Raw genomic sequence first — 288,358 nt, forward strand, 5'->3', positions numbered from 1 at the left:
TAAATATTTGTCTCATTATTTTTTTTTTACTTTGCAACAATAAATAAAAATTCTCTTATTTTCCTTTGATTTATTATTATTTGTCCCCACTTGTATTAATAATATTAATGCTTCACTGTATTCTGAAACAAAACAAATTACTATAAAAGTATCTCTATAAAAAAAATTTTATCCGATCGAATATTGAAATGTTTCATTATTATCTAATATAAATATTAAAAGGAAAAAACTTTTTTACGTGGGCACCCTTGGTAATTTTCTCATAGTAAATATGTCGATCATTTCTTATCACGTGACATCGTTAATTTTCTGATTTTTGTTTTATGTACATATTATAGAGCTTTTAAAAGACACGTTCTATGCGTATTTTTGCTTGCTCTACAACTTTTCTTAAAAACCAAAGTATGATTTAGAATGGATATTATAAAGGGTGCGTTGCGTATAAAATTTAAACCCATATTAAAATATAATTGGTACTTTTACGGGTTTATTTGTTATTTGAGTATTTACAGCTGACTTCAAAATAAATTAAAGTATACCCGTGAACATAATTACATTATATATCCATCACATATATATATATGTCATGTGTTATGTATCTTTTCTAATAACCCGACTAGCCGAGTAACCCGAGTACCTGACAATAAAAATCTTCAAGTGTCGACTATATTTCGAATTTTGCTGTAAGCTATATTTTTTTTTATAGCTTAACATTTAATTTTATTTATAAACAAATTTTTTATTATCACAAATTAACATGCATAGAGAAATTTTTCGTAACACTCTTCTATTTAATATGACTTTTCATCTTACAACTCTTCTATTTAATATGACTTTCATCTTACAACTCTTCTATTTAATATGACTTTTCATCTTACAAAATTTTAGGCATTATTTATTACGACATTAAACAAATGATTGAATTTTAAGAATCTAAAAAAATTCATTACACGGATGATTTTATATTGGTTCTTAAAAAGTATTTAATTGGTTTGAGTATTTGAATTATTCAAAACTTTAAAATAAAATAAATTTATTCTATGCAAGAAAATAACTTTATTAAACTTTACGCGTCAAAGTCAGGGAAGAATATTTCTTTGATTTCCTTAATCGCTTAATTAATGCGACTTAATTTAGAGCATACGAATAAATAAGTCCATGCATATGTAGCATCAATACTTTTATAACGAGATAAAGAACAATAATTAAATATGATATATTATATTAGGAATAATATCATTGAAGTATAATACTAATATAGGAAAAATATATGGTACGATGCATTATATTTGTTCCTGCGTTCTTAAGATAAAAGTAAGCTATAATTTCAATTGCAAATTAATTTTGTAATTAATTGAACGAGTCAAACAACTGAAATTCGAAAGTTTTAGTCATCGCACACATTTGTTTGTAACTTTGTGTAATCTTTACGTTTTATCACAAATCGATTTTTTTTACCAATTCATCAGAAACCTTATAATTTTAGACAATAACATTTAAAACAATATTTTATTGATTTCTTTGATATACTGTATTGTTAAAAATTTAAAATATCATTACTATTATGATATCAAAATCATATTTTGTTAATATCCAAATAATATCTTAACGACATCATTAAAATATAGCAACAATATCATTATATCGTAACGATAATAATATTGTAGCTACAGTATATTGAATATCATCGAAGTTGACCCTTGGACGACTTGGACGTACATGTAATAGACATTAGTAACACATAGAACGTAATATGCAGTAAAATAATTTAAAATTTCCGATTGGTTACAGATTTTCATTTCTAAAAAAGAACAACAATAGACGTATTATCCAAAAAATGTACGTCGAATAAGGTAAGTTACTATTAAATTATTCATTCTGACAAATCGTAAATGTTGTTAAGTTCATGAAATACTGAAACACAGTTTTTATTTGATGTCATTTCTTGATTAAACTAGTACGTAAAGAGCCAGCATTTAAGCGATATATAAGGATCACTTTGTGTTTATTTAATCCTTATGACGACGTTATGATAAAGGAATCATTCTTTTCCTTATAAATATTTCCAAAGTGTTACCATTTTATTATTTAGAATTTATTCTTTTAAAGTATAACAAGGAAAGTCACATGCTACTTGTTTAATAATTTTCTGAAATTTATGTTTCATTACATACCCAACGAAAAATATGGTTGTTCTAATTTTAAAAAACTCTTCAAAAAGTATTTTTTAATAAAGTATTTTTGAATAAAGCTTTAATATAAATAGAAAATAATAATTTAATATAGTTATTTAGTATACTATAAATAAGAATAGAGTTCGAATGTTACATAGGTACGGCCGTACGAATCAGTCGGATCATTCGGATCAACGTACTTAATTATAAATAAAAAAAATGATTTATACATTTATTTTACAAATTTTGCCAACAATAAATATTTAATTGATAAGGGATACATATTTATTTATCTTATCTCCGTTTATTTGTTTTAGTAATAATCTAGGTCATAACTGAAATGACTTGGTCATTTGACCAATTATTTTGATCGGCTGATATTTATCACATGACAAACTTTGAGTCATGATGATATTTTGTCTTATTCTAAATAATATGAGTAAAATAAATTTTATATATAAATTCGAATTTTTTAATGCATTTTTTATAAGGATAAAATTAGAGCCTGGGATAACAAACGAGCCGAAATTGTATATTTGGCCAGAGCTGAAACCCGGGATGGGTAATCCTGGCCGGAATTAGAGGTCTGCAAACGGGACCAGTCGGGAAACCCTAACCCGGCCCAGATCCGAGTTTGGGCCGTCTCGGGCCGGCACATGATTTTTCGTTACCAAGTGCGGGCCCTATAAAAAATTTTATCCGTTATTTTGTAAAAACTCCGTAAAAAGGAGCCTTTCCCGGATCCATTCACGGAAAATGTTAATAATCCGATAAAATGCCGTGATATAAGGTTATTAATTCCGGAAATATGAACCTCTTACGGAAAAAAAGATGGAATATAAAAACCGGATCGACTTTTTTTACAGGGGGTTGTAAAATAGGGATCAATGCAGACCTCTAGCCGGAATTACTAAAAAAATACTTAAATCAGCTAATTTTTAGCAAGTTCCAAGCTATGAATCATAAAATGACCTTTATTTCGGAACGTTAATAGCCATAACGAATAATACAATTATTATGAGCTCTTTGAAAACAAAAGATAAACCAGAAATTGTAGCACATATCTTAATCATGAATAATTTGATAAAGTTTATAATCGTACAATAAGCGCCAGTTTTTATTATCGTTATAGTGAAAGTGCTCAATTTTGGGAGATATAACGACTTAACTTTTCGCGAATCTATTTAAACTTTATTTTTACGTTACCCAGAGAGTGTCAAATAAAAAAGGTCAATAAACTAGAAAAATAAAAAGCTGTTATACATAGTTCTTATTATATTAACGAAAAGCTGTAAACAACATGACTGGAAGAAACAAAAAGCGACAACTACTTCAAAATTGATGTCCCGTGCCCAGACATTCGTTGATCATAAAGGAATTCGGGTTGGTCAACCAAAAACTAAAGCACTGAACGAGTTGATTCTGCTGGTCGAAAAGCTTTTACGCCCTGTAAAAAATCTGATCCGTGTTTTATCCTTCCATGTTTTTTCCGTGAATGTATCATTATCATTTTCACGGAATTTTTACGGAAGACACGGAGAAATAATGGAAATATTCGGATAAAAATTTTTTATAGGGGCGAGACTAAGTTTAACGTAATGAAGTTTTCCAATGAAGTTTCCCTATAAAAAATTTTTCAGAAAAATGATCACGTGTCTGAGTTTATTCGGAATAATAACTAGAAAAATGATCATTTATCGGAGTTTTCTTCTTCTTTTTCTGGTTCGTCTGTTACTTTTTAATCTGGCCTATGCCTAGGATTCGGTTGAATAATAGGCAGGGCGGTTCCTTTCCAGGGGATTGTATGAACTCGCATGTGCATATTTTAGTCTTGTTTTCTTTATTTGTAATTACAGCTTACTTGCGGTTGCTTGTAATTCCAGATTCTGTATTTTAAAAATAAAATAAAATTTATCGGAGTTTTCGGCTCTACAATTCATTGAGCCAGCTCTACCAAAGCCGAAATAGTAGCTCTCATTGTTTGTCCCGCTGAAAGTACCGTCAATATTTTTACTGACTACAAAAAATTGACAACGTATTACTAGGACCCAGAAATATATATATAGGGGTCAGGTGATGAAAAAAATTTTTTACTATTAGCTGTACACATTTTTTCAGGGCCAGAATTATGATAATGTCAGTCAGATACTATAAGAGGAAATAAAATTCTGACCGGCATTATCAGAAATTATCTAAAAAAGGAAAGATTTTCATGATTTTTTTAGTTCAAAATACGCAAACTCAAACCTGACCCTTTTATATATATTTCTGGGTCCTGTATTACTTTGGCAAAGAATTAAATACGTTATCACAACTCTCAAAATTAATTAAAGTTCGCACATTCAGGCGACCCTAACCAACACAGCCAATTAACGTTCAACGACAATATTATCATTAACAGAGACATTAGAATTTATTTAGAAAAGCACTAAAAAAAACTTGTTAATTATAGAACGCTTGAACATGATTATCTTAGTCATAAACTCCTCTCACCTTTGAAGAACTTCACGTTAGATAATATCATTGACTGGGAATATAAACAATATTGGATTAAACAAAACCCTTTAGACTGCCAACCAATCTAAAATATAGTAAAATAGTTGGTAGGCGCATTAAAAATTCGAGTCATCACCTTAGATATTCTTATCCGAAACTAGTACCCAGATCGAACAACAGCTTCAACACTTGTTTCTTTTGTAATAACTCAATCAACACCTTTGGACGTGTCCTAATGTCACAATGAAATTAATCCCGATTTTTAAAAAAACATTTTTCTATCTTCACTATTGTAATTTCAACTAACTCTGACAAATACTCAGCTTTATACAATGACGCAATTAAATTTTGCCGTGTCTTTTCTTGGATCATATATATAACTGACCTTCTGACCATCTCGGATGCTCCGGAGCTCCATTGTATTCTACTAAACTTAATTCCAAAAGAATTGATCCACTTGCCCCTTTTAGCCGCTGGCATTAAAAAACCTTTAATCAGAAAATTATTGTCCGAATTTCTTTTCGACCTATACCGCGATATTTACAAAACCATTTGGCGTGAACGCTCCATCCATTGGAAAGAATGGAAGAAATCAAACAACATTACAAAAAGTTCTTTCTCAACTTACCGACGAGATAAAAGACAACGCGATACGCTTAACGGTGATTGCACAAATAATAGACGCAACTAAATATTGATTTGTCATCATCCACTTTTACTCGTTCTGCACGTTCTAATACTGTAAACTTATTTTATTTCTTTATATAAACCTTTTGTTTCTTTTCTTTTTTTGTAGATTATCTTGGACCTTTTTTTCATTTTTAATTTTTTCAGTAGCGTAATTTTACTGTCAAAATAGTTACCGTCGAAGGGTGCGTGAGGTGCGCTGGGATGAATATCGATTTTCTAATTACATATTTTATGTACATACGATTATTATTGTATTAGATCCCGATAACCACTCTTTAAGAAATAAAATAATAAATAAAATTTATCGAAGTTTTTTCCAGAATTTTTTTTTATAGGGCAGAGAAGAATATTTTCTTAACTGTTTTATTAATGCGATTAAAATACGAACATATTAAGTCTATGCATATTTAGATTATTCTCTCGAGAGAGTATGATGCCTTAGGAATTACAGTATATCTGTGAAACATAATAATACAGGAAAATTCTGCAGTACAATATAGCCAGTATATTTCCTGCGTAACTGCGTTCGTTGCATTAAATAAAAGTAAACTACAATTAATTCCAAGGCACAAATTAAATTGACCCAATTTTCGTTGAGTCCAAATAAAATGGAGCGAGAGGAATTCTAAGTTTAGTCATCTTACGCACTAATCTGTAACATTTACGTTTTCCCACAAATCGATTGATATTAGTTATGCATAGAAACGTAAAAATAATTAAATTGTCATAATTGACGATTTATTAGGATAAACTGCTTAATAATTTAAAATGGTTATCAATATTAAAAGAAATTGTATACATCCAAAAAATATACGTCGAACAATATTAAGGTAAATTACACATTCTTACAAATTGTCAATTTCGTGAAACCGATTTTTTACGTCATTTCTTAATTAAGAGCTAGGATTTTACGCGATATAAGGATCGGGACACATTTATTTCACCGAAATTCGTCTCACCATCCGTTTTTTATATTTTATTTTTTCGTAAAAGGCTCATATTTCCGGAATTAATAACCTTATATCACGAAATTTATCGAATTATTTACATTTTCCGTGAATGGATCTGTGAAAGGCTCATTTTTACGGAGTTTTTATAGAAATAACGGATAAAATTTTTTATAAGAACCGATAATCAACTCATAGACAGTTATTTTACGGCAGACAGTATTATTTCTCCTACGATTGTTTTCACCGACGGTCATTTCACCGCCGATAGGTTCATTTCATTGACAGGGTTATTTCAAGTACTACTAAATAATAACTTTTTACAATAAAAAGATATTTTTTGCAATATAATAAACGCTAAATACAAAATATTTAACTTATTCAACGTATAACGTATAATTTCATACATAATACTGTTATAAACACTAAGTGCTTAATGTACTAAATAAAAAATAATGATGTATTTAATATATTATAGATAAATACTCTTTAAAATTAATTAATTATAAAAAATATTAGAAAAAAATGTCAGTATAATAAATAATTTGTGAAGCTGATCAAAGTAAAAAATAAAATTCGTAAAATGATGTTCGGTAATGCATCTGTCGGTTGACTATAAGGATCGCCTCCTGTAATTGTGAGTGGTCATAGTGTTACATTTTATGTTCTTTTAAAGTATAACAAGGACTGCATATGTCACCCTATAAAAAATTTTATTCGTAATTTCTGTAAAAACTCTGTGAATAAAATACATTTACGGAAAATAAAAGCAAACTTGGATAATTTCCATGTTTTGAGGCTATAAATGTCGTGAATATGATACATTTACGGAAATAACATGGAATAAGAAAATGGAATAAATTTTTATAGAGATCAATTGATAAATTAAAGTTTAATAATAATTTTAAAATTTTTTATTTTTAAAGGCAAAAAAATATGGATGCTCTAATTTTATAAAATTCTTTATAAAGTACTTCTGAATAAAACTTTATTAAAGTTAGATAATATAATTTTATATGGCTATTTTTTACTAAAAAAAATTAGTCACGGACTAGCCGTATATAGAAATTAGTATAAATAAATGGTTCTGTTGCAAAACAATTTTTATCCGTAATTATGCATATTTATTTATTATGACTTGTATCCATTTATTTATTTTGGTAATAATTCTTTGTCATTTAAATGACATCTTAACACATGATTTTAATTCGTTAATCTCGAATGACTCAGGTCTTGATAGAAATAACAGTAAAATAATTTTCTATTCTTTAACATTAAGAATTTGTCTGGTTATAAGTAATACGAGTAAAAATTAAATTTTTATTGAGAAACTCTCTCACGTAATGTCTTAGTCCTGAATTAAATGAAATTCCTAGCAGCACTTATTGCTTATTCATGATTGGATAAATACTTTAATGCATTTTTTAACCTTAAATTTATATTAATTTAGAACTTTGGATAATCAACGAACCGAAATTGTATATTTGGCCAGAGTTGAAACCTGGATGAGTAATTCTGGCTGGAATTTCCCGTTTTAACTTAAAAATTCTTTAAAAATCAGCAATAATTTTAACCAGCTCCAAGCTAAAATGGCCTTTATTCCATAGCCGTAATGAATAATATCATTATTTTATAATAATTATTATTATGAGTCAATATGAAAACAAGAGATAAACCAGAAATTGTAACACAAATCTTAAATTGAGGCTAATGACTTCGCAAGTCAAAAATAACAAGGTTCGAATGGTTAGAAAGGTTATCCTTATAAAATCATTATAAAGCGAAGTAAAAGTAAAATTCAATACTTCTATAATTTTCTAGTAAATATAATTACATATTATAAAACATGAAACGACTGAAACGTTATTAATAATAAAATTTGTGTCAACCTTATAATTAAGTTTGTAGGTATCAAACGTTAAATAAGCTTATGTAATTTAAATATTAATCAAAAAAATATTAAATCCAGGCCAATAAAATTACGTATTTAACTAAAATATTATATAATTCTTTAGATAAATAATATTAATATTAAATCGTAAGTTCATAACTTATAACCATAATAAATAAATATACATAAAATGTGATAAAAAAAAAAATTACGGTATGAAAATGACGAAATACGATATAACGAACCGATTTTGACTCATAACTTCTTAAACCAAATCCACTTATAATTAGTAATTTTATCACAATATACCGATTTTATTATGTATAAATTTCGCGATATTAATATACCAAAGTCATGTTTATAAACCAGCCATATTTAACGATTATCCGATTTTATCCTAATTCTGGCCAGCATTAAATTAGGTTGGCCAGCATTAAGTGCACAGCTAGCAAATCACTTGAATTTTCCTATAAATTTTAATTATTAGTAGAGAAGTTTTACAAGCATCTCTACACAAAATATATTTCTCTTATTAATAATTTTTTTTAATAAAAATACATTTTAAAATTGAGTTCGGTGCATTAAGGACATTTGTTTTACCAAATATTCGATATAACGATCCACGATCACATTTCATTGTAGTGATTTTTTAATTGTGATCACGTGTTCTCTAAACTACTAATAAGATATAAAAAAAATGAACAAAATAGATGCAATTAAATATTTTTTTAGTATTATTGAACTTATTATTATTATTATTATCTTCACTGGAAGCAGTACCGCATAACGGAGGCCATAGTACTACAAATTTCAGCCCTTACCGGTTTTATTATTAGTAGATGTATAATACTTATACTGTATAATAATATGCGCAATGTCGGTCTAGGTTATTAAATTATTTTTAATAATAAAATCGGTAGAAAATGAAAGTCCTTTTTTGTTGGGGGAGAAGACTGTGGCCCGTAAATACTCGTAAAATACTGTCTCAAATTTAAATATTAATTATGGTACTCGCTCAATATTATTATATTTAATAAATTGTTTTTTTTTTCAAGAATCGAAGATGCATATTTTCTTTGTCAACATTATAATCACCATCATTTGGTTCTGCAATAATTTCTCGAATGTAATTAATTTAGGATCGAAAATTAGTTTTTATTTAATCGGATCATTAGTTTTATTCCAAAATGGTTTTCAATGGCTAATTTAAACCGTTAAAAAAATGTTTTTTTAATATATATATATATATTTTTTTTGTGGAGTAATCAATTGCAAACAAAAATAATTGTCATGAGACAGTTACTATCTAAAATAAATTTTTTTCGATCAAATCATCGATCACGCATTGATTCATTCATTAAAAAGAACTTACAATACTTACAATTATTTTTATCAGAAGAAAATTTAGTCTTATTTGGAGATTTAAATTAAAATCTGAAGGTTCCACATTTTAAGATATGCAATGTATTATAATTTAAAAAGGGTAGAAAATATGGTAAATAAATCATATCCCGGCGTACTAAATGTGACTTGTGATAAATATCGTAATCTGGAAATGGAAATGGATCGTTCAATATTATTCATTATATTATTAGTTTGTGACGCGTTACGTTGATAAAACCAGGACAAGAAACTAAAAAAATTGTCAATTTAACGGTATTACTTAAACTGCTTAAAATAAATAACTTTTTCGGGTTAACTATTTAAAAGTTCTTTAAAGATTTGATTAATATTCACTTTCAGATATTAAATACGGATTATTAAACTGAAATTAATAGAATTAATTTTATTAATTTCATTCAGTTTTATTAATTAAACTTCCTCAATTAAACAATACTATTTCTAAATAATGTTTAAATAAAAATATCTGCAATAGTATTTCTTTTTTTTTTTGCGATATCAATTTTATTAATTTTTTCTTTTTTAAGAAAAAGTACACAGTAAAAAATTAAACAAGAAATTCGTCATATAATAATTATTTATTTAATACCATATAATAATCTATAAATCATAATAAAATACCTGAATAAAAATTTATAGCCCACCATCTTATAAAAATCGTGTTTGTGATGAAAATGAAAAACATAAATTTTTAAAGAGAATCATCAAGATCCATAAAGAATTTCATAAATATTTTTTCAACATAGAAGTGAAGTTTCAAATTTGCATTATGAAAATAGATTCTAATGAAACAATCACAAAGAAGTTGCTAAACATCTAGCAGCAGGTAAAAATAAAGATTCGAACGTTATTAAAACTATCGTTGATTTACTGTACGTTGTTTTACACATAAAACACCGTTGCACTACGCGTTTTTAAACGTTTTAAGTGGCGTTAAGATACAAAAGGTTCGTTTCCCTACATTTTTTGGTGTTGAGTAATACATGTATGGCGGTTTTCAACACTTCATACGCCCATGAAAACTTCCTGATGTTCAACGCTAATTATAGAGTATGTGTAGTTTTATTTAAACTATTGTTATCATAAAACTTGTTCCATTAAAGAAATAATTTTCAATGGAATTTTATTTGTAATTTGTGGTATGCGATTCGGTCAATAGTACTAGAATTATCTATCGTGCAACGCGATCTCAAGTAGTAGGCTATTCTGCACTTATGGAAAGCCGCCATGGTCAAAAGTGCGTAGCAAAACATAGCGTGTACACGCTATGTTTTGCTACGCACTTTTGACCATGGCGGCTTTCCATAATATGGCAAATCCGTACCGTACTTGTCTTAGTTGATTTTTTTTTTATATGTTCAAATAAATACAGACATTAATGTCCAAATGACCAACATAGTTAAAATGGACATTGGTGTCCAATCAAATAACCATTATGGTCAAATGGACATTAATCAATATGCTAAATGTACCATTAATTTCCATTTTTATGTGGTTATTTGGATATCAATGTTTATTTAACTATGGTGGTTATTTGGACATTAATGTCCGTAGTTATTGGATATATAGAAAAAAATTAACTGTACCGTACTGAATATATATAATATATATGGTACGGTACGGTACGGAATTTTTGAAATTTTTGGAAAATGATCAACCGTACCGTACCGTACAGGTACAGGTTTTCAATATTGTACCGTACTGAGTATCTATATAATCCGCGATTTCGATCTTTATTGACGTTATTTATATTATTTGCTACGTTGTCCACAATTTCTTGATGACATTGGAAGATGTGTTTTTGTGATACTTGTACAAAGATCGGTGAAAATTTTGCTGTATATTAAAGGCTTGATATGCTTAAAATCTTTTACCAAATCTTCAATCTTTACTATTACCAAGATTTGTGATAGCAATAAATGTTGTACTGCATTAACGAACTTTATTATTCATCTTAAACTGCCATACCTTATCCGCCTTATCCGTAAATGTTCATCCGCGAGTTTGTAAAGCATACTAGATTTACGAAAAAAAATACGGAATTAAATTACAACGCAATATGAAGATGAAGAAGAATTGACTATGCCAGTTGAAGTTGTTGAATAACTTTTTCCGTTTTTTTTAATGCATTATTTATTGACAATTGATTTGTTTCGTTTAAATTGAATTGTATTGTGTTGATTTATTTTAGAGGTTGGAACCGACCAAAAAAACTTAACCGATTAATAATCGATTAACCAAGGGCCCTAATCGATTAATAATCGATTAATATTAAAATATTAAAAATTTTTTTTTTTTTTGACCGCAGATTGCACCAAATTGTTTTTGATCATACATTTAGTTATAGGAAAGTCTTATTTATTGTTATTATCATCAAAAAATTAATACAAATTCTTCCAAGTTCGGAGAACACGTGACCAAAAATTCACAGCTCTGGGCCGCATTAGATAATTTGACCAGAATTATGGGTCGATAATTTTAATCGATTAACCGATTTTTGAGATACCTTAATCGATTAACCGTCTTAGTCGATTAATTAATCGATTAACCTTAATCGATTCCAAACTCTAATTTATTTGATGTATAATAATATATTCGGTTAACTTTTTACATAAATTGGGATGAAAGTATTAACTAGTTATGTGTCTCTTCTCTGCGTAACCTGGAGCGATTTTTTGTTTTCTCTTTGTTAATTTTCCAACTTGAGTTTAATTAAATTTTTAAATATTATTATGATTTGTTCATTTAAAAAGGTTAAATTAATAATAATTGTGACTTAAATTGTTATTATTCGAAAGAGAATATTATATAATTGACATATATATATATCAAGTATCACAAATAAAGACACATTTGGAAAATGTTAACTACTTAAGGGTTTGTCATCTTTTTTTTTCAAAATCCCCCTTGCCTCAAAAATTTTAACTTTAAGAGGATCCTAATCAATTATTCTAGTAACTATATAAATTCTAATTTTCAAAGATTTTATTATTAAATATTATATTTCCTCATAAAAAATCTAATTTTATAAAGTACTAATTACTCTCCCATTTACTATTCGCCTATTAATTTTAGAAATTTATTACTTAAAATCACGCAATTTGATTTTGACTCTCTTTCAGTTTCAATTTCGTTGCGGTAAAAAAATTTAACCGTTTAGCCCGTGATCTACGTATATTTTTATATTTTACGCCACACGACTACAATTTTCACATTGTTCTGCACTTGTTATTTATCGCCGTTATCGAAATAATATATTCGGATAAAAAATGAATTTCTTAATAAAAAAATTTCGATGATACCATTGATATTTCATCATTTTTTTTTTTCATCAAATTTTAAATACATTCCTATTTGTGCTACCACTCATGCGGATAAAGAACCACTAATGAAGCGTATCTACCTTTCAAAATTATCGTATAAGTTAATTAATTTGCTGATTTAGATAATAATTAAGTAATAGAGATATGAAGCGCTATCATTTATAGTACAATATTTACAAATGAAAACTGAAAAACTATATATAAACCCTATTTTTTTTATAACATTTGACAACAAATAATAAGTTTTGATCCTATTTTTTTTTTTTACTTTCGTTATAATGTCATCAAAAAATTATGGACAAAAAACTTGCGAAACGCCGCAAATTCCAAAATTTTGCTCTGATTGTGAAGAAATGAGCGATTCTGTCAAACTTTTTTCTAGTAAAGTAAATAAAATAGAAGAAGTTAATGACAATTTTTATAAAAATCCCATAAAAAAGAATAAGATTAATCAATTTTCCATATTCAATGCAAAATTTACTTTAAACAATATCCCTTGCGAATTAGAATACGATTTATCAAAAATTTTGCAACAACAATAATAAATATTCATCTACTATCGAAAATATCGACAATAATGGCGAAATCGACATATTTTCCAATAATTCATCACAAACACAAATTTTATGCATTAAGATTAATTAAATCAAAGATTCGTGGCTTGTACAATTATGTTTCCTTATTAGGTTAGTTTCAACCGATAATAAATACATAGCAACCTTTTACGTTAAATTCAATTCCTTTTTTTTATTTAAAATAATTTATTATTACGATATATATGAATAAAATGTGTTTTTTTTGGCATTAGTTTTTATGGTCGAATTTTATCATCTTAATTTATCTTTTCGAACTCCAGATGTTCAGTAATCAGTATGATAAAGCATTGTTACATCTATTGAAAATCATACGTGTGTAATTGCACTACTTGAAGATGTTATAAAAAACTTCTCTGGACAATGATTTGTTTAAAAATTTTATCCGTTACATTACGGAAAAATAACTAAAATATGATTTCTATGTTTTGAGGCTGTAAATTCCGCGAATAACATGGAACGGAATATATTTTTTCATAAGAGTTTCTAATTAATTTATAATTAATAAAATAAAAAAATTGAATGTAAGTAATAATATATTTCACGACGTATATGCAACTTTGAAGCAATTTTTTTTTCTTCTTTGTTAATTTTCCAATTTGAGTTTGATTTAATTTTATAAATAATATAAAAATTCTTTTTTTATCTACAAAAATGGTTAAATCAATAATTATATGAAATAGTTGTGAATTAAATTCATACAATAAAACATTGTACTATTCAAGAATTTATTATGTTTCAAAATTAAAATTCTAACTTTACATAGTTACTAGAAAATACGGCCCCTTAATTACTATTTTCCCGTGAAAAATCTAAAATTAGATTTCCTATTCGCATACTATTTTCATAATTTAATTGTAGCACATACTCCAGTCTCAATTTTAGTACCAATAGAATGTTTTCGGTTATTTTGATCATGTTTAATATTTACCAGATAAAATCATTATCTTCTAACTTACGCGTTTCATGCGTTTCATGATAATGTTGTATATATGATATGATTTTTTTTTTACCAATTCAGCAGCGTCAAATTTTTTGCTCAAATAGTTTCAAATTATATTATTATGCAAGTGTGCAATAGAGCACATCTTTTCGTTACACTACATAAATTATAATTGTCAACTAATAAATACACCCACTCAGGTGATCATATAAGGTTAGATGATCACCTGAGTGGGTGATTTTAGTTATGTCACCTGATCAAAATAAAAGGATCATTTTGCGCATCACGTTCTAAAACAAATTATTTCAATAACCGGATTTCTTTCCATTATCTAATTTTTCAGTCGAATAAAGACACATTTGTTAAATTTTTAGGTGCATTTCACCGGGATCTACTTTGCCAAAACCCATTTTTAGAACCCGTGTCATTATTTTATTGAAGGGATATTTTACCGATATTAATTTTTTTTTAATGAAATAAAAAAAAAATAAACGTTTAATATTTATTATGTTTAAATATTATATTCGAATGATTCACTTTATTTATTATTTGATATTCAATATAAATGAAAATGATCCGAGTCATTTGAATTTCATGAATTTATACAATAAATATAAAAAAAAATTGTTTATATAAAGGTATCAAGATGGATACATTACATTGAGTGCTAAGTGTTGCATGTTAATATTATCAAATTTTGCCTCAACTTTTCACTTTAATAGACCATCCGTTAAGAAACTTTTTTTTCCTTTATTTCAGAGAATGAAACCGATAATGTGATCAAAATTGAATATTAAGTCTGAACTTTCGTTTTGTCAGTTTCACTTCAAATATTTCTTTTAGAAAAATAATTTTACTTATATTTGAAGTAATCGAATGTTTCTTCTTTTAAGTTTCATTAAAACATTTTTTAAAATTTTTTTTTTTTAAAATATACGTTAATTTTTTTTCATCATTTTTTGTAAGTATTGGTTCTGACTCTTTCAAGTTGGTCCACACGAACAAATTTTTTTTTTTTTAAAGAAACGTTGTTAGTTTTTTTTGTAGATTTTGGCTTTTTTGGGAGGATGATATGTTCCGAAGGTAAAATTTTGAGACTCTGCTGTTAAGCGTAGGTTTGACCGGACACTTCCACGAGAAGAACAAATTTTTTTAAAAAAAAGTTTAGAGGCGGATGGTAGTATATTTTTAGGTTAAAGCTTCGAAAATGTTGTAACTTTAAATTCTTATTTAATAGATGTTCACAATATTTCTTTCTCATACATAAAAGCAATAAATGTCATAATTACATTGTATTTGTTAAAAAAAGTTAAAAAATAAATTTTCTTTTTACTTAGAATTCTTAACAGAATACTTTTTTGTAATAATATATACTCTTAACAACTGAAAATTGAGTAAATCTCCAAGCAATCCTACATTTCTTAACTAAAATTATTATACATAACTTGAATCTTTTTAGTTTTAAACTAAAAGATTAGAGACTGGATCCGTTAATCCGGATATGGATAATACAAGTGTTAATTCGGGCCAATTTATAATTCTGGCCGGAATTATCACCTAAAATGGAAATTTATTTGACGATCTTGTACAATAATTATGGCCGGCACTATAAATATGGCCCAAATTATTCTGAACGGATATTTATCCGACCCAATAAATAAAAATAAGTAAAATTGATGCATTTATATTAATGTTAGGTTTGAATTTGGTAACAAAATTGAATTTTATCCTACAATCGAGAATCTGGAAATTTCTTCTATATATATATTCGGTAAGCTGTTACAAAAGAAATTTTTTTGCTGATTTGTAATAATCAGTTAATCACCTGTTGCTGTGTTGCTTCAAAACAGTTCCCCTGCTGTCAATACATTTATTTAATCTGAAATGAGTTTATTTGAATACTCTAACTTAATTAGTTCTGAAAAAAGGTCTATGGTAATGTTACTATGTAGGTCATCACATGGTAGTATATTGGTCAGTCAGCTAAAACGCGTAAGAGGCACAATCAAAAACTCGTTTAAAATTCTATACTTAAAATTACAAATTTTTAAGTAATAAACTTTTGAAAATGGTAGGCAAATAGTAGGTGAGGACTGAGGAGTAACTATATTATAAAAAAAAAAAAAATTAGAATTTAAGGGGTCATATTTTTCTAGTAACATGTGACAAGGGAAAGCAATAGTTGCTTCAAAAGTAAGTTACGCGACTCAGAAATAATTAATACTTAGTTACTTACATTCTCGACTTATTTGAAATATATTATTTGTATAATAATTTTTTAATATTACTTATATTCAATTTTTTTTAGTTTATCAATTTAGAAAATGAAGGCGTTATCTAATTATTCTAATAATACCATCTACAATTCATATGTAACGATTTTAACGAAACAACTCATTATCCGAAGATCTTCAATTCTTATTATTGTTTGTGCAAGGTTGAATAAAAACGACTGACTGATGATATTTTCTTATACAATGATATTCAAAACTAGTATCATGCGCAAATGATAAAATCTAAAAAATTTATTACACGGATTTTATATTGGTTCTTAAAAAGTATTTAATTGGTTTGAGTATTTGAATTATACAAAACTTTAAAATAAAAATGCAAGAAAATAACTTTGGTAAATTTTACGCGTCAAAGTCAGGGAAGAATATTTCTTTGATTTTCTTAATCGCTTAATTAATGCGACTTAATTTAGAGCATACGAATAAATAAGTCAATCTTCGCAAAAAAGACTGCAAGAAGGTTTAACCATATTATAACTCTATTACAGTATATAGAAAAATTGTACACGCCCACCGAATAACTTAATAATTTATGCACCGATTTATATAAATTTTTATTTAAAAATATAATGATGTTCAGCGCAAAAGAAAGAGTCCTACGCGCTAAATCTAAGATTTGCATACGAAAAATATCATTCTTTTTAATTGGTTTGATTATTTAAAAAGTATTATAATTTTTTAATTCAACAAGTAAAGTTTTGATTACCGAAAAATATTACATCGTAGTACACTCTAATTTAACAAGATGCCATAATTGTTTCACATATCCAAGCCATATATTTATATATATACACACACTGACACACCTCATGTGATGATTCTACATGTGATTAGATACGTTCCATACTTCTTCTATGTGGGAATGCATATTTTATATTTAAAAAAGTTTTTTCTTATAGTTAAAAATAGTTGTGGCTGATTAATATGTAATAATTGTAATTAATAAGGAAGAAATATATCGATACTGTTTGCAAATGACCAGGTCATTTTGGCCATTTGAAATGACTCCTGAATGACCTTCGAATGACCTAGTCATTAGTCATTCTAGTCATTTAAATATAATGCTGTATTAATTCGGGCCGAATTTATGATGCAGGCCAGAACTACAAATATATAATATCACGTGATATAATTTATCCACGGAATAATTTTGGCCTGAATTATGATGTAATTTATCATTAATGATCCAAATGTCACGTGACAATCCAATTGGTTTTAAAGAAATGTATATAAAAAAATGTATTGTTACAGACAGACGAGAATAATGTATGAGTATAGATTTTTTTAGTATTATGATAGCAATAAATTTTAAAACTTCGTTTCTACTTTCTATTTTAGAAACTATACATAAACACCACATTTTAGTAAAATTTGTAACTTTTTATAGAATTGTGATCTTTACATTTATGTCTTATTATGCATGGCTTATAAAAACATTTATTGGCCTGGATTGGAACAATTCTGATATTTGTTTTTGATTATTTAAATTATATAAACTCGATACAAACTCAATTATAAGGATTTTAATGGGATTAAAACTTGATGCGAATTCTATCTTAATAATGTTTTCATGTTTTTAGAATTTGATATTATATTTACTAGAAAATTTGTAGAAGCTTGCTATACTAATACGCAATTCTGCTACCTTATACATGTATAACTAACTGTAAAGAAGCCATCATCATTAGTGTTGTATTATGCTTACTATTTCGAAAATTAGTTTTTATTTGATAACTTTAGACAACACTATTACTACTGGTTCATACCATGATCATGATCATTAGTTTCATTCTAAAGAGCTTTCAATGACTAATTTTAAACCGTTAAAAAACTTTTTTTTATTTGGTAGAAAATATAGTTTAAAATATATGTAAATAGTTATATACCGTCGCACTAAATCTGAAAACTCTGATATCCCAAGAAATTACTTATATTAATGGAGCTCTACTTGTGTCTTAAATTTGATACACGTAGCTCATATTTTTTTTATTAGAGCCGATGTGGAACCGAATTAGAACCGACGAACCTATTTCCATACCTCATGCGCCAAATGATTATCAGGTGACTAACTAAAAAGGAGTGATAATATTATTTGTGTAGTGTAACGAAAGACTGTGCTCAAGTGACATTTGCATACAGTATTTTGCATGCTTGATATAATTTGAAACATATTAGATGTAGTAATGCTTTATCATACTGAATATCTAGAGTTCGAAAAGATAAATTATTAAAATGATAAAATAGATCATCAAAAACTAGTACCAAAAACACATTTATTCATTGAACATATCGGAATAATAAATTATTTTTTTTTTAAAAATTAAAAGATAAAAAAGGAATTGAAGAATTAATAAAAGTTGTTCTATGCCTCTAAGGAAACATAAATGTACAAGCCATAAATATGAGCAACATCTTGACTTAATAATTTCTTAATAAATCAAACTTGTGTTTGCGATAAATTATTAGAAAATATTTTTTTTTCTAATCGCTCTTGCCATTATAAATTGTAAATATAGTCAATGAACATTTATCATTACTTTCGTTGTCGATATTTTTGATAGAAGATGAATATTCATTATTGTTATTCCAATATTGAGTTGTAAAAGTTACCAATTTGTGTAAGTTTTCTAAAGAAAATTTTTGATAAATCGTATTCTAATTCGCAAGGGACATTGTTTAAAGTAAATTTTGCATTGAAGGTAAAAATTGATTAATCTTATTCTTTTTTATAGAAAATTGTCATTAACTTCTTCTATTTTATTTACTTTACTAGAAAAAAGTTTGACAGAATCGCTCATTTCTTCACAATCAGAGCAAAATTTTGGAATTTGCGGCGTTTCGCAAGTTTTTTGTCCATAATTTTTTGATGACATTATAACAAAAGTAAAAAAAAATAGGTTCAAAACTTATTATTTATTAAATGTTTCTGCAAGTTTTATACATAAAGTGTCAAAAATGCTTTTGAATGTCATTTTTGACTTATCTGTTATAACGAATTTTTTTTCGTTAAATTTTTTATGCCGATCACTTAATGTTGGCCGGAATTAAAATTTATCTTTTTTGGAAACCCGTGTATAAATAGAGGCCGTTCTCAAATCATACTTAGAATTTATCAATTACTACATTTCTCGAAATCTATTAAAATTATTTTAAAATAAATAGTCGTAATAGCCGAATAAGAATTTATTTCTAAATATGTATTATATTATTTTAAATCGTGATTTGTGACGATTGAAGTTATTGCTTAAAAGTTCGTCTGGTAACACGGAAAAAATTTTAACATTTTATCATTATAATTCATGAGTATTGAAAGTTGAATGATAAAATGAAATTCTGTATAGAAGATTTCATTGGCGTTGATTAATGAACAATATTTGATGATTACTTTTATTGAGGAGTATTCACGTATTCACACATTTAGTAACTCACGCATCCACACAGTCTCAATCACGCGATAATTATAATAAAAGGAAAATTTAAAAGTTTTTTTTTTTAAAGAAAAATAGATTATAACTAATTCTCCCCCGGGGTGATTTAACAATTTTTCACCTAGGGTGATTTAACCTGATAATTTTATATAATTTACCCGGTGTTATCACCTCATTTAAATAATTAAATTTTATTGGCTAATTAATATGCCGATCATTTCTTTTTTTTAAACGTTAGATAGCACTCAAGGTACGTTTTCTTTCTTTTTTTTCATTTTGCTTCTTGTATTTTGTTTCCTACTAACTTTATTTCATTTTTTTAGGTCCTTTGGCTCTTTCGGTTTTGCAATTAAGGTATATATATGTCCAGCACTACATGGCCGTTTCTTCTTATTTTTTATTTATTCTTATATTTCGTTTCTTACATTTTGTATTTCGCTCTTTTTATTTCGGTTCTTCTCTGCAACTATTAAGGTATGTTATTTATTTTTTTGTTTTCGTTTATTTATTACATGTAATTTCCGTTCCCTACTAACTTCTACTTTTATTTTATGGGTTTGGTTTTTACTTGGTCCCCTGTTTATCTCATTTTTGTCCCTTCTCCATTTTTTGTTCTCTTTTCGTCTCTTCATTTCTTCTGCTTTTTTTATTCTTCCCTTCCTTCGTTTTTTCTGTTGTTTTTATTTTCTCTTCGGTCCTTTCATTTTTTTTTGTTCCCACTTTGTCTCTTTCGTTCCTTTACACTACCCTTCGTTATTTTCATTTTTTTTCCATTCTCACTTCGTCTTTTTTGCTCCTTTACACTATCCTTTGTTGTTTTCATTTTTTTTTCATTCCCATTTCATCTTTTTCATCATTTCTTTACACTACCCTTTATTCCTTTTATTTTTTTATTCCCTTTTGCTCCATTTCGTCCCTTCATCCTTTTCATTTTTTTCCATTACCACTTGATCTTTTTCGTTCCTTTTGTTTCTTTCACTCCCTTCATTCCCTTTCACTCTCCCTATTTTTTTCATTCACCTTCATTCTTTTTACCTTTTTTCATTCACATATTCTCTTTTCTTTATCGTTGTAACTCATTTATTTTGTCATTCCTATCAAAAAATTTAGTATTTTGGAAAGTATGAGTTTGTTTTTTCAATTAATAAATCATGTAATCTATTAAAAATTAATAAATTGTTATAAACTTTTAGTGCGAAAATATTTTAAACATGTTTATTATATATTTAAAAAAATTTAGCCAATCAAAAAAAATTTAAAAAATTTACAGAAGAAATTACGAAGTGAGAAATATTAAAATTTACACCAATTAAATTTAATAAATTTAATAAATTAATCGTGAGTGAAATCACCTATCTAGGTGAAATCACCTTAGGTGATCTTCACCCGGGGAGAAAGTTAGCAACAGTCTTATTATTAAAAAATCTAAATTAAATCATAAAATTTAATTATAAATTTTTAAGAAAATTCTTTATTTCATTTCCTTTTTTTTTTCATTTATAATAGAGCATGATTAAAAAGCATGATAAAAAAGACTAAAATAGTGATTCCGAGTGAAAAAAAAATAACAATGGTTTAACTTTTTACGTAAATCACAATCGACAATAGGTTTAATCATTTATGAACCAATAATATTCGATTCATAGAAAAAACACCAATTAAATTACAGGAATGAAATGATATGCATTAAATTTAATTAAATCGGACACCCGACTTTTCCGACTAATTCAGCCCCGACCAAAAGAAAAAAAAAGTTACTTTTTTTTAATTTTTTTTTTACTTAATTATGATCTTTATTGTTAGTTTAAATAGGCGAACCAAATATATACCAAATATGGACCAAATATGTGCTCACAATATGTTCTAAATATGTTCTAAATATGTTAAATGTGCGGATGTATTTCAAATAATTACAGAATGTATCAAATTATACTATGTATGTGGCCTTAAAACAAACCTCCGGGATCGTAACTTCTGGGTATTTGAAATATTCGGTTAACGGCGCAAGCCCGCGCAACAATATTTATAATATAACCTCATTTTAGAAATTTAAATGACTTTTTATTTAATAAGGAAACTAAAATGAGCCTAAAGTGACACAATCTTGACTTGTGAGATAAAAACAGTAAATATAATTAATTAGTTTCGTTCTTTGGTTTTGGGGTGTTACGATAACATGTAGTGTATGGATACCTATGTATGTAGGGTATGCACGCGTTCCATACGGATCTACATTGTTTATTACCAAATAAGGAAAGGCCTAGACCGTTCTATTCTGTACCACGTATGGTCACGTGATATTTTTATATGTGATGTTTAACCATACCCTACATACATAGCCAACCATACACTACATGTTTACTATGCTCTCTTGGTTTTGAAACATAATAAAAAGATAATGATAAAATAAGCCCACAATACTGTCAATCATACATCATTAATCCATTATTCATTATAATGATATCACATCATGATTGTATTGTACGATTTTAAGGATTTAAAGCCCCAACGTATCAGTCGTATTATCCTAAAATAATACGTATTCTTATACTATGTATCAAAATAACAAGATTTCTTTTTTTTCCGCGTTACAAATTTAATTAATAAATAATGATAATATTACAATCACTGATTTTTAAGATTTTATTGTTTGTTTCAAAAAAAGAAAAAGAAACTCCTTTTCGTGTAATTATGTCATTTGATTCATTTTGATTTACATTTTACTCCGTAACAAATTTACGCCTTTTTTTTTTGTTCATACCAAAAAAGAAATAACCCTTGCCAATTACTTTATACGTGTCCTTTAACGGATAAAAAAACTTTTTTGTACTATAAAAGGGAAATATATTGGAAATGTTACAACAAAGGAAATATTGAAAATATTACTATGGGAGAAAATTTTAGTGTTCCGAAAGGGTCGGGTCAAACCCGGGTTATTGACCCGACTCGTATTTAGGGGTCGGGTTGGGGTCGCATGATTTGATGACCCGTAACGGGTTATACCTTTACTTTGACCCGGCGACCCGAATCTTTCTATTGTATTTTTACAGCTGTTTTCATAAGACCTGGAACAAAATAAATTTTTGAACCCGACCGCCGACCCGCCGATCCGGTATTTTTAGTTGGGCACGTGATCCAGATTTGATAGTTTGATTTGTAAAATAAATAACAACTGAACCGGATCGGCGGGTCGGCGGTCGGGTTCAAAAATTTATTTTGTCCCAGGTCTTATGAAAACAGCTGTAACTAAAAATTTCAATTTTTTTATATTACAGCAAAATTCAAAATATACGGGACACTTGAGAAATTTGATTGTCGGGTTGTCGGGTAGCCGGGTTACTCGGCGGTAGGTTATTTATTAGAAAAGTATAAATAACATGTGACATGAGTATAATGGTAGTATGTCAGATTATATAATAACCTACTGCTGAGTAACCCGGCTACCCGACAACCCGACAATCAAATTTCTCAAGTGTCCCATATATTTTGAATTTTGCTGTAAATACAACTTGACGGGTCGAACCCGAGTTATCCGAGTCAGACTATAGTCAGGTCAAGTCGAATCCGAGTCGTTACTTTTACACTCGGGTCGAGTTCAAATACACCTCAAAACCCGAACCGACTCGACCCCTTCGGAACATTAGGAGAAATTCTTACAGAAGTATGTACTGAAGTATTACTGTAGGGGAAATAAGGAAATACTGGAAATATTAATATTACTGTAGGGGAAACCTTGCTACAAAGGAATACTAATCTTGCAATACTGGAAATATTACTTACTATAAAGGAAATATGAAATTCGGAATTACTGGAATTTCATACGTATGACCAATTTTACGTCACAAAGAATGATGCATAGGTGCATATGTTTCTGATCGCTATACATTAAAATAACGCCGTTTTCTTTAAACAATTTTTCTCACGATTTTTTTTTATTAATTATTAACAAAAAAAAAACAATCAACAAAATTTCCTTTATTTTTGGAAACAATTTTTTATTAACAAAGAGATTTGGAAAAACTTATTTCCTTAAAAGGATTTCTTAATATGGCGTAGTAAATTAAAATTACTTGTTTTCCTTTTATGAAAAGCAAAATAGCTATGTAATGAATATCTTAATTGTAATACAAAAATAACATTTATAAAACTAATTAATGTGCGAAATGTTTATATTGTAATTAAACACCAAGAAATTTCTTTATAAAATTATCTTATAATTGGCTACCAATTTAATAAAGTTACGTGATTTCAAAACGAGGGATATTCGAGATAATTCCTTTGGATATTTGACTGTAATCTGTAATTTCTTTGTGAGTAAATTCTTTTTGGATATTTACATAAACAAATTATCAAATTATCAATATAATACACGTTATTAATTACGTTTAATTAATTAAATACCTTAAATTACTATATTTATGAAACATATTTTTAGAAAAATCATACCTGAAATCCTGAAATCCTGAAAAAACTAAATATAAAGCTTTTTTTTTGATTTTTTTTTCAAAAACCAGGGATTGTACTTTTCCTTTATGAAAGAGAACAAATATGGATGTAACCGATTTTTGCTTATGTTATACAGTATATACTTTAATGGAAATTTTCATTATAATTATGTTACACGGGATTCCATTTTCATTAGTGAAATTTTTGATATTCAATTATAATTTCTAAATTCAATAATAATACTAATATTCTTTTTGGGAAGAAAGTATTTTTCGTTGTTTCATTATTAATTAGAACAATGTAAAGTATGTAAAATTTCAAATTTAAAGTTCAATGGAAATGGATTTTTTTAAAAAAACTAATAAAATTAGGTCATATAAAATTAGGTCATAGAAAAGTTATTTTTAATATTTTTTTTTTTAAACTGGTAAATTTTGTTTTTAATTGTGAATATTGCGAATGGATACGTTCAACAGGCTATAATCGGATAAGAAGTTTTTTAATGATAATCATTAAATAATTATTATTTCATATAAAATGAGAAAAAAAAACCGAATAAAACATGAATATAGTTATTTATAATAATAGAACACACTTTTTTTTTTCAAGAAAGGCAAATTTAGTAAGAACAAAAAGTTATTTTAAAAAAAGTATAAAAGTATATCACATAGACAGTAGAAAAATGCATTAGAGGGTTGATCGTACCACACTTCTCTGTAAATGTTCGATAAGCACGCTACATCTATGAAACGGAATTAACCAATAGTCATATTACATAAGCTATCCTATATATGGCAATGTCCAAAGAAAAATTCTATTTTTAACGTAAAATTTACTCTAAATAACGTTCCTTGTGAATTAGAATATGAATTAGGCAAATTTAGAATAATAATCATAATATTTAGTTTTATTTCCGTTAAATAATACGTTTTGGAATATAATTATGTCGTTTCACGTTATTTAACGTTCGTTTTAATCGATTTAGAAAAGAGTTTGATACAATCGTCTGTTTCTTTACAGTCGGAACAATATTTAGGTTGCTTTCTCCTAGTTTTTCTGTTATCGTTTAGATTTATTTTTTGAACTACTAGTTTTCGGTTCATAACTTCAACATAATTGATACCATTTTTATTTGTTTTTGTTATTATAGATGCGTTCAATTACTGTTAGTAATCTTTAAACAAATTTATATTTATAGATACTGATAGTTTCCAAAAGAAGCTCATATCATTCAGTTATAAGCAATAAACTTTTGTCATTATTTAAAAATGCACTCCTGATTATGAGTATATCTTTACTGAGTCCGGTCCGATGATCTTTTAATGTCAATTTTAGCACAGTCATGTGAATTTTGATGCAGTTCGAATTTATGGACTTCACTACCATTTAACTGTGCTGAGTCCTGTGATCGAAATTTACATGACCGATCTACATTTTATTTTTTTCTTGTAATAATTATCAGTTGCAGATTTAAATAAATATTTTTTATACAATAAAATGTTTTAAAAACTCATAACAGAAATTAAAAATAGCAATGCTTGCATCTTAATTTTATTGAAACAAGAGGTTCCTAGCAATTTATACTATATCTATGAATACAATTTGCATTGGCTTATTACAAAATCTACTACAACCATTACTAGCTAGTATCTCATTAAATATTTAAATTAGTAAAAAAAAAAATAAATGATTTTTTTTTAATAAAGCGAGTAGCAACCAATCTGACCCAAGTAATTTTGAGCGAATCATTGGGCCGCATAGTCCCGATGATCCAACTACCCTAGCGTTCCCCCCAAAAAAGCACTGGTGGCCGGCATTATGCGGAATTATGCACTGTCACGTGAACAGTGCGGTGACAGATAAGGTGTGACGAATAAGTTTTTTTCAACTCGAAAAAAACTAAGTCCCTCAGATAAATATAAACAATGAAAACACTGAGGGGTGTGACGGATGTGATGATTTTTTACTTGGACACGTGACCAGTGCTTTTTTTTGGGGGAACGCTAGGCTAGATCGATGATCCGGACCCAAATTCACATGACTGTGCTAAAATGACTGGACTCAGAAAAAGATCATCGGACAGGACCACCGTAAGGCATAACCTCCTGATTATGAGACCCTGCTGCATGAATGTTTATTTCGTATAACGGATCAATAAACTATAGTTAATTCTGTCTTTTAAATAATACTATATAGTTAAATACAGTAGCAGTACTTTTTATATTAACAATATATGATATTTTATATGTAATACTATTATATATAACTTTTAAATGGATTTTATGGCGAACAGATAACGCCAAAGCTCAAATATAGTTATATTATTGTATAAATGGCTTTCATGAAACAGATTAGTCTATTTATAACTTCTCTATCTCCTTCAACTCATAATAGCGGTATTATCCATATTAAGTACAACTTTTTCGAAATTTTCTTTGTTTGAACAATATCTCGTCATAAATGAAACGCAACATTTATGCATATATTTTTTATTTTGCTTACGAATCATATGTTCAATGGAATATATTGTTATTAACTAACGCCAATGAATCTTCTATATAGAATTTCATTTTATCATTCAACTTACGATACTCATAAATTGTAATAGTAATAAAGCTTTTTCCGTATCATTACCAGACGAACTTTTTAAGCAATAACTTCAATCATCACAAATCACATTTTAAAAGAAATTAATTCTTATTATAGCTGGCAAAATTTCGTTAATACTGAGTATAAAGTAATTACTGAGTATTATTTTATTAACTATATCATTGTCCCATTTACAGTATGTTTAATGATTAAATCTTAGCAAAATCGATTCCCGAACGATTGGAAAAATATATTTTACAATAATTTACCACAAACACAAGGATTTACTTGTATCACTATCACTACAATATTTACAAATGAAAAACTAGTATATAAACAAACCCCTATTTTTTATAGCATTTAACAAATAATAAGTTTTAATCCTATTTTTTTTTATTTTCGTTATAATGTCATCAAAAATTATGGACAAAAAACATGCGGAACGCCACCATATGTTCAAAAATTCGGTTTGAGAATAAAATAAAAAAAAAATGAAACCCCAAAAATTTGCTCTGATTGTAAAGAAACGAGCGATTCTGTCAAACTTTTTTCTACTAGTAAAGTAAATAAGTTATTGACAATTTTTATAAGAATCCCATAAAAAAGAATAAGAACAATCAAATTTCTATTTTTAATGCAAAATTTACTTTAAATAATGTCCCTTGCGAATTAGAATATGATTTATCGAAATTTTCTTTAGAAAATTTACATAAATTGGTAATTTTTACAACTCAACATTGCAAATCAAATTTCTATTTTTAATGCAAAATTTACTTTAAATAATGTCCCTTGCGAATTAGAATATGATTTATCGAAATTTTCTTTAGGAAATTTACATAAATTGGCGATTTTTACAACTCAACATTGCAAATCAAATTTCTATTTTCAATGCGAAATTTACTTTAATAAACAATGTCCCTTGCGAATTAGAATATGATTTATCGAAATTTTCTTTAGAAAATTTACACAAATTGGTTGTTTTTGCGACTCAACATTGCAAATCAAATTTCTATTTTCAATGCGAAATTTACTTTAAATAATGTTCCTTGCAAATTAGAATATGATTTATCAAAATTTTCTTTAAGAAATTTACATAAATTGGTGATTTTTACAACTCAACATTGCAAATCTATTTTCTATTCAATGCAAAATTTACTTTAAATAATGTCCCTTGCGAATTAGAATATGATTTGTTGAAATTTTCTTTAAAAAATTTGCATAAATTGGTGATTTTTACAATTCAACTTTGTAATAACAATAATAAATATTCATCTTCTATCGAAAATATCAACAACGAAAGTGATGATAAATGATCATGATTGACGATAATTTATAATGGCAAAATCCGATTGGAAAAAATATTTTCCAATAATTTATCACAAACACAAGAAGTGCTTGAGTCCGATTAGCGCTTGAATCCGATTTACTTGTATCACTATCACTACAATATTTGTAAATGATAAATTAGTATATAAACCCCTATTTTTTTATAGTATTTAACAAATAATAACAGATAAATTTTAATCCTATTTTTTTACTTTCGTTATAATGTCGTCAAAAAATTATGGACAAAAAACGTGCGGAACGCCGCAAATTCCAAAATTTTGCTCTGATTGTGAAGAAATAAGCAATTCTGTCAAACATTTTTCTAGTAAAGTAGATAAAGTAGAAAAAGTTAATGACAATTTTTATAAAAATCCCATAAAAAAGAATAAGATTAATCAATATTCTATCTTCAATGCAAAATTTACTTTAAACAATGTCTCTTGCGACTTAGAATACGATTTATCAAAAATTTTGCAACAATAATAAATATTCATCTACTATCGAAAATATCGACAACGAAAGTGGATGATAAATGGTCATTAACGATATTACAATTTATAATGGCAAAATCGACTCCCGAGCGATTAGAAAAAATATATTTTCTGATAATTTATCACAAACACAAGAAGCGCTACAAAAGAAAAACTAGTATGCAAACCCTATTTATTATAGCATTTAACAAATAATAAGTTTTAATCCTATTTTTTTAAAAAAAATTATGGACAAAAAACGTGCGGAACGCCGCAATATGTTCAAAAAATTCGTTTTGAAACTAAAATAAAAAAAATAAAAACCCCAAAAATTTGCTCTGATTGTAAAGAAACGAGCGATTCTGTCAAACTTTTTTCTAGTAACGTAAATAAGTTATTGACAATTTTTATAGAATCCCATAAAAAAGAATAAGAACAATCAAATTTCTATTTTTAATGCAAAATTTACTTTAAACAATATCCCTTGCAAATTAGAATATGATTTATCAAAATTTACGTTAGAAAATTTACAAAAGTTAGCAAGTTTTACAACTCAAAATTGCAACATCATAATAAATATCCATCTTCTATCGAAAATATCAATAACAAAAGTAAAAAATTTTTTTTTAGCAGTTCCCCCCCCCCTTTCTATTGTAAAGAGCCTATATGTTCAAAAAATTCGGTTCGAGAATAAAATAAAAAATAAAAACCCCAAAAATTTGCTTTGATTGTAAAGAAACGAGCGATTCTGTCAAACTTTTTTCTAGTAACGTAAATAAGTTATTGACAATTTTTATAGAATCCCATAAAAAAGAATAAGAACAATCAAATTTCTATTTTTAATGCAAAATTTACTTTAAACAATATCCCTTGCAAATTAGAATATGATTTATTAAAATTTACTTTAGAAAATTTACAAAAGTTAGCAAGTTTTACAACTCAAAATTGCAACAACATAATAAATATCCATCTTCTATTAAAAATATCAACAACGAAAGTAAAAAATTTTTTTTAGCAGTTTCCGCCCTTTCTATTGTAAAGAGCCCATATGTTCAAAAAATTAAGTTCGAGAATAAAATAAAAAAAAATAAAAACCCCAAAAATTTGCTCTGATTGTAAAGAAACGAGCGATTCTGTCAAACTTTTTTCTAGTAACGTAAATAAGTTATTGACAATTTTTATAAGAATCCCATAAAAAAGAATAAGAACAATCAAATTTCTATTTTTAATGCAAAATTTACTTTAAACAATATCCCTTGCAAATTAGAATATGATTTATCAAAATTTACGTTAGAAAATTTACAAAAGTTAGCAAGTTTTACAACTCAAAATTGCAACATCATAATAAATATCCATCTTCTATCGAAAATATCAATAACAAAAGTAAAAAATTTTTTTTTAGCAGTTTCCCCCCCCCCTTTCTATTGTAAAGAGCCCATATGTTCAAAAAATTCGGTTCGAGAATAAAATAAAAAAAATAAAAACCCCCAAAAATTTGCTTTGATTGTAAAGAAACGAGCGATTCTGTCAAACTTTTTTCTAGTAACGTAAATAAGTTATTGACAATTTTTATAGAATCCCATAAAAAAGAATAAGAACAATCAAATTTCTATTTTTAATGCAAAATTTACTTTAAACAATATCCCTTGCAAATTAGAATATGATTTATTAAAATTTACTTTAGAAACTTTACAAAAGTTGCAAGTTTTACAACTCAAAATTGCAACAACATAATAAATATCCATCTTCTATTAAAAATATCAACAACGAAAGTAAAAAAATTTTTTTAGCAGTTTCCCCTCCTTTCTATTGTAAAGAGCCCATATGTTCAAAAATTCAGTTCGAGAATAAAATAAAAATAATAAAAACCCTAAAAATTTGCTCTGATTGTAAAGAAACGAGCGATTCTGTCAAACTTTTTCTAGTAACGTAAATAAGTTATTGACAATTTTTATAAGAATCCCATAAAAAAGAATAAGAACAATCAAATTTCTATTTTTAATGCAAAATTTACTTTAAACAATATCCCTTGCAAATTAGAATATGATTTATTAAAATTTACTTTAGAAACTTTACAAAAGTTGCAAGTTTTACAACTCAAAATTGCAACAACATAATAAATATCCATCTTCTATTAAAAATATCAACAACGAAAGTAAAAAAATTTTTTTAGCAGTTTCCCCTCCTTTCTATTGTAAAGAGCCCATATGTTCAAAAATTCAGTTCGAGAATAAAATAAAAATAATAAAAACCCTAAAAATTTGCTCTGATTGTAAAGAAACGAGCGATTCTGTCAAACTTTTTCTAGTAACGTAAATAAGTTATTGACAATTTTTATAAGAATCCCATAAAAAAGAATAAGAACAATCAAATTTCTATTTTTAATGCAAAATTTACTTTAAACAATATCCCTTGCAAATTAGAATATGATTTATTAAAATTTACTTTAGAAACTTTACAAAAGTTGCAAGTTTTACAACTCAAAATTGCAACAACATAATAAATATCCATCTTCTATTAAAAATATCAACAACGAAAGTAAAAAAATTTTTTTAGCAGTTTCCCCTCCTTTCTATTGTAAAGAGCCCATATGTTCAAAAATTCAGTTCGAGAATAAAATAAAAATAATAAAAACCCTAAAAATTTGCTCTGATTGTAAAGAAACGAGCGATTCTGTCAAACTTTTTCTAGTAACGTAAATAAGTTATTGACAATTTTTATAAGAATCCCATAAAAAAGAATAAGAACAATCAAATTTCTATTTTTAATGCAAAATTTACTTTAAACAATATCCCTTGCAAATTAGAATATGATTTATTAAAATTTACTTTAGAAACTTTACAAAAGTTGCAAGTTTTACAACTCAAAATTGCAACAACATAATAAATATCCATCTTCTATTAAAAATATCAACAACGAAAGTAAAAAAATTTTTTTAGCAGTTTCCCCTCCTTTCTATTGTAAAGAGCCCATATGTTCAAAAATTCAGTTCGAGAATAAAATAAAAATAATAAAAACCCTAAAAATTTGCTCTGATTGTAAAGAAACGAGCGATTCTGTCAAACTTTTTCTAGTAACGTAAATAAGTTATTGACAATTTTTATAAGAATCCCATAAAAAAGAATAAGAACAATCAAATTTCTATTTTTAATGCAAAATTTACTTTAAATAATGTCCCTTGCAAATTAGAATATGATTTATCGAAATTTTCTTTAGAAAATTTACATAAATTGGTGATTTTTACAACTCAACATTGCAAATCAAATTTCTATTTTTAATGCAAAATTTACTTTAAATAATGTCCCTTGCGAATTAGAATATGATTTATCGAAATTTTCTTTAGGAAATTTACATAAATTGGTGATTTTTACAACTCAACATTGCAAATCAAATTTCTATTTTCAATGCGAAATTTACTTTAAACAATGTCCCTTGCGAATTAGAATATGATTTATCGAAATTTTCTTTAGAAAATTTACACAAACTGGTTGTTTTTATAACTCAACATTGCAAATCAAATTTCTATTTTCAATGCGAAATTTACTTTAAATAATGTTTCTTGCAAATTAGAATATGATTTATCAAAATTTTCTTTAGGAAATTTACATAAATCGGTGATTTTTACAACTCAACATTGCAAATCAAATTTCTATTTTTAATGCAAAATTTACTTTAAATAATGTACATCCCTTGCGAATTAGAATATGATTTATCAAAATTTTCTTTAGAAAATTTACATAAATTGGTGATTTTTACAACTCAACATTACAATAACAATAATAAATATTCATTTTCTATCGAAAATATCGACAAAAAAAAAGTGATGATCATCATTGACGATAATTTATAATGTCAAAATCGACTCCCAAACGATTAGAAAAAATATATTTTCCAATAATTTATAAACACGAGAAGCGCTTGAGTCCTATTAGCGCTTGAATCCGATTCACTTGTATCACTATCATCACTACAATATTTACAAATTGAAAACTAGTATATAAACCCTTATTTTTTATAGCATTTGACAAATAATAAGTTTTAATCCTATTTTTTTTTTACTTTCGTTATAATTTCATCAAAAAATTATGGACAAAAAACATGCGGGACGCCGCCATATGTTCGAAAAATTCGGTCCGAGAATAAAATAAAAAAAAGAAATCCTCCAAAAATTTGCTCTGATTGTGAAGAAATGAGCGATTCTGTCAAACTTTTTTCTAATAAAGTAAATATAATAGAAGAAGTTAATGACAATTTTTATAAAAATCCCATAAAAAAGAATAAGATTAATCAATTAAATATCTTCAATGCAAAATTTACTTTAAACAATGTCCCTTGCGAATTAGAATACGATTTATCAAAAATTTTGCAACAACAATAATAAATATTCATCATCTACTATCGAAAATATCGACAACGAAAGTGATAATAAATGATCATTGACGATATTTACAAATTATAATGGCAAAATCGACTCCCGAGCGATCAGAAAAAAAAAAGTTCCAATAATTTATCACAAACACAAGTTTTATGCATTAAGATTTATTAAGAAATTATTAAGATGCTATGATCACATATTTATGAACCTGTATTATGAGCGCAAATGTTGTATTGTTTTTTCATAGATTATATATGATGTAAAGAATATCTACGCAAAGTTTTAAACCTCTGCCATGCATATTCATCTGCTGCAAATTTTATTTATTAATTTATTTTATTTTAACTTTTATATTTAATTTTTTTTAACCAAATCCAAGCATTATTGGCCAAGTTGAAAGATTGTAATCAAGATGATTGGCACTGGGATGAGGCACCTGAAACATATTGCTTGCATATATTTCCTATAACAGAATAAATCTGATGGAGAAAGTAGTTTAATTATTGAGCGTTAAATGATCGGCAGGTATATTACTAAATTAATTAATGATCGGCAGGTGATAAAAGCATGTACGACTGACTTGCTTCTTCATTCACCTTAATTGATACTTATTTAGGTTTCACTCACTAAAATCCGTTATAAATTGCGGAAATTCCTATGCCGATGTGTTATTGTTTGTTACATCAAATTTATTAATTTCTATTTGTAGTATGAAATATTCTAGAAAGGTTTTATCTATAAGGGCAATTAAATAAATATAATACAAAAGTATATATTTGTTAAAAAGCGCCAGCGATAATGCTAGCTAAAATCGTACCGGATAAACTTAATTACTTACTAGTTAACTGAATTCGATGATCTAAAAATTCATCTCTAGTAAAAATATAAAAAATATAGAGTTAGTGTTGAAGTAACTTTTTTTGAGAAATATTTTATTATTTATTTATTTGTTGTACAAATACATGTATACTCGATTTACGACGTAAGTTTTATTTTTGATTATAAAATTTCTTTTCAATTAATCGTTAATTACAAAAAAAAGGCGTATAAGTTAGTTTTCGTGGCTTATGCTCTTTTACTCTATTGTTTGTCGTGATCGTTTTAGAATGAGAAATTTAATTGTTAGATGCTCATGCCCAAAATCATAAGATTATTTTGTAATATATAAAATTTCAACTTATAACCAAATTCGGGTTCTTTCATAGTAAATATATAGTCCAGTTTACAAATCATTTTATCCTCGATAATGGTATTATGATCTAGTGCTTAAATGTATAAACATAAATGACGAAAAATTCACTTAATAAATATTTTATTTTTGCATAAGTTCATTCAGTTGCGATAGATTTGTATATTTATATTATCGATATCCTTCACGACACGTTAAATGCCTGGAAAGTAAATTGATAATCTCCTGAGTCCTGCATCCAAATATTTGATATTTTCAGTTCACTCATTTTTTGAATATATACACTAGCTAATTTTGCGATGCTTCGTATAAAATAAACTACTTACAGGACGACCATTCATCACATTATACTAGCTTGTAAAATAATATTTTTTCTGAATATTTCTGTCATATTTTCAAAAAAAAATAACGAATCTGTTACATGGTCAATCTAAGCAAGTCTATTTGCTGAATTTGTAACCTCAAATCAGGGAAATTATCTGAGATATTTGTGTGTACAGTAATATTATTACAGTAAATTACATAGAAATAAAAAGCACTAGAATAGTAATATTATGTATTTAAACATTAGGAAAATTGAATTTCGACATGAAATAACCCGAAAACATGCTGAAAGATCAACGTGATCGGCAAATCTAATGATTCTAATTCCACTTTATCTGCGGAGGAATGATAGAATATAAACATGGATTATTAATAGTTATGATGACAATAGAATTAAAGTTCTTGCTGATCCACACAATCTGCGGACATTGACCCTAATGAACAATCGTTTGTGGGAAAAATCAGTCCAAGCTCATGGCTTGAAAAGGTAGCGGGCTATGCGTAACACCGATCGTCATAAAATGCAACGAATTGATGAGGAGTATAATATTTTAACGATTCAGGCGAAATTTCCAAATACAGCAAACAAAAGGATAGATTGAAATAATTTTTTTGAATATCATTTTCAGATATAGTTTCGATTGGTAAAGGCTGAAACCTCCTCGTTACCATAATATATAATAATAAACAATTTGCACCGTTAGATCAATAATGATTACGGCAATATCCGTAATAAAACAGAGTACAGTCAACCCTCGATATAACGAACGGAGGGTTTCATCTCAAATTCGTTATATAAGATTATAAGCGAAGAATTTAAAGAATTTAATTGGCTGATTCGTTTAAATGTCATGTTATCGAAGTATCAAAAGCAAGTTTGTTACATCGAGGATTGACTGTAGGTTGTTATATCTGTATTTTAATGAAACGTCAGATAATAATGTTCTTTAATTAAATAATTTACTTAATTCTCAGTAATAGTACACGAATCCTACATATGATTGTAGCTTACTATTTGCGCCATGTAATTTCTTGAGTAAAGTTAATTTTACAACGAAAAATATCAGCCAAAAATCTAGTATGCCAACAATAAGATTATATGTTGTTATTAATTATACATTAAGTCCAAATATCTTAAATTTCATTGTGATTTATAGCGAATCGCGCTTTCCTTTTATAACTGTTGACTAATTTTTCTTTTTTTAGAAATAAAAAAAAAATTAAAATTTCTGTAAGAATTATTTACTTTTATGTAGTTTTTATGTTTAAATACATAATATTACTATTGGAATTACTCTAGTATTTTTTCTATGTAATTTACTGGTAAAAATTCTATGCTTAAAATTACAAATTTTTAAGTGATAAACTTCTGAAAAATGGTAGTTAATATTTAATGAGTGACACGCTCCAGGGGATTACCCATTAATTTCATGGGAAAGGAACATTAGGGTTTTTTTCCCGAAGGGAAAAAACCCCTATTATTCCCAACTCCCAAATAATACTAATTTACTATCCGACGTATTTGTATGATTGTATCACTATACAGTATTTATAAATGAATAACTTATAAACCCTATATTTTTTTCTATAGCAACTCATAGTTCCCAGTAAAAAAGTCTATCCGTTTTTTAAATTTATCGATTTTTCGTGAATGGATCCGTGAAAGGAGTTTTTACAGAAATAACGGAATTTTTTATAGGGATTATATTTAATAAATAATAAGCTTTGCTCCTACTTTTTTTGCTTTCGTTATAATGTCATCAAAAATTTATGGACAAAAAACTTACGAAACACCTCCATGTGTTCATCAAAAATTCAGTCCGAAAATAAAATAAAAAACCTCCGAAGATTGTCCGGATTGTAAAGAAAAGAGCGATGACAAACTTTAGTAAATAAAATAGAACTTTTTACGCTAATTTTCCATTTCCTTTTATTTAAACAAATAATAAATAGTGTTTTTTAACATTTGGGTACTGCTTGTTTTTGATGGTCTAATTTTATTATCGATAAATTTCAAATTTCAAGCGTTAAAAAACTAACTTGATATACTTCCCTTTCTAATAAGTTCATGCAAGTTACGAACAATTTGATTTTACTGAAACAATAGCGAGTGCACGGAAATATCTGAACGAATCTAAATGAGTTTCTATTATCACAACAAAAGTAAAAAAAGATTAGAAATATAATTTTTACCGGTAAATTTAAAATTTCGCCAGCCTTATAAAATTTCTAATGATTGATTCTTAACATAAAAATATTAGTTAGTTAAACAAATGTAATAATTCGCTCGGACAACATTTCATTATTGGTTCTTTATTCACTTAATAAATGGTGATGCAAATTAGAAAATGTATTTTATTCGTCTTCGTCAAATTCAGAACTCAATTAAAAAAAAAGTACTGATAAGTTATAATATATTATCATTACACTTATGAAAAGCAGCCAGTGCTTATCAAGTAAATCCGTTAATATTAGTTACTGGATAGGGATGTTAGAATATTACCGAACTGTAAGACAGTTTGGATGATATTTTAACATGATCCATATCCAATTGTGTTATTATGCAGACGTCCATCAGCCAAGATCATGCTTCATATACAGTCAACCCTTAATGTAACGAAGTAATTATTGATCATGAGAAATTCGTTAATACCATAACGAATTCGGTATAGTGGGAAAATTTTACATATGCGCACATTTGTAAAACGTCATGATCATGAAATTGCGAAAAATAAATCATTCATCTAAATAGATTAAAGTAGTAAATTTGCTTATTTGAGATTAAAAAATTTGTTATAAAAAGGGTTATTTTGTATATGTGTGCTATAAAGATTATTTTGTTAAATAATATATCGCGTTTAACGACAGTTGAGCCTAGTATGTTATTTTGACTTTGCGAAATCACTAGCCACTAACTTATCTTCTTCATTAAAGATAATATTATTATAAGTTAACGTTATTACTGGCATAATAAGATTGAACTAAATCAGTTAAAGTTTTACCGGTTGGGAAAGAGTGTTTTGGCTATATGAGATAGTGATCAGGATCAAAAAATTCGAAAACGAATAATTTTTGTGTTTGAAAAAATTTATGGGGTTGGCCTTTATAGTGATTTTGAAATAAAAGATTGAATAATCTTGAAAATTCTGCTACAGAACAAAAGCAAGAGACCGAAATTATTAACAGTTACTTGCGCAGTTTAGCAGTTTTGGATGAAATTATTAAAGCAGGAGAATTACTGGGAGGAAAAGAAAAAGAAGGATAGTTTCAAATTTACGTTTTTAGCCATCGGTCATATAATTTTTCATCGTTGTTACTAATTCATTATCAACATTATCAAAGGAAGAATTAATAAAATTATTGGTTCAGCTTAATAATAATCGATTAAATTTTAACGATTCATTACATGCTGTGAATATTTTGAATAAAAAAAACCTAGAATAAAATTTATACTTTATAATGGATATAATATATTGCAGGTGTATTTATGTGAAGAAAAATCATGTATAGAATAATCTTAAAATTTATGTAAAAATCATTAATTTAATTACGTTAAAATTTCGAATACTAATCATTTGAAAAATGTAACATATGATTCTATTTTAAATCCGCACGTAACTTTATCGAAAGTATAATTTTATATGGACATCTTTATAGCACAGCTGTAGTTACCGTGAACCATTTTTATAGTAAATGAATTAACGATTTTACGCGCTTTTACTATCATATCGGATCATAAAGCAATAACTTTTATGGAAGGTCAATAATGATTTGTTTTATTCATACCATAAACTACCCCGAGAACATAATAACATAATTCTGAAATGATAACAGATAATATACAGGCAACGGATCTTTGATAAACTGGAACCTTTCGATGTATCGGAACGATTATTTAATATAGTATAGTATAATTTACGTCGAATTTTCTAATGAAATAGATGAATTTGGTTTATTGAAATTGCCTGGCTTTGCAAGTAAAAATAACTACAAACCATTTTCATTTTTTTTACAAGATCAAAATCCTATTTTTTTTTTGAAAAAAAAGTTATCCTTAGAGAATACAATAAAAGCTTACACAAATAAGACGAAATAAATCGAATAAAAATTCATTATAAGAGTGAATTTGCATTAAATTTAGACGATTTCTATTTTGTACACGGGGTGACGGGTGTTCAAACACGGGTTTCCAAAAAAGTAAATTTTCTATTCTGATCATTTAATGTTGGGCAGAATTAATTAAACGAAAAAAAAACAGGAAAAAAAGAATTTGCCAAAATCAACTTTGACGCTTTAAGTAAACTTACCGAACAGACAAAAATACGTATACTGCATATTCCTTTTAAATTATATTTATTAAAATTTATTTTTTTTACATTAACTTTATAATAAAGTCACGTGATACGTTTATGAATACAGTGTAAATTAAGAAATTTTCTTAAATGACGAAATTTATATCTTACTAAAATCTTAATCGTAAGGGTTAAATTAGAATATATAATCCTAAACAAAAAATAATCCTAAAATTTCTACCTAAGACCAAAATGCAAATTGCATCTATTTAACAAAATATTAAGGTATGAATATTTAAAAAAAACTTATATACAATGTCCTATAATTTAAAGACTGCCATCTTATAAAAACTAAAACTATTGTGTTTATCAGTTTATGGTGTAATAAAAAGCACAAATTTTTCATAATATTTTCTGATATAGAGATGAAGTTCCAAAAATTTACGATATGAAAATATATTTTAATGAAACAATGAAGAAGTCGCTGAACATCCAGCAGATAACATTTTCAATGGAATTTGTAATTGTGATAGATTTTAACTTTGAATTTCTAATTGTTGTAAAAGTGTATCTGATTTCCTTCAAAAATTTAAACATCCATTTTCTAAAACCTTCTCGTATAATAAATAGCATTTTCTATATTTTTATCAGTTCCTTCGCCTCCTTCATATAAATATGCAAGATTTTTTTGCGCATTGAGAATTACTCTATTTTGTAATAAATAATAGTATTTACTTTATTCATTTCAGTCCCAATTCATTCATAAAGGTATCGACTTTATATTGAGCATCACTAAATCCTTGATCTGCCGATTTTTTGTAAAATTCAAATGCTCTAACTTTATTTTTACAGACACCCTTGCCTAATTCATAAAAATTACCTAACTTAAATAATGGTAATTTATTATCATCTTCTGCGGCTTTATGGTACCAATTATTAACTTCGCCTAAATCGCTTGCTAGCTTCTCATCATTTTCAATAGGATCAACTTGAATATTACTGCCAGCTGCCTCATTATATAATTCAAATCCTTTTTCTTTATCAATTTCAGTTCCAATACCATTTACATAGTAATATCCGAGTTGAAATTTTGCACTTATATGTCCATTTTCAGCTGATTTCTTATTATATTCAAATGCTTTGATTTCATCTTTCTTAACACCATTTCCTAATTCATAACATTCACCTAAGCTATATTGTGCTACTCTATTTCCATTTTCTGCCGCTTTATTATACCAATAAAAAGCTTTCTCCAAATTTTTCTTGGTTCCTTCACCATTTCCATACAAAAATCCCAAGCTATTTTGTGCATAATTATTACCATTTTCAGCTGCAATTTTATAATATTCAAATGCATTTGCTTTATCGATTTCTGTCCCAATTCCTTCATAATAACAATGTCCAAGTTGATATTGAGCATCTACATATCCTTTTACAGCTGCTAATTTATATAATTCAAATGCTATTGTTTTATTGATTTCAGTTCCAATTCCTTTATCAAAACAATATCCAAGTTGATATAAAGCATCCAAATCCCCCTTTTCAGCTGCTATTTTATAGTATTCAAATGCTTTTCTTTCATTTTTTTCAACACCTTTTCCATAATTATAGCAATTGCCAAGATTGTATTGTGCCACTATATTTCCATTTTCTGCCGCAATGTTATACCAGTAAATAGCCTTTTCTAAATTCATTTCTGTACCTTCACCATATTCATATAAGAATCCTAAACTATTTTGTGCAAAATTCTCTCCTTTTTCAGCCGCTATTTTATATAATTTAAATGCCTTTTTCTTATTGATTACAGTTCCAATTCCTTTATCATAACAATTTCCAAGTTTTGAATTCATATTTATATCATCAACAAATATTTTAGAATAGTCAAAATCTTTTCGCTTATTTATTTCAATTTCTTTATTACTAGATAGATATTTGCTTTCTTTAGCCAATTTATTAAATAATTCAAATGCTTTTCTCTCATCTTTATCAACCCCTTCTCCGTATGCATAATGCTCACCTAATATAAATTGTGCATGCTTATATCCTTTTTCGGCTATTATCTTTGCAAATTCAAATGCTTTTACTCTATCTATTTCAGTTCCAAACCCAAAATCATAACAATAAATAAGTTGAGACTGTGCATTTATATATCCTTGTTTAGCAGATTTCATATATAATTCAAATGACTTTCTTAAATCTTGTCTTACACCATCTCCTAATTGATAGCATCCACCTAAATTATATTGTGCAAATTTACATCCATTTTCTGCTGCTTTTTGAAAAAAATAAAGTGATTTTTCATAATTAGTTTTCAATAATAATTTCCCAATACAATATAATCCAAATCGACTTAAGCTTTTGTGAAATAATACTTTATAAAGATTAATTTTTTTTGATTTATCTGTTTCAACTCTCGTTTTCACATTATAATATTTTTTGAGATTATTTTTTGCTATAATAGTATTTCCATTATTTGCTGCTTTTTCATACCAACATTTGGCTTGTATTGTATCCACCCCCGTTCCAATTCCTTGATAATAACAATCACCAAGTTGCAATTGAGCATCAGAGAATTCTTGTTTTGCTAATGTTTCATAATAATTAAATGCTTTAATTTCATCTTTATCAACTCCTTTTCCTAATCTATAGCAATTAGCAAGAGAAAATTTTGCAGTAGCATTTCCATTATCGGCTGCTATATTATACCAATTAACAGATTCTTTTTCATTTTGTACAGTTCCAATACCAAATTCATAACAATTTCCTAAATAAAATTGCCCAATAACACTTCCATTTTCTACGGATTTTTGATACCAATGAAATGCCAATTTTATATTACAGGTAGTTCCATATCCATCATAATAACATTTAGCAAGATATACTTGTGCAATTGAATAATTATCCTCTGCCGCTTTTGAAAACCATTCAAATGCTTTAATGTCATCTTCTACGCCAATATTATAATAGTAAAATAATCCAAGAAACCAAATATATTGTGTTTTATCTTGATTTTCTGATAACCATTTTATAAGTTGATCTGTAGTTTGATTTGTTTGTAATATTTGTTTACTTATCAATTGTTGAGCTTGATCAAAAGTTATACCATTATCATGTTTTTTAATAATGAATGCAATTAGCTTATCAACATCAAGAAAATTAATTAGACTTATCGATGATCCTGTTACTTGATTTACTTGATCTGATGCATTTGCATTTGATGGACTTCCATATTTTTGATTCGAGGCCATTCTATTTTCATCTTCTTTTATAATGTTTGATTCATCTTTTGATATTATTATTTCATTAATTGAACCCTCGAATTTTTTGTTTGAACCAGATGGTATACTATTTAGTTCGCTATTTGGCATTAATTCGTCATTTAAATCCTTGGTTCTTTTGCTTGATTCTGAAATTATTTCATCTTCGTTCCTCGAATGGGTTTCTTTTTTTTCATTAGTATGATCAGTGGTTGTATCAATTTCTATTATTGATTTAAGAGTTGAAACAACTTCCCGTATATTTGGACGTTTATTTGGTTCACCTCTCCAACATTCTAATCAATTTAAAAATAAATAATTCAATTAACATACAGTATATAAAAAAAAATATCGATTAAAAAAATTTAATTGACTTTTACCTCTATATAGGTCACTATATTTTACAGGAGTTCCGTCAATAATTTTTTCTCTTTTACCCTTTAATATTGATAACATTAGACTTACGCTATGATCAACTTCATGGAAAGGCTTATATCCACTTGAAATTTGCCATAATAAAACTCCAACGCTGTATACATCAGATTTTTTATTTAATTTATATTTTTCTTTATCATCAAAACTTTTTGGATCCACATAAGGCATTACGCCAAGTACTTTTGATGTAGAACTTGATGCTTCAATAATTTTTTTTGATAAACCAAAGTCCGCTAATTTAATATTTTTCTGATTTATAAGAATATTGTCTCCATGCTTTATTACAAAAAAAAAACCGAATTAAATCAATTACAGTAAATCAATTAAATAAAAAAAAAGTATAATTTTTATATTACCAAATCACGATGAATAATATCTTCCCCATGTAGAAATTCTATAGCACTAGCCAGCTGCGACGCTAAGTGATATTTGTCACTCCAATCAAGTTCACTAAAATGGTCGGTTAAATACGTATTCAATGTGCCGCTATCGGCATATTCCAATACAAAGGAGCAATTTTGGATTGCATCTTAATAAAATAAGCTTTTAATAATAAGAAAGTAGGTTTTATTACGTTATATACAAATATTTAAAACTTACCGAATTTTACATTTGTGATTCCGTATAGTCGTATAATATTTTCATGACAATCAACACTTCGGTGTAGTTTTAACTATATAAAATTAGTTAATTTTATTTAATCGAAGTTTTTTAAAATAATTAAATTATATACCTCTTTTAAAACTTCTTCAAAAGTTTGTTTATTATTAACGTTAACAAAGGATTTCAAAGCGAAAAGACGATTGGAGTTTTCCAAATTAACACGATAAACATTTCCGTACGAACCACTTCCTTTCCATTGAATATCTTTGAAGCTTTGATATTCATATAATTTGATGTTTTCATTGTCAATTGATTTCTTCAACCAATCAATGTAATAATTTAAATCTTTTGTTTTGGTATCTTTTGACATTTTTTTTTATTTTTTTTTATTTTTTTTTTTAAGAAAGAAAAAATAAACTAGGTATTTCAATGATTGCGAAATTAGTAATTATTGAGCTGTCGTGTAAATCATTCTTATTCCGTCTTTTGATTGTAATAAAAAGGATTCATATGATCATCTGAATGCACATGTATGTAACTATTGTAACATGTAACATGTAAGTAGCACAACTTTTGCATTAAGGATAAGCTGTCTGGGTTTTATATATTGAATTTTAAAATAAATAATATAAAAAAAAAAGAATTTTTCCAAAATTTTTTAAAAAAAGTTTTTGATCAATGAATTAATGATAATCTGTTGTATAAAAAATATTTTAAATAAGAAAATCACTAATTTTTTGGTTTTATTTAGGACATTCTCAATAAGTGATTGATGATTGGTCAAAAAAAAAAAAAAAAAAAAATATCAGAAAGTTTCAAGAGAGGATTTTTTCGATATAGAATTATTTTTTTAAGAAATTTTTAAAATAAATAATAGAGAATATGATACAAATATGACTTAATATCAACCTATAAAAAAGGTATTGTATGCTCAAGCTTATAATTCTATTGATTTCGTCACAATGACACTATGACTCCATAATCCTATCCCTTCTTTTTTGAAACATTTGATTTAAAGAAAATCCTTTTAGGACTCTTCTTCTAAACCTATTTACACTAATCACTATTGCTTATTTCATAGACAAATTAGTGGCTTCAGCGATGATTAAGGTTAAAATTTAAAGCTAAAAATTATAAACAAATTCCATCAAAATCAAAGAAATAAATCAATGAAATTTGATGTTAATGATCAGCTATGTCGGTTACAGGACCGAATGATCGGTGAAAACGACCACTACTGCTGAGAATAAATATCAAACAAGAAGAAATGAAATCACTAATAAATGTTATTAACAGTTAAAGTCTAATCACAACACAAGGCAAATATCATCATGTTATTTTTTACTGTAGCTAGTTATATTGTAATTTTTTCTTTTTATATTTTTTAAATTTGAGCACTACCGACTCTTTAACAACTCTCAAAGTAAGATTACAATAAAGAAGTTAAATTAGGAAATTTTTACGTTCATAATAGCTAATATCACATTCGGAAAATTCTGGATCATGTATATGTGCAATATGCAACGAAGCCAAGAAAAAAAATCTTAATCATTTAGGCGTCACCAAAAAAAAGAAGCTAATAATCTTTTTTTTAACGTATTATTTTGAAAGATATCATTTATTATCAAAAAAAAAACAAAATAATGTATAAATAGATTGATAATCATTTTGAAGAATAATACACCAAAAGATTATTTCGTTTTATTTATGTATTTATTTATTTTAATAAAAATGGATATGATGAAATATTATCTACATCTCTAAAAGTACAAGAAGTCGTTGATAAAGTCATTTATCGATCAATGAGTCGATAGAACCCAACTTGAAATGGATAAACATTATTATGTCGTAAACTACCATTATTTGCGATGCACCACACAATTCAGTACGAATACGTTATTTGTCACACCATTTTATTTTTTATTTTTATTTTTAAAATCCATGTGAACAAGATTACAGAAAAAAAGCCAAACGTTATCTAAACTATGCTATAATCAAACCACCGCCCGAGGACAGCGCCACCCTGGTGCGAAATAAAGGGACCGTGGGGAGTCAGCTAAAGCATTCCCACCCACCTAACACTAGGAAGAAGCTAAAGGGATAATAAAAGTAAAAATGGTCTATGGGGATCTAATAAAATTAAAATTAGGTAAATATTGACAAATTGTGAATAAGAGAGTATCTCTATAAGATTCCCAAGTACCACTATGTAAAAAATTGCAAGTGGTCCACCTAATGTTATTTGTCACATCATGTACTCACGTACTCACTAAGTAATTCCGCAGCAAGTCACGTGATAGCGAGAAGGGAATACCTGTTGAAAGATCAACAAGGTTTTCAAAATAAAAAATCAGTAACGCTAACACGACTTTATTTATTCCAATAATAGTTTTCTACTGTTCTTTATTTCGGAAAACAGTTTTACTATAAACTTTATCAAATAAAATATTTGATATTAAAGCAAAACAATTCATTATATAAAAATAAAATAGATTATCTACAGCCATTCTACGATAACTATACCGTATTTTACTTATTATAGGGTTGCTTATTTTCGAGTACAAAATATTTTTTCAAAATTTACTCATCAAATATCATCTGATGATCATCTGATTTGTTGTATATGTTCTTTATCTCCCCACACGAACCTGTTTTAAACCCGCTTTATTTTCTAATATAGAATCTGAATCAGAAATTGAGAAATTGGTAATGAGCGAAACTGATGATGAAAGTAATATTCTGGATAAAATGATCATTTTTCTAGTTTTTATTCCGAAGATACTCAGACATGTGATCATTTTTCTGAAAAATTTTTTATAGGGTTATTATATGTCTGGTTAAATTTTACAAGGAATTCAATAAATTTTACAAGTTGCTTATTTCGAGTACTACAAAATATGATGTTGCTTATTTTCAGAACTTGATTATTTCTAGTAAAATACGGTATATCCATGATTGTATACGTATACCCTAGTTGTTTCAACTATCCTTAACTAGACGCCGATCGATCTGGCTATAGAAAGAAAATAAAATCCTTCATATATTAGTATTGTGACTGCAATTTATGTAACATTGTCATTGACCATAATACTTGTTTGAATTAGGATTGTTCTATATAGTCTCTCCATTTAAAAATTTAATTTAAGGCTGATTATTCTGATCAGTTATTGAAAAATGTTAATTACTTTTTTAAGTGTAGAATCAAAAGAAACTGAAGTGCAGAATCAAAAGATCGTCACTAAATTTGGAAAGGCCGAAAAGGAGAATGAATGAAGCCCAAAAATAAATAATGACCACGCTTTTACCCGCCTGGATGTAACAAGGGAAAATACTAGTACAGATCTTAACAATATAGTTAATTTATCACACATATCGGACGTAAATGCGAAACTTTAGATTAATTATAATCAGTACGAAAATGTAATAGAATCAAAAAATGATATAATCGATTACGTAGTACCCTTTTATTTGGAAAGTTATTATCGAAATTTAATAATAAAGTTCCAATTTCAAGGTTTCCATGCAAATACATATACATTTATATAATAAATACATCCGACTTTCCTACATATTGACTTTAAATCATGGGGTTTTTATTGCTCAAATGGATGATTACAAAATTGACAAATTTTATGTACTTCACTTATCATTTCTTTTTAAAACTATAATATATGCTGACTTGAATATATCATCACAAACGACGTAAGCATTCTATCGTTTTTTAAAAACATATTTTTCATATATATCGTAGTAATAATTTATTATTTGTTTAATAAAAAAGGGGTAAAGGTTGTTTTATATATTACTGTATATAAGTGTTATTACATCAAATTAGCGAGAAAAATGAATGTACACAAAAATGATTTTACAACGTAAAATATTGATCATAAAATTTAAGTATCTTAAATAATTTCTTAATAAATCTTAATGAATTGTGTTTGTGATAAATTATTTGGAAAGAATATTTTTCTAATTTCCGAGAGTCGATTTTGCCAAATATACTATAGACGGCGATTATCAATATTTCATTAAAAAGATAGAAAACGGATTATTATTACCATTTTGAGTTGTAAAAATTACAAATTTATGTAAATTTTCTAAATAAATTTGATAAATCATATTCTAATTCGCAAGGGGCATTGTTTAAAGTAAATTTTGCATTGAAGATAGAAAATTGATTAATCTTATTTTTTTTTATGGGATTTTTATAAAAATTATCAGTGGCTTCTTCTATTTTATTTACTTTACTGGAAAAAAGTTTGATAGAATCGCTTGTTTCTTTACAATTAGAACAAATTTTTGGAGATTTACTTTCTTTTATTATCTTGCAAGCATTATTTTCGAAACAGATATTTTGAGCACATGGCGGTGTTCCGCAAGTTTTTTGTCCATAATTTTTTGATGCCATTATAACGAAAGTAAAAAAAAAAATAAAAAAATTAGGATGGCGGGGTTATTATAAAAAATAGGGTTTTGTATATAGTTCTATTTCCGTTAAATAATAGTACGTTTTCGGATATACAGTAATTATGTCGTTATCCCGTTATTTAACGTTCGTTTTAATCGATTTAGAAAAGAGTTTGATATAATCGTCTGTTTCTTTACAGTCGGGACAATATTTGGGTTGCTTTCTCCTAGTTTTTCTATTATCGTTTAGATCTATTTTTTGAACTTGATACGGGTGAGTTTTCTGTTCATAACTTTTCAATTGCTTTTTTTTTATTAAATACACCGAAGGTAAATATTGCGTATCTTAAAGAAATAAATAACAATATGCATGAATTTTTTTTTTGTTCTTGTTTTTTTTTCTTTTCTCGACATTTTTATAGAAATATCGGAAATATGCGTAAGGAAAAAAAATAATGACATAATGATACCACCATTTTTGTTTTTGTTGTATTACAGGTGCATTCAATAACTGTCAGATATTGCAATTTTACTTATACACGAAGAATACGATTATCTAAATTAGGGAATTTTTAAATATTAAAAATGTATCCCTTGGTATTTATTCACTATAAAAAAGTTCAAATAATAAGTAGTTATACATTTTATAATAAGGATCTACTATCTTCTAATTAAGAATTAACCAATTATGTACAATACAACTTGTGTCCAAATAAAATTTATTACAGAAAGCTCGATTCATAATGGCATTATCTTATCATGGGAAAATCAATAATCAATTGTTTATGATTACCTAAAGATAATCTATCTTGTAGCATTGAAGATCCATTTACGACGTTTTTGTATCATGTGTATTATTTTATTATTAATTTTATTTATCTTCGTGGGATGGTAAATTTGAGTTTAAGAATTATTGTACTGCCTGTACTACAAATAATAACACGAATAAAATTGCATGGTGTTTCAATCCGTCTTATATATATGTATATATATACTTCCGGTTTTTTAGACGGAGTTAATCCGATGTTCATTATTTTTTATAACAAATCCGTTTATTCGGCGGATCCGTGTAATGTCGAAATGTACATCAAACAAAATTGGTATCGAAAGTGGACTATCTAAAATCTAAAGTTAAAACTGATCGACAATCTCGCTACATAGCCCTTTTGTCGAGGAACCTCTAAGGCTTATGGACTTGCGACAGCAGGACCATACATAGTGTAAGACCTAAGCCCGTGATAAATCACGTTTACCACCTTAGGCTTAACAAAATAATACTTTATTAATAATATAAATAAATAAATACAATAATATGCTTGGTTTAATAATACTAAATAATAATTAAATTAATATCCTAATATTCAAAATAAATTCCCAAATTCGTATCCTAATTTCCACAATGTCAATATTCATGCCTTTATATATGAATCTATAAATGGTCTCTTAAAGAAACATTCTGCGCCTGTTATCACTATGTTTTACTGCAAAAACCTAAAATTTTATAACTTTGTACTCCTAAGAACTACAAGTACTATTAGTACTTGTTATTTTTCATGTTTTTGAAATTTTCATTTTTCTTCGTTTTTTGATCTTCAAAACCCTTTCCTTAAATGTAAATAGTCTAATTATGGATTCTTCATGTTTCCCAATCACCTGATAATCGTCTGACCTAAATCTTTAGTTTAACGTCATCTCGGACGTTACATTTATAACGTTATACAATCTTAAAACACACAAAATTTTAAACACTAATTCTAAATATAATACTACGTCTCATAATTAATAAATTTACTAGGTATATTACGACATTACAGCTGTCACAAATGATCGGCAATTTTTGGCCAACTTTTCAGGGCCAGAATTACGTAAAATGACAATAAAATTCTGGTCGCATTATCTAAAAAAAGAAAGATCTGCATTAAAATATTGACATATGATCATTATATGTATTTTTCGGGTCTACTCCAGCGAATCAAGAATGTGTTATTTAAAAATTTTCTCGTGTATGATATGATACAATAATTAAAATAGTGCTACAGTCCGTCCATCCTCCATCCGGGGATATACTGTATTATGAATATCCGTAAGTTTATACTGTAAAATGATCAACATCTGTTGTGAGAAATTTTAATGCATGAATAATTAAAAAATTGAAAATAAACAAACGCATTGACAGACATTAGTAGTAACCAAATATTAGAAAATTACTAAAAATAAGTGACTATTTTTATCATAGATATAAGATTCCTCGAAGCAACTATAAATTGGAAACTGTTCCATGAATGATCTATCCTTGATAACAACAAAAATCATCATTCACTTCGTTTATAATGACGTAAGGAGCCGGAAGAGTCTCATTCTGCAACTCTGCTGCTGGCTGCTCAAAAACAGATTCAAAGTAAATTTCATCATGTATAATGAGTTATTATTATATAATAAATTATAAGAAGACATTTTAATTTACAACTCTAATATCTTTAGTAAATTTACTTGGTTCGGACTGACACTATAAATATGGCCCAGTAATATAATAAGCAGATGTAACAAAACTATTTATGAACGATATTTTAGATTAAGAAAAAAAAAAATTTTTTTTTTCGGAGTTGACGAGAAATAATAGCTAACTTGTTTGGTTATTAAATAAACTTTGTAAGACCCTGCTGCATGAATGTTTATTATTAATATTTCGTGAGCATCCGGCGGGATTTTTGGCGCTTTATAAGCAGGCCAAAATAGTTTGTCACCCAATGTTGATTCGTGTTTGATATTTCCATGCTTTTTCCGTTTCACGGAATTTTTAAAAGCCACGGAGAAATAATGGATGCAAATTTTTTTATGGGGATCTTATTATAATAGTCTGATACAGCGTGGGTGTACGATATTAACGTAGCATAACTAAACTTAGGTTGTACGTACACCCACTGTACGTTAAGGACGCCCTCTGAATATTTCGTGTAACATTTATCTTTAATACTCAAGGAATTTAAAATTAATGATAACTATTTTAAAAGATTGATTACTATTCACTTTTCAGATATTAAACACGGATTATTAAACTGATTAATAGAGTAATTTTATTAATTTATTCAGCTTTATTATCTTCAATTAAAAACATAATTTTTGAAGCAACAATATTTCTAATAATGCTTAAGGTAAAATAGTGACTTTACAAGTAAGAATAGCTGCAAAAGCATTTCTTTTTTTTTGCGATATTAAATTATTTTTTTTTTTAAAAAAAAAGAAGTTAATCTTAAAGAATCATATAGTAAAAATCGTAAAAAATTAAATAAATTCGTCGAAACGTCGTATAATTATTATTTATAAAGGTCATTGAATGCAAATAACAAGCTTTCGCCACTTCATTTTCAAGTTGATCATCGGTTAAAGTTGTAGACTGTAAAATTGCGTATAACTCTAAAATAATATTTGATGGTCGTATTCCAATTCGTATGGAACATTACAATGACATTAAAAATTAGATTTTACAAGAACGTTACGAGTTTGTACGAAAAAAAAACTCTTAAAAATCACTAATTTAAGTTCACATATATAATCCGTGTAAAAAATGCAATTTAGCTAAAGTACTAAGTACAAAAAAAAATCCTATACAATACCATACCATATAGTAATAGTTTATAAATCATAACTGAATAAAATATCCGAATAAAAATTTATAGACCACCATCTTATAAAAATTATGTAAATCTACTATAATGTTGTGTTTGTGATGAAAATAAAAAAAATTTTATCATAAAAATATTTTTTCGATACGATATAGAAGCGAAGTATCAAATTTACAGTATGTAAATATATTCTAACGAAACAATGAAGAGGTTGCTGAACATCCAGCAGGTAAAATTAAAGATTCGAAACTATTATTATCATGAAAACTTGTTCCATTAAAAAAATCATTTTCAATGGAATTATTTGTAATTTGTGGTGTGGTTATTCGAACAATTCGATCGATAGTATTAGAATTATTTATCGGTCGAATTTGTGCAACTCGATTTCGGTTTATATTGACATTATTTATATTATTTGCCACATTAATAAGTCGTAACGACCCACGTTGTCCACAGTTTCTTGATGACATTGGAAGATATGTTTTCGTTATACTTGCACAAAAAATAAAGCTTGGATACAATATGCTTAAAATCTTAAACCAAAGGAATTTTTAGAGCTTTTTATAAGAAAAATCTTCACTATTACAAAGATTTGTGATAGCAATAAATATTGTACTACATGCTACGTTTATGGAAAAAAAAACACGGAGATGAAGATGAATGCAAAGAATTGATTATGCCAACTAAAAAAATTTTTCCCGTTTTCATTTATTGACAATGACTTGTTCGTTTCGTTTAAATCGGTACCCGCCAAATTGTAGATGATGTAGTGTAATTAATTTGATAACACCTTTATAATTAAGGTTTTTAAAGTTAACCATTTTCTCATGTGACATGGTACAAATATTGACATGTGTCGCGATGCACGTATTGTTGATTCATATCCGCCGATTTGCGGAATTGAGGCCTTTAGTCATTTAGTTTATGATAAAAATGACAAAAATATTCCAAAAACCATTATGGAAATGATCAGATGGACAATACTATCACGTGCATATAACATTTGTAATAAGCGTATGTGAAATTTTCAAAAAACTCATATATTTTGGCATCCTATTATTTAAACCAAACAAAATTATGCTTAATTGAAAGCTCTATTTGAGTAGAATCTACTAATAATATTTTCATAAAAATAAATTTTTATATTAGTTAAGTTATTAATTTTTGTAATATATTATTTATTATTTAAAAAAAAATATTTTTTCTGTAACTTGTGATTCAAATATAGTAAAATTATACCAAAATAAAGCTTTAAATAAGATAATTCTAATGATATTAAAATAAACCTATTATTGACAAGGAGTTAAAGAGATCACATAAGTTTCCCACTATCAGATTCTTGAATAAAATTTGCCTAAGTTTAAAATAAATGATAAAACTTTTTATTACTTAAAATTCTTTAAAATATGATATAAAATAAACAAATAAATAAACAAATAAATCATACCAAGTTTTGCTTTAAGTTCTAGGCTTTTACACCTTTTTACAACTTTACTACACGTTAAAAACCTTTAGAAACAAATAAAAATAGTTACTTATTATATTTAATGTACAAATAACGTGAAAGACTTTTCTATATCATAAACCCATCTAAACGTTAAAAACCCATCTTCTTTCGCGTTGTTTATTTGTGTTTATAGATAGTATATTATTTATTTCAAAAGTAAAAGTTCCATTTTTTTTATCAGTCCGCAAAAGATGATCATGTAACGCAATTAAAATTAGGGGTTGTGAAACAAATATCACGTTTTTCAAAATTAAATTGTTAAATCCTTAATTTAGGCCAGTTCCGAAGATCGGCGCATATGTTGATGATTTTAATATATTCAATATATTCAATATCACTAGTCACGAGATGATCATCCAATAATGTTCCGCCTTTCTATTATGTATTAATAAAACACTAAAAAATATTTAACTAATAACGATAATATATTCGGTTAACTTTTCACATAAATTGGGATAAAAGTTGCTATACTCTGCGTAGCCTGGAGAAATTTTTTGTTTTTCTCTTTGTTAATTTTCCAATTTGAGTTTGATTGAATTTTTTAAATACTATAAAATTTTTCTTTGTTCATTTTAAAAAGGTTAAATTACTAGTAATAACCATGATGTTAACGGAATTAAAGCAGCATCATAAAAGTAAAGCAAGAAGTAAATCACCATCACGAAAGAAAATGAGATAACGGTTAGTACTGTAAAAAAAAAGAAATGAAACTAAAAGAAATCATATCACGCGATAAGGTTCGTTGCAGCTCTCCGTGTAAAATTATTATTTTCAAATTTTAATTTATTATCTTTAAATTCATAACTTCTATTCTTAGCAAATTTACTTAATTCGGCCAGTAATATATATGGATAAAGTAAAAAATTCATTGTAAATAATAATCTTTTAATATTTTAGGTTAATTATGAGAACCTGCATGAATTTTTATTTTTAATATTTCGAATATATAACGGACCAGTAGTATTTTTCTTTTAAATAATATATAGTTAAATTTTTATATTAACAATATAAATTTTATATATAATGCTATTATGTATAACTTTTAAATGGAATCCGAATATTTTATTGCAAATTTACCCTGAAATACAGATAACGCCAAAGCTCAAATATAGTTATATTATTGTATAAATGCCTTTCATGAAACATATTGGTCTATTTGTAACTTCTCCTCTTTCTCCTTCAACTCATAATAGCGGTATTATCACAATTAAAAGGAAACTTTTTCGAAATTTTCTTTGTTTGATGTCATAAATGAAATGCAATATCCATGCATATATTTTTTATTTTGCTTACAAATCATATGTTCAATGGATAATAGTAATCATCTAACTATTTCACAAATATTGTTCATTAATCAACGCCAATGAAATCTTCTATACAGAATTTCATTTTATCATTCAACTTACGATACTCATGAATTGTAATGATAAAGTTTTTTCCGTATTACCAGACGAACTTTTAAGTAATAACTTCTTCATCACAAATCACGATTTAAAATATAATATTTAGAAATAAATTCTTATTATGAAATTATTCGACTATTACGATTATTTATTTTAAAATATTTTTAATGATTTCGAGAAACGTAGTAATTGACAAATTCTAAGTATGATCTGAGAACGGCCTCTATTTGTACACGGGTTTCCAAAAAAAAGATAAATTTATATTTATTTATTATTCAATTCAAATCATTTTTTATTAACTAGGATTCCATAAACACGGAGATTTTCTCGATTGATATTTAATTCCGGCCAGTCAAAAAGACATTCAAAAGCATCTTCGACACTTTAAGTATAAAACTTGCAGAAAGGCAAAAATACACTTATTGTATATATTTTTTGTTGTACTTACCGTATTTTGCGGTTAGTAAGCATCCCGAAAATAAGCACCCCGGCCAGAATTATGGAGATTTTGGCCAGAATTATGAGGATCTTGGCCTGCAAAAAAGTGGTGCATTACGTCATTGTTGATCATTGTTGATCACTTATCATTTGACATTCGGAAATTCGGGTCTTTCCGCCTCAAGTTTGAACATTAAATTTATATTATTGAGGTAGTCTCTTAATTTAATTGTTTGTTTAACGTAGTGCAAAATGATTACCAAATTTGATAAATTCTTTTTATTAAGATTTAACTTTTTATTAGTTCTTTTGAAACACAGATGAATTATAAAGTTTCACGGTTTGGCTGAATTTATTTTAATTTGACTTTTAATAGGATCAGTTCATTGTTATCGGAACACATCTCCGTATACGCTTAAATTGAACCGGATAAAATTAATACGAAATCCGGTTTGTTTGTTTAAAGTTTTGGCTTTTTTTTGTTTTGTCATATTTGGAGTAATCAAATCGTATTGATGATCATTTAATCATATTTTGTATATTATTTTTCATATAAATCTTAAAAAAAGCTATATCTTACAATAAAATAACGAAAATAATAAATATTCATCTATATATTCTAAATCTTCTATCCCTTCTGCCTCTTCTTCTACATCTTCTAACGACTGAAATCTCTCGGAATTCTATTATACATCGAAAACTTCAAGTTTATTATATATCAAAAAAATTTTTATCGAAAAAAAAACACGGTTTTGACATTTCTAAATTACCGACATTTTGGAAAATATTTTTTACCTTTTTCACAAACACAAATTATTATTAAGATTACTAAAATTACTAATTTTTGTAAATTCTCTAGAGAAATTTTGATAGATCGTAGTCCACTTCACATGGAGCATTATTTAAAAACTTTGCGTTAAAAGTAGAAATTTGTTGAATGTTCTTTTTAGGTAAATTCGTGTAAAAGTTGTTAATGATCTCTTCAATTTTCTTTACTTTACTAGAAAAAATTTTAACACAATCGCTTGTCTCTTTACAGTCAGGACAAAGCTTGGGAGGTTTCTCATAACTCTCCTACTGTTACTGTTAAGAACAATTTTCTGAACATATGGAGGCGTCCCGCGTGTCCTTATTTCGCTTGAAATATTTTGCAAATAACGAGTTGCAATTTATTGAAGATTTTATTTTTTTATTTTTATTTTTTTTTTATTTTTTCTCTTGGTGCATAAGGTTAATCGGTTTTTAAAAATTACATTCATCAAAGGAAATTTCAGTGATTTAAATTTATTTTACTAGAACCAATTCACTGATCCAACCTATCAGATTTCTCAAATTTTTTCGGGCATCGCCATCTATATTTATATTTCTAAACATGCCTATAAATTTTGATTTAGTCTTTTTCAATTGCCCAATTTCTACGAATAATATGAATACTCAAATTCGATTTATTACAATTTAATTTTTCATTCTCATTATTCTTATGTCAAATAGCGTCATCAAGTAACTAAAAAAGTATTTCATTAAAAGACTTTCTATTGAACCCAGGTAATATTTTTTTTATAATATAAAATCCATCATAAGATTTCTAGTAATAAAATCTTGCATTTACAGTACTTTAGACCAATTCTCTATTATAATATGATATTAATATATTATTTATTTACATTTTATTGACCCTTCATCTATCACATAAATAAACATCCAATTTTGACTGTATAAAAATTTGGAATCAACAATTTATTTGGATTTTAATAAATAAAAACTTATTACCCGATTATGTGTGATGCCGATCGGTATTCTAATCTGGAAAAAAAAAACTTGCACCAAATACCAATAATAAACTATTCAACTCAAACGATTTTTATCCTTATACAGTATATAGTTTATTGTTTTGCTAATACCGGATGACACATTGACACCAGGACAATGAGAAAATGCATGTTTTCTTTGTTATCAAAGATGAAATAAATGTGTGACTAATTAAAGTTTATTCAATAAAATTAGTTGTCATATCATTGATTGCTTTTAACATCCACGCAATGATATACTATAATAAGTACATGTCACCTTTTTTTAGTTATATTAATTAAATCTAATACAATCTAAAGCGTCCTATAGCAATTTGTGATACGCGCACTATTGATCTTCTAATAATAACGCGTAAATATCCAAAAGTTATTTAATTTGGTTATATCAATCATAATACGCTTGAAATTATTACAATCTCCGAAATAAAAAATAAAACCAAATCTAACTGCTTTGAGACTCATTTATTAGTTTTTCGACCTTAATGCACAAATAATTCATAAGGCTGACCTTGTGTTATTCCCTTGTTTCAATATGTTTATAGCCGAAAAAAATCATTAAAAAAATTAAAAATCGTTTATTTATAGAATAATTAAAAATTCTCACTTATTTATTTATATAAATTAAGATTTTTTTAAAAATAGAATTTCTTGAAAAATACAAACTCACTTAATAAAGAAAGCAGAAAGAACTGAATGAATGAACGAATAACCTTGTAAGCATCGTGGATTTGCATATAATTTGATAGATGCTTCGTTTATCAGTTTTAATAATAATATCGTAAATAAAAAAATTTACATTCATTTGACCGTTTTAGTAAGTTATTCACATATTAACAGTATAGTGCAGTCATAAATTCAAAATAACGATAGGTTAGCTAATCAATGAGAGTTTTTATTAGAATTATTGGCAATGAAAATATATGTACCATCTAGCGCTGCATATAATTTCCGGGTATTATACAATTGTACCTAGTAAAATACCAAAGTGGTGTACGCCCAAAGTCGGATACTATATGCAATTAATATGTTGACCTTAATAGGTACTTATTTGGTATGATCTGCAGTTAGATGTGTACATTAAACTATTTTCAATTTTTATCTATTTGTATAAGATATTCTAGAAACTATGAGAGCAATTAAATAAAATATACAGTATAACAATCTCAGTTAATAAATTAGAATAATCATATATAATACAAAAGTATATATTTGTCTAAAAGCGCCAAGATTGTGAAGCGATGATGCTAGCTAAATCATACCGGATAAACTTAATTACTCACTAGCCAACTAAATTAAATTTGACGATAAAAATTCACTTCTGGTAAAATAGAGTTAATGTCTTTTTTCGAGAAAAAATATATACCGTTTATTTTTAATTTGTTATTCGGTTGGTGTTCAAAGATTCGGGCGAAATTTCTAAATATAGCAGACAAAAGGTAGATTGAAATAATTTTTTTGAACCGGGTGAATCGGGTAAATATAATAAACTGATTCATTTGTTATTTGTATGCATGTGTAAGCAATTTCTAGATATTTTCTTTACAAAAATTTAGTATATTATGAATGGCATTTTAAATGAATAATAAATTACTAATCGTACAATTAATACAGTAGTATATTATACTTCAGACTCGGATGTTATATGTCTCCATCTATTTAATTATCTAAATCGGTAAATTGCCGAAAAATAATAATGTCAAAAAAAATAGATAAAAAAACTTATATATAAGTCCTAGCAACCCACAGTTATATTTAATATAATAATCAATAAGTTGCAAATTTTTGATTCCTTTTTTATACTTCGTTATAATGTCGTTAAAAAATTATGAACAAAAAACTTGCGGAACGCCACCATATGTTCAAAATATCTGTTTCGAAAATAATGCTTGCAAGATAATAAAAGAAAGTAAAACTCAAAAGGTTTGCTCTGATTGTAAAGAAATGAGAGATTCTGTCAAACTTATTTCTAATAAAGCAAATAAAACAGAAGTAGTAATTGACGATTTTTATAAAAATCCCATAAGAAAGAGTAAGATTAATCAATTTTCTATCTTCAATGTAAGATTTACCTTAAACAATGCCTCTTGCGAATTAGAATACGATTTATCAAAATTTCTTTAAAAAAAATTACATAAATTAATAATTTTTCGACTCAACATTGCAATAACGACAGTCTTCTATCTCTAATGACAATCGTTGTCTATATTTACAATTTATCAAGGCAAAATCGATTCTCGGGTAATTAGAAAAAGTATTCTTTTCCTAAATTTATTAAATAATTTATCACAAACACAATTTATTTTATGCATTAAGATTTATTAAGAAATTATTTAAGACACGAATTTTATGGACAATATTTTACGTTATAAAATCATTTGTGTAATTATTACAGCAACCATTTTACTCCTTTTTTATTAAACAAATAATAAATTTATATATTATGATATATATGAATAAATGTGTTTTTTAACATTCGGCACTAGTTTTTGATGGTCTAATTTTATCATCTTTGATAATTTAACTTATTACTATCTTTTTGCACTCAATAAGTATTAATAACTGCTTATTGATATACTTTCCTTAACCCTAACTTCACGTAATTTACAACCAAGTTTTATTTGACGAAATAATATTCAGGGCCCCAGAAAAGTCCGTCTCTCACAGTATAGGTATAAGGGGAAATTTACTATTAGCTCATTCAAGGCCGGAATGATTATAATAATGCCGGCCAGTATCTAGCTAGTTCTTGACTAGAATTATCAAGAATTATCCATCTAAGGAAAGATCTACGTAATTGCGGTGGGTCACTGTAAAAAAAGTTAATCCATTTTTTATTTTCCATCTTTTTTTCGTAAAAGGCTTATATTTCCGGATTTAATAACCTTATGTTACAGAATTTATCGAATTATTTACATTTTCCGTGAATGGATCCGTGAAAGGCTCATTTTTACGGAGTTTTTACAGAAATAACGGATAAAATTTTTTTGAGTCGTCGTGAATCACATGTTTTAAATATTTATTTAAATAACATTAGATATAAACTGAACGCGGATAATTGGAAAAAGTACGAAGACAGTGAAAAAAATGTTTTTATGTAATGAATTAATTACCATTAATTTTTTTTTAAAAAAAAAAAATTCTATATTTTTTAGTTTCTCTCCGGACTTACAACGATTCTGTTTCCTAATTCTTAACATAAAGATATTAGTCACTCATGTGGGCTTATGTGGAAATTTGTTCAAGCTAAACGAACAATGTAACATTTCTGTAATTATCTTGAAAGAACATTATGAAAGGGAGGTACGTTTCATTGGTGGTTCTTTATTCATATTAACTAGGTAACGGTGACCGTTAAACGTCCGAAGCGGGCGTCACGCTGCACGTTTTCCAAAGTGAAAACTTATTAGTGTTATATTTGCAACGATTTATAAATATTATCTTTATTGTCAAACTCAATTGTTAAAGTTTTTATTGATGGATAGTTTAATAAAATAATTTAACATAATTATAAATTAAATACCGAAAATAATAATATGTAATTTTAGACTATTTGTAATAATAAATAAAATTTCGTTAAGATTTAATCATTTAAATTAGTCGCTTTTCTTCAGACAATCTCTCTTGTAACCTTTTACATTTTTTAAACGAAAATGGCTTAAAAAGTACATCACCAAGAACATGGACCCTGGAAATTGCCACAATTTTGCGTTAATATTTTAATAACGAAAATAAATTACACAAGATATAAGTTATATTTTTTCATTTATTATGTTTTTTCATTTATTAATGAATATTAAATTACATGAAGAAATAGTTTAAAAACAACTAAATTTATTATATACATCTTATGAAGGTTAAACTAAAGTTTAATAAAGTCTAATTCTGTATCGAAATTAATAAGCTAATAGTATATTTTTTATTTTTATTTTAGAATGTAGACAGAGTCAGGCTAATTTTTATTTTATTTTATTTTTATTATATAGACATCGATTACAAAGCTAATATTTTAAACTTAAAGTACTATATATATGTATGGTCACGTGTATATAAGTCACGTGCGTTGCACGCTTTTGTGTAGAATGTAAAAGTCGTCCGCCCGCTTCGGACAATAAATGGCGACACGAATTCAAACTATAGTATTTCTTTTTAAAAAAAGTTAAACGAAAATTTTGTACGTTTCATCAGGGTGTACCATCAAATAATTAAATAAAAACATATGTAAAGTATCATATAAAAAATTACTATCAATTTTTTTGACGATCACTATAATTAATTCATAAGAAACTTCATATTAAAATAGACAAAATTTCACACTTCCATAACTCTAACTCATTCCCACTATTTACTTTTTAAATTCTGCAAGAATATCCAAAATAGTGTTTAGAACCAGCCTTTTTAGTTAATACTTAATAATAAAACTTATTTTTTCTTTACTTGTTTTTTAAAAAAATCGAGGTATTGCGTTATTCTTTTAAGTTATCATGTATTCTTTTAGTCTTTTAGTATTGCATAAAAACTAATAATACATGATTTATTGAGATTTCGGATTTTTCACGGGAAAATACGAATCAAGAAATCGAAACTAAGGCTTTCTGTTGGCAAAATTTATTTGAAAATATTGACAAATCTAGTATTAAAATGTCTGGAAACAAAGAAATAATACAAATATAATTCACAAGATGCCAGACAATTTGATGTAGAGCGAGTTACCTATTATTTGACAAATATTTTTCTAAAAAAAAATAATTTCGTTGTATTTTATTTATAAACTATGTATGTATTTGTATTTACAATAATAATGAAATAATAATTAAGTGACAATTCATCACTTAACGAGAGAAAATGATCAGCAAAAATGGAATGCCATGTTCTTCCAAAGTAAAGTCCATGAATAAAAAACTAATACTTTGGCAACTTTGGAAATATAAAAATGAAGATATTTCGAGTTATTTTCAAATAAAATTTGTGCGACAGAGATCGTCAAAATTACTGCGTAAACTATTTCCATGGTAAAAAATGAGATAGATAACTAAGCGAAGAATCACCTTTAAAACTTTGTTAATAGGTGCAATTTGACAAAATAAACAACTTTTGTTAATGTTAAAAGTCGATTATTAAACTAGATTTTTTATTATTTTTAATTGCCGGTCCGTCACTCAACGGTACAAAATTAATTTGTAGATCCGGCACAGATTTTATATGAATTACGTTAATTAAAATAACAAAAAAAAAAATATTTTTTTTTATTTTTCTTTTAGTTTTTTTTTGGCACACCTTGATCCTACCGGTTTTGGAAAACACACCCAGGTAATGTAATACCCTTTTCTAGCAAATTTTTGAAGTATTTATGTTGTTGTGACGTGTTTTTAAGATAGTGCAAACACCATTCCAGAGCAATAGTATTTAATATATAAAAGTCCGTCGAAATTAATTATAGATTGCCGATCATTTTGTACCGTTGAGTGGCGGACCGGCAATTAAATTTTTATTTAGCAAAATCAGTAAGTTTTTGGTTTATTAAAAAATTAGAATTATTCATTGTGTTTTATAATTATAAATTTATTTTAATTTAAAAATATAGTGTCAATTAAATGGAAAATATGTATAATCTGTCATAATAAAAAGTTCACAAATTTGATGCGCAGTTTTATATAAAATTTCAAATGCAGCAAATTTGACGATCTCTGTCGCACAAATTTTATTTTTTATTTTATCCCGAAAATTGCACAAAATGATACGCAAAAACCTACATTTCTATATTCCCAAAGTTGTAAAGCATTAGTTTTTTACCCACATCAGGAGATTATATGAGGCGAATATTAGCGTAAAGTTGTCAAATATGTATAATCTCTGGAAATTTACACCCCGTAAAAATCTATAAATATACGGTTTTGCATAAATTACACTTGAAACATAGTTATTTAATAAGGCATATCTTAAAAAGTGCCATAAATTATTCATGAATAGGTAGTTTCGAAGTTTTACATTCCAAAATAATTTCTTAAATATTCGATTTTAAGTAATCTACACATAAAAATAATTTGAAAAATACTTTATTGATTTTGTATCTTAAAAAGTTTCGTAAATTCTACGCTAGTAGGTAGTTTCAGTAATTTACACTTTAGAAATTTGCATAAATACATGATTTTGTATAACCCACACATGAAAATGTAGCTTAAAATATTTTGAATAAGTTTGTATCTAAAAAAGTTATGTAAAATTTACATAAATAGTTAGCTTCAGTATTATACACTTTAAAAATTTATGTAAATATGTAATTTAAATAAACTGCATGTCAAAATACAGTTTAAAAATATTTTAAAAACTTTGTATCTGAAGAAAGTTGTGTAAAAATTTGCACAAATAGGTAATTTGGTAATACACTTTAAAAATTTGCACAAATACTAAAATCATATAAAATAAATACGAAGGTTTAAGCATGTCTTTATTCTAAGATAAATATGAAATATAATGTTAATAATTAAAAAAAAAGAATAAATAGTGTAGTGGTTAGGTAACGAGACTTTATATATTAATAATTTATCTTGAGGTATTCAGTTCGACTCTTAGTGTAGGCAAAAATAAAAATATGATTAATATCGAATTTGACTCTTAGTGTAAGTAAAAAAAACAACAAAATTGTAAGAAAATATCAGAAAAATACACGAGGGGTTATAAAGAGGAAAATTTTATGTTAAGGTAACTACATTATTTTTTACTACTAAAAAACTACGTCATTTTCAAAAATACACTATTTTATACTATTGAAAATTTCTCTAAAATTTTCACACTCGTATATCGTCGCGAGTGGTGTAGATTTGCGTAGTTTTTCACATGTGTATTATTTTGTAGATCTACGCTTATTTTATCCTCCTGATGCATGGACTTCACTTTGGAAGAACACGGCATTCCATTTTTGCCGATCGTGCACACCCGTTGACTAACGGACCATCCCTTAATAATAATAATAATGCCATTTTAAAATATCTGACAAAAATTCTTTTTGACCCATCATTAACCGGCAGAATTGTCAAAAAAATCTCTGATAATAATTTTTTATATGATACTTTACATATGTTTGAATTAATTATTTGATGGTAAACCCTAACGTTTCATGAATGCATTAATTATGCGATTTATGTCATTAGTAAAATTTTCAATATTGTGGGAATATAATACCCTGTGATAAATCACGTGGTATTTTCGGCGTATCATAGATCCACAAAATTCGATATGAAACCGCGGAGGACACATATTTCTGAATTAATCCATGTGAAATTGAAGCCATTTTATCATAGTAGTATTGCACAATTATGTTCAATTTTAATAATAATAAAACTGAAACATGAATGTTTTCTATACATAATTTTAATTCAGATAGGATCCATCTGATAGAATCCATTTGATAATTGAAGGTCCATATGAAAAAATGAACACTACATATCTTTAAAACCCTTATTTAAATCTCAAACTATTTTAAATCTCTATGCTTAAACAATTTCTTTATCTAAATATTATTAATATTGTTCGGATCCTGAACAAATCAAAAAAAAAATAATGAATTTACTACAGTACTCGCTTACTTTTTACTAACTGAAATTTTCGATGATCGTATCTTCTCAGAATTAAATTAATCATCATACTGTAACTACTTTACAGAAACTTCAAGATCGTAGCGATGGCTTAATGCGCAGTAACTGCGTTATAAATACATATTTGCAGTTACTGCGCATTAAGCCATCGCTACGATCTTGAAGTTTCTGTAAAGTATAAATTTAATGCAATTTATAGTAAATTATTGAGAATTTTCTTTTGCAAAAAGAAGAATAAAAGATTTAATTTTTCGAGATAATTTTTACAAAAAAAAAGAGAAATTTGATAAAAAACAGAGACGAACTTTTTCCTTACAAAAAGAGAAAATGATAAATCAAAAAATAGGAAACGAGTTCCATTTTTAATTTTGAATTTTTTGTCTTATGAAAGAGAAAAAAGAATAAATTAAAAATGGTAGGCGAATTCCTTTTGTAACAAAGAATAATTTAAAGAAGGTTATTTATACAAGCTATATGTCCAAATTGGAATTATGGTTAGATTAAAAATATGAAATTTTAATCATTTCAATATATGATTGTCAAAATCAACACATTTCGGGATATGATCATCATCAATACAGGCTTATTTAAAAAAATGATTCAGAAATATAAATACTTATTATTAACGAATAGGAGAATGAACATCCCATGCCGATTACACGAGCCCACTTTCCGTAAAAGAGAAAACTACTAGTAGAAAAAACAAGCAGATACATCATCCGTATTTTCTTTCATTTATATTAAATGCCACACAAAAAGACGAAGTTGTTGATTTTGATGTTGAATATAGAATAAAACAGTGATGAATTAAAGTAAAATAAAGGGTTAAAATTTTAAGTAAAAGGGGTTAATAGTTAGAAATAGTTAGTCATGTTGCGGCGTCGGAGGAACCTCCAAAGCCGGACGTTTGTTAGGGGTGTAAATAAGGGCATTTGTTGTCACTTTCCTCTGGTAGCGTTCGACGCTTGAGGAAAACGATAATCCGTTAACTTTTTTTTATCCAAATATACTATCATAGCAAGTATGAAAAAAATGTGAAATTATTATGTGTCACTATATCTTTCTTGTCTTGCTTATTTAATATAAAAGCACTATGCTTAAAAGCAGTCGTATCGGATGTTGGTAAAAGTTTTATAAAATAAAATATTTTAGGTCACTTGTGAGATACAAAAATTATAATTTTTTATAATTATTTTGAATATTATGTATTATAATTTTTTGAGTTTGCGACGCGTTGTCTCCTCTCACCTATATCAGTTGGGGTCCTTCAGTTATATTTGTGATGAAATAAATAAAAACGAAAAATTTTACGACATTAAAAATGTATTTTAACGAAACGATGAGGAGGTTACCGAACGTCTGGCAGGTAAATTAAAGATTCGAAACTATTGTTATCGTTATCCTAAAAATTTGTTCCATTAAAGAAATTGTTTTCAATAGAATTATTTGTGATCTGTGGCGTGGTTATTCAAACATTACGTCATTACCATGATAAGGAAATAAAATCGAAAAATAAATTGAAAAAAAAAGAATTTCACTCTTATTACAACGAAAATTAATCTTGTTCGAAGATTAAACTAACATCTTTAAGTCCAAGTTTTATCAAAAAATTGTACTATATGCGAGTGGTACACAAATTAAAATGACGTGTATACGTATTATTAATGACCGACAATAAAGGTCTTTAGCACTAATTTGCAAAGTTCAGGAAGTTGAACATAAATTTTACATGACTAAAATCTTGATTTAAGTTGTGTAAGAAGGTGAACATATATATCATTATAAACGAAAATTTTAATTATAGCCTTTTAAAATTAACAGATATTAGTCCAACCTCTACCACATCGTAAATAAACTTGGAATGATCTTATTGTTCTAAAATCTGTCCATTGTTTCAATCTAACTAAGATAGGTCAAATTTCGGACATGATTTTTGTTTCAAAGTTTTAATGCACAATTTTTCAAACCTAATTGTATTGATTGTATTGCGTCATCATACATGATACATGATGATCTGATTGATGATGATGTTTAAACAAATATATATATAAATAGGTTTATTGTAATCGGTGATCATTCATATATATTGTACAAAACTCAAATTTTAATAATAACCTTTTTGAAATTTATTGATATGACATAACAGATAAGCTGGCTATGATTTACTACTCAATTCTTCGGTACGTGTTACCCAATTCATATCAAAAAGGGAAAAAAAGTGAAAACCATTTTTTATGTAACTTACCATTCCGGAAGCCTTTCTAAAGTAAAATAAAAAAAAGAAATCACAGAGCTTCCTAAAGATTTCCTTGAACGGATAAAGTCATAGGATTTATCCGGATTATCTATCATCTGGATTATATCTGAATGGATAATTCTATGGCTTAGGTTAATAAAGTAAATTAAGATACTGAAACTGTGGAACTACTAAAACTAGTTTCAGCCATACAGATAAAAATTATTGTGATATCTTTCTAACAATTAATAATATTGTTCATATTCCATAATAAATTAGAAAACTCATTTTATCGTGAAAAAAATACATATATACACAAAATTATTACACAAATGTCTTACATTATCATTAATCCACGTAATTCTAATCAGCATTCTTATCCTAGAATACAGATGGATCTTTTGTAAATTACTCCACCGGTATAAAAAAAGTATAAAAAGTATAAAATCGGTGTATACGTCATATACAATGAGATAAGCTGGATATCTAATAAAAACTTCATATACACCGATGCTCTCCTCCTTTTCGGGTGCCTCCAGCAAGGCATCGGTGAATATTTTAGTTATTCATTGATATCCATGAAATAACATGTATTTATTCTGGGGTAATTATTCGGTATCTTGATTGTTTGGATATCCAGATCTTAGAATTTCCAAATAAATTATCCTAATTATTCATAGGATGATTCGACAAATACTCTACCTAAGTTTTTAGATGAAAAACTAAATTTCTAAACCGCTTTTTTATCCCATCATTTCTCTTCCCACAGTGGCTATTCTTATGATTCCTTGTACCATTACCAGAATCGTCGGTACTTTTACTCATTAAATAGTTAATATTGCATAACTTTGACGCGGAACAAATTTTAAGAATTTCAGTATATATATAGTATATACAGTAAGCCAATTTGTGCAGTGCTTCCTTCCTTTATACGATCGTTCTTCTTAGAATGTATGTATGTATATATAATCTTTTAATACCTCATGCAAATATTGTTTTACTATTATAAATTTATTGCATGATTTATCTAGTAACCAATAGTCTATTATTGCAGAACATTGAATAATAGACTACCGCGGTTTAAAAATCATATTTTATAATCCCAATTGTATTCGTTACTATTTATTTAAATGTGATGTCATTTTTGTGTCGCAATTGTAACTGTGTTTAATAAAGAAAAAAATAATGAATTGTTTTATGGGTTTAAGTTCGTTACAGAATTTAATTAAAACATAATTAGACCTAATTTGGTAAATATCTAAAATTTTTCCAAAAAAAAATGAATTTGATACTAATTCTCTTAAAAAAGTGCTATAAAAATAACAATTGCTACGCAAAAATTCTTTTTATAATAGAACATTAACATTATTTTTAATCTATTCAGGTTATGCATTGAAATTCCATAGAAATTTATTTATTAATGATGCCATTTTAGATAAATTGATTGTAAATTATATAGTTATCAAAGATATTCTATTTAAGTTTTCATTTATTATCAGTATACTAAAATTCATACAATTAAAATGAAACGAATCCGATAAAAAGAAATTCTAGACATTATATACGTTTATTTAATATATGAAAATCCCAATAAAAAAAAATTCTAACATTCTAATAATTTTTAGTTACAGCTGATTGAATCTGATTGAAAAAATCGGTTGAAGGAATATTCTCGTTATCTTAAGCGTATGCTGCATGCGTTTCATAAGTATTCCTTTCTATATAGAAAGATATTATCGTGCTAAGTTATAAAAGGATAAACTGAAAAAGAATAATAAATGAGTGAATGAATAAACAAATGAACGGTTAGTTATAAATATATCTTTGAAGAAAATTATTCTTTATCTTAAATATAAATTTCAATGAAAATTAAAAATCCTTAAAAGCAAGGTATTTATATTCGGATACTCTTCAATTTATAAATATTTTCTTTACAACCTGTTCAATCAAACCCTTTTCGAATTTATTTATTCTTCGGTTATTCAAATATCCTTTAGATATTACTACATCGTACAGCAACGATTATCTTTATTATAAATTACATATAAATAGTCTGAATAATGATTGACTCAGTTTCTTTTAGGTGCAAACCTGTCAACAAACAATTATTATTTAACCGTCTATTATAGTATAAATAAAATACAATATTCCACTCGAGTTCTTAAATGAGAACAATGGGATGTTTTTTAAAGACATTCGGTCATGCGTCATTATATACTGAACATGAATAAATTGATTATCGTAGGCCGAAATTTTAAATGAAACCATTATCATACTGGTATTCAATATCTAACAATAATAATATTGTGCTTATCAAGATCTATTTACCATCATGATAGCCATAATATTTATAGATAAAATATAATGGACATTTTTTCGATTATCATGCTAATTTTGTCACTATTTAACCATTGTCATTATTTAACCATTATTACGGAAAAATCGAGCCAATAAGAGCGGCGCAGTTTGATCTTCATGTAAAGTAAAACCATAGCATGTTTTGTTGCACATTTCTTTACCTATTTGGGTTAATTAGCATGTGATGTTATTTTCAATAGCGACCAATCGAGTAAAAACAAAATGAAATAACAGATAATAATTTTTAATTTTTGGTTCCATTATGAAAAATGCGAAAAATGCCGATTATTTTGATTATTTTAAAATTGATATGACGTAGAAAATATACTAGTATATATATATATATATATATATATATATATAAGTAATACTTCTGAAAACAAAGATATTATTGTAAAAATTTGATGCAATGTTTAACAGATAAAAATACGTATTTCTTGTATATTTATGTTTTTTTTTGTTTTGTATACTGTATATATATATATTAAAAAAAATGGTTCATTTATCAAAATTTTATAAAAAGGGTTCGGAATTTGCAATGAAAAAACTTGCGTAATTTATTTCGTTATTCGCAGTATATAATGTCTCATAAACAAAGTAGAACACATCCGTATATTCAAAAAATAAACCTTGATAATAGCAAAAGAATTAGAAGAAAACCTCAAAAACTTTGTTATAATTGTAAAGAAACAATTGATTGCGTCAAATTAGTTTCCAACAAAGTAAATAAGATTGAGGAAATTGTGAATAATTTTAAAAACATTAAAAAGAAGCCTGAAAAGCTTTCTAAATTTAATGCAAAATTTACCTTAAATAATGTTCCCTGCGAATTGGAATACGACCTATCAAGTTTTACTTTAGAAAATCTACAAAAACTTGTTGCTATTACTACACAATTTTACAATCCTAATTCTCCCTCAAACAATTCTCCCTCGAGCAATTCTCCCTCAAGCAATTCTCCCTCAAGCGATGATTTTTCTGAATCATCTAACTGAAAAATGAAATACGAAACTTTCTACTATTCTTTATCATTAGTATTCGACGAATTAATTATTGGCAAAATCTCGTCTCGTTACTTGTTTATTTCGTTTTATTTTTAAAAATAGCAAAATAACTTCAACCCTTACTCGTATTATTCGTATTATAGATATTTTTTTTTATTATTTGACATCGAAATTTTCGTAATTCTCAATCGGAAAAGCCCGATTAAATTAATTAATAATTAATAATCGTAACTTTTCAAATCGAATCATTTTTTATTATTTATGTGAATGTACACACTAATTTATAGATCATTGCGTCATTTGAGTAATGACCAATTCGGAATTTTTCTCCGTATCTTTATTAATTAATAGAACTTTTTCCGTAGTAGTGCAAACATCTTATAATAACAATAAAAACTTTTCGGACATTTCCATATGCGCGGTTCTTATCATGTTTAATATTTTATTTCTAAATCATACGTCTCGTTTCTTCTTTACCTAAAAAGGCAGTAAAAAATGATTGTGTGGAATTTATGGTTAAAAAAAAAATATTTTTTTAACGTCAGTTTCACGAGTCTTACGTATTACCAAATAATAATTTTTTTGCTTCGGACTTACAGTACATATATACATGGTCGATACATACTCTATCCACTATAAGCGGTAATTCAGTAGAGCAAAATTATGATAAATAATATTGTCCACGGATCTTATCAATCAATCATCTGCAGAAGCGCTTTCCGACAGAAAAAGATAAGAAAATATTATAAATCCTTTGATACCGATAAGAAAACATGTCCGACTGAATTAATAAATTAACTCGATATGTATTACTAGAATTGTATGTTTTTTATTACATAGTTAGTTATGGTTATTATTACTAATTAATTATTTGTAATATTAAAAATAATTATTTATAAAGCAAGAATTTTTTTATTTGTAATGCTACGCTTTGTCGAATGTTTGACACAAATTTAAATGAATTTGAAATTTATTTAAAAAATTGTTTATATTTTATTGAATATAAAAAACCATGAAATTTTTCTTGTCCATATTTAGTTTTAAACGTAAAGTAGTTTTTTTTTTGTAAAATTGATTATTAAAAAAAAAATGCCGATCATTTCTAGAAAGATCTAGTGCTAAAATTTAAATATTCATTATAAAATGGTGTATAAAGTAATCATAGTATGACGTATAACAAACTAATATGATACCATAAAACGCTTTAAGGATAGAGTGGAATATACCGAGGATTTACCTGAGGGTGTTTCTTATATATACATATATATATATATATATGTTGTATTTTATATATATATATTGATATATATATATATATGTTGTATTTTATATATATATATTATTATATATGTCGTATAAGAAACTAAAAAGTAAATCTTTATTGAATTACTACTGTAATTATTAATCAAAAAAAACCAGCGATTCGGAATTAATGAATAATATCGAGTAAAAAACAGAATGTGTAGAATAATCAAAGTCATATAATTACAATACCTTTGTCAAAAAAAAAAGAAAATTGAAATAATAACGCATAACGTTGTGGATTTCTATCTTCCTTTCATCTCTTAAACAAATTTTGATAAAAAATTTGTATGACATAATTATGTTTAGTAAATTATATCCTGTAAAACTAACCTTATTTAGAAATCACCCCATTTTTTTAATTTATTATTTTCGTAATTACAAAATAAAAAAGGGAATCGTTTCCTATTTTTGATTTCTCACCTCCTTTTTTAAGAAAAAAAAAAAAGTTTGTTCAATAAATTTAATTAATTTTAATTTAAAGATACGATCAACTTAGCGAGTAGTAAATTCATTATTTTTGATTGGTTCAGTATCCGAACAATATTAACAATACTTAGTTAAAATAAGGGTTTAAAGATATGTAGTGCTCATGTTTTCATATGGACCTTTAATTGTCAAAAAAGTATTAAATGGATCCTATCAAAAAAAAAAAAAGATTATCAAATTATGTATTTCATACATCTTGTATAAAAGTGGTTTCTATTATGAACTGTAGCATTAGATCATGTTTCAGTTTAATTATCATAAAATCTCCTTTTAATAAATATCTATTGTTAACTATTATTATCTAATTTTATAATACTATAAAAATTTTTTAAATAAAAATGGAGGTCGTCTAAAGCAGGGGCAAATCACGTGACTTCGAAAAAAATTGTTTTCATAAAATAAAACTTTTTACCATATATTCAACCATTCTAAACACACATCCTAAATGCATTTTTGCCTGCTCTGCAAGTTTACTTAGAGCGCAGAGTAGGGTTTTGAATGCTGTTTTTGATTTATTTGACTTTTTCAATTTCGTTATCCATTTTTGGATATGATCGGCAAAGTTTCGTTCATTCATATGTAAAGTCAAAAACAATATTCATAATCCACTTTTTTTCCTTAAGTAAACTTGCAAAGCAGATAAAAATACGCTTATATTATGATTTTAAAGTTTCTATTAATCTTTCTTTATAAAAAATTAATCTAATTAAAATTACACCGAATCACGTGATTTGCCCCCGCTTTAGACGACCTCTAAAAATGGCATGTTCTCTTTCCTAATTTAGAAAAGAAAAAAAAAAAAATTTTTTTTGTACATTTTTTTTCATCATCAAGACCCCAATCATAGATTATTATTCGATTTTTTATTGTGTAAAAAATTTTGAGTAAAATTCCGATAAATGATTTTCATTCCGAAAAAGCTCCGATATGTGATCAATTTTCTAAAAAAATTCTATAGGAGATATTTTAATGACGCACTACATTTAAATAGTACTACTATAAAGTGTACACTATCACTATCAGAATTAAATGTAAAATTCCATGGCTTGACCTTTAATGCAGTTAATTTACGTATTATTATGCGGATCCTTTTATTGGGGATGCATTTAATTAATGGAGACCGTTGTTAAATCCGGAGTGAATTATTCATTGACCAAGTGATGACATCAATCCAGTATCAAAACCAATCATGTATCGACTCATTAGTTGAGCGGGAGGACAAAACCCGATACGCGTAGTATATAGTCACATAAAAAACATTGTTAATAACACTCCTAAAATTTATTTTTAAAATTTCTCTTTAATTGCCAGTTGTGAGAATTATGTCCAGACTGACTGATGGCAATAATACATTTTCTACACTTGCATATCTTGTAATTGGACCTAAAATAAGGCCCCAAATTACTATTAAATGTATGTGAATAATGTGATCACATGTGTACAATTTTCGTAAGTCAAACAAATGATGTACTTTATCTATCGAAAATACTCTAAAAAAAAAAATTAATAGTAACTGTCACGTCAAACTCGTCTTCACCCATCTCTCTTAAAGGTAAATTATTAGTCCGGAGCGAAAGCGAAGGGCTATATCCTATTCGTGTCGGTTTCACAAATACTCGTTGTCCGCCTGAGTCGATGTCATCCATTCGTATTAGTTGGTTCTTTCGGTTACATTGTTTATGCATGTGATAAAAATAGAACAAAAATTGTGATTACGATATACCGCTTATTTTTAGTAATCAGAAAACAATACTTTTTGTTTCAATTTTCTATTTATTCAAAAAATAAGAAAAATAAACAAACTGTAACGAAATAAATGTAATATAATATAATTTTTGTTTAATCCGAATTTTATAATGACGAAACATCCTTTATTTTTTTTGATGTATATTCTTTTGGGTATTGCTAAATATCACCAGTAGTGATTGTCACTACACGCAAAATATTTTTTAAAATTTTTGACTGAGATATTGTTTAGATAGTTTTTGAGAAAAACTGGAAAGTTTGATTTTATAAGTAAATACAATTTTTTGTTTTAAAAAAGATTTTTTTTAGTCGAATTTTCAAAATTTTAGTGTGATTAGTATCTACTCAGGTTTTTTTACACATTTATTGTTTAAATTTGAAATTTTTGAAAAAAAAATTATGATGGTTTTTTTTTAACTCTGGCCAAAATTATAATTTTCGGCCAGAATTAAGTGGTGTGGTGATGATCACCACTGGTGATATTTAGCAATACCCTATTCTTTTTATTCGAATTACCCGTGTTTAATTAAGTTTAATTAAGTTAATGATTTCGCTTTCACTCCGGACTCCCAACGGTTATTATCGTTCCCTAGTATAGAATATACCCGATTAATATTTTTCAAAATTATAATAAATTTTAAGGCAGTATGAACCACTCTACAGCTTCAAGTATTCTCACGCCTCCAAAACTATAGATTCAAGGCTTATAAAGTAAGTTAATTCAAATAGGAACATTAAAAAATGATGGATATTGCAAATAACAATTTAATATTTTAACTTTATAAAATAAATTTTAACGCCTGTAGCAGTCTTGACTTAAGAAGCAAGCTTCATATTTAACTGAAATATTTTCAAATCAGCTTAAAAAAATTGTTTATTTTTTAGTATAACTAATAAAAAAAGGTCAATAATTAATTACCATGTTGTTTCTATCATATAATTATCCAGGATTTAATACTTATTAGAAGAGAGTTTCTTATATCTTTCCTATAATTTTTATGAGATTAATTTAAATATTATATTTGTGGTCTCAACTATATGGCGGAATCATTGCTTGAAATTGTGAAATTGCGTAGTAATAACAAATTTATGTATATTTTTTTAAAATAAAATTTGATACATATTTATACATATTTATATGAGAAATTATAAAAAGTAAATTTTGCATTAAATCTAAAACCTCATAAATATGATTGCATTGAAAGTGCTAAATCAGATTATATACTATTTAAAAAAAATCTTAAATTTACTCATCCTATCATACTATTTGTACAATAAATACAAGTTGCATATTTAGTAGCTAAAACATTAAAGTATGAACATTTAAAAAAAAAATCATATAAATTATATCATAATTTGTAAATTTCATAATGTATCTGAATAAAAATATATAGACCATATAAAAATACTAGTGAATTATACTATAATACTGTGTTTGTGATGAAATAAAATTAAAAACATAAATTTTCACGAATATTTTCCAGCATCGAGACGAAGTTTTCTAAAAAAAATAATTTACGGCATGAAAAACATATTTTATCAGCGAAACAATGAAGAGGAGGATACTGAACATCCAGTAGGTAATATTAAAGATTCGAAATTGTTGTTATCATAAAAACTCGTTCCGTTAAAGAAATCATTTTCAATGGGATTATTTGTAATTTGTGGCGTGGTCATTCGGGCGATTCGGTCAATAGTGGTAGAGTTATTTATCGGTCGAATTTGTGCAACGCGATTTTGGTTTGTATCGATATTATTCACATTATTTGTCATATTAACAAATCGGGACGTCCTGCGTTGTCCATTATTTCTTGATGACATTGGAAGATTTTTTTTATTTTGCGATATTTGTGTAAAAATTGATGGAAATTTTGTTTTTACTGAAGGAATTTTCAGAGCATTTTATAAGGAAAAATCTCACATATTATCAAGTTTTGCAGATATTGATTACAAGATAAATTAATAAAAAAAAGTTAAGCCACACATATTGCATTCATCCTTTATTTTTATTAAATCCCTTTATTATTGAACGAGTTATTCTTTTAATCAAGTATTCAATATTATCAAAATTTCTGTAGAAAAACTAACAATTTTTTTTTATCAGTCGTATTAATTTAACTAAATTCGGATTTAGGTTTATCTGTAACATTCTCACACACAAAGCATTGTTTTACGTTCTATCATTCTTCAATTCTAAAATAAGAATAAGGCACACAAACTTGCGTGAAATATTCAAATGTAAAATATTCTCCATGTTTAGATTTGGTTAGTTGGATTTCGATATACTTACTGTATTTCAAAGATATTATTTACTTCCGCTATTCCGATATCAAGATTTTTTTTTTTATTACAGGAGCAGATTAAATGACAACTTTAGCCTGTTTTACAAACCGGTTTTAATAGGACCACCAGGCTTGAGCCTCCTGGACATTTTCCTGACATTTTCTGGACAATTCTTTTTTTATAGGGGCGCGCGAGGTAAGCTCATAATAACAAACCGTTAATTCAGTCTTAATTCATATTTACGGGTATCTCGATTATTTTTGAAAATTTTTTATCAACTTGAACTTGAAAGAAACATACCAAGTGAGAATTTATTTTCATAATTAATATCACTGTCATCATTATTCGACCGTGTATTATGTGTATCATTAGTAATAAAGAACAATAATTTAAACATTTACCGGTTTTATAAAACGCTTATTATTTTACAACAGATTTTGATAATGTTTCAAAGATGGTTTAATGATTATTATGCGATGTTTTCGATTTTCTTTTTTAAAATAAAGCAAATTAATTGAAGTCCTGCTTCTAAAAATACCTCTACAAACGTTGCGTGATGAAAAGTAATAAGTAGTTTTAGACATTACATAAAAAATTTCGAGATGAAAGAATCATGGATGATCGATCGTTCTGATAACGTGATATTTGTCTTAATATGGTTTCATATATATAGCAAACTGTTAGATATTTATCTAGAAAAAGATTTTGGACATGTGAAATCATTTAAACCACTTTACATTCAGTTAGGTTGATTTATTATGAATATACCTTATCTTAACGTTAAATGTAATCCGTTTCATAAACAAGAAAAGTGTTTTCATATTGTTGATGAACATTTTTCTTTGCGAGTACTTAACCTAAAAGTTTAATCCATACAATAGATTTGGGATACGATTTTATTCAAATAAAAAAAAAATTGTATGTTTAATATCTAAATACATTATTAAATATGATATTGGTTATAAGCCAACTATTTTTTTTTTTTTATACATACTATACCTTTTTATATGGATAATCCGGGCCTTACAGATGGTATCAGCCAGAAATCCGGAATGTAATCTAGACCGAGGATAGAAAAAAGGGATCATATTTTAGTATATAACGCCGGCAAAGAGTATTATAATGCCAGTCAACTTCATAATGTATTTAAAGCGCTTATTTTCGGGTAAATTACCGAAGCTAATATTAAATGATAAATCATTCCGTCTTTAGATAAGAATGAGCTTAGCATATTGTTTTTGGTTGCAACAGAACATGGGAGCATGTGTTATCAAAAGTGGCATTTCAACGGACTAGAAATTGGAACAGGTTAAGATTAATCTTAACCTGTTAATTACTGGGATAACTAATGCAGGTTGTAATAGTGATGATCATGTGTTATTAACATTTTTTATTTATGATTTGATTATTAACATCAGAAAATCTAATATTTTGATATGACGATAATGAACCTTAAAAAATTCATCTGAAAGTAATCATCATCATCATTATCTATATTAAAAGAATATATAAATATTCTTCTCAAAAAATTGAATTCTAAGTTTTCGTATCATCTCTGAATTCATTTTACTTTGCATAACGCAAGATCCGTTGATAAAAAAACCAGGCTAATATTTTTTTTTTTAGGATCAAAAAGTATAAAATAATATTACTCGAGATACGAAGATATAAGTTGTGTTTATTTATTTAAGTTGGTGTCTCCACGAGAGAAAACTCCAATTATGGCATTTGTGTTCCATTTATGGATAATGTACGAAAAAAAATATACTGTGTAATTTGCTGTTAATGAAAGAACTTTATAATCCGACTCGCTAGGTTTGAATAAGTGTAAAAACGCTCAATAAAAGGGTATGGTTAAATTCACTGACAATCACTTCGCCGACAAACGTTTCACCGATAGTCATTTAACTGACGGTTCATCTTGCCAGTGTCAAAGCTATTTTTAAAGTAACTAATTTAGTTTTTTTCTCATCTAAAATAATAAAAATGGTAAATAAAAAAACTTGGGGCTATGTACTCGTACATATTAATAATTACTAACATGCGATAATAAAAAATTTGAGGCTTACTGTACATATTTACTAAATTAGGATTATTATAGATAATGATCGGCGCGCCAACACTGTGGCAAAGCGCCTAATTTCAATATGCGGCTTTTTATCAAGCCGAAGCGGATAAATCTGCGCCTATTTTCAACAAAATTACCGCTTGTTTAACATTTTGTTGGTAATACGATACAGGAAAAGGCAATAAACAGGAAACGGGAACCGTTGTAAGTCCGCACAGTAAATAGTTTTTGTATAAATTTATACCAATCGGGCTCATTGGCTCGAAATTAGCTTAAATTTATGCAAAAAAATAATCCAAATTTAAGCCAATCTAGACATTTGGTACAAACTTATACAAAAAACTATTTACTGGGCCGGAGCGAAAAACTAAAATTTGCGATCTCATTGGTGACTATCACGTGACGGACAGAGAAATTCACGTGATCGATTTTTTGTGCGTAGACATACAGTCAAACCTTTATATAACGATATGTTGGGACATATATAAAATTTTTAGAAAATATCGTTATATCAAAGTTATGCCGATATTTATATGTCCTCACATATAGTGGGAAAATAAAATTTTATCGGTATATCGAGGTTAGACTGTATATTGTCCTTCGCTTCGCTCCGGATAAAAATTTGATGTATAGTAAATTAAACGCTTATATTATAATTATATGCTAATTAAATGCTAAAAGTCGCATAATAGGAGTGAAATAAGCGGTTATCATGTTGAAATAGGTGCAGATTTGTCTGCTCTGGCTTGCCATAAAAAAGTCGACCCGTGTTTTATATTCCATTTTTTTCCCCATAAAAAGCTCATATTTCCAGAATTAATTTACATTTTCGGAGTCTTACTTGCCAAGTTTATTAATTGGCTATAATTTGTTAAAATTAATAAAAAGGAAATCCGTTTGAAAAATTGAGTAATTAATAAAACACTTGTACTTTGCTGTGGAATGTTCGCGATAAGCCTCGATGTGTTTACATTATTAATGGGTATGTTAGGTCGAAAATGTCTTCTTACAATTCATTGTCTTTTTAGTTGTTTCTGTCTTTTTAAGAAGGCATTTTCATTTGTATAACGTATTTTAAAAAATAATATGCGTATATTAGGAGGACGCGTTAAAATCGGGACATTGCTTAATTGTTTTTGCCCTGTTATTTAGACGACTGTGTATTAAAATTTTTTGTAAAAGAAATAATTTAACCTATTGGCGTTCATGAAAGTAAACCTTGGTCACATTTATACAAAATTATGCAAGTTTAATCAACCAATATGAATACCATCTTTGATTATATTACACAAAACAAATCGTGCCTTTATCCTTTCTTTTTTTTTCGAAATTAATAAATGAAATTTTATCTCTAGTTAGAAAGTGAAATCTTTTATAGTGAATATTCGGTAGTTTATGAAAATTATACACTTGTTTCAATAAAAAAAAAATCAAACGATATATACAAAAAGACGTACGATAAATATGTGTAATACATTCCTCCTCAATATGGCTGTGTTTTTTTTATCGCTCACTCTAGTATCTTATCTATGTTTTTACTACTTAACAATTAACCGTAATTGAAATTAAAAAAAAATGCTAATATCTCGACAAAAATAATCGTGACAGAAAATAACACTATTTTGCTTATATGAAACTAAATAAAATATCCGATATTAAAAAAAATAAGAAGTTCGTTTTACATAATTATAAATTTTTTAATAAACTTATTGTTATATATAGAATAAACCTTAAAAAAATTCCGTAATCTTATAAGAAAAGCTTATATATAATCTTTCGTATGTGTGTGTTTGTGATAAACTGATAGTACGTTAAAGAAAAGTATTTAAATGAAGAGAAAACCGGTCATATTCAGGTATGATTTTTTGCGTTAATTTTCTTTGATAGTTTCATCATTTTTGTCGGAAGCGATAGAAGGAGGGATCATGAAATTTGCCAGTTTTTGTAAATTTTCGAGAGTAAATTGTGATAAATCATATTCCACCTCACACGGTATATTGTTAAGTTTAAATTTCGCATTAAATTTGGAAATTTTATCGACTTCTCTCTTTGGGAGATTTTTGAATTTATCGATAATTTTTTCGAATTTACTTACTTTATCAGAAAAAGTTTTAACACAATTACTCGTATCTTTACAATCCGGACAAAGTTTAGGAGGTCTTTTCCTAACTCTCTTGCTATTATTTAGTTTTATTTTTTGAACGTATTGCGATTTCAGTTCATTTTGATTTGAACGTTTTGACGACATTGCAAAATAAAATAACGGTTCATTTTAATTACATACTCTATAAATGTAAAACTTCGTGAATAGATACATTTACGGAAATAACATGGAATAAAAAAAACCCGGAATAAATTCTTTATGGGGCCAAATTAATGAAATAAAATAATTCCCAATTATGAAATAAATGAACTAATTAAGTTATATAATTCCTTTGTAATTTAATTACCAATTAAATGACTGTCTAGTTCAAAACCTACCTAAATATAGTCGTTATTTCGTTTTTTTTCTTTATTTTCATTATTTACACAATATCCGATGAGTTTACATTTCATAAGCGTTAAAGTATAATCAATCGACTAATTCAAGAACAAATAATAATTTACTTATTATTAAATAAATGAATGTAATACCTTGGGTAAATATATATATATATAAGACTTTTTGAAACAGCTTATTATCTTACTTTTTTTGGACACAATAGATAATATAGATAATAAGTAATAAATTATTTGGATGGTATTAAAAAAGGGTCTAATTTAAAAAAGCGAAACAATACTTTTAGTATTCTTGGAAAGTATTAGTATTTTGTATTTCTATTATTGAAATAATAAGATGCCATATTTTTTTGAATCAATGTTTTGGTGTACAATTTGACTAATATATCTACATAGATCCTTTCAATTATATTTTTTCTGTAATACAAGTTGATTTGGTTATTTATATTATATACATGAACAAAAAGAACATATAATTAAATAATATCTTGTATTCCAAACTCAATCATATCTAATACATTCCTATTGTCATATTTAGGTTCGGTTATGAATTTTTCCCTCGGACATGATAGAATTTAGAATATAATATGCCGAATCTTCACTGCGCGTTACATTTTATACGGACGCGTTGCACACGTTTATATATATATAATGGATTTGATCGCAAAATGAATACTTATTACTCTTCGGTTTAAGAGTGTAATACTCGGCTGTTTAGTATAAACAAATCGATATTCATTTTAAAAAGGGACTAGGTTCATTATATTACTAAATAGAAGATAAATTAGATAAATTTTAATATGTCGAAGTTTTATGAGATTTTGAAATTATTTTTGATTTGTAATTTTATTATGGAACTTCTGGAACTCCAAAGACTCTGGATTAAGGACATTGGCTGATTGGCTTAAAAAATTTTTTTTTACTATTCTTTGTAATTATTTGGATACAAAGAAAATAAATCAAGTGCTGTTTCATCCGTGCATGATTGTTTTTTACAATAGGAATTTTGTTTGTTTTTTATACAACGACCAACCAAAAAGTGCTCTCATTCATCGCATTTACTAGGAATTAAGGCTAAATAAGGATTGTTAATATATAGAACACGTAGAAATCAATCATTCCAAATTAATCGACAAGTGATTTAAATTTATCTTGTTTTACATTAATGGGCATGATCATCATTTAGGGTAGGGTTTTTTTATTTATAAAAAAATTCATTAGCAAAATTTAGAAATAAACAATTCATAACACATTAAATTTTTCTTTGTTCCATTTTTTTTTAGTATTATACATACTGTACTATATATATATATATATTTTTTACATAATTATACAGTCAAAGGAACTTGATCGACAAATCGCAGTCAAAGACGTATGTATGAGTTTTAACGTTGAAAATTTTACGAATTTTTACAACTCAATCGAAATAAAAATGTTAACAGAATAATAACAAAATGATACTGTACTTTGCGGTATATAAGCACCCCTTTTTGCACTTAATGCCGGCAAAGATCTTCATAATCCTGGCCAAATTAGCCATAATTCCGGCCGGGGTGCTTAATTTTGGGGTGCTTACTAACAGCAAAATACGGTAATAATTTATCCGACATAAAGATTGTTTATTAAACTTTTACTGATTTATGCATTCATAATAAATCTGGTTTTTCATGCATGGAAAATAAAATAAAATAAAATAAAATAATAATGTGTGCTTTTGACATTATTATTATTGGTTTATACAAAAAAAAGAAAAAATTTTTAACAAAGTTTTTTTACTCGGGCAATTGTCGAATCCAATCAACTGTGCCGCAGTTCTTTGTTTGGTAATTTGTTATCTTTTCCGAAAAATTAAAAATTTCACCATTATACACCATGCTAATTAAATAGTACTATCACTTCGTAGAGAAATAAAATAATTTTCGGCCTCATTAAATCAAATAATTAACTAAGTGATTTATGCATGAACTTATTCTCTTATTTTTATTAGATTAATACCATTATGTGCATCAAAAACACCCTATATGTGCATATTACGTTAATAATTTTTGTGATAAACATTAGTTTTAGAAGCGATAAACGCCCAACTATGCTTTGCGGACGGAGGTTAAATTGATACGACTAATCAAGAAAAAATGATTAATATTCGGATACTCTCACGTTTTACAGTAAGATACTCATTATATGTGCGTATATATATTAGTTACTTATTAGAAGAATACTGTATTCGTTCAGGAATAGAAAAATGAGGGGCTAAACTATATTTAATTTAGGACACTTAAAGGGTAGCGAAATTCTTGTCACATTATTGCTACCAGAAAACTAGATAATAGTAAAGTATTTTCTTATAACAACCTTAAAAATTCCTTTGGAAAGGATTTTTAAGCATATTATATCCAAGCTTCATACAACAAAATTTCATCAAATAACACAAAAATACAAAGTCTTCCAATGTCATCAAGAAATTGTGGACAACGCGGAACATCACGATTTATTAACGATATAAACCGAAATAGCGTTTCACAAATTCAGTTAATAATTAATTCTAATACTATTGACCGAATCGCCCGAATAACTACGCCACAAATTTCAAATAATCCCATTGAAAATGACTTTTTTAATGGAACAAGTTTTTATGATAACAATAGTTTTGAACATCTAATTTTACCCTCTGGATTTCGATGATAACCTCTTCATTGTTTCGTTAATATAATTTTCATAGCATTTTCATACCGTAACTTTTTTTAAAAAAACTTCGTACTTTTATAATAAATTGCGTTTCTTTGTCGTAAAAAATTGGTTTTTTATTTCATCACAAACACAATAAATATTATAGTAGAATTTACAAGATAGTGGTCTTTAGAATATTTTATTATAATTTATAAGTTATCATATGTTTTTATATAATACTTTTTATATATTTGTCATTCAATGAACTTAGATTAGAGTAATTTTTAAGTTTTTTTTTTCTTGTTTGATTTTAATAAGATTTAAATTTATACTGTACATATTGAAATACGACATATAAGATTTATTTTAGAGTTCAATTATTACCACGTTATTTTGCAACCTCGACGAATAATATCCACACTTTAACGATGATCCTAAATCATCAAAACGAAATTAAAGTACAAAAATTTTCTATTGTATTTGTATTCGAATAATTTAAAATTATTCAACTAATTTCTTTTTTTAACTTGCTTTAATATTTACTTAGTTTGTAAATAAAAATAGTTGCAAAAGTTTTTTTTTTTAAAGCATATTTAGGGATATTATCGTTTTAAATTTATGTTTTGTACTATGAACAATGCAAATTGTTATTGGCCTTTTTCTATCGAATGAGAAAGTTTCAATTAATAAACTTAATAAAAATTATAAAATTATTATACAGTTGAAAAATCCGTATTTAATATCTGAAAAGTGAATAGTAAATAGTTATCAACCTTTTAAAGAACGTGTAAAATCTGTATCTATTTATCATAAAAATGGTCTCCGGTAACTAATATGGAATATAACTTAAGGGTATTTATATAATAATACGTTCAATAAAGTTACAATAGTTTTCACGCGGATTTAAAATAGAATTATACGCTGAATTTCGAATGGTTATTCGTAATTTGTAACCGTAATCGATTGAATTAGCAATTAGTGATTTTTTTTATTTCACTTATAATACTAAAAACATTTACACATTACCCTTTCTAATAAATCCATCCGCAGCAGTATATTATATCACGTATAAAACACAAGAAATTTATTTCGTGAATAACTAAAACAAATTTAAAATGATAATATTTCTAATGAAGGAGATAAGTTAGTGACTAGTGACTCTGCAAGTCAAAATAACATAAGTTCGACAAAGGTTTTCTTGTAATAAAAAAATAAGTGTACTAAATAAGGTGAAGTAAAGTCTTCATTCCCGATAAAAAATTTTTCAGACGTGTCTGGGTTTCTTCGGAAAAAAAACTAGAAAAATCATTTTTCCCAGAATTTTTTTTATAGTGATTACGGTTATAGCCTTATAGGCATTTTAAGTCATATAAGCGAAACTGAAAATATTAAAACGAAGACTGTATTTAATGATAATGTCAGTCAGCATTAAAAGACAATATCTAAAAAAAGGAAAGTCTATATCAATCCCCGCGTTACCCCCTAATTTTTTTTTATTATGATAGTCCATATTAAAAATTATGGCGTAGTATAATTATTAAATATAGAGCTTATATATTGGCTAAAACTATTAGTTTTTTTAGCATAAATTAATGATTTCCGAATTCATAATTCTGGCCTAAATTTTCTTAATTCTGGCCAAAATCGTATTTCCGGCCTAAATTTGATTAAAATTGAAAAATGTAGGTCAAATGTAACATGCATTTATGCAATATAACATTTTTAACTGTTATTATTCAAAATGTTTTTAAGAATTTAATGAACATTTTAATTAGTTTAAAAAGTTAAAAAATCGAGTAAATTCAAGTTGGATCTTGTTGCAAAAACCATTTATTTTTACTACTAAAATATCATTAAAAATAGAATATCTCGCCATCTAGTAATTATAAAAAGATGAATAATAGCTTGTTAGAATCGCCTTATCAAGGCAATTCTAATGGTGATAAAATCGCATTTCCATCATTTATAGATGACGTGTTAGCTTTATGAAGAAGAATAGATGAATATGTAATTCCTCGCCATGTAATGACGGTAAAAAGATGAATAATAGCTCATTAGAATCGTATTATCGAGGCGGTTCTAGTGCTGCTAAAATTGCATTTCTAACATCAATAGGTAACGAGTTAGTATTATTAAAATAAATTTTTATGTGGTGATTTCTCATTAACTATCGATCAGTGATGCCAAAAATATTATTTTAGTACCATTAGAATCACCTCAATAAGACGATTCTAATGAGCTATTATTTGCCCGTTACTATCATTAGATAGCGAGAAATTACATATTCTTTTTTAGAAAAATAACTTATTATCTATTTATGATAAAATTTTGATCTCATCACCATTAGAATCGCCTTGACAAGACGATTCTAACAAGCTATTATTCATCTTTTTATAATCACTAGATGGCAAGATATTCCATCTTTAATGATATTTTGTAAGTAAAAATCATGGATGGTTTTTGTGACTTGTTCCAACTTGAATTCATTTTGAATAATAATGGTTAAAGTGTTATATTACATAAATGCAATTTTATATTTGACCTACATTTTTTAATTTTAACTAAATTTAGGCCGGAATTACGATTTTGGCCAGAATTAAGAAAATCTTGGCCAGAATTATGAATTCGAAATCATTAATTTATGCAATTTATGCTTAAAAAATTAACTTTAGCCAAATTTGATCTACATATATAAGCACTTATATTTAATAATTATACTATGCCATAATTTTTAATATGGCTATTATAATAAAAAAAATTAGGGGTAACATTCGTGGCAATTGATATTGAGGTTATTTGAAGTTATAACAAAGCACGTGAAACATTTGTCCGATAGATGTTCAATAAATTAATTTGGTTACATAATAAATTAGTTCGCCTTACGTCATAATAACAAACAAAGACGTAATCGGTATTATTATTAGTTTATGAATTAGGCTTACCAATATTGTTAAAAATAACATTTTGATAATTTAGTAGGGTTCGTTCCCTGTTCTCTATTTTGGTACTTAATGATTCATTCTATAATTAGAACAAAGTATTTGCATCTGACTAATACTATGGGTTGTGTCTTATGCAGCATATGCTGTACAGTTTCTGTATTTACCAATGATTATAAATCAAAATATTCCGTAAAATTCAGTAAAATCCAGGAAAGCCTTATAAATTCCGTGAATATGCTACATTTACGAAAAACCTAAAAACCTGGAATTTAAAACGGTCAACTTTTTTTTTTTATATATATGAAAAATACAAAATTAAATTGTTAAATCGCGAAACTTTTACCAACTATAAATTTACTAACAAAATAAACAATTTAATTCTTTTGCCAATCATGGCGGCTAAACATATTTTAGCATTTAAATTTTAAATTATCCGATAACAATACTATTATTTCTTTTTTATTCAACTAAATAAAATTAAATCATGCATATGTGCATAATTATTATTGTTTACATTTTTATGAATGAATGTAAAGATTATGTCATAACACGAAACCTGCTGTTGCCATCCTATAAAAATGAAATGTGTTAAATTTGTGTCCATGTGTAAAAAACGTCCAAAAAAGCACCATTTTGTCCGTTATTACAAAAAAACAAAAATTAAACAAAATGGTGCTTTTTTAGACATTTATTACACATGAGCACAAATATTATTCAAATTTTACTCATTTCGTTTTTATAGGGTATACGATTAATAAATATACTTTTATTCAAAACGATTGAAATGATTGGAAAAATAATTTTGTAAAACGCTACACAATATTCTAGAACGATCTATACGTATTGAAAAGTTAAAAGTAAACGAACTAATGAGAAAGTTTTGTGTCAAATTAAATTGATGAAACCAAAAGTAAGATAGCTAGCAACAGAATACACTATTTTTATACACGGCATAAAATGTGTCAAATATGACATAAGAAATTATCATTTAAGCATATTACAGATTTTCATACAATAAATTCACATTATATGATATAAATAATCATTTATATTACTGTATTATGCATTGTGTGACAAATAGAGTTAAATGTAGTTTGGGAATTGAATTATAAATTCAATTGTATTCCAAATTAATGAATAATGTCAAAATTTTAATTTTATCATTTTACTCTTGTAAACCGAGCTATTTTCTGCGATTATATTTTGATTCCCGCGTATTACTAAACCGCGGATTCATTTTTGTAATCATATACTTTGTGAATGTCAAACAACGTTCTCTTGAGGATACACTTTTGACGAAATAGGCGATGAAAATAAACACGAATAAGAAACGCACCGACATTTGATTGGTTATATATGAAATCATTATACAAATTGCTTGATTTATAGGTAGCGTTCAAATTTAAAAAGATGAATTTCTAGTTATTCGTTCATGTATAAATAGGATAAACAATTCGATAGGGGGTAAATCCAATCAAACACAATTCAATCTGTGAATCACCCAATGTTTATTTGTTAGACATTATTAAAAAGATATTTTAAGTTTTTAGTCTTTTAATTAAGTGAAGCGCATCGTTTATCAAAGTTTGATATAAGGTTGTGGTAAATTGTGCATAATGTTTAACGGAACTAATTTATTAATTATTCAGCGACAAATTTGTATTCGTAATAAAATATAGTTTAAGTCTGTTTAAACTTAATAAACTAATTAAACAAACGCTATTAAAAACATTATGTAAAAAACTAGTAAATAATAAGTATACACTAAATCATCAATACTTGATACAAAATAATATTCATTCGTAACATAATTTTAATTTTCTGACAAAACATAAATGCTTAAAATTCCATTAAATAAAGAATTAAAAAATACATATTCAACATAATAAATTGAATTAAAACAATTAGTTTTTTGGTTTGCAATTTTGAGTTGTAAAAATTACCAACTTTTGTAAGTTTTCTAACGTAAAATTTGATAAATCATATTCCATTTCACAAGGAACATTATTTAAAGAGAACTTCGCATTGAATACGGAAAGTTTGTTTTCGGTTTTATTTTTTGGAAGATTCTTAAAATTATCAACAATTTCTTCGATTCTGCTTACTTTACTAGAAAGTAACTTAATATAATCGTTTGTTTCTTCACAATCCGAACATAGCTTTGAAGGTTTCCTTCTAGTTCTCTTGTTATTATTTAACTTAATCTTTTGAACGTATGGCTTGCCACATGTTCTTGATCCATAATTTTTTGATGACATTTGAACGAAAGTCTTAAAATAAAGTTTGTGAGTTACTTTTTTTCTTTTTTTCTTTTTTTATTACGTGTTGACGAGAAATACGGTGTTTGATATCTCTTTATATTTTTAAGATTGTGGCTATGATTACCAAATTTGGCAATATCATGGTCACACTTGCACGTACAATTCTTGTAGAGCTCAAGGTTACTATACTTTTTTATTATTTGGTAAAATTGAATTTATTGGTTCATTATTAATCCGCGGATTATCCGCGACACAAAAATCATGTGGAAAAACTCGATTCCGATCCGATTCATCCGCGAGAAGCCCTATAAAAAATATTGTCCAAACATTGTTCGGTTGTTTGTTCGGAAAATCGACCTCGTTCAGAACATTTACTTGACATTTATTGGACATTCGTCATGATATTGTACGTTTTTTATGTGGTTAAAATTCTCAATCTCCGCATCTTGTATTAAATTGTAACAAATATTGTATAATAGCATGCGAGTGTCTGGAAAATTGGCCCCATTCCGAATATTTATCGGACACACATTTTTTATAGGGATCGATCCCGTACGTATAATTAAATTTAGTTTTAATTCAATTTGTTTACTCATGTAGAATAACGTTTCTGATAAAAGAGTCTCAGACCTTCCCATTTACCTCAAGAACCATTCGTTCCAGTAGAAGTTGTCCTTGAAAAAGAAAGAACGTCAATCTAGATCTCAATCCGTCCATGCACATGATGGATTACAGATATCCGAATTTGAACACTAGGATGGTAATTAAAACAACTTATAAAATTAATATTTTTTTATTTACCCGACTATGCCGTTCTTTTTCTTTTTTAAATAAATCTTTTTTCCCCGGACGGCCGGGCAAAATTAATAATAATTTTATTTATTTGCCTAATATAAAGTATAGAAATCCTCTACTCGGTTGTAAATCCGTCTTGGGCATTTTAGTCATTTATATAACGAAAATTTAATCGGTTGATTTAAATATTTGACGTTAACATTTTTAGATTAATTTCAAAAATAGCGAAAATGAAAAAATCGAATAAAGTCCGGATATACTTATTGCCTTAATCACGTGGAAATTTTGTGTAACTATGCTAAAAAACTAGATCCAAATTTTCTCGTCTTTGCACACTTATTCCTTATCCCCCCGAAAGCCCTCCTGATTCTGTAGCTTATATAATTGCAATAAAAAAACGTGGAGAGAGTCATGACACTCATTTTAAATTAATTTGGAAATCAATAATGATCACATGTTCCTTTATTTACAGTTTCAAGTTAATAAGTAAATAAAATTTTATAAATCAATTGCTTCAAAAGTAAAACAGGTAAAGATTTGTAATAATAAATTGCTGAAATAGGCGATTTGTTATTATATTTGATAATATTTTGGTAACAAAAGTTTTGTTTAACCCCAATAAAAATTTTAATGACAAAGAAATTTTCATCAAATAAATCAAGCGGTAAAATGAAATTACCTGACTATTCAACAAAAACCATACATTTAAAAAGTAATTCCGGTTTTGACTCATGCTAAATATTGATCATTTAGTTACTAGATCAGCATCAACTGCTATTGTTAACGAATCAAAAATTCAGTCTGGTTATTAATCCGATATCCTTGAGTTATAATTCAGTCATTAGAAATACTGCAGTGGCCAATAGGGATTAATGCTATTAATACTGATTTCAATATTGGATGTCTTATAAAAATATCGGTCATTAAAATCCGTCATACAATGATACAATCTTACGTTTTGGCGGAATATTCTATAAATAAAAATTCATTGATTTTTAATTATCAATAAATACATCAAATAATCCAATGAAATTAAAAGAAAATAATTGTATTTATCATGCGGTATAACTTGATCATGTTTGAGTAACATTTAAACATGATGTTTCCTAGGCTGGAAAACAAATTTCGTATCAATTTTAATATGAATTTTAGAACATTAGATAATTAAAACCTCTTTGATTGTTAAAATTATAATTACATCATATGAATATGTAATCTCATAATTCAGGCCAAATTTATTTATCACGTGTAATTAATAATGAACCCATTATTTAAGATTTTTTTTTAACATGTGCGCAAATAAACTATTGATATCAATATTGTACGCAAATAAACTACTAATATCAATATAGTACGATAATGAAAACATCGGTCAAAATAAGTGAAATAACCACAAATCAAAAGTAATCATTTCTTTAGTGAACAAATTTCTATGAAGACAATAATTTCGAATCTTTAATTTTGCCTTCAACATATTTATTAAATTATAATATATGTTTTTGTTACCGTAACGCAACTGAAGGCCCGCAGCATGCATGTGATTTACGCAGTCGCACGCAGGTCTGTAATGCAAATGTGTGACAGGTTACGCCAATTATATTGAAAATAAATTAGGAAATGAACGGTAATTTGGAGATGTATTAATAAAATATTGATACCGTATACATCCGAAATTAAGCACCCTTTTTTGACCGTAATGCTGGCCAGGAACAGCATAACGTAGGCCAAAATTTTCATAATTCTGGCCAGGGTGCTTATTTTCGGGGCTTAATATCGGATGTATACGGTAATAAAATATTGATATAAAAAACTTTAAAATAATGATACAGCAGAAAGAAAAAAGATTTGCTGAAATTAAAAAAATTTTTTTTTTTAAAAAAAAAATGAATGAATGATTATTATTTGTTGCAAAGAACAAATATTTTTAGAGGTTCAAAAAGGAAATAACACGATTTTAGGAAGATTATTCAAAAAAGGAAAAAGTGGTGATTTTTATTGAAGGACGTTTTGCAAGGGATAAACAAAATTTATAATTTCGTATCCAGAAATATTCCTCCGCTTTCTGTTTAATAAACTAATAAGTACAATTATAATTTTAATTAGATTTAAATTAATGCAAAATTTACTCTTAATAATGGTTCATGTTTTATATGTTTATTAGCGCCTATAAAAAAGGTTTGTACTAAATTTGTGCCAAACGGGCCAATCATACAACTCTTATTCAAAATTTGTACTAAAAAATAATATAAAATTCGAACAAATTCTAAACAAATACCGTATGATTAAACGAATTTAGCATAAACTTTTTTTATAGGGATAGAAATCAACTCATATTTCACCAGAAAATTTACATCATTATTTGCAACCTTATAGATATCCGTGCATCAAAGTCAAGATTAGATTTTTATTTCTAGGATAGATTTTTATTTTGATTTTGGAATTTTGATTCCGAAATCTTAAAAGACACTTGGCAAGTTCCTCTATTATGCATTGACTTATTGAACAATTGCCTTTTTTAACTAATTACAGTATATATAAAACGGATTCTAATTATAATAGTGTTTATTTGTAATATTCCAAAGAGGCCGAATCGGGTCTGTTCTGTGAGACATGCTCGAACTCGACCAGAGCTAAACTTGGTTGATCATGGTTTGACTCGAATAACCCGAATCGACCCGTCAAATTGTATTTAAAGAAATTTTTTCAAAGCAAAGGGATGGCCGAATCGACAGGTTGAGTCGAGTTCATACGTGTTACGAGCCATTAAATTATGGGACCAAATCCAATTAGAGGCTCGAGTTGGGTCAATCTTGCAGAGCACTATGAATGAGAGCATGAATTTTTAATTTGTTATTCAGTACAAAATAAATGATTTAGTACTAATATTTAAAAATCATTCATTTATAAGAACGAACGTACAAATGATAAGCAATCATATGATCAAACTAAATGCCGATTTATTATAATTGTTAAAAGCTATTTGAAATTACCACGAGGTGATCATTGATCACGAGTAGAAATAAATCTTTCCTTACGCGTAATCTACCCCAATTGTTGTACCATATATACCTTTCATTGTAATACTTAATAATTTACAATAATAGTTGTACTTTTTTTTTATTTATGAAGATTGAAAATCCACTCTCAAATTTTGGTCTTATTATCGGGGGAAAATGTTTAAAATAATGATCAATATGGATTGATTAACTTTTATAATTTCCAAAGAATATGATTTGTCATCGGACAAGGAATTGCGAAATATAAAATGCGGTTGGAAATCTTACATTCGTTATTTATTTATTTTTTATATGTTACAGGATTTTTAATAAAAATTCTACTTGAATAAAACATTTTATTTCTCTTTTAAATGTCATCAAACAATTGTGAATCAAGTAAATACACTCAAAAGTTTGATCTATGTAATATTAATAATAGAAGGAAAACTCCGAAATTTTGTCCCGATTGTAAAGAAACAGATGATAGTATTAAGTTACTTACTAGTAAAATGAGCAAGATTGAAGAGATTATTGATGGTTTTAAAAATTGTCAAAAGAAAAAAATAGGAAATTTTTCAACGTTCAATGCAAAATTTACATTAAATGATGTACCTTGTGAACTAGAGTATGATTTATCAAGCTTTACTTTAGAAAATTTACAAAAATTAGTAATCTTTACAACTAAAAATCGCACATCCATTAAAAATTAACGTATTTCAGAGTTAAAAAGCTCTATGAAAAAGTGTTTTTTTATTCCTAAATGTTTAGTATTAATTTGTCTTCTCTAATTTTTATATATCTTTTGATAGGATTGACCAAACTGAATTTTAAGAGATTTATTTCATTTTCTTTATAAGATATACTTATGACTAATGTTAGATAACAAAAATTTAATGCGTTAAGCTTTTTATATACAATTTATTCGCGCGTCATTTATCATATAGTTCGTAGCAAAGTTTTAAATTATAAAGACATATATAGACATATATTTTAAGATACGAATTAATTATATGAATTATATGAGCTACAATTAGCAAGTTTATTAGTATGAATAAAAGGACAACCTTTTTTTAGCTAAAGTGCCTATATATTATATTGGACGATACAAAATTATACGATTTCGTAGATTAGAATATTCTTTAAGGAAATATCGGAATGATTTAGATTAACCAGTTTTACAGAATACACCAATATTATTAACGATTTAAAATATATGTTGTGTACAAATGGTCTCATTATATACTTTAAATGTAATATTAACAATATATTTGCGAATATTCGCAATCGACACAACATATACCATATCACACTAAATCTGTATTCCATTATTTTATTGGTCCGATTCTCTTCATTATACGTATTTAAAACATGTAGGACTAAATGCTGTAAAATATATACAGTAAGCATAATTTGTAACTATAAAACTTTTTTGATATTGAATTGCCAAATTTTTAAAGACGGGGAAAAAAAAGATTCAAATATTTAAATTAGCGAATCGGAGATAGTTTATCCAGTGTCATGTGATCAGAATATTATTTAAAAATCACATGATACCGGATAAATCACTTATTGAGCCGAATAACAATAAAATATCCACCCCACTCAGGTGCATATCAAAGGTTATATCATAACCACTTGTGACACAAATAGTAAGGTTATAACCTTTGATATGCACCTGAGTGGGGTGCAAATATCGGTCAATAAACCCGGATTCGTCAACGATCTGTTGATCACAAAAATATTATCAATAAACCCATAAAAGAATTATTCATTCTTGTATGAAACTCATTGACAATTAAAAATAAAATGAATGTCTAATTTTTTCTTGAAAATGAGTTGTCAAAATCTTCCTTTCATTCTGATTCCGATAAGAATAATCTTTTTATTTATCTGTTATCATCTGTCATATGAAATCACTTGTAAGTTACACCTCTGGTTCAAAACTAGGCTTTGTTTGGATTTTTATCATTACTCTTTTTTTTATGATGACAAATATATTATTCATTACAAAGTATTTGACGTAAATAAATGTAACATATTTTGATTATTTACACCCATTCACTTTAAAAATCACGTCAAAATAGGTAAAACTTCGGTGCGATAATTTTTATCAGATTAAATTACCTGTTATGAATATTTATTTAGCTGTCCTGCAAAAGTATCATTCTTGATAGACATGAGGTATTATTCTTGATAGACTTACTGTAAAATATATTATGCATATCAAGATTCTCCTGCATATTATCTATCAAGAATGATATTTTTGCAGCTGTCCTTGAAAAACGTCATTAATAATAAAAAAAAGGTCAACTGATATATAATTTAAAAAATTACTTGCAAATTCTAAAATTTTTTAATGGGATTCCTAATTATGAGTGCATAGAAAGACGGTATTTAGAATAATGAATTTTATTTTTATTTTACGAATACCTTATTTTGTCACACGTCTGAAACATGTTTGAAAGAAACGCAGTCATACTTCTCTTTAACGAATAAATTATTTTTGGCGAATATGCTTGCTGTATTATTGTATTTTATAGAAAAGTATTTAATTTTAAAAGTCATTACATCTTAAAATAGGTTCATTTGACGAGAAAGTCACGAATGAACATTCGGTGATACTAATCCGATGCGGTCTTAATTATTCGGGGAAACACATTTATTATATTGAAAATATAAGGGAACACATTTAAAAATATATTATATTGAAAATACAAGGGAATACATTTAAAAATATATTATATTGAAAATATAAGGGAACACATTTAAAATTTTATTATATTGAAAATATAAAGGAATACATTTAAAAATTTATTATATTGAAAATATCGGAAACTCTTACTGTATATAAAGCTCCGAAAAATTCTCTAGCGAGCTTTTAAATTCGATCCCTTACACATAATATTACTGTATTACATTTTATTAATTTATATCTTAATCATGTCAACAAAAAATTACAAACAAATAACACGCGGGAAGATAAATGCAAATGACATAAACAATGTAATTCCAATCCACGCTTCACGAATTTATTCGATAAATAATGCTGATACAATCGACCGAATAGCACGAATAATTGTACTGCAAATTACAAACATCCTTTCGAAAATGATTTCTTTAATGGGACAAGATTTCGGGAAAATAATACTTTAATTTTATCAGCTGATTCATCGTTTCCTTAAATCATATTTCATCAGTGTATAATCATTGATCGCTTAAATTTGTTCATAGTAATAATTAGTTCAGTCAATCGGCTTGCATTACTTCTATAAATTACTTTTAGTGTTACATATTCTTGCCAATTTTCTTTGGTTATTGGTTAAAAAAAAAATTTCTTTTTTATAATTTTTAAAATTTTTAAATTACAGAATTTTTAGAGGAATTAAAATAATTCTTTTATTAAAGAATATTGCATTTATATTATGTAATTAAAATTTTAATAATACAAATAAATAAATACGGCTCGAGCATCCTAATCGTATAAAATTTCCTTCTATTCTCTGTTATATCTATCCGTGTAACTTTAGCAAAAAATATATATTTGACTACCAATTTTAATTTTTAAAAATTTGTTTTCTAATATCCTTCAAATAAATCCCTTAAGGTGACCTGAAACATCTCTGTATTAATAGAGAATGCATATCACTTAGTCTTATTATAAAAAAAACTCAATAATATTCTAATTTGAAGAAATTTAATTCCCAAATATTTCAATTACCTGCATAATAATAGCCATGGTGGTAACTGTTAAGTCTATGCCGAATTTTTTTACTTCATAATTGGTCATAAGGATGTTCAGTTTGATCACTCACTATTTGACCAATCATAAACTACATAATAAAAATAAATATGCAACCTGTATCACTTGACACGTCACATTACTGAAAATCACGCTTTACTAATTCTTTTTTTGAATAAGAAAGTTTTTTTAAAAAATACCAAAAATTTTTTTCGCTAGCTGTGTCACTTTAATTAACGAGTAATCACATGACAAGTTTAATATTTTTTAATTTGATTAATTTGATTATTATCGCATATATTAAATGACAATTAGTACAATTATCCAATTTTTTAGCAAATATTAAGGGCTTAGCGCAAAACAATATTGTAAAAGACATAAAGTAATGCATAAATAATAGAAAATATGTTAGCACATTTAGAGTATATAATTCCTATTAATATAATATTATTGAAAACTGAGATTTATTAACGATAATATTAATAAGGAAGACGAAATTTGTTAATAAATTAAATCATCCTCAAGCTTTATTATCCCGTCGGAATTTATTTTTACGGTTACGACACGTGCCGTAACGCCGTAATAAAATGTCGTAAATTGTAAATGTCGCAATTTTACATGTAAATATCTAAAAGAAAGATAAAGAAACGAATTTAATATCATTTATTAACGGTAAATTTCAAGAAAGCCTCTTCCCACTTAGCTAAAGTATAGACACCTTAAAAAAAAAAGGAAAAATGTTGTGCGTCATGTGCACTATTAATTTTAATTTTTAGAAAAAAAAAGCCTTATCAGTTACCCATTTATGGCATATATATTTACGGCATTACATCATTAATTTTATTACGGTTACGGAATTATTTACGACATATATTGAAATACCGAAATGTCGAAATACCGTAATTAAGGGAATTTCGAAAATTATTCATATTTGAAATCAGAAGTACTAATTTATCATATAAAGGCTTAAGATCATTTAAAAAGTAATTTTACTATTTCCATGGTCTTTATTTGATCCTGAATTCGCATTTGTTGAATATATTTGTAATCCTATTCAATTTATTATATATATAACAAAATGATTTCCATTCTTAATTCCAATAATATTGCATTCTAAAAAATTATTTAACCCTTTAATTACCAAGACGAACTCAATTGGTAATTAGAAATCATTGTATGATCATCGACTGCTGATCGACTGCGTTGAGGCTGAAGTTGAATTAGTGTTTGTATTACGAATGACTTTAAAAAGTAACTTAAAGTGGAATTACTGAACACAAAAAAAAAAAAAAATTCTTTTTTTTTTAAACAAACAAAATGTCTTGCCAACTTCTCGCCGATTGTCTTAACGAAATATTTGAGTATTTGGAAGACGACAAAGTCACTTTACATTCATGCTTACTAGTCAATCATCTTTGGTGTGAAATTTCTGTTAGAATTTTATGGAGGAATGTTTGGAGATTCAAGTCTACTTCTTCATTTCAATCGGATCAAGTATCATCAAAAATGTTTGATAATATAATCACCTGTCTTCCTGATGAATCAAAAGAAATTTTACATAAGAATGGTATATTTGTCTCAAAGTCAACTTCAAGACCTTCATTTTTTAATTATATATCATTCTGTAAAGTTCTTTCAGTTAATGAAATTGATCTCATAATTCAACACTTTCTCGAAATTCAACGACTAGGATTAACAAGAAGTTTACATTATTATAAATATTTAATTTTACACGAAATATTAAAAATGTATATGAAACAAGTTCCTTCTTTAAAAGCATTAAAATATTTATCAACAAAAAATATTTCCAACATTACTTTAACATATTTTCCTGAATCTATTGGTTGTTTGACGAATCTCTCAGTATTAAGTTGTGGATCAGATATTCATTCCGAATTTTTTTATCAATTATCCCAAATATGTTGTAATATTCGTTCATTAACTGTAGAATTTGAAGGAACAGTTTCAAATGGGTTAAAAGATCTGATCTCTTCACAACATAGATTAGAAAGTTTATCATTAATACAATCTTATAATAGTACAGATTGGAAAGAGCTTATACCTTCATTAAAAAAGCATTCAAACACTTTAATCAAATTAAAGATCAATGGAGGAGAAAATGATGGACCATTATCATTTATTACTAGATTCAAAAATTTACAAGAACTTACTTTATTTTTTGATTACAATGATGCTTTTGAAGATTTTAAAGAATTAAAATTTGTTAAATTTTCACAATTACAAATCTTAAAACTTTCTTTTGGATGTCCAACTGTTGATATCATGATCAAATTTTTTGAAAATAATGGAAAGAATTTAAAAGAATTTTGTACTTGTAATTATGATAATAGATTAAATTTAGCTATAGCAAGATTTTGTCCAAATTTGAAATCACTTTTTACCTTATTTTTGGATAATGAAATAGAAACATTAAAAGCAATTTTTAATAATTGTCAACAATTAGAAAGTATTAAAGTTTGGTGTGGTAATGGATATTTAAATGAATCTGAATTGTTTGAAGCTTTAGCAAATTATTCACCAAAAAATTTTAATGAATTGGAAATATATTTTATAGAAAGAGAAATACTTTCAGAAAATTTAGAAAAATTCTTTAATAATTGGAAAAATCGTATATCACAAAGATCATTATCTTTTATCATTCTAATAGAAGATAATGATACGACAAACATGATAAATAATGAAAATATGAAAATAATTGAGAAATATAAAAATTTGGGTATTATTAAGAAATTTGAAATTAGAGAATATAAGGATTATGAAATTTAATTAATTTTTATATATGATTTGATTTTTAATTGGAAATTTCTAAATTTTTAATAAATCCAATACAAACTGATTTATAGTTAATTATTATATAATATATATGCTTAAATTCTACCTAAATTCTTTTTAATAAGACACAATGATACTCAATGTATAATAATAATAGTATTTTGTTATTATTATTATTATTATTATTCAATGTATTATTCAATGTAACAATCTACAATCTCCATTCCATAGCACCAGGTAGCATTGGGCGATTATATAATAGTAGTAGGCTAGTAGCAATAAGCCAATAACAACAGTAGATTAATACTATTTTTTTAAAAAACATATGCAGGTGGTTCTATTCAATCTCTCTCCGTAAATTTTGACCATAGCAAATTTACATAGTACTTACTAACTATATCAATTTTTCAATTAATTTTATTAGAACGTAGATGCACTAAAAGTATTATCTAATTAATTGTACATTAAAAGAATGGCGATATGGAAAGATATGACGGAATTACTGTATTATGAAAGTGGAAGATGAACACCGCGATGAACTGACAATCATTTGACCGACATACGTTTTACCGACAGGTACATCGCATTTCAATGATAATCCACTCAAAATTATATCCGCTTATTATTGATTATTAATATTATTTTATAAAATTTAATTAGTCATAAGAATTTTTTTTTTTTTTTTGTAATCTTGAATTTAATGGTGCTTTGTCATGATTTTGCGTACGTTTTCATATGCAATTCTTACGCAAAAAGTTAAATTTGTTAGTCGGAGATTGTCAGCTACATGATTTGCCGATAATTTGATCAACCAAACCCTAATAAAGGGATCCACGAATCAATTTTTCTCAGACTAAAGCACGAATTTGACTAAAGGCCAATCATTTTTGCTAGAATTAGAAATGGTTTAAATAATGAATTATCATATCCAATGGTAACACCCTAATTTTACATGTTTTATATTCTTGTTGGTCTCTAATTTTTAATAGTCGGACATAATAAGTACATCATAGATTCCAGGTTCAAGAAGCCTTGGTCATTATAGCACATTCGAAAGTTGAATGTCCTTATTTTCTAGGCAACGCTATATGGTGTGTCGATCTCTAATAAAACGGAAATGTCTTTAGATCAAAAAATTTTATAATATTATTAATTGTCGACTAATGCTGGTTAGGGATAATTGGTACTATTTAATTTTATTTCTTTTCTTTTAAAATAAATTATTTGAGAATTGATTTGTATTGCAATTAATTTCATTCATTATAGTTACTTTTTAAGTGAAAAAAAAAAGAAAATTATATATAGGAAATAATATTAAAAAAATTATGGTCTCAATAATTTTAGTCAAAGAACCGAGAAGAATTATGAGCTACATAATTCGATTGATTAACTTCTAAAATTACAAGCAGCAGAGGTAAATTTATTTTTATAAAAGTGAGTTACTACACGCGTGAGTAATAAAAATTCTTTTTTCATATCCAGTACGGTATCCGATCAAAATCTTGCACGACTAACATAAGATCGACAACAAAATCTCGACAATCCAAAATCCTGAAAAGTCATTATATCGATAATTTTGTAAATCTAATGATGAGTGTTCTAATAAAATAATTGTTGCAATATGTAATATTTAGTTTAAATTTGGTAAATTTTATAATTTTGTTCTAAAATTGTCAGAATAATCAACTTGTCGGTATAATGATTTGTCGGGATTTTGACTTGTCAGGATTTTGACTTGTCAAGATTTTGTTGTCGGTCTTGTATGATTCCATTTACTAAATTTGCGATAGATGGGATATTTTAAGCTTACCCTATGTACAGTACTTTATCAAGTAAATTTTATTAATGCTTGCTCTTGGCCAAGTATAGTTTACCTATAATTGTTTTTCCTGAATACCACATAGAGGTGGCAAGGTTATTACCTGTTATAGCCAGTTTATAATTAACTGAAATATTGAAAGAATGCTATGTTTTATTAAAAAAAATTGAGTAGGGTTTCTTTATCTGTGCCTCTTCTGTTAACGGGTAAACTCAAAAAAAAACTTTATTAAAGATTTTACATACGAGCCCTTAGTTTGATACAAAAAGAATAGTAATATACTATATAATAATAGCCTAATAAACCAGATTATATATTAACGCCACAGTCGCCACACCCCAAAAATCTACCTAAAAGGCGAAAATAAAAAGAAAAAAGAAATAATAAAATTAATCTGGATCACTTGTATATAAAATCCAAAATATCTTTACCAAAATATATATTATGTAATAAACCTTGTGCTCCCGTAAAAAGGCCATTATTAATATAATTCCTATTATCTACAAAATTTTTATCATAACTTCTAACTTTATCCATTTTTTTTTTGTAATACTTAATTTCTTTTTCTTTTTTAAAAAAAGATTATTTCTATTATCCCATATAATTTTTGTTCCTTTAAAAACCATTTGTAATAGAAATAATCCAAAAAATAAATGTTCTTCCTTTTTCATGATACTAAAACGTTAAGAATTCTATTATCTCATATGGAAAAACACAATCAGGAAAGGTTAATCGATTATCACAATTCATCTTTAAAGGAACTTTTAATAATTGGTAATAGTTTAAATATCTTGTCTACACATTTATCGACTTGCAACGTGCAAAAGCTCTCAACAGTTGATCCAGGATGGTAACCCTAACGCCCTTATATGTGATCGGAAAGCCAGAATCCCCGGAACTGTAATCTTCGGTGCGTCTTTATCTATTCGATTATTATATATGTTATCACAATGAGCTTTAACTTTAAAAATTTTTGGTTTAATATTAAATTTTGTAATCAATTCATGTATAAAAGTCCATATGATACTACACGACCTCTTCCTTAAAAATTTGACGAATCGTGCATCTTCTGTTAAGTATATTTAGCGTTGCGGTTGTATTTATTTTCAATGTCACAACATTCGTTACAACGTTGTATTGTCGTATTATAATGATACAAACATTTTTTAACATATGATTATAAGGAATTAACCTTTTGTATTAGTTGCAACAAGCGTTTGCAACACTGTATTGTTGTATATTATATAAGCTTTTGCGACTAAACGTAGAGTATTCATGTATACAAGATTTACAAATCTCTTTATATTTACATCCCCTCCCATTCTATAGTAGTTCTTCTCTTTCTGCCCTTCTTCCTCTTGCCTTCATCCTCAGTGATAAAAATTAAACACTTGTTTTTGTTGCTGCTGATTGGCAGACAAATAGATATTAATTGCAAGATTTGTTGTTACACGTTACTCAGAATCCAAGAAATTTAAAAATATAACTTTCTATATAACAAATTTATCCTCATATCCACTTTTACCTACTAAACTTTCAAGATGGATCTCACAAGGTATATCTTAAATAAATGCTTATGAAGTGCATATTTTTTTTTATTCGAAACATTTTTTTTTCATTACTTAGTTTTCCAACATCTAAAGAGTTTATGTAAAAAGTAGAAAATGACCACTCTTGAGCCTAGATACGTTGCGCGCTGCTAAATAATAACATATAACGTATATATTTTTTTAACACCATTGTTAAAAAAAAGTAATATAGATAATCGATAGTCACTCTCGTTCTCTCTTTCACTTTCAAGCCTCGATTATGATTAAATTTTTTTTCAAATAGTTAAAATTGTCGAATGAGATTCTCTTCCGGCTGGAGGTTGCAGTCTAGTTAGGATTTCAATAGATAGTTACTAGATTATTTCAAATATTAGTTAAAGTGAGTGACCCACAGGAGCTTTGGGAAATTGAAATCAAATTTCCTTTATTGTACGGTCCCCAAGGAAACCATGAAGTTACTTTAATTCCCCTACTATAAATTAAGGTGAGCGTACTTTTTTCTCCTTTTCATCATTTTGCGTGTGCATTTATCTAGGTTGAAGATGAAAAATACAAGATCGTCTTTTTTTTATTATTTTAATCCGATTAATTATGGTTTAAAATAGCTATTCAAATTAATTAAGTTTTTTCAAAATTCAGTTGTTAAAATATTAAAGTCTTCATTGTAATGTTAACTTTGTTAATTTACTACATATAATTGATAATATATTGGGTAACGACATTTCTTTTCTAAAATTATATTATTATTAAATCCTAGAGGCCATAAAATTGTCTATTAACCTTTTTTATTAATGCTAATATAAAAATGCAGAAACTTAAAAAAATTTTGAATTGTGATAAACGCGATAAAAACGATGAACTAGTATCATTCACAAAGTGACGAGATATAGTATACGTTTTTACAATCATTATCGCATTTGTATACAATTAATTTCACCATGAAAAATTGTTACGGCACTTTAATAATTGTCAGATCAACACTCTGTATTATCCTATTACTCATTTTTCTCTATATCAACTGACCCAATCCAGCAACTGTTGCCTGTCCACGTCTATAATGTTCGTATTAGTTACCGTAGGACTTCTTCCTTTCTGCATCCACAAGGTCCTGATCTTCTGTGGAGTGAGAAATACAAGACTTATTTGGTGTACTATATACAGATTATTTAAAGGATCGCGTATGATTTGTCATCCCAATAATGGTATATTAATTTCTTCGTTCGCTAATAGTCGGTAGCAATAGGTCACCACAGTGGAATCGCACAATTAACATGTCTTGACATCTTGGTCGTAGAGTTAGATATCGCTTCTTGAAAATAATCGGAAATTTGTCGAGATGTGACACGGTGACGATTAATATCACATGAACACCATATATATATTGTTGACGATGAAGAATCTATTGTTGACGATGAAGAATCTTCATCGTATATATTGTTGACGATGAAGAACGTTCATCGTATATACTGTTGATTATGAAGAATCTTCATCCGTATAAATTGTTGATGATGATGAATTTTCATCTGTATAAATTGTTGATGATGAAGAATTTTCATCGAGACTAGAAATCCACGATGGCCAGATAGATGTTAGATCCAGTTTCTTCATAATAATATATTGTATAAATAATAGTAAAATATAGATTGCTTTTCAAATATTGAGTATAGTAAAAATAGCCGAAGCTTATTTTTTGATTTCATTTTAAAATAATTAGAACTTGCGTACTTAGTAACTGTCTATTATTTTAACCCATTTAAACGAAATTTGGTCAATATTTTTAACATAACACTTTCTGCTAGACGTCTGATAGTCCTCTTCTTCTTATTACCATTCTTGAGTGGTAACATTACAATCACGCCTACAACTCGTTTCTCCTTGGATATTGTATTAATACTGTAAAGATAAATATTTCTGCTTAATTTCATCAACTTAGTCTTTCAGAATCATGGATATAATAGAAGAGAGTATAGTACAGTATATAGATTAAGTCTCTCCTTTTCTAACCAGTTCCTAACCATTTTGATCGTACTTCAAAAAAATTTAGTTAATCTATATAATTTGACACTGAGTTAACTCTCATTACAACAAAGCTACCAATTAAATAAATTGTGAATAACTGCATGTTAAAAGAGTTATTTTAAATATTAACTAATAAAAAGTTTCTAATTCTCAAACTCTTCAAATTCTTCACATAACGAATTGAAATTATATCACACGTGATATAGTCCAGTGGTTCATATAAATAATGATACAGCATGAATTTTCATTTGCACAATCTATTCCTATCTGGCCGGTACTATAAATTTGTCCAGAATTACGATTTTAACGATTTTCCGTCGCCGATTTTCAGATTCATCTCGAATCGCCAGAATTTTTTACAGATGATTTGGGCATTATTTTTTTCGGATGAATCCATTCAGATTGACATTTGACCCGATCCGGGATCCTTAATACCATCCAGATCAAAGCCCTTTGATAATGTAAAAGCATTACATAAAGGAAGCTGGATCTTTCCATAAATTCCTGTTAGTCTAGTATGATCATCCTGCTAATGAATAGAATTTGTTGATAAAGTTGAGAACAAAATGTTGCTTTCTGAATTTTTATGGTACGATAAACGACTTTTCAGAATCCAATTGGATAGATCGTTATTACATATTGTACTTTCCCTACTGAAAAAAGGCTTTATTAATATACATTATGAGAAGAACAAAGTATCATATCACAAGATCAATATTCTTACATAAATTACATACCATAATGGATTCACTTATGATATAATTGAGTTTATCCATCTTCATAAACATGGAAATACTTCGTTTATACACCATGAGAAGTTATATGATTTTCGTTCACCGAAAATACGAAAACGTGATTCGTAATCCGGCCAATCCGGATTGAATTCGGATATCCGCATCCTACATTTTCGGACTATATCTGTATTCGGGATAATTTTGCTCGTGAAAATATTTGACCGTTTCGGACTTTTGCTTAAAAATGAATCTTGTATCAATGGGAAGGTTCACCGGATTATATATATATATATATATATATATTTTCTCAATATTCAGTTTTCCAAAATTTTCTCATGAGCCATATGTATTAAGTCATAAGTCATGGCTGATAACCCCTTAAAGTTCAACCGTTAAAATTCGGATTAGGATAAATCCGGATAAATCTGAAATTCCTTAAAATCGGATGTGATTAATCCGGATGGATCCTAAATAAAGGATAAATCCGTTGATCCGGATTGAATCCGGATGACTCTTTAAGAATAGGATCGGAACAATAGAAAATGGAACACAAAGAGGAACGGATCGCCATTATAAATGTACTCCTAAAAAAAAACAAAAATTATAATAATACGCTATTAAAAGGTAAAAATATCATAATCGCAAAGAATAAAATGTTTTACCATCAATTGCAAACTATAACAGTTTCGTAACAGTTACACTTGGGATAGTGAACGACTCGCTCTGTTCTGAACCAATACTATTGAATTGACCCGTTTCGAACTGGATGAACCGGTTTGATTCCATCGGTTCTTGGTCAGTTCGGTCCAGATCTAAGCCAGTTCATATCAAAATTTTTACCAGAGCCGACTCGGAACCGGCCGATGGAACGAACCGACTCAAACCGTTTAACCGCGAACTTTTTCCATCCCTAAGTTATACTGATGAGATTTATCATCTTCATCAACGTGAAAATTAAATACTCCTATTATTTTTTAAATATTTCACTAAAAATACAAAAAGTGGAAAAAAGGAACTCACAGAATAAAAATGCATTAACAAACAATGTTTCTATCCATATCACTATTACATATTGTTCTTTCCCCGCTGAAAAAAAAACTTTATTAGCATATAAGAACGAAGTGTCATAGCGCAAAGAATAAAATGCTTACCATCAATTATACTCTTCATAAATAAATCTGTCACTGTCTTTGCTTCTGGATCACTGGATCAAATAATTCTGTTGGTTTAGCTAAAATTTACATTATTAGGTGTTTGTTGTTGTGCGATATTCTAAGTGTACCAGCGGATACAAAAGATCTTCTTCTAAGATCATCCTTTAGGTTAATCAAGTAGTAAAGATAGCAACTGATCAAAAAGTTCGTCAACAACAATATCTATGTCTCTTGGTATCGATATCATATACGCTCTATCTCACCTAAGCGGCCGCGCGTATCTGTAAGAACTCAAACTGTTCGAGTGCACCAATGATACACCCTGTGCCAAGGAGGTCCTTGTTTTCTCAATAGGTAACACACATTTGTGAGATTGTATTAACAAATCCTCCCTTATCACTTGGATAAATAATTTTCCAAATAATGATTTCTCCTTCTCGAGGTAAAGATACCAACTTTTATTTTCAGGTTATAATGGTAACAACGGAACAGGTGATGTGTGATTAAATCCGATAAAAAAACATAAATATGATTTTGTACAAAACTAGATTATTAGCATAGTCGTAAATAATAAGATAAATGTTCAACGAGCGCCGACGCTTCACTATTTTGTAAAATTTTCCGGATGTGATGTATTAGCCTGAAAAGAACCCAAACTGATATAATATTATCAGGCTTAATAATATACGGAAATATTCTGATAATATGAAAAATTTTTTTTTTTTTAGTTTATTTTAAAAATACATATATATATTTATTTATTTATAACAGTATACTTACTTATCCCATCCTGAAATTTGTTATCAAATTCACTGATAATGAAAACAGCACCAAAATAGAAATAAGAATTGGTCAAAATAAAAGACTTTCTATGAATCATATAGTGATTTGTTGGAATTAAACGAATTTTCTTCAAATTTGGTCAAATCCCAATTTCTAAATTTTAGACTACTGATGAAATGGTTTTAATTTTTGTCCGTCTTCATTAGCATAACTTAAAATCTGTTAAATTGATTTCAAAAAATGTTCAGTCTCATTACTCACACGTGTAATAAATATAGTTTTCAGAAAAATAATTTACCCTAATACCCTTGTGAATCTGGAATTGACTTCTTTAATTTCATTGATTTTCCAACCTTTGAACTAATTAATGAAATTAAACTATGTATTATAAACCAAAAATAAATAAAATAAATACGTGATAATCGTAATAACCTTTTTGCTGTAAGTATAAAAAATTTTTTAACTGAGAAACTGGTGAAAAATTATTAAATGTTCCAAACTACCTGAACTTAGATAATTACTCTATATCGGTACATATTATGGATTTATAGGATTCAACTACAACTCAACGTCTGCTGAAGTTATGAACAAAACTTTCCGCTCATTTTTTTAAACATGAACGTGTTTAATAAGTTTAAGTTTTTTTTTTTTTGTTAACGCCTCAACTTATAGAATTTATAGGTGTTACATCGCACAAGTTGCACAAGTATGGTGACTATGGTCCCGCTGCGGAATCAATTTAGAGTATAAACTACTACCGCACTACCGCAAAATTAATATTAGAAAGTGTGATATTTATAATAAAATACTTTTTGCTAAAATTGACTAAAGAGGATTTTTCTAAAGTTTTATAAATCTATAAATCTAGTATAAATCTAGTTACAAATATCACAGATTTTGTAATATTTGGAATTATACTTTATCGCAAACAACAACACCGCGAATATACGTGTCGATCCTTTTACCAGGCCTTTAATACCGAACTTATCTCAATTAAACGAGGTATAGTGCGGGTCAAAAGTAGTTAGTGGCACAGGCCAGGTCATATCATATAGGTTGGAACTGGATTTAAAAAATAAATCCGGTTTTATTTCAACTTATAATATATCCGGTTCCTGCGAATCTTTCGGATTTATATCGGGTTTCCTTCGGTTGTCCAGATATGATAAATCCCGTTCCATCCGGATTTATTATATCCGAATATCGATCGATATTCGGATTTAAATCTGAATCGAAGGAAACCGGATTTAAATCCAACTATCGAATACTGGATCTAACCTCTATAGATAACTGACTCATCGCCGACATCGCACTTAATAGTAATAAGATTTATTATAAATAATTTTGGTCGAGGAAAATTTGTAATGAGCCAAATTGTTTATCCCGATCCCGAATCGTTATACTAAGTTCTGACTGTAAAACGAATGAACGAACACAAGTTCCTTCATCTTTAATTTTTCTAAACAAAAAATACGACATAAAGCTTCTTTATCTATGACTAGTAAGTAGCCCGGTAGTGTTGTTAAGTACAAGTCAAACCGAACCAGTCGACTCGGTTTGACTTGAAGATTTTTTGGATTTTTAAGTCACGGTCCGGTTTGGTTCGACTTGACTTGTCAAATTAATGGGGTCAAACCGATTGAGTTGATGGGGCCGATAGGCAAGTCGATGGGACCGGTAGAAAGTCGATGTGACTGATATTAATGACCCCCATCGGTTCGATTTGGAGGTCCAAGTCAATCGGTTTGGTTTGACTTTGGCTCCAAGTCGGACCGAACCGGACCGTTAACAACACTAAATTTATAGGTATATACAGTAGTATAAAATTATATATGATAAAATGCCCTGCCGAGAATTGCAAATTAAGTCATTTTATATGCGACATGTTTTAACAGAGAAAAATATATATCACTCGTATGTACAGTATCCACATTTTTAATCACGTGAAATATTTGTTGAAATGAAAATTCTATTTGAGATCTCTCAATGTATAGGAGTTGCACCAGGATGGCGCTGTCTGCGGTTTGGTTCACGATTTTAGTTTAAATTTACTTTTAGCTTACGCATAGTTTGTCCTTGTAATCTGTATCGTGGCTTCGTTCACGTGGAATTAAAAATAAAATCAATGTATAGGAGTTGAACTAATAGAAATTTTACACCAAAAATGAGACATGAATGAGACATAGCATAACGACTCCCGAATAAGATACCAAATTTATAATTTGAAATAATGAAATAATATTAGACAACTAATGATAATTTTGATGTGGAATAATATCAATTCACGATAAGTAGATATTCCATAGAGGTTAAAGAGAAAATTAAAACAGTTTTCAAGATTCTGGATCAATACGATTAGCACTACCTGAAATTATCTATAATATTTATCGGAATTAACATTATTCCCGCCCTCGATTCCCGATTCCAAATTTCCTCTGAATTTTTTACCGAGTTAACAGTTAACCATTATGCTTTTAAAATTAACCGTATTATTGACATAATTTAATGTACGGCTAAAAATCATTTCGCGACAATTTTATTAAAATCGAATCTGTAAGAATAAATCAAATAAACAAACGTACTTAAAACTTTGAAGAGTAAATACTACAATAGTGATCACTTTCCCCGCATAATCCACTTAATCCACTTCTGCGACCTGTCATTCATTCGCTTAGATTCATTAAATGACCTCAACGTGATTGCTGGTGTAATGCTTCGATCCGGATAAAACCTCAAATATTTCACACGAGATCATGGCTATTGTAAATCCCAGATCTGAATGAATTCGGCCGGAATTTATCCAAAATTTTGTATGCCTAAATTAACCGTACCGGATACGGATCATCTGTACTTTAAATAACGATTCATTTTTTTTAGAATTTCGCTTGCTAAACCTTTCTTGTTTACATTAATTGATTCTGTCTTGCTTGTTTAACATCATCTTTTAGTGAACTCTGATCATCATCATAAATGGCTCTTTTTTTTTTTGCTTCATCCATTAAAATATTATATTTCAAATAATTTGACAAAATTTACTCGAAATATTATTTTTTTTCTGAAAGATCATTACAAAATAATATTTTTGAATGAATTTGAACCTTCGTCACTTAGACTTGTATTATTTACTATAAATATGGAAAATTTTAATCTGAATTTCTTTGACTCACTATCCGGTTAACTTTGACTGTTTGACAGCTTTATTGACTGTTTATTTAACAATTTCAACAATTTTAAGTGTAAATTTTTACTTTATTAAAACAAAGGTTATATCCAATTATATCATTGCCATCCGTCCCAAATTTTGCTTCATACAAGTTTTTTTACGTTTTTTTTTTAAAAAAAAGAACATTTAATAATAAAAAACATGACTATAATAATAAATAATTCTTTATTATTTATTTATTTATCATTTTATCGCCATTAACCATAGAGCATTTATTCTTGACGGGAGATACCAAATATGAGATGATCGCTGTAGTAAAAGACCATATGATCATTATGTTGTGATTCATTATTTGCACAAATATGTACAATGATCACAGTGTTCCATGTAAAATAAAGTTGTGAAACCATTAATTACCGCTATAAATAAATTTTTTTTTTTTTCATTTTAAAAATTTATTTAAATAAAATGGTAGAACTTAATGTTGACTGTCTTATTTTAATTTTTAACGAACTACAAACTGATAAAGAATCTTTATATGCTTGTCTTTTAGTTAATAGAGAATGGTGTCATTTAGTCGTTCCTATATTATGGAAAAAATATTCATGGTATTATGATTATGAAGAATCCGAAAAAAAGCTTTTCAATATAATATTATCTAGTTTATCATCATCCTCAAAACAACTTTTATCTGATAATGACATTAAATTACCTTCAACAATTTTTTTAAAACCCTTATTATTTAATTATATCAGTTATTGTAAATTTCTAGAAGTTGAAATTATAGATAAAATCATAAATATGGTTTTTGAAGAAGAAATTATTACGGAAAATATTTATGATAAAAAAAATCTTTTAGAACAAGAAATTTACAAATTATTTATCGTTCAATGTAAAAATATTAAAGAATTATCATGGCAAACTTTACAACCTTTATCATTATTTCCAGGAGCTTCGATATGCTTTTCTCAATTATATAGTTTAAGTATTGATATTGATTTTGTAAATTCTGACGCTCTTTATGAGATGACAAAAATTTGTAAAGATTTGAATGAATTAACTGTATATGATTGCTCTCAAGATCATCCTGGATTAATTTCTTTAATCGACGTACAGAGAAATTTGAAAAGGGTATCACTTTATTCTTACAGTAAAAAAGGTATTTGTAAAGAGTTGAGCAAAGCATTAACAAGAAAGGGGAATACAATAAGCGATCTCGGTTTATACCCAGTTAGCATCATTCAACCTTCATTTTTAACATCTCTTATTAATTTAAGGAATATGTCAATTTATAATTATCATAATGATAATATCGAAAAAGAGATTTTAGAATTTCAAAAATATCTTGCAATTTCAGAATTTCCTAAACTACAATCTCTTAATGTTTACGGTTTATCAAGTTTTAGAGAATTGGCAATATTAATTGAAAAAACAAAAGGAAATATTTTAGAAATTTATATTTATATTTATAATAAAGCTGCAGAAAATACAGAAATGTTAATTAAAGCAATTGCTAATAATTGCTCAAAAATTGAAAGGTTATCTACACATCTTGAGCCAAAAGATTTCATTCATGTAAAATCATTATTATTAAATTGTAAAAATTTGATACATTTAGAATTTAATAGTTTGAGTTTTTTGTTAAGTGAAAATGATAATACCGGGGATGAATTATTAGATAATTTAACTGAATTTGCTCCAAAATCTTTGGCTGAAATAATAATTAGCGGAGATTGGAAGTATTCAATTGATGCTTTAGAAAGATTTTTTGAAAGTTGTAGAGAACGAAATTTAAATCGTTTCGATATTACTCATTATGGTAGATATTATATTACGGATGACCATAAAGTAACAATTAGAAAATATATTAACGAAGGTGTAATAATAGAATCAAATTGTGCATAAACGTAATGAAGTATAATTTATTAATTTAAGTTAGATTTTCTTTTTTTTAAAAAAAAATAGAATAAAATGATGGTTTCAATAATAAAATTCATTAACTATTATTTAACGTAATATTTTAATAAATGATCTTATTAGCTGAATTAAAATAATCAATAGGTTCAATTAACGAATTCCCGCGGTTTTAAATCTAAAAATGTAGAGTTCGTTATCCGTTAAAAAACGGATATCCACGGATATTCGGATATCCGGATAGAACGGATACGAAATTTTAGATATCCGGATAGAACGGGTACGAAATTTTAGATATCCGGATAGAACGGATACGAAATTTTGGATATCCGGATATTATTATCCGTTGGCAGTAATTCGAGCCAATTTTATAGTGCTGGCCGGAATAAGGTTCCTTTTTTAATTCTGGTCGGAATTATAAATTTAGCCTGAGTTATCCCTGCAAAAATATTTGGATATCCGGGTAATATCTGAATTATATCCGGATGATCGGAAAAATGCAAAAATCAGATATCCGGATTGACGGATACAAACTCTAACGTGAGGACTGCGATCATAAATAGAGGTTGGATCCGTGATATTAATAATTTTGAAGATCGTTAGATGACCCACAGATTTAAATGGTTTGGACAATATTTTTTATAGGGCGTGCTTAATATTATTTTATTAAGAGCTGAGATAAGGAAACTAAAAATAATTAGATCATTCTGTGGTAAACGCAAACGCGTAATTTTATTTGGCGTATTAATTCGTGTTAAAAGATATATATGCACATTGACTTTTTTGTCCAAATGACAACCATTATTAACAACAGCGAACATGTTCTTTAATTTTCTTTGTAATTATGGTAAGTTGAAACTGAACAACTTATATCTATGATAATTTGTCACTTCATAAGATCTATATTATTATCGGGTATGATACAAAATCCGAAACTCAAAATCCCGAAATCCAAAATCCCGACAGGTCAAAATCTTACAGAGCGACTTTCGGGCAGCACTAAAGCTTAATGTGGGGCTGTGGGCCAATTTTTCGGGATTTTGAGTTTCGGGATTCGTACCATACCCAATTTTATTTTATTAAAGAAAAAGTGGAGAAACAGATACAAAGTTATATATAAAGGAAAAGGTCTAACGCTAATCTACTCGTGTACCATCTAAACAACACACATATAAAATCTATATAAGCTCACTTTTTGTAAAAAGGACTACTACCTATAAGGAAATTAATAAAATAAAATTAAATAAATTAGTTGCGTCGCCAACATGACATGTGTCTCATTTCATTGTATGTATGCATTCTGAGAACAAAAATATATGTAATAATGCATTATATCATATTCATTATTAATTATCTAATACCAAAGTTCCATTAAGATCGTACATTTTAATATACTTAGTAACTCTGGCCAGTTTTAACTGGTGTGGGCGTGAATCTGTTTCAGATCCTAACGACGTCGTTATACATTTAGCGATCATTAATATCAGTACTGTACATCACATGTTCATAAAACCCACTTAAGAGAAAAGAAGGATAACAATGAGCCCAATCATCGATTAATAATGATATTTATATTTATGTTGTGTATTAAAATGAGTGGTTTTTTTTTATTTAGGATTATATTTTTACAAATTTGGTGAATAAATTTATTTATCCAAATAAAGTATATAATTTAATGATAAAAAAACTTGATAATTATATTTATTTAAATTTTCAGGATACTGTCTGTATATGCATTTTGTTTACGATGCACAAGTTTACTTAAAAATTAGAGTTGATTTAGTCAATAAACTCAAATCAAATATCAGATTCATTGACGTACGATATCATTTAAGGCACGATATTAAAAATTAAAAAAATATAATTATAAGTTAAATTGGTCTCAAACTGCTTTTTAATTGGTTAATAGGATAATTACTTATTAAAGTACTAAATACCACGTTGAAATAATTATACCATGTGATGTTAATCTAATCACATGTTTAATATTCCATGTTATTTAACGAGAAAAATCTGGGTAAAATTTTACAGGGATGCCCGGACAAAATTTTATTTATTTTCAAGCACACCAAACAAATAAATAGGTTTCCTACTTTATTAAAAATGACATATTGCATGCAATACTACTGAAGCTGTGCATTCTATGTTTTTTCCATTTTGATATCTATAAGATAATTATCCGTTATCCGCACAACATAATTATTGTTTTTAATTACAACAATGCTTCGGAGTCTTAAATAAATGATGATCGCTACGACTTCGCCGTTTCATTTCAAATTAATACCAAGGTTAAAAAAAAATCTTCTTGAAATTTTTTGCAATGCTTTTATTTACCAATTGAATATTGTCATTTTTTAACGAATGCTTCGGAGTCTTAAATAAATTTGATAATCGTTACAACTTCGCCGTTTCATTTAAAATTAATATCAAGGTTAAAAAAAAAATATTCTTGAAAATTTTTGCAATGCTTTTATTTACCAATTGAATATTGTCATCTAAAAGCACGTTGGAAAATAAGCACGAACCATTTATAATATTTATCTAGAGATGTTCTTTTCAAAATGAAACTAAATACCGAAAATAATCCAGAACATAACATTACCGGAACATCTTAATCCCATGTCTAAATCCCGACAAATACATTATTTAGGGATTATTCTAGATGTAATCAAATTAGTTAATAAAAAAAATTTTAACTGAAATTTTATTAAATTAATTTAAATGTATTAAATATTTCGAGATTGTTTGTTTATAGAGCACAACATGCTGTATATAAAGATCATTATAATGACCTCATTTGTTTTCTGCATAGTTTAAACCATGGGAATAGTTGATAATAAATTGACGTGAAGATATTAACCAAAAATGGTTAGTTGTGTAACAATTTCGAATGTGCAGTCGTATGATTCAACGTAAACGTTTTTTAATTTTTGTCTTTTATGCAATATACCCTATTTTTATGAGCACAGAATAAATTGTGATAGGTGCGCACCTACCAATATCACACATAGTACACCGATCATTTTAGGGATAATATAAATGTAAATGAAATAGTTTCATGTAGAAAGATTAAAAGGGTTTTTTGATAAGTATCATATTCCGAAAAATTATCTTTAGTCGGTTAAGTATTTAATCCTATTTGTGTTTCTTTAACTAACCAATAAAATTTGATATTATATATTATTCTCTCGTTAAACTTGATTCAAATTGTTTTGAACTAGAAGAAAAATTAATGACAAAAATTGTATAATTTCACTATCTGTACAAAATTAAATATTTTTATTTGAATTCTTAAATTATACATAACATATGTAACATTATTTACTTGGCTAAAAAATAAACAATTTTTTTTTTTAAAAAAAAAAACAAAAGTTGAAAAAAAAAATTGTATTTCATAAATTTTTTGAAGTCAAAATTTTTAACTTAAATCTGAATTTTCACGAGAAAAACATCTTTTCATATTACGAGGTAAACCAAATACAAGAAAGAGCATTGATCCCATAAAAGCACCAGCGAGATCATTACCACCTATACCTTCATTGTGAACTTCACCAAATAAGCCTTCCTTAAGGATCATCGATACAGTTTGAAACGAAGCTAAAACATTAATTAATGCAAACCCGCATGCAAATAAGACCATACGTATTGCAGCAGCTTTTGTCATATTATATGCTTTTATTTGATTTGCTCTACTTTGAGATCTTGGCCGTCTATGTGCTGTTATTGTGGTTCTTGTTCCAGATGTTGTTGTAGCTTCTGAATTCGTGATTTCATGATTACTGTCCACATGAATTTGAATTTCGTGCGGGGAAGTGTCATTAGTATTATTTCTATTTCCCGTCATTGCTCTCGTGGAGTCATTGCTGTCAGTCCCATTAGAAATTTTACTTTTAAATTGATCTAAATGTCTAAATACTTGAAAAGCTGCACGCCCTGTGATATTGAAAAACAGGTATTAATTTTTATTCTTTTAGAAAAAATAAAAAAAAAGTTGTTTCTTTTTATCGTTACTCACCACTAAAGTATACTCCAGGAAAAGTTAATAATAAGTTAAATCCCGAGTATCCAATTAACCTAGCCCATACAGGTCTCTTGATGTCACTAAATAATCAAAATAAAAAGTCAAAATTTTTTTTTTAATTAACAAATTATACTTGATTACTCTCCAAAAAGAAAAAAAATCCATTACTTACCAATTTATTGCTAAAGGTCCTATGGCATCAACTTTAATAGTTACAACGGTTGCAATTATAACTACCACAACGGGAATAATAGCTATAAAGATCATATAAAATTGTTGTAGCTTTTGGGAAGTTCCTTGTTTAAAATGGACAAGTAATTGATAAATATGAAATGCGAAACATAGAGCAGTTACAATCTGCACATATACAGCATATTGAAACTACATTTGAAAGAGAACAGAGTGAGTAAGAACAAATGGAAATATATATATATTTTTTTTTAAAAAAAAAAAATTAACAAAATCAAACAAAAGATAACTTACAGCTAACGCTTGAACGTAGCAAAATGTTTTTGGAACACCATGTTTAAAATCACTTATCCAAATGATACTAAGTAATATTATAAATTCTCCCACTGCCATCGCAACCGCCAGGATTGCAATTAAATAATTTTTTCCTGTCACATATAATTTTATGGCAGTACATATTGCGCATACCATAGAAATGAAACATACGATATAAATTATAATAATAGAAATCGCTACCATATTAAAAGTTTGTGGATAAAAAGGAAATAATAATAATAAAAAAGGGAATCAATCTATGAAAGGATCTATGAAAGGATCTACGAGGGATTTTTTTGTGAAAAAAAAGGGAGAGGAATTTTTAATTAAAAAAAGGAATGAAATTCAAAGTTGGATTTTTATTTATTTTTATTTTTAATTTTTTTTATAAGATGATTAAAACAAAATTATCAAGTTATTATATGGTTTTTTTACCTTTAGTAAATGCTGACTGGTTGTTATTATGTCATTAAAATAAAGTATATACGAATTCTATTACTAATTAAATTATGTAATTTTTGGGTCATTACAACGTGACACAGTTTTACACTTTTTTATTTTTTTACAGAACTACAAAATTTTTTTTTTACAAAAAAAAAATACTCAAGTAATATTAGTCAACGTTATATAACAAATACAATGATTTTCTGGGAAAAAAAAATTTCGGATGCACAAAAATTAATCTAAAATAAGGAACCAATAAATGAATTATTACGGTAATCTAACCTTAATTTGTATCGACAACCAATTGGACGGTGAAAATTCTCACATTTCGGAGTCTTTTTTTTTTTATTTATCGGGTACTATCAAGTATCAACAGTAACTGTTGCATTGATTTTACTAATTTAACTAACTGTGCGGATTTTTCTTTACAGATTTTCGTAAAGATTATCATATATTAAAAACTTTTTTTACCCAAAAATGGTATTTCCCCAAGAAAGCTTATTTGCGCTTGGTTCACTAATAATTGCATGTAAAAAATTATTTGTCCCGACTATATATTATCTAATACGAAACTTTAGTAACGGTCATGAAACCATTAAAAGGATTAATAAACAAAATTTTGAATTGGGTCGATTTAATAAAACACTTTTCACATGATCTGGGTTATATTAATTCCGATCTTGTCCTGATCCAATCTTCCTATGTATGGATTAGTGGATCACGGTAACGGGATATATTAGTTGTTGGACACAGAGGAACGGGATAGATCGCTGAAAATCAATACTTTATATAATTCATTCCGAGGAAAACTTTTAAAGTTTTTTTTTTCATAAGAAACAAATATAAGTAAAATTAACACGAAAATCGTCAAATTATTTAGTTGATCCGGTGCGTTGCGTATTACCAATTATACGGCTACAAAAGTGAATCTTTGGGATGCTAACTTAACAAAGTCATCATAATTATAAAAAATATATGTATAGCTATTGAATATATAAAAGAATTTTTTTTTTTAATAATATTTGCTTCCAATATCTTCAAAACTTATATAAACATCAAATAATTATGTACAAATTATTAAGATAACTTATTAATTTTCCATTCATGCACGAATTCAATCTTAGTTAAGTAATCTTTTAATTATAATTTACTCTAAAAAGTATTTATTATTCATTAATATGTAATATATATATTAAATCCTTAAATTTTATGCTTAATTATCCTAGATGTGATGTTTCCGGGGTAATCGTTTACCCGTCAAACGCTAATTACCTTTGATGAAGTCATATTAGTTATATGATTTTTTGTAATACTAATTGCTATTTATTTATTTATTTATGATTCTTTGTTCATTGAAACAATTATTCTCTAGTATCTTTGATATAGGTAACTATAGAATGTAAGGTAGTAACTAATCAAAATTTTGATTGCAAAAAATAATTACTAAAAAAGCATTGACTATATGAGGCGTTCGGCAAAGAACAATTTAATACAAGAAGACGGCAAATTATGACTCCTTATTATGTAAGGTGGAAAAAGTTTTTTATATCTAGGGTCAGGTACAAATCCTAGATTTATAGGTAAATTATTTATCCCACAAGCCTTTTAAATGCACTTTATGGTACGTTATTCACTTTTTTATTAGAATGCGCATATGATTTTATCTAGGACCTATTAGATTAATTATACCTCCAAGATATCATCACTGACATTCTTCTATGACTCAGATTTGCAAATAATTGTCTTTTTGAGATCCCAAAGTAGCTTGGTGCAAAATAATCCTTTGTTAGAATTTAGAAGCACTGGGAAAGACCTTGAATAAAGCTTGACTATAAATTTTTATATTGCCAATTAAAAAAACATTCACACTTTATCCAGAATCAATAGCCAATTACTGTATTTTTTCCCCATAATTTAGATCCTATTTCACAAGATATCAGAAGCGATACTTTGTTAAAAATTACTAGTTTTGTGTTTCGTTACTTCCGTTATTTCCGAGTATAAATTATTTTTCATGATTGGCTGATCTTCCTCCTATAATATGGAGACCCCCGTTCATTACCTAACCCCTTACATAATAATTACACGTGTACAACATTGATCGTTGATGGTTTATTAATTTTTGCCTTTTATGCTCTTTCAATAAATAAATAAAATTATGTAATCATCTGTTATTAATAGCAATTCGGTTACAAAATACAAAATATGGCGTGAATTTTTTTCTAATATAAGAAATTTAGGACATATAATGCAAAGTATTTCTTAATTAAACTCTTTTGTCAGTTTTGTGTATAAGTGATGTTTAATTCCAATAATACAGTATGTTGATAAATGCCGTTAAAATAATAATAATTAGCCAGGAAAAATTTTTCAAATCATATACCCTGTTTTTCTCCTTCCGAGAGAACCCTATTATGATAGATTTGATCGTCTGATATTATGTTAATCGTCATTTTTGAAAATGGAACGTAATTGTTATTGATTAACTATAAGAATAAATAAATTTAGATATCTCAGAACAGAAAAAATTTTATAATTATTATGTAATTATTGGGAAAATGTTCAATATGAAACGAATCAAGCCTGATTTCTTTGATAATTACCATATTGTAAATAAGAATCACTCAAATTTAGATTTAGTATACCACAAATTACTGATAATAATTTTGGATAAACCCTTTTTTTTTAATGAAACAAAAAATAAACAAAATTAAAATAATAATTACCAATAGGTCTTACGTCTTTTTTCCTTAAATTCGTCATTTAATTTATTTAATTTCCTTTATTAATATTTTCCGCATCCTTTCTCGCACCGATTGCCCGTTATGTCCAAACGGATTCGATGCCTAATTTTTTACGTCTGTATTTGGAAATTCGGATAAAATTTTGTTAAAAAAGAATTTCTCACGAGAAAAATTAGATAAAGTGGTCTCTTTTAGCCGTATGATTCATCATTTACCTTTGAACCCAGGTTTTCCATTTATTAAAACCTCTTTAGAATTAGTATGTCTTGCTTTGTTTTTCCTTTTATAACCTATTGAACTTCATAGATAAGATTATTTCATATAGACCAGCTTTCTTAATTCTTATCTTCCAATAAAAATTTTAATATTGGATCTGCATGTTTTTAGAGATCATAATTTAAGTTGTAAACGTTATATTTAATTCAATTTTATCACATACGATACAACAAAGAAAATATGATATACAAAGGTGGCGTTATGGTAAAATTTATTACACCAAATTTTTGATATTACATCGGCGTGTTCCGTAATATTCGGCATGGCATGGCTTGAACCTAATTCACCTTGTACAATTGTGTCGTTATGTGCCTCTTGTGATTATGCCCCCAGATCGGGAATTTTCGATCGGTAATCACATCATACGACATTTCGAATCCAAATTGAAAAAATTCGCGATTTGGAATTGAAATTCACGATATACGGCAAGATATAGGTCTATAAAATTAATAAAGTTAATTAGTTCTGGAATATTAAGAACACTCCCACATTTGCCTTTTACAATCGTAGTTAAAACGTTTGAAGAAATAGTACCGGTAACTCCATAATAAGTTAATGAACAAAAAATGAACAATTAGTAACTAATTTTAGAACAATCAAAACAACACATATAGTACTTATTTGGTTATACGACAACAATTACTCTCACTTATATCCTACCTTGATAAAGAAGGGATCAGCTCGTTAGTACCACCACAATGAGTTGAGCTGTAACCGCTACAACTTTAGTTGTAGTTTCACGCAATTTGAATAAATAATATAATTTTACAAGATGAGATTATTGAAGTAAAGAGATATAGCGTATTTTGATTATCAAATCGAAAAATTTTCGACGTCAATCACTAAGAAATTGTTTAAAAAAAGCATGTGATAAGTACTTTATGATAAAGATTATTTATGATTGGACGGATTAAAAATATTTGCTACTATAAATACGTTTAATCATTTAATAGATATTTTTAGAAAATAACAGATAAGTATAAACACTAAACACGCAAATTAAAAGCGTGTAACATTAAAATTTTGAGTTTTGAACGCGTACAGTAACAACACAACAGACAACAACTTTAATAATTAATTTCGGTATCATGTATTTCTTTTGTCTTAAAGTGATCTACTATTGGTTTAATTGTTTTTTTTTTAGTGAAAGGTAAGTAAGTTTTACTGATCGACAAGGTAACGGTTACAGCTTATATCACTATATTATTGCTTATTTTTTTTTTGTAAAAATTGACACATCAGCATATTAAACATCAAATGACTATGTAAATAATTTAAAGACACTGCCAAAAAAAATGATGTTAAACAGTCGATTCAACAAATCTTTTTATCCAAAACAACAAATAATTTCTTTTTACAACTATCGTTATGGAAAATCAAAGTGATTTATTTATGAAGACTTCAATTGAAAATTTTGGACCGAACGTTGAACCTTTTCTTCAAGAAAGTCAACAAATCTATCAACAAATTGATCCACAACTTTTTACCGATCTTTCATTTAATCTTTCAAAAGGTATATTTATATCTATGATAAAAAAAAAATAATTTCGATATTTTATATTATTTATTGAAATCATCATTTTTTTTTTATAAAAGATGTTTGTCTTCCTTTGGCCGTAGAAAACAATTTATTGGAATCTTCTGTTGCACAATTTGCACAATTTCAATTTTCAACGGATTATTACTCTTATCCTTCTGCTACTGTTCCTTTTTTTGAACCATTACAATTTAATTATTATTATCCTTATTATCCTGTTTTTGATATTGCTCCAATTCAAGATTCTATGGCAGAGACATCAGGTTTCATCCCATCAAATTATTTCCCTCCAGAACAGAACTTACAATATTTCATCGTTCCACAAATTCCACAACAATTTGATGCTCAATGTACTCAAACAAATTTCTTTGATTCTCCTAATTCATCATCATCCTCTCAATCAAACTTTGTCAAGCAATCACCAAAATTTTCTTCACCTCAATTAAATTTAAAAGTTACAGAAAATTTAGTTAATATGAATAATTATACTGTGATGGATGAATCTAAACTAGAGAAGAAAAAATTACAAAATAGAGCTGCTGCGCAAAGAGCTCGAGAGAAGGAAAAATTTTTGATAGAAAATTTGAGGAATGAGAATGAAATGTTAAAGAAGGTGTACGAAGAAAAAGTTGAAGAAATGAAGAGGTTGAATTCTATATTGGAATCGATTGAAAAAGAAAGAATGTTAAAAGTAAATTTATAATGATCATCAAGTCAAGGATATGATTTTTGTATGTTTTCTTTCTTCAATATATTTTTATATACATTATATATATAGTTTTATATAGCGTACTTGTAATATTGTTATCTAGCCTATATAGCCTATTTAGCCAAATGTTACGCTACTAAATTTGTAAATTTTATGCATGGTAAAATTTGGCGATCCAAAAAATGGTATATATATAATATTTTTTTTCTTAATAAAAAAAAAATTATTTTTACTCGTACGAAATCATTTTTTTTTAAAAAAAAAATAAAGTAAATATTTTAAAGTGGAACGATAATTAATGGGATTTTAAACATTTAACATGACTATTAATAATTTGAAAGTATCATAAACTTCATATAATGTATATATACAAAAAAAATAAAGATAACGCTATAATTATAAAATTCACGTAATTAACATGTATTAATGTGATGATATATAATATAATAATATTATTGAGGACATGAAGAATTTTTAGCTGACCTGGTAATTCTATTTCATTTAATAACGTGGATTATTATTATTATTATTATTAGTTTAACAAAATAAGGTTATTATTTTTCTTTACACAGAATGATCTTAACGAATATTAAAATATTAATTTTTATTTGATGAAATATTTGATGATAATATCATTTGATTTGAAGAAACCGTTTCGTTGGATTTGTTATATTTGGTATGATGATCTACAGTAGTTGCTGTTGTTTTAAAGTAAGTTAACGAACTTTTTTATCTTAATTCTTTTTTTTTTATAAGCATGATAAGTTGATAAGATCAATATAGTACTATATAGTATATAGTATTTTAAATAAATTTGCTAAGATATGTAAATATTTGTTTAAAGAAGATATAGATTTAATATTGACAATAATCGAATTATGAGAAAGATTTGAAAATGTCGAATCCATTAAGAAAATAACGAGAATATTTTAATATATCAAGTATATTTTAAATATTATACATATATATATTAATTTAAATTTCTTTTTGTAGTAGCGAATATTTTGGAGATTATCAGATTTCTGATATATATAAGTCACCTAACGCTAACGTTTGGTTACTATTTACGATTTAAGAATTTTTAAAAGAGGTGCGAAATATGATGATTTCTCTAATAAAATTAGTTCATCATTTAGCTATAAGTAATCACGTTACTTGAAGTAGCTACAAGTATCATCTGAAGTTATTTATAGAATTGAGGGTTGTAATATAATGAAGAATTGATTTACGGTAATTTCTATTATTTAATTTGTGTTAATTGGTCGAGTAATTATCATGGTAATCATTATGTGTTTATTAATTATAGGATCATATGATCATGAGATTGACATATTATTTGGAGGAAGCACTTAAGTAACACTATATTAACACCCTCGTACGTATTCAGATATCTTTTTTTTTTCCAAGATGATCGTGACGTTTTCTAAGAAAATTATTTATTCTTTTTAGGAATAAATTATTATTCCTGAAATTATTAAAATTATTTAGGGATATGGAAATCAATAATTATACGGAAGTGTGAAGATTACTACAGAATTTCACGTACTGCAATTATTAGTTGAAAATACATCAACAATTAATAGTATTGGTGTGTGACAATTTTTAAAGAAATTTTTTTTTGTTTCTTAGTAAAAAAATTAATTATTTATTTTTGTGACATTTTTTTTAAAAAAAAAAAATAGTAGAAAACTGTTTAAATCACCCATCTGAATGAATATGGGCTCTATAAGTCTTTATGTTGATGATTTTTATATAAGAAATGTTAATTTTAATAAATTCAATATATCTATAATTAAAGTAAAGATCTGGAAATGCGTTCACAATACTTGTAAGTTGATAGGTTGTATCTGTAATGTTCTAAAATAAAAAAAAAATAAAATGTAAATATAAATTTAATGTATTAACAATATATACAATTATCATAATTAAGATCAATATTCTAACCAGAACTCAGATTTCTTTTGTAGATAGCTAAAATGGATTTATATCTGAATTGCTTGCAAATACCCGTTACGCGCTAGTTTTACAAAATCATCCAATGCGTGAGATACTGTGGGTCCATATGTCTGCTCCGTTGCATCCTTGACTTAGTATAAAACGGCATCATTTTTGCTTGCATTTTTGGATTTGGATAGTTTCTGTGTGTAGTTAATATCATAGCCTATAACGTGCAGCAATGGTGACCTCCCGCTGGGCACTACCTTCATTATGTCTTCAATCTGTTAAAATCTTGCTATTGTTCTTAAACAGCCCTGCAAATTTAGTTAGTTTCCTTGGATTTAACATCTCATGTTGATATGCTGAAGAGTTGTAATCTGTATCATTTTATTTTGAATCATACTAATTATAGATGGATGTTCCTTTTTTTTTCATGATAATGATTTATTGATTTTAGATTAAGATTATAACTTTCAATATGTAATGCCCATGAACTTAGCAAGTCGTTCTTTGTAGGCGATACCTTTATCAAAAAATTTTACAAGACTAAAAGATAAAAGTATGACTTTTTATTGATAATATTCTACCTTTTTAACCTATGTAAGGCAATAAATAACGACCCTTTTGTTGATCTAAATGAGTTAGGTTTGATTGACTTTATATTTGAAACATAATCTAACGTGGAAAAATAATAATATATATATTATTATTCAAATTGTAAAAGAGACTCCGCAGTTTCAGAATTGAATTTTTATTACTACTGATTTGAAAATTAGTAATAATGATAATATTTTATTATAACAAAGTATTTTACTAAGTTTTTCAAAAATAGAGTACACGTGATCTAAAATTATGTCATCAAACTTTGCAAATGACGTACATTAAATCCATTAATCAAGGGAATCAATGATTTTAAAACCAAAATATAAAAGTTTAAATTTATACTGGAAATGACAAATTTTCACGTCGTATTAAATGTATAAATGAATATATATATATATATATACGTATATTTATTTATTTTTTTACTAAATCTTAAATCTTATTTAAAAAATCTTTAATAATAATAAAAAGATGGTTCAAGTATCGAAAATAACGAAAAGAAGAAAATCTATAATGAGAACTACTATTAAAACTAGAAATTTTAAGAATTCTCACAAGGAAGCTTTTTTTCAAACTTCGAGAACTTGGCGTTTTTCGTAAGTAAAAAATTGTCAATTTAAGTTCTTATTATGTTAATAAAATTCAATGATTGACTTTTTGTTATATACTGTATAATAATAGACTAAATAATCCAAAGAATCATAAAGTGATCCGAAAGCCAAGGAAACAGGAAACAAACCAATCAAAGATCAAAAATACATCCAAAAATGATAAATCAAGAATAATACAAGAAATATATGAAATGTTTAATGAAACATTCAATGTTGATGATATCGATGATCTTGATGATCTTGATGTAGAAATGAGTGAGATGAATGATGATGTCGATAACGATATTGATGAAGAGATAGTTGATGAAGAGATAGTTGATGAAGAGATGGTCGATGCTGAAGATAATAATTGTGATAAATGTACTACTGATGTACATGTTGATTTTAATAAAACAAGTGTAGCAAATCAAGTGACAGAGAATGACACAAGCAGCATCGCTCAATCCCTTGATCCCCTTGGCCCATGCGGTGGAGTATCTGATACAAAAGACAAAGGGGTAAAATATGATTTTATATGTGATTGTTGCAAATCCAAATTTAAAATCCAAATTTTATTATCTATATAAATAATTAACATAATTAATATAATAATATAATAATTAATGTAATTTTTTTTAATTCTATATCTAATAAATAGTACATTTTACTATACAGTATATTATTATCGTGTATTCTTAAGTTGACTGTTATTAATTTGATTTAAAAAAAATAAATTTTTATTAAAACCTTTTATTTTCACAGCCAAATTTCCCGTAATAGTATAAATTCGGAATAAAATAATGCTTACGAGTAAATATTTACTACTTAGAAAGATTCATACTTTTTTCCCCCTAAAAACATTTGGTTTCTTCCGGTTACAGATCTAAATAATCTGATGTAATTTATTATTACAAAGCCAAGAAAAATATAATGGTTACTTAATTTTTTTTGCATATTTAAATTGTCATCAAAAATTAATAATTAATATTTTTAAAAAAACAACTTTTATCGTTAGATACTTATGTAATTATTTTGTAATAATAATAGATTATTAATTTCAAATTATAAAAAATTTATTCGCTGTAAAAACTTTTTAAACTTTAATGATACGTGCTGAATTAGTCATCCTTTATTAGTCATATTTTTTATATTCAAAAGAGCAATTTTGCGTTTGATATTGTTTCTTAGGAATTGATTCCAAAGTATTTAAATTTTCATCTAAATTCTGTTTGGATTATTGAATAAGTCGCATGAATGTTTGCTGACAGAGGCTTACTTCACATTTCCCGTTACACATGTTGATCATTTATTCCCATGTTGATTAAATTTATTTCCGGAATAAACAGAGTAATCACGTGCTCATTTATGAAACACTTTGCGGACCAATCTACGCATAGACAGTCACTATAAACGGATTTTCATTATCTTACTTAGGTCATTTCTTGTAAATACATATGTAATGTTACATTGTAACCAATGTTTGACATTATTCACTTTAAGAATTTTTCAATTAAATTGGTTTAGACTATAATTATAATTATTTTTAACGCTAATACCAACTTACGTGTGGTTTATTGATTTTTTTAGGATTTACTTTAATAAAAATTTCACGGATGAAACTATTTACTAAAAAGGGTTACATCCCCGATTTGTCGATCATACCAGAAATAATGAACCAAATTCCAATTTCACGGAGAGTGCCTAACTTCGGGACTATGGCCTAAACTGAAGTCGAAATTAAGATCGTATAATAACGGTCTCGGTCGATAAAAAGTGTCATTGTTTAATAAATATAAAAAAAAGAAGTGTCTTTATATATTAAAAATACTTTGCAATAATTATATTCTTAATGAATTATCTTTAAAAGTAATTATTATTTTCAAGTATATAGAAATTAATTTGTAAGACATGCGCTCTCGTATTACTGCATACGATATATCATTCAATTAATTCGTTTAATTATACAATAGATAAAATTTATTTTATCATTCATATAATAAACGAGATAATCGGTTTCTATTTGCTAAGAAACGGCCGCAGTGTGCATGTGACTGCGTTAAAATATATTACTGTAGGTGAGATCAGAGGATAATTTTTTAATACGTTACGATGGTCCAATCAATGTTTTTAAATTAGATGAAAGTTACACCATTGAATTTTTCATTTTTAAAAATTTTAAACATATGCACGCTCTTGATTGGATTTAACCGTCACAATGGGACATGTTATGTCCCACAAACACACTTGAGAGTGTCTTGAGGGTGAAACTCGTATTTGTCCCTGTTTTAACCTAATTTTGTCAATACCAATTGAAGTATAATGGCATAATTTCTACTATAATTCTCTACATGTTAATACACATAAAATTACTAGAAACAAGTACAATTGTGCTGCTTGGGCATTATTCTGTTAAAGCTTTTTTGGAACAGTGTATAGAACAATCTAAATAATGCTTTTGGACTATTATATTACCAAAATGCTATTTGAATGTATCATTGATGATTATGTACGCATCAGCTAACTGGTATACCATATTTATATTTATCATCCTCAAGTAAGATCGGCGAAGTTTTTTTTTTTATATTGCCTTAAAGACTTACACCATTGGGTCCATTGGTATATCCATTACCAACAATAATTATTCTAATAAAGCAAAAGAAGTAATAATTAAATTGCATTTTGCAAGAAAAATATAAAAAAAAAATTTGTATTATTTATTATTACACGAAATTTTTATAATACCATGGCAACGAATAATGATAGAACCAAAATTTTTGCCATAAATATAACAAAGCTTATATTAAAAAACATAAGTATATTAAATTACTTTACACAATTTCTTTCACGGTAACATTGTCAAGTTTAAAAACGTTAAATGTTCCACTTATAAAATGACTTATTACTATTTTTTTTTGTATTAGAATATTCGCGTAGTATTAGGATTACCCAGCATAGATGACTGGGCGGGAGTCCAATAGAAAAGAGGAAAATCCAAGTTTTTGTTCAAAATTTTTTTTGATGATCACAGTCATGTGAACAAAGTTAGCTTAATAACAAAAATTACTGAAGCCCGAAGTGATGCATTGCCAGCATTAAGAAATTGATGATCAAATGACTAAAAGTCACATGATTTTTCGTGGAATTTTAAGCAAAATTACTAATGAAACTTACAATTTACCATGAAATATACAATTTACTTATTCATCAAATCTTAAAGGAACAATAATTTTAGTATAAATTAACAAAAATTGAATTCATGAAAATTATTAAAAGATTTGCTAAGAACTTTCGGTACTAGATCCAAATAAGATTTTTTACGTCTAAATATTTAACACTGTAATGTTTACATATAATTTAAATTAACTAAATTCTTTATTTAAAAGATTATTTAATAATATAGTGTACATTCTTCGCCCATGTACTGTAACATATTAAATATACTTTTTTTTTAACCCGAATTTTCACTCCCAAATTTTTTTAATATTTTTATAAAGGATATACTTATATATATATATATTTGATAAATCAACTGATTTTGGAGAAAAACAAACATCAACGGCAAAAACAGTAGTGCATATTCATATTTATATATACTCTATTAAAATCTACTCATAATTACAAAAACCATAAAGTCTACATTTATCTATTTGCCTTTAAGAACGATCGATGACACCACCTTGTTAGCCTATCTACTCCACTCCTCCTATCATAATCTAACATATATACACACCTCCAGCCGCCCACACCAGGTGTCCTTTCCTCGTAAGCTGGAGGTGCTTCCTGTGCATCATCACTAACGTTGGCTTGGCCAGCAATGCCTAAGTACAAAAATGTACAAAAAAATTAGTGCGCGCACTCATTAAGCAGGTAACCCTCACAACCATCCTTTTGGTCTCCTTTGACAACTATTAGCGAACACATACAACGTGATTGCTTCCACTATCTACAGTTCACTTCATTCAAACTATTCCGGTCACATCATCAAACTGATCATATCATTGGGATCAAGGGGAAAACATCCTTTCGGACGACACCCGATACACTTACAACCAAAGTCTTGATGATAAATGTGAAACTGTCTACCTTTGCTAGTGGTGTCACTTATGGCTAGTTGTTCATGAGCCCTAGCCTCATCTATGAACAGCTGACATAAATCCTTTTTTTACGTATCTTGGCATCTACAAAAATAGTGGTCAGGTTAGTGGTCAGAAAACGTTATTACCACTAACCAAACCTTAAAAAAAAAACTTTTGAAAAAATACCCTCCACACAGTGTTTGAAACACCGAAAAGGAAGGGATAAGAAATAAAAAAAAAGAGAAAAAATAGGTCAAGAAAAGGAATGGAACAAGAGAGGGAAAGAAAGGATGGAATTTTTTTTTAAAAATTTTCGGATGGAGAGGTATTTTACATAAATTTTTAGATAAAAATGAAAGATTTTTCCCACGGAGTTTGGAAGCTCTTGATCTTTTAAAAAATTTGTGTCATTGTTAAACAAATCAATATAGATTTTTTTTCTGTTAGAGATGACTCACGATTATTGATCATGTGATCATGCATAAATACGCTCTATTAATGTATTGATTGTAATAACAAAATGAGATTTATAATATCAAGGTCCGTTTATAGGATTGATAACTTTTTATACATGAGACGTTATTTTTATGTTAAGTGGTTTCAAGTTAACCAATATTTATTGGAAAGCATCACAGTATGATTAAAAAGTACAACCATTAGCTGTTTGTACTCCAGTGAGACTGGACTTCGCTCAAATGATTTCGTTCACTACACATAATTGATTGTACAAAAATAATCAATACATTTTCGGAATCAAAAACATAGTTACAAAATAATCTATGTACTTCATCGAAGAATTACTTTTATCGTTAGATATACAATTTTCGGAATATGTTCCTTGTGATCACGCATCATCCAGTTTTGGATACATATTATAATACAGGATGTAGAAATTGTAATTATAGCGAGGTAAGTTTTTTCGATTGATCATGGCCGATGAAATCATGGCGAATGCAATTATAATACTTTTGTGTTACCTTAACTTTATACTAATTACTGAGATCAAGATCCATACATTAATCGTCCGATTTCCACTTTCGTCATCATGAATCTGTTCTATCGTTAACGTATGAAATAATTTGTATATATTGGAATCTTTGAATAAAAAGAAACGCTATACTACTGTTATGACCCTGAATGGAGGGTCAGATTATATTAGTCTTCATCATCAACCAAAAAACAATTTCCTTGTTATTGATATTTATTTAACGGAGCTTCTCTAGTATAAGGAGGCGGAGACTATTGGTTTACGCTGGAAAATGGAAGAATATATCAGCAATATATGTGATTAAAAAATTTGTCGATAATAAAGAGGCATGTCATTAGTAACACCTTTCGTTATATAAAATAAAATATTAATGGTTCACTTTCTTTCTAGGCTTATTTAACAAACATAGCCAGCGGTCATAAACATATAATCCAGTTTTACGGACTCACGACGTCACAAAGTAAAAATAAAATTATGCGATAACCTATTGATATGCTTTTTTTATTGTTAATGAGGAGAAATATTTGCTTGTTCTTGAGTATGCGGATGGTGGAACACTAAAGTATAAGTTTTATTTTTGTTGTAAACTAATTATGATTTATTTGAATAGAATGTTGGGAACTCGAACCAGAAAAACGGCCAGAATCTTACCAAGGAAATTCACCTCTTCGAAGAGTGCTTTGCACCAGAATTAAATAGCATTGATTCCGAAAACAATGATACGTTTATTGTTCCTTATTCCAAAGAGGAGATATACGAAAAAATAGGATATGAAGATTCAGACTTGTCAAATTGCAATAAAGATTGTGACCTAAATGTGATCATGACTTTTCAAGAATCTTATATTCATATATCACTTTTTGTTTTCCAATGTAGTTTATTCAATAGAGTATTTTTTTCTTTCTATCTTAAAATTTTTATACGAACATTTATTTTGTATAGAGTAAAATAAAAAGCTAGATTTTTTATTACAAGTGTTGATATTTGTGTATTAGTTGTGCGAATAATCAATAAACAATTTTTTCATTAATATCATACATAACTAAAGCGTAAGTTGCAACAGTGTTTTGTATATAGTAGAAATTCGTGACACCTGCCTGTTAAAAAAAATATTTCACTTCTACGAAACATGTAGTTTCTCTTCATTTAAATGAAAATTATCTGAAGAATCGAATTGATGTTTTTTAAAATGAAGAAAGGAAAACTTTCATATGGTACATTTCTCGTATTATCTCTCTCGCAATTGTCCCCTCATTAAAAAAAAAATTTTTGAAAATAAAATTGAATATATCCATATAATTATGCTAATAAAAAACCTTATTTTATTTAAGCAATAAGTAAAAACCTATTTAAGATATTTTATTATTTCTTTATTCTTGATTACGATGAAAAAGATCGCAAGAATGCTACTGTACATGATAATGATTTTTTCAATATGCTAATATATTAATATGCAGAGTAATATCCGAAATTAGAATATCTATAACTAGTTTACACTTGTACATAAATTAATTTTACAGATAATTAATAGCAATGCGGAGTAGTAATCTTCTAAGAAACCTTTATAGTAGGCGGTCTATCAGTCCACATTTTTAAAACTATGTCTAATTTTCGATTTTTTTTTGAATATCGCCATAAAATTGTAGCCGTGATACGAGAGAAGGTGAATAAATTTTTTCTAATTCTTTTCTTCCAACAATGATAATATTTTTGTTATTCAATATTTCATCATCGAGTTTACCTATATCTCTCCATACCACTAAAATCAGGTAAATGTCTCCTATTTCCATTCTGAGTTTCCTTACGGGAGACTCTTTACTTTGACGTTTTTGATTCACATGAGGTAGATATTTATCCTTCATATGTTTATATTTTTCTTTAATTTCTTTACTGCTAAGCACCGTTTTACTATCTGGCTAAGAAAATTTGCACTCAATATTTATAGCAATGTAACCACCACCGTTAGCTTTTTCTTCAAACATCACCATTTCAAATCCCTTGTTGTTTGACTTTGTAGGAACAAACATATATTTATCAAGGTGATCCTTAATCTCATTACCTCTACTGTCATATATATTACCATCCTATGGCGGAAACTCTATGCTCGTGTGTAATGTTACAATATTCTTCCGTTGAATCCTGATTTTTACCTCCTCACTCTGAGGTTGCGGACGGTAAGGAGAAGGTCCTCTTTGTATTGGTTGATTTGGCTCAGTATTCTGCATCGGACGAAAGTTTGGAGAAGGTGGATCGGGTAAACATAAACCATAAATTTCATGAAGGCCCATTTCCGTTCTATCCTCATGATCATCCTTATCCCTATGATGTAGTGCACGGTAGAGAAACTCCCAATTCATATGAAACTTTTCAAACGCCTTTCCATCATTTGATTTTAAATCAAAATGATCTTCTACATGAAATAAATTTTTTAATATCCCGGCAACAGTCTTTGCATCACCACCTTCCACAGTTTCCAGGGATTCCTTAATGTATAGTAAAGGTGTACGATATTAATGTACAAACTGACTGGAGTTAATGTTAACGCTATCACGTGCAAGTGCATAACTCCTAAACTCGGGCCAGTTTGTATGTTAATATTGTACACCCCTACTGTACATTAAGGACGCCCCAGTTTCCATACAAAAATAATAGAGGCTAACAAGAGTTAAGGTTGGAATAACTTTGGTAATATCAGCTTGTTTAGTAACAGAATTAATATAAACTCCAGAAGCAATGAGATCTTTAACGCTTAACTCCTTATCAACTGTTACTTTTACCTTTGTATCTAAGCGTACATGTTCTCCTAATAGAGCCAACTTAACTACAGAAAATGTGATATAATTAACAAAAAAATGAACGATTTTTTTTGTTAACTCTTCCATGAGAGCGGCCGAACCATAGGTCGTCAAAGCTGTGGTGTTACTTAAAAGTTCATAAAATTTCTCAAGCATTCTTGGATGACCATTACAGTCTGATATGCACTTGCGAATAACAGACACTCTACTATCTGATTCTAATTTTTTTGTGACCTCATTAAATAGCTCTATTGATTCTGAAAATTCAATTCTTCGTAGAGGTATCCAATTTATTTGTCTACCTGAAGCCTTTTGAATATCCCATAAGCGAATTGCATCAAGAGTAGTTATAATAAACCTAAAGTTTTTATCTTTGGTTGCCAAACTCTGGTAGGGTGTGTAAAGATTATTTAATAAGCTAATAATATTTGAGTGATTTTCATTTTTCATAATCTCATCAACACAAAGAAGTACTGATTTTCCTGAATGATGTATGATGCTTTGAGTGGCCGTCAAGATATCCAATGAATCAAATTTTTCTTTGAATTGGTTATAGAAGAAAGCCCAGGGCAACTTTGTTCCATCAAAAAAGTAACTCTATATAATACGCTTTACGCCACCATCTCCATCTATACATGATGAACTCCCATTAAATGATATACAAATGGAAACTGAATTACACAGTTCCTTTATAATAGAATCGACCATTTCAGTTGGGTCATCTAGGTTAACACCCAGATAATCATTTGTCATAAATTTACAACAATTGTGGATATTTTTTATGTTGATCATTTGTTGATCATTGTCAAAAATTTTAACTCCGGCAAGAAATTTTTTGAATTTCAAGAAATTCTCTGTTGCCAATCATTCCCTAATTTACTATTGATCTAGCCATTTTGGTAAAAAAAAGGTTCATTTAATCTTTAAGTACAGTACCTTAGTACTTAGTACTTAGGAAAAAAAAAAAAAAAAAAAAACTTCTTCCCCAAATTATTAAAAACATAACAATTCCGCAGTAAAAATAATATTTTTACTCAGTTTTTTATTAATATGGAAGATAGTAGAAAATATCCTATAGCCGAACATAAATTTCCTTATGGGTCCGGCGACGAATATAATTTTTTATTACTAACATATCACCATTTTATAAAATTTTGTGAAAGTCTAGCTTCTTCATTTTTTTCAGGTCATGACACAGAAGTTCAGCGTAATATACTGCGCTCTAATTTTGGCCTTTCAGATGAAGATATTAATAGTTGGAAAGAAAGGGCTTCACGCTACAACATGTCAACTGAAAGTTTCACATTTTTTCTACATATAGCAATATCCTCTGCGGTGGATGGTTTCCAAGCACGAAGGAAAGAATTAGAAACTATTGTAGATCACGTGACTAAATATAGGGAGACATCTAGCAAAAAGTCCAAAAAAATCGACAAAAAAAAGAAAAAGTCAAATAAATCCAAACACCGTTCCATAATTAATTCTGACGTAGATTCAGATGAATTAGATGATTTTCTTGATAAGGCAAATGAAGAGTTCGCTCATTTAAATTTTTCTTCCGATGATCGAGATTCTAATATAAATCGGCCGATCGCGACAGCCTCTGGATCAAAAATGGATGTTGATCATCCGATTAATACAAATGAGTCATCAAATACGGTCTTACAATCGGTACCTAATAAGCCTCAGTCGCAGCCTATACAAATACCGGAGAAAAGTATTACCGATTCAACAAAGTCTTCAAATAAAAATAAGAAGTTGAATAAACACCTTATCGAAAAAGTTATTACAGGTCATAAGCCAGCTGATGATGATACATCAAGAGTTAGAGATATTCTGGTTTATGACGTCCCAGTATCCTGGACGGCAGAATATATTCTGCAACAGTTAACGCTGTGGGGAAAGCCTATCGATATTCAGATGAAACAACAAAGAAAATATCAGACTGTTCGTTTGAAGATAGAGTTAAGTACCTTTCGTCTTGCCCAATTTGAAGTTAATGAAAATCCTGTGTGGACAACAGATTTAGGGGGGATACCGGTAAGATGGTTTCCAGCAAGGTGGACTCTCAAAGAACGAAAACAACGTGAGAAATTCCAAGCTACGATTAGAAAAATTCCAGATTCTATGACGTATGCAGCCTTATGGGTCGACCGTCTCCCACATACTTTTCTTTCTTCGGTTCGAGGGTTGAAAAGTTTTAAAATTATTCAAACAGCTCGGGGTGAACGTAAACTTATTGGTTATTTCGAAAAGTGGGTTGATATGCGGAACGCATTAGATAATCAATTCGTTTGGGATCATCAGTACCTATCTTGGAACCGATACGAACCTCCGACGCAACAAACAAGGTCGCATGGTAGTAATGCCAACAAGAACCAAGGAACTTCAAGAAGTCAATTGACTAACAAACATCAACGAAATTCAAAGAATTTGAAGAAGAAACCAGAAGAGACGAAGTCTGAAAAGCCAAAGAAGCAAAAGAAAGACAAGTCCCGTAAATCATCGAGATCGAAGGTCTTAGCGGAAGTTATAGATGTTTTGCGTAAATTAATAATTTAGGTTTTAGAATTGAGGGTAAAATAGTGGTTCATAGGTGCCAATTTATTTTTATTTAAAATAATTTTTTATTCCTCGTTATTTTATCCATTTATTTTCTGTTTGTTCGCCCTTTAGGGTTGATTTATTTTTGTTTTTGTTTTTTTTTTCCCCCTTCCCCTTTTTATGGTCATATTCTTTATCCCATTTTTTAAGCCAGTAGGTCTTTAAATATTCGTTATTTTTAGATTAGCTGTTGTAGGTTACTCGCTGTTTACTTTTGTATTTGCATTTGTTAACTTACATAACCATGTAAATTTTTATTTTCTATTCAATAAAGTGTGATCGGTTTGCTTAAAAAAAAAAAAAAAAAAAAAAAAAGTACTTAGTACTTAGTACTTAGTACTTAGTTCTTAGTACTTAGTACTTAGTACTAAGTACTTAGTACAGTACAGTACATTGAACAATCATTATGGAAACTTTTTGCGCTGAATTCTTCTGTGCTACTAAAAATCATTATTGACTTGATAGATCATGAAGAAATTTACATTTCTTACTTTTATGTTGATCATCAAAAAATTTTTTTACACGAACAAAAAAAATTTCTAATATTTTCTAGTGAAATTAAATTAATTATTTTATTAGAAAAAAAATCAAAAAAAAAATGGGAACTATTTAATTTTAAGCAAAGATATTATTTATTTTAGCAATAAATTAAAAAAAAATTTTTTATTTTACGGGATAAAAAAATATGAACATTTTTAATTTTAATTTAACGTGGTAACACAGGCAATTAATTGATTTACGTTTTCGCATTTTTTTTTATGAAAATTATTAATAAAAAACGTTTTTACAACATTTTTGTTAAAACAATTAAAAAACATTTACCTACTTTTTTTAAATAGGTCACTTTTTATAATTTTTTAATAATAGAATAAATTGAGCAATTTTTATTAAAATAATAAAAATTTTTTTAATTTAGAAAAAGAAATTGGCCAATTTTCTATTGAAAAATAAATTTTTTTTTTTCAATTTTTATAAAAAAAATTGCCCAATTTTTTATCATAAAAAAACTAGCAGCTACTTACTGTTAATTAGCACCATATACCAATATATTATTATTAAAAAAAATCACCAAAAAATTTTATCATATCTATTGTCCTATAAAAAATTTTCTGGGTAAATTCCAATAAATGATCATTTTTCTAGTTTTCATTCCAAAAGAACTCCAATATGTGATCAATTTTCTAAAAATTTTTTATAGGATTGTTATTAAAAAAAAAGAAACTTTTTTACAAATCTCATTAAATATAATCTATAGTTATAAAAAATTTTTATTAATGGTAACTAAAAAGAATCTTACTAAAACATTAATTATCTATTATCAATCTATCATTAATTAAATAGAAAAAAATCTTGGAAAATATTTTTCATAATGATCTATTACTAAAAAAAATCCAAAGATTTTTTTATATGCATCTATTAGCAATATCAATCAATTATTATTAAAAAAAATCTCAAATAAATTTATTATATCTGTCTATTTTACTACCAATAAATTTGTCATTAAAAAGATCTCAGAAATTTTTTTATACTAATCTATTGAATCTATTGTTATTAGAAAAAGTCCCAGGGAATTTTTTTAGATCCATTATATTATACCAATTTATTGTTATTAAAAAAATCTCTAAATAATTAAAACAAATAAAAATATTAAATAAATTAGCATATTTTTTATTATTTATATATAATTTAAAAATAATAACAATTACTCCTTCTTTTAAATAATACCATTATTTAACATTTTTCTATATGCAATTTTACAATTACTAGTATTTAAACAACTAAGGATATAAATTCATAATGATGGCATGTAAACAATTTACTCTAATCTAGTATTTAAAATATCATCAACTATGTCAATAGGATTAAATTCTATATTTCTTTATAGTATTAGGTATATTTAGTTCTTCACACAATCCATTTTCTCCATCCTGAAAGATTGGATTTTGTAAATCTATAAAATCTTAGTAGTAGTATATGGCGATGTGTTAAATTTCGAATTTAAAAAATTTAAAAGCAGTTTTCAAATTAAAAAAAAAAAGTTTATATTAATGTTAAGTATATTAAGTTTAAAAGTAGTTACAATTATATAAAGTCTAAAAAATATAAAAGTAATTACATAAAAAGTTCAAGTCTAAAAGTCTAAAAATTCCATATGGCAAAAGTCATTTATGGCACCATACAACAATGTGACAGGATGGTCGGGATGTTGAAAAAAATGACATAACTACCTAAGGTTCAAAAGTCTACACCACTACTAAAAAACAATCATTAACTTAATAAGTTAATAATAGTCTATTACCAATCTACTGTTATTAAAAAAGAGTCTCAAGAATTTTTATTATATCTATTTATTGTCTACTGGTATTAAAAAAAAAATTACCAAAACTTTTATCATATCTATTGTTATTAAATAAAAAAAAATCACAGAAAATTCTATATCTATATATTATACTATAAAACCCCAGAAAATTTTTTTATATCTATCTATTGTATTATACTGATCTATTGTTATTAAAAAATGATTCCAAAAATTTTTTATACTTATTGTTACAGTATTGTTACTAAAAAAATATCAGAACAAAGAATTTTCCATCTATTATATTCTGATAGAAAACTTATTTTACCAAATTATTTTTTTTACCAACCTATTATATTAAAAAATTCCAGAAAATTCTTTTTTATACCATACTGATCTATTGTATTAAAAAAAATCCCAGAAATTTTTTTTGTATCCATTATACTATATTGATCTATTGACTCTAGTCTACTTCAGAATTAATTGATTGGCATTTTGATCACAAAAACTAAAAACTAACAAAAATTTGCGATTAAAGTTCAATTTTGAGCAGATGATTTATTGATCGTGATAAACTATTAACCAACCAATTAATTAGTATTTTGTTGTTTTTGTTTATTTCTGTCAGTATTATCTACTTGATCAAAACGATCTACGTTTTTGGTGGTTCACGTTGAACGGTCAGTTGGTCATAATTTTTAGTGTAACTGATCAAAAATCACGATCAAAAGTAGAAAAAAAAATTCAGAAAATTTCTTTATATCTATCTATTATATATACTATACCAATCTATTATTAAAAAAAATCCCAGGAAATTTTTTATATCTATCTATTGTATTATCCTAATCTATTGTTATTAAGAAAAGATTCCAAAAAATCATTTATACCTATCTATTCTACTATACTCATCTATTTTTACTAAAAAAAAAACACAAAGAATTTTCTCTCTATTATGCTATACCAATTAATTTGTCATAAATCTCAGAAATTATTTTTTTACCAACTTATTGTATTAAAAAAATTCCAGCAAACTTTTTATATCTATCCATTATTCTATTGACTTTATTGTTAAAAAAAATCTCAAAATATATTTATACCAATCTATTATTAAAAAAATTCCAAAAAATTTTTTATATCTATTCATTTTACTATACCAATCTAATATAAAAAAAATCCTAGAAAAATTTTTTTATATCTATCTACTGATCTATTCTTATTAAAAAATGATTTCAAAACTTTATCAGTAAGTTTCAAAGCAAAAAAGTGCTTTGAGCTTTTATTAAAAATTAAATTAATATTTTTTTGTTGTTTATTTGAATTAATAAATACCACTTTCCTATACTAAACATATAAGTAAAAAAATTTTAATATTTTTTTTTTTTATATTAACCAAATTAATTAATCAGCTATGATCAGTAAGATTATTAATATTATTATTGAATCAACCTCTAATTTTTAGCATAAATTTTATTTTCAGCATAAAACTCACAGATCCAAATGCACACTAATTTTTTAATAAAAAAATTGGTTCATTTTTATTAAAAAAAAATCAGTTTTTTTTGTTAAAAAAAACATCAACATACCGATTTTTTTAACAAAAATCGTTTCATTTATTAAAAAAAAAATCAGTTTTATTAAAAAAAAATCGGTAGTCTATTTTTTCATTAAAAAAAAACTGATATACCAATTTTTTTTGTTCATTTTTTATTAAAAAATGAAAAAATCATCAGATTTTTTAATAAAAATCAGTTTTTTTCATTGAAAAAAACTGAAATACCAATTTTTTTTAATAAAATCGGTTCATTTTTTATTAAAAAATGGATCATTAGATTTTTTAATAAAAAATTGGTTCATTTTTATTAAAAAAAAACTAAGACCGATTTTTTTAAAATCAGTTCATTTTTTATTAAAAAAAATTGGTCTATTTTTCATTAAAAAAACTGATATACCGATTTTTTTCAATAAAAATTGGTTCATTTTTATGTATTAAAAAAAAATCGGTCTATTTTTTCATAAAAAAAACTGATATACCAATTTTTTTTAATAAAATTGGTTCATTAACACAGATAATCATTCGCATATTTTCTGCAAAAAATGGATATTTCAATTTTTTTTAATAAAATCAGTTTTACTTTCATTAAAAAAAAATTGGTAGTCCAATTTTTTAATAGTTTTTTTATAAATAAAAACTGATATACTGATTTTTCTTAATAAAATCAGTATTATTTTCATTAAAAAAATCGGTAGTCCGATTTTTTAATGGAATCAGTTTTTTTACTAAAAAAAAAACTTATATACCGATTTTTAATAAAATCGGTTTTACTTTCATTAAAAAAAAATCAGTAGTCCGATTTTTTAATAAAATCAGTTTTTTTATTAAAAAAAACTATATACTGATTTTTATTAAAAACCATGATAGAACGATTTTTTTATTTTTTTATTAATATAATCTGATTCGGACCTATCAGATTGGACACCAGTTCGAATCAGAACAAATCTTAATCCAATCCGATCTATGCGGAATCTTAGCTGTAATGCTGGAAAAATTTAGATCAGATAATCAGATCAGATAATCTTTTTTTACTTTGATGAAGTAAAATGGTGAGTCTCGTAATATTTTATTATGAAACTCTAATTTTTTTTCTAAAAAAATTTGAAACTTTTATTTTAAAAAACATTTTTACCATTTTATATAATATATTATAAGTATTTCAACTTGTAAAGTTACAGGTATTTTGTACAGTTAATAGTACACAAGTTTTTAAATTTTTTTTACTTTCACATATTGATTTTTTAACTTCAGGTTATAATTTCATCATTTTAGCCAAATAAAATCAACTTTCTGCAGGATTGAAACTACTTGAATATTAACTATCATGTATATAGGTGTAATACTTGAGAAAAAGTTGCATTTTTCTTGATGATATTAACTCTCTTTTCTGTTTTTTTTAATTTAGAGCGTATTATTTCCATTTTGGACAAATGAAATCGACTTTATTTATTAATTGAAAGTTGTTCAGGCAGGTTGAAACCACTTAAATATTAATTTTCATGAATGTAAGTGTAGTGTTTAGAGAAAATTGCATTTTTCTTGATAATATTAACTCTCTTTTCTGTTTTTTAATTTAGAACGTAATATCTCCACTTTAGTCAAATGAAATCAACTTCCTTTATTAATTGAATGTTGTTCAGGCGGGTTGAAACTACTTGAATATTAATTTTCATGAATGTAGGTGTAGTGTTTAAAGAAAATTGCATTTTTCTTGATGATATTAACTCTCTTCTCTGTTTTTTAATTTAGAACGTAATATCTCCACTTTAGTCAAATGAAATCAACTTCCTTTATTATTTGAAAGTTGTTCAGGCAGGTTGAAACCACTTGAATATTAATTTTCATGAATGTAGGTGTAGTGTTTAAAGAAAATTGCATTTTTCTTGATGATATTAACTCTCTTTTCTGTTTTTTAATTTAGAACGTAATATCTCCACTTTAGTCAAATGAAATCAACTTTCTTTATTAATTGAAAGTTGTTCAGGCATGTTGAAACTACTTGAATATTAATTATCATGAATATAGGTGTAATACTTGAGAAAAAGTTGCATTTTTCTTAACGATATTAACCCTTTTCTTTATTTTTTAATTTAGAGCGTAATATCTCCACTTTAGTCAAATGAAATCAACTTCCTTTATTAATTGAAAGTTGTTCAGGCGGGTTGAAACTACGTGAATATTAATTTTCATAAATGTAGGTATAGTACTTAGAGAAAATTGCATTTTTCTTGATGATATTAACTCTCTTCTCTGTTTTCTAATTAAGAATATAATATCTCCATTTTGACCAAATGAAATCCTTCCTTTTATTAATTGAAAGTTGTTCAGGCGGGTTGAAACTACTTGAATATTAATTTTCATGAATGTAGGTGAGTACTTGGCAATTTTCATGAATGTAGGTGAGTACTCGGCAATTTTCATGAATTTTCTTTTTATTTTTACTTAAGTAAAGTGTTTACTAATATTTGGTCCTCTTTTTTGTAAGTCCAGTGGTCTATTGGGCTCCATTTGTAAAGTATACCCATTGAAAACAAAATTTTTTTATTTTTATTTGATAAACATTAAAGCTTATTTTACATATATCATTTTTAACATTTTTTTATATTATAATAAATGAATAAATGGAAATTATAAATATTACCCAATTAATAATTAATTTCATTATATTAAACAATATGGACAATTGGACATGACATAAATAAATTTGTGTTAGATTTGTATTAAATTTCATTACATATGAATATAATTAAATTTATGATGTACGTGCATGCATGATTCTTAAAATTTACTTTTAATTTAATATACAATTTTTTATAAATAATTTTGATTTTTTTTTTTGATTTTAAATGTAATATCTATATTTAAAACAATTAAACCATATGCATGAGACTTTTAACAATTTAAATCATGTATTATCAATTTTATTTATAAATTGATATTTTACAAAAAATAATAATAATTAATCCTTTTAATATTCTAATCATACCCATACATATATGTATATTTATTTATATATTAAAAAACTCACTGTACCTAAAGTACACTAGTTTTTTTATTTAAAAGAATCAAGATCTTCATTTTTTAAAGAGGCAAACTCATCAAGAAAATAAGACTTTCCTCCTCCTGATGCAAATTGAAGTGCGAAAAGAGGATAGAATATTCTATCGTTTAAATCCAATTTATTATCTCTTGCGAGTTGAACTTTAAAATACTGGTCCAAAATATATTTATATGCCTCATAAAATGACTCTTCTTGGCCTTTTCTTTCAAGCTTATTTAAATTAGCGCAAAGTTTATGTGGTTTACTGAAATCATCCTTAAGTCCCTTTTGTTTCAATAAATATTCCACTATAGATTCGGGAGTAGATCTGGAAGCAAAACCTTTAGATTTGCATGAAAGCATGAAAGTAACAAGAAATATCAGTACAACATAATGCTTGCAACGATAATGTATGGTTCTATTCACCATGTAATTACATACCTGTTAGTCTTTCTTTTTTCAAGTTTTGACTTATATTTTCTTCGCCTAAGTTAAACTCTTCCGTCTTCCTTTTGCCTGATCGAATGAAAAATAAGAGGTGAGATAACGCAAATTTCTTGTTCGAGAAGTAAAACATTGAGACACTTACCAGTAGTAGAAATGAGGGCTACAAAGATATGAAATATAATTAAAAAAAGAATATGATACAGTGCAAGGTTAAAAATTAAATAAAGGTATTTTTTTCAACTGTAAATTTCAATAAAACATTGAGAGACACTTACCAGTAACAGGGATGATGGCAATAATGTGGATGTTAGTCACTATAAAATTTTTATTATTTAATTCATCTTGAAAATATTCTTCAAACAATTCTTGAAATTCCATTTCTTTTCCATCAAGTTCTTGTACAATGTCTTCTTCGGTAGAAATATTTTTTTCTTTGATCTCTTTTTTCTTGACATTAACTTTCCAGAGTTTCAGTTTGTGCATGACAGTTTCATCAATCTCATTCCTAATACAGATATAATTCAAGATACTTCCAGACTTGAAAATGTTAAGCTTATATATATGTTTGCCAAGTGTGATGTATCTTGTGCCTTCATGATTGTAAATTTCAATTGCAAAAGTGTCAGAAGAGCCTAGAACGTAACAATTGAACGTGAACAAATGTAAGTTAAAAAGAAGTAAGTTAAAAAAAGTTGAAAGAGTTTTTTTGAGGGTATATATATTTGTAAAACCTCATCATGACTGATAAAATAGACTCGGTGGCTTATTATAAGTTTAAAGAAATGATAGCATGAAAAAATTCTCATGAGTAATTATCACGAGTATTTATTAATTATTTATTAATTACTATTACGCAATTTTTCGGTCATACAGTTGACTATATATATTTGACTAAAAAAAAATAAAGCGCAGTAACTCACTCATATTTTCAATCTAAAACCGTTACGTTGAAGTAGTTTGAAGGAAATATTTGCGAGAAATTATTAACAACATTAAAGCCTGAATTATATAATACGCAATTAAGGTATGAATGTGCAAATTAATGACCATTTTTTATATAGTTTTCTAAGGACCTTACTAATACCTTACTAGATCACAGAACGCAAACAACATAAAATTTTGGCAGGACTTTACGTATCTTGGAGAAAATCATATAAAAGTGAATGGGTTGCTCTACCAAAAAAGAAGATCAATGGAAAATATGTGACAAATATACAAACATGGACATGCAATTGTCCATCTTATTTATTAAGCCGTTTCTTTATATGCAAACATCTTGTGCAACAGTCTCAATTAAAACTGATCCTCAGTTTTTTCGAGATGTTCAAAGACAGGGTAAATATCCATTTTTAATTCATCCTAATATTTCTAATGCTAATACACCAGATATAACTATTGATAATTTATCTGAATTAACAAGTAATATATTTAAGGGTATGTTCTTAACATTAATAATATTTTTTTTTTACATTCACATATTCAATAATTAATATTATATACTTAAATACATTCAAGATAATACTTTAAAGGATATTACTAATGTGACAGATAAAGAAAATAATGATAGTTCAAATAAATTTATGATGTTAAAGAAATTATAGATGAGCAAGAAATGTTAGAAAATCGACAATGGATTCAAGCTGTTGATAATGGATTTAATGGTATTATAAAAATTATTAAAGATGTAAAAACATATCGGAATAGAACAACAAACCCACGAACCTGGAAAGACCATAACAATACTACCATGTTTTTGGGACCGGTAAATATATTTAAACTGATAGTTTAATTATTGTTTGATTTATTAATTTATCCTAAAATTAACTTCTTTATTAGTAGTAATTAAATTTTTTTCTTTGGTGTATTCAAGTATTTGGAAAATATACAGTATAAAATCGAAATAAAGTCAAAATTGTGGTTTTTTACCTTTTCACCTCTTTAGATTTAAAGTGTTCAGATATGTAGAGGAAATTATTTGAAAATAAATACGTTTTATTAAAATTATTAGACTTTATTATTACGTTAATTACATTATTAAAATATAATAAATAATTAAAAACAATAAAAATACTATATTTTATATTTTCATTACTTAAATACTGCATTGACGAAAATTTTCTCTTAGGTAAATTATTAACACCATTATAATGTTTAAATGAAAAACAAAAATAAATTTGGAATTCAATTTGCTGATCAGATTAGATTTGGTATGAAAATTTGTTGATCCTATTTTTGGTATTAGCAATTTGATCGGCCAATGTTAGTTTGTCATTATCAAAATATGGGCATGATCTGCACAATTTTTTTCCGGAAGTATTATAGTACTTATTAATAGTACTAGACAGGACAGGACAAGACAAGACAGGACAGGACAGGACAGGACAGGACAGGACAGGGACAGAATTCTTAAACCACAATTTTGTGATTTAGAGCTTCCTGTGGTACTTTTATGTCATATTAAGTTTAACCATCAAATTGTAGGTTTTTTAATTTTGTTGATCATTTTTATTCACTAAATTTAAAAAAAAACACTTCAACCGCAAATTCACAATTCATTATAACACAAAAAAAAAAATTTTTTATTTTTTAAAGAATGTTGTGTTAACATGTAATAAGTGATTAATAAAAAAATATTTTGAAACATTTTTTAATTATTTTAACAAAAAAAATGTTGCGAAAACATTTTTTATTAATAAAAAAAACAGTTTCGCAACATTTTTTAATTGTTTTAATAGAAAACATTGCGAAACTGTTTCTTTAATAATAATTTTATAAAAAAAATGGTTTTCACAAACGTTTTTAATTATTTTAACAAAAAACGTTTTTTATTAGGTCCATCACTCCTTTCGTCTCTCTTCAACTTTCCATTACTCCCTTTCGTCTCCCATCATCACTCCTCTTCATCTTCCCATTACTCCTTTTCGTCTCCCATCAATCTTTTTCGTCTCCCATCACTCTTTTTCGTCTCCCATCACTCTTTTTCGTCTCCCATCACTCTTTTTCGTCTCCCATCACTCCTTTCGTCTCCCATCGTTCTTTTTCGTCTCCCATCACTCCTTTCGTCTCCCATCACTCCTCTTCATCTTCCCATCACTTCTTTTCATCTTCCATTACTCCTTTTCGTCTCCCATCACTCCTTTTCGTCTCCAAACACTTCTTTTTACCTCCCATCATTCCTCTTCATCTTTCCATCACTCTTTTTCGTCTCCCATCACTCCTTTTCGTCTCCCAACACTTCTTTTTGCCTCCCATCATTCCTCTTCATCTTTCCATCACCCTTTTTCGTCTCCCATCACTCCTCTCCATCTTTCCATCACTCTTTTTGTCTCCCATCGTTCCTTTTCGTCTCCCATCACTCCTCTTCATCTTTCTATCACTCCTTTTCGTCTCCCATCACTGGTCATTTTTTTTTTTACAATAACTTCCACTTAAAAGATCTTTCAAAAGTATGTCAAGCTCCCCCATGAAAATGACCTCTTGTTAGAAAAAAAAGCTTGTTTTATTGAAAAATGCGTTAGTGTGAAAAAAAACAAGTTATCGTTAAAACACTAAAAGATTTGTTGGTTGCCGATCGTACTAAAATAGAAAAGCTTGATTTGAAATGTATTTATATAATCAGCAAATCAATACCAAAGATGGGGGATCAGCATCTTAAAATGGAAATCACTCAAAAACTAATCTTATGTTAACGTTAAGTTAACGTTAACCTATCATGACATGTCAATCATTTCAAGTCATAACAATAACGTGACGCGCCACCCACCCACCATAGGGTGATATTGCACTTATATAGAATGATCTTTCTTGCTTAAAAATTATGGGATAAAATTTTTAGCAAATCATGTGAAAACTGAATAATTTTTTTGTTAGCCAAAAATGATCAACAACCGGATGACAAATTTTAATATTATGTAAATAAACAATTTGTTTGTATTACTTATTTAAATGTAGATACATTTTTTTTTTATTTTGAACCAAAAAATAAACAATAATCAAATGGTAAATTTTCATTATCGTCATCATTACATTATCGTTATAATTAAAGTTGCCTGCCGAAATTAGGGAGTTTCGGCATGTCAAAATTGTCAAAACTATTTTAACATGTCAAAATTGTCGAAACCTAAAAATATTACATTTCACGTAATAACTCGGCGTCCAATGATCGTAGAAAGATGCACCATAGCTCGTTGGAATCGTCTCATAACTACGAGTCGAATGGTGGTTAAATCATCTTTCTACGATCACTGGATGCCGAGATATTAAGCGAAACGTCAAAAATCGGCATTTTGTATTTTGCGATACTGCGCCATTTGACGTTTCGTCTATTATCTCGGCATCCAATGATCGTAGAAAGATGATTTAACCACCATTCGACTCGTCGTTATGAGACGATTCCAACGAGCTATGGTGCATCTTTCTACGATCATTGGATGCTGAGTTATTAAGTGAAACGTCAAATGGCGCAGTATCACAAAATACAAAATGCTGATTTTTGACGTTTCGCTCAATATCTCGGCATCCAGTGATCGTAGAAAGACGATCTAACCACCATTCGACTCGTCATTATGAGACGATTCCAACGAGCTATGGTGCATCTTTCTATGATCATTGGATGCCGAGTTATTACGTGAAACGTAATATTTTTAGGTTTCGACAATTTTGACATGTCGAAACTATTTCGGCATTTTGGCATTTCTACAGGTTTTAGTTTCAACATTTCGACAATAGCCTGTAGAGTTTTGGCAGGCAACTTTAGTTATAATGCTATCATGAAAATTTTTTCAGGGTAGTAATTCTAAAAATGATTAACAATCAGATAATAAAATTGTTGTTTTATTATAATGTTATCATAAAATTTTTTTTCTCAACAATTGGATGATAAAATTAAATAAATGTTATATCAAGTAATTTTTTATTTTGAACAAAACAATAAACAACAACTAAATGGTAAAATTTCATTATCATTGTCTTATTATTATGATATTCAGTTATCATAATTTTCCAGAACTAAAAATGATCAACAATCGGATAGTAGAATTGTTTTATTACAATATAATCGTGAAAAATTTTTTTCCAGAGCCGTAATTCCAAAAATGATATTAAATAAATGCTTTATCAAGTAATAAACAATTTTTCTGTATTGTTATTTAAAGTTAATCACATATTCTGATATATATATTTTTTTATTTTTAAACCAAAAAATAAACAACAATCAAGATAATTAACCTTAAAATGATTAACAAGTGAAATAACTAAGCCAAAAATGATTAACAAGCAAAATAAACCGAAAATGATCATCCTTTACCAAATGAGAAAAAAATTATGTTAATAGCTAGTTAAGAGTAATTTCTCATTTTTTTTTATAGATATGTTAAATATAATCAAAAATTTTGCAAATAAAGTGAAAGTTATGGTTTGGCTAGAAAAGCCCGGCGAGCGAAGCGAGCCAAATGAAATTGCATCATCGTAATAAATCACATGAATATTTAATACACAATCACATGATCTACCAGTAATTTTTCCACCAGTTAAAATTTAGAAATTCTCTTTAAATCTTAAAAACTATTTATCATAATTATGATACTGTATGGTAGTATAAACCAACTTAATTAAAAAAAAAGTCAGAATTATTACAGTTCTAATTATACTATGACTATAGCTCCCTGCCATGTTTAATGTTAACTTGTTATAATATGCAATTTACTATAAAATAAAGCAATTTTTTTTTATTGATACAGTTGCCATATTTAGTATCAGTACACAAAAGTCACGTTACCGAAAATTTTTTGGTGGTGTTCTTGGGGTAGTTGAAATTTATGCAATATCCCGTGACTGTACGTATTAGGTAAATATGCGTTTAGTGGAGCGTAGCGAAGGACTATTTATTGTACTATAATTTAGCCCTGCTTATTTCCTTATTTCCTTTTATGTTTGTATCACATTTTTTGTGACACTTTTGTCACATTTTTGTAGTAAATTATTGTTACTATTGAGCATATTAACTATTAAGCGACGGTCCCTCGACGGTTTCCGTTTTCCTAGTTTATTCTTTCTCTTTCGTAATAAAAGAAAAGAACTCAAATTTTCACCTATTTTTGAATTAAAAGGTTCGTCTCATAGAAATCCACAACGTTATGATATTACTGCGTTATTATTCCAAATTTCTTTTTTTTTGACGTGTTGTGATTATATGACTTTGATTTTTCTATACAATTCTGTTTTTTATTCATTAAAAGTCTTTTTTGAATCGCTGGTTATAATTACAGTAGTGCATAATATTGCGTAGTACAAGAACATACTATTCAATAAAAATTTACTTTTTAGTTTCTTATACGACATAGGAAACACCGTTTTTTTAATATTAGTAATTATCATTCATTCCCCCTCGGGTAAATCCTTGGTACATTTCACTCAATCCTTGAAGCGTTTTATGGCATCTGTCATGTTCATAATAGTTTGTTATACTATGATTACTGATATCAAATTTATGATATCATCATTTTATAACTGATAATAAAGATTTAGAAATAAATAAATTTTATTACAAATAGATTTGTGAATGATCGGCTTTTTTAAAAAAAATTTATAATCATATTTTACAAAAAAAACTTACTTTACGTTTAAAACTAAATATGGAGTTTTTATTTAAAAAAAAATTCAATAATATGAAAAGTAAATTCATTATTATTGATTGGTTCAATCCGAACAATATTAATAATACTTAGATAAAGAAATTGTTTAAATACATATAGAGATCTTAAGGGTTTTAAAGATATGTAGTGTTCATTTTTCATATGGACCAATTATAAATAAGGCTATCATATGGATCCTGATCCTATATATAACACCTATGGTATATTTATGCATAAACCAAGGAACGGAGATCTGACGGAATCACAACATAATAATATTTATATGAAATAAACTTTAGAAAGCCATAATCAAATAAATAAAATTTAACCATCAATGAAATTTAATTAAAAGAAATATAAATATATCTTTGAAGAAAATTATTCTAATATAAATTTCAATGAAAAAATCCTTGTATTTTAATGAAAAATTAAGATTTACCCCACAATTTAAATTATATTACTGCCAAAAAAAGTATATGTTGATGTTTTTTAGAACAGTTCATACATATGTTATTATATACTCAAATAACACAATTATTAATTGCAGCCATTATCAAACTGTTATTCTACAGCCAAATAGGATCATGCTTTTTACATCATGCTGATATTTTTTTTAAGCTATAAATAAACTACTATTGCATAATTATTATGACGTTGTTTAATCAATAGTTTATTGTATTTATAAGATGATCATTTGCGGCTGCAGAATAACACAGTTATTTGATAGATTTGATAGGGGGGTTAGAATATCACCGAACTGCGAAGAAGTTTGGATGATATTTTAACCCCCCTATCAAATAACTAATATATATTAGTTACCTAATAACGATAACAATACTATTGTTGTAATCCGTTTTTTTTATTACATCTTTTTTCCGTAAAAGGCTCATATTTCCGGAATTAATAATTTTATATCACGGAATTTATCGAATTATTTACATCTTCCGTGAATGAATCTGTGAAAGGCTCATTTTTACGGAGATTTTACTTTTTTCGAGTATTAAGCTCAACTCGATCTAAATCAATAATAAAATGTGCAACTACATTCAATGAAATTTGAATTAAAAAATCTGTTTCTATTTTAATAACTAATATCATTACTGTATAAGCAGAAGTAGATAATCGATTCATAATATAGGATTTATTACTTTTTATAGCATATTAATATAATATTTACATATAATATTTTGCTGCTACACCTATAAAGTTGTATCAAGTTTATATTGTAATTATGTATATAAATTATTTTTTCCAATAACCAAATCATTATCTTATTTTTTAAATAAAAAAAATTCAAAGAGAAATTATTTTTAAATAAATTTTTATAAAAAAAAAATTTTATTTGTATTTTGCCTGTTGTCTGTTTTCTACACTTATGAAAAAGCACCTTGCCCTCCTCTCAAAAAAAAAAGAAAGAAAAAATACGAAAAAAAAGAAATAAAATGAAAAAAAAATTTTCGATAAAAATTTTTTTTAGTATCCGAATAATTTTTTTATAATTAATAATAATCGAAATTTCATATTAAGAAATTTTTTGGCTTAATTTTAAATCTTACAAAAAAGAGATTGAAATTTTCATACATGAATGTTTTGCATTCTTGGGATATATCTTACAATTTTTTTGTTTGCTTTTGATTGTGTTCTTTTGACAATAAAGAAAATTAGTGTGGTAAAATGGGTGAAAAAAAAATAAAGAAAGAAGGATATATCGGGGCTGTGGATTAGTTAAAAACATGACGAATATAATGCACGATAAACGCATGTGACAAGTTACTAAGTGAACAAATTTTATAAACAGTAAACAGTACTAGTGGGAAACGTTAAACTTTGTCGAAGTTCTTCTCCTTATTTATATTCTCTGAGCCATTATTATGCATACAGCATACATATTCCTCTCTAACAGCAAGTGGTTTTTTTACATTTTCTTAACTTGTCAACTTTGTGACTGCTTATATATACTTATTAGTGTAACGTGGCGTACAGTAATTTAACCACCGAACGTCACAATATATAAAACGCGCTTTTAGTAACTTTGTTTTATTATAAAAAGGATATGTAAATTATTTCATTACTTGCAATATCTAACGTCTCATGGTCGATATAAATATAAATATCAATAAATATATATATATATATCATAAACATTCAAAAATAAATCTTGATAATAGCAAAAGAATCAGGAGAAAACCCCGAAACTCTGTTATAATTGTAAAGAAACATTTGATTGTGTTAAATTAGTTTCTAACAAAGTAAATGAGATTGAAGAAATTGTAAAACCTTCAAAAGAAGTAATCAACAAGCTTCTAAATTTAACGCATAATTTACCCTAAAAGATGTTCCATGTGAATTGGAATACGACCTATCGAATTTTACTTTAGAAAATCTACAAAAACTTGTTGCTATTACTACACAATTTTACAACCCTAATTCTCCCTCAAGCGAAGATTTTTTTGAATCATCTAACTGTAAAGTGAAATACGAAACTTTACTATTCTTTCTCATTTGCATTCGAATAATCTTTGCAAAATCTCATCAAAAATTTATTTTTTTGATTTACTTTTTTTTACTTCGGTTTATTTATCATTTAAACCACTTTTTCGTTGTATTCTGGCTATTTAAACAACTTTTTTAGTTTTTTCGCTATTTTTGATTTGGATAACCAACAATTTATCGTTAGTATTATAGATAATCGTTTTACAATGTCATCAAAAAATGATCACGAACAAAGAACTCCATATGTTCAAAGAATCAATTTAAGTAACATGAGATCTAGAAGTAAACCTCAAAAACTTTGTCCAGATTGTACTAAGGAAATGAACGACTGCAATAAAATAGAAAAGGTTATTGACAATTTTCATGAAAATCCCATAAAACAGAATAAAGTTAATCAATTTTCCATCTTCAATGCAAAATTTACTTTAAACAAGGAATTAGAATACATCTTTAGAAACCTACGTAATTAAATCAAAAATATTTATCTTCTAAGTATCGTAATAATTACTGTTAATATTTACATTTATCAAGGCAAAATCGACTCTCGGACAATTAGCAAAAATATTTTCAAATAATTTATCACAAGCACAAATTTTATGAATTAAGATATAATTAAGAAATTGGTTAAGATACTATGTAAAAATTTTACGTTATGAAAATAAGCATGAATAGATTATTTCGAAATTGTTAATGTATATCAGAAAATTCGAATCGACTCAGGTGGTAAAAGAATAAAGAAAAAGCCACCAAAACATTGTCAGAATTGTAAGGAAACGAACGATTGCGTTAAATTATTTTTAAATAAAACAAATAGATTAGAAGGAATCGTTGGCAATTTTCATAAAAATCCTCCTAAGAAGACCAATAAAATTTCTGTATTCCGTGCAAAATTCACTTTGAATAGCGTTCCTTGTGAATTAGAATACGATTTATCATGTTTCACATTAGAAAGTTTACAAAAATTGGCTGATTTTACAACCCAAAATTTCAACAATAAAAAGAATAGCGCTCTTTGTGAATTAGAAAATGTTTCACATTAGAAAGTTTACAAAAATTGGCTGATTTACAACTCAAAATTGCAACACAACAATAAAAATGATCATTCTTCTAGCAAAAAGAATTAACATATTTCGAATAATTAAATTTAAAAAATGATTTTTTCCCAACCTAAACACTTTCGATATAAGAATTATAATTTTCCAATTTTAAAATTATGCTTTTATCGTTTATATTTGATTCGATTGAGTTAAGTTTCACGCGAACAAAAAATTTTCATAAATCGAAACATCATTTGTATTAAGAAATTATGTGAATTTTTTGATTAAGGGTTTAAATTAATTATAATTTACAATAAAAAAAAAGCAAGTGTGCACATATAAAAACTTACACATTGTTGTGATATATATGTTGTTTATTATTATGTTTTTTAAAATTTGCGGCGGTATAAATATTATACTGCATATAATTATATATTGCATAGTAGATTTTTATTTATTCCCAGCAAACTAGTTAGAATAATTTTTTTTTTGAGTTCGTTTAGATTGTTTAGATTAAAAAAAAATTCCAGATTGGTTAATTTGAATGTATTCATCCAATTACTGAGTCCCTTATAGGTCATATAAATATTTGAATATTTGAAAATGTCGTGATTCCGTAGATCGGCCTTATTGCCATGATATAACTGGTCGATGCACAAATATATCATATCAATCATTATTATATTCAAAATTTAGATATGTTGCTAATAAAATTGAATAAAATTGAAATCAAATAGAATCTATTGATAGTCTTTTTGATAATTGAAGTCCATATGAAAAATGAACACTACATATCTTTAAAATCCTTATTGAAATCTCTGACTATTTTAAATCTCAATTCTTTATCTAAGTACAGTATGATTAATATTGTTCGGATCCTGAACCAATCAAATAATAATGAATTTACTACTTAATTTTATCTTTTTAAAGTTAAAATTATTAAATCATCATGACTTACAAATTTAATTATAATTTGAATTTTTTTTAATAAAAACTGAGACGAACTTATTTTTTCAAAAAAAGAAAGTGATAGGAAACAATTACCATTTTTTTTGTAATTTTTTTTTATTTATACGAAAAGAATGAATTAAAAAAATGATGATTTCTAAATAAGGTTAATTTTATGGATATAAGTATATTTATGAATTGGAATACGACCTATCGAGTTTATCTTTAGAATATCTACAAAAACTTGTTGCTATTAGCAAATCTTTCTTTTGCTGTAACTAACATTTTATCGTTAGTATTATATTTCTGGTTCAAATTTATTTTTTAGTTATTACCGCCAAAAAAAGTATATGTTAATATTTTGTGTATATTTTTAAAGAAAATTTATAATACTAATAGTAGCTAAAAATGTTAAAAAAAAGAAATACTGTATCAAACCCTCCTATTAAAGATTAAATTGATAGAATAAAATTAAATATTGAATATAAAAATAAATAAAGACTTTAAGTTGCTTGCTGCTTCAGTAAAAGCTAAACGAAATAAAACAATACAAAAAGGAATGAAGTTTAACAGCGATCAAAGAAGTCTAAAAGTACTATCATTATACAAGATGATATTATTTACTCTGTGAAATAAAAATAAAAAGTTTATTGTAAAAGGTTTACAAAATTTGTGAGAAGTAGAAAATTTTATTTAAAGCGATTGAAAAAAAAAATTGGAGGACATATAGTACATTAACAATTTCGAAATAATCTTGTCTTGCTTATTTTCATAACATAAAATTTTTATCATAGTATCTTAAATAATTTCTTATTAAATCTTAATTCATAAAATTTGTGCTTGTGATAAATTAATTATTTGAAATATTTTTGTTAATTACTCGAGAGTCGATTTTGACTTGATAATGTAAATATCGATAGTGATTGTTACGATACTTAGAAGACGGATATTTTGAATTAATTATGTAGGTTTTCTAAAAATGTGTCCTAATTCGTTGTTTAAAGTAAATTTTGCATTAAAGATAGAAAATGAATTAACCTTATTCTGCTTTATGGGATTTTCATGAAAACTGTTAATAACCTCTTCTATTTTATCGCAGTCGTTCGTTTCCTTACAGTCTGGACAAAGTTTTTGAGGTTTACTTCTAGTTCTCAGTTACTTTGAAAAGTACCTTGCCCTCCCCCAAAAAAAAGAAAAAAAGAAGTAAAAATGAAAAAATTTTTCGATAAAAAATTTTTTTAGTATCCGAATAATTTTTTTATAATTAATAATAATCGAACTTTCGACATATTAAGAAAAATTTTTGGCTTAATTTTAAATCTTACAAAAAAGAGGTTGAAATTTTCATACATAAATGTTTTGCATTCTTGGGATATATCTTACAATTTTTTGTTTGCGTTTGATTGTGTTCTTCTAGTAATAAAGAAAATAAGTGTGATGTGTCGTAAAATAAGTAAAAAAGAAAAATATTTCTACGCTTTTTACATTTACATAGGTGGATATATCGATTTAAATTGGAGCTGTATGTGGTTCTCCAAGTTTTTTTTGAATGCCGTGATACTAGTTCAAAACATGATACATATAATGCCACACGCATGTGGCGCAGTATAGAAGCATATTATTTAAAGTTTTGTGTGATAGACTTGTAGTGAATAAAGTCACAAAGTTGATTTTTTTTTAAAAAAAAACGTCCATGCGGTTAGAAATTCCGTTTTCGATTATCGTAACACTACATGTAAGATATTTTTATACACGAAAAAAATAATAATAAATAAATTTGTTCTATTCTTGACATTTTTATTAATAACCACGTGCAGAAATTAAATCCCGTTCTAGCGTAGTGAAATGATAAAATAACACCTTTATGATTTTAAAATAATCGTATATATAAAAAATATAATATTATATAAACATATAATTTATATAATTTATATTGAATTCGTGGCCCATACTAATTGGTGTTGATTCAGTTTATAATTACGAATTTGTACACTCCGCTAAATCAAACAAATCAACCGAATCAATAAAAATTAATAAAGTTTATGCCTCAACGAAAAAACGATGGACAGGTTTAATAACTTGGTTACCAGCCAAAGTGACAATTTTTAAAAGTAACACTTGTTTCAAATGATTTTATGGTTTGTAATTTAAAATTTTTAATTTAATAAACATTTTGATAATATTTGATTATTTGATTCCCGAATCTAAAATCATCAATTTATTTTTTTTAATTGTTATATATATGCCGATCATTACTATATGCCCAGATGGTTATACATTTGATCCGATGTGAAATTAGCTCGGATTCCATGAAGTCATAGTTCCGGATGATTACAAATGATTACGGTACAAATCAGATGATGATTAATCGGACCCCAGAATCAATATACAGTAACCGCCCCCAGATTAGGTTTATTTGATGTAGATGTACGTATGGCTACACTTTCATTACTCATGCATGTTAACAAACAATATGTACATTACAGTGATTATACACATATATTATATATTTATATTATATACATCAGTTATATTATATCACATTAGACAAAACTAGTGCACAAAATTATTATTAATAATTAAAAGGATTAAGGGTTCTACTATTCATTACTATAATTATTTATCACCATAGTTATTTGGACCTTTGAGTTTAATTAACTAATCCATTAAAAAATAACAGATAACTGATAACCCTAATCTTAACCCTACCCAAAAATCTGATCCGTGTTTTATCTTTCCATGTTTTTCCGTGAATGTATCATTTTCACGGAATTTTTACGGAAGACACGGAGAAATAATGGAAATATTTGGATAAAAATTTTTTATAGGGCTAACCCAAATACTAACCTTACTATAGAATAGTTACAAATAGATTTTTCCTAATTAAAAATACCGTATTTTGCGGTATATAAGGTATATAAGCATCCCATTTTTGCACTTAATGCCGGCCAAGATCCTCATAATTCTGGCCAAAATGACGATAATTCCGGCCAGGGTGCTTATTTTTGTGGGTGCTTACTAACAGCAAAATACGGTAATAAAAAAAATGAAAACAAATCATGTTTTAGTGATTTTCGTTTATCGTTTTAATTATCATAAAAAATTTCGTTTCGAAATAATTGTATGACTGTTTTAAAATGACCGGTACAATTATTATTATTATCATTTAGCCACATAGGTTCATATTGAACATCCTATGTATCCATTTATTTTATGCAGACATACAATAATCCATATATGATCATACGATAATTTAAGTAAGTAGAATAAAAAACACTTAAAATAACTTATTTATACATTAATATAAACTTTTTAAACTTTTATATAATAAATTTTTTAAAACTTTTACATATAATTTTTTTTAAAACTAATAACTTTTTTAACTCTCAATATGAACCAAAAAAGGCTAAACGATAATATAATTATTGTATGTGATATACTTAACAATACTAGGATAAAATGGCGCAGCCATTTTATCCTATTATCAAGTGGTATACAATAATATGTAATTATTATTATTTATTTATTTATATGTTTATTTTATTTTTATTTTTATATTTTATTTATTTTATTTTATTATTTAATTATTTTATTTTTATTTTTTTTAAAAATAATAAGATCAGAACTTCCATAATCACATACATATCGTATTCATTTATTAAAATGGTTGTTGAGATAGCTAGTAATAAACTTTTTCCATTATATATACGCGTATATCAAAAAATTTCAGCGTATAAAATCACATCATTTTTACAGTAAGTACTACGATAATTTTTCCGTTTCGAGTTTAATAATCGAGAAGATCCTCTGTTAAATGTTAAGCTTTATAAAATCAAAGTCACAAGAACAATATGATTACTATTAAACATTATGGAAAAATCCGCAAGATATTTGATTTATCATAATATTATGTATCTCTTCATGTAACAAAATTTTTATTGAGCATCGATAGAAAGTTTACAAGGAAAATTTTTTTTTTTTGTAGAACAAAAAACACAAGTTCCTTTATATCTTTTTATATAATTATTAAAATGATCATACTATACTTAACACATTTTTTTTAAAAAAATAAAAATTTTATTTAAAACAATATAAAAATTCAGATAATTATTCTTGCAAACAAATATTACTATTCTTTAGTAACACGAGAAAACACAAATCAACACAAATCACCTAATTTTATCTCAAATAACAATTCCTCTGCTGTCATACTTCCTGGTGCAAATGTATCGTTCTTATACGATCAGGTGCTATGTTCTTATACGACGTATATGTCACATAATATAGGTCGTATAAGATAGTATGTCGTACACGTATAAGAACGATACATTTGCCTTACTGGTGTAATGTCGCGTGATACAAATTTTCAACAAAAGCTACACAATATAAAACGCGTTTTTTAGTAACTTTGTTTTTCTATAAATAGGGTATGAAAATATTTACGTAAATCATTTCATTACTTGAGAATATCTAATTTATCATTTGTGTGTCAAATTGAAATGCAAATTAAAATACATACTTTAAAATTTATAATATTAGCAATTTTAAAAATCTTTGTAATTATATGTAAATTCTAAAGTAATATAATAAATTTATCTGGTACATATTATTAATTTTGAGTTTTGATATTGCATGATTTTCCACTATGACATTTACTTCCACATCTAGCACCAGATTGTTTACAGTGGCATTTATTTGTATTGCAGTTGCTTTTGCACTTGCACATACTTCCTGTAAGCATACCAGTACTACAGTGCATACAACTTAGTCCCAGCAATTAAATTTGATGAAATTTAAATCACTACTATTCATTCAAAAAAAAAGATAAACATAAAGTATAAACGTACAATGATAAACCAGATTAAGCTTAATAAAACTATGTTTTTAAATTTCCTGTAAAGTATTTTTTAATAAAGTAGTAGCAATTCAAAGTTGAAATATTTTACTATTAAATTAAATATTTGGCCGTTTTATTCTGACCAGAATTACATGTAAGTCTGGCCAAAATTACTTTTGTTTAATTATTAACTATGTAAATTTGGCTAGAATTAAGAATTATAACTTAAATTAAATAAATTTGACCAATAAAATTACAGGATTAGTATTACATAATGTAAAAAATTTGGCCGCTTAAAAATTTTTTTGTTGGGACTAGGTTGTATGCACTGTAGAACTCTGATTTTTCGTGCAGCCCTGCAAACGTGACATGAATTTTTGTTCTATAATTGGTATTCCAGCCAATGGTCGAATCCGTGTAAGTCTCGCTGCACAAACATTACACTGTGACACAAGATCTTGTCGACAATATCCCCATTTACTACTGATTTGATTCCAAGTTTCTTTTTGACCCCCATGCTGAGTAATTGTGGAATGTATTTTGCAAAATTCATCATACATATTTTCTACAACTAATACAGGAAGTTCAACTTTAGTTTTTTCATCATTTTTTTTTTATTTTGTATCTGAGTATGAAGTACAATATATAATGTAGTATTTGTAGGTTTAAGAAGAACTTCCTTTGTTTTTTGTAGTTTTCCCTGGTTAATCAAAGCTTTTTCTTTCTTAATTGATGCTAAGTTTTCAATATATTGCTTAACCAAATTATCAAAGTTTGACGCGAAATAAATGAATACTCCATAATTTTAGATTTAACATGAAAAAAAAATAAGAAAATGGTTAATTACTTAATACTACAATTTTCTTATTTATTAATAATCCAAATAGGCTATTTTATAATGATTATATGATGATTACATTTTTTTATGCATTTCAATTTGACACAAATAATAAATTGATTTGACGCACATCAGACTCAAATTTCAATCTGATGTAAGTCAATTTTAAATTTACGCCTATTCTAATCTGACGTACAACATATAAAAATACGTACATTCAAAATAAATCTTGATAATAGCCGAAACTCTGTTATAATTCTGAAAAAACTGTTAAATTAGTAATTTCTAACAAAGTAAAATAAGATTGAAGAAATTGTAAAACCTTCAAAAGAAGCAATCCAACAAGCTTCTAAATTTAACGCAAAATTTACCCTAAATAATGTTCCATGTGAATTGGAATACGACCTATCGAATTTTACTTTAGAAAATTTACAAAAACTTGTTGCTATTACTACACAATTTTACAACCTAATTCTTCTAGATCATCTAACTGAAAAGTGAAATACGAACTTTACTATTCTTTCTCATTTGCATTCGGATAACCTTTGCAAAATCTCGTCGAAAATTTCAATTCTTTTTTTTGATTTTACTTTTTACTTCTCATATAAGCGTCTTTTTTCGTTGTATTCTATTTAAACGACTTTTTAAGACATTAGTTTTTTCGCTATTTTGACTTGGGTAATCAACAATTTATCGCTATTTTTATAATCGTTTTATAATGTCATCAAAAAATGATCACGAACAAAGAACTCCAAATATTCAAAAAATCAATTTAAGTAACATGAGAACTATTAGAAAACCTCAAAGACTTTGTCCATATTGTAAGGAAACGAACGACTGCAATAAAATAGAAGAGGTTATTGACAATTTTCATGAAAATCCCATAAAACAGAATAAGGTTAATTCATTCTCTATCTTCAATGCAAAATTTACTTTGAACAAGGAATTAGAATACATCATCTTTAGAAAACCTACATAATTACGTTTATCAAGGCAAAATCGACTCTCGGACAATTAGCAAAAATATCTTCTAATAATTTATCACAAGCACAAATTTATGAATTAAGATTTATTAAGAAATTATTCAAGATACTATGATAAAAATTTTACGTTATGAAAATAAGCAAGACTAGATTATTTCGCAATTGTTAATGTATATGTCCTTCAATTTTTAATAAAATTTTCTACTTCTCACAAACCCAAATTGGTATCGGGACATTTCGCCAAAAGCCATTTCGCCGAAAAATAATCTCTGGCCTGAGTTATTTATAATTCTGCATAATGTTGGCCCTATTTTTCGGAGAAACGTCCTTTCGGCGAAATGGCTTTCGGTGAAATGTACCGTAACCATCACAAATTTCTCATGATTTTTTAGCTACTATTAGTATTATAAATTTTCTTTAAAAATATTAATTTTGGGTAACATATACTTTTTTTGGCGATAATAACTAAAAAAATAAATTTGAAACGAAAATATAATACTAACGATAAATTGTTAGTTACACAAATAAAAATAGCAAAAGAAAGATTTGCTAATAGCAACAAGTTTTTGTAGATATTCTAAAGTAAAACTCGATAGGTCGTATTCCAATTCATAAATATATTTATATTCATAAAACTAACCTTATTTAGATTAGAAATCACCATTTTTTTTTTAATTTTTTGTCCGAAAATTTCCGATTTGTGATCGTCGGAAATTATGCTCTCCGCAGTATGTTATTACACTCTTATTGTTTAAAAAAAAAAATTTTTCTTGAGAAAAATTTTTTGAAAATATTTTATTTCATGAGATTAAAATCATGAAACGTTTTACGAACCCGTTTTTTAATAATTTCGTTCTTGAGATGCCAATTTATGATACTCAAGTTTTTCTGAATGCGCAGCAAATTTCAACAATAATCGGTTACTCTACTAATAACATGAAAGTTGGTAATCTGAATGCCATTCGTTTCTTTCAAGACAAATAATCTTGCATGTTGGTAGGCAAGGCGCTTTGAAAAGTAGTAAATTCGTTATTATTTGATTGGTTCAGGATCCGAACAATATTAATAATACTTAGTTAAAGAAATTGTTTAAATACATATAGAGATTTAAAATAGTCTGAGATTTATACTTATGATATATTTATGCATAAAGCAGTTATACCATGGTAAAAAGGCGGAATAAAATAAATATTTATATAAAACTTTACACACGCATGTGGCGCAGTTTAGAAACACAATGGAAAAGTCACTAAGTAAACAAATTTTATTTAAAGTTTTGTGTGATAGACCTATAGTGGGTAAAGTCACAAAGTTAACATTTTTTTTTTAAAAAAGTCATGCGGAGAACTAAAGTTAAGAAATTCCGTTTATCGTAATACTACATGTAAAAAAAAAACCACCAGAGGAAATTTCCAAGTCGTAACTCGACATATTTTTTTAAAAAAAGAAAAAAAAAATGGTTTAATAAAAAGATATTTTTATACACGAAAAAAATGATAAATAAACTTGTTCTATTCTTGACATCTTTATTAACAATCACGTGCAGAAATTAAATCCGTTTTAACGTAGTGAAATGATAAAATATCACCTTTTATTAAATCGTTGAAATTTTAATTTAATTTAATTTAATTTAATTTAATTTATAAATGAAGTTTTATGATTCTAGAATATCATATATATAAAAAAATATAATATTATATAAATATATAATTTATATAATTTATATTAAATTCGTGGCCCATTCTAATTGGTGTTGATTCAGTTTTATAATTACGAATTTGTAGAATTTGTACACTCCGTTAAATCAAACAAATCAACTGATCAATAAAAATTCGCCCCAGTAAATAGTTTTTGTATAAATTTGTACCAAATGGGCTCATCCATATATAATTGGCTTTAGATCGGCTTAAATTTGGATTACTTTTTGCATAAATTTGAGCTAATTTCGAGCCAATGAGCCCGTTTGGTATAAATTTATACAATAACTATTTACTGGGCGCGTAATTACTAAAGTTTATGCCTTAACGAAAAAACGATGGGCAGAAAGTGGCAATTTTAATTATTATAATAAAAAATATTAAGATTTTTTTTTTAAAGTAACACTTGTTCAAATGATTTGATAGTTTGTAATAATTTAAAATTTTTAATTTGATAATATTTGATTATTTAATTCCCGAATCTAAAATCATCAATTTATTTTTTTTAAAAAAATTACTTCTACAATATGATATATTCGCCGCAGTTTTTGTTATAAATAATATATAATAGTTATTATGCAGACGTCCAAGATCACATAGTAAATGTGTGATAATAATCTCTATGACGTAATGCGTCAAAAATATCAAAGATCCTATTTGGCTGCATTTTTTTTTATTTTTATTTTTAGAAAACAGAAAATCAAACCCGTAGATTCAATTATACAGAGAACCTAAAAAGTCTATATATAATACTATCACTACGAAGCAAGCCACCCCAAGGCGTGACGCTTTCTGTTCTTTATGGAATAGGTGAACGCGAGTCAGAACCACGAACTTTCCCAGGAACACCCGCCTTAATATATATATAAGAAAAAAAAAAAGAAAAAAGGAAAGATAAAACAAAAATAAACTATATAATATCAAAAACATTTTTAAGAAAACTATTTTGTAAAGTTAAAAATAAATCTATATTATTGAACCCCATATTATCTCTATAAGTAGTCCAATGTCCCGAATGTAAATAATTACTTGTCGTCCAACGAATATGGGCGAGATTATCATTAAAACCACCGTCCCTATAATAAGGAGTAGTGGTGAGATGCTGAGGATTATAATGTCGACGTGGAGGTGAATTGTGAACAGGAGCACCTGGATCAGGAGAAGGAGGAGCTCTTTTCTTATGTCGTTTTCTATAAAATCTTTTTTTGTTTTTTGTAATAGATAAAGTATGTTCCCAATGTTTAACTAAGGAAGCACGACGTGTCCAAATAATTGTATCAATTGAAGACATTAAAGTCGAAAAAAATTTTAAAAATAAAGAAAACCGTAATTTTTTATCATTAATATAAATATTAAAAATTTTAACAAGGTCACTCGGGACCAAATGGTGTATAAGTAAATAACCAGGATGTGATTGTGGTAAAACGTCCACAAAAGAGGTATTAAAAAGGGGAAGATTCATAATGGTATCTTTCAAAGTAAAATTTCCTTCCTTCGTATTCTCAATAATAAATTCATGTAAATCATGAGCAGCTCGCATTAATATATTTTTGATATGAATTGAATGTTCCTTGCATAAGCCCACGTGCGTATTATCATCGCGGGCACTAGTGCATTCAATGCAAGGTATGCTGCCTAGAGGGTATAAACGAGGGTAATTGCGTTGTTGTATATCGATTGTTGGATATATAAAATTACATTTTTTAATTCTATTTCCTTGTCGTTTAGAGAGCTTGGCACTACACGGAACGTCCTGATCGTTAGAATTTAACCATTCTTTGGTGAAAGACCAATCAATATCACCATCAATAATTTGTTGTTTAATCGGAGATAAAGCTTTGTTATTGACCATCGAATTGAATATGAGAGGTTGGATGACATTATCCGCCCATTTTCTAACGTTGCGGTCCACAACGTGTAAACGATTCCAAGAAATGAAACCTAAACTTTGTTTGACAAAAAATTTGTGATTAACAATAATAGGCTCAACAAAATGAGCACCAGCTTTTGCTAGTAAATCTGCATCATCATTATAAGGATTGTTACTATGACCAGAGACTTTATGCAAAGTGACTAAAAGTTGCTTTTCTTCAATTAAGAAAAAAATTAAATCCCATATTAAAAAATTTGATTGTTTCAATTTTTGTCGCGGACTAGCGACACCTGATTGCATACGCGTGTTAAAAATGGTAATACAGTTGGCTGAATCGGTATAAATGTTGATTTTACAATTGAAAGGAGATACAATAAGGGCCGTGAGTATACCCATACTTTCACTTTTAGAAGACGATGGGAAAAAAACTGTTGATCCACTGAAATTGACTCGCGGCGTGAGGGGTTGAACTTGAGTCCATCCATATCCACTAATACTATGAATTGTGCCTATACGTTGGACAGAACCATCTGTATAAAAAGTTAATAAATTTTCTAAGGCTAATTGTTTTGCACAAGACTTTAATTCTACTTTAAGGTCTGGGTGACAAATTAAAGCGTAATCAATATGATTATCTATATTATTCAAAGGTAAAGAAGGAAAAGGTGTCAAAACAGCGTCTAAAGAACGTTGTGAAGAAATGTTCAAAGGGGATTTATCTATTTTAATAAAATGTTCATATGCAATATGCCGAAGCGTGTGAAACGGTTTCGTAGCTACTACGAAACTCTGACAGTTATAAAACTCTAAAAGTGATTTATGTTCAAAAGAAGATTTTTTAAAAATATTAAATAATAATAATTTTTGTGTTCTAATTGCAATAACGCATGTCGGACGAGCGTCGTGTGGATAGTAAGAGTGTAGAAGGCAACCCTTGCACGCAACAAGTCCAAGTAATTGTTTTTTAGGTGTTAAACTATTATTATGATGGGTTTGTTGGGGTATAAAATGTTGTAAATAAGAAATTGAAGTTGAACGATCTGTTTCCTGTGTTAAGGTCTTTCCAAAAATAACTTGTTTTTGTACATTATTCCAATGTATCGTCCATTGTGATTTAGGTGTTGTAACATCTGGTAAAGTTGAAGGGGATTTATGTGTTCTATTAATGTCGCATACAACATCGTTAAGAGGGTGGATCAGGCGTAAGTTATTACTAAGTACGTAATTGTCGGTCAAATTTTTGTACCACGCCGGGATTGGACCACTATAATTGTTGTTATTATTTCTTTTAACATCATGCCACGAGAGTAAATAATTCCCGTCTGATGAAACGACTTGATCCATGTAAATAATGTTCTTGGCTTTAAGAGATTTAATGTCAGCAGCAGAAAGATCTGACATATAATCTCGTATAGGGGTGTTTCCTCCTAAAATGTTGATATCAAAAGTGTAATTAATTGAAAATCCATATTGATTAAGCAAGCCTAAAGCTTGCGTTAAATAGGTAGGCTTGACTATATGGTCCAAATAGGTATTAATGTTGGACGGAATAGTAGGATACCAGATTTCCGATAGCGTGTTATATATTTTCTGAGTCGCTATTTCTCGAAGAACCGGTGTATTAAAAAGTGCACCTAAAATATTAAGTTGTGATTTCATTTGGATATCAAAAAAATTATTAATAGATTGGAACATATGGTTATAAATAATATTATCCGCCGTATTTGACGGAAGATTCAAACGTTGTTTGAATAGTCTTTTCAATGGTCCCATTAAAGATTGACATTGTTGCGAATTAAGGATCGTATGTTGGAAAATATATTCCAATTTTGGTATAACTATTTTGTTAATAATATATTGTATATGGTGATGGGTTAGTTTTTTGTTTTTCATAGTGTTGTAGTGAGCCATCACTATTTGTTTGCCTTTGCGTATCGTTTGTGTATGTTTATCTAATGCATTGATGTATAGACCTAAAATGCGTTCGCCTTTGTTACGAGGCGTGACAGGCGTTTCGTATGGTCGATTGTTAATTGTGAGGGTAATGTGCGGTTGTTTGATGGTACGGTCATTAGTTAAAATTTTGTATTTATCCATATTAACTTTAATGTTGTTGAGATCATAAAAGGAATTGGCAATTGATAATTTTTCTTCGATTTGCAATTGTGAAGAGCCAAACCACGTAGTGTCGTCAAGATAACCTACTACGGAGATGTCAAAGGTATGAATGACATCATTCTCTATGTGTTGACAATTTTTCTTCTGTGTCGCAAAGGTGGAGTAATGTAAATGTGTTAATTGATTGATGCGATGAAACATCGGGTCATAGTATATATTCCAGAGAAGTGGTGAAACAACTTCGCCTTGGTCAATGCCTTGGAGAACTGCATAAGATGGCAGTAAACCATTCGTGGTTATGATTTCATTATGTCTATCTGTAAATAAATTAAGAAAAAAGGTAATAATAATAGCAGGAATCTTTAAGCGTTCAAGCGCTAATTTCAATAATCGTAGGTCGACGCGATCGTATGCTTTTGATAAATCTTGTAATACGATCCAAATGGGTTTTTTCTTAATGCGCGCATGTTCTATTAAATGTTGTGTGATCATAAGCGGCTCTAAGGTTGATTGGCCCAGAACGCCCGCTTTATTGTTGAATTGTAAAATTGGGTGTTTAGAAAGGGCTTGATTTAATCTAGTCGAAATAATATTGACTAATAATTTCCTAGGAGTTTCCAGAAGAGTAATAGGCCTTGTATTAGTTAGTTTACTATTCCAATCATGTGGTTTCGGTATCGGAAAAAGCAACGCGTGTTTCCATTTATCCGGAATCGCTTTAAGTACAATACAAGCGTTGAAGATTCTGACGAGGATTATTAAAACGTCCTCGTGTAAATGTGTGATATCTTCGTATGTGATTTTGGAAGGACCTGGCGCTTTGTTGTTATTCAACTTTTTGAAAATGGAGGAAAGGTCCGATAGAGTGATAGGTTCGATTAAATGATTCCACCATTCTTCATTAATATTTTGTAAAGCAGGATCATAATGATCTTTCCAATCTTGTGGTAGGGAGTCTAAATTCCAAATATTTTTATCATTTGGTGGTCCCGCTTGATGTTGGAAATGTTTGATGGCTTGTTTTTCTATAATCTCTGGGTTATTAGTGAATACATGTTCACCTTTGTTGTCAATAAAAGAAAGTCTATCCAACACTATACGACGAGGTTTACGATTTAAAATAGAATTGATCATTTTAGTTTGATCGTGTTGTAAGTTGTCATTGCGTTCTGTGACATAAGAATTAATTTTGTTGGTAAGGTATTTGTCGTACGCAGATTGATAAGCTATTTTCATCGTATGGTATAGTCGATAAATTTCATCCTTTGTTGATACAAAATTATCAGGAGTAACCGTTAATGGTAAATTAATTGATAATTTATTAAAATCTAATAAAATCTTTAAACGAGGGAAGTATTTCATCCATCCTTCGTAATAGGTAATCCATACATGTCGTGGAATGTTGTGGAGGGTTGAAATTGTGGGTGTGAAATTTAATTTAAAACGAATTTTAATATGTTTTAAATTCAAAAATTGTTTCACTTGGTATAAGAGAATCACGTGATTATTCATTTGTCGTAATTCAAGAGGCAAATCTAGGTTTGATGATGTATTAGAATTAATAGATTTTTGTGGTATGATATACTCTTTAAGTTCGATTAAGGACTTCTCAAAGAGATTCCATTGTCGGTTTAAAGTATTTTTATTATTAATTTGTTGGGATTCTTTTGAGAATCTGTTGTTGAAAGTTGAGCGGCTACGATTAGTGTAATCAGACCATAATTTAACAGTCATTTGATCGTATTTGAAGATTTTCTTGGTTTCGTCATTCCGCTTATTAAAAGGAAGGACGTCCGCGAACTTTTCAAATAAATGCTTTTTTCTTGAATCAAAGAAAGTTTTTTCTAAAAGGGTTATAACGATATTGTGGTCAGTATTAAAAAAAGATTGTGGTATTGATTGTGTATATGAATGAATTGATTGTTCTAATAAATTCGTATTTCCATAATGATAATCAATTCTATTTGTACTATGGGTGGAGTTATTATCTAAGGACATTTGATGGTATTTAATCATATCTTTATATCCGTTATTTTTAAGTAAACGGATAGAGGGATAATTCGGGTCTGATTTATTCTTTGTGGTTACATTAAAATCGCCAATAACAATGGCGTATGAATTGTTGGTGTTGTTGGATTTAATAATTAGATTACTCAATTTTTCGACGCAAGAAGCGCTGATTGTGGTTTTGATGGCATCATTCTTAGGACTGGATGGTAAGTAGCAACAAGTTACGTTCAGTTGTTTTGATTTCTTAAAACCGAAGATAAGATTGATGATACGTCCTGCGAAAAATTCTGTATGATGAAGATGTTTTTCCATTTTGTCGGTAATCATGATGGCAACTCCAGTGCCTTTATTAGCGCCGGAGGTGTCGTGAACTATATATATAAAATTATTGGGTAAAGTAGGATGTTTGTGTTTATTGATAATGGTATTTGATTGATCTCCAAAGAGACTAGTTTCCGCTAAACCAAGGATATCAAAATTGTGTGCGACAAAATAATTAATAATGTCGTTAAGTTTGTTGTTAAAGGCTGTTTGGATATTAATACTGCCTATTTTAATATAATCAATAAAAAAATTATTATCATTGATGTTATCTTGATTGATCACATGTAAGTTTGTAGTATGTTCTTCGTTAATCAAGTGATCGGGATTTTGTGACAAGGAGTGTGAAATATTAGGAAAGGGATCAGATATATTTAGGTTGGTGTGTGACATTATTTGAAATATGTTTGAAATTGGAATGTATATAAACCAGAATTTGGGATAAAGACAAAAAAGGGGAATCAAAATGTGATATCTAAATTCTTTATGATTATAAAGAATGAGTCGCAAATTAAACCTGAGGTTTATTGCCCCAGTTAAATGGGTTGAGGATGAAGCTCGATTGTCCTGAAATATCTTGTTCGGGTGCTTCATATGTATTTTCAATGGTGCCTGTATCGGAGATATCTCCAGATTCCGTGTAATATTCATCTGACAGTGGGAGTGCATCACTATCAGTCATAACCGATTCAGTAGATGGTTGGATGAATCGTTTTTTAACATCCTTCAAAGGGGTCTTTTCATATGGGGTACTAGTACGTTTGGCTTTCCTAGCTGGTTGTTGTCGGGTGGGTGGGGTTTGTGATGCTTGTAGAGTGTTAATGAGCGTTTGCATCTGGGTCATTAAGGTTTTATGTTGATTTTCAAGACTATCTTGTCTATGTGTAAGCAACGCTATGTTAGTGTCAATTGTGGTTAGTTGTTGGTGGTGCGAGGAGTATTGCTCTGTGAACGTTTGGTGGGAACCCTGTAATACGTTAACGTGATTTGTTAAGGTAGTAATTTGTTGTTCCATAAGTGCAATTTTATCTAGGATTTCTTGGGGCAGTTGTTGTTGGGACCAGGACGACGTAGGTCTCTGATATGTCCTATCTGGGTGAGGCGTAGTGTTGTTATATGTTTGTTTTTGTTTGCCTCGTGTGTTCGGATGGGGACGAGATCGTCCGTTCGAGTTACCAGGATTATCTTTGGAGAGTCTTATAACATGGTTGTAAGTTTGTCTGGTTGTTTCATTGACGAGTATACGATCTTTGTTACGTGTGATGAAACGTCTTTTGAATATTTTGCGTTCATTTTTGTCTAAGACGAAATCAGTACTGGTGCAGTTTTTATATTCGTGTGTGTGGTTACCACATGCATTGCATGTTTTTTTGGTGTTGGTGTGTGGAAAAATGAAGATTGTGTGTTCACCAAATTTTGTACCCGTAATAGTGGTATAATCTTTTTTAATATCGTTTGGGTGGACGTATATAAAAGCGTTCTTGAAAAAAGATGAACGTGAGGTTTGAGTGAAAGTACACGTACGTCCCTTCAAGTGTGTTACCAAAGGGCTTAAGTCTTTTGCGTTCGTGTTTAAGGGTAAACCAGTGATTTTGTAGAAAGAAGAGGTTCATTGTGTGTATATTGGATGTTTAGGATTGCCTGGTAGAATTCTGGCTACTGAGTCCTCAATGGCTAAGCACCAGTCTTGTTCTAATAAGTAATCTGCTGCAGCCTTGTCCTCAAAGCTGATTATCAATTGTTTATAAATTGGTCTGATAAAAATAGGTTTATCATTATTGTTGCGGTTTTGGATTCTTTGAGGCGGTTTTTTGATTTCTTTGTAAGTGGTGATTCGTTTTCCCGTTGCGTCAGTTATTTGTTTTATCAATAACATGGCGTCGTAGTTGATAGGGATATCTAATATTTTGATGATAGTGTCATCTTGTAATTGGAGTTTGCGTTCAATTAGAGTATCAATATTTTGTTGTGTATATTCATAAATTTTAACATTGGGAAGGGTTGGAGGTGACGTTTTGATAAGGTGTGACAATTTCTCCTTAGTCGACACAGATATCATATAAAATTTAAACGTCATTTTTTTCAAAGATCTGACTTTGATAAAGTCTTTGTCTCCGATAAAGATGGTGTTAAGTTTTTGTAGAATTTCTTTGTCTGTAAGTTTTGGTGGAAAACTATCTCGTGGGATAAATCCTTCAAAAGAAGTTTGTATTTGTGTGTTTGAGGCTGAAAATATGTTGTCGATCATGGGAATTTCCTCCATTAGTGATGGATTGCCATTAATGGACGTAGATCCTTCTGCAAGTTGTTGTGTTTCATTTTGATTGGTAACCTCTATTTCCATTTCATCAATCGTTTCAACGATTGGTGTATTTGGTAAGTGGGAAGTGGGGTCACGTGTTGTTGAAGAAATATTCCCAGGGACTTGCTCCACGGTGGAGGAAGTTTGAGAAGGTTGAGAGGGTGAAGTCAAAGTAGGCTCGGCTGTCTTTTGACTATTATCATTGTTAGTTGTTGACGTGTTCGACATTTTTCTATTTTTGTTGTTTATAACGTTAGGAGCGAAAGTTCTATATATGTCTTCTTGTTCGGTAGAAGAATGATACGTTTTTTCGATATTTTTTAAAATTTTTTGAGAAAACTTGGAACGAGTGTTTCTGTTCATATAGATAGTGTAAACAAGAGCGTAGAGTCCGAAAAATCACAAATTAGACCAGGTTTATATGTAGAAAAAATAGTTTCAATAGTATATTTCTTTAGCTAAAAAAATGGTCAGAGTGATCGTCGGGAAAAGTCGTCCAAGTCGAATCTCCTATTTGGCTGCATAATAAATATAATTACGTATGCATAATATTTAAGTGATCACGTGATTCAAATATCGATATAGATCACATATATATTATAAAATACACTATATACAGTGGTGTGCAAAAAAAATGACAATTTTTCAAGTCACGTTAATTTTTTAACCAATAAACCAATCAAAAAATAAAAAGTTTTATTTTAAAGCTAAAACATAGTAGACTTTATTAAAAAAAATTAATATGGTATTCGTTCACCATTTCTGTCAATAACCTCCCTACAACGTTGCGGCATTGAATTTACAAGATTAATTAGGAGGTTATTTGGAATTTTTACCCATTCTTCATGCAAAAAAACATCTAATTCATTAAGATTTTTTGGTCTACGCAACTCTGTATTTCTCTTAACAATTGCCCAAAGGTTTTCTATGGGGTTTAGATCTGGACTATTGGATGGCCAGTCCATAACCTCTGGGACATTATTTTTGAGAAATTCCTTAGCAACCCGACTAGTATGTTTAGGATCATTATCTTGTTGCAGCCGCCAACTATCTCCTAACATACTGTACACCTCTGGAATTTGTCTTTCTAATATTTTTGTGTAAAATTTTCCATCCATTATACCCCTAAAACAAAAAAGACTTGTTTTACCTCTTATGCAAAAACCACCCCATGCAAAAATTTTACTTCGGTCTTTTGGTATGGGACGAATTGGCCGTTGTTTTTTATACCAATGTCTTACTGTGTTGCGGAATAGCTGGAAAGCTGTCTCATCACTAAATAAAGTATTTTGCCAGTCATCATTCATGTGATTTTGTGCCCATTCAATACGTTTATGCTTATGGGCTGGAGTAAGCATTGGTGTAGCAAGGGGGAGTGCATTTTTGTATCCGTGACTGGTCAAATACCTTGAAACTGTTGAGCGAGAGACGTTAACACCAACATCTTCCAATTTGGCAGCAATGAACTTGGCGGTAATTGTGGGTTTTCTTCGAATATATTGTCCAATTTCACGAGCAGCCTTTTGCGTTATTTTACTAATACGTCCATTGCCACCTCTATGTTTCACATCTCCGGTTTTTTTGATTTTTTTAAGGTTCCTATATATTGTCCTAAGTGGTATCTTTGTCAAAGAATGAATTTTGGCGGCAGTACGTATTCCTTGCCTCCAGAATTGTAATATCGTTTGTCTTTGAGTTTCTTGCTTAGATAGTGGCATTTTATACGGTTAATAAAATACAATTTTATTATATATGGGAAAAAATTTTTCGTTGAAAAATAAAGTAATCACGGGGCTTTCATACGCATATTTATTTGTGTAGATACGACTAAAATCGGATAAGTTATTCCTGCTGATCATTACTCAAAAAAATTGTCATTTTTTTTGCACACCACTGTAATTACAAATAGATATTCCCTAATTAAAAATGATAAGTTTATACATTTTTTTTATTATGTTCCGAAATAATTGTATGACTGAATGACCGGTTTTTCGGTACAATTACTATGAATTATTATTATTATTTATTATTATTTATTTTTATTTTTATTTTTTATTATATTTTATTTTATTTTAAAATATAAGATCATCTTATCTTCTCTTGCAGATTCTATAATCACATACATATCGTATTCATTTATTAAAATGGTTGTTGAGATAGCTAGCAATAAACTTTTTCCATTATATATACGCATATATTAAAAAATTTCGGCGTATGAAATCACATCATTTTTACAATAAGTAAGTACTACGATAATTTTTCGTTTTCGAGTTTTTAGCGCGACGCAAGTGAGAATAATCGAGATGATCCTCTGTTAAATGTTAAGCTTTATAAGTCAAAGTCACAAGAACAATATGATTACTATTAAACATTATGAGCAAATCCGCAAGATATTTAATTTATATCATATTATGTATCTCTTCATGTAACAAAATTTTTATAGAAATATCAAGGGGTAAAAAAAAAATTCAAATGTGAAAAAAAAATTTTTTTATTTATTTTATTTTATTTTAATTTTTTTATATTTTAATTTTTTTTTAATTTAAATAACTAAATTAATTTACGTCAATATAAATAATTTGCTCGGCGTATTTTAATTATCTAACATGGTTTTATTTATTTTTATTTATTTATTTACTCCTATGAAAAATTTTATCCGTTATTTCCGTAAAAACTCCGTAAAAATGAGTCTTTTATGGATTCATTCATGGAAAATGTAAATAATTTGATAAATTCCGTGATATAAGGTTATTAATTCCGGGAATATAAGCCTTCTGGAGAAAATATGGAATATAAAACGGATTAACTTTTTTTACAGGAAATTTTTTTGTTTTTTTTGTAGACAAAAACACAAGTTCCTTTTTATATATTAAAATGATCATACTTATCACACATTTTTTTTTTAAAAAAGAAAATTTTATTAAAGTATAATACAAAAAATTTAGATAATTATTCTTGCAAACAAATATTATTCCTTAGTATCACAAGAAAACACAAATCAAATCACCTAATTTTATCTTAATATACTTGTTTTTATCGGAAAACTTCATTTCATATTCTGTCATACTTATTGGTGTAACGTGGCGACGTGGCGTGAGTACAGATTTAACAAACGCTAACACAATATAAAACGCGTTTTTTAGTAACTTTATTTTTTTTATAAAGAGGGTATGAAAATATTTACGTAAATTATTTCATTACTTGCAATATCTAACGTCGCATGGTCGCATAAACAAAATACGTACATTCAAAAATAAATCTTGGTAAAAAAATCAGGGGAAAATACCGAAACTCTGTTATAATTGTAAAGAAACATTTGATTAAAGTTTCTAACAAAGTAAATAAGATTGAAGAAATTGTAAAACCCTTCAAAAGAAGCAATCCAACAAGCTTCTAAATTTAACGCAAAACTTGCCCTAAATAATGTTCCATGTGAATTGGAATACGACCTATCGAATTTTACTTTAGAAAATTTACAAAAACTTATCGTTATTATTATACAATTTTACAACCCTAATTCTTCTTCTGAATCATCTAACTGAAAAGTGAAATACGAAATTTACTATTCTTTCTCATTTGCATTCGGATAACCTTTGCAAAATCTCGTCAAAAATTTAAATATTTTTTTGATTTTACTTTTTACTTCGTTTTATTTATTATGTAAGCCTCTTTTTTCGTTGTATTCTATTTAAACAACTTCTTTAGTTTTTTCGCTATTTTGACTTGGATAACCAACAATTTATCGTTAGTATTATAAATAATTGTTTTACAATGTCATCAAAAAAATGATCACGAACATAGAACTCCATATGTTCAAAGAATCAATTTAAGTAACATGAGAACTAGAAGTAAACCTCAAAAATTATGTTCGGATTGTAAGGTGACGATCGAAAATAAAATAGAAGAAATTGTTAACAATTTTCATGAAAATCCCATAAAGCAGAATAAGGTTGATTCATTTTCTATTTTCAATGCAAGATTTACTTTAAACAACGAATTAGAATACATCTTTAGAAAACTTACATAATTAATTCAAAAATATCCGTCTTCTAAGTATCGTAACAGTAAATAATCACTGTCGATATTTAGCAATTAGCAAAAATATTTTCAATAATTTATCACAAGCACACAAGCACAAATTTTATGAATTAAGATTTATTAAGAAATTGTTTAAGATACTATGATAAAATTTTACGTTATGAAATAACTAAGCAGACTAGATTATTTCGAAATTATGTTATTATTATTTCCGTTTTCAAACCCCCCTAATTGTGTATCAATTTTGGGTAACACACTTTTAATCAGTTGGTGGCTAAAATCAACCGCAATGGAGTTTGTTGGTAGCACAGTGATAGGTTGATTTTTCCAAAAAAAGTAACTATATGTAATCCAGATTTTAAATTTCAGCCCAATAAGATCATGCAGATCGATATTTTTATTAACACATGATTGATATAATAAAGTGGATCAATAAAATACGTAACTTATCTCACGGGAAACCATTAATCATCACGATGGGCCGTGATGATAATGATCCGTGAAATATATAACTGGTTTATACCACGAAGACTAACTTCCTGTATACAATTTAAATACTAATAGACTTTTTTTAGCTTATCCAAATAAACATAAAATATCAAAAACACGGACGGCTATTATGAAACGTGATATTATCATATTTATATACTATATATTGAAGATTTAGTGTATGGTGCGACATCAAATCAAAGTTTAAGTTGTATATTACTGTATTGGATAGAATCTGTTTATTGAGGGCGTAATTAATAATAAAAATCATTTGTTTATTGCTTATGTCACAATACTACATCTACAACTACAAAGAGTAAACCGATAATTATATTACCACTGATATAAAAAAAATGATTTATTTAAAGAATCATACTTCAAAACGTAGTTAAATTTTTGGAAACTTGAAAAAGTAATACGAAAAAAAATAAAATAATAGAAAATTACATTAGTTTTTAAACTTAAACATCACTCGAATACTTAATATTCTTCCATTGAAAATGCACCTAATTAATTTTATAAGAATTTTTACTATTATAAGAATAATTACGAAAGTCAAAATCCATATTATTATTTGTAGCATATTTTTATTCATTATACGACTTAAAATATGATTTTCATTCCTATTGATATTATTAAAAGTGAAAATAAAACTATCTCCAGATATACAGTATATTATTTGATTTCTATGCAATCGGATTATATCCTCCAATATTTCGTTACTATCTTCAACTTTAGCAACTGTTACAGTACAAGATTATCACAAATTTCATGGAATTTTTCAAGATAAAATCCATCACGAGATCCACGAAATAATAATTAAATTCAAAAGATGTGGATAGCTTGTCATTAATTTATCCATTTTGAGATTGTTTCAGCATGTTTAAATGTAATAATTTCAGAATCAAGGTTATTTGTATGAGTCTCTATCTTCAACTATACGAGGATTTGATTTACTTTTTTAATAAATCAACTTATAATTTCTTGGTAATACTTTTTTATATGGAATACTCTACTTAAAAATTCTTTTGGATTTAAATTATAGAACCCTAATAAAAGGTATACACTTTTTTAAAGCATCCTTCAAACTATTGAAATCTTCTTTGTAGGATCGGATGTAAGTTCTGGATTTTTTGCGCAATAATAGGCTTTAATATAATATTTTCGTTTTAAATTTAATTTTTTAGTCATTTTTCATCGTATTTTATTGACCATCGATAGAGGAACAATCCAAATTAAATAAATAAACTTATTAATAATTAATAATAATCATCCGATTTTGTATTAATTTATACTACTTTACGTAATAGTGCAACTGTATTAATATAATATCAGAATTAACTCACATAAATTTATTATATACACATCATATTCGATCCATTCGGTAATTCAGCAGGACAGAGTTGTAAGGTTATCCTGATCAAAAAAAAGAAATTGTATTTCTGTTCATAGATCTGATCAATCATCTGCCGATGAAGATAAGAACTGGTCGGATGCTTTTTGTTACAGATAAGAAAACGTGCCACAAATAGTAATTATTGTCTCTCCAAGAGTGTTATCTTTTAACTCTGTAATTATCCAATCAACTAAGGTGATGACATGCAGGATTGTATGTTTTATTACATACTTATTTTCATACGTGCATCAACTGCATCATGGTTATTATTAAAATATTAAAAATAATCAAAATTTATTTATTATAACGCAAAAAAAATTTTTTTTTATTTTGTAATGCTACGCTTTTGTAACACTTAAATTTAAATGTTAATTTGAAAATTTATTGAATATTTATATACAAACATAAGATTCATGTTTAAAAATTGAATATAATTTTTGATTGATCGCTCCTTATGTTATATATATCATGATCTGACGGAATCACAACATTTTCAATAAATATTTAGTATATGAACTACATAATATTATTATACGTAAACAAAGAAAATTACTATATTCAGACTTAAAAAGTATTCAAATGTAAAAAATTTATATTGTATCATATAAATCGCTCAAAAATATAAAAATGTTAGTTTCCTGACGGACCTTTTACTGACTCAGTAATTGGATGAATCAATCTGAAAGTTTTTTTCAATCCAAACAATCTAAACGACTCAAAAAAAAAAAAATTATTGCAATGAAAAAATTTGCGTAAATGATTTCGTTACTTGCAATATCTAATGTCTCATAAACAAAGTTGAACGCATCCGTAGTACATTCAAAAATAAATCTTGAATATACATAGTAAAAAAATTAGGAGAAAACCGAAACTCTGTTATAATTGATTAGAAACATTTATGACTTTGTACTGTAACTTAGTTCACGTTGAAAATAAAAATAAAAATAAAAATGTGTCCCAAATGACACGTGACCAGTCATTTGAGATCATTTGGGTCACTTCGCACTGTTAGTAGCTCATGTGGGTATTTGTTCATTTAACATTAGTGACTCATTAGTGACAATGTAACAGTTTTGTAATTAGCTTGGAAGATAATTTGAAAGGAAGGATATAAATCTCAAAAAACTATATCTTATAATAAATCTTAATAATAATTTGTGTTTGTGAAAAAGCTAAAAAATATTTTCCTAAAATATCAAAAATGTCCTTCTCTACCTAATGCGCCTTTAACGTTGATTTTATAAGGTTTTGGTTCCTAACATGTAAAGAAAATTGATGATTTTAATAAGCTTGTGATTCTGGAAAAAACGAGTCTCTACTCCTCCCGCAGCACTTTATATATATCAGATATATATATACATATATTTATATTTATAACGTGTTATTTTTTCGATAAAAATTTTTTTGACATAATAAATATGAAAGTGTTCAATGTGAAGAAAAAATAATAGAATTCCGAGAGATTTCAGTCGCTAAAAGATGTACAGTAGGAGGGGCAGAAGGGATAGAAGATTAGAATATATAGAAGATGATATTTATTATTTCCGTTATTATTATCGCAATTTTGTGTCGTAAAAATTACTAATTTTTGTAAATTTCTAAAGTGAATTTTGATGAACCATATTTCAATTTTATTTACTTTACTAGGAGAAATTTTAATGCTATCGCTTGTCTCTTTACAGTCAGGACAAAGCCTGGGAGATTTTCTCCTAACTCTCCTGCTGTTACTATTAAAAATATTTTCTGAGCATATGAAGGCGCTATTTTGTTTGACTTATTTTGCAAATACTTAGTTGCAGTTTATTGAAGTTTTTTTTTTATTTTTGGTTTTTTGTTTTTTCTCTTAGTGCATAAGGTTAATCGAGTTTTTAAAAATTACAATTCATCAAAGAAAATTTCAGCGATTTAAACATATTTTCCTAGAATCAATTCACTGAACCAATCTATCAGATTTCTCATAATTAAAAATTTTATTTATTATTTTTAAAAATAATAAATTTAATTTGTAACAGGGTCACGACTCAGTAAACAAATCAGCCTGAGAGGATTTCCGAAACCCGAAACTAATTTCGGTTATTCCAATCCCAATTCTCACTATCGATGTTTGATAATAACCTAGATTTAATTTTTAGTCTTTTACTCTTTTTTTAAATAATAAAATGTCAGATAGTTTACCATAAAATTCAAAAAAAAACAAAGTCTGCAAGTAATACCGATGAAAGTCAATTTGGAGATTTTTTGAGCAAGGAGACGAATTAGACAAAGAACACTATGTTACAAGTAACTTTAATTCATAGTAATATAATTTTATTAATATATTTTCTATTTAAGTTTTCATTTATTATCAGTATATTAAAATTCATACAATTAAAATGAAACAAGCTTATTTGATATATGAAAATTCCTATAAAAAAAAAAATTCTAACATTCTAATAATTTTTAGTTGCAGCTGATTAACTTGATTGAAAAATCGTTTAAAGGAATATTCGTTATCTTAAGCGTATGCTGCATGCGTTTCATAAGTATTCCTTTCTATATAGAGTGTTAAAATTATGAAAAGCTAAAAAAAGAATAATAAATAAATGAATGAATGAACGGTTAGTTATAAATATATCTTTGAAGAAAATTATTCTTTATCTTAAATATAAATTTCAATGAAAATTAAAAATCTTTGAAAGCAAGGTATTTATTATATTCGGATGTTAAGAATCGAATTCAATACTCTTCAATTTATAAATATTTTCTTTACAACCTGTTGTTATTTAAAAACAGTTCATACATATGTCATTATATACTGACCATGAATAAATTGATTATCATAGCCGATTAATTATTTAAAATTTTAAATGAAACTATTATCATACTGATATTCAAAATCTATTTACCATCATATTCACTTCTATAGGTAAAAAATAACATTTTTTCGATTATATAACGAAAAACCGATACTTTTTTTGGCCAATAAGAGGCGCGGTTAGTGTTGTTAACGGTCCGACTTGGAGTCAAAGTCAAACCGAACCGATTGACTTGACCTCCAAGTCGAACCGATGGAGTCATTAATATCGGTCCCATCGACTTGCCTATCGACCCCATCAACCCATCGGTTTGACTCCCATCAATTTGACAAGTCAAGTCGAACCGAACCGGACGTGACTTAAAAAATCTTCAAGTCAAACCGAGTCGACCCATCGGTCCGGTTTGGCTTGGTTCGGTTTTACTTGTACTTAACAACACTAGCAACAACTTAGGGATGGAATCGGTTCAAAATGATCGACTCGAGTCGATTCTGGAACCGATCTTAAATTTAAAAGATTCTGGACCTCTTAGGCTTAAAACTACTTTTAACCATAGAAACCGTTCTGAACTACGAACCGATTTCTCAAGAACTGACTAGTCTGACGATCACACACATGCATGATTGATCATCATCACATGCTCTACTTGTTCTCATATTTTTATTTATTAGAGCCCGATGTGGAACCGAATTAGAGCCGACGAACCGATTTCCATCCCTAGACTTATGCATTATATGCATCGTGTTTTGAACTAAAGTTTTATTATAAATATTTATTGAAAATGTTGTGATTCCGCCAGATTTTGTCCTATTTATGTCTTATTACAGAAAAATAAAAATTAAACAAAATGGTGCTTTTTTAGACATTTATTACACATGAGCATAAATATTAAACAATTTTAACTCATTTACTAGTTTTTATAGGGCGTTCATATAACTGGTATAAATCTCAGATTAATAATGAATTTACTACTTTTCAAGCGCCTTGTATAAAATAATTAATCTCCAACGATGATCATAAACGGAAATTTCCGGACAAAAAACTATTTCTCACACAAAACAACTCCTTTTTTTAATATAATCGAAGAAAAAATCTCATTATCATGACTAGAAATTTAATTATAATTACTATTTTTTTTTTGAAATTTTTTTTAATAAGAACTGAGACGAATTTATTTTCTTAAAAAAGAAAGTGATAGGAAACAATTACCATTTTTTTTGTAATTTTTTTTTATTACAAAAAGAATAAATTAAAAAAATGTTGATTTCTAAATAAGTTTAGTTAGTTTTATGGATATAATATATTTATGAATTGGAATACGACCTATCGAGTTTTTCTACAAAAAATTGTTGCTATTACTACACAATTTACAACACTCATTCTTCCTCAAACGATGATTCTGAATCATCTAATTGAAAATGAAATACGAAACTTTTACTGTTCTTTCTCATTGGCATTCGAATAATCTTTACAATTTAATAATTAGCAAAATCTTTCTTTGCTATTTTTATTCGTGTAACTACCAATCTATCGTTGTATTATATTTTCGTTTCAAATTTATTTTTTTTAGTTATTACCGCCAAAAAAAGTAAATGTGTATATTTTTAAAGAAAATATATAATATTAATTGCTAAAAATGTAAAAAAAAAGAAATACTGTATCAACCCAATTAAAGATTAAATTGATAGAATAAAATTAAATATTTAATATAAAAATAAATAAAGACCTTAACTTGCTTGCTGCTTTAGTAAAAGCTACTAAACGAAATAAAACAATACAAAAGGAGTGGAACCAATGAAGTTGAACAGCGATCAAAGAATATTTACTCCGTGAAATAAAAGTAAAAATAAAAGTAATTTGTTGCGATTGAAAAAAAATGGAGGAAATTTGGATAGATTTACATTTAGTTACACAATTAGGGTAAAACGCCGATAATAATGAATCATATTCGACATAATTACATAACAATTTCGAAATAATCTACATAACGTAAAATTTTTATCATAGTATCTTAAATAATTTCTTAATAAATATTAATTCATAAAATTTGTGCTTGTGATAAATTATTTGAAAATATTTTTGCTAATTGCTAAATATCGACAGTGATTATTACTGTTACGATACTTAGAAGACGAGTATTTTTGAATTAATTATGTAGGTTTTCTAAAGATGTATTCTAATTCGTTGTTTAAAGTAAATTTTGCATTGAATATAGAAAATTGATTAACCTTATTCTGCTTTATGGGATTTTCATGAAAATTATCATCAATAACCTCTTCTATTTTATTGCAATCGTTCGTTTCCTTACAATCTGGATAAAGTTTTTGAGGTTTTCTCTTAGTTCTCAAGTTACTTAAATTGATTTTTTGAACATATGGAGTTCTTTGTTCGTGATCATTTTTTGATGACATTGTATTATATTAAAGCTTATTATTGCGGATGATCAAAAAGAACGATTTTTCTTTTTGAGAATCAGCCGTTTTTATAAAATAAATTTTGATTGTAAAACGTGATGCAATATCGGATGCACCCAATATTGCGCAATTATTTATATAATTTATAAATAAATATTCAACAATTTACGTGTTAATTCCCGGGTTATTCATTCTGAAACATCTAATCCTTCATTTGATGTTCATATCAATAGTAGAAATCAATCAATGTGGTATGTTTCCCCATGGAAAGGACAAAATAATGCACTAATGTTTATAAAGTAAGTTGCCGGGTTTGAAATCCACAAGAAATTTTAAATCATTTATTGGCAAATCTCTTTTTTTAGATGTCATTATACAGTATACTCAAATAACACAAAGGATTAAAACAATGAATTAGTTATCTTAGGCCGATTAATTTTAAATGTAGCCATTATCAAACTAATTTCAAGTCATCTAATAATAATACTATTGTCTTTTCAAATCAACGATAATCATCATGACGCAGCTATAATATTCCTTTCTATGGATAAAACATTTTATAATGGAGTTATAATTCCTTTTTTGGGCATTAAGTGACTGATCATTTATTCAAAAGATCATCATGTATATACAAAATAACGCAGTCGCACATTTTATTACCTAATTAACAAATTTCTTTATAAAGACACACATGTGACAATTTATTTTTCAATAAAGCCTATTCAGTAATAATTCATGAGATTTTAATTCTATTTTAATATCTAATATCATATCATTACTGTAAAAACAAAAGTAGATAATCGATTCATAATATAAGAATTAAGTTATTTATTTAATTTTATTATGACATATTAATATAATATTTACATATAATATTTTGCTGTTGCCATTTATCATGTTACTGTGGCACAAAGAAAAAAAAAATACCGTTTATTAAACTATAAAAAATCACATAGAAAATAGATGTTGTTTGGTTAGATCTGATTTTCTTTTAATTTTAGAATTTTCGTTGAAACCTTTCATAATTTAACGGGTGATTTTGCTTTAGATTTTCGATGAAGGATAATCCAAATTTTTGTAATAATAATTTGTGATCAAATGAAGTAATACTCTTATCACATGATAATGCCGTTACACCACATCTAAACTAGCTATGGCTGGGAATATTTGGTGAAATCCGCTCAGTCAAAATACTTACCTATTGTATATTGTTTTTATGTATATAAATGTAACTTATTTTTTCCAATAACAAAATCATTATATTATTTATTTTTTTAAAAAAAAAATTCAAAAAGAAATTATTTAAATAAATTTTTATAAAAAAAACGTTCTATTGTATTTTGCCTGTTGTCTGTTTTCTACACTTATGAAAAGTACCTTGCCCTCCCCCAAAAAAAAAGAAAAAAATACCAAAAAAAAAAGAAGTAAAAATGAAAAAATTTTTCGATAAAAAATTTTTAGTAAATCGAAATTTCGACATATTAAGAAAATTTTTTTGCTTAATTTTAAATCTTACAAAAAAGAGGTTGAAATTTTAATACATAAATGTTTTGCATTCTTGGAATATATCTTACAATTTTTTTTGTTTGCGTTTGATTGTGTTTTAATAATAATAAAGAAAATTAGTGTGATGTGTCGTAAAATGAGTAAAAAAAGAAAATATTTCTATGCTTTTCACATTTATATAGCCAGTGGATATATCGAGTTAAATTGGGCTGTGGTTCTCCAAGTTTTTTTGAATGATACTAGTTTGGAACATGATACAATTGATACATATAATGCATGACTCACGCATGTGGCGCAATTTAGAAGCACAATGGACAACTAAATAAATAATTTTTATTTGTGATAGACTTATAGTGAGTAAAGTCACAAAGTTGATTTTTTTTTAAAAAAAAAGTCATGCGGAGGATTCCGTTTTGTCGTAACACTACATGTAACCAGGGGAAATTTCCAAGTCGTAACTCGACATATTTTTTTTAAAAAAAAGAATATTTTTATACACGAAAAAAAAATAATAAATAAACTCGTTCTATTCTTGACATTTTTATTAATAATCACGTGCAGAAATAAATCCCCGTTCTAGCGTAAGTGAAATGATAAAATATCACTTTTATTAAAACCTGTTGAAATTTTAATTTTAATTTAATTTATAAATAAAGTTTTATGATTTTAAAATAATCGTATGTATAAAAAAAATATAATATTATATAAATATATAATTTATATAATTTATATTGATTCGTGGCCCATTCTAATTGGTGTTGATTCAGTTTTATAGATTACGAATTTGTATACTCCGTTAAATCAAACAAATCAACTGAATCAGAATCAATAAAAATTCGCGTAATTACAGTACTAAAGTTTATGCCTCATAATTATTATAATAAAAAAATATAAAAATTTTTTTTAAAGTAACACTTGTTTCAAATGATTTGATTGTTTATGATAATTTAAAATTTTTAATTTAATAAACATTTTGATAATATTTGATTTTTTAATTCCCGAATCTAAAATCATCAATCTATTTTTTTTAAAAAAAATTACTTCCGATATCCGATACAATAAAGATATATTCGCCGCAGTTTTATTATAAACTTTACCAATAATTAATATAAATTGCAATAGTACCAAATATATATGCCGAACTGAACATTATTACTAAAATCAGTAATAAAAATAATCCAAAATAGGTTTATTTGATGTAAGTATGGCTACACTTTCATTACCCTCATTCAAGAATGTTAGATACTGTACTGTATAACATACATATATGTATGTACGTTTATAGTGATTACACATACAGTATATATTATATACTTATACTATATACATCATATCACATTAGTGTGTAATCGGCAAAGCTAGTGCACAAAATTATTATTTGGACTTTTGAGTTTAATTAATTAATCCAATAAAAAATAACCCTATTATAAGCTATTCCGAAAAAAAAAAGAATGTTAAGATACCCCTAATAAAAGATTTCAGCCAAATAAAATGATTAAATTTATAAACATTCATTACTCATTTTATACATTCGTGTAATCTTAACCCTAACCCTAATACTAATCTCTAAATTTTACTATAGAATCTATATACTTAAGATATTTCCTAATTAAAAAAACGAAAACAAATCATGTTTTAGTGATTTTCGTTTATCTTTCTTTAATGACCGTACAATTATTATTATTATTTATTATTATTATTAATTATTATTTATTTTTATTTTTATTTTTTTATTTATTTTTTATTTTATTTTATTTTATTATTTAATTATTTTATTTTTAAATAGTAAGATAATATCAGAACTTCCATAATCACATACATATCGTATTCATTTATCAAAACTGAATGGTTGTTGAGACAGATAGTAATAAACATTTTCCATTATATATATGCATATATTAAAAATTTCAATTTTTTATCAGCGTATAAAATCACATCATTTTACAGTAAGTATTACGATAATTTTCCGTTTTCGAGTTTAATAATCGAGAAGATCCTCTGTTAAATGTTAAGCTTTATAAAGTCGAACAATATGATTGCTATTAAACATTATAGGAAAATCTGCAAGATATTCGATTTATCATAAGATTATGTATCTCTTCATGTAACAAAATTTTTATTGAGCATCAATAGAAAGTACAAATACGAGAAAACTATCAAGGGGTAAAAAAAAAATTCAATGTGAAAAAAAAATTTTTTTATTTGTTTTATTTTATTTTATTTTATGTTTATTTTTAATTTAAATAACTAGATTAATTTACGTCAATAAATAAATTTGCTTGGCGTATTTTAATTATCAGATAAATGAATCGATGATTTATCATTACCTTTTTTTACAAGGAAAAAATTTATCTTTTTTTGTAGAACAAAAAACACGAGTTCCTTTATATCTTTTTGTATATTAAAATGATCAAATCCCATTTTTTTTTTAAAACAAAAAATTTTATTAAAGTACAATACAAAAATTTAGATAATTATCCTTGAAAACAAATATTATTCTTTAGTACACAAAATCAACACAAATTACCTAATTTTTTATAAATAATTCCTCTGCTGTCATACTTATCATACTTACTGGCTATTATAATGTCGCGTGAGTACAGATTTTCGATAAAATTTAACAAACGCTACACAATATAAAACGCGTTTTCAGTAACTTTATTTTTTTTATAAATAGGATATGAAATATTTACGTAAATTATTTCATTACTTGCAATATCTAACGTCTCATGGTCGATATATATATATATATATATATATATCATAAACAAAATACGTACATTCAAAAATAAATCTTGATAATAGCAAAAGAATCAGGAAAAAACCCCCGAAACTCTGTTATAATTGTAAAGAAACATTTGATTGTGTTAAATTTGTTTCTAACAAAGTAAATAAGCTTGAAGAAATTTCAAAAGAAGCAATCAACAAGCTTCTAAATTTAACGCAAAATTTACCCTAAATAATGTTCCATGTGAATAGGAATACGATCTACCGAATTTTACTTTAGAAAATCTACAAAAACTTGTTGCTATTACTACACAATTTTACGACCTAATTCTTCTGAATCATCTAACTGAAAAGTGAAATACGAAACTTTACTATTCTTTCTCATTTACATTTGCAAAATCTCGTCGAAAATTTAAATTTTTTTTTTTTTGATTTTTTTTACTTTTTACTTCGTTTTATTTATTATGTATTCTATTTAAACGACTTTTAAGAAATTAATTTTTTTTGCTATTTGACTTGGGTAAACCAACAATTTATCGTTATTATTATAATCGTTTTATAATGTCATCAAAAAATGATCACGAACAAAGAACTCCATATGTTCAGAGAAAACCTCAAAAACTTTGTCTAGATTGTAAGGAAAAGAACGACTGCAGTAAAATAGAAGAGGTTATTGACAATTTTCATGAAAATCATATAAAGCCGAATAAGGTTAATTCATTTTCTATTTTCAATGCAAAATTTACTTTGAACAACGAATTAGAATACATCTTTAGAAAACCTACATAATTAATTCAAAATATCCATCTTATAAGTATCATAATAATCACTGTTAATATTTACATTTATCAAGGCAAAATCGACTCTCGGGCAATTAGCAAAAATATTTTCAAATAATTTATCACAAGCACAAATTTTATGAATTAAGATATAATTAAGAAATTATTTAAGATACTATGTAAAAATTTTACGTTATGAAAATAAGCAAGACTAGATTATTTCGAAATGTTAATGTATATCAGAAAATTCGAATTGACTCAGGTGGCAAAAGAATAAAGAAAAAGCCACCAAAACATTGTCAGAATTGTAAGGAAACGAACGATTATTTTTAAATAAAACAAATAGTAGATTAGAAGGAATCGTTGGCAATTTTCGTAAAAATCTTCCTATGAAGACCAATAAAATTTCTATATTCCGTGCAAAATTCACTTTGAATAGCGTTCCTTGTGAATTAGAATACGATTTATCACGTTTCACATTAGAAAATTTACAAAAATTGGCTGATTTTGCAACCCAAAATTGCAACAATAAAAAGAATAACATTCCTTGTGAATTAGAATACGATTTATCACATTTCACATTAGAAAATTTACAAAAATTGGCTTGATCTTACAACCCAAAATTTCAACACAACAATAAAAATTATCGTTCTTCTAGCAAAAAGAATTAACATATTTCGAATAATTAAATTTAAAAAATGATTTTTCCCAACCTAAACATTTTCGATATAGGAAATATAATTTTCCAATTTTAAAATTATGCTTTTTATCGTTTATATTTGATTCGATTGAGTTAAGTTTCACGCGAACAAAAAATTTTCATAAATCGAAAACATCATTTGTATTATGTTATATTAAGAAATTATATGAATTTTTTGATTAAGGTTTTAAATTAATTATAATTTACAATAAAAAAAAAAGCAAGTGTGCACATATAAAAACTTACACATTGTTGTGATATATTTGTTGTTTATTATTATGTTTTTTAAAATTTGCGGCGGTATAAATATTATACTGCATATAATTATATATTGCATAGTAGATTTTTATTTATTCCCAGCAAACTAGTTAGAATAATTTTTTTTTTTTGAGTTCGTTTAGATTGTTTAGATTAAAAAAAAATTCCAGATTGGTTAATTTGAATGTATTCATCCAATTACTGAGTCCCTTATAGGTCATATAAATATTTGAAAATGTCGTGATTCCGTAGGATCGGCCTTATTGCCATGATATAACTGGTCGATGCACAAATATATCATAGGGAGGCGATCAATCATTATTATATTCAAATTTTGATATGTTGCTAAATAAAATTGAAATATGAATACAAAATTTTAATTCAAATAGGATCTATTGATGGTCTTTTGATAATTGAAGTCCATATAAAAATTGAACACTACATATCTTTAAAATTCTTATTGAAATCTCAGACTATTTTAAATCTCTATATTTAAACAATTCTTTATCTAAGTACAGTATTATTAATATTGTTCGGATCCTGAACCAATCAAATAATAATGAATTTACTACTTAATTTTATCTTTTTAAAATTAAAATTATTAAATCATCATGACTTACAAATTTAATTATAATTTGAGTTTTTTTTTTAATAAAAACCGAGACTAACTTATTTTCTCAAAAAAAAAGTGTTAGGAAACAATTACCATTTTTTTTTGTAATTTTTTTTTATTACGAAAAGAATGAATTAAAAAAAATGGTGATTTCTAAATAAGGTTAGTTTTATGGATATAAGTATATTCATGAATTGGAATACGACATATCGAGTTTATCTTCAGAATACTACAAAAACTTGTTGCTATTACTTTTGCTATTTTTATTCGTGTAACTACAATTTATCGTTAGTATTATATTTCTGGTTCAAATTTATTTTTTTAGTTATTACCGCCAAAAAAAGTATATGTGTATATTTTTAAAGGAAATTTATAATATTAATTGCTAAAAATGTAAAAAAAAAAGAAGTACTGTATCAAACCCTTCTATTAAAGATTAAATTGATAGAATAAAATTAAATATTTAATATAAAAATAAATAAAGACTTCAACTTGCTTGCTGCTTCAGTAAAAGCTAAACGAAATAAAACAATACAAAAGGAGTGGAACCAATGAAGTTGAACAGCGATTAAAGAATATTTACTCCGTGAAATAAAAATAAAAATAAAAGTAGTTGAAAAAAAATGGAAGAAATGTCACACAATTAGAGTAAAACGCCGATAATAATGAATCATTTTCGTAACTAGTTTATTATGTTGTACAAAATAGTTTATTATATATTTGTATTACCTATGAAATCTTGGATAAGGCCGTTAGCACGTGATTCTATTGTCCCTTTTTATTCATTAATTTACGAATGTATTTCGTAAACTCGTACATTCGATAAAATAATCTACATAACTTATCATACCATCTTAAATAATTTCTTAATAATCTTAATTCATAAAATTTGTGCTTTTGATAAATTATTTGAAAATATTTTTGCTAATTGCCCGAGAGTCGATTTTGCCTTGATAAATGTAAATATTAACAGTAATTATTATGATACTTATAAGATGGATATTTTGAATTAATTATGTAGGTTTTCTAAAGATGTATTCTAATTCGTTGATTAAAGTAAATTTTGCATTGAAGATAGAAAATGAATTAACCTTATTCGGCTTTATAGGATTTTCATGAAAATTGTCAATAACCTCTTTTATTTTATTGCAGTCGTTCGTTTCTTTACAATCTGGACAAAGTTTTTGAGGTTTTCTCCTAGTTCTCATGTTACTTGAATTGATTCTTTGAGCATATGAGTTCTTTGTTCGTGATGATTTTTGATGATATTGTAAAATAATTGTTAGTAAATTGTGATAAATCATATTCCACCTCGCACGGTATATTGCTAAGTTTAATTTCGCATTAAACTTGGAAATTTTATCGACTTCTCTCTTTGATAATTTTTTCGAATTTACTTACTTTATCAGAAAAAGATTCAACACGATTACTCGTATCTTTGCAATCAGGACAAAGTTTAGGAGGTCTTTTCCTAACTCACTTGCTATTATTTAGTTTTATTTTTTGAACGTATTGCGATTTCAGTTTGAACGTTTTGACGACATTGCAAAATAAAATAACGGTTCATTTTAATTACATACTCTATAAATGTAAAAACTTCGTAAATATGATACATTTACGGAAATAACATGAAATAAAAAAAACCCGGAATAAATTTTTTATGGGGTACAGGATTTTCAAGTTATCAAACTTCATTCCAACTTAATGAAATAAAGTAATTCCCAATTATGAAATAAATGAACTAATTAAGTTAAATAATTCATTATCGAAAAAAATTTTACCCAAATTATCCTTTGTAATTTAATTACTAATTAAATGACTGTCTAGTTCAAAACCTTATTTACTACATAATATCCGATAAGTTTATATTTCATAAGTATTAAAGTATAATCATCGATTAATTCAAGAATATTAAATAAATGAATGAGGTATATCCACAAAGACTTTTTGAAACAGTTTATTATTTTACTTTTTTTGGACACAATAGATAATATAGATAATAAGTAATAAATTATTTGGAAAAAGGGTCTAATATAAAAAAGCAAAACAATACTTTTGGTATTCTTGGAAAGTATTAGTATTTTGTATTTCTATTATTGAAATAATAAGATTTGGTGAACAATTTATACTTTTTCTGTAATGCAAGATGATTTGGTTTATTTATATATTATATACATGAACAAAAAGAACATATAAATAATATCTTCCAAACTCAATCATATCTAAAAATAATTGATACATTCCTATTTTCATATTTGGGTTCGGTTATGAATTTTTCCCTCGGGCATGATATATTCTGAATCTTCACTGCGCGTTACATTTTATATGGACGCGTTGCACACGTTTTGATTTGGTTATATATATATATAATGAATTTGATCGCAAAATGAATACTTATTACTCTGAGTGTAATCTCGGCTTTTTAGTATAAACAAATCGATATTCATTTAAAAAAGGAAATGATTAATCTAGGTTCATTATATTACTAAATAGAAGATAAATTTTAATATGTTTTATGAGGTTTTGAAATTATTTTTGATTTGTAATTTTATTACGGAACTTCTGGAACTCCAAAGATTCTGGATCAAGGACATTGGCTAATTGGCTTAAACAATTTCTTTTTTTAACTAATTATAGATAATTATTCTTTGATGATAAATTGTAATTATTTGGATACAAAGAAAATAAATCAAGTGCTGTTTCATCCATGAATGGGTGCATGATTGTTTCAATAGGAATTTTGTTTTTTTTTTTATACAACGACCAACCAATAAGTGCTCTCATTCATCGCATTTACTAGGAATTAAGACTAAATAAGAATTGTTAATATTAGAACACGTATAATCAAAAACAATCATTCATTCTAAATTAATCGACAAGTGATTTAAATTATCTTGTTTTACATTAATGGGCATGATCATCATTAATTTATACGAAAAAAAAACACAACAAATTTAGTAATTAAGAAAGGGAATTTAGATTTTGTGCGTGATGCATTTTATGCACCCAGCATAATCTTTTTGTGTGCATGGGGATTATTTATTTTTATTTCTCAAAGTGAACAAAGTATGAATGGGAATTATTTAAATTTATTTGTCGGATATTTATTTACCATTGTAACACCAACAATTTTATAATTAAAATTCTACCCCACGTGACCGGTGACATTTAATGGATGTGAAAAAAATAATGGAGGCAAAGTCCCTCCAGATAAATATAAACAGTGAAAACGCGGTGGGTGTGATGCCGGTGATGAATATTTTGATGTTGCTGGGATATTTGTGATAGTCACGTGATTTATCCAAACTTTTTACCTACGATCACGCCATTTTACTCCCCTTATTTTTCTTTTCTCTCATTTATTATTTACGATTATTTACGGCTTTAACAATGTCAATGAGTGATATTGAATCTATGTCCAGTGATGGCTCTGATAGTGACCTTTCTACTGAAGAATTTCTTGAGAATATTCCAGACGAAAGTGACTTAAGCAATCAGGAAGTCTTGGCTTCATTAACTTAGGGTTAGGGACAGGGATGGTTTGTTTAAGAAAAAAAAATGCTAATTCTAATTTTCTTTTTGATTTTGCATTGACTTATTTTCGGGTCTAGGAGTTGGTTTAAGTTTAGACATTGACTTAGAATATTAACAGATTCAGGAAAAAATATGAGTTTTTGCCTTTCACTTTTATATATGATTGTTAATTGACATTTACGACGAAAAATTGTTAACATTGTTTTAATTGTAGGTATTGTAGTCGTATTATTCAAAGTTTCATTTTTATCAGTAATTATATTATTATTAGGGATGTGTAAAAAAAAAAGTATGTGCACTTTTGAATGACATGATTTTATTAGAAATGAACATTCAAATAAATCACGTTTTATAAATTTTATATTTTATAGTCTTTAAACATGAACTCTTTTTAATTAATGTAAATTTTCATTGAAGATAAAAAATTGATTATTCTTATTTAGGAATAACATATGTAATTGGATGAATACGTTCAAATTAATCAATCTGAAATGTTTTTTCAATCTAAACGAACTGCCTTTTTTTTAAGTTGGAATGTGTACATCAAAATTATTAAAGTTGCACATGATGTAATTTTATATTTTAATCGTGTATTATAGCAGTATAGCTAGTATAAAAATACAATATCCTACTCAAGTCCTTAAAAAATGAAAAACAATGGAGAGATGTCATTATAAACATCAAATGACAACATAACTACTATTTGTGAAATATTGTGAAATAGTCCAAATTTTCGGAAACGAGTTTCACAAATTCACGTGGGTTGTTTTAAATGTAGACTTTATCAAACTGATCTAATAATAAATGCAGCTCCGTTTTGTGGTTTCTATTCATGCACGATGCCGATCCTGCTGTAAGCTGTATGATAAATCCTTAAAGTTACGCCCAGTAGGATCGGCGTTCAGCGAGGAGTTAGGTGACAATTTATTTTCAATAAAGCCTATTGAGTAATAATTCATGAGCTTAATAAAGATTTTAGTAAAATATAACATTTGCATATCTCTACTGCTGCCATTTGTCACATTACTATAATGCAGTCATTCTTTAAATATTCGACTGGAATTACATTGTCAATAACAAAGTTTATAATATACTCGTATGCTATATATATACTATGATGAATACGATATAGTAACAAATGATTTATTTATTAATCTTGAATAAAGCACGAACGCTACACAATATAAAACGCGTAAAACTCAACCAAATAAAATAACTAATAGTTTATTCCAAAATTCTAAAATTCCCGGATGGACCTTTTTCTTATAAAAAGAGTTATGAAATTTTTACGTAAATTATTTCGTTACTCGCAATATCTAATGTCGCATAAACGAAGTAGAACGCATCTCTACATTCAAAAATAAATCTCGATAATAACAAAAGAATTAGGAGAAAGCTCCCAAAACTTTATTATAATTGTAAAGAAACAATTGATTGCGTTAAATTAGTTTCCAGCAAAGTAAATAAGATTGAAGAAATTGCAAATAATTTTAAAAATCTTCAAAAGAAACACTTTCTGAAATACGGCCTATCGAGTTTTACTTTAGAAAACTTACAGAAGCTTGTTGCAATCACTACACAATTTCACAACCCTAATTCTTCTTCTGAATCATCTAAGTAAAAAGTGAAGTACCGAAAATTAAAATTTTTTTTTTTGATTTTACTTTCTATTTAGACGATTTTTTTAAAGAAATTTCTTTTTCCGCTATTTGACTTGTGTGACCGACAATTTATCGTTATTATAATCATTTTACAATTCCATCAAAAAATGATCACGAACAAAGAACTCCATATGTTCAAAGTATCAATTTAAGTAATATGAGAACTAGGAGAAAATCTCAAAAACTTTGTCCAGATTGTAAGGAAACGAACGACTGCAATAAAATAGAGGAGATTATTGACGAAAATCCCATAAATCAGAATAAGGTTAATCAATTTTCTATCTTCAATGCAAAATTTACTTTAAACGACGAATTAGAATACATCATTAGAAAATCTACATAATTAATTCAAAATATCCATCTTCTAATGAAATCACGTGATTAAAAAATAATATCACAATTTCGGCCAGAATTAAGATGTCTTAATTTAGGCAAAAATTAAGTGGTTCTAATTCTGGCCGAAATTAATTAATTTCAGGCAAAATTGGCAAATCATGTGACTGAGTTCGGTATATCAAAAATTTTTTACTATGTTTTATAATACGCGGTATTCAAGTATTGTATAATCACTGTTAATATTTATCAAGGCAAAATCGACTCTCGGGCAATTAGCAAAAAATATTTACTATGATAAAAATTTTAAGATTATTTCGAAATTGTTAATCGTCGCCCCCTTAAAAAATTTTTTTTTTGATTTTATTCCTTTATTTTCCACTCACTATTTTTTTTAAAAAAAAAATTTCTTTTTTATTATCGCCTCCTTTTCATAAATTTTTTTTGGATATGTCGAAAATGATTATTATCGCCGTTTTCAAACCCGGCTTAAATCACACGTCATCAAATAAGTTGTAAGGACGATCGGGTATTTCCATCAACTCTAAAATCAAACTAAACTGACTATCGACTTAAAATGTCATTATGGCGGCGCCAGATCTTTCTAGATTTGAGTTGACCGAAATTGGTGATTATAGACAGGTCTCAACCGCAATAAAGTTTGTTGGTAGTACGGTGATAGTTTAATTTTTCCAAAAAAAGTGACTATGTGTAGTGAATATATAGTAAAATAGTACTGTACGGTACTACAAATTTGGACAGACGTTCGAAAAAAATTTTTAATTTTTCCGTACTCAGACGGACTATTAAAAATAAATTTTGATTTTCCGTATTAATAATTTTACATCGTAGCATCATGCGATAGAACTTTCGATAATGAACATGTTACAATTACATAATATTTGAGTAACATAATTGATCTGATTAATTTATATATTTGTAATGTAATGATTTTAACTGACGATTTGTTTATTGTATATTTATCATAAATATCTCTTTTAATCTTTACTGCTTTGAAGAAGAAAATAATTGTAAATAATATTCCGATGTTGAAGATTTTCCAATTGAATTAGTAAGTTCTGAATTTGAACAGGTTTATATAATTATTATGACTTTATGAGTCAATTTTATTATTATAGAGCTGAATATTATTAAAGAAATAGAAATTTATAAGCTTACCTTCAAAGAGTATAATTGATATATTTATGTTTTTTAACATAAAGTATTTTATTAAAAAACAAACATGTACGAAAATTCAAATTGTACGAAAATTCAAAGTCGTACGATAATTTTTAAAGCATTCGTATGCACTAGTATAAAAAAATTTATCTGTTAGAAACGTACGTACGAACAAAAAGGATTAAAGTCCGTCCGAATTGTATTACCGTACAGTACTACTTTACTTAATACCTATGTGTAGTCCAGATCTTAATTTTGATTAATATAACTACTTAATAAATATTATAATAATATGAAATATATAGATGAACAGTATTCGAACATTTGTTTCAACGATATAGCAGACACTATGGCAAAATCAGGTCGCTTTGAACATGTAGCTACCTCTATAACTCATAATCATATTCCTTCGCAGACCTTCACCATTTTATGGGAATAAAAGATTCCTCTAGATAAAGACGTACGATAAAATTATTAATTACAAGAGAATTGACAATCATCTTAATCATAATGAACTAGCCGATATTCAACAATTCACCAAGAAACATATGATTCACTGGTCCTTAACAACCAAATGGCTTAATTTTAACGCTCATAAAGAACCTACCAGCAACAAACATACAAAGGACGTATCGTGGAAAATTAAAACGTCTACAAACACTTTGCCTACATTAGATATCCTGAATCGAAACTATCCCAACCTTATTCGTAATCGTACCAATTGCTTATTATGCAACTCTCAAACTGAGACAAATCAACATATATGGCAGTGTCCGAATTTAATTCCAGACATTCGATCCACCTTTTTATTACTTTTAGAAGTAGCGGGAAAAATTTTGCGAGAAAATGCAGACAAAATTTTCGCTTTGTATTACGGATTCACTTAAATACTCGAACACTTTCCAATGGATCTATAAGGATCTTCCTCCGTCGGAGGATGCGATATTGCTCATTCGATCATACGTTACTCAGGACTTGTATCACATTTTTAAAGTACATTTTAACACACAAAAAGAAGCTAATAGGGCTTTAATGGCCTTTTTGCAATTATCTTTACAATTGATCAAACTTAATGTTTGGAAAAAACGTTCAGTGATATGGAAACAATGGAAATTATCGCAAGGAACAATTTAAAAATTACTACAAAACTTCGCGCTCTTCTACAACGAGACAACACGGAAAGTGTAGACGCCCATTACCAGCACCTTACGAATATTGTAATCCTTTTATGGATTTTAGATCTTATAAAAATTCAGCGGATTTGTTATTTATAATATTTACTTCATCTGTTTTCCTTCATAGCAGCAATTTTTATCTCCATATAGATCATAGTTTATCTTTAGAAGCTCCTACTTCGCGTATAGACAATAGACATATTACATTTTATGTATAGTTACCTACCACTAGATCATACTACTATTTTCTCGGCCTCCTGATTAGGTTTGGTCGGAACGCTAGTCAGTTTTTTTTTTCTGGTGAGGATCCGCCTTGAGAGTCTTAGGTCCTTTGGATTTGGATGAAGTTTTATAATATTTCCCTTTTAATTCGATAGAATAGTTTTGTGACTTTCATTGTAATTCTCTTTGCTATCCATAAAATAAATAAATAAATAGATGAACAGTAGACAATTAAAAGAGATATAGTATTTGAATTCTTAAGAATAATTTTCTTTAAAGATATATTTATATGTCCTAATTAAATTTCATTGATTGGCTGAATTTTATTTAATTGATATAGCCTTCTAAAGTTTTATTCATATAAATATGTTGTGATTCCGTCAGATCGTTCCGAAAACTGCCTTTTTACCATGATATAACTGATCTATGCACGAATATATCATAAGGAGCGATCAATCAATTATTATGTTCAATTTTAATATGTTGCTAATAAAACTGAAACATGAATGTTTTCTATACAAAATTTTAATTCAAATAGGATCCGTTGATAGTCTTTTTTATAATTGAAGTCCATATGAAAAAAATATCTTTAAGGTTAGTTTATGGATATAAATTACTAAACGCATATTTACTTAGATAATTTGTTGATCGACAGTTTATCTTAAAACTAGCCAGTATTTTTTTTGTTTCAGTACCCACCACAGAACACGGGACTGACGGGGACAAATTCGAGCGTATTAATTAATAGCATCACGGGATCAACGATCAGGGATCGGAGCATATTATTTTTTAATATTAAAATAATTAAAGATCGTAAATTTTAGAAATGTAAGAATGCATTTGTTTATACGAGATTATCATAAATGTTGTAAATCATCATTAGAATAATGAAGAAAAATAAATTGTTTCATTTGATGTATTGTTTTAATTTTATTTATTATTTAAAAAAAAATACAATAAATTAAAAATTAATGTGAAAAATTTTATATATTTAATAAAGGAAAATAAGTTTAATGCAATCTCCGATACCTTTTTTGTTTATTATTAACATTTTTATGCTCAGCAATTATATGGTTAAAAATATATATATATATATATTTTTAAAAAAGAATAAAAAAATAAATTTTATTATTTAAGTTTCACTAGAGGTTTCATTTTGGGTCATGGTTGGAAGGGGGTTTTCTTGTAATGCGGATGCTAGTGATTGGCTTCGAGTCTTCCTGGTGGAAGATAGTTGTGAAAGTGTAACACGACCTCTTTTTAAACGTGGTGTATATCCTCTTGGTGTACAAGGTGTGTTCCTTGAACTTGTTGACTCTTGGTTCAACCATGGTAGATTAATGGATTGAGCAGACGTATTAGGTCGGTTGCTAGAAATTAGTGATATATCATCTAATTTCAAGATATGTTTCCCAGGTATAGACTCTTCAGTTGTGCTGGTTGGTATCTATGATGGATTCTTGATAATAGAGTAGGCCTGATAAAATTGCCATCGTAGATCTCATGGTTTGATTGATAGAATTAGTTTTATTGGCCAAATAATTAATATTTGAATTATGTCTCATCTCTAACCAAAAATCCTTTGGTTCTCTATTTCCAAGATTTTCTTCCACGTGAAAGTCAAGAACAGATTCGTCACCTACATTTTTAACAGTTTGAGTGGTCAAACCCGTCACCATTATGTTTATGCCTACAGCTGGCATCATATCAAAATCAAGACTTGGCATAGGTTTAATTGATGTAGCGTTGATCTATTATTTCAATTTTTTCAAAATTAATAATTTGATACTAATTTTTATTTTATTTTAATTTTTGTTTTTTGAACTAAAAATAAGTAACATTACCGTGTACCATCCATTGCAGGCAATAAATTTACCTCTCAAGTAAATTACCTGGCCATTTTCAAATTCTTCAATTTGTGTATCAATTTCTTTATCCAATGGAACAAACGCTTTAATTTTTAGATATATGATTTTGGTTGGGTCTTCATCACTCAGTCTGGATATTCCAGTTATTTCTTTTATGCTATATTCCTTTGTCGACCTCTGGGTTGAATCGTGAATGTAGCATATCGTACTCAACTTTGCTGGCATTAGAGATATAGGAGGTAGAAAAGATATTGTAATTTTTTTTTTTTAAGAATAAAACTGTATATTTGAAAAATATAAATATACGTTTTTTTTTTTAAGTAAAAAAAAATATCAGAGTATTTATATACGAATATTCAATAGATGAAATGATAATCAGGTTTTAATTTGAAGAAAAAAAAATGCAAAATGTATGAATTTACGACATGAAATTTTTTTATTTTTATTTTAATTACATGAAATTTTTTTTTATTTAAAAAAATTAAAAAAAAAGACTTAAAAAAAATGTTTCAATTAAAATATAAGGAATTCTTTTATTAAAGTTTTTAAAAAAAATATGATAAAGAGTGGATTCTTTTTAATAATCATTCTTGCACTCCAGAATAAAGATTCATTTTTTTAAAAAAAAATTTTTATTTGATTTGATTAACTAAAGATCTATTTTTTTTTTTTTCGATAATAAAATAAAGGAGTCTGATCGCCGCAAAAAAACCTATTTTAGGATTTTTTTTTTTAGAAGCACGAGTAATTTATGTAATATTGTAATTATTTAAGCCACATCATCCGAATCTTTCCTTTTTTTATATAGATAATATATAAAAATTTATATTATATCGTAAACAACTTATATATTTGGAAATAATTTATATTTTGATTAATGTAATATTTGTATTATAGCCACATCATCTGCCTTTTTGTAATTATTTATTTATTTATTTATACCTTTATGGAAATTAGAACAGTCAAATAAAAGTCACGAAAAAAAAATTGTTTTTATACCAGTTTTTTTACATGAATTTATTCGATTTATTTATTTATGTAAATGTAAAAATTATGAAATTATGAAATTTGATTGAGTAAATGAGTAAAAAAAAAGAGATAGGAAACAAATAAAGATCAGTTTTTTTTCTTTGATTTAAATTATTTTTTTTATGAATAAATAAATTTTATACTGTAAAATATATTGATTGATTGAGTAATGTGTAAAATTTTTATGAAGAAAAAATAATTTTTACGAAATATATTTTTCGTAATAATTTTCGTAATAAGTTAATTTTGAAAAATTTTTATGAAAAAAATAAATTTTATATTGCAGTAATATATGGGTTTATTTATTTTTACATAAATTGACAAATTTTATATTATATAATACAGTATATATTGAGTAATACGTAAAATTTTCTTTATTTTATTTTTTGTAAATATTGCATAATGCATTGAGTAATTTTTTATATACTGTATGAAGATAATGAAGAAAATTTTTTTGATTTGTTGAATAAATTGATAAATTATATTGGGTATAAAATAAAATTTTTTTTTTTTTTGCGTAAGTAAATATTGCGTAATACGGAGAGTAACCCGAAATTTATTTTTTTTTTTTTAAAATGACAAAAAATGAAGGAAAAAATATATATATAGCCCATCGGTTCATAAGGAGGGAGGGTGGGCGTTATACTCTTAGATTTAGGATTCATTATTCTTATTATTAAATCTATAATCTAAAATCTAAGATATTAAATTCGCAGGCAAACTTTTCGTGTTGATCACAACCAAAAAAGAGTATACTTTGCAAGTGTTTTGATGATCGTTTGACCGGGAGTCTATGGGGCACATTATTTTAAAAAATATAAAAAAAAATTGTACCACTATATTTCAGAGAGTACGACAGATTACCGAATAGGAAAAGGCTATTGTCTGTTTTTTACTCTACGATAAAAAGATGGGAAGGGAAGATAGAAATCCAAATTTTTTTTTTTTTTTTGACAAACGTGTTGTGGTTATATGACTTTAATTATTCTACACAATTCTGTTTTTTATTCGATATTAAAAGCCTTTTTTGAATCGCAGATTTTTTTGTTTAATAATTACAGTAGTACATAATATGCACAAAGTCACGGGAACAATTTTTCAATAAAATAATAAAAATTTACTTTTTAGCTACTTATACGACACAAGTAAAGTTTACATCACTTTATAATAATATTTAGAAAATAATTTCATGATTATAGATGATTATTATGAATGAATCTTTATAGTAATTTGTTTTTGTTTTGAAAAATATATTTTACTTGAGAAAAGGGAAATAATTTAGAAAATTTTTGTTATTTGTTTGGGAAAATATATTTTTTATTTTGAGAGGAAGTAATTTTTCTTTTTTTTGATGTGAATTTGATGCTTTTTATATATTCCATCCAACCGTTATACTTATTTTCGATTATCGTACATGTAAAAAAACAACTATCAGGGGAAATTTTCAAGTCGTAACCCGATATATTTTTTTAAAATAATCGTATATATATAGAAAAAATATTATATAAATATATAATTAGTTGATTACAAATAACATAAATTTAGAATATTAAAAAGACCTCAACGAAAAAACGATGGACAGGTTTGACAACTTGGTTTACCAGCCAAAGTGACAATTTTAATTATTATAATAGTAAAAAATATAGATTTTTTTTAAAGCAACACTTGTTCAATTTACTTTGATGATTTGATGATTTGTGATAATTTAAAATTTTTAATTTAATGAACATTTTAATAATAATAATTGATTATTTGATTATTTGATCATTCCGAATCTATAATCATCAATCTATTTTTTTAAAAAAATCACTAGTCGCAGTTTTTATTCATTACTTTCATTCAATAATGTTAACGAACAATTACAAAATATTTTTATGTAGATACTGTATATCACATACACATTGAAACGTCACGTATAACATATATATGTAAGTTACAGTAACTACACATATATTATATATTTATATTATATACATATATATTTATTTTGTCTATTTTTATTTTATTTTTAACGAGGTTGAATCCTGCGCTTGCTTTCTTGTGGTCTTCTTGGACGATACCTATATTCAGGGTATTTTTTCATATGTTCTTGCTTGGCAGCGTCTGCCATTTTTTGAAATTTCATACGAATTTCAGCTGGTTCTTCATGCCACATTCTACCAATCTCTTTTGAAACTTCATTATTAGTAATTCCTTGATGTCTGGTTAAGATACCAGGTTGTTTAGCTCTACGATATAAGATGAAAGCATTTGGTGGTCTGGTGGTTTCTTGATCTTTGTTTTAGCGTTTAATGATGCAGCCTTTGGTGGAGGACCGGCTATACCACATGGAAGAGCGAATGAGGGAAGACGTACATCAGTATCAGGTAACATTCTAGGAACATTAGGCTGCTGATACAGGTTTTGCATTCTCCAATAAATCGTTACAGTTTGAGCTTTGGTATCGTTAGGAACTAAAAACCCTCAGGGATGAAATACAAGGTACCCTTATTTGTTCATATAAATCTTGAACTCGATCATATGAAACATATTCAAATTTGGAACTGGGTTACCACCTTTTGTAATTTTTACTTATGGTTGTTGTAGCATTTGAGGTATGAAAGTATCTTGATCACCATTAGCCGCAGCAGCGGGAACATTATTTTGCGGAGTTTGTATTGTTACTTGTAGAAATATTTTCGTTGTTTTTTTACAACCATATCTTTAAGACTGTTAGCTTGTAAGTTTTGAGTAATAGAGGATGTTTGTAACTACATTTTTACAGCAGAATATTCTGTCATAATACAACAAAAACCCTTAAAAGAAGAAGACGACGACACAAGTTGTCAATAAATACTTTTGACACCAGGACGGAAAATGGTGTTAGGGACTTTAAATTTTTTTTTATATAAAGGGTATATATAAAAAAAAATTAAAAAAAAAAATATTTTTTTTTTTTAATGAATGGACACACTTGAAAAAAAAATTTAATTATTTTTTTCTTTAAATATTTATTTTAGGAAGCGAGGTTAATGATATTCTATATATATATGTATATATATATATCATATAACAATATATTTAAAAATGGTCTATAAAGACAGGATAAATGGAAAAGGGACTGGAAAGTAAGAAAAGGGAGGAATATATAACAAAGTTAAACTATCATGTAATGTAATGTATATCACAAAAAAAAAATTATATATATATTAAATAACTAGATTAATTTGCGTCAATAGAAATAAATTCGCTTGAATGATTATGTGATATTTTTATTTTAATGTATTTATAATATAAAAATAGCATGTTAAATGAAACTATTATCATACTGAAACCCCCGATACTTTTTTTGGCCCCACAAAGCATTTTAAAATAATAAAATAATCGACATTTTCTAAATCGATTGGTCGTCCAAATAGAACATAATGTATGGTTTACATTTACATGAAGATCAAACTGCGCCGCTCTTATTAGCGCCCACAAAACCGAAATGCTTTTAAAATTGATTATGACGTAGATAATTGCTGGTCATACTTCTGATTTGAACAAAAGATATTATTGTCTTGTATATTTATGTTTTATTTTATGTAAATATATATTATATATTAAAAAAAAATGGTTTATCTACCAAAAATTTTATAAAAGGGTTAGCAATTTGAAATGAAAAAATTACGTAAATTATTTCGTTATTCGCAATATTAATAAAAAATGTCAAGAATTATTTATTATCTTTTTTCGTGTACAAAAATATCTTTTTTTAAAACTTTTTTTTTTCTTTTTTTTAAAAAAAATGTCGAGTTACGACTTGGAAATTTCCCCTGGTGGTTTTTTTTTAAAATGTAGTGTTACGATAATCGAAAACGGAATTTCTCAACTTTAGTCCTCCGCATGACGGTATGTTTTTTTTTTAAAAAAAAATCAACTTTGTGACTTTACTCACTATAAATCTATTAAATAAATTTATTTACTTAATATTGTGTCTAGGCTGCGCCACAATGCGTGTGTCATGCAAATTATATGCACCATGTTGTGAAACTAGTATCATCCAAAAAAAGAAAAAAAAGGTTTTATTAAGTAGTATAACATCGATGGAATATATAAAAAGCGTCCAAACAAACAACAAAATTTTCTATTAAAAAAAAAAAGAAATTTTTTTTCCTTCTCTCAAATAAAATATAAATAAATATATTTTTTAAAAACAAACAGTAATAAAAAACAAATTACTATAAAAAGAATCATTTATAATAATCATCTATAATCATGAAATTAGATTTCGTTCACTACCATGAGAACGCGGTGATACCGCAAAATATTTTGGTATCTTTACCTTTGAAATTAGAGGACGACGATTTGTTGGCCAAACCTAGACGGGGGAAAATGCCGACTAGGCCCCCAAATAATTTTTTAATATTCAGGACTGCATACATCAAGGTCCTGCGGTCTAAAGGTTATTGGGGTTTAAGGATGAGAGAAGTCACTTCCAACGCTGCGGTGGCTTGGAAGAACGCATCAAAAGAGGTACGAGAGGAATGTCAAAAATTAGCTCTCATAGCTAAGATGAAACACGAGGAAGTTTATGGATCACCTCCTCGACAAACACGAAGGAGGCGTCAGATAAATAAACGTCGCCAACCCAGACGACCCAGTCCAGCCAGCTCCGGCTCCAGCCCCGTTCCTCCTTTAATTTTTCCATAATACGAATTTAAATGCACCATTTTATTTTGATAATTTGATACCAATTTCTTGGCAAAATATTGACATTTTGACCACCAGAAAGTGAACTTGGAGAACCACAGCTCCAATTTAACTCGATACATTCACCTATGTAATGTAAAAGGCATAGAACAAATTTTCGTTTTTTATTTTTATTTATTTTTTTATTTTCATTCTTCGTTTTTCGTAAATATTGGCATAATTCATCCCTATAAAAAATTTTTCAGAAAAATGATCACGTGTCTGAGTTTCTTCGGAATAAAAACTAGAAAAATGAAGTTTTTCCCAGATTTTTTTTATAGGGCATATTAATATTTTTCTTTTTTATTTTTTTTTTTACTCATTTTACGACACATCACACTAATTTTCTTTATTATTAAAAGAACACAAACAAACGCAGACAAAAAAATTTTAAGATATATCCCAAGAATGTAAAACATTTATGTATAAAAATTTCAACCCCTTTTTTGTAAGATTTAAAATTAAGCCAAAAAATTTTCTTTATATGTCGAAATTTCGATAATTATTATTTATAAAAAATTATTCGGATACTAAAAAAATTTTTTTTATCGAAAATTTTTTTACTTCGTTTTTTTTACTCGTATTTTTTCTTTTTTTTGGTGGGCAAGTTTAAACAGACAACAAGAAAAATACAAATAGAATTTTTTTTTTATAAAATAATAAGACGACCTGAAATGCGATATGTGATAAACAAAAAAGAAATATTTTATTTTTATTTATATTTAACAAAAATAGTATTCTTTTAATACTGTTTTATTTCTACAACATTGATAAAATTAAATTTATTTACAAAAGATAGCCAATAAATAGATTACATTTAAGAGAAGTGATTAAGTAATAAATACTAAACTACAACCCGCATAAAACTAAATATTAAAATAAATTATTTTGTAATTAATTATTAAAAATAAGTACGTTTCGACATTAAATATTAATCTCTTTGTGTCTATAACTCTTGAAAATATGGAAATAAGAAAAATAACAACGCGTTAATGTTTTTTTGCAGGTCAAGAAAAGAACATTTTTGTAATACAGCTTTTTTTGGTCGGGTTACACTAATCTCATGATTAAAGTTCAATTTTGATTGATATATATGTGTAATCACTATAAATGTTATATATGCTAATGACGTGACGTTTCCCGATGTAGGTTAAATAGATAACTAGAAATGCGTCTAACACCAGGGACTCCGTCCCTGGACAACCTTGCCAGTAATGCTGATAATCTACTGATAATTTAATGTGCAATTATCATTTGTTTAATTGAAATATGATATAATGATAATAAAATCAAAAGTGAAGTGAAAGAAAATTAAATAAAAATGAAATAAATAAAATAAAAAGTGAAAAATAAAAAATGATAAAAAAAAAAATATTTACATCAATTTCATTATTATTTCCCAACGAAAATTTACAATTATTTACTGATAGAACTTGGCCATTTGTTAGTTTTGGAATATAACATGGTATTGAAGGATCAATTGGATAAAAAATAGTTATGTTAAACGTTTGTATTGAATCATTTTCATTTAATCTTGTTATGCCAGTTGCAGAACCAATAAAGAAATTTGGTGCAGTAGATTCTTTATAATTTGAAATATATAAGATTGTGGAAAGTTGAGCTGGCATTTTTGTTATAGATAAAAAAAAATTAACACAAACGTTTTTTTTTATAGCCTTTATATAAGTTTTTTTTTATTGAAATAGTTGGGAAATTTTATTTTATTGTACGTAAAAATATTTAAATTTTATGAGAAATTTTTTTGAGAATTTTTTTAATATGTGAAATGTTTATGTATAATAAAATTTTGTTTAATTGTTTAAAAGTTAAATTAGACAAATATATAATAAATTTATTAGTAATTGTTTTGGGATTTTGTTGATTAGCTAATGAATTTTCAAATGACAAAAAATATTTGTAAATTTTTCATCATTTAATTATTATATAAATAAAAATAAAATAAAATAAAATAATTTTTTTTATTAAATAAAAAATAAAAAAATATTGAATAATACTGTATGATACGTTTTTTCATAAAGATTAACAAAAAAATTGATAGATAAATAATAATTGAATAAGATTGAAACTTTTGTTTACGTAAATCATCAAATTCAATTTATTGCCGTAAAAATCTAAATTTTAATTGGTTAATTTAAAATAGTTGTTATTCTATGGTAAATATTTAATAATAGTTTATTGATACTATGGTAAATATTTAATAATAATTTATTGTATATTGTATAACAAAAAATAAAAATACTTTATTCGGTAAAGTAATTTTTTTTAAAAAAAAAACCCACAAAATTGATAAATCAAGTGACATTTTTTACGTAGATCATTAAAAATTTCAATTTACGAAAAAAAAAAATATTAAAAATCTTCTATTAAATTTTTTTAAAATTATTGTCAAAATTTTGTTAATTTAATAAAAGAAATAATTTATTATATTTATTATACAAAAAAAATTAAAAAATATACTTATTGAAAGTAATTTTCTTTTTTTAAATAGAAACTAAAATTAATAAATGAAGTGAAAGTTTCTTACGTAGATCATTAAAAATTTCAATTTACTTACGAAAAAAATAAAATTAAAGACCTTTTATTAATTTTTTTTAATAAAATTACAGTCAAAAATTTATGTTTAATTTAATAAAAATTATTTATTGCATCTATTGTACAACAAAAATTAAAAAATATATCTATTAAAAGTAAATTTCTTTTTTTTAAAAAAAAGTAAAAAAATAAATTTAATTTTTTGTATGAATTTTTTCTTGAAACTTTAACAATAATATTTAATTTATTGATTAATAAAAATAATCATTATACGAAAAAAAAAATATATACATTTATTTTTGTTAAAATTAACTTGAAAAAAAACAAAAGAAAAAAAAATTTTATGTACGCAGATCATCAAAAATTGAAATTTGCCGTGTGTCTTATTTTTTGATGGTTCAACTTAACTTACAACAAAAGTGGCACAGGAAGCCCTAAATCGCAATTTTATTCTTTTGATGTTAAAGAAGCATAAGCATATGCATATGCATTATGATTATGATTATGAATTGTCTACACCAACTCGTACTTGTACTCGTGATCTAATCATAAAGCATAATGCATTAAGTATTATTTATAAAACGCAACTCAAATTTTTATCTGAGCTTTTCCAAAATTGATCAAAAAACATATCAACTCTTGACGATCATTTACAACACTATCCAAATTAAGCGGAAAAATGGATAAATTTGGAAATGATCTGATCAATTCAACCTCTCTTCTACGCTAATAATTGCAGAATTGTACGGTATTCAAGACCATTTTTACTGCGGAATTTTTAAAGGAAAAAGTTCAATTTTAAGAGTAAGTTTATTAAGTTTTAACTTGTTCGAGATGTCAGGGTCGCAACCTAGGGTCCACGCCACTCGGTCAAGTACAAGACAGCAACAAGATAAAGAAGTTAACAAACCAGGACAACAGCAAACTCTTCAAGACTCGATACATAAACCAGTCTTCAATATCAATCCTATTATTCAGGATTGGCAACCTGCAAGTTCTCGTAAAACTAAAAGAAAAGATAAAGAAAAACAAGTTGAACAAAAACAACAGAAAAAACAACCTCGTTTGTCTTTTAGGCAACATAAATCTACTGAAAAAACTACTGATGATATGGATATTAGTCAAGATACTTTTGCTTCTTCATCTGAAAGCGGTGGCACAGCAAAATCCAATACAGATAATCAAGTAACACCAGAAAATCTAGATGCACCAATTGATGGTGAAAAAAATGATGAAATGATCGTTGACAATGGAAAAATTGATAATCAAACAGATGATCAATCTTTTAATAAGGATAATCAGAAAAATGGTAATACTAATGACATAATTAGTGATAATCATTCAGAAATTTTTAATAAGGCTAAACCTATTTTAGTTAAAATCAAAAAAGATTCTATTCCAGGAAACAATATTATTCAAAAAAAGTTTAATTTGAGAAAACAACTAGCTGGAATTAATGTTACCCTGGCCGGGGGAGTTATCTTAAATAAGAAAGAACCCGAATTTATCATTTTACCAATCATGAAAAATGATTATGATAAAATTATTAATCTAGAAATTGATATTATTGATGATGAACAGTCACATGAAAATGGTGAAGATGCAGAGTCGAGTACTAATAGTAAGGTTAAGGAAATAATAAAATTTACACCATATCAAAAAACTAAAAAAGTTTTTACTGAAGAAGAAATTAAAGATAGAAATTGTAGAACGATTAAAGTTATAAATATTCCAATTGAAATTCCTAATTATCAAATTAGAGCTGTATTTAACAAATATGGTGAAATAGAAGAAAATGGCTTTTATACCAGAATTAGAAATTTATATATTCAAGCTTTCATTACATATAAAAAAGAAGAAAGTCTACAAAAATTTTACAAAGGCATATGGTCAGAATGGATTGGAAAACATCAAGTACTTATTGTGCCAAAAATTTTGTCAGAAGATGAAATAGAAAAAAGATCAATGTATACAGTTAAATTAACTGGATTACCATGGAATTCAACTGCTTATGATATACATGAAGCTTTAGAAGTTAACAATCCTAAGTATATTTTTATACCACGTAATCCAAATAATAATAAACCATTGAATTATGCAATAGTTTATTATGAAAATGATGAAGATATAGGTATTGCAGCAGAAAGAAATATTATTTTTTGTAATAGAACGCTTCATTGGGGAACTCCAGGTGAAAAATCATGCCATAGATGTGGTTCCTTTGATCATTTAATTAGTAAGTGTGATATTGAACCATCTGCTAAACCACGTGTAATGAATAGAAAGCAAAAGCTTAAGGAATTTCGTCAAGAAAATAACAAGAAGTTTAAAAAAGGCAGTTATGCAAATGTAACAAAACAAAATTCATTTGAAAAACGTCAGCAAAGTAATAATTCAAATAATTATTCTAAATATAATAATGGAAATATCAATAGATATTGGAATAAAAATATTTCACGTGATAGAAATAATAACGTTAATGAAAAGTCACTTGATCAAGGAATTTTCACGCAAATTAAACAACTTAATGAGAATTTGAATAAATTAGCTAATGATTTCAAAAAAATCCAACAAGAAAACTATCGTATTAAATCTGAATTTTATAAATATAAAGAAAACAAGTCTACAACAAGTTCAGGAAAAAATATTAAAGTCAATCAAGATAGAAGTACAATCGCCTTACAAAATGAGAATAACAAAAGATCAAGAGTTGATAATGAACAACTTGAAGCCTCAGGATCTTCAGATATAGAAAATAGTTTAAACAAACAAAATAACGAAATTAATAGATTCGGTGATGCTTTATCAACTATGAGTAAAAATATCTCAAAAATTATGGAATATTTTACTTCTGACAATAATAATGACGTTAATAATTTTCAAGGGGATAAAATTATTGACAATAATGAATCCCATGAGGATTAAATACCCCTTTAAATATTATTTTTAATGATGAACAATAAAAAAACACATTCTTTTAAGAAAAAACATTATAATAATCCTTCCCCTGTTAATCAAAAATCACGTTCAAATTTAAATAATCAACAAATTTATCGTCCGAAAACACGTCAACGACTCATCAATTTATCAGATATAATTAAAATAGCTTCATTGAATATTAAAGGTATAACTGATGTTAAAAAACAATTCTTAATTGATATATTAGGTGAATATAATATAACTATTTTGGGTCTATCAGAAACTAATATATCAAACAAAATGGCAAAACATTCTTTTAATTTTTATAGAAATAATTATGTTACTTATTTTGCAAATGAGGAAACTAATTATAGGGGAAATGGTGTAGGTCTTATTATTAAGAAAAATTATGCACGGCATATAGTCAATTATAATAGCTTCAAAGGAAGAATTATATATGTTGATTTTATTTTTAGTGGAAATAAAAAAATGAGAATCATTAATTATTATGGAAAATCTGGACGAGTTACTTTAGACAATTTTAATCAAGAAGTTAAAATTTATTTTGATAAAATCAAAGAATTGGTTAGAGAAAGTAAAGCACAAAATGCAGAAATTATTCTTCTTGGTGATTTTAATCTTCATTATGAAAAATATTTGGATGATAAAAATAATAATCGTAAAATGAAAAAAGAATATAAACTTTTTGAATGGATTGAAGATGAACAAAATTTTTATGATCCTTTCTATATCATGTTCGATAATTTATCACAACATTCCTTAAATACTTTCTATCCTTTTAATACAAATCAAAATCCTTCTAGAATAGATTACATTTGGGTAACAGAAAATTTATTTTCAGAAACACAAGAATGCAAAATTGTTAATACAACAACAATTAATACTGATCATAGAATGTTAGTGTATTCAATATGGTCAGAAGATTTGATTGGAAATATTGCTAATATCAAACGGAAGTAAGGATTTAAAGAAGTTTATAAGTATGATAAAATGGATGGAGAGCAATGGGAATTATTTCAGAATGATCTTAATAAATACATTTCAAATTCAGAAATTTTAAAATTTAATTTTAACGATAAAAATAATATTAATCATATATGGGATAAGATCAAAAAAGGTCTTGTTCAAGCTAGTAAAAATTGTATTCCAATAGAAAAAATCAAATTAACTAAAAGTCAAGTCAACCCAATGAAAATATCTAATGCATATAAAGTAATGAAATTTTTAATAAATTTCAGACGTTCAATTAAAGATTCAAGAAAAAGAAATCATGTGATCAGAAATTGGATTACATATAGAAAAAAATTATTGGAAATTGGAAGAGAAAAAAGTGATTATTGTTGGAATAAAATTCCTAAGGATGATAAAAGTGTCAAGGAAATTTTTGAAGAAATAAAAAATTTATATCAAATTTATTTAATCCTATATAATCACGATCTTTTACAATTCAAAGAAGAAAAAAATTAAACTAGCAATTGACCAACGCTGTGAAGATTTATTAGAAAATCAAAAACGTATGATTAATAGTGTAATGGAACGTGAAATTAAATCCATTGTATTAGACAGAGTTCTAATTAAAGAAAATAATGAAGATAAATTAATCACTGATGAAGAAAAAATAAAAGATATTGTAAATGATCATTTTCAAAATATTGCAGGATCAACAAACCAACCTAAGATTTTATCAGAATATTGGGCAAAATTTTATTTTCCTCAAGATGAAATTAATGATAAAATTTATAAAGATTTGATGGTAGAGCCTACAAATGATGAATTGAATGAAGCTTTAAATAAATTATCAAATAATAAAGCTTCTGGACCTACGGGTATTAGTAATGAAATGTTGAAACACGCATCTCCAGAATTTAAAGAAATTATTAGAAAATTAATTATTTTAATTTTTAATAATCAAGAGATACCATTAGAATGGAAATATGCTAATGTTTATCCTATACTGAAACCAAAGCCATGGGGTTGTCAACTAGTTAATACACGCCCAATAACTTTGTTGGAAACGGCTAGGAAATTAATGGTATCAATAATGAATGCAAGATTATCAACAATTCTTCAGAAAAACAAAATTCTTAAAGGTTTACAATTTGCTGGATTGCCTTTCAGTTCAACTTTTGAACCATTAAGGATTATTAATGAAATAATTCAAGATGCTAATGAGAATGATAAGGAACTGTGGATTTTATCATTAGACATGTCAAAAGCATATGATCGTGTTAATATTTTTATGTTAGAAAAAGCTATGCAACGTCTTAAAATACCAAGTTCTTTTATTAATTTAACAAAAGAGTTATTTTTAGGACGGAAAAATAGTGTATTTACAGCAGGAGGATTAAGTAATCCATATGATGTAATGGTTGGAATCGATCAAGGGGAAATAATCTCACCACTTTTGTGGTGTATATATTATGATCCACTTCTTACTGCCATACAGCAAGAACACTTTGGATATCGTGTAAAAGCAAAAAAGAAAATCAATTTATATGAAAATATAGAGGTAGAAGTAAAACAAAACATTACCAGCATGGCATATATGGATGATACTAATATGTTAGCTGGCAATAAAGAAGAATTAGAAAAAATATTAAAAATGGCTGATGACTTCTATACTCTTAACGATATTCAAATAAATAAAGAAAAATCTGAATTGTTACTTAAGAAAAAGAATTTTAATTTTAATGAAAAAATAGAGTTAGAATTTGGCAATCAGAAAATCAAAATCAAACCTAAAGGAAAAACAGAAAGTCTTAGAATCTTGGGTGTTTGGTTCAATATATATAATGATAACAATTTTATCAAACAACAAGCCTTTGATGAAGTTAAAAATTTAAGTAATAACCTGCTGAAGAACAAATGCATAACAGATAAAATTAGTTCCTATATTTTTAATGCTGTAATATTACCACGTATCGAATATAGGACACAAACGATAATACTATCAGAAAAAGATTGTGAAAAAATCATGGTTCCTTATAGAAAAAATTTTAAAAATAAATTAAAGTTAGCTTCAACTGCACCAAATATAATTATGGAATTGAATTTATTATATAATATTCGTTCAATTTTTGATAATCAATTGCAAGCTAAGGTTAATAATTTTATAATTCAAATTAATGATCAAGGAATTCTAGGAAAAATAATGGAGATTCGTTTAGTAGATATTCAAAATAAACTACTTTTACCTTTCAATCCTTTAATTAATTTTCCTTTTTCTAATAAAGATTTAATCTTTATGGGTCAACATTTGCGAAATAATTTTATTATTAATAATTTATTATTAATGAAAAGTTATAATTTTAGTATAGAATTTAATAAACACAATATTGGGAAAAATAGTACTGTATTAGGAAGGGGTCGTCATATTATGGAAATTGTTGGAACTGAAAGTTTTTTGAAAAATATAAAAATTTTACGTATGAATAATTTATACTTTTTGGACCAATTTTTATCTCCTGATAACAAAACTCTTCTGACATGGTGGAATATAAAAAATAAGATATTTGCTCTTAGTAATAATAGAAATAGTAATGTAGTTAATACGCCAAATATATATAAAAAAATTCAGTCTTTAGTTACAACTAATGGAAAAAATTATAATGTTAAAGAGGAATATATAGATAATAATGTAGTCACAAATTTGGGTGGTTATGAATTTTTACCAATTAATATTCATATTAATAATATTATAACATCTTTTAATATGTTTCATTTTAAAAATATTTATGGAAAAATAATTGAAGAAAAGCCCTTTACATATATTTTTGAACATTTTAAAAGAATATCAGACACAAGTGAAATTAATTTGTTTATTAAAGTATGTAATGGTTGTGAATATAATATTGGTCAAATAGAGGGTAAATGTATAATAGAATCAATGAAAACTGAAATATATGAAGTGAGATATAAAAGACTTATTAAATGGAAGGGATATAAGGCATATCTTCTAAAGGAAGCACAACATAATTATATGGAAAATATTATAAGATATGATCAATTTTTTAAACGAAACCCTTTATATTACTCTTCATATGATAATTATCAATTACGTTTTGATGAAAATAGTTTAGATATTATTGAAAAATATATAGATTTATCATTAGATAAACAGAAATTATTTGATTCAAGAAAAATTTTATATGATTCAAACATTAAAGATTTTGTTTGCTATACAGATGGTTCAATTAAAGATATTACCAAAGAATATGTATCAGCTACTTTTGGAACAACTTTTTATAATTTGTCCTTGCAAAAAATTTTGGAATTAATATCATCTTATAATAATTGGATTTCATCAACACGTGCAGAAATTTTTGCTTTATTAATTACTTTGCTAATAGCACCTTCTAATAGTAATTTAACAGTTTATACAGATAGTGCTAGCGTTATTAGTAATTTTGAAAAATTTAAATTTTATAATTTTACTTTAGTTACTAGACAAATTTTTAAAATTAGTAATAACAACATTCTTTGGAAAATAATTATGGATATTATTAAAGAAAATAATTTATCTGTTAATATATTTAAAGTTAATGCTCATACAGATGATTCTTTAAATAATTATGTCGACAATATTGTTTCTTTGGCACATAATGATCAAAATTTAGGAATTAATTTAAATTATAATAATTTTTATGATCTTCCTTGGATTCCCAAATGGAATGGCATAGTTATAGAAAAATCTTTAAGAAAGTTAATTACATTAACAACCAATACGAAAAATTTGGAAAGGTTTTTAAATTTAAATAGAAATGATAAGTATAGAAAATGTGAAATAGATTGGTCAATTTTTTTTAATAATTTTTTGGGAGAAAAACAAAAATTATACACTGATTTCAAAGAATCAAAAATTAGAAGACGCAAAATTCAGTTGATGATTGAAGAACTTCCTTGCATTGAACAAATTAAAAGAACTTTATTTTCATTATATAAAGAAAGGTTTTGTCCTATGTGTGAAGAGGATGAAGAAGATTTCAATCATATCTGGTTTTGTGAAGAAAGACGAGAGGATATGGATGATTTAATTTCAGGAGTACAAAATTGGCTTCTTTTAGAAATTAATAAAATTTTAGATCCTATTAATCATATTACTCTTGAACATATTAAAAATCTCAATGATATTTGGAAACTTGAAGTATCAGAGGATCACATAACTTTCATAGATTTAATTAAAGGTTTCTTTCCTTGTTCGTTAATTAATTTTTTTAAACAATTATTATCTACGAAATCAAAAGTTGAAATTTTGTCATATAATTTTAGGAATGAAATTTTGGATAAATCTATGATTTTTTGGAAAGTGAGGTGTAATAAACTTAATGAAATTGATAGAGGTTTGGGAATTGATAAAAATGTTAAAAAACAACATTTTGGTAAAGAGCAGTTTATTGACAAAACGCGTAAATCAAAAAATAAGAAATACTTTAATCTACAAAGTCTTCAAAGTCATATTTATTTTGGGGGTAATACAATAGATTACTATAATATTGTTGATTACGGTAGTGTTTCGTAGTATTATTTTTATTATCTTTTGATGTTGTAGTAGTAATTAAAGGAGTTGTGGTGAGTTTTTATATAACATTACCGAAGTCCATACGAATAGTAGTAGTTATGCGGATAGTTTAGTGAACCTATTTGGGTGAGCAGGATGGTAGATAGTTCTTTTGAACATAAAATCTTAAGTCCCTAATAATATTATAGTACTAGTTCGATCGTGTTCTTTACTAAATGTTATATAATGTAGATCTTTTCCTTTTTTGTAATTTTTCTTATTTCTAAATAAAGTTGACTTCGTTAAAAAAAAAAAAAAAATAATTGCAGAATTGTACATCCCTTGTGCCAATTGTATGTGATATATAAATACTTATACAGTATCTACATATTAACATTTTTGAATGAGGGTAATGAAAGCGTAGATCAAATAACCTATTTTAATAAATTTGGATCCATTTTTATTATTGATTTTAATAATAATGATCGGCATATATATATATATGGTACTATTATTATTTATAATAATTCTTGTTAAAGTTTATAATAAAAACTGTGGGGAATATATCTTATTGTACAGTATATATCGGAAGTAATTTTTTTAAAAAAAAATAGATTGATGATTTTAGATTCGGGAATAAATAATTAAATATTATCAAAATGTTTATTAAGTTAAATTATCACAAACCATTAAATCATTTGAACAAGTGTTACTTCAAAAAAAAAACTTTTTATATTTTTTATTATAGTAATTAAAAATTGTCATTTTGGCTGGTAACCAAGTTATTAAACCTGTCCGTTGTGACATAAACTTTAGTAATTGCGCGAATTTTTATTGATTTAGTTGATTTGTTTGATTTAGCGGAGTGTACAAATTCGTAATTATAAAACTGAATCAACACCAATTAAGAATTCAATATAAATATATAAATTACTATATATTTTTATGAGTGTTGCTAATCTTAGGAAAATTAACCAGGTAAGGAATTAAGTTAATTCTGAAACAATCCAGTTTTGAAGCTTGACTAGGAATTATGTAAAGTCGGTTATTCACTATAAGCCTATCATAAAACTTTAAATAAACTTTCTTTTATTAGTTAATGTGTTTAATTTAATTACACATTATTCAAAAAAAAAAGATTTTATCAAGTATAACGGTTGGATGGAATATATAAAAAGCGTCAAATTCACACCAAAAAAAAAAAAAGAAATTACTTCCTCAAAATAAAAAATATATTTTCCCAAACAAATAACAAAAATTTCTAAATTATTTTCCTTCTCTCAAATAAAATATAAATAATTGTGTTAAGGCTATTATTTATATAATAACCTTGTGTTTCGTATTACGCATCAAACGTTTACATTTCTAAAAATGTTAATATTTGTGGTTAAACCATTGATAATTCTAATTTCTAATTCAAACAGATATCATCTGTCTCGATCCTCACCCTGACCATCATATTTTTCGCTAGACTAATGTGTGGCTAATGTACGCCACAAAATTACGTGGGTGGAAAAAAGTGACAGTAAATATAACCTGTTTCTGATCGCTTTAAGTGAAAATTATTGACTTATTTATTTATATAACTAAATAAATTCTAACGTTTAGAATACCCTCCATATAAATAATTGAATTGCGCGACACGTCTGTGCTTGATCTATCTCATAAATTATCCGAGAGAATTTTGTACATTGAAAAATTGAGCGCATTTTGATTAGTTTTTTTTAGTTTTTGCAATTAATCTAACCATAATTTCCAATTTGGACGAAAAAACTCTCATATATTGTTAGTATTGTTAGAGGTCAGTTCTTATAAGCTTAAAAATAAGCTATACATTAAAAAATGTTTATATTTAATAAAGCAGAAGGTAATTTTAATGATCAACGTATATGTTAAAATCAATCCAATCAGATGTGAATAGAGAGTATCGCTTCACACTGGCGCATACAATCAGACACAAATAAGGGAAAGCAGATTAACCATATAAAACCAAACTTAAAATTAAGGTGTATACTAAAGGGTAAACATTTTATTAATTAAATTCTTCACACACGTTCTATATTGAATTTAGGTCTAATTACAGGTCTATATATACATAAATTTCCAAACTAAAAATGTTTAACATATGCTACATATGCTATATATCCTATATATGCTATATGTTCTATATATTCCATATATACTACATGTTCTATATATCCCATATATACTACATGTTCTATATATCCCATATATGCTACATGTTCCATATATTCTATATATTCTACATATCGGACATATGCAACATATCGAACATGTCAAACATATTCGACATTTGCTACATTGATCGGCATCACGGGTCCAGTTATATCACATGATTGCTGCGCAACATTTTACTGCGTAACAGTATGGGTGAAGCTAACGTTAAAAAACTTCTCCCAAATTTCCATATTATCCGCAGTAAAAATTATACCGAAAAATTTATTATTAATAGCCCAGCCCAATGCAAAGGTTTTTTAGGAATAAAGTTGGAAGGTTTCGGACTTATATTATAACCTATAACAACCTTTCCATCGTCACCTTTTCTTAAATTTGGTTTAGTAAACCCTCGCCCTCGGCCTCTTATTAATGCCCAGACCCAATTGAAGATTAAGTGCAATAAATAAAGTTTGTAGAAATAAAAGCGTCCTAAAATTTAGAGGGAGAAGAGAATTAATGCGATCATTTGCAAAAATATACAAAGAGTTTTGAAATTACAGAAGGGAGATTGTGACAATTACGTCAAATTTAGATAGAGCGAAAAGAATTTTCAATTTACTAAAACTGGTCTCTTAATTTTACTCTCTGAGATTTTTTGTCTTTAGAAGAAGAATAGGCAGAACAATGAATTCTACAGGCTCATGTGTATTTCATGTGTAAGGATATGATGACTTAGAACCGATACATATTTTGAGAATATTTACAAGAAAATTATTTTTGAGAAACGAAGCGAAAACGTACTATATTGTCACGTGAATTATCGCATGAACCATCGTAAATTTATGCAATATTCCATGGAGATCGAACCAATCGATATACTGGCAACATTCCAAATGAGGAGAGGCGGAAACATTCACAATGATAATCATATTTTTTGACTAGATATATTAGATATATTATTTTAGTTATTAGAAATTATCGTATGCCCTGGGAGTTTTAAAAATATCGTTATATCACTTATATGGTTTTGTTGATTTATATATTATTAGGGCATACTTCTTTGTAGCTACAATTGTTGTGTACCATAATAGCGTAGAGATTTTGTGGTGTAGTAGGGGTTTTCTTTTAACGCTATTGAGGCTGGTACGTCTTCCAGCAGTCCATCGGATAGGAGTTTATGGGTCAGCAGTAGGATTTACTAGATAGACTTGTAGGGCAATTAGATCTTATCCCCCAACATTTGTAGATACTAGGTTCTTTTATTTTATTTTAATGACCCAAAAATATATATATAAGGGTCAAGTGGCGAAAATTTTTTTACTATGAGCTGTACAGAACCTCTATACTCAACTACTTATGTATAGTAACAATTGATTGATTATAAATTTCTAAGAAAAAATTTTTTAATATTAAAATGAAAAATTTAATCGATAATTTTTATAGATATGATCATTAGCTTTAAAAATTATCAGTTATTTTTTTTCTAAATTAAATTTTGGCTAAGTTTTAGCTGTTTAAAAATCTGTAATTTAAATATACTGATCAAATTTAGTTAAGTCTAAATTTTTGCATCACAGATTTTTTTAGCCACATTTATTGTAATATTAATACTTCAGATTTTTTTTCAATATGCCAAGAAGAAAAAAAAGTTCTAAAACTGCAAAAAAAAATTTAATGAACAAAATTGTTTAAGTATAGGCCAATTTAATGTTATAAATAATGATTATATACCATCAAGTGAATATTTAGACAATAAATAAATATATTTTTATATCATATAATTTATAAAATCCTAATTTCTGATTGGCTAATACATATCACGTGATGCTTACATAATCTAAAAATTGAGACTTTTTTTATTTTATAAATCAATTCCTTTTAACAAATAGAGTTTAATTCTTTTTATAAAATTAAAATTCAATCATAGAATCAAATTTATTTAAATTTTTTTAAAGTTCCTATTATAGAGGTTCATAATTGACCCCGTTATCCTGCAAAAATACGCAAATAAAATTTTAGACATTAAGTTATTAATTATTTTATCATGGCTTCTATATTATTATATAACCAATTGCTGATATGAATAAATAGAATTTATTCTATTTTACTATTTTTTCAATAATATTTTTCTAAAATTACACTTTTTAACCCTTAGAAATTTCCTTCAATTAATACTAAATATTACAATGCGGTTAACTACAGTAAATATACTGTATTATATATATAAGATTGGCAAAATTTAGGCCAAAAATACACAAACTAATTTTTTATATATAAAATTTTGATAAAAAATACGCTTGGTGACCTAACTACGGACGAAAATTCTTAAATTGTACGCAAAGCAAAACTTTACTCCACTATTATGGCGATGCATCTGTGTACTCTACCCCTGTATATATATTTCTGGGTTCTATTTGAACCTCAAAAAAAAAAAAAGGTGAAACTAACGTTTTTAAAATTTTTTTTCATTAGAATGGATTGGATTACTTTCCAATTTTTGAACTAAATATTATATCTTTTCGTAAATGTGAAGTTTTCTTGAAATATTCAAAAAATATTTAAAATAAAAATGGAAATCGCTTCATTTTTTAATCTTGAAAATTCATATAATATAAATAGAAACTGCTTTTCATTTTTGATTTAATAATTTACTCTTTTGTAAATCAAAGTTGTCGGATATCATACTAATAAATATAATTATGATATATGATTCTCATTTTGAAAAAAAAAACAATAAAGAAAATTTCAATTGAAAACTCACAACGTATTTGAATTTTTTTTTAATATAAAAGAAGAACTTGCAGCAAAAAACTTTTAATAAAAAAAAACAAAATGTCAACTATTATAAACATTTTTCATTTGATAGAAACTAAATAAAAATCTGGTATTGAATTTGGGGACATGGCATGGGCCACAGCATTGTGAGCATTATGAAAATTATAGAGATGTACGTGAAGAATTTAAATTCAATAATGAAAATCACTTAATTGGTTAATTGCAACTGTTTCAAAGAAGTGCAATAACAACCTTTTAATGAAAATGATATTGTACATATCTTTCATTTTAATTAATTACAGATACATTAATTTTATATTTATGATGATTAATGAAGAAGTTACGATCATCAAAAATTTCAGTTGAAAAAATCTTAGTAAAGTAGTAAATTTATTATTTTTTGATTTGATCAGAATCAAAAAATACTTATAGTAAAGAAATTGCTTGAGCGTAGAGAAATAGTCAGAGGTTTAAAATCGTATGGACATTCAATTATCACTTATTAAAAAAAAAATATCAAATTATTCCATCCATCTTATTTATAATGGTTTCTAATAATATGAATTGTACATTTGTGAGCGTTAGAATTTAGTTTCTGAATTAAAATTGTGTTCTAATAACAGACGATTTAAGGAATTTTAGAAAATTATCATAATGGTTACAAAACAATTAATTCAAATCATATTACATATTGAATTAGAATTTCTTAAATTATAGAGAACTATGGGAATGATGAATCAATTTCGAAAATTATTAATGTTGAAGATAGTTTGCCAAAATTATGATAATTCTGGCTAAAATTACCACGTTATCACGTGATCTAACAATTATTAAATGTTAAAATAAGAAATCATTCATGTTTCAGTATTTATTATCACATCAAAATTGAAACATGATTGTGCAATGCTGTTATGATAAGAAGGCTTCTAGCTCCAGCTCCCCTGATAAATCTATTTCTTGTTCAAACTTCAAAGTACAAAATTTCTAAATCAGTCGGCATAAGCCCACATAACTGCATATGACCGTAACACAATCGAAAATAGGAATTGGAAACAGCATGCAATATGTAAGACTATAGAATTCTTTACATGTTATATAGAATTCTTACAAACACTTCTTTGAAAATCGTATTTCTATTAAAGACTTCTAGGAATTGTGTATAGAATTCGAAAAAAGAATTCCTTTGTTTAAAAATTAAATTTAAAATATATATTAGACAGCTGTTTTCTTGTCTCAAATTAATAAATCAATTTTTCTCTTTAAAAAAAATGGAACAGCCAATTAACTACAATGATTTTTCATTATCAAACAATACACCATTGATTCAACCAACACAAACTATTGTTAATTCAAAATACAAAAAAAGGAAGTGTGACGAATGTAATAAAAGAAGGAAACCTTTAGATGAAAGTCATCAGATTTGTCACGTCTGTTACAAAATAAAGAAGGTATATAAGTACGGTTCAAGTGGAAATAAAATTATTGATGATTTTATCAGATATACACAAATTAATTTAGTTCAAAAAAATGGAAAAATGGAGTTTGTTCCTTACGGACAATTCAAAAATGTAGTATTTATTGCTGAAGGAGGTTTTAGCAAAATTTATAAAGCTACTTGGATTGATGGTCCAGTATATAACTATATTCATAAAATTAGTATTCGTTCCCAAAATTATACAGTTGTTCTCAAAAAGCTCAATTATTCTAATAACATCACATCTAAGAAGCTGAACGAGGTACATAGTATACTAATTTGATAAAGAAATATTATCATGGATGAGATAAATAATTAATAAGCTTTCTTTAATTTAGCTCAAGATATTCTATGAACTTTCTTCAAAACTTAAAATCGGTCCTAATGATAATTTTATTGGAAAATATTTTGGAATTACTCAAGATCCTAATTCTCAAGATATCATGATTATCATGCCATATTATGATTTAGGTGATTTGACACACTATATCACTAAAGATTTTTATAATACTTGTTGGAGAACAAAGCTAGAGAAATTAAGTGATATAGCACGTGGGCTTACTCAAATACATGAGTTAAATATTATCCACAGGGATTTTCATAGTGGTAATATTTTTTCCAGCCAAGTACAATATGCATATGAGAAGTATTTTCTTAATTATACAGCAATAGGTGATCTTGGTATAAGTAAATCTGCAACTGAATCTGTAGATGATAAGGAGAATTATGGTATTATTCCTTATATGGCTCCAGAGATTTTTCGAGAACAAAAATATACTAAGGCTTCAGATATATATAGTTTTGGAATGATTATGTGGGAGTTAATGACAGGTAGGAGACCTTTTTGGGATCGAAATCATGATATAGAACTTATTATTGATATTTGTGATGGTTTACGACCACCAATTGTAACAAATGCACCTAAAGGCTATATTGAACTAATGAAAAAATGTTGGCATTATGATCAAAAAAAAAGACCAACAGCTACTAATATAGAGGAAAGAATTAGAGGAATATGGAGTAATGAAAGATCCATTGAAACTAAAATTATAGAATCCCCAGATATTGGACTCATAACAAAAAATAATCCAGGTGCTATTTATAAGAGCAGACCTTTAAGTGGCATGATTAAATCTGCAACGTTTTTAATGAATTCAAGAAGTCAATCTATTAATTTAGAAAAAGCTAAAAGAAGGTTTGAAGATGATTTAATTGAAGATAATAATGACAATGATGGTATGATATTAAATGTTTTCAAGTAAATTTGAATTGGTAAAACTTTAATAAATCAAATATTTTTAATTGAAATTCATATATAGGTCAAAGTATTAAAAGAAAAAAGTTATATGAAGATGATGGTAATTAATTTTCAACAATGTGTCAATTTCATAATTTAACTCTAATAAAATCTTGTATATTCTTTAGATTATATTATAAAGGACGCCAAATTAGATATTGATACAAATTTTAATAATGGTATGTAAATATACTTTTTATATATAGATGGTAACTTTTAGTTTATATTACAAACCTAATTTCTTTAATTTAAATTTAGGATATATTTCCAAGGAAATTGAATTCGATATTAATTAATACCTAAATTATCGAGCCATTTATTTTAACAAGAATATTACCTCAATAGTAATTGGTTATGTATTAATATCTAGTATTATAGCGAAATCAACTTAGTACTTATAATTTACATTATAGTATATTTATCATTTGCTTAAGAATCTAACCTAGTGTGGAATGGACCACTAAGGATAGGCCTTAGTTGATACAGCTCTAACAGTCACATGCTGTTTTAGCCACAGTTAGAATTAGATTTGCGTAAAATTGATATTTTTTGCCAATGTCATATTTTCATTTGCTTATTTTCGCAGAATTTTTGAAAAGTCATATGTTATAATTGCTTATTTTTTGGTTAAATTTGGCATTACCTAATAATAGTGATGGTAGTATGCGAAAGTTAATAGGGAATGAAAAAAATTACCAAGGTGGATATTTTAGCTAAGATGATATTGAAAAAAAATGAAACGTTGTAAATCATAAATGTGAAAAAATTGATCAAATGATTTTTGTAAAAAAATGATATTATAAAGTCATATGGTTAGATTGCTGGCAATTTGTGAAGCCACATGTTGAGTTTGCTTATTTATCTTAATAAAAACCTTTCGTAGAGCGATTATAAAATTTTTGACCTTTCTTGTTACCTATATATGTATTGCATATTACTGGCATTTTTTTTTGGTTTAAAACATGATACTATATAACAAAATTTATACGCAGGTGCTACTGCGTAGCAACGCACCCCCTATATTATGTTTATATGTATTAAAAAGTCAAAATTAGTATACTAAACCCTTTTTAGTCTTGTAGAACAGGCAAAAATACACATAGAATGATTAGAACGTGTACTTTAAAGGCTCTATAACAAGTTCAAAAGGACATAAGGTTTGCACCGCGTTTATTCAAGAAATTTATGATATCACGTGATTAGAGTTTGGAATCGATTAAGGTTAAATGGGGTGATTAATTAATGGTTAATCGATTAAGGTATCTCAAAAATCGGTTAATCGATTAAAATTATCAACACATAATTCTGGTCAAATTATCTAATGCGGCCCAGAGCTGTGAATTTTTGGTCACGTGTTCTCCGAACTTGGAAGAATTTGTATTAATTTTTTAATGATAATAATAATAAATAAGACTTTCCTATAACTAAATGTATGATCAAAAACAATTTGGTGCAATCTGCGGTCAAAAAAAAAAAATTTTAATATTTTAAAATTAATCGATTATTAATCGATTAAGGCCCTTGGTTAATCGATTATTAATCGGTTAAGGTTTTTTTGGTCGGTTCCAACCTCTACACGTGATCATAAATGATTCATATATAATAAATTCCAAAAAAGGCGCTGCGTAATTATTCTAATAATTACAGTTTGTCAATAACAAATATGATTTGAACGTTTTTCAAACAATAAAATCTTACTATGATAATTAAGTAATGTCAAAATTTCTTTGGAAACAAAGCATAAATACACAAAATATGTCAAATGATAGAATAAATTATAAAATTTCACTTTTTTTCTAATATTAAATATAAAGAAACAAATTTAATTATTATTTAAATAATTGTGAAATCAAACTTTAATAATACTAATTATACAACGTAATAGTCGCAATATGTTATGACTGACTCCGTTAAAAAGTAATATAATTATTTACGTCCTATTTAAAGAACTTTTACATATTGTTCAATAATTTATTTGTAATTTTTCCAATAAACTTTGAAGAAATTCTTATAATCTAAGTTTGTAATTAAAGTATTCAATTTTTCAATAAAAGAAAATGACAGTAATTAGAGATTATCAACCAAACCTTTATGTACAATTCAAATTCATTCATAGCTATTTGGGTCTAAGTAAATTTTTTTTTTTGGGCTAATATTTCTGATTGTCCTATTGGACTCCGATCTTATAATTATTTGGTAACCTTCAATAAAGTCAATGCATGAATATAATTTAGTGCAATAATTTTTAACAATTTCAATCACCATCAAAAATTGCAAAACAACACAACAAGATATATTATAATTTAAATGTGAATTCACCGTACAGTACATGTTCCGAGTTAATGATCATGTATTCTATTCCCTCAATGTTTGGTTAATCTTTTGTAAAATGTTTGCAACTGAATTTGTACGTTATTATAATATAACTTTTTTGTGTAATTTGCATGTATTATCAAATGTTTCTTACTATAATTGTAATTTTTTAACGGAATAAAATCGGAATTTTTTCCGTTATCGTGATAAAATTGGCGGAATAAATCTGGGTCTCTGTGACGGGTATTCAATTGTTGTTTTTTTAAAAAAATCTTGGTTATTTTTTGCAAAACCCAATAACCATTATCTTGTTTATTTATAAAAAAAAATTCTATTTGTATTTTGCCTGTTGTCTGTTTTAACACTATACTTACGAAAAAGTAACTTGCCCGCTCAAAAAAAAAAAGAAAAGAAAAGATACGAAATAAATACGAAGTAAAATGAAAAAAAAATTTTTCGATAAAAATTTTTTTAGTATCCGAATAATTACTTTTATAAATAATAATAATCGAAATTTCGACATATTAAGAAAATTTTTTGTTTAATTTAAATCTTACAAAAAAGGGTTGAAATTTTTATACATACATAAATGTTTTACATTCTTGGGATATACAGTATCTTAAAATTTTTTTTGTTTGCGTTTGTTCATGTTCTTTTAATAATAAAGAAAATTGGTAAAATGAGTAAAAAAAAAATAAATAAGAAAATTTGCTGTTTTGTTCTATGCCTTTTACATTTACATAGGTGGATATATCGAGTTAAATTTGTGGTTCTCCAAGTTCACTTTCTGATGGTGGGAATGTCATATAATACGGAATATTTTGCATCAAATCATCAAAATAAAATAATGCATTTAAATTCGTATTATGGGCAGACGTCTTCAGTCTTCTTCGTGTTTGTCGAGGAGGTGATCCATAAACTTCCTCGTGCTTCATCTTAGCTATGAGAGCTAATTTTTGACATTCCTCTCGTACCTCTTTTGATGCGTTCTTCCAAGCCGCCGCAGTGTTGGAAGTCAATAACCTTTAGATTGCAGGACCTTGATGTATGCAGTCCTGAATATTAAAAAATTATTTGGGGGCCTGGTCGGCTTTCCCCCGTCTAGGTTTGGCCAACAAATCGTCGTCCTCTAATTTCAAAGGTAAGGATACCAAAATATTTTGCGGTATAACCGCGTTCTCATGGTAGTGAACGAAATCTAATTTCATGATTATAGATGATTATTTTTTTGCTGTTTGTTTTAAAAGATATATTTATTTATATTTTATTTGAGAAAGGAAATAATTTTTTTTTACTAATAGGAAATTTTGTTGTTTGTTTGGGAAAATATATATTTTATTATGAAGTAATTTTCTTTTTTTTTTTTGGTGTGAATTTAACGTTTCATAATTAATAACTGAAAATTCATTTTTGTGAATTTAACGTTTTTCCATACGTTAATTATGCTTAATAACTGAAAATCTTTTGTTCACAACATGATGCATATAATTCATGATGCATGCATGTGGCGCAGGTTAGAAACACAATAAGTAACTAAGTAAATAATAAATAAAGTTCTATATAATGAATAAAGTCACAAAATTGATTTTTTTTAAAAAAAAACAATTATACCGTTATACGTAGAACTAAAGTTAAAGAAATTTTCGATTATCGTACATGTAAAAAAACTTCCAGGGGAAATTTTCAAGTCGTAACCCGACATATTTTTTTTTAATACAAAGAAATTAAACCCTATTGAAATTTAATTTGATTTGATTTGATTTGATTTGGTTTTTAATGATTTTAATGATTTTTAAAATAATCATATATATTTATAGAAAGAAATCAGTATTATATATATAAAATATATAATTTATATATTTATATTGAATTCTTAATTGGTGTCAATTCAGTTTTATAATTACGAATTTGTACATTCCAAAATTCGCGTAATTACAAATAACATATATTTAGAATATTAAAAAGACTTCAACGAAAAAGACGATGGACAGGTTTAACAATTTGGTTTACCAGCCAAAGTGATAATTTAATTATTATAATAGTAAAAAATATATAGATTTTTTTTTAAAGCAACACTTGTTCAATTTACTAAGATGATTTGATAATTTGTGATAATTTAAAAATTTTAATTTAATGAACATTTTAATAATATTTGATTATTTGATCAAAAAAAATTACTAGACGCAGTTTTTATTCATTACTCTTATTCAATAATGTTAACAAACAATTACAAAATATTTTTATGCAGATACTGTATACCACATACACATTGAACCTACATCGTGAAACGTCACGTATAACATATATATGTAATGTACCGTAACCTACTAACATATATTATATACATACAGTATATATATATATTTATTTTATTTTTAGTTTATTTTTAACGAGGTTGAATCCTGCGCTTCCTTTCTTGTGGTCTTCTTGGACGATACCTATATTCAGGGTATTTTTTCATACAGTATGTTCTTGCTTTGCAGCGTCTGCCATTTTTTGAAATTTCATACGAATTTCAGCTGGATCTTCATGCCACATTCTACCAATCTCTTTATGAAACTTCATTATTAGTAATTCCTTGATGACTGGCTACGATACCAGGTTGTTTAGCTCTACGATATAAGATGAAAGCATTTGGTGGTCTTGGTGGTTTCTTAATCTTTGTTCTAGCGTTTGATGATGCAGCCTTCCGGCTACACCACATGGAAGAGTGAATGAGGGAGACGTACATCAGTATCAGGTAACATTCTAGGAACATTAGGAGCTGCTGATACAGGTTTCGCATTCTTCAATAAATTCGTTACAGTTGAGCTTTGGCATCGTTAGGAACTAAAACAGGTTCAAAACCCTCAGGGATGAAATACAAGGTACCCTTATTTTGTTCATATAAATCTTGAACTCGATCATATGAAACATATTCAAAATTTGGAACTGGATTACCACCTTTTGTAATTTTTACTCGTGGTTGTTGTGGCATTTGAGGTATGTAAGTATCTTGATCACCATTAGGGAACGTTATTTTGCGGAGTTGTATTGTTACTTGTAGAAATATTTTCGTTGTTTTTACAACCATATCTTTAAGACTGTTAGCTTGTAAGTTTTGAGCGATAGAGGATGTTTTGTAACTGCATTTTTACAGCAAAATATTCTGTCATAATACAACGAAAAACTTTAAAAGAAAGATGACAAGAACTTTTCAAGTTGTCAATAAATACTTTGACACCAGGACGGAAAATGGTGTTAGGGACTTTCAGTTTTTTTTTTTAATGAATGGACACACTTGAAAAAAAATTTAGGGTATAATTATATAAAAAAAAAATATTTTTTTTTTTTTTTTTTAATGAATGGACACAAAAAAAAATTAAAAAAAATTTAATTATTTTAGGAAGCGAGGTTAATGATATTATTCTATATATGTATATATATATAATAACAATATATTTAAAAAATGGAAAAAGTAAGAAAGAAAAGGGAGGAATATATAACAAAGTTAAACTATCATGTAATGTAATAATATCACATAAAAATTATATATATATACAGTATATATTAGATAACTAGATTAATTTGCGTCAATATAAATAAATTCGCTTGGGTATAAAAATAGCATCCTGCTCAAGTTCTTAAATGTTATTCTTACCTTTCTTGTCTTCAAGCTAACAATGAATAAATTGGATTTTAAATGAAACTATTATCGTACTGAAACCCGATACTTTTTTTGGCAATAAGAGCGGCGCAGTTTGATCTTCATGTCAAGTGTTGTTGCACATTTCTTTACCTATTTTGGTAATTAACATGTGACGTTATTTTCAATAACGACCAATCGAGTAAAAACAAAATGAAATAATAATTTTTAATTTTTGGTTCCATTATGAAAAATGCGAAAAATGCCGATTATTTTGATTATTTTAAAATTGATATGACGTAGATAATACAGGCAAATATACTAGTATATATATATATATACACGTATAAGTAATACTTCTGAAAACAAAGATATTATTGTAAAAATTTGATGCAATGTTTAACAGATAAAAATACGTATTTCTTGTATATTTATGTTTTTTTTTGTTTTGTATACTGTATATATATATTAAAAAAAATGGTTCATTTATCAAAATTTTATAAAAAGGGTTCGGAATTTGCAATGAAAAAACTTGCGTAATTTATTTCGTTATTCGCAGTATATATAAATTCAGTGTTGGCAAATGACCTTGAAATGACCTTTAAATGACCTGATTACGTCATGATTTTACTATGAATATATCACGTGATCATATACGAAATGCAAAATTTGCCAACACTGGTATATAATGTCTCATAAACAAAGTTGAACGCATCCGTATATCCAAAAAATAAACTTTTATAATAGCAAATGAATTAGGAGAAACCCCCAAAAACTTTGTTATAATTGTGAAGAAACGATTGATTGCGTTAAATTAGTTTCCAACAAAGTAAATAAGATTGAGGAAATTGTGAATAATTTTAAAAACATTAAAAAGAAGCCTGAAAAGCTTTCTAAATTTAATGCAAAATTTACCTTAAATAATGTTCCCTGCGAATTGGAATACGACCTATCAAGTTTTACTTTAGAAAATCTACAAAAACTTGTTGCTATTACTACACAATTTACAATCCTAATTCTCCCTCAAATAATTCTCCCTCGAGCAATTCTCCCTCAAGCAATTCTCCCTCAAGCGATGATGTTTCTGAATCATCTAACTGAAAATAAATACGAAACTTTTATTATTCTAATCTTTACAAATTAAATAATTAGCAAAATCTTTCTTTTGCTATTTTTAACAATTTATCGTTATTATATTTTCGTTTCAAATTTATTTTTTTTAGTTATTACCGTAAAAAAAAGCCAGAATTAATATTTTGTGTATATTTTTAAAGAAAATTTATAATATTAATAGTTAAAAATGTCAATAGAAAAAGGAGTGGAACCAATGAAATTGAACAGAGATCAAAGAATATTTACTCCGTGAAATAAAAATACAGATCTGCAATACGAAAAAAATTTTAAAAATAGTTTGTTGTGATTGAAAAAAAAAATGAGATAGCCGAATCATTTTCGACATATACATAAACAATTTCGATAATCTACATAACGTGAAATTTTTATCATAGTATCTTAAATAATTTCTTAATAAACCTTAATTCATAAGATTTGTGTTTGTGATAAATTATTTGAAAATATTTTTTCTAATTGCCCGAGAGTCGATTTTGCCTTGATAAATTAACAGTGATTATTACGATATTTAGAATATGAACTATATTTTTGAATTAATTATGTAGGTTTCTAAAGATGTATTCTAATTCGTTGCTTAAATTAAATTTTGCATTGAAGATAGAAAATTGATTAACCTTATTCTGTTTTATGGGATTTTTATGAAAATTGTCAATGACTTCTTCTATTTTATCGCAGTCGTTCGTTTCCTTACAGTCTGGACAAAGTTTTTGAGATTTTCTCCTAGTTCTCATGTTACTTAAATTGTTTTTTTGAACATATGGAGTTCTTTGTTCGTGATCATTTTTTGATGACATTATAAAACGATTATAATAATAACGATAAATTGTTGGTTACCCAAATCAAAATAGCGAAAAAACTAATCTCTTAAAAAGTTGTTTAAATAGAATACAACGAAAAAAGAGGCTTACATAATAAATAAACGAAGTAAAAAGTAAAATCAAAAAAAAAAATTTAGATTTTCAACGAGATTTTGCAAAGGTTATCCGAATGCAATGAGAAAGAATAGTGAAGTTTTGTATTTCACTTTTCAGTTAGATAAATTGTGTAGTAATAGCAACAAGTTTGCTAAAGTAAAACTCGATAGGTCGTATTCCAATTCACAGGGAATATTATTTGAGTAAATTTTGCATTAAATTTAGAAAGCTTGTCAGGCTTCTTTTGAAGGTTTTTAAAATTATTCACAATTTCCTCAATCTTATTTACTTTGTTGGAAACTAATTTAACGCAATCAATCGTTTCTTTACAATTATAACAAAGTTTTTGGGGTTTCTCCTAATTCATTTGCTATTATAAAAGTTTATTTTTTGGATATACGGATGCGTTCAACTTTGTTTATGAGACATTTGATATTGCGAATAACGAAATAATTTATGCAAGTTTTTCATTGCAAATTCGAACCCTTTTTATAAAATTTTTTGATAAATTAAGCCATTTTTTTAATATATATATATATATATATATATATATATATATACAAAAAAAGAATAATTATACTGTATAAGAATACGTATTTTTATCTTTTAAACATTGCATCAAATTACAATAAAATATCTTTTGTTTTCAATCATCAAAATCAGCAGTATTTACTTATCTGCGTTTTAAAATAATCAGAACCAAAAATTATTATTTTATTCAATTGGTCGTTCCCAAATTTTAATTATGGAAGTATATTAACGTTTATCAACAAAGTAGCCACAACGTACAATGCAGGAGATTTTATTTTTAAAACTTCACGCAAACAAAAAAAACCGTAAAAAATTTGTTACACAGTATATTTTGATATATACTATAAGTTTTCTGAATCGAAAGGTCTGTTTCATTAATTTGGATATATTAATTCTCTAGTAAATTTTCCGATTATTTCAATTGCCATTTTTGGTTTTGGGGCGTCTAAAGAGAGTAGTCACGTGATCATGGGAAAAACTCATTTTTTCGTAATATAACTATTTAACATATGCATGGCTTTTAAATTAACTTATAGTAAGTGCATTTTAGCTTGCTCCGCAAGTTTACTTAGAGCACAAAACGAGGTTTTGAATACCGTTTTTGAGTTATTTGACTTTTTTTTCGTTAAAATGAATCTAACCATTTTTGGATATGATCAGCAAATTTCATTCGTTCATATGTCAAAATTCACTTTTTTTCCCCTAAGTAAACTTGCAGAGCAGACTAAAATACTTTATCTTATTATTTTCAAGTTCATATTAATCTTAGTTTGTAAAAAAATTGTCTAAACATATAATGTTAAAAATCACGTGACTACCCGCTTTAGACGGCCCGCAGAGCCAAAATCCCTATAAAAAAGAAATAACAAAAGGTCTTTTTTCTTCTTGTTTACGCCTGTTCTTTGATAACATGCCATATTCGAACAAGCATTATTTAGATAAAAAAAGCTCCGAATTTTAGGTAACTAATGCAATGTTTGACAGTGTCTGAGAGAAAATTTTTTTAATTATGTAACACATTAAAGCTACATAATCATTTATAATCAATTTTCATAAACTAAAATCGTGCAAGATAATCAGATCATATTTTCCATTCTTAATGGAATTAAACAATGAAAGATTTGATTATCTAAAGGCATGATTTTATCATGTGATCGGTGTAACATTTCTCGTGATTTTTTTTATTTTTTTCCATTATCTAAAAATAAAAAAAATAAAATACTGCTGCCGAATCCTGCCGTCATTTATCCGTCTACTCCGGCACATGATTAACCTTTTTTTTTCAATATTTTAACCTAAATAACAAATATAGACCTTTATAATAATGCATCATTCTATACATGACAGTATTTACGTATAGTGCCATTTGATGGTAAAAGAAAAATATAGGCTCCTAGTTTAGTTGGAATTCTTTTTTTTTTATATGTGTTCGCTTCTCTAGTTAGTTGGGTTTTTTACCTAGACTAATAGCGTAGTATCTATTTTTTCTAGTGTCTCCTATCAAAGGGTGGGTCTCGTGTCAGGGATCATTTTAAACTAGATAGTTTATTTTTGTATTAATTTGTACAAATTACTATTTTTGTAAATGACTTTGGTAACCAACCTTTTGGAAATAAAATAAATAAAAAAATAAAAGCCATGTTATTTCGTACAAAAAAAAAAAAGTTCATTATTTTCATTCGTTTCTTTTACGATGTCATCAAAAAATTATGAACCAAGAACAGGCGGAGTGCCGTATGTTCAAAAATTAAACTATGCAACAACAACAAAAAAACTACGAGAAAGCCAACAAAATTATGATCTAATTGTAAAGAGGAGAAAGATGGTGTTAGCTTATTTTCAAGTAAATCGGACTGAAGAGATCGCTAATACTGTAATTGTCATAAACATTCAAAAAAGAAGATCGAACAAATTTCTAAATTCAACACTAAATTTACTTTAAATAACATACCTGTGAATTGGAATATGATTTATCAAATTTCACGTTAGAAAATTGGCGATTTTCACAACCCAAAATTGCGATAATAATAATAGTTATAAATAAAGGTAAACATCCCTATTAAATAAAAAGAATTAAGTAAAGTAGTACTGTACAGTAATACAAATTCGGACGGACGTTAATCCTTTTTGTTCGTGTACGTTTCTAACAGATAAATGTTTTTATACTAGTACGTACGAATGCTTTAAAAATTTTCGTACGACTTTGAATTTTCGTACATGTTTTGTTTTTTAATAAAATACTTCATGTTAAAAAATATAAATATATCATTTATACTCTTTGAAGATAAGCTTATAAATTTCTATTTCTTTAATAATTGTCAGCTCTATAATAATAAAATTGACTAATTAAAAATAAAACTAAATTTTTTATTGATTTATTTAATAATTACTACAAATTCTTTATCATACTTTTTATTTTATATATAAATTAATACAATCATATTTAGCATTAGCATTTGCAAAATATAATTTTGGCAGCATGTACAAATTACAAAAAAAATATACAGTACAAAGATTAAAAAGAGATATTTATGACAAATACATAATAAACAAAACGTTAAAATCATTACATTACAAAATATATAAATTAATCAGATCAATTATGTTACTCAAATATTATGTAATTGTAACATTTTCATTCTCGAAAGTTCTATCACATGATGCTACGATGTAAAATTATTAGTACGGAAAATCAAATTTTACTTTTAATAGTCCGTCTGAGTACGGAAAAATTAAAAAATTTTTTTCGAACGTCTTATTACCGTACAGTACTAGTTTACTAGATGAGTTATGTACAAAAATGTCGGAATCTTGACATCTTATAATCAAATTTCATTTATATAACTCAGAATTGCTGTAATATAATGTAACTCATAATCAAAATAAGTTTTTTAATCGAGCATCCTTATCCTGGGCCACGGTCCAGATGCTTATCCTGGACCAGCAAATCTAATTGGATGAGATTGTTTGTGTAACATTTGTCTTGGAAAAAAAAACAATTCGCGTTTTTTTTAAAAAAAAAGTTACGAAATGCCTTTTTTTAAAGCATTTAATACTATCGTTTTAAAGTAATATGTTATTTAAAATTTGTATTTTGGTATGCATTTTATTAAACTTTATTAATAAATAAGTAAAATTGCATATATAACTTTATAAAAAAGGTCTTTACATTATTTTTTACTGTAATTTTATTATTAAAATTATTTTAACGTTAATATCAAAACAAAAGTACAAAGTAATAGTATTATATTAGCTTTAAAAGTTTTGTTATAAATGTGTAATTTACAACCTTTTTTGAACAACTTTGCTTAACCCCAAAACTTAAAAAAAAAAACACTTGATTTCCAGAATAATATCAATATATCATAAAACTCTTCAAAAAGAAAATAAAAAACATTTAGTATTATCATAAAACTACAATAAATACAATTAAAATTAAAATATACAAACTGAAATGAAATATGAAATACTAAGTACTAACATAGAATAGAGAAAGAGTGAAAGATAGGAAGAGTAAGAGATAAAATAAATTATGCCGGAGTTATGTAATAAAAGGGCTGATTAGCCAATCAAAAGTTGACTGGTCCAGAATAAGCATCTGGACCAGTGGATCAGGTTAAGGATGGCCTTTTTAATCACTCCTTATTCTTCACCCCTAATTTCAACACAGATTTTTTCACGTGATGACGAACATTTTTGTTATCAGAGCAACCATGTGATGTCCCAAAACCTTACCATCGGAGATCATCGTTGGTACAGTCTTAAGGCATTATTAGATTGGGCCGATAATTTAGGCCGATGGTAAGGTTTGGGACATGGTCAAGTTTGGTCCAAGAGGTACCTAAGTACTATATGCTAAAATAACTGACTAAAACCGCTCTCCCCATAAGTGGCCTACCCTTCGAAGCCAATAAAAGTGATCTATTGGAGAGCCAAAGGCCATTATATCATAGCAGCGTTGCACAATTACCTTCAATTTTGATATAGAACTGAAACATGATCTCACAAATGTACAGGTCATAATAGAAACCACTTTTAAATAAGATGTATTAAATACATAATTTGATAATTTTTTTCAATATTATCCATTTGATAGTTTTTTTGATAACTGAAGACCAAATAATACTGCATATCTTTAACAATTTCCATAACTATTTGAATTTTTTTTTTTAATAAAAACTGAGATGAAAGAGAAATGATAAATCAAAAATAGGAAACGATTTTTTGAATTTTTGAATCAACCTTTTTTTATTACGAGAATAGTAATTTTCTAACAAAAAAAATAATTTAAAAGAAAGTTAGTTTCATCTATACTAACTAACAATATATAAAATTATCTGGGAGGTTTGCGTCCAAATTGGGAATTATAGTTAGATTAAAAATATGAAAACTAATCCATAAAAATACCAAAAATACCAAAAATACGTTATCTCGTCATAATAAATCTCAGATAATTTGTTGTTTTAAAAATTATGATAATATCAATGTTATAATCAATTTTTATCGTAAAAAAATTTCACATAAGTTTTGCATATAAAATAAATTCTTAAAAAAAAGATATAAATTACCACCAATAACATAACTTGCTTATTTAAAAATCTTATAAATTCATATTATTAATAAATAAAATAAGACAAAAAAAAATGAGCATAAAAGTGATTTCGTTTTTTTAAAAAAAAGAAAAGAATAAAGTGACGATCGAACAATTGTGTTAACGTGCCATTCATAATATGAAATATTATGATTAATTTATTAATAAGGAAACGAAGACGAGGAAGGGAAACTCGCGGGTAAAATATGCTCGAAATCATTGGCACCATTAAAATCAGTGCCATTAAAAAAAGTGTGCACAAAATAATTATCGCTGGGTTGCGGTACAATTCGTGCGATTTGGTCCAAAGTTTTGGTATTATTGATCAAGCGAGGTCTTGATCTATTTACTATATTATTTGCATTATTCGCATTATTTGCATTAAAACGCGACGTATCGCGTATCCTATTTTCATAGTTTTCTGACGACATGTTTTTTTAAAAAAATAGATCGGTGGAAATTTTTGCTTATACCTCAACAAAAATTAACGAAAGTGAACAAATTATATGTATAATTTATATGTCTTTTATGAACATAAATCAGAGTTGAAAAATTTCAAAGAAAATTTTCAGAGCTTTTATAAAAAAAATTTTTACATATTTCAATTAAAAATACCAAATAGATCAGACTAACTAAATTCGGAAATTTATATAAAGTATTATTTAAATTACACCCATTAAGCAATATCCGATTTTTTCAGTTCTGACTTTAAATTAAATTAAATTATTTTAATGAAGGGATAATATTTAAAATCTTTTTTTAATTTTCGATATGCAGGAGAAAATTGATTTGGTCATACTTAAAATTAATGATTTTCCCCATATTTCCAAAATCGGTAAAATAAAAAACGGTTTAGTAATTTCGACAAGAATTTATAATTTTAATTTAAGAATATTTTGTACAATCATTATTTATTTTTGATGATATGGATTCCGGAAACATTACCGGCATGTTTAGAATTCAAAAATGTATCCCGAAACCCCTATAAAAAATTTTATCCGTTATTTCTGTAAAAACTCCGTAAAAATGAGCCTTTCACGGATTCATTCACGGAAAATGAAAATAATTCGATAAATTCCGCGATATAAGGTTATTAATTCCGGAAATATGAGCCTTTTACGGAAAAAAGATGGAATATAAAAAACGGATTAACTTTTTTTACAGGGAACTCGAAATCGGGAATTGACCGATTTCTTTTTACGTTTCGAGAACTTTGAAGACACGCTTTACATTTCCCGGATGGTATCCGGATAGGAAGCGCGATTATTTGGTGAATTAAATTTTTAAATATTTATCAATAAATTTTTGTTATCTGCTAACTCTGACATATAACATATATAACACTTAATAGACATTATATTTTCCGATTCCCAATATTGACGCTATATTTTTCATATGCTTTTACGCGCTCGTTTTTCGAAATTCTTAAAATACAACGGATTACAACCTTAATTACAACCTTAAAATCTTAATACAAATATGTATCTCATAATTATTGATCGTCAAATAAAACTGAGTTTACGGATAGTCATCCGTTAAAATTTACTATATAAATATCGTTTCACAAATAAATAAACATTGATAAGGTCAAGAACTTTTTAGATTCTAAATTCTAGATTTCGAAATTTGCATTATTGGTAGATAATCAATGGAAAATTATTTTTATATGTTTATATTTGGTTGCGCGAGTAAATAATTAATTATTGTCGATGATATCAATTTGCATTTGGTAACTTTCAATCACGTATCATGACGAATTATGATTATATTTTTCAAGTTAACAATATTTTCGCTAAATTTGTTTTTTTTTAAAACCAGAAACGCCAATAAAAAGGGATTTACTTTTAATGATTAAAACAAGTAATCTTGAATAAAAGATTTGTCATTGTTTGTTTCTTTAATAATAAGGTTAATTTTTATGCAACTTTATTTAAGGAGAGTAATAAAATATTAACTTTTCCCCCTAAAAGTTGGTGTCATTTCCGGTACCGCAAATATATTTTGTATACAATAAATCCAATGATTAAAGAGCGATGATCATTCCATTTTTGTAAACCCGACCCGAAACTTTATAATCGATAAAAATTTTTATGTAATTGTTGGTTTTGTGGGTATCGCAAATTGGGGAATTGGGGAATTTTGATAAATAATATTACAATAATATTACTATATTAGGCATATAATCTCGGAATCAACTTACGTATATATCAAATACGGAAAAAACAAATTTTTAATTTATGCGAGTTTATCTAATTAATAAAATCATACGAAAAAATCCGAATGTTTCATTAACTTTAATTCTGTACACAAAAAAAGTAAGTTCTATTAATTATTAATTTTGGATTTTATCTTTGGATTAAGGTTGTATCTGTATATGATTGCCGAAATAAAAAATGATATATTAAACAGTTAAAAGGCAATCCGGATAAGATCGGCACTATTTTTTTATATCAGATATTTGATTTTGGGGGATAATGATAAGGTTTGCGTATATTACCAATCTGGCTTACTATATCAAAACATTGATTATATATAATTTTCTTGATATTTTACAACTTTTTTTAGCAAGGAGCTCATTTTTTCTTGTTACACATTGAAAACAAAAGATCTAATATTATTATTAACTTGCTAAAAATAAACATTTGCCACTGAACTGGAACGGTCCATGGAGTTATATTGGACTGGACTGTATTGAACTGATTATTTTAATAGATAAGCCCTTTGGTGTTTTGGTCTATTGGATATAAAGACTAATTAATTTGGTTAGGTCTAGCCCCTGCGTAGATATTATATATTATCGTTCAGCCCAATAATAGGAATCATGCAGATTTTCATAGATCAACATTTTTATTAGAGCAATAATACATGCTTGATATAATAAAGTGGAGTAAAAAAATATGGTGTAAATGAAATTTTTATAGGAAAAGTTTAAATAAAGCTTATGCATAAAAATGAAATTTATAGAAAGTTAAATAAAGCTTATTTATTAATGCATGATCAAAAAACGTCAGAACGAGAACACTTTTATTGGATGTGTGTGGGGATATGTCGGTCACAGGACCGAATGATTGGGATATATCGGTCACAGGGTCTTCATTGATTGGTGAAAATGGCTACTATCAAAGAGAGAACGAAAAAAAATGCATAAAGATAGTTCTTGTTTCAAGAATAAAGTGTATGTTATAAATAGATTGCGATATTGCAATTATAATTTATTTTGCAAAAATAGAAAACTATTGGTTAACTAAATCTTTCACGCAATACTTTTAACTACCACGTCCATAAAAATCAACTGTCACGTGACTTTGGCTGGCATTTTGTATGAAAAAATGCTGTTACACACCTTTTCAGGGCCGGAATTATGATAAAGTCGGTCGGTTTCTAAAATGTAGCTTGAATTATCTAAAAAAAGAATGATCTACATATGACTTTTTCTCGTTCTAATTAAAGACATTCGTTATTTGTTACCGTGCTATAATTTTAGAAAATAAATCTATTTAAGATAGAGCAGCTATACATTTTAAAACCTTCTTCAAAGACTTTACAAGCAATATAAATATTTATGCTTTCAAAATCAGTAAATATAAAACGAAAATATTTGGTATATTTTATATAACATACATATATTTATTTATTTATCAATAATAGAGAGAAAATATCAAATACTGATCTAATTCTGGTCGAGCACAAATTAATCTTATATTGAAAATTAATGTTTGTGATATAAATAATCTAAACCGTTGAGGGAATATGGGGAATTACGCGGCTATCTCCTAATTTACCTTTTGTATCACATTTTATGCGTTTAAGCTTTTACCAATAAAATAAAAATATTTTTTGTTTAATTGAAATAGTAATTTTTCGATTTATTTGTTTACATTTACGGAATATACAATGGAACTGTATTTTGTATATGTAGATTTAAATAGTGCATTGTTTTTTATTAAATTTTTTTTTGCAAACCAATACTTTCTTGGAAAATAACAAAATGATTACTTAATCGTAAATAAGACAAAAGTCCGTCCATTCATTAATTGTTTATTTAGTTATAAATTATGGTTCTCAAATTTTACTAGTTTACAAATAGCATTTTAATAATTAGAAAAGTAAGTTATCTTTATAAAAAAAAAAATTGATACGTTCTTAATATGTTTTGATGTTTTTGATACTGAATGATAAGTATTGAAATGTGCAAAATTAATAATATGAAAAATTGACCAATTCCGTATCTCATAAGTATGTAAAGATATAGAGAGAAAACGTATTTTTCAGCACAATTTCAGTATCCAATTTTTTTTTTTTATGGATATGCCAAGCCAACTTTTTCTAATTCATTTACAATATTATTATTATATAATTCGGTATAATTTCTTATTATTATTACCAATTAAATGTTTTTTGGATAGTTTGTTAAATGACACACTCAGCGGTTTCCTAATTTAGTTAGTTTTGTTTGACAAATGACACAATCTGGTGTGACCATTCTCGAATTTTGTTCCAAGAGTTAATGATTGGACCAGTTAAATTCAACTTCAGCAGATATGTCATGTATGTTATACAATTTACGTAAAAATTTACACTTTGATTGTCGAATCAATCAACATTATACATACGTACGAATAAAATATCATTACCGAAGGAAGATTTTTCTGTCTCATTATTACCTACCCTTTGGTCGTTACAAACAAAAATCATTCAATTTGTCAACTTTCCAATTCGGATTATCTAATCACTTTCTTTTGTAAACACATAAAATGCCAAGGGATTTAACACAGTTGCATTGTTTATTATTTATAATCAAAGAAATTTCGACGGAAAATATATATTTTTTTTTTTAATAAATAAACTGCTGTATATGATATGCGATTGAAGACCAACATCTTGACCAAAGAATAAATGGTAGAAGAATCTAAGGGAAAAAAAAACAAATCTAAAATTCAATTGGTCGCATTTATTAATTGGGGAGATAATGATATAAAAATCAGAGAAATTCCTTTAGCGAATTTTTTCAACCAAAAAAAAAAAAATAATAATACTAAAAAAAACAAGAGAAAAATTTGATTAACTTAAGCTATATACAATTATACATCGATTCTTTACTAACATCGATTCTTTACTATAAATTTTAAAAATGTCAACATCAAGAAATACTAATAGACAAAGAAGTTATAATCGAAGAACTTCGAGAAATACTAATCGATTAAGAAGTCATAATCGAAGAACACGCGGGGCACCCCGTCTTATAAATATGACAAATAATGCAAATAATATAAACAGAAATATCAATCGCATTTTGCGAATTCGGCTTTTAAATAATGCTGATACAATTAATCGAATTGTTCAAATCAATACGCCGCAAATTATGAATAATACTCTGTGGAGTAATTTCTTTAACGGGACAACCTTCGATAGTAGCAACAATTTCGAATCTTTGATCTTACCTTCGGGATGTTTTCCTACTTCATCGTTTATTATTTGATATTAACGACCAATATTTAATAATAATACAATTTAATTTTCGAATATTTAAACCGTCAATCGTTTTTTTTTTCATAAAATTTCTATTTAATAAGAATTCAAATTTTTTTCGTTCGATAAATTATCACAAACACAAAGAAATTAATAAATTTTAAGATTTTCATAAGCGTAATAGGGTATTAAATTTTTAAGTTTACTCCGTAATTAGGCAGGTATATACAGTATGTCGGCATTCCTGACGATTTTTAAATTTTAATCATTATAAGATTATTATATGTCCAGTAAACAACATAGAATTTAGTGCTAGTATAATAACTAAGAGGAAATGTGCAATATGGATTAGTCTCATAATATATCAAATTTACTTTAGAGACTTGCTACTTAAGTTAATTACTTTTTAATCTTGTTCGATAGTTATTTGTACTATAATTAATACCACCTTGTCTTTTTTCTTCTTTTGTCGACAAGATGATCAAATTTGAAATAATAAATTACTGGCAGTATTCTTAAATTTTCTCGCCATTTTGCTAAATTTACTAAAGAAATACTAAAAAAGTTTTTTACGTGGGGATTCTTTTTAAAGAAGATCTGCAGACGCGATAACAGTGATGTATTATGCAACTCCAGTTATTTAAAAATTATCTGAAATTTTATAGCCAAAAATTAATTTTCTTTTGTACTCTATGACGCCATTTTTTTAGGTGTTGCTAACTTGTGCACTATTTATTCTTTTTTTTTAATTATTAGTATTATATTTCGTATTTATCTTAGAATAAAAATGTTTGTATAATTTTTTTAGTGATCATAAAAATGCCTAAGGTTAAATCAAGTGGCTGATCTGTTAAAATGTTACTTGAATCACATGATACAATTGATATATAAATAAGGGGCTTTCGAATTTTTCACCATTACAACTTGTAATTCATTTATTTTATCATTGTAGACGTGACGTCGTGACGCGTCGGACAAACGGAAATCGCCACGTGATACTGTCGTTAAACATACAGTATATAGCACTTTATATAATTAGGGCAATCATTTATAAAATACAATATTATAATTAGCAATTATAGTTTATAATTATAATATTTAAAATTTTTTCTTAAATTGAAGATAGTTTATTAGAAAATAAAAATTCGAATTTACTATGCATATTGGATTCCGTTTACTAATAAAAAATAATAGTAATTTGTTCCTTTCATGATTCTTATATGAATTGTGAATTAAAGAATTTTCTTATCGCCATATAACATAATAACATAATTTGCTTATGTGAATCTTATAAATTTTGTTGGTAAATAAATAAATTTTAAATAAGAATAAAAGTTAAAATTACCCTAAACTAAACAAACTCAAAGTTATTTTGCTTACCATAGAAAAAGAAAGAAAGAAAGAAAATAATAACAAAGTAAAATAATATGTCGAAACTTAGATTTGAAAAAAGTTCTATCTTAAAATTGCTTGAAGAAGATCATGTTTAATATATTAGGGAAACAACGAAGAAGGTAAACATCCCGCTGGCAAAATTAAAGACTCAAAATTACTGGTATCATTAAAATTTGTTCCGTTAAAAAAAGCTTGCTCAAAAGGATTATGAGTAATTTGTGGTTCGATAATTCTGGCGATGCGGTCGAGAGTATTAGTATTATTTGTTAGACGAATTCGTGAAATACGATTTCGATTTATATTATTTGCATTATTTGCATTAAATCGCTTCGTCCTATGTATTCTTCGTCTATAATTTCTTGGTGGCATTGTTTTATGAAATTTTTGTGAAGTTGTAATTTTGACTTGTTATCAAATTGTACAAGAATCGTACAATATGAATTGTTAAAATAAATTTTATTTGTTTATTTATTTATTATAGTATTTATTTAATTTTTACTAAATAAAAATATGATTTGAATAAAGAACTTCAAAGGAAATTTTTAATGTTTATATAAGAAAAATTTAAATATTCCACTAATTCGAATATAAAAAAGGAGCTTCACTAAAGCTTATTGTTGTAACTAATGAATTAGTTAAATCAAATCTGTTCAAATTTATCAAGTTACCTAATAAAACCTCCTTTAATATTGTACATACACTTCTATTTTTAAGAAATGATCTTGTATATTTAATTGGAAATGAACAAATGATCATGTGGCTTATGTATGGGGTTGCTGATCGCTTGAAATGACAATTTTTCTCAAAATAAATTTTCATTTATGAGTCGCATATGTATGAATTATCATTATTCCGTTAATATTTATTAAATACTTAGTTCTCAATGATTTTAATGATAAATGGATTTTCCGGCTGTCCGCATACTTATAAAGTATTATGTCTAATAATGGTCCATAACGGTCTTCGCCTTTCCAATGAAGTTAGAATGTGATTGAACTCGAACTATTCTCTCTGAATCAATATGTTCTGTTTGACAGTTGGAATAGTAATTAATATCTTTATTTGTATATTAAATAAAAATATCAAAGAATGTAAGAAACTGGTATTTTGTGATGAATTCTCTTTCTAGTACATATTACTAATAATTCAACTTAATATATAGTGTATTGAACTACTGGACGACTATATCTAATAAAGTGGACAAAGATTCAATTTTTATATTACTGGATCTCAATTTCATTGTTTTTTTTTTGCATAGAAGTTAAATATTAAGCGGAATGAATAATTAACACCGAAAAAAGAGAAATTAATTCACCAACGGTCTTTGAAACTAGGAGAATGTCGATCCGATCAAAACAAATCATTAAAAAAATATTAATTGATTCATTTCGATTGTTTAATTGTATTTGTATCGGATTAATAATATAATAATAATATAATGAATTGGATATCGGTCATCGACGATACTTTACGTATACAATAATATGGTATTTCTTTCAATAAACATCGCATTAGCTCAAAATTTTTGGTTTCGTATAAGCAATTGTTTTCTAAAAGTCATACTTTACGGAAAGCACGCATGCAAAAATAAAAATTTGTAAATAAAATAAAAAGAAAATCAAATTCATTATGACTCATGTAATCCAATTCCCAAATAATATGCCGGACTTTACCGTGTCAATCGCTATGGAAAGTGTATTGCACCGCATATGCGTATATATTTTTTATGAATATTATCAATTAGTTTACAAATATTATAAGAATTGGTAATACGTGAAGTCGAATCAAAGGCCTCTCTTCCTAATCAAAGCTCAATACGTTGACAATCAAGTTGATGATCGCATATCGTATAAACAAAGAATTAAAATTTGATATTAATTTTTGAATATTTCCACGGAGAAAGATTCATTTGATTACTGCGGAGGATAACTAAATAGTGTATTGACATTACTTAATTAGTTAAAATTAAATATGTAATGTTACATCATGCCAAATTGCCAAATTGCCAATTAAAGTAATTTTTGCCGATTGGTATAATTTCCATTACAATATTTGAATTCTTTATCATGAAGATATTTACATAAAATTTGACTTATTTGCATAAAATCTGACTGACATTATTAGTAATATATCTATGAAGGGATATATATACGTGCCGTTGGAATTACAAAATTATTAATTCGGCATTTTAAATATGCCACATATTATTCATAAATACATATTCAATAGTGCCATGATAAATTGTAAATCTATAATGCTAATGTTGATTTTTTGGTAAATCTTTAAATAGATTTCTTTTTTTGTATCACATGACCTTTCTATATGCAGTAATTAATTCCGACGAACAAGTATAATAAAGGGATAACGTAAATTGTAGTACACGTTTATATAATTTTCATTCGGTATAATTGGCTGCACTTGATTTTAAACCGAAATTATTCTAAAGATGTGGGGTATGTAATTTGAATTTTTTTTTGTATAATTATGCTCTGCATTATCTGACAAACAAATGACATTATATTACGTAACATTTTCTAGTGGATATGTACGATAAATCTAGACCAAATTAAATAAATTTTCAATGATCCAATGATCCAATCAAATAAGCTCTAAAAGAGGGGTTATAATAAACGCGTAAATGCTAAAATAAGCGACTACCTTTGGACATTTTCAGTTTTCTTTGTTCTATATGATCATAATAATAATTCCAAAGAAATTTCGCGCATTATTAATAATGGTGCAAGATGTGATTTTGAAATTGTTTAAATGTAGTAATGTACCAGGTTATTACATGAATGTAGTGATGGAATTTGCAGGAATTTTATCGGGATCTGTGCAAATTTTGCATTAGTAATACTGTACAAATCTCATAAAATTCCGCGTAACGGAATTAACCCTATCCCTGCATGAATGTGTTTTTGTAGTAGTAGTACAGCGTACATTTATATATGTAACTATATCTAATAATATTTAATTGGATTAGTAAACTTAATAATATACAATATAAATAATTAAAAAATATATTTACAGTCAACTCTCGAAATTTTCCAAACACGTGACATTTAACCAATCAAATACGTTATTATAATTTTGAATATTGGATTTTGACAAAAAAAAAAAAAAATTTAAAATAAATTTATTTACCCAAATGTTCTAATCTGATAGTGATAAATCATAACTTTTGTTGTATGAAATGAAATGATAGCAAGTAATAATTTTATTTTATTAAAATTTGAAACAATTTTATATATTAATTTAATATATTTTTAAATTTTTTCAAAAGAAAAAAAAAATTAGGGTATTGCTAAATATCACTGGTGACGGTCACCAGTGGTGGATTTATGATCATGTAATGCCGGTCAGTGTTTTATTAGATTTTAATTCGGGCCAAAAGTGCATCATAATGCTGGTATGGTGACAATCACCACTGGTGAGCTTTAGCAATTTTCAAAAAATTATATTGAAATAAATTTGGTACTTTAATATCTGATATATAGTTCTATAATTAAAATAATAATTGATTTGATACTCTTATTGGAAAATATTAATGTTTCATACCTAAAAAAAATTATTTATTACTTGCTTACTGTAAATATTATTAAGGTATTTATTATTAGTAATCCACATAAAACAATCTTTGCAATTAGTTTTAAATTCTATTATTATTATAAATGTATTATTTTTTTTATTTTTTTTACTAATAATATTTATTATTATTTTAAAACAAAAAAAATTTATATTTTAAACACATTAAAAAGAAAAGTTACGATTCATTATCATCAAATTAAATATAAAAATTGGGCCAAAAATCCCACAATTCAAAAAATATATTAATAAAATATATTAATTCAGAATTAATATATTTCGTGATAAAATTAATATTTCTTATCAGAAAATATCAGAAATATATAAGAAAAAACAATATGTATATGAAGAATTGTGTGTATATGAAGAATTGTGAAGTGTGCGGAAAGCACATACTGCAGCAATAAACCATAAGAGGAGCACGATGTCGGACAAAATCCCGACATCCATTTTCCCGACAGGACGTTTGCCCGACACCGTTGGTCTTACATTAGTTTTAATGCTGGTCAAAGTTGTCGGGAAAATGTCCTGTCGGGAAATCGTCTGTCGGGAAATCGTCTGTCGGAAAATCGTCTGTCGGGAAATCGTCTGTCGGGAAATCGTGGTGTAACATACTCCCTGTATTCTGGAAATGATCATCATTCACATGATGTATGTAAATCAAGTATGAACAAGCAGAACAAAAACGATTTAAAAAGCAGTTAAAGGAAAGAAAACGACTTGAAGAACTGAAGCACAGAAAGAATATGATATGTACATGGGACCAAAAATTCAAAGACATGAAGATGCATTTCAAGAATGGGAAGACTATTGGATAAATAAATCATATGATACAATGATACATATTAGCAAAAGAGGATAGAGCAAATCATAGTCTATGCAGAAAGATTGGAGTATACAATAAAAAATGTCCGAAACAAAAGGATGTGTGTGAAATGTGACATAACAATGAAAGAAGAAAAACTTGAATTATTTAAACTACCAAATTGGGAAGGATGGCATCAAGAGATATTTGGTAGTTGTAAGGAGTGTAAGTTATGGTTAATAGAGATTGTTTTTAATAAATTCTTTGGTAGATCTTATCACATGATTAGAATAGATTAATTTCTAGTAAAAAATTATTTATCACTCGAGGGTGATTTGTGGTTAGATCGTTCATTGTTTAGAGTTAATTATAAATTTATAGCATATTTTTATGTTCAACTTATGATGTAAGTTACTCCTATGACATTCGAAATAAAAATAATTTTTTATTTTATTTTTTATTTTTATTTTTAACATGACGACAGAAACTAGTAATAGAAAAAGCCAAGCTATATCCTAAACTAAAAAAAAAACGAAATGTTTGAGGCCATAATATAAACTTAAATATTATATATTATCGAAAGATGTTCTCGTTCTTCTATATTGTCGAAGTTGTCATCTAATGAGCGCCGCAATGTAGTCAAATAAAAATATTACATAATTGATATTCAAATCGATGTCAGCCTTTATTTTCGGTAGCAGGCACACGTTAATCCAAGAAAATGACAATAGATTTGGTAAATTCTTGTATTAGCAATATTAGCAATCATGCATCAGCGACTAGAAAAAAAGCTACACCACATAAAATATGATGGTACAATTCCGGGTTACCGATCTCTTTAATTACCAACTTTGCTACGCAAATATCGGCGCAGTTGCTGTATATGTGTTCTTTCTTTCTTGCGCATTATTAATATATGACGTCACTTGTGTCATGATAAATTGCCCGTCAAATATCCCTTGTTATAACGGATCAGCCAAGTAAATTCTTTGAATTCTTCGCTGTAATCTTATAGCGAATTTGAGATGAAAACCGGATGGTTCGTTTAAAATACTACTTTTTATTTAAGCTTTTTAGTTGCAATTGCATATATAAGATCGGCTTCTTTTGCTTTGAAACACAATGATAAAATTGTAAGTTTTACGGTTTGGCTGAAAATTTTTAATAGGATCAGTTCATTGTGAATAAAGATCGAAACATAGATTTTTTTTGTTTTGTCATATTTGATTCGTATTGATCAACCAATAAAATTTAATCATATTTTTTATATTATTTTTCAAAATAAACTATAATGCACCATGTGAAGTGGACTATGATCTACCAAAATTCAAATTAGAGAATTTACAAAAATTAGTAATTTTTACGACACAAAATTGCGATAATAGTAACGGAAATAATAAATATCCATCTTCTATATATTCTAAATCTTTTATCCCTTCCTCTTCTACATCTTCTAACGACTAAAATCTCTCGAAATTCTATTATACATCGAAAACTTCAGGTTTATTATATACATAAAAATTATTTTATCGAAAAAAAACATGGTTTTGATACTAAATTACCGACATTTTGGAAAATATTTTTTACCTTTTTTCACAAACATAAATTATTATTTAGATTTTATTATAAGATATAATAATTAAACTTTAATATATTTATATATACTATATATTGTATTATTTGTATATGCGTTAAAAGTAGAAATTTGTTGAATGTTCTTTTTAGGTAAATTCGTGTAAAAGTTGTTAACGATCTCTTCTATTTTATTTACTTTACTAGAAAAAATTTTAACACAATCACTTGTCTCTTTACAGTCAGGACATAGCTTGGGAGGTTTTCTCCTAACGCTCCTATTGTTATTGCTGTTAAGAACGATTTTCTGAACTTATGGAGGCGTCCCGCATGTCCTTATTTTGTTTGAAATATCTTGCAAATAACGAGTTGCAATTTATTGAAGTATTATTTTTTTTTATTTTTTATTTTATTTTTTTGTTTTTTCTCTTAGTGCATAAGGTTAATCGGTTTTTTAAAAATTACATTCATCAAAGAAAATTTCAATGATTTAAATATATATTTTCCAGAACCAATTCAATGATCCAACCTATCAGATTTTCATAAATTCTTTATTTATTTGTTTTTAAAAATAATAAAATTTAATCTGTAACAGGGGTACGAGCTATTTTTCGGCATCGCCATCTTACCATAAGACTGACCTTGTGTTATTCCCTTGTTTCAATATGATAATAATATCGTAAATAAAAAATTTATATTCATTTGACCGTTTTAGTAAGATCGCTATTCACATATTTACAATCAAATACATATGCTAAGACAAAATTTTTTTTTTTAAATTATATTTAGGCCATAATTGGTACTTACTTATTTGGTATGATCTGCAGTCATAAATCAGAATCCCTATATTATATATTTGTCTAAGGGCGCCAAAGATTGTGAAGCGATAATGCTAGCTAAAATCGTACCGGATAAACTTAATTACTCACTATCAAGTATCAACTAAATTAAATTTGACGATAAAATTCACTTCTGGTAAAAGTATAGAGTTAATGTATTTTTTCGAGAAAAAATATTATATTATTTATTTTTAATTTGCTATTTAGTTGGACAAATACATGTATTCTCGATCCACGATGTAATTTTTTGATTATAAATTCCTTTCAATTAATTTATCAAAGAGAAAAATTCAAGTATACTAACCTCAAAATAATTATTGATTCTTCGTCTTTTGTAATTCAGCTTGAGGAGGTTTTGTTCGGGATATTCATTTCTTTTTTTTCATTGATGTCTAAACTGTCCAATGCCGATCTAATTTTTTTTATATCGAACTTTTTTTAAAAAAAAAATATTGTGTAAAAAAGTATTTTTCAGAAAGTAGAATCAAATTAAAAGCGAAAAATCAAATGGCAGTATAACTTCTTTGTATATATAAAGAATACATAACCAATCTTTCCTCCAAGATTAGTAGACCTTTATTCAAAGAAGTACTAATTTAACTACTTGCAAAGGCAGGTCCATCCTTATCAAGTCGAAGTTAACAAGGACCTGGTATTAAAACCAAGGATCTTACCTACCTTCATCAAGTCGAAGTTAACGAAGGTGCAAGAATTAGCAGAATACTACCACTTTGATCACTACTAACCTTTTTTTGTTGCAAAAGTTCTCTAGCACGTTTAGCTTACGAAGACACACAATTTTCGATGCGTTGTAACTCCCCGTAAAACTCTCAATGGGCTTTAGTTTTATCCACATAAATGTCCTTACAGAAAGCATATGTCACAAAACTTTTGAGTGACCAAATCCCATATGGGATAATTTTAAAATATTCGGTATAAACATTTTCTCCTGAAATGATGTGAAAACGAGTTCGCAAAGATTACGTTATATTTTCACATAAATTATATCAGATATACCATACTTACTCTCTGTGTTACAACTCATTTTTAACTCCAAGCTAAAAGTTATTAAGAAGTAAGAACGTCAAAAAAATATTTTTGACTCCAAGTTAAAAGTTACTAAGAACGTTAAAAAAATATTTTGACTCAAAGTTAAAAGTTATTAAGAACGCGATGTATCATATATATGAGTTACGCGTAAGCAAATATACTCAAAAACAAAATTAAACTAAATTTAAAATAACTTTAGTCTATCGGTAATTAAAAATTGTTGATATCATTGATATCATTATTAATTTTATAACTAATCAAATAGCTAAAGTGACTGAATTTAAAATTCTTATTCTTATTTAATATACTTTTTCTCTCTTAATATAGCTAATACTGTTTATATAAAAAAAGCTGAATTAATTAAATAATTTTCTACCAAATACATATAGAAAAAATTCCAATAAATATAGATTATCTACCTAATAGGGATTTCACGTGATTTGAACCAGGTTTTAAAACAATTTAAATCAGTTTTTTATTGTTTAAAACGTTTTTTTTTTGTTTTAAAATATTATAATCAAATTACAAAAAAAGATTACATAATATTTTAAAGAAAACAATTTAAAAAATTAAATTACCTCTATAACTAAAAAGATCTCTATCCTAAAATTATCTAAAAAACTAATTTAAAATACCCAATATTTAGTAATTGATTTTCCGTCCGTCACATCTTGTATTAAACTATCCTTCGTTACTAAACTAATATTTTTTCCTAAATTTTTTTCTATTTCTTTTTCTAACTTTTCTCTTGTTTTAGTATTTTTTTATATATTTTTTCTCATGATTATTTTAATCAATAACAACCTTTTTTGTATTTTTAAGCAACCTTAAGTGATCTCTTTGCAAAACAGCTTTTTAAAATTATTTCTCGTAGAAGACACCATCAGAAGACATCAGCAAGTACTTTGAAAAAGCTACAGAAGTTGATGAACGTGATCGAAAAACACCTCATCAAAAGTGTAATTATTGTGGAAATGACATTATTGACTGTAAATCGGGTAAAATATAAACTGATTCATTTGTTATTTGTATGCATGTGTAAGATTGAATATAATCAATCATTCGTAATTTCTAGATATTTTCTTTACAAAAATTTAATATACTATGAATGGCATTTTAAAATGAATAATAAGTTATTAATCGTACAATTAATACAGTAGTATATTATACTTCAGACTCGGATGTTATATATCTCCATCTATTTAATTATCTAAATCGATAAATTGCCAAAAAATAAATAAACTTATATAAGTCCTAGCAACCCACAGTTATATTTAATAATCAATAAGTTTCAAATTTTTGATTCCTTTTTTATACTTCGTTATAATGTCGTTAAACTGAAAAATTATGAACAAAAAACTTGCGGAACGCCACCATATGTTCAAAATATCTGTTTCGAAAATAATGCTTGCAAGATAATAAAAGAAAGTAAAACTCCAAAGGTTTGCTCTGATTGTAAAGAAATGAGCGATTCTGTCAAAAATCATTATAATAAAGCAAATAAAACAGAAGAAGTAATTGACGATTTTTATAAAAATCCCATAAGAAAGAGTAAGATTAATCAATTTTCTATCTTCAATGCAAGATTTACCTTAAACAATGTCTCTTTGCGAATTATAATACGATTTATCAAAATTTCTTTAAAAAAATTACATAAATTAATACAGTCTGACCTCGATATAACGAACCCACGATATAACGAACTCTTGACTTACCGAACTTTTTTTTAAAAACCGGGTTCATATTATTTAAAAAAATCTCGATATACCGAATTTCATATAAACTCGATATAACGTATACCGAACTTTTATGATTTACCGTTTATAATAAAGCATATAAAAAAAATTCTTTATATACCGAACTTGATCACGTGGTTGAAATTTCACATAATTTATACTGTTAAATCTTAATTTCTGGCCAAAATTAATATTCTTTAATCACGTGATAACTTTATATACCGAACTGCTACTGTAAAACTTATGGAGTTCGGTACACAAAAAAAATTTACATACCGAACTTCTACTATATAACGAACTTTTGCCCTTGAACCGCGAGTTCGTTATATCGAGGTTTGACTGTAATTTTTCGACTCAACATTGCAATACTATCTCTAATGACAATCGTTGTCTATATTTACAATTTATCAAGGCAAAATCGATTCTCGGGTAATTAGAAAAAGTCTTCTTTTCCTAAATTTATTTTAAAAATAAATTTATCACAATTTATTTTATGCATTAGATTTATTAAGAGATTATTTAACAGTTAAGACATTTGAAATTTTTACGTTATAAAATCATTTTTGTGGTTTGTACATTCATTTTTCCTCACTAAGTTGGTTTAATCGACACTTTTTTCATTAAACATATAATAAATTATTATTACAAATTTACGATATATTACGATATATATGAATAATGTGTTTTTTAACATTTGGCTCCTAGTTTTATCATCTTTGATTACTATTAATAACCAACTTAATATATTTTATTTAGCCATAACCAACTAAGTTCATATAGGTAAGATGCAGCCAAAAATTGTCACTTTCAGGGCCAGAATTATTAATAACGCCGGCCAATAAAAGCATGAATAAAAATGTCTGTATATTATTGTCACGTGCGAATCTGTTTGTCCGCACGTGACACTTTGCATATGTCTGATGAATGGGCCTAACAAGAACAATAAAAAAAATGGAATGGAAAAGAAGGTAAAGTTCTTATAAATTAGTATTGAAAACAACTAGATTCAATATAATTATATACTACAAAATTGAATATAAATCATAATTTGGTAAAGTAAATAAATAGAAGAAATTATAAATCTAAAAAGAAAGCTTAATTGGGCCCTAAAAATACCAAAGTTTGCCTTAGAAAATTTACCAAGTCAAAAAAGTAGCGCAGTTAATGATCGTTCAAGGTAAATTCAAACTTTTACGATCAATTAAAGGATTTTTTAATTTTATTCGTCGTTTCTTCTTATAAAATCGCCGGCAGTTCTCTTTAAAAATGATTCAATAACTAAAGAAACTTAAACTTTTTTCTAACAGATACGTCGATAGGAACGACAAATAATGATCTGAAAGTTCAACAGATAAATTTGAAGAATCGAATTTATTATCGTTGTTAAAACTTTGCCCATTAAAAAAATTGTTTACGAAAGGATTAGTTTAGTATTTGTAATTTGTGGTGTAGAAATACGGAAGATTCGGTTAATTTCCCACCAAAAGAGGATTGAAAAGTTATTGGTGAATATCGCGCAAATAACCATAGAGTATTATTACAGGTTTATTATAATTTTGATCTCGTTTATAATTGATTTCATCCAATGATTTTTTCTCTTTAGACCAACATTATCAATCAAACATATCCATAAGGCACAGTTGTGGTTTCGTGACGTTCCACGCGTTCTTCGCACAAAATTTCTTGGTAACATTGGAGTAAAAAATAGTTGTTTCTCTTCCTTTACTAATGTAATGTTAAGTTTTTGAGTAAACTTACAAAAGGACTAGATAAGAACCTAGCATTATAATAATTCTAGCAACTCTATTCAAAAACTACAAAATGACAATTTTCATTTATTCAATTATAAACACAAAAACGTTAATTATAACAGAGAAATGGATATGGTGATTAGAGAATATTCTTTGGAAAGACTTCTTGTGAAAAATAATTCGAAAAATCGACTAATATTATAGCTTTGATGATTTTATTCACAAATTAATCTTTTATCATCTTTTAAAGTATCTCATCCAAATAAATAGCGAAATACCATCAAAGAATTCCTTTTTTCATTTTAATTATAAAAAAAAACAACATAAATCGCTATGATAAACTAATAACATAATCTATACCGTTTATCTAACGATTCCCGTTAGTAATACAATTTATGCTGTGAGTTAGAGTATTTCAGAGATCTACAAATCGAAAAAATTTCACATTATTATTAATTAAAGACATGAAAAAAAGAAATGAAGAAATTTAAAAATAAATGGATAAACGAGAAAGAATATAGTGGAAACAATAAGAATATAATGGAAACAATAGTGAACAAGAAAAACAGCATGAACAATAGAAAAAACGTTTGAATTATATAAAACTATTTTTAGTGAACATTTTAACAATTGCTTATAATAAATAGTATCATATTCTTGTATAAATTAGAAGCAATTTTGTTGATTTCAAAAGGTCATATTTATTCAAATATATTTAATTAAAACATACAGTCTTAGACTTGCGTCAGGGTCTTTAAAAATCAAAAAATCCTTAATGTTACAATTGTTACATGTTTAAGGACTCCATCATATAAAGAGATTTCTTATTAATTTATATATGAGAAGAATATTACCACTAAAAAAATTATGATTATGAAAGGCTTATAAATAACATAATACTTGTAATAGCTGAACTAAATTACGATTATTTATTTTAAAATATTTTTTAATAGATGCAAAATTCCAAGTATGATCTGAAAACCAATCTAATTAAAAAAAATTTTTTTTTTTCTAGAAGCAATTTCTATTTGTACGTGTTTCCAAATTTTTATGCCAATCATTTAATGCTGGCCGGAATTAAATTTAACGGAAAAAAAAGATTCGTCTTAGACACTTTAACAGTTAAACAGTTGAGTATAAAACTTACAGAACAGGCAAAATACACTTACTGTAAATATTTTTTTTTTAAGATACTGTACTTGTTTTTTTTACATTATCAGTTATTTTCTGTTGATGAAAACGCCCGTGTATATTAAGAAATCTTCTTATCTTAATTAGTATTAAATCAAAGCAACAATTTCTTTTAGATACATTACAACATTGCGTCATTGTTGATGTTGATCATTTGTCATTAAATTCGCCTTTTAGTTTTACTTTTGAGAACATTATACTATTTGAGGTTTGTTTAACGTAGTGCAAATGATTAACATGATGATAAATCGACTAAATACTTTTTATTTAAGCTTTTACTTTTTTATTAACTTTAAAACACATAAAAAGTTTCAATTTATTTTTAATTTAATTTTTAATAGGATCAGTTCATTGTTATTGGAATAAAGATCGAAACATATCTCCGTGTACGCTTACATCAGGAAATTTTTTATGTGTAGAAAATATGCAAAATTTCGTGCATGAAAAGACTGATTTGCACACCCTGAAAATGCACATTATTTTCATATTTTCTATGTGATATATTGTAAAAAATTTGTACAAAAAATTACATCTATAATATTGTTAACTATATTGCATAAATTTTGAGAAATTTAAGTGTTTGTGCAATATTGAATACCCTAAAAATTTGGTTTAGTAAACTAAACCGGATGAAATTTTTACGAAATCCGTTTGTTTAAAGTTTTGGCTTTTTTTTTTGTTTTGTCGCAGAGTAATCAGATCGTATTGATGATCAACCAATAAAAATTTAATCATATTTTTTATATTATTTTTCATATAAATCTTAAAAAACTATATCTTATAATAAAGTAATGAAATAATAAATATCCATCTTCTATATATTCTAAATCTTCTATCCCTTCTGCCTCTTCTACATCTTCTAACGATTGAAATCTCTCGGAATTCTATTATACATCGAAAACTTCAAGTTTATTATATATCAAAAAAAAAAAATTTATCGAAAAAAAAACACAGTTTTGATATTTCTAAATTACCGACATTTTAGAAAATATTTTTTACTTTTTTCACAAACACAAATTATTATTAAGATTACTAAAATTACTAATTTTAAAGCAAACTTGCGTTAAAAGTAGAAATTTGTTGAATATAAAGTTGTTAACGATCTCTTCTATTTTATTTATTTTACTAGAAAAAATTTTAACTTAATCACTTGTCTCTTTACAGTCAGGACATAGCTTGGGAGGTTTTCTCCTAACTCTCCTATTGTTATTGCTGTTAAGAACGATTTTCTGAATATATGGAGGCGTCCCGCGTGTCCTTATTTTGTTTGACATATTTTGCAAATAACGAGTTGCAATTTATTGAAGTATTTTATTTTTTATTTTTTGTTTTTTTTTTGTTTTTTGTTTTTTCTCTTAGTGCATAAGGTTAATCGGTTTTTTAAAAAATTACATTCATCAAAGAAAATTTCAGTGATTTAAATATATAATCGTTTGAGTTGAATAGTGCGTTATTGGTGCTAGGTGCAAAGTTTTTTTTTCCAGATTAGATAACCGATCGGCATCACACATAATCGGGTTACTATTGATTCCAAATTTTTATACAGTCAAAGCTTTTGGATTTGAAATAACTGGATGTTTATTTATGTGATAGGTGAATTGAATGGTCAATAAATGTAAATAAATATTATATTAATATATTATAATGAACCTGAATAGAGAATTGGTCCAAGATTTTATAACCAGAAATCTTTTGATGGATTTTATATTATAAAAAATCAATAGAAAGCCTCTTAATGAAATACTTTTTTAGTACTTGATGGCGCTATTGACATAAAAATAAGAGAATGAAAAATTAAATGAGTATTCATAAATTATTCGTAGAAATTGGGTATTTAAAAAGATTAAATCAAAATCTATGTTTAGAGGTATAAATATACTTTGCTAACAACTTGAAATTTTTTAAATGTATTGTAAAATTAATATTACAGTACATTATATACAAACCATGTTAAGATACTCGTTATTGGTCTTGTAGGGACAGTACAATAGTTAGTATAACATCAATTGTAATATTAATTTATTCATGTATATTTAATATAAATTATAGCAAATTATTGTAAAATATATTGTAAAATTTAATTATGGTAACTTTAATTATAAAATACATTTCCTCTCATTGGTATTTAAAAAAAGAAAAAAAGCGAAACATTAATAAAACGTTTTGCCAAAAAAAAATCATTTCATCAAAATCTTGCTAAAAGAATTAAATTCAAAAAAAAAATATAGTCCTGATTTCTTTTTCCATGTGCCCAGACCCGTCTAAAAAAAAAAAATTTGAAACGTCAATATATGTTTCATTATAATAAATAAACTAAGACGAAAAAAAAACTTACTATAACAAAATCTTACGCATCCAAAAAGACTCGAAGAAATATCTATAAAAAAAGAACTATTAATATCTGTTCGTTAAATTAAAGGAAATTTTTGAAAACTTACAAATTGTCACATCCAGGAGACCAAAAAGCCGTCTAAAAAAGAAAAAGAAATAAGTAACCATTTTTAAAAGACGGAATAAAGAAATTTAAAAAAAAATAATACTCCACCAAAGTCCCGCGTCTAAAGAGCTGAAGAACCGCCTAAAAGAAGAAAAATTGAAGCATTAGGAGATGTTTTGTTAAATAAACGTTTCATCAAAGAATAATTCAAAAAAATCTCTACCCTACCGAATTGTTACATGTCCAAAGACTCAGTCATCTAAAAAAAAGAAAAAATCAAAACATTAGTATATGTTTCGTTGTATATGTTTCGTTGAAATATAGATACTTCTGATTTCTTACCGAATCTCACGTGTCTGAAGGGCGAAACGAAGTCAAAATCTAGAAAAAGAAAAATTAGTATCAAAGATGTCATAAAAAATAAATATGCAATAAAAACAAAATCTTTCTTCTGCTAAAACCTCAAAAAAAAGAAGCATTGAAACCTACAAAGAAGAAGGACAACTATTAGTAATTAAGACAAAAAGATAAAATAAGAATAGAACACACTCACCTAGAAATCGACAAAACCTAAAAAAGAAACACGGAAGAGCCACCAAAACCTAAAAGTAAAAAGAAATCGAAGTCTACATCTACAAAAAAAAGAAAGGAGAAAGTTAATAACAAAGACAAAAAATATAAGAAAAACCAGAAGAAATGACACTTACTACCATTTTCAGGGACAGAGGATCGGCAAACCCTAAAAGAAGAGAAAACTAAGAAAAACGAACTGTTAATAAAGTTCGTTAAAATAAAATAATCAAAGAAAAAAAATTAAGAATTACCATGCTGAAATCCCATTTCCAAAGAGACCTTAGAGAAACGCCTAGATGAAGAAAGTAAATGAACTGTTAGAAAATGTTCATTAAAACAAAAACAATTAAGGAAAAAAATTTAACTAGCTTACTGAAATTTCACGTCCAAAGAGACCAAAAGAACCACCTAAAAAAAAAACTAAACCGTTAGAAAACGTTTCATTAAAATAGATAAGAAAAAAAAATTTCTCACACGTCAAAATAGCCAAAGAACCAAGTCGTCTAAAAAAAGTTAAGAAAATGAGCTATTAGAAATTGTTCATAAAATAAAAACAATTAAATAAAAAAAATAATGAAAAACTTGCCAAAATGCCATGTCCAAGTAGACCGTAAGAACCATCTAAAAAAAAAGAAAAAATTGGTAAAATAGATAATTAAGATTTAAGAAAAAAAATTTTCACACCATATTCCCACGTGTCTAAATACTCGAAGTCTAAAAAAAATTAGGAAAAATAACTATTAGAAATCGTTCGTTAAAATGAAACAATTAAAAAAAAGACAAACTTACCAGAAATTTGGGAAACGCTTAAGATTTCTTCAACAAAAAGTGCGAGAGAAGCGGGAAAAGAGAAAGAAAAGAGAAGGGAAATGTAAAAGTAAAGGGAAAAGGGAGAAAAGAAAAGGAAAGAACAAGGGAGAGATGAAAGAAGGATACGAAGGGAAGTAAAAGGGTGAACGAAGGAAAAGGGAAGAATGAAAAAAAAAGTAAAAAAAAGTTTAAAAGAAAAAAAAAAAGTTTAAAAGAAGAAAAAAAAAGTTTAAAAGAAAAAAAAATGATCGCGGATTATATCACATGCACGTGATACATAATTTTATATAAATAGGGCCATAGGGGTTTCTCCGAAATTTGAATTCTTTTTTTTTATATTTTTAATATATAAATTTTACGAAAAGCCCGTAGGGTTTTTAATGTAATTAGATTATACACCTAGTATATATTAACGTTAATGGTAATTAGATTATATTATAAATAATTAATTGTGATATTCATTATACAATATTTTGTACAATATACACATAAGTAAAATCTTGTGAAACATTGTAAAAAATTATAAGACTCATTGAAAAATGTATCAGAATTATATATTTTACAATTGAATGTGAATAAATTAATATTAAAAATGGATTGTTAGAAATATTGTACTATATATTTTCAGATTTAAAATACCTTGTACAAGGCTTGTACAAGGATCGCACAATGCATTATGAAAATTTAGCATTGTTAGCAAAGTAGATGGCGATGCCGAAAAATAGCTCGTACCCCTGTTACAGATTAAATTTATTATTTTCAAAAACAAATAAATAAAGAAATCTGATAGGTTGGATCATTGATCATTTAAATAAAGAATTTATGATAGGTTGGATCATTGAATTAGTTGATCATTTAAATAAAGAATTTATGAGAAATCTGATAGGTTGGATCATCACCTTTTTTTAGTTATATTAATTAAATCTAATACAATCTAAAGCGTCCTATAAAATATACAGCAATTTGTGATACGCGCACTATTGATCTTCTAATAATAACGCGTAAATATCCAAAATTATTTAATTTGATTTTATCAATCATAATACGCTTGAAATTATTACAATCTCCGAAATAAAAATAAAGTTAAATCTAACTGCTTTGAGCCTCATTTGTTAGTTAATGCACAAATAATTCATATGACTGACCTTGTGTTATTCCCGCCCTTGTTTTAATATGTTTATAGCCGAAAAAAATCATTAAAAAATTAAAAATCTTTTATTTATAGAATAATTAACTTATTTATTTACTATTATATAATTAAAATTTTTTTAAAAAATAGAATTTCTTGAAAAGTACAAACTCAATAAAGAAAGCAGAAAGAACTGAATGAATGAATGAATAACCTTGTAAGCATCGTGCATTTGCATATGATTATACAAGTAAAATTATTTTTCAAAATATTTTTTATTAATAGGTATTTAATTTGATAGATGCTTTCGTTTATCAGTTGATAATAATATCGTAAATAAAAAAATTACAATCATTTGACCGTTTTAGTAAGATCGCCGAAGTTATTCACATACTGTATTAACAGTATAATGCAGTCATAAATTCAAAATAATGATAAGTTAGCTAATCAATGAGAGAATGAAAATTAATATTGTGTATTACCGTCTAATACTGCATATAGTATCCCCTTTGATGATCGTACCCCACTTTATTTATAAGGCCCAGGTATTTTACTAGATACAATTGTATAATACCCGGGTATTATATGCAGTGCTAGATGGTACATATGCTAAGATAAGATGAATGGCATTTTAAAATGAATAACAAGTTATTAAAAACTCGGATGTTTTATATCTCCATCTATTTAATTATCTAAATCGGTAAATTGCCGAAAAATAATAATGTCAAAAAAAAAAAATAAATAGATAAACTTATATAAGTCCTAGCAACCCACAGTTATATTTAATAATCAATAAGTTTCAAATTTTTGATTCCTTTTTTATACTTCGTTATAATGCCATTAAAAAATTATGGACAAAAAACTTGCGGAACGCCACCATATGTTCAAAATATCTGTTTCGAAAATAATGCTTGCAAGATAATAAAAGAAAGTAAAACTCCAAAGGTTTGCTCTGATTGTAAAGAAATGAGCGATTCTGTCAAACTTATTTCTAGTAAAACAAGTAAAACAGAAGAAGTAATTGACGATTTTTATAAAAATCCCATAAGAAAGAGTAAGATTAATCAATTTTCTATCTTCGATGCAAAATTTATTTTAAACAATGTCCCTCGCGAATTAGAATACGATTTATCAAATTTATTTAGAAAATTTACATAAATTGGTAATTTTTAATGAAATGTTTAGCAAAATCGACTCTCGAACAATTAGAAAAATATTCTTTCCAAATAATTTATCACAAACACAATTTATTTTATACATTAAGATTTATTAAGAAATTATTTAAGACACTTGAAATTTATGGACAATATTATTACGTTATAAAATCATTTTTGTAATTATTACATGATATATAAGCAACCATTTACTCCTTTTTTATTAGACAAATAATAAATTTATATTATTATGATATATATGAATAAATGTGTTTTTTAACATTTGGCACTAGTTTTTGATGGTCTAATTTCATCATCTTTGATAATTTAACTTATTACTATCTTTTTGCACTCAATAAGCATTAATAACTGCTTGATATACTTTCCTTAACCCTAACTTCACGTAATTTACAACCAAGTTTTATTTGACGAAATAATATTCAGGGCCCGGAAAAGTACGTCTCTCTCAGTGTATAAGGAAAAATTTACTATTAGCTCGGTCAAGGCCGGAATTATAGTAATGCCGGCCAGCTAGTTTTTTGACTAGAATTATCAAGAATTATCCATCTAAGGAAAGATCTACGTAATTGCTGCTATAGCCGGGTTCGGCAAACGGCGAGATCTGAACGAACCTAAATACTTATGAGTTGCAAGCATCACAACAAAAATCATAAAGATTAAAAATCTAATTTTTACTAATAAATTTGAAATCTCACCAGCATTTTAAAATTTCTTGTTCAAATCGGATTTTAAGGTATTTGGAAAGGAAAGTGTTATGTTTTATTTTTTTTTTTCATCATTTAATTGATTTAAGAAATGTTTCTAATAATGTTTCTATTTTTTGTATTAGGGACATAATTTAGACTTAGCGGTTAGGTAAATAAAGAAAAATTATGTAAATGGGAAAGGGATAGTAAATTATTTTTCATTTTCATTTCGTTTTGCTAATCTTGATTTACTGTAATAAGAAAAGGTTACGGTACGATTTCCTGGCTGCTATTTTCCCGAATATAACTTCTCTAGAAGTCAATTACCTGAATGCCAATTTCTTGAACTGGACATTAATCATGCTAAATAAATTTCCATTCATTATTAGAGGAAAAAAAAAATCAAAATTTTTAACTTTTTTTTATATTGTTTCTTTATTAAACATTATATAATGTGTAAAAATCAAATAAATGGATTTTAATTAAACCTTTATATTATTTATTAATATAAGCAAGTCTTTAATAAATTTTTTATTAAATTGAGAATCAAAGATTTTAGGACTTTACCAATAATTTATATTATAACATTACAGAATTTGTTTTTACATTGTAAGACCTAAGCTCGCGATAAATCACGTTGCCACCTTAGGACTTAACAAAATAATACAATAATATGCTTGGTTTAATAATACTAAATAATAACTAAATATTTATCCAAATAATTTCACAAATCCTTTTCCACAATGTTGATATTTGCGGCTATTTATATGAATCTATACATAGTACCGTAACGAAACTTCTGCGGCTTTTAACACTATGTTTTACTGCAAAAACCTAAAATATCCTATCTCATATAACTTCATACTTCATACGAACTACAAGTATTAGTCATATTTTTGAAATTTTCATTTTCCTTCGTTTTTGACCTTCAAAACCATTTCCAAATATGTAAATATTCTAATAATAGATTCTTTCATCATGATCTACAAATTAATCATCTGATTTCCTAAATCATCTGACTCAAATCTTTCATCCCGAACGTATAAACCTTAATCATCTGATTCATAGTTTAACGTCATCGCGGACCATAATCCTTTAATCCTTTGTTTGGTAGTTTAACGTCATTCCGGACCAATTAAAATACAATTTTAAAACTAAAAATTTATACACTAACTCTAAATATAATACTGCGCCTCATAATTAATAAATTTACTAGGTAAACTACGGCATTACAACAGGCCGATCAATTTTCTTGGTTTTTTTTAAAAAAAATATTTTTTAAAAAACAAATTTAATTTTAATTGACATAATATTTTTAATTCCGACGCTATAGAATGATTTTCATTTGATCAGCAAAATCTAAAGCAAGCTAATAATCTCCATGATTAAATATTTATTTATTTATTACATAGAGAAACAAGATCAAAATAGACCATTTAATTTTACGAAGGATTCTAGTCCTTTATGTAATTTGAGGATCTAAAAACATTATTGCCGTTTTCAGAAATGTTGACATTAGAATGTCGATCATTTCTATAAATCGAACACACCGAACACACACCGAACACAGCAATTAAAATTAAAAAAAAACAAATTTTCCTTTAAAAAAAGCAAAATTAAAACTTTAGTAATCTATTTTTAGGTAGTGTGCATAAAAAAATGTATAAAAATTATATTATTTGCATATATGTATTCACTTGTATTTGCTTGTATTTGCCAATGTTCGGTGTGTTCGGTGTGTTCGTTTGTGTTCGGTGTGTGTTCGGTACAAATTTTCATATTTTCAATTTTATTCATATCTAAAAAGTGACAAAAATAGTTTTTATATAAAGTTATGCATGAATACTTCAAGTTTGCATAATTTTTTGTATGTGTTCACGGTGTGTTCGGTGTGTTCGGTATAAAATGGTCAAAATTTCAGATTGTCAACATTTCTGAAAACGGCAATAAATCATGATGGGCATACCATGGGCTATTTTGTAAATGTAACCGGAGGTCCAACGAATCTACTATTATGTGAAGGGTAGCGTTTGGTTTTTGTAGGCACGTCAAGTAGTGTAAGGTGTGATGGCCATTTTTATTCGTTTTAATCCTTTTTCTTCATACGCCGATTAATATTGCATCTTTCCCCCATTGAATAACTGTGAGTGTTCTAAATAATTTTTTTAATTCATTCCGCGAAAATTTTGTAACATGTAATGGTCACGTGATGAAACATCTGAAAAAAAAAAATAGAGTTGAAGATCGATAATCTACTATCTATTGTATGAATAAATCAAAGGGCTTTAGGTGCAGCTTTATTTACAAAGTATGTTTTCTATCCGGTTAACGCTGAAGTGATTTGATGTCTACATCCGGAAAAATTATCTTGAACTTGCATGCGCACACGATCATCCTCCCATTATTCGCAATCAGGTCTAGACCCTAGCAATAGAAGTTCGAATATTTAGCAATATTCCTGAATAATTTCCATCCAATTTTCAATCCCATCAGATTACCTGTGCCCTAATGGGTCTAGTGCTCGCTTGGCTCATCAAAGACTTGAAGCATTAGGCAAACCCAAAGATCACATGTGCCCTAGCACTAGTTTTTGGCTCAACACGAAGACTTGAATGATAGAAGAACCCAAAGATCATCTACATGCCATTCTCTATATTCTTATTAGTAAAACTAGTAAACCTAATACCTGCCTCCTTATACTTATCAAAGAGATTTTGCGCTTTTTCACATCTTTGACTTGTCTCAGTGCTCTTAATCCTCTTGAGAGAACAAAGGTAGCATACTGTTATTTGTTGAAACGGCTCCAGCTCACATGCGTTAAGGAATCCATTCTGATGTTCTTTTTTCGAAGTATTCGTGCAGTACTCTATTAGAAGACATTTACGTCTAAAAAAAAAATAGTGAAAAAATCATATGATATCCTTTTTTCTAAGGCACTTCCGTTTTGTGGGCGTGGCGGGCACGTCATATAAACAACACGAATCCGCAATCACGTGATCGGGTTATACCTTAGACATCACGAGCATCCTTATCCTGGATGCTGGCAACACCCGGAGGGTGAGGTCCTTTAGATATGATCTTAGATCTAGTTTACGGGATTTTTAACCACAGCACTCTTAATTGTATAGTTATTCACTAGTAATAGTTGTTTACTTCTTTTATGTACTTGTCATTGGTTACTCCTCTCTGAAATAAAAAAAAATGGATGCTGGCAACAATTAAAATTAGTTATTGATATAATGAAATTCTAAATTTCGTATTTTGAAATGGATAAGAACTATGAAACAATATATTAATTTATATTTTTTTTTTATCTTCATGCCTACTGTACAAAAGTATGCAACTAACCTTTTTTTTTATTAATAACACGTATTTCATTAATCTAGTTTTTATTTGTAATATATACTTTTGTCGTTTTTAAAAAAATATGCATTCATAATGTATTACATTACTGAATACTAGTATGATCAGGTAATAAGCAGAATAAATGTGTAAATAGCATATTAAAGCTATGACTAGTTATCGAACGATAATAATAAATAATTTATCTTGTAGTTTGTGAAAATAAAATTTATTATCGACCTTTAAATATTACTGACTCTTTGGTCAATTAGTAATGTAAGAATGCTAATTTACAATTAACAAAGCATGCTTAACTAAGATTCAAACACAAGCATGCTCCAATATTTATCAATTATGCTTTTAAAGCATTTTCAACTTTTTAATGTCTCCAATTGGGTTTACCACAAAATCCTGACAACCATAAAATCGACAGCCGACACTAAGATCCCGACAAACCCAAATCCCGTTGAAATAAAATCCCGATAGTCACAAATTCTGACAGTTAAAAATCTTAAATCCAAAAGTTTTTTTTTTAAAAAAAAAATTTATAAATTTTCCATAATTTTAAAAATGCAGTGACGCAATAACGGGTTAATTTATTCTAGTTAAAAGGATTATGTACAGTATATTACTAGATTACTAAACTGTTCCTTATCTTCTAAAATTAGAAATAATTGCATTAAAATCAAGTAATCTCAAATTCATCTGATCGATAATCGTGATTCTGTAATTGTCAGGATTTTGATTCAATTGGGATTTGCATTTATCGGGATTTTGAATATTATGGATGTCAGGATTTTTGGGTGATCCCTCTCCAATTACAATTATCGTAGATTCATAGAACATTGGTATTTATATTTGTTAGATTGATGTAAAAACTTCATAATATACAAAATCTAAGCAAGTTAAATAATTTTCATAATTTGATTAGGAAATATTCTACATTACGGACGGGAAAAACAGAAATTTATTGAGCAAATTTACATTAATAGTATATTGTTTACATCGAATTTAAATTAGTCAAACTTAGGTCAAACAAATTAACGTCCCCAAGTTAATTAAATGATATCTAACAATCCGCTTTATGACACATTTTGCCAATAAAGGTAGTAACTGGAAAATCATCCTAAGGCCATGTCATGTCTCAACAAAGAATCTAGTAAAAATTGTAATAAAAAAAAAGGAGAAATAACAACAGATTGAATTTGTTATTCATCAGATGAATTTTCAATCCCTATGAAAAAAGAATTCCAGAATTTTGTTCTCATTGACCAGCGGAATCTCTCCCATTTCGTACATTTTCCGGATATCACTTTTCTTTTGTTCTTATTATATCATATTGTGTATTAAGAAAATTCTTGATTTCAAGAGAAAAACCATTACTCATCACCTTATCTCAAATGATGTCAATATTTACAAATATTAAATAATAAACAAAAAAAACTCCTAAATAGGCAAAAGCATGTGGATCTACGATTCCTAATTTGGAAATTTTCTATTAATAAAATTTTTAAAAATAACGATAAACTAAATGACGTTAGGGATTATTTATAATTAATTTTTAATTATTTATGCAATACAGAAAAAAACGGAATTATGAAAAATTATTTAAAGGCTTTTTTTCTGTTTTTAACCTTTTAACCTCACCATACATATGTTATAAGCTTAATAAGTTTTCAATGTCATATATACGAAAAATTGATTTATGTAATGATAACAAGAGAACTAGGAATAAAAAAAATTCACTAGTATGCCCTAGTTGTATCGAAACCAATGATTATTTTAACCTATTTTCTAAAAAAATAAATCAAATCGAAGAAATTGTCGATAAACTTCGTAAAAATTCAAATCTTCCATCAAAAAAGGCAGATCAATTCTCAATATTTAACGCAAAATTTACTCTAAATAATGTACCATGCGAATTAGAATACAATCTGTCAAAATTTTCTTTAGAAGATTTACAAAAACTCGTAATTGTTACGACTCCAAATTGCAATAATAAATATCCATCTTCTAATACAAGTAATGAAAGTGATAGCTCTGAATATTCAAATAATGAGAGCCCTTAAGAAATTACTTTTCTTCCCATAAACACTCGAATATAAATTATTATTTTACCTTACCTCGAATAAAATAAATTCTGGATTGTTTCGTTTATTTAATCATTTCGATTCTTTCAATTATTTCGACCCTTTCGATTATTTCGATTATTATTATTTCAATTATTTATGACTTATCGCTTATCGTTATTTTTGATGTTAAGAATTTATATAAGATAAATTACACTGAAATTTTTAAGATTTTAATTAGTATGGCTACTTTTATAGTTCAGTTTAAATTAAATAATTGATACAAATAATTAATTAGTTGTCAATAATATTACTATGTAATTATGGTTTTTAATAAAATTTGATACCTTTATTGATTTGATGATTCTTTACGTTATAAAATTAATAAAAATTTCTTCATTAATTTGATTACATTTTCATATTTGATATTCAAGTTTATGTATTAATTTGGTCGTAAATATGAGAAACAAACAAAACAAACAGTACATATTTGCCGCAAAGTTTGTTTATAGCTTGAACTTTATTAATTATTAAGCTTATCATAAATATGCGTAGGTTATATTAAAGGCATATTACAAATATCGGAAAAACGCATTATCTGTTATCAAAGATTAGCAATGTAAACACAGAGATCAAATAGCTATGTATGATGAATATCTAAGTTTGTGAATGTTTTATTACATCATAGTAATTAAGTCATGTGATTTAACTTCAACTTTCCTTGATTTTAAATACTCAAAAATCTCTTGATAGAAATTTATTATGTTTATAATATTTAATAAGAATAATTTCCCACAGAATCGAGGAGAGTTCTCAATCTGTCAAATTTTTTATTATCAGTAATTTAGTATGATAATAACATTAAGAATTCGAGATTCTTTCAATTTCATTCATCCAATTAATTTTATTTTACGAAACGTATTTACTGTATACATTTAATATAATTATTATAGCAAATGAGAATAGAAATTCATATATATTATTTCTCTTTATAAAAAAAGTTAATAATTTGTCTTATTATTTCTAAGTTATACTTAAGTTATAATTAAAGAAAATTTTAAATTATGATCTGAAAAATAATAACAAGGAAGAGTGAAATCCTAAATATTTGCAAAGTTTAATAAACTACTATGTATATTTGTATAATAATATTAATTGTATATAATATTTTTGTTTCTTTATTTTACTTGATATATAAATTTTTGTATTGTGTAAAAATTAAAAATAGTTACAATTTTTATTTAGTAATAAGTTTATAATATATTAATAAAAGTGAGAATTTTATATCAGATATTAATTATTATTCATTAAATTATAGTATATATATACAATAAATAATAAAGTATAAAATAAATCAGTTTTCCATCTTTTCATGTAGTGCTATATTATGGTATTTAGCGTAAAAAAAAATATAGTTTTTGAATCGTGAACATTAAATTTTTCTAATTTCTAATTTTAGCCCAACAAGAATCGATCTGTTTTGGCCAAAATTACAAAATCACGTGGATAAAATTTGGAGCGTGAAAAAATAAATCACACAGCATTTAGTTGTATACATTAAAAATAGAGATTCATTCATACTTAAATTATATTAATTATACTTAATTTAGCTTCACTTTAATGCTTCCAAGTTCCAACTTGCTGTACACATTTGATTGATATTCAACGCTCAGACAATTAAAAATTTACAAATCTTATTCATTGCGGCGGATTTATGAAATTTGGCAAAAACCGACTACCAGCGTACCCTACAAAAATGCCACGAAACGGCCGGCATTAAGAAATTAAGAAATTAACAATGTGACAAATAATGAATGACAAATTTAGGATTAAACACCTCGAAAAAATCTTAAGTCCCCCCAGATACTTATGAAAGATGAAGGGTGTGACGCATGTGACCAAAAACAGTCACGTGATTTTTCGGGACATTTTTGTAGGGTACGCTGGGTAATCGCTTTTCCTAAGAATGTCAAATAATGACGCGACTTTAACACTGGAAAAATTGGTTAGATAATGGGAAAATTGGTTAGACGCAAGATTTGGGGTACAAAAAATTTTCAGAGCTCATTTTTGACTGTTCACTAATAAATTTGGGACTTAAATAGAAATTTGATGACTAAAATACTGTCAAATCTTTATTTAATTTGACATGACGAACAAATTTTGGGTATTTCATAAATCCGCCATGATGTATTTACTGCATTTATCCACTCTAATTATATTAACTTATTGTTTTCCCTATAAAAACGAAACTCATGTGTAATAAATGTCTAAAAAACACCATTTTGTTTAATTTTTGTTTTTTTGTAATAAGACATAAATCGGACAAAATGGTGCTTTTTTGGACGTTTTTTACACATGATCACAAATTTAACACATTTCATTTTTATAGGGTTTATTATCTATTATACTAAAGAAAATAATAATTTGCTGTGAATCTACCGATTTATTAATGTAATTTAGATCTGAAAATTTTAATAATTTCCATGAATATAAACCGGATGTCTTGTTCATTGAAATAAACGGATGTCAATCATGTTTACAAATTACAATAATAAATACCCCGTTCGCATTTATTACCTATTTTACACCCGCTTTGATTAATTTTGAAATATTAAGGGAACTTTAAACAAACTAAATTATATATATACAGTGTTAAAGAACATCTACAACGCATTTCTTCGTATTTATTCAATATACAAAATCAGACTTATAATTATTAAATTCCTTTATGACTAAAATTTTTTTGAGGAACGATAAATAATATCAGATATGGATACTAATTTGTTACGAGAAGTTATAATTGTTCAAAAAAATTAACATCATCTATTAAAACGAAATAATAAAGTCAAATGAATGATTATTATTATACGCAAATAGATCATTAGCTAAAATAATAATAAGACGACGAAGTAAATATATTTTTAGAAGATATCGGTCCTTTGTAGTAGAAAGAAAAAAAACTGCTGGAAAAAATAAAAAATGAGTTAATACTTAGTAATTCGCAATTCAATGTAAGCATCGCTCGGTGAAATGCTAGGGGCAAATTATTATTATTTTTTATTAGTAAATGGTATTCAAAGTGCATTATAGTAGATAGACCCTCTGCTGATTCGTTACTCACCGGTACAAAATGATCGGGCAAAATAGAATGCTGATTTCCAATTCGTCAATTTCTAACTAAATCGCTTGAAATTTTTACTGAAAAAACTTTTTGAGATTTCAGTTTTTTATCCAAATATTTTAACATAATTTCCTTAAAGTTAAAAATTTTACAAATAGTTCAAATAGTTCCTTTTAGCAAATCCCGTTAGCATCTTTTATTTAATGAAAGTATTGGCTAGAAGTCTCAAAATTAACACATCATACTGTACACTTTTAATATATATTATATTTATAAAAAAAAGTAATTCAAAAAACATGAAATTTTTCACAAATTTGGATTAATAGCTTTGAATCCCTTTAAAAAATCGGTAATTTTACGAAAATTTCATTTTTTCCTATTTTTAAAGTTAAATAACTTAATCAAATCGAAAATTTGAAACTTACTTAATTAATACGCAACTCCTACTGCAAACAAATATTCTAAATATACACAAAGTGTTTATTTTATAATTATTAAAGCGAGCATGAGTGGTTGAGTGGCAGATCAGAAATTGAGAAATTATTGACACCAAGAAAAAAGATATTTTAGCTATAAAACATTTGACCAATAAATGAAGACTCAAGATTTGAAATCCAAAAATTTGAGTTTTTAAATGTAAATTTAATTTAATTTGTATTTTTCGGTTAAATGAAACATGTTACACGAGTTTAAACCTATCGTGAAAACTCAAACCCCACGTGTATCAATGCTGCGAGAGTTTCCCCTATCTAAAAACTTGTATGTTGTATGACGAAAGTTAAAAATGAAGAATTATAGAACTGAAATTATATTTTGTAAGGAAAAAAAATCAGATATTTGAAGGAGGAACAGATACTTATAACTGAACTTTGATTTACTACATAAAATGTTCCTAAAAGAAATTAAAATAAATTTTAACAAAGCATACCAAGAAAATAATCACAAATCTAAATTGCTTTTTGGAAATAATTTATAAAACTCGGCTGTTGCCGGGTCCAATCGATTAGTTTTGTGCATAAAACAAATATGCATGCGAGTATTTAAAATCCAATGATCCCATTATTAGCACTTTTTAGTTTTAAGTGATTCTATTTATAGTATTCTTACACGTTATATTTATATTAATTTTTTTTTTCTATTCTGTAACAAATAACAAATATTAATTCATTAAATTAAGTTATAGAATCGATCAATCTATCTTGATCAATAACATTCTATGTATTACGTTACGAAAAAATATTCAATGCATAATATGATTATTATGATTAAAGTATTAAAAATGTCGATAACTTATTAAAATAAATAAATTATTAAATAAAATTTGGAAGCTAATGGGATTGAAATAAGTCCGGACTTAATAAAAATAGAAATAAATTCCAAAAATATTTCATAAACATTTTTATCATTTGACACTATTGTATTATTACCATATCTAGCATCTACAACGGATAAATTTTCAATCAAGAATTCGGAAATTAATTATAACGAAAAATTGATTACAATATTACAATATAAAATAAATACTACTACAATAACGCGTAAATCTCACAAATAATTATTGTATGCGATTTAACTAAATTTTGGTATTTTGTATATGCACATAATAACAATAAAAAGAAGAAAAGAAGGTATTTTCGACTTCCATTAATTAATAATATTAAAATCAGAGTTTTTAATACATTTAATTATGAATATTTTTAGACATCGAATAATGACATTATGATAAATTTATAATATTACACAAATTTATAAGTCTTTGGCTACAATAACAATACTATAATTTTAAGAGAATGCTTTTAGTTGATTTAAGTTTAGGATTAAATTTTTGTATCTTCTTTGTTCAAAGAAACAATCTAAACAATCCGGCAATTATTTTGACCGTTTGATCATATGATCGAACAAGAATGTTAGCCTGATAAACCGGAGTTGTTATACGGTTCTTATTTTAAAATTTTCTTATAAAAAGCTCAGAAAATCCCGTATTAAAATTTACTTGTCAAAAAAAAAAACCCCTAAAAATCTTATTGTATAATTTTTTATTTCATTCTTGCAAATTTTTTTTTTAAAAAATAAAATTTCATTGCTGAAATTTCATTAAATAACAATTTCATTCGAATGTTATCTGAACGAAGAATGCGCGGGACGCGCAGAACGCGCAGGACACTGCGATTTATAAATAATGCATATAATATAAATCAATATCGAGTTTCACGAATTTTCCCAATAAATAATATAAGCACGATTTCCCGAATTTCTCAAATAACCATTCCACAAATTACACGTAACTCTTTTGAGAATGATTTCTTTAACGGGACAAGTTTTCATGAAACTAATAGTCTAGAATCTCTGATTTTACCCGCTGGATATGGATCATCGTTGTAATAATAATAAATACATTTTTCAAATAATGTATTATTTCATTTCAATTAAATAATAATCAATTTATGGCTAAATCTCAACTTTGATAGGACTCATAAGATGTTATAATAGTTAGTGTATTTTAAATTATTAAGATTTTATTCTGTAAGCATAACAATCATTATGTATTATTAATCGCGATGTAACTTTTAAGTAATTTTTGTGAGTAGTCAAGTTGATCATTTACTAATGAATAGGCATTAGTAATAAAGTTATTTATATAACTAGATGCTATAGTATTATTTATCAATATAGAATTTAAGGTTTAATTTTGTTATTTACAAAAACAATTAAAAATTCAAAGTAATAAAAGAAAGCATGGAAGGTTGGATCCACAAGCTGTTGATCCGGCGTTACCAAATAAGTTTAAAACGGTTGTTTTTGGTTAATAGACTATATTCTAGATGTAATCGAAAAGAAGAATTTACATGTAACGTGACCACAATTTTTCGAATTTAATATGATAATAAATTGTTGCTAGTACATGATCAATCATGAATATACCCGCGGTATGATTGGGCATACAATAGTTCGTTTGCATATTGTATAATCGAAGAGAATAAAAAAATCAATAGTTATTGCTTAACTGGGCGATATGATAAATTTTCGTGTTAATTATTGTTCATTCATTTTTTTTTTGAAAACAATATCTTTTTAATTTAATGCATGAATATTATGAATATTATGCATATTAATCTAAGAAGACAATACTGTAGCTGGATGTAAGGTAATCTTTATTATATCTTTATTGTACTACAGTGTACAGAATGATACTATGAGTTTAATAGTCTCATAGAATTCCATTTTTTTTGAGGAACGTAAAACAATCATTTTGGTGAAACCATTTAATTGTTTTCGCACAATGACTAAAAAATTTTGTGATCGATTATTATCAAAAAATTTGAAAAATATCATTAGAAGATGATTAACAACAATGCGCAAGCTTTAATTTTTGATAATCGATCGTTCAAATAATGATTTTTAACATTTTGTATATCATTTTTGTTTGTTCGATTTTGAATTCTTTTCTTTCCATATTCAAAAAACTAACATTTTTATCTCTGCTAAACCTGCTGTCGTTATTGTTGTTTCCGAAGTAACAAAAAAACCAATCAACCCTACAAATCAATGTTCTATAATATAAACGATTACTGCTGACATTGTATATGACTTTATAACCTTTCATACTTTGGACTATTTTAATTGGCTTGCCGCTACTATTTAAAGAAATATCTTTAACGATCTTGAAAATGAAATTTAGGTAGTACCCATTATCACTCATAATTCACAATAATTCGTATTTTATAAAATTAATTTATTCTTTTATAATATTCGAATTTAAATATTCCAAGATTTTATATTCTATTAACTTATTATTTATGAAATTATTAATCGCTTATTGCCTTTTTACTAATCAATACATTTCAGTAAGTTTTATTTATTATAGGTTCCTAAGATTAGTACAACCATATTACGCATAATATATTATTGTGCATATGCATAACTTATACAGTATATTTCCGTAAGGGCAACATTTTATAATGAGTCGTTTTTTTTGCCATATTGGACTACTAATCATTGACACTACAGTTAGTAAAATATAGTCTTTTCCCCATATTTTCTTGGTTGTTATTCTTATTCCATCCCTATCATTCAATTATGATACGTATCTGCATTTCCAATGTATTATGATATATTGAAATAAGTAGAAAAATCTTGTTGCTACTTGCTGTAGACAGAACACCTAAGTAATAGATTATATAACTTTGTTAATAGAGTCAGAGTGGTTAGGAGTGTGCATTAGAACATAATGATAAAATGGGCAAAAAATCCTGAATTCTGTCTTAATAAAGTGAATTGAATGTAGAGTGACACTACCTCAATGATAAGTATCCGACCTGCTTTTGCATCTGGTATATTTCAGAGAATAAACCGAGTTTCAGGATTCTACCTATATATATATATCTATCTAAGATGAAACAGGAACATAAGCGAATAGGTATGCAATATAGTCAATCAATTAAGTCCATCTTCTCATTGTATTCAAAGTTAGGGTCATAGTAACTGTTTATCTCTTAGATCTCTTGATTAAAGGAAGGTAAAAAAAAAAAAAATAGCAAAATAAATTTAAATATGGCTGATGGGTAGGATTATGCTAAACCCTACAAAGAATACATTTTTTGGCTACTATACTTCCATGGATATTCGACTGTCTTCACTCACATGCCTTAAAATTCCGGAATCGCATACTCATTTTTTTTCGCTATTTTTTCCGTATGAGGAACAAAAAAGGATACCACTCAAGTACTACATGCTTTCAACCTCAGCATTATATACGTATTCTCTCAGGTAAAAATACGTATGAAGAAAAAACAAAAACCAACACGATATACAGTTGTTATTTTCATTGCAAAAATACATCACTGAGCATTATTGTTCCGTTATACACCAAAATTGCCTGTCGAGATATGTAGGTTAATTTCAATTCCGTGAAAATACATTCCGATGCGGCCAAAAATTTGGAATGCATCATATTTGGTATTTAAAAATGATGAATGTTGCCAAAATCATTTACTATGCCACACACATAATCTAACCGAAATGGAATTTCCTTTGCTTTTTCGCATGATTTTTAGAAGATCCGATCATTTAAATTTCTACCACTAAAAAAAACTTGAATGGCTATTGTCGAATTACCATCATAAAATAGATTAGTCTGATTAGATTAAATAAATCATTTGGACATTTTTAACGAACTTTAACATGAAACTTATACAAAATGAATGTGCTCAAACCTTTTTTTAAAAAATAAAATAAAATTGAATGCAATGCTTTTTATTATTTGTTTTTTATAAAGAATATACATAAATAATAATGTTTCATAATTTTTTTTTTTAAAAAATAAAAATACAAGTGATAATGATTGTTATAATGATAATAAATGAATCTATTTATATAAGAAAAGTCAATAATTTACCAATCCAATTTTTTATCACCACCACATCCAACCGCCGCTGTATTTCCTAAAATTTCTATTTTGTTACTTTTTTTGTTATGACTCTTTGTCGAGAGTTTGTTAGAAACTACCCATTTACTTGTTCCAAGAATTCTATCAAGTTCTTGTTCAGGGGGAAGATACAAAAATACGTAATCATCCTCAATTTTAATTTCAAAAGTCATTAGCTTAAGATCCGCATCTCCCGAAACACATTCACCAGTTTCCAACGCGAAATTTTTCTTATGCATTGGACAACTTACTCTCATTATACCATCATCTTCATCACCGAGTATTCCTTGAGATAATACAAAGGCTCTCTTGTGCGGGCACATATTTTGTGTTGCGTACCATTTTGTACGTTCATTGGTATTAAATATGGCGATTTGTGTATCTCCATATTTAATAACCTGACCAGCATCATTAGGAAATGCGCTAGCTGGAGCAATTTTCACCCATTTTTTCGATTCCAAGTTTGCCGACTTTTTGATTTCTGAAATTTCTTTTTCGGTAACTGAACATTCCTTTGGCCAATCTGCTGGACGAGTTTGGCCACGTTCACTTACGGTTTCAATTTCATCTACGTTCTCATCTGTATTTACAAATTGAGTGAAGTCCGCACGCCTTTTTGGGTCTTTTACGACTTTGGCCCACTTTAAAAATAAATAAAATAAATAATTAGATCGTCTCGACTCTTAATAAATTCATGATGATGTAATAAAGTTATAATTCCTTACCTCGCATTCATAAGTATATATTAAACGAGCCATGTCTTCTTCCAATTCTGCGCATATACCAAGATAATCATCAACAATAACTCTTTTAAGATACTAAAATGATACGTAATTATGTTAAAAAAAAATGTATTCATATATTATACAATAATAAATAAAATTATCATAAGTTACTTACTTCAATTCCTCCTTCCATTTTTTCTAACCATCTAGCTGTACGGGCCAATCTATCAGCGGTATGAATATAATACATCAAAAATCTATCAATATATTTTACGGCGGTATCAGGTGAAACGTCCTTTGCTAGTAAAACAGCATGTTTTGGTTTAGATCCACCATTACCACAGACATATAGGTTATAACCATTGTCAGTAGCAATAAGACCAAAATCTTTTCCTTGAGCCTAGAAAGAAGTCAAATAGCCAAATTAAAAAAAAAGAGAGAAAGAAAGAAAATGATTTAACGTCTAAATCACTTAAATACTTACTTCCGCGCATTCCCTAATACATCCAGAAACGGCACCTTTAATCTTATGAGGAGCTCTAATTCCTTTATATCTATTTTCTATTTCAATAGCGAATTGTACACTATTTTGCTGACCTGATCATTCGAACAAAAATAAATAAAAATTTAAAATTTGCATTTACGGAAGGGAAAACAGAAAAACTTCTAACAATTATACTTACCATAACGACACCATTCTGAACCGACACTAAAATATTTCCAAATAAAATAAAAGAAAGTTACGTTAATAATAATGAAATGTTAGTGTAAATATTATAAAATATATCATTTAAAAATGCTTACCAAGATTTTACAGTTCTCAAAGCTTTTCCGTAAGCATGACCAGATTCAAAACCTGCATTAACGAGCTCTTCCCATATTGCAGGTAGATCTTGCTTTTTAGCACCGAAAAGATCAATTCTCTGACCGCCAGTAATTTTAGTGTATAAATCATATTTTTTGCCAACTTCTCCGAGAACAACAAGTTTTTCAGGCGTAATTTCACCTCCAGCAATTCTAGGTACCACAGAATATAGTCCTCCACGTTGAAGATTAGCAAGATAACGATCATTCGTGTCTTGTAAACCTGCATGATCTAGGATATGATCATTCCATAAACTAGCTAAAATTGACGCGATAGCTGGTTTACAAATTTCACATCCGTTAGCTCCTTTTTTACCAACTTGTTCAATAATATCTTTGAAAGTTTTCAATTTCTTTATTTTGGCGACTTGGAATAATTCGGCGCGTGTTAAACTGAAATGAGGACAAAGCGCATTAGTCACTACGTGACCTAGTGCTTTCATTTCAGCTTGGAAAATTTCCGCAACAGCTGGAATACATCCACCGCATCCTGTACCAGCCTTTGTGCATGATTTAACTTGACCAATAGAACGGCATTCATCAACTTTAACTGAATCTCGAATTTGTCCTTTTGATACATTATTACATGAACTAGTTATTTAAATAAATAAAGTATGATAAAAATTAGTTTAGATATTATAATAAATAATTTTTATAATTTAAAGTTAAAACCTACCAAATTTGAGCTTCATCAGGAAGATCATCCGCACCTGGAGCTTGACCTGATTTAACACCAAGTATAAGCTCACCAGGAGGAGCAATTAAAGGTTTTTTTGATTTCATCAAAGCGTGAAGTTTGGCATAATCATCAGTGTCACCGACCAAAATACCACCAAGCAAGTATTTGCCATCAATTGAGAATATAAGTTTTTTATACACTGAACTAAAAGGATCAGTATACACCAAATGCATAATAGTATCATCTTCTTTAGCAAAACAATCACCAAAACTAGCAACATGAACTCCCAAAAGTTTAAGCTTACTCGATAAGTCACCTCCCAAAAATCGCTTACCCCCACCCTTAATCAAGTTATTTACGACAACATCAGCCATATCATAACCAGGCGCAACAAGCCCATAAACCGCACCACCATACAAAGCAACTTCTCCGATAGCATAAACATGTGGATTATTAGTTCGTAGGAGATCATCAACAAAGACACCACCACGTTGATGTGTTGAAATTCCTGATGCTTTAGCAAGATCATCACGTGGACGGATACCAGCAGCCATAATAACCATATCCATTTGAATAGTCTCGTTGTCAAATCGAATACCCGTAACTTTACCATCTTCATCAGCGGTAATCTCCTTTGGTGGATTATCGACAATACATTTAATTCCCAACTTTTTGATTTCATTTATGAGCATTTTCCCTCCTGCGGTATCTAATTGTCTTGACATCAATACTTTATTTCTTTCAATAATTGTAACTTCCAACCCTAAATCCATTAGAGCTTTAGCGGCCTCGAGACCAAGTAAACCACCTCCAATTACTGCACCACGTTTTGATTTACTACTATATTTAATGATTTCTTCTAAATCATCGATTGTACGATATACGAATACGCCTAATTTATCGGAACCGGGGACTGGAGGTACAAACGCATAAGAACCTGTAGCTAAGATGCATGAATCATAATTCACGGATATTCCATTTGCCGAAGTTACATGTTTGGCGGTCGTATCGATATGAGTTGCTTTTTCATTCATGTGAACGATCACATTATTATCTGAATACCAACTTGCAGGCTGCATTAACATTCGGTCTTTTTCTCGATGAGAAAAATATTGAGTCAAACCAACTCGATTATATGCAACTTAAAAAAATAGAAAAAATAGTATAAAATTTAATTATAAATCATAAAATGAAACTCGATTTTTTCTTTTAAAAAAAAAAATACAAATATTTACCATAGGGTTCTTCACAAAATACCTCAACCCTAAATTGTTTATCTTTGTCATTTTTTAATAATTTTTCAATAAAGTATAATCCAACCATACCAAGACCACAAACTACTACGGTCCGTTTTTCAACAGGGGCCATTATGAAATCAAATCAAATAATAAGGTGAAAAAGAAAGAAAGGAATAATAAAACAGAAGATAAAAAAAAATTTTTTTAAAAAATAAAAAAAAATAAATAAAAAAATAAATAAAATAAAATAAAAGATAACGAGAAAAAATGGATATCTATAAATATATAAATATATATTATGGATTGAGGAAATACTGATAAGGAAATTATAGCTCGAGCATGATAATCTTATCACAAGATCGTTTAGATCGTTTGCAGAATGATAATTGCGGCAAAGAACGGAAATATGTTTGCTTATCTTTGATAAGTTATCATGTTGCATACAATAATTTATGTATATCACTATTATTGTAATAGATTTTTATCAGAATTCAGAATTTAAAATATTTAAAATAAAGGTATAAAATTGTAAATATTCTCTATTATGGACTAAATTTACATGTTACGCAGCGTCAATTGTCAAAATTCTTCTAATCGAGAAAATATTTGGATTCACATGAAGACTTAAAGGCGATCTTATCTTCTGATGATCATAATAATTGATGAATTTGATGATTGAGAAATGATTAAATTAAATTAAATTTAATTTCCAAGAATGAAAACTTGATTAAAAAAAAAAAGAAAGGAACATCGTATCGAAGATCAAATTTGCAAATAATTGGTGTATAAAGCTTATCAAAAGTATGTTATCTCTATTACTAAATCAAATAAAGTAAATGATATACGTATATGAATATCTATTTGTTTGGTTAGTTAATCAGTTTATTATTTGCTTTTTATTGCCTTTATTGTCTATTGTTGCCGTTATCAGTTATCAAACAAACCTATCTGAGGAACGTGATAAGGAAAGTTCTTATTGTCTAGAATTCGAGAATTATCGGGGAATAATGTGTATCAAGTGATACAATTAACCAATCTAAGTAAAATTATTAATAAATACTTGAATTTTAACCAATTAATTTTTTTTTTTATTCGGGTCGCACAAATTTAGATTTCATTGCGATATGAACTGCATATTGAACTTCGCCATAAATGCACCCCAATCAACTAATCGGAAGACCTTAGTTGAATTTCACGTGATAAAACATTGATAAGGGATAAATTAAAGTCTAGACCCTTGGGCTGTGCAAAATGAAAATTAAAGTCTTTTTACGTGCAAAATTCTACCATTATAGTACAAAACATATTTTTAAAATGGGAATGTTTCTCTCTCAAGTAGAATTTTGGTGTAACCATACTTAACGACATTTTACTTAATTTGTAAACACATATTGCGGGAATTCTTTCTTATCAATGGCGGTAAAATGGCTGTGAGAATCCACACTCAAAAAGGTGAGTTATAATTAAATATTCTCCAATATGTATTCTTCAAAAAGTAAATCACGTGATAATTGTATTATCGATTTTTCTAGTATAGCTATATACATTTGAGTAAAGAAAAAATACGCCGCTCTGAGTCTTTTCTACAATTTATAATAACTATTGTTTACGACAATTTTATTTTTTATCTTTTATTTTCGGTGGATTTTGTTTAAACATGTAGGAAGACGATTGTTTTAGGGAGGCTTTTTCAGTTTCGTACTTAATAATTATATAGCTAGTTACCTGTAGTTTGTACCGAAATTGAATTCTTTTAAGATATAATCTTATATTTACCTTCGAAACCACTATAAATATTTATTGATAAAAATTTTCTTGATATTATAATAATTTTATGAGTCAATTATTTTTCTTAATAATTTTAGTCCGAAAATATTTTAACATTTTCATGAGATAATACTTATTTTTTTCCTATTAAATATTAACTAATGAAATTTAAGCAAGCAGTTTACTTTTATATCTAATGAATAATATTCCATAATTGAAATCCAATGATTTAATTATTGTATTGAATGCATTAAAAAAATGTCATATTTAATGCCAATAACTTTTAATTTGCGTTCACGTTTATAATACTTTTTTTATAAACTACCTCTAACTTTCCTAATTTAGTACGTTAAATGTCCGCTGTTAAAAGCAAAATTAGTTTTTATTATAATATTACCTTCCCTTGAATCACTCATTTATAATCTTTCGTTATTGCAAATGCTTTTCCTACAATTACAGTACGTTCAATCTTTTAAAACTTTCAATTCGGATAATCGGATCTTAAATAATAAAATTTTATTCTATTTCTGTAACGTTATACTTCCGTCTTCTATCTGTTCTATCTGTGACCAATGATCAACTTGCGAGTACATATTTGTATGCTGTCTCATCTATTTACACAAGCGATCGCGATAAATCGGATCTTCGATAAACCGGATTTGGTATTATTTCGGATTTTTCTCCCGGAATCAAATCTGTCATATTAAAACAATCGCGATATACCGAATTTTATTAGTAAAGTCGCTAAGTCGAATTTGATTCTATATCAGTTATATCAAAAGAATCTTGATATATCGAATTTTTCCAAATTTGGTGTGCCTTCGCACGATTACCTTTTCAAATTACGAACGATCCGTTTATATTATTGTAATTTTAAAAAAATGCTTAATTCCAGCTGAAATGGTTAATTTTGACCAGAATTAAAATTAATCATTTTATACCGAAGTTCTTTACAAATATTGCATACAATTTTACCATTTTAATATTTTAATCAAAGTTTGGAAATAGCTTTATTTTTGATATATCGGATATCTTTCGCCTGTGTATAGCAGATAGTTCTTTTATAATAATAAAATTATATTTCGTTTTTGAATTTTAAAATTTTGAACGAAAAATCACGTGATATCTTGATATTTCGGATTTTTCGTATATTTTATATAAATCCGGTTTTCGGATGTCTTGATATATCGGATATTTTTGCTGGAACCAACTGATCCGATTTATCGAGATTGCCTGTGTATACTGCAATATTGTTCTCATGGTAGTGAATGAAGCCACAATTTCATGACATGTATTAAATTGTTGAGAGTGTTTCAAAAACTTACCTCCAGGATTCTGGAGCGAGCTGGTATCCTATAAAAATGAATAAAACATTATTATTAAACCGTTTTTTGAGAAATGTTTTAAAATTGGTTCAAAACTTACTTGCATCAGGAAATTTTTTCTACTTAAAAACATGGAAATCCACATCGAATATTGAATAGTTTCAATTACTCTGTGACAAAACACACGGTATTTTTGGCGTAGATCCACAAAATTCCGCGCAGGATATATAGGAATGTATGGAATTCCACATATTTCTGAACTAATCCATGTGGAAAACTCTTTTTTCTAGTTTTTATCAAGAAAAAAAATTTAGACGTGTGTTCAATTTTCCAAAAAATTTTTATAAGTTCGGTATCAAAGAGGGACAGAATTCCCCATAAAATAAAAAAAGGCTAATTAACATTTTTTCAAATAGGTTTAGTTAAAAAAAACTTTACCTAGTATGATGTACCTGTGTTTCGAACTTAATAAAATGTCAGCATCATGAAATTTTTAGGTAGATCGATCCATGCAATTCCATATGTATTAGTTCGGAAATATGTGGAATTCCATACATTCGGACATTCCCTTATATCCTACGCCAGATCTACGCCGAAAATACCACGTGTTTTGTCACAGGGTATTTGGAAATATTAGAACTTATTCGGATTTCGAGGATTTGTGGATTTTTAATGGAAAAAATGTCCTGATGAGTAAGCATTTGTAAAATAAATTAATGAAAAAATTTCCTGACTCCCCTTACCGAAATCTCACACTTCCAAAGTTTCAAAGTAGTTATCAACCATCTAAAAAAAAAAAATGAAATGTTATATAGTATCGTTTCGTTAAAAAAAAATTGAAAGGTGTCCAAAAAAATTCCGAGTTCCAACTGTAAATTCCACGCTCTGGACCCGTCTAAAAAAAGAATACGAAACGTTAGAAGACATTTTTCATAAAAGAAATATATTAGAAAGAGTAAATAACCATGGAATTTGCGCAAATTACCCAAGAACTTCTTAATGCTAACAAACCTCTACACGGAAAACAAAAAATCACAACTATTACCGAGATTACTACCTATAAAATAAAGAAAATTTTTTCATTTTCAGCAACCAAACTTATCAAATCAAAAAACTGGTTGTGACACTTTCAGAAGGAGGAAAAAAAAGTTATTAAAATAACTATTTTCAAGATGACAAATTATTTGCTATTCAAGATTATTATCTATCACTAAAGACAAAGAGCCTATTCTTAATGAAAGTTTATGAAATTTTATGGTGTACCGTAGGGAGCAAAACTTCAAAATTTCAAGGTTTCAATTTTTATAATTTTGTCACTTTTGGTCCCAACGGTACACCATAATAATTATCGATCCTCTATTGAGCAATCTTTTATTACTGAAAATGATGAATAATTTTATGCGTTATTGATTAAAAACCCAATTATTATTATTATTATTGGAGATCGTGGCAAAGTTAGCTTCAGACTAATGGAAATCTTTACCCCGTGGTAAGAAAAATTTCATAAAAATTTCGTAGCTACCTTACATAATTCAACTACAGACAGAACCCAATATAGTGAGCTCTCTGTTCAGGCGATTTTGGGTCGTTATATTGAATACTCGATAAATCAAATATTTTTATTATATTAAAAAGTATAAAAATTCGATATATCTAAATGAAATTGAGACTCATAGATATCAGGTGATTGCTGCGCTGAATAGTGCCAGCAGAGACTAAGTTAATTCTGGCTGGAATATCGGTCAAATAAGTAATGATTGACCAATATGTAATATCGCGAAATTTATAATAGTGATTAATTATAAATGGTTTTGGTTTAAGAAAAAAGTTCGTTATGGGTTTATTCCGAATCATTATATCGAGTTATGACTGTATTTTTTATTTATGGTAAGACCGTAAGAGTCATTTCAAAATAACCTTTTGTGTAACCTTTGTAAAGTTTAAAATTATGCATCGTGGCATCGTCTTTATTATATAAACAACTAAAAAAAAAGAGATTTCCCGATAAATGATCGAAAAGGAAATTTTGTATAATCCATTAGAATTTAAAATTTTCTTGTGGATTTCAAGTAACCCGACGACTTACTTTGTAAACATTAAGTGCATTTTGTCCCTTCCATGGTGAAACATAGTACCTGATTATACGGGTTTAATGATATAGGCGTGATACAGAATGAATATCTGGACAACACTTATTTGTTTGTTTATTACTAACAGAAATTATGGAAATTTTAAATCATAGTGTAGAGAAGGAGACTTCCTTTTTTATTCAATTTAATTGTTGTTTGCCATTTTTTTAACAATAAAAACCTTGCATCAATTAATATTAAATGTTGTGGAATACTTCACCCTTAAATTCACACTGAATTTAGCGTATAAATAAATTTATTATAGTAATAAATAAGGAAAAAATTTAATGATAAAAATAAAATTTTTTTTTATTCAAATAACTTAATTAGGGTTAACACTTACAAGGAAAAATTATTGATTGACTATTTATTGTTTCTAAAAATTAAAGGTTTTTCACTGATCCGTGGCAATTTATCGTAATAAATATCAATAGATAACTTTTAGTACATAAGTATTATTTATTTCATGGGGAGTTGGGAATAATAGAGTTTTTTTCCCGAAGGGAAAAAACCTTAACAGCTAATGTTCCCCTTCCCATGAAATAAATGGGTAATCCCCTGGAGCGTGTCACTCATTAAATATTAACTATTTTAAACTTAACTATTTTAAACTAAAATTAGTAATTTCCGGCTATCAATATGAGGACGGGAAATAAGTAAACGAAGATTCCCGGTCATTTATAAACTCAGCTAATCACGCGCAATTTTTAAAAATTAGTATGAAGGTGATCATGAGTGACACTTAGTGCGACAGGGGATTATATTATGTATTTATTAAACACTAACAGATAAAAGTAATTTTTACTTATAATCTTTAAAAGGTTAAATAAAATTTTGCGTCTAGTTCCGAACCTGTAATCCTCTAACAGTACTTATTTGTCTTTCAAGGAACTTTAATATCGTACTAAGTTCATTTTAAAATAACATATTTGAATATTATTTATAAATTATATAAATAACTGAAACGCTGAAACGCGTAAATATTTATTTCGGATTTTCAGGTAAAAATGGGAAATGGGTGGTACACCCGATATTGCATTACGAAACCATTACAAATAACTTTTTTACAATATTTTTACAAAATATAAAGCTCAAATTCATATATGAAAAATCGGTTTTTTCGATCTTTCTATGATCTATCCGCAATAATTAGCTTTAATATATAACAGTCGTTTTACAATATCATCAAAAATAATTAAAACAAAGAACTTCATATGTTCAAAGATTTAATTTAAGTAACATGAGAACTAGGAGGAAACCTCAAAAACTTTGTCCAGATTGTAAGGAAACGAACGACTGCATTAAGCTCTTATCTAATAAAGTTTATATGTGGAAAAAAAGAAGCTAAACGAATTTCTGTATTCAACGCAAAGTTCAATTTAAATAATGTACCTTGTGAATTGGAATATGATTTATCAAATTTCACGTTAGAAATTCTACAAAATTAGTAACTTTTGCGAGAACAAGTAAATATAATGATAAGGGATAGTTGTCAACCATCTGTTTTTTTCCGTCTTCTGACTTACAGAAGTTGAACATTCTTAATCCAAAATAGTTCTTAAGTATTTTGTAGCAGTGATAGCCAGATTCCATTTTATTTATTTATTTTTTTATAATGAAATAAAATACTCAGAATGATAGTGAACAGCAGTACCTATAATAAATTTATCTGTAATGATGTTAAAATTTTTCGTTTTGATTTTTATTCTCACAATCATTAAAAAATTTATTATAACACTGTATAAACTTTAAAAGCGTGTTTCTTTAGGTTTGTTATTTTAGAATGTTACAAAGTATTAAAAAAAAAGGTAATTTAACATTTTACATAATATTACTTCCTTTCCTTCAGTTATCATAAAATCCATAAAATCTACTTTCTCACGAAAGGGGTGGTCTGTGTGTATTAATTATAATGTATACTGTATGTTATTATTCACTTTATATAAAAAACGAATTATTAAAAGAGTAATTTTATTAATCTTATTCAGTTCATTAATTAAACTTCCTTAAAGAATACAGTAGAAAATCGTAAAAAACTTAAAAACAAGTTAAGAGATAAATTCGTCGTATAATTATTATTTATAAAGGTTACTGAATATAGATAGCGGTTGTTTAAGTTGTAGATGAATATTAGCTGAGTTTGAAAAATTGCGTTGTACCGTATAAAGTTCGCGTTTTACAAGAGTAAATTTTGCAATTTTACTAAAATGCTACAAGTTTGTATCGAAGGGATTATTAAATTAGGTTATCATTAAACAAAAAAAAAAAAAATCTTAAAAATCTCTAATCTAGGTTCATTGTATGACTCTCATATATAATTTGTATAAAAATACAATTTGATTAAACGAATATTTTAAAAAGTCTTATATAATACCATATAATAATTTATAAACCATAATAAAATATTTGAATAAAAATTTACAGACCACCATCTTAGTATAAAAATTATGTAAATTCTATTATAATGTTGTGTTTATGATGAAAAAAAAACAAATTTTCATAAAAATATTTTTCGAGATAGAAGCGCAGTTTCAAATTAAACTAAGTATGAAAAACATATTTTAACGAAACAATGAAGAGGTTGTTGAACATCCAGCAGGTAAAATTAAAGATTCGAAACTATTGTTATTATAAAAACTTGTTCCATTAAAGAAATCATTTTCAATGGAATTATTCGTAATTTGAGGTGTGTTTATTAGAGAAATTCGATCTATAGTACTAGAATTATTTATCAGTCGAATTTCTGCAACGCGATTTCGGTTTATATTGATATTATTTGTATTATTTGTTACATTAATAAATCGTGACGTTCCGCGTTGTCCATAATTTCTTGATGACATTGGAAGATGTTTTTTTGTGATGCTTGTACAAAAATCGATGAAAATTTTGCTGTATAAAATTAAAAATCTTTACCAAAGGAATTTTCGATGCTTTTATAAGAAAAAATCCTCAATATCTCTTTATTAAATTTCCAATTTGAGTTTGAATAAATTTTAATAATATAAAATTTTTCTTTGCCAACTTAGGAAGGTAAATTAATAACAATCGGCAATTTGTTATTATTCGATTAGGATTTGTTATCTTTGTTTCAAAATTCCTTTCCTCGAAAATCCATCTATTTTTAGATTTTATTATTGATAAATATGTAATTTTAATTTTAGTTATCTTTCAGTTTCGATTCTTGTGCTTTTTTTTTTTGAAAGAACTGCATTGCATTTAAATTTTGCAATCTTTATATAATTGGGTGCTCAGGATGGGTTTTTAATTATGTTTATGATTTTATGTTTATTTACTTGATGAAATCATTATTATCTTATTAAGCGTTTCATGATAATAATGACAGTAATTATATTAAACGTTTACGGAACATAAGATATTATATAATTATCCAA

The 288,358-nt window shown here is 26.9% G+C and overlaps 44 protein-coding genes across 44 annotated transcripts; 21 read left to right on the forward strand and 23 right to left on the reverse strand.

Moving 5' to 3' along the window:
- Positions 1 to 13,200: 13,200 nt before the first annotated feature.
- OCT59_002970 (uncharacterized protein) lies at positions 13,201 to 13,464 on the forward strand (the record flags this gene model as incomplete). Its single annotated transcript, XM_066145311.1, has 1 exon — positions 13,201 to 13,464. The coding sequence occupies one exon, from the start codon at positions 13,201 to 13,203 to the stop codon at positions 13,462 to 13,464; it is 264 nt and encodes an 87-aa protein (XP_065996044.1).
- A 5,766-nt stretch (positions 13,465 to 19,230) lies between these two features.
- On the reverse strand, positions 19,231 to 19,622 carry OCT59_002971 (uncharacterized protein; the record flags this gene model as incomplete). Its single annotated transcript, XM_025326821.1, has 2 exons — positions 19,231 to 19,404; positions 19,515 to 19,622. The coding sequence occupies 2 exons, from the start codon at positions 19,620 to 19,622 to the stop codon at positions 19,231 to 19,233; spliced, it is 282 nt and encodes a 93-aa protein (XP_025174163.1).
- Positions 19,623 to 39,928: 20,306 nt separating this feature from the next.
- OCT59_002972 (uncharacterized protein) lies at positions 39,929 to 43,853 on the reverse strand (the record flags this gene model as incomplete). The annotated part of the gene is made up of 5 exons (XM_025331189.2): positions 39,929 to 42,741; positions 42,826 to 43,156; positions 43,237 to 43,409; positions 43,481 to 43,553; positions 43,614 to 43,853. 5 exons carry the CDS (start codon positions 43,851 to 43,853, stop codon positions 39,929 to 39,931), a joined length of 3,630 nt encoding a protein of 1,209 aa, XP_025172001.2.
- Positions 43,854 to 47,567: 3,714 nt separating this feature from the next.
- On the reverse strand, positions 47,568 to 47,891 carry OCT59_002973 (uncharacterized protein; the record flags this gene model as incomplete). The annotated part of the gene is made up of 1 exon (XM_066145312.1): positions 47,568 to 47,891. The coding sequence occupies one exon, from the start codon at positions 47,889 to 47,891 to the stop codon at positions 47,568 to 47,570; it is 324 nt and encodes a 107-aa protein (XP_065996045.1).
- Positions 47,892 to 51,704: 3,813 nt separating this feature from the next.
- OCT59_002974 (uncharacterized protein) lies at positions 51,705 to 51,983 on the reverse strand (the record flags this gene model as incomplete). Its single annotated transcript, XM_066145313.1, has 1 exon — positions 51,705 to 51,983. The coding sequence occupies one exon, from the start codon at positions 51,981 to 51,983 to the stop codon at positions 51,705 to 51,707; it is 279 nt and encodes a 92-aa protein (XP_065996046.1).
- A 6,495-nt stretch (positions 51,984 to 58,478) lies between these two features.
- Positions 58,479 to 58,790, forward strand: OCT59_002975 (uncharacterized protein; the record flags this gene model as incomplete). Its single annotated transcript, XM_066145314.1, has 1 exon — positions 58,479 to 58,790. The coding sequence occupies one exon, from the start codon at positions 58,479 to 58,481 to the stop codon at positions 58,788 to 58,790; it is 312 nt and encodes a 103-aa protein (XP_065996047.1).
- A 10,593-nt stretch (positions 58,791 to 69,383) lies between these two features.
- Positions 69,384 to 70,738, forward strand: OCT59_002976 (uncharacterized protein). The gene has a single exon (XM_066145315.1). The coding sequence runs from the start codon at positions 69,437 to 69,439 to the stop codon at positions 69,848 to 69,850; it is 414 nt and encodes a 137-aa protein (XP_065996048.1). The 5' UTR covers positions 69,384 to 69,436; the 3' UTR covers positions 69,851 to 70,738.
- A 4,197-nt stretch (positions 70,739 to 74,935) lies between these two features.
- On the reverse strand, positions 74,936 to 75,217 carry OCT59_002977 (uncharacterized protein; the record flags this gene model as incomplete). Its single annotated transcript, XM_066145316.1, has 1 exon — positions 74,936 to 75,217. One exon carries the CDS (start codon positions 75,215 to 75,217, stop codon positions 74,936 to 74,938), a length of 282 nt encoding a protein of 93 aa, XP_065996049.1.
- Positions 75,218 to 79,617: 4,400 nt separating this feature from the next.
- Positions 79,618 to 79,995, reverse strand: OCT59_002978 (uncharacterized protein; the record flags this gene model as incomplete). Its single annotated transcript, XM_066145317.1, has 1 exon — positions 79,618 to 79,995. The coding sequence occupies one exon, from the start codon at positions 79,993 to 79,995 to the stop codon at positions 79,618 to 79,620; it is 378 nt and encodes a 125-aa protein (XP_065996050.1).
- Positions 79,996 to 87,632: 7,637 nt separating this feature from the next.
- On the reverse strand, positions 87,633 to 88,155 carry OCT59_002979 (uncharacterized protein). Its single transcript, XM_025327301.2, has one exon. It carries the CDS (start codon positions 88,111 to 88,113, stop codon positions 87,760 to 87,762), a length of 354 nt encoding a protein of 117 aa, XP_025171996.1. The 5' UTR covers positions 88,114 to 88,155; the 3' UTR covers positions 87,633 to 87,759.
- A 4,123-nt stretch (positions 88,156 to 92,278) lies between these two features.
- On the forward strand, positions 92,279 to 92,617 carry OCT59_002980 (uncharacterized protein; the record flags this gene model as incomplete). Its single annotated transcript, XM_025327300.1, has 1 exon — positions 92,279 to 92,617. The coding sequence occupies one exon, from the start codon at positions 92,279 to 92,281 to the stop codon at positions 92,615 to 92,617; it is 339 nt and encodes a 112-aa protein (XP_025171995.1).
- Positions 92,618 to 96,963: 4,346 nt separating this feature from the next.
- On the forward strand, positions 96,964 to 98,433 carry OCT59_002981 (uncharacterized protein; the record flags this gene model as incomplete). Its single annotated transcript, XM_025320172.2, has 1 exon — positions 96,964 to 98,433. One exon carries the CDS (start codon positions 96,964 to 96,966, stop codon positions 98,431 to 98,433), a length of 1,470 nt encoding a protein of 489 aa, XP_025171994.2.
- A 6,698-nt stretch (positions 98,434 to 105,131) lies between these two features.
- OCT59_002982 (uncharacterized protein) lies at positions 105,132 to 106,595 on the reverse strand (the record flags this gene model as incomplete). The annotated part of the gene is made up of 9 exons (XM_066145318.1): positions 105,132 to 105,145; positions 105,224 to 105,236; positions 105,461 to 105,498; positions 105,582 to 105,647; positions 105,713 to 105,757; positions 105,844 to 105,908; positions 105,979 to 106,170; positions 106,367 to 106,412; positions 106,496 to 106,595. 9 exons carry the CDS (start codon positions 106,593 to 106,595, stop codon positions 105,132 to 105,134), a joined length of 579 nt encoding a protein of 192 aa, XP_065996051.1.
- Positions 106,596 to 110,129: 3,534 nt separating this feature from the next.
- Positions 110,130 to 111,566, forward strand: OCT59_002983 (uncharacterized protein; the record flags this gene model as incomplete). The annotated part of the gene is made up of 1 exon (XM_025327299.1): positions 110,130 to 111,566. The coding sequence occupies one exon, from the start codon at positions 110,130 to 110,132 to the stop codon at positions 111,564 to 111,566; it is 1,437 nt and encodes a 478-aa protein (XP_025171992.1).
- Positions 111,567 to 114,993: 3,427 nt separating this feature from the next.
- On the reverse strand, positions 114,994 to 116,304 carry OCT59_002984 (uncharacterized protein; the record flags this gene model as incomplete). Its single annotated transcript, XM_025320170.2, has 4 exons — positions 114,994 to 115,508; positions 115,591 to 115,676; positions 115,769 to 115,977; positions 116,080 to 116,304. 4 exons carry the CDS (start codon positions 116,302 to 116,304, stop codon positions 114,994 to 114,996), a joined length of 1,035 nt encoding a protein of 344 aa, XP_025171991.1.
- A 4,628-nt stretch (positions 116,305 to 120,932) lies between these two features.
- Positions 120,933 to 122,403, forward strand: OCT59_002985 (uncharacterized protein; the record flags this gene model as incomplete). The annotated part of the gene is made up of 6 exons (XM_025311404.2): positions 120,933 to 121,077; positions 121,161 to 121,746; positions 121,816 to 121,832; positions 121,914 to 121,970; positions 122,271 to 122,296; positions 122,383 to 122,403. 6 exons carry the CDS (start codon positions 120,933 to 120,935, stop codon positions 122,401 to 122,403), a joined length of 852 nt encoding a protein of 283 aa, XP_025171990.2.
- Positions 122,404 to 124,822: 2,419 nt separating this feature from the next.
- On the forward strand, positions 124,823 to 125,528 carry OCT59_002986 (uncharacterized protein; the record flags this gene model as incomplete). Its single annotated transcript, XM_025327298.1, has 2 exons — positions 124,823 to 124,947; positions 125,033 to 125,528. 2 exons carry the CDS (start codon positions 124,823 to 124,825, stop codon positions 125,526 to 125,528), a joined length of 621 nt encoding a protein of 206 aa, XP_025171989.1.
- A 3,052-nt stretch (positions 125,529 to 128,580) lies between these two features.
- OCT59_002987 (uncharacterized protein) lies at positions 128,581 to 128,862 on the reverse strand (the record flags this gene model as incomplete). The annotated part of the gene is made up of 2 exons (XM_066145319.1): positions 128,581 to 128,759; positions 128,820 to 128,862. 2 exons carry the CDS (start codon positions 128,860 to 128,862, stop codon positions 128,581 to 128,583), a joined length of 222 nt encoding a protein of 73 aa, XP_065996052.1.
- A 2,747-nt stretch (positions 128,863 to 131,609) lies between these two features.
- OCT59_002988 (uncharacterized protein) lies at positions 131,610 to 133,250 on the reverse strand (the record flags this gene model as incomplete). The annotated part of the gene is made up of 4 exons (XM_066145320.1): positions 131,610 to 131,921; positions 131,991 to 132,089; positions 132,156 to 132,488; positions 132,666 to 133,250. The coding sequence occupies 4 exons, from the start codon at positions 133,248 to 133,250 to the stop codon at positions 131,610 to 131,612; spliced, it is 1,329 nt and encodes a 442-aa protein (XP_065996053.1).
- Positions 133,251 to 133,850: 600 nt separating this feature from the next.
- On the forward strand, positions 133,851 to 135,362 carry OCT59_002989 (uncharacterized protein; the record flags this gene model as incomplete). The annotated part of the gene is made up of 2 exons (XM_066145321.1): positions 133,851 to 134,654; positions 135,057 to 135,362. 2 exons carry the CDS (start codon positions 133,851 to 133,853, stop codon positions 135,360 to 135,362), a joined length of 1,110 nt encoding a protein of 369 aa, XP_065996054.1.
- Positions 135,363 to 142,304: 6,942 nt separating this feature from the next.
- OCT59_002990 (uncharacterized protein) lies at positions 142,305 to 143,663 on the reverse strand (the record flags this gene model as incomplete). The annotated part of the gene is made up of 5 exons (XM_025328628.2): positions 142,305 to 142,633; positions 142,734 to 142,808; positions 142,882 to 142,899; positions 143,015 to 143,371; positions 143,660 to 143,663. 5 exons carry the CDS (start codon positions 143,661 to 143,663, stop codon positions 142,305 to 142,307), a joined length of 783 nt encoding a protein of 260 aa, XP_025165746.2.
- An 8,407-nt stretch (positions 143,664 to 152,070) lies between these two features.
- Positions 152,071 to 152,904, forward strand: OCT59_002991 (uncharacterized protein; the record flags this gene model as incomplete). The annotated part of the gene is made up of 2 exons (XM_066145322.1): positions 152,071 to 152,326; positions 152,537 to 152,904. The coding sequence occupies 2 exons, from the start codon at positions 152,071 to 152,073 to the stop codon at positions 152,902 to 152,904; spliced, it is 624 nt and encodes a 207-aa protein (XP_065996055.1).
- Positions 152,905 to 160,242: 7,338 nt separating this feature from the next.
- OCT59_002992 (uncharacterized protein) lies at positions 160,243 to 160,503 on the forward strand (the record flags this gene model as incomplete). Its single annotated transcript, XM_025328627.2, has 1 exon — positions 160,243 to 160,503. The coding sequence occupies one exon, from the start codon at positions 160,243 to 160,245 to the stop codon at positions 160,501 to 160,503; it is 261 nt and encodes an 86-aa protein (XP_025165744.2).
- A 2,611-nt stretch (positions 160,504 to 163,114) lies between these two features.
- On the reverse strand, positions 163,115 to 164,056 carry OCT59_002993 (uncharacterized protein; the record flags this gene model as incomplete). The annotated part of the gene is made up of 1 exon (XM_066145323.1): positions 163,115 to 164,056. The coding sequence occupies one exon, from the start codon at positions 164,054 to 164,056 to the stop codon at positions 163,115 to 163,117; it is 942 nt and encodes a 313-aa protein (XP_065996056.1).
- Positions 164,057 to 169,037: 4,981 nt separating this feature from the next.
- On the reverse strand, positions 169,038 to 171,191 carry OCT59_002994 (uncharacterized protein; the record flags this gene model as incomplete). Its single annotated transcript, XM_066145324.1, has 2 exons — positions 169,038 to 170,006; positions 170,187 to 171,191. 2 exons carry the CDS (start codon positions 171,189 to 171,191, stop codon positions 169,038 to 169,040), a joined length of 1,974 nt encoding a protein of 657 aa, XP_065996057.1.
- Positions 171,192 to 181,696: 10,505 nt separating this feature from the next.
- On the reverse strand, positions 181,697 to 181,957 carry OCT59_002995 (uncharacterized protein; the record flags this gene model as incomplete). Its single annotated transcript, XM_025328625.2, has 1 exon — positions 181,697 to 181,957. The coding sequence occupies one exon, from the start codon at positions 181,955 to 181,957 to the stop codon at positions 181,697 to 181,699; it is 261 nt and encodes an 86-aa protein (XP_025165742.2).
- Positions 181,958 to 186,754: 4,797 nt separating this feature from the next.
- OCT59_002996 (uncharacterized protein) lies at positions 186,755 to 186,982 on the forward strand (the record flags this gene model as incomplete). Its single annotated transcript, XM_066145325.1, has 1 exon — positions 186,755 to 186,982. One exon carries the CDS (start codon positions 186,755 to 186,757, stop codon positions 186,980 to 186,982), a length of 228 nt encoding a protein of 75 aa, XP_065996058.1.
- Positions 186,983 to 187,361: 379 nt separating this feature from the next.
- OCT59_002997 (uncharacterized protein) lies at positions 187,362 to 187,580 on the forward strand (the record flags this gene model as incomplete). The annotated part of the gene is made up of 1 exon (XM_025328624.2): positions 187,362 to 187,580. One exon carries the CDS (start codon positions 187,362 to 187,364, stop codon positions 187,578 to 187,580), a length of 219 nt encoding a protein of 72 aa, XP_025165741.2.
- Positions 187,581 to 196,096: 8,516 nt separating this feature from the next.
- OCT59_002998 (uncharacterized protein) lies at positions 196,097 to 196,384 on the forward strand (the record flags this gene model as incomplete). The annotated part of the gene is made up of 1 exon (XM_066145327.1): positions 196,097 to 196,384. One exon carries the CDS (start codon positions 196,097 to 196,099, stop codon positions 196,382 to 196,384), a length of 288 nt encoding a protein of 95 aa, XP_065996059.1.
- Positions 196,385 to 197,779: 1,395 nt separating this feature from the next.
- OCT59_002999 (uncharacterized protein) lies at positions 197,780 to 198,740 on the reverse strand (the record flags this gene model as incomplete). Its single annotated transcript, XM_066145328.1, has 3 exons — positions 197,780 to 198,083; positions 198,220 to 198,398; positions 198,492 to 198,740. 3 exons carry the CDS (start codon positions 198,738 to 198,740, stop codon positions 197,780 to 197,782), a joined length of 732 nt encoding a protein of 243 aa, XP_065996060.1.
- A 2,812-nt stretch (positions 198,741 to 201,552) lies between these two features.
- On the reverse strand, positions 201,553 to 201,953 carry OCT59_003000 (uncharacterized protein; the record flags this gene model as incomplete). Its single annotated transcript, XM_025308799.2, has 2 exons — positions 201,553 to 201,818; positions 201,869 to 201,953. The coding sequence occupies 2 exons, from the start codon at positions 201,951 to 201,953 to the stop codon at positions 201,553 to 201,555; spliced, it is 351 nt and encodes a 116-aa protein (XP_025165739.2).
- A 1,830-nt stretch (positions 201,954 to 203,783) lies between these two features.
- On the forward strand, positions 203,784 to 204,218 carry OCT59_003001 (uncharacterized protein; the record flags this gene model as incomplete). Its single annotated transcript, XM_025312047.1, has 1 exon — positions 203,784 to 204,218. One exon carries the CDS (start codon positions 203,784 to 203,786, stop codon positions 204,216 to 204,218), a length of 435 nt encoding a protein of 144 aa, XP_025165738.1.
- A 3,426-nt stretch (positions 204,219 to 207,644) lies between these two features.
- Positions 207,645 to 209,735, forward strand: OCT59_003002 (uncharacterized protein; the record flags this gene model as incomplete). Its single annotated transcript, XM_066145329.1, has 1 exon — positions 207,645 to 209,735. One exon carries the CDS (start codon positions 207,645 to 207,647, stop codon positions 209,733 to 209,735), a length of 2,091 nt encoding a protein of 696 aa, XP_065996061.1.
- Positions 209,736 to 210,740: 1,005 nt separating this feature from the next.
- On the forward strand, positions 210,741 to 211,739 carry OCT59_003003 (uncharacterized protein; the record flags this gene model as incomplete). The annotated part of the gene is made up of 3 exons (XM_066145330.1): positions 210,741 to 210,962; positions 211,204 to 211,576; positions 211,717 to 211,739. 3 exons carry the CDS (start codon positions 210,741 to 210,743, stop codon positions 211,737 to 211,739), a joined length of 618 nt encoding a protein of 205 aa, XP_065996062.1.
- Positions 211,740 to 221,468: 9,729 nt separating this feature from the next.
- OCT59_003004 (uncharacterized protein) lies at positions 221,469 to 223,267 on the forward strand (the record flags this gene model as incomplete). The annotated part of the gene is made up of 6 exons (XM_066145331.1): positions 221,469 to 221,936; positions 222,013 to 222,403; positions 222,671 to 222,910; positions 222,994 to 223,032; positions 223,100 to 223,150; positions 223,230 to 223,267. The coding sequence occupies 6 exons, from the start codon at positions 221,469 to 221,471 to the stop codon at positions 223,265 to 223,267; spliced, it is 1,227 nt and encodes a 408-aa protein (XP_065996063.1).
- A 2,775-nt stretch (positions 223,268 to 226,042) lies between these two features.
- Positions 226,043 to 226,492, reverse strand: OCT59_003005 (uncharacterized protein; the record flags this gene model as incomplete). Its single annotated transcript, XM_025325082.1, has 2 exons — positions 226,043 to 226,307; positions 226,401 to 226,492. The coding sequence occupies 2 exons, from the start codon at positions 226,490 to 226,492 to the stop codon at positions 226,043 to 226,045; spliced, it is 357 nt and encodes a 118-aa protein (XP_025182876.1).
- A 1,343-nt stretch (positions 226,493 to 227,835) lies between these two features.
- Positions 227,836 to 228,357, reverse strand: OCT59_003006 (uncharacterized protein; the record flags this gene model as incomplete). Its single annotated transcript, XM_025331760.2, has 2 exons — positions 227,836 to 227,977; positions 228,089 to 228,357. 2 exons carry the CDS (start codon positions 228,355 to 228,357, stop codon positions 227,836 to 227,838), a joined length of 411 nt encoding a protein of 136 aa, XP_025182877.2.
- A 7,880-nt stretch (positions 228,358 to 236,237) lies between these two features.
- On the reverse strand, positions 236,238 to 236,507 carry OCT59_003007 (uncharacterized protein; the record flags this gene model as incomplete). The annotated part of the gene is made up of 1 exon (XM_066145333.1): positions 236,238 to 236,507. One exon carries the CDS (start codon positions 236,505 to 236,507, stop codon positions 236,238 to 236,240), a length of 270 nt encoding a protein of 89 aa, XP_065996064.1.
- Positions 236,508 to 241,207: 4,700 nt separating this feature from the next.
- Positions 241,208 to 241,555, forward strand: OCT59_003008 (uncharacterized protein; the record flags this gene model as incomplete). The annotated part of the gene is made up of 1 exon (XM_066145334.1): positions 241,208 to 241,555. The coding sequence occupies one exon, from the start codon at positions 241,208 to 241,210 to the stop codon at positions 241,553 to 241,555; it is 348 nt and encodes a 115-aa protein (XP_065996065.1).
- A 1,484-nt stretch (positions 241,556 to 243,039) lies between these two features.
- Positions 243,040 to 243,309, reverse strand: OCT59_003009 (uncharacterized protein; the record flags this gene model as incomplete). The annotated part of the gene is made up of 1 exon (XM_066145335.1): positions 243,040 to 243,309. The coding sequence occupies one exon, from the start codon at positions 243,307 to 243,309 to the stop codon at positions 243,040 to 243,042; it is 270 nt and encodes an 89-aa protein (XP_065996066.1).
- A 17,943-nt stretch (positions 243,310 to 261,252) lies between these two features.
- OCT59_003010 (uncharacterized protein) lies at positions 261,253 to 261,576 on the forward strand (the record flags this gene model as incomplete). The annotated part of the gene is made up of 1 exon (XM_025325083.1): positions 261,253 to 261,576. The coding sequence occupies one exon, from the start codon at positions 261,253 to 261,255 to the stop codon at positions 261,574 to 261,576; it is 324 nt and encodes a 107-aa protein (XP_025182878.1).
- Positions 261,577 to 267,226: 5,650 nt separating this feature from the next.
- Positions 267,227 to 268,100, forward strand: OCT59_003011 (uncharacterized protein). The gene has a single exon (XM_025325084.2). The coding sequence runs from the start codon at positions 267,301 to 267,303 to the stop codon at positions 267,688 to 267,690; it is 390 nt and encodes a 129-aa protein (XP_025182879.1). The 5' UTR covers positions 267,227 to 267,300; the 3' UTR covers positions 267,691 to 268,100.
- Positions 268,101 to 276,034: 7,934 nt separating this feature from the next.
- OCT59_003012 (uncharacterized protein) lies at positions 276,035 to 279,875 on the reverse strand (the record flags this gene model as incomplete). The annotated part of the gene is made up of 8 exons (XM_025315388.2): positions 276,035 to 276,880; positions 276,965 to 277,057; positions 277,140 to 277,364; positions 277,449 to 277,561; positions 277,648 to 277,673; positions 277,769 to 278,419; positions 278,505 to 279,648; positions 279,743 to 279,875. The coding sequence occupies 8 exons, from the start codon at positions 279,873 to 279,875 to the stop codon at positions 276,206 to 276,208; spliced, it is 3,060 nt and encodes a 1,019-aa protein (XP_025182880.1). The 3' UTR covers positions 276,035 to 276,205.
- A 7,652-nt stretch (positions 279,876 to 287,527) lies between these two features.
- OCT59_003013 (uncharacterized protein) lies at positions 287,528 to 287,806 on the reverse strand (the record flags this gene model as incomplete). Its single annotated transcript, XM_025334279.2, has 1 exon — positions 287,528 to 287,806. The coding sequence occupies one exon, from the start codon at positions 287,804 to 287,806 to the stop codon at positions 287,528 to 287,530; it is 279 nt and encodes a 92-aa protein (XP_025182881.1).
- Between the last annotated feature and the right edge of the window lie 552 nt (positions 287,807 to 288,358).

Source organism: Rhizophagus irregularis, chromosome 11 (assembly GCF_026210795.1).
Source record: "Rhizophagus irregularis chromosome 11, complete sequence".
Lineage (NCBI taxonomy): Eukaryota > Fungi > Glomeromycota > Glomeromycetes > Glomerales > Glomeraceae > Rhizophagus > Rhizophagus irregularis.

What these genes read in the sequence shown, in the direction of transcription:
- OCT59_002976 (XM_066145315.1), top strand. Translation starts at nt 69,437, where the DNA reads ATGTCTCATAAACAAAGTAGAACACATCCGTATATTCAAAAAATAAAC.
- OCT59_002979 (XM_025327301.2), bottom strand. Translation starts at nt 88,113, where the DNA reads ATGTCATCAAAAAATTATGGATCAAGAACATGTGGCAAGCCATACGTT.
- OCT59_003011 (XM_025325084.2), top strand. Translation starts at nt 267,301, where the DNA reads ATGTCATATATACGAAAAATTGATTTATGTAATGATAACAAGAGAACT.